Source organism: Pelodiscus sinensis, chromosome 2, assembly GCF_049634645.1.
Source record: "Pelodiscus sinensis isolate JC-2024 chromosome 2, ASM4963464v1, whole genome shotgun sequence".
Lineage (NCBI taxonomy): Eukaryota > Metazoa > Chordata > Testudines > Trionychidae > Pelodiscus > Pelodiscus sinensis.
The window spans coordinates 200,987,015-201,275,372 of NC_134712.1; the positions used below are offsets into that span (position 1 = coordinate 200,987,015).

At 41.9% G+C, this 288,358-nt stretch overlaps 2 protein-coding genes and 2 long non-coding RNA genes across 7 annotated transcripts; 3 read left to right on the forward strand and 1 right to left on the reverse strand.

The window, feature by feature from the left end:
- Window positions 1–8,104: 8,104 nt before the first annotated feature.
- On the reverse strand, window positions 8,105–104,404 carry ITGB8 (integrin subunit beta 8). Of its 4 annotated transcripts, XM_014581219.3 has the most exons (15): window positions 103,496–104,401; window positions 79,302–79,387; window positions 66,842–67,016; window positions 55,223–55,469; window positions 51,231–51,396; window positions 46,581–46,739; window positions 36,831–36,926; window positions 36,650–36,739; window positions 33,523–33,663; window positions 32,080–32,214; window positions 26,997–27,402; window positions 20,449–20,674; window positions 16,138–16,241; window positions 14,569–14,732; window positions 8,105–14,476 (listed from the first exon to the last, which is right to left on the reverse strand). In XM_014581219.3, exons 1-15 carry the CDS (start codon window positions 103,620–103,622, stop codon window positions 14,354–14,356), a joined length of 2,445 nt encoding a protein of 814 aa, XP_014436705.1. In that variant the 5' UTR covers window positions 103,623–104,401; the 3' UTR covers window positions 8,105–14,353. The 4 variants fall into 4 exon arrangements, with proteins under 4 accessions (XP_014436705.1, XP_006138404.1, XP_075778354.1 ...); XM_006138342.4 differs by lacking the exon at window positions 33,523–33,663 and having other exon boundaries at window positions 103,496–104,396; XM_075922239.1 differs by lacking the exons at window positions 66,842–67,016; window positions 79,302–79,387; window positions 103,496–104,401 and adding an exon at window positions 58,673–66,826.
- Window positions 67,244–92,158, forward strand: LOC142827325 (uncharacterized). The gene is made up of 3 exons (XR_012902010.1): window positions 67,244–67,310; window positions 91,133–91,211; window positions 92,029–92,158. It is a non-coding gene; the product is annotated as an uncharacterized LOC142827325 (long non-coding RNA).
- LOC142827324 (uncharacterized) lies at window positions 103,641–154,937 on the forward strand. The gene is made up of 3 exons (XR_012902009.1): window positions 103,641–103,778; window positions 143,199–150,618; window positions 154,361–154,937. It is a non-coding gene; the product is annotated as an uncharacterized LOC142827324 (long non-coding RNA).
- Window positions 154,938–178,692: 23,755 nt separating this feature from the next.
- MACC1 (MET transcriptional regulator MACC1) lies at window positions 178,693–227,068 on the forward strand. Its single transcript, XM_006138341.4, has 5 exons — window positions 178,693–178,864; window positions 213,699–213,824; window positions 215,607–217,654; window positions 220,764–220,952; window positions 225,200–227,068. The coding sequence occupies exons 2-5, from the start codon at window positions 213,710–213,712 to the stop codon at window positions 225,410–225,412; spliced, it is 2,565 nt and encodes an 854-aa protein (XP_006138403.1). The 5' UTR covers window positions 178,693–178,864; window positions 213,699–213,709; the 3' UTR covers window positions 225,413–227,068.
- The last annotated feature ends 61,290 nt before the right edge of the window (window positions 227,069–288,358 follow it).

Sequence of the window (288,358 nt, forward strand, 5' to 3'; positions counted from 1 at the left end):
ATCTATACTGCCTTCTTGTGGAAGAACTCTTGCGCAAGAGGGCTTATTCCTCATGGGGAGAGGAATAACTCCTATGTGTCCCTGTATATGTGGATAGTCTTGTGCCTACCCTAATACAGGGTCACCCTCTGTAGTCCAGTAACATTTGTGGTCTGGCATTCCTGGCTGGAGACTCATGGGGAAAAGCCAGGGCCTGTGCTCAGCAACTCCTACCCCACCCTCCCAGAACACCACAAATAGCTCATTTGTGCACTCACATTCAGGGAGGAAGGGAGAGGAGTGGGGCTGAAGAATGCTGGGGAGAAGAGGCAGGGTGGCTGTGGAATTTTGTGGCCAGGTGTACAGCCTGGCAGCTGCTGGGATTGGTGCTTTCCTATGGATCTACCCTGCTGGCTCCCAGCTGTGGGGCTCTGCAGCCACCTTGCTCTTTCCTCACGTGTCCCCACCAGTCTCCACTCGGTCAATGCCAGCCTCTCTGCTGCCATCAGAGCAGAGCCCTGTAACTAACGGAAACAGAGAAGCCGGCATTGATCTCCCCTGGTCTGACAGATTCGCTAGTTTGGGACCAGTCAAAACCCAGGGTGTTGGACTAGGGAGGTACAACCTGTACAAACACTAAAAAATAATAGAAGAGCAATTGCAGCTTTACAAAGGTTTAGCTGCTACAGATGTGATTTCAATTAGAACAGCAAGTAGCCAAGTTAAACCCTACACATTTGTTTTTATTGTTGCTGAAGATAGCACTAGAAATGACCTTGTTTGTATGGAAGCTAGGTAGGAGGAGTTGCACAAGTGAAGTTTTCTCACAAAGAGCAAATAGTATGCAAGTTATCTTCAGAACTATTTTGCCATTCCAAACATGCTTAAAATAGCTTTACATTATTATAGAGAAACATTTTCTACATATTCTCACGTAACATTTCTAACTTCTTAAAGTGACACATATAGCATTCCTGATCAATGCAAAATCAGATCCTGATCACTGTAGCCCAATGCACTCTTTTTTCTGGGCCTTGTCTGTCTATGCTGGAGATCAGTCTGATTTCAGCTATTAGGAGCCAGCTACAAATGAAAGTGAATTGGTATAACCTCCTATTATGGAGACATACTACACCACTGGGACTTTCCCTCACTAAAACTGACCAACTGTATCAGTGGTTGGCCATTGATGGCTGAAATAAGGACAGATCTGAAATGGGTGTGCTACGCTGATGGTTGGCAACTGGTAGCTGCAATTTGGAGCAAACAACATTTGGTCTTATTTTGTCAGGTAACGTTCCTTGGCTAGAGGAGAGCCTTTGGCATTTTATTTCAGATTATCTATACAGACCTAGGTCTTTTCTTCCAGAAATATAATGAAAGTCAAAGATATTCCCAATAAAGCAGAGCACTGTAATTTTGCCAGATGAAATGACACTGGAACTGTTGGGAGGCAAAATCATGTATATTACCAGAAACCATGCAAAAGATACAGCTGGCTAGTTTTTAGGAAAACACTGGCTATGGACCAAACCATGCCTTCTATTCATGTGCAATTCTCATTGAAGCTAGGGGGATTTGTACATGACTAACAGCAGTGTACAGTCCCTAGGTTTAGATATCACTGTGCTCAATTTACTTTCATGCTTATTTTTTCAAATGGACAGGATTTGGCCTTTTGAAATAGACTTTCATAAATGCAAGTCCTCAGCCTTCCCTTCTCATTGTTTTTCTACTCAATGAAAAACAAAAGTGGAAAATATAGTTTGTTGCTGGTGTAACCACCACCAGGCGGATTTGAACCTGGGACCTCTGGAGCTGAACCTCTACCCACTGAGCTAAAAGCCAGCTGGCTCCCAGTCCATGATTTAGAGGTCTCTTGATCTTAACTGTTGCTGTGGTCTAGGTGCCACTGCATGGTAACCACACTAGGGCTATGTCTACACTCGCTGCTTCTTGCACAAGTATGGCCATTCTTGCGCAAGAAGCCACAGAGCATCTACACTGCCGGCCCACTCTTTCACAAGGAAATTTACAGTATGGCGTGGTAAGAGAGGGCTTCTTGCGCAAGAGCTATGCTCTTTTTTAACAGGTGTAAGCCCTCTTGTGCAGGAGCTCCTGCACAAGAGCGCAGTGTGGACGCTCAGCAGGGATTTCTTGCGCAAGAAAGCCCTATGGCTAAAATGGCTGTCGGAGCTTTCTTGCGCAAGAGAGAATCCACACTGCCATGGGAGCTCTTGCGCAAAAGCACAGCGCGCACATGGCAGTGTGGACGTTTTCTTGCGCAAGACTTCTTGCACAAGAACGCTTGCGCAAGATGTTCTTGCGCAAAAAGCTGCGAGTGTAGACATAGCCTAGATGTGTGGGTTATACTGGCAGGCCATTGCTGACCATATTGATCAAGATTTATATGTAGGATGGTATCACCTCCCCTAGCAAGGGCCTCCAGGCTACGGTCCCAAGTTAATTCCTTTATGGAGCTTCAGTGGTTTAGACTGCAGAGTATCTTTTAAGGGCCTTCTGCATGGAGATGGGATTTGACCTTCATGTCAGCACCATCGCCATTCTGGGCTTGTTTTTTTTTCTGACCTACCCATATCTCATTACAGTATCACTAATGCAATAGACTGTATTCTGGAGCCCTACTTTCTAATATGGGTATACTATTCTATAAAGAGTGAGAGCCTGTATGATGAAATGTGCTATAGGAAGGTGAAATATTCTATAGGTCTATTTTAAAGATTATAATCAGCCTAAGAGCCATTTGACAGTGATTTAATTAAAAATCCACACTTTCTTTAATGAGATCTTTGTACCATCATCTTTGGATTTACTGAGATTTCTGGTTAATTTAGAGTTTATTCCGGAGGTTTCAAGGATAACTAGGTAGGAATCTGAGATGTGATTTTACACTGCATATAACTGTAGTAATCCAGGCACTATCGTCATAACAAAATTGTAACACTGCCTTCACTGCCAAAGTTTGCAAAAGAATAATCATTCCTTTATCTTAAAGGCCACTGCACTTAGCTGGCAAACACCCACATTATGCTAAGAGAGACATAGTAAGCAGGTACTGATCAAATAAGCAGAAAGAATTTGTCAAGTTAAGCTACTTGAATTCCACATGTATTAGGTCACTAGTATTCAGCACCAAATTGCTCATATGAGATTACTTAAATTTAGTAACACACTTTGTCCTGTGAAGATGTCTGCAGTAATGCTGGAAGCATGGTCCATTTGATTACATTATATTTGTCAAGAAAATTTTAGTATAATCATTTTTATTAGCAAACAACAAAAAGTAGCTAACCAGGAACATCGATTTAGGCAACTAATAAGGTATGCAAAATAAAAACAAAACAACATAATTTAAGTATTTTATATTTTACATTCTTGGAGGCTTTCAAAAGGCTTTACAAACATTAATTCATGCCATCACTTTTGTAATTCAGATACAATTACACTATATCCATTTTCGGAGGAGAGATTAAGGACTTGATTTTCAAAGGTGATGAAGTGCTAACCTTTCTGACTGACTTCAAATGGTATTTTGGGTGGTCAGCAAACAAATCTAGCCTTATTAAATGATTGTACAATAACAGAAAAAACATAGTGAATAAGCCAAAATTCTCAAGTCCCAATTTCATACTTTACCCACTCGATAAAAATTTTCTCAATTGGAGCTTTGGAAACACTTGAAACAAATCATAGAAGAAAATCTTAAATCAAGGTTATTAGAAAAGCATTGACACCAAAAGGCCCTGTTTTTTTTAACTAAAACTTGAGCCAACTAATTATTATTTTTGAGATAATATGTAACAAAGTAGATGGTTCATTTTCCCTCATTCATGCAACAATGTATTTTCTTAATAGTAAATTCAACTTTCTGCTGATTTACAAAATAGTCTGCTTAAGCATTTTCTTGCATATCTAATCTTAAAGAAGAATGAAAAAACACTGACTTCCTAATTGTTTGTTACATACAAGGTCACACATTCAAAGTCCTTTCCAATAAATGAGCTACGGAAAATATGCATGTACCCATTACACATGCAAAATTATTTTCTCCTCTATAAGGGCATGTCTCCACTGCACAGATCAATGCTGCCGTGGCTGACCATCTGGGGTTTGATATAGCAGGTGTAGTATAAATCAACCTGCTAGATCGAACTGAAAGGGTCTTCCTGGTACGCCTACTCCTTGCAAGGAGCAAGAGAAGCGTTTGTTCCCATCAGCCTCCCGCTGTGTGGGCAGCGTGGAACACGATGTAAGATATGTCGATTCTAGTGATGCAATTTATGTAGCTGGAGTTGCATATCTTATTTTGACCTTCCTGTGTAGTGTAGACCAGGCCTAAGTGAGTAAACTCCCTGCATTTCCATGTGCACAGATACACAGAGAAATTTGTTACACCGGTGCATATTTGTGCTTGCTCCCAACTATGATATTAGATGTGCACATTATATGGTATAGCCATAAAGTAGACAACAACTTAGCTGGAGAACCGCTCTGTTCATTTTAGGCTGTATTGTCCCAAAACAAACAAACAGTGTCTTTTCTATGTTCTAAGAGAACTAAAGCCTGTAGCTGCAGAGCAGGTCAGTTTGACCTATTTGAGGGTCACTGTGCCCTGCTGAAATAGACTTCCTTCAAATAAATAGAAAAATAAAATAAATAAATAAATAAATATTACCAACATAGCTGAGAAGGCCCTTTGTTTGACTGGCTGAGATATCAACAGTAAAGGGTCCTCAGAGGCAGAATTCAGTTTCACCATCAGCTGAATTCAGACCTGTTGATTTCAGTGAAGCTGCGCACCCCTTTACAGAAGTAACGAATCTGGCCAAATGTGTTGGTTGCTAATTAAAATCTGACTGATTTTAAAAATATATTGCATAGCATTCCTTCAGCAACTGATCGTAGTTTGCTTTGCTGGTCATAGCTATAGTGCATCTCTATTTACATTTACCAGTGTCATTAAAGAACAACAATATTCATACTTGTGGAATTATTTGGTCTGAAGGCAAGAAAATAAATAAAGGCAAGGTGATGATCAGGGATGAGCGGAAAATACGGAGCTGAAGCTCTTGTAGCTGAGGGCCCAGAATCAGAGCTTGCTGTGTGCTGTGCACACATTACTTCCCACCAGGGGGAACTGATCTTATTTATTGGGTTAGCTAGCCTTTTAAGGGTCAGTTCTTTGGACACGCAACCCCATGCTCTCTCTCTCAACAGCATCAATGGGAATTGGCAGCTTCATCACCGCAAGCTATTTGCTCATGCTTACAACACTGGAGAGATCTTCTGAAATACTTTCAGGCCATGCAAGTTTTTCATATAGTTAAAGTTTTATTTGTTTTGTTATAAATCCTCGGTAGCAAGTTTTATTTCCAAGGTTCTTTTCTTTATTGTACATTGAGAGGACACTCCTCTTCACCAACAGAAAAAAACCAAAAACTGCAAAAAACTCTTCTACTAGTAATGCTCAGCTTTACTCCCCATCACACTGATCCCTTTTAGTTGCTATAGTGCAACTGTGTACTACAGATATTTACTTGAACCATTATTGTACTTTTTAACACAGATCTCTTTTGGACAGATCTCTCTTTCTTTCTCTCCCTCACACAGACACAGACTCTGCCACTTCTTTAGGCATGCTGCGTCAAATCTAGTCCTTGGCACAGAGGAAATCGTGCAGAGACTGAAATTACACAATAGAAAAATACACCTACATCATTGTTGTAAAAGAAGTAGTGAAGTCAGGGCCTCTTTCATCCCTAGGCACTAAAGGCTGTATTGCAAGTTTCTCTCCTCCTCTGAGAGCTTAAACTACAAGTCCCCCGCCCCCCCCCTGCTTTGCCAAGTGTATCTGCAAAACAATATGAGTAGCATTAGACTGTAGCCAAACTACCTTCATGCCTATTTGGGCCACTGACTAGACAATAAGGTAAATTATGTGAATAATTATAACACATTATATGCTATCATATGCCAAAATTATCATTATGTGGACAAAAAAAAACCAGTTTAATTAAACAGTCCCACTTAATAGCTGCATTTCACATCCTATGTGGAAATAGAGAAAGGCTTCATAAAGCTCTCCTACCACCATTCCATAACAAGAGTGAGCATTAAGAAGTACACAGCATAGCTTGGTACAAGGACCATTGTTGTTCATGGGGAAAGGGCTTCTTAAGGTCTCCTTTACATTTGACAAAAAAGATAGCAAAGACATCAGTTTCCACTTCACAAATTCTTTCATGAAAAAACTAGCATTTCTCAGCCTTCATTGCATTTGATATGCTTACTGGCTTTTTATGTGCATAAATTAATTTCCTATAGCTCATATACTTTCCAACAGTTCCTCAACTTTGTCCTCTTCCATTGAAACTATGCAAATTGTGGTTGTTGTTCTAACTTTGGAAAGAAAAAAGAGGTAAAATGATATATTTTGCCTTTTCTTAGTATTTATAAAACTCTTTATTTTGCCCTATATCATTTCCAAGATTTCTCTCTTGCATTGTTGAGTCCAAGAGCTCATACATGATATACAGATTGTCACAAACACAACCCTTACTTGAATGCCAGTCCTTGTCCCACCACTGTTGTGCAATTTCCCATTACACACACACAAAAACCCCCTTTTGTGTCAGAATTAGCAATTTATGGTCATGTTGAGAGAATGACAAGGGGCTAGGAAGCCACCAAGTAAAACGAAACAGAGCTAAAAAAGTTAATTTGCTAATGTCACATTGTGGGCAAGTTTTGAAGCAGCTCTGCTCATTTAGCCTAGTGGATACATCTACTCTACAGAGAACAATTGAAGCTGTTGCTGTCGATCTTCCAGGGCTTAAATTAGTAGGTCTAGTGTAGACAGCTAATTCAAACTGAGAGGGTACTCTTGCCAATGCCGGTAGCCCTGCTTCCACAAGGAGTAAGGGAAGTGGAAGGAAGAGTGTTCTCCCTTCGACTTCCTGCAGTGTGGACAGCCACAAAAGTTGAGTTAAGCTACTTCGACTTCAGCTACACAATTAGCGTGATGTAGACAAACCCTAACTGATCACGTATGTTCTTAAAGCATAGAAGGCCTTTTCATGTCAAAGGTCTGGCACAGTATTTTGTAGGAAAACTTATGAGTAGAATCAACACCAGAACAAAATGCATGCCCTTCACAACTTACAGATACCGTTTTGGCCAGTGTTAGTAAAGTAGCATAACTGTGTCCTATGAAGATACAAATGTATGCACAAAAGTACACCTCCTACCACAAATCAACCCTAGCAAGCCAATTCTTACCAAGAGTAGGAACAATCTGTAGAGGAGGGATATTTTTAGTTGCGTATTAATAGTCAGACCATGCCTTTAGCTATACTCTGTTACATTCCTCTGAGGTTCAGAGACAGTCTATGAAGCTGTGTCTCAGGAATGTTTCAAAGGGCATTTCTGCACTGCATCTGCCTGAGAGCCTCTTAGCCCAGGTCTACAGACCTGTGCCAGTGGGGCTCATGCTAGTGCTCTAAGAATACATGTGTAAATCTTGCAGCTCATGCTGTCTACAAAGCTGACAGGGGCTTGAACTGAGAGAGTCAGGTACTATTCCAGCATACTCAATGCTGCCCATATGGTTGCTGACGAATTCCTAGCTGCACTATCAGGGTATGTTTACACCTGCACCCTAGTTCGAACTGGGGATGCAAATGCAGGCATTCGAAATAGTCAATGAAGCGGGGATTTAAATTTCCCGTGCTTCATTAGCATGATCTCGCCGGTGTGCTAGTTCAAATCATAGCTGATTTGAACCAGGAAGTGCGTGCCAGGACGCGTTAGTTCAAACCAAACCCCTTGGTTCGAACTAACGTTACTCCTCAAAAAATGAGGTGTGCAAGTATAGACACACTCTCAGAGTGTTCTGGGCCACCATAAACATGCTTCCTGAGAGTTTGTTCCAACACTCTTTTTAAAGTCTTATTCCACCATAGACCAGTTCTAACCAAGTACCTCTTTCCTTAACATTGTCCTGCAGTTTATGTAGGAAGTGTTACAATGAAAATAACTAACTTTTTAAAAAGCATCAATGATAAAATACAATTAGTGTACTACAAAACATCACACTCCACAGGGATGAAATACTGCTTTTTTATTAGAGAGCAAGTACAATAATGTTGCATTAACTTAATGCTATGTCATAGCTGTTACAGTATTGATAGAAAAATAAACATCTCACAGTATACTACAGTGTCAATTTATTAATAAATATAATCAAAATAGAAGTTAGTAGTCAACTGAAATGAATAACCAGCTACAAAAGTATATTATTTTAAACAAAATAGTCAGTACATTTTCAAGCAAATTTAAGTAGTGATTCATTTTTAAAATGTCATTTCAAGCTGAAAATAAGAGTTACAAATCTATTAAAAACCTGCTTCCCTTCCTAACATTTTCTATGTATCAAACTTTCTAAATCTAAAGAATTATTATATATCCATATATATTTTAACAAAATGCAGCACATGTTAAACATGAAGATAACCCCCATATTACTAATAATTTTGTCATGCGTTTGCTAAATGAGACAGTTTGAAGTAATTAAAAAAAACCAGTAGTAGTAAGTGTGAAATAGATCTCAGCAGACATGTCCAAAACTAATGTGTTTGCAAACAGGAAAAAAAACAGGTAACTAGGGTAAAGATGTGGCCCTACTGAAAACTCCCTAGACTTGAAAGGGGACAGGATCTCAACTTACATCAACACATGCCAGACATTTTATGCATTTTTCCCTAACCACGTACCTTGTTTCCAAGTGTGTACAACAGAAAAACAAAACAAAGAGGAAATTCTAGTTGAAAAGGAATTTCTAAAACAAACGAACTTTCTGAAAATCAACTTCCAGTATCATGAACAACATTAAAATATATTGGCTCTAATTCTAAGCTGGTTTCCACTCTGTGCAACTGATTTGGCCCACTATATACCAATATTCCTGGTATGTCATTTTAACCTGTTTCTGTCATTAGTGCACTCAAATTTCCTTTAACTTCTATCAGTGTTCAGAATATAGAACAATAGTTAAAATCACTAACATTCTTCCTAACTACTGCTTCAATATTGTTTATCTTATAAGTCTTATTTTTATTTCAAATGCATGGCATAAACATTATGGACACATTTCATTTCTAATTTGACTGGACAGTTTGAACTTCATTCAGCACAAACAGACTGATAAATCAATACCATTTCTTGCTCCACACCATGGCATTTCCAAATAAAAATCAATGCAGATGTATCTTTCAGAAGTGCATTTTTCTAACTATAACTGAACTATGACTTAGGGCCTGAAGTCAAATGAAAAAATTCTCACTGACTTCAATGGGCTTCAGTTGAGGCCCATGGGGTCCCAAACTACAACCCTAGCTCAAGTAGCCTCTCTTAGTCAGTTGCTAACATTGCCCTTTTGGTTTACCCCAGGAGACAAGGTTAGGTACAGAGGATGCAAACAGCCTCCTCATCTATGCCAGGGTTAAACACAACATTTTCTTACACTCTACTATGTCCAGGGAATGCCTTGCAATGGCCTCTGCCAGTCTAGCCTCTTGAAAGTGTATGGAAAGTGCCATAGTTTCCTGCACAGGTTGGGCACAGAGGATGGATATAGTACTCTCTTCAAGGGCTCTATACAAACCGCACTCCCCAAAGCTCTCGGATCTTTCTGCCTGATTTAGACACTCTGTCTCCTTCAAGCTCCTGCTAAGGCAGTGCATTTCTGCACAACCCGAGCTATGCCTTAAAAAGGCATCATAAAGCCCAATGTGACTAGTTGGAAGAACAGGTTGCTTGAAAAGTAAGTTTAACAGGTTCACTATGGCAGTGAGCAACAGTCAATCAGGGACATCTATGGAAAAAAAAAAACTAATTCCCTAGTGTGACTTGAGAAAGTAAGGGTATCATGGTATTTTATCAGCTATGGAAAATGATTTCTTCTAATACAACAAAAAAGCATACTTTACACAGGAGTTGTAATGTTGTCACACTGAAAAAAATTAATACAGTTCAAATAAAACATAAAGTCAGACTAGACAAACAAGATTTATTTTTAAGGTCCACTTTAAACATTGCTCAGGAATATATGGGAGCCTTTCAAACTAGCACAATGAAAATGCCACAGACACCACGTGCACATTTTCTGAAAGAAGAAACCATTTCCCCATACTTATCTGTGATGTTATAATAAATGTATTCATAGAAGTTGGAAGAAATTCATAAAATTACATAACTCTGAATTGTTTTTTTTTTTAAATCAGAAGTAATGTGCACATTTTTTACTGCATAAGCATATGTCCTTTCTAAAATACATGCAAACAAGTAGTCAGAGATGACTAGGCCTCAGCTCTTTCTACACTCAAGTATCTAGAATAATTAAACCCTTCATATAGATGTTTAAACAAAGACCAACAATTTTTCTGCAGGTACTCATGCAACTATAGTACTTATGAGGCATAAAGTAAAATCAAATTTAAAAATCTCCAAATGATCACTTAACAATACAAATATAGGACCCAGGTGTATGTCTTTAATCAAATTTTTCATATTTTGGAGCTGGGTTACTGTAAAATTATTTTATATTTGCTTCATTTTTCAGTAGGCTGAATTTTCTCCCATAAGTCTGTAGTGACTTTTGCTGAGGCCAATTTTTTGGGGGGGAGGGAAAATGGCGGAGGGTTGGAGTGAACATCTTAGAGGCACAATATAGAAAGAAGAAATCAAGATATCAGCTATACAGAATTAACTTATTTACAACAGCTCACTACACAAAGCACAGACATAGTACCATAAGTGCTGATCAAATCTCTTGTGAATTATGGGCTAAGTGCTTTCTCATTTAAAGTTTTGTGCAAATGGGAGCACATACGAGTCCCATGATTGTGAGATTTTTGTTGGGTCATTCTTTCTCTGCACTGTCCCTTCTGAAAATCAGGGCCAGGAGCAGAGAGGACAGCTAGCAGGCAAAGTCACATTTTCTCATGCATGGGAGCCATCCATGAGAATTGGGCACTGTCTTGGGGATCTTGTTCTGTCTGACCTCCCCTCAGGCCTTCTAAAGATTAGCTTTTGGCCTGCATTGCTAAGCAACTAATTCTTTGTCCTCCACCACACATTAACACAATGCAAGGAGGAGTTACAATTACTTCAGGACAGCAGCAGCTTACAATGAAAGGTATGTTGCAAAGTTCTCCTGACCTGAGTGGAATATGATGCGCTGAGCAGCTGTTCTGATGGCAACATGCTTGCCATGCCCCTATTTGAGGAGAACTAGAGTTCCAACAACGTGCAACTGAAGGAGAGAAGTAGCTATAGGATGTTATTTTGGAGGCAGGAGGAAGATGTTACCATAAAGACCCATTTCTCTCCTGTATACAAAGTCTCCAACTCCACTTCTGTTCCATAATTTGACACTTCTCAGAAATGAGTTATTTTAAACATTACCAATTATGTCATTTAACTATATGTTGTCTTAAGAGCTACTGTATTTAATTCCAAGAGAATTAGGTTAAAGTCATGTTTCATTATTTATAGATTCACATCTTTTGTGACGAACATGAAGTATTTCAGTTAAATAAATAATTACATAAAACTGAAGCCCAGACTGTACCCTGTTTCCGTCTCTCTTTGATAAGAACATTATCTATCCGTATTTCTCATGGGCCTTTTTTCTGTTCCTAGTAAAGTTAATGGTAATCATCCCATTAACTTCTTTCTATGAGAGGATCATTGAATCCCATACTGTGAAAAATAACTGTAGCTAAATACATTATAAAGTTTAAATGATTCTCTATGGAAAATGTTCCAAAAAGCTATAAAATAAAAATGAAAGTTATGACTAATAAAATCAGTGTAATCTATTCCAATTTCTAGCGAGACATTTTTAAGCTGTCTGAACTGAAATTCAGCTACTACTGTGATGTGTGCCACAAACATTCTTACACAAGGAGTTTAAAAGGTGGCTTATTGGGGGAGTATGCAGTGATTTCCACACTGATATTTAAAGCTTTTAGAACAATGCCAATGGAAATTCTGAGCCATTGTCTTTGTATGTCCCCTCCCAATCTCAGTATGTATCAGTATGTTAGGGAATGCTATCTCTGAAACACATCCCATAAAGCTGATTATCTATTCCATATTACATGTACATCTCTCATAAATTTCAGTGGGACTTTCTTGTACAGAAGGAATGCAGAATGGGGAGAATTTGTTTTCTCATTTCTTATAAATATCTCAGTGATGTCTATTTTGCTATTTTTTAATATAAAGACATTTCAGTGAAACAAATATTCTCTGCAATAGGCATAGACTAATATAGAGTATCAATTTTTAGGAATGATAACATACATCATCTCAGAGAATTTTTTGGCAACTAGACTTTAGTTCATATTTCAAAGAGGTTTACCAGGACTTCCTAACTTTGGGTACGTCTAGACTATGTTTTATTTTCGAAAAAGTATATGCAAATTCCGCAGGATTTGCCTATCTTCTTCCGATCACTTTTTCGAAAGCGGGTCTTTTGAAAGTGAGAGTAGTCTGGACGTGGTTTTTTAGGAAAAGAAACTCTTTTTTGAAAAACTTTTTAAAGGAGGAGCGGTTTTTCAAAAAAAGGGGATTTTTTCAGAAAAAAATGCATCCAGACTACTTTCACTTTCGAAAGACCCGCTTTCGAAAATAAAATGTAGTCTAGATGTACCCTTTATGATAACGTAAAACAAACTAGTCTGACTGCTTGGCTGTACACTTTGTAAGATGCACAGCAGTGGTGGGTAATGCATACGGCTACGTCTACACTGCAGGTTTCTTGCGCAAGAGCGCATCCATACTGCATGGATGCTCTCTTACAAGAAAACTCTGATTGCTATTAACAGAATGGCCACCAGGGAAACCTGTGCTTCTTTCGATAGGCTGTTTTTGCACAAAAAAACCTTGTTTCCCGTCCACACACACCTTTTTGTGCAGTTAGCAAAACTACCCTATCTCGGGAGATTATCTTGGTTATTACAATCTTGCAGACCACTGAGATGAAGGAGGGTCATTCATGCAGCCCACTCATTAGTTTAGGTTGTCCACTGTTGGCATATAGCAATAAGAATGCGGTCTCCCTCACTGAAGAGTTTGTTCTATGGAGAGGTGGAGTGTCTTTGTACAATTTATTCTGTGGTACAAATTCTGCTCTCATGCATCCCACGAATATGAATCTAGGAAGGACCTTGCCCACTTATGAAGGCTCAATGTCAATCTACCTTCATCAATTCAATTCACTGGTTCTTCTAGGAAAATTCCTCTCCTATCTCTATATTCTTTTTCTTCTTTTGAAACTGACATCTTTCTCATCCTACTGGATACATATCCCAGTGCACAGCAACAACAATTTAGGTGGCTAAGAAAAGGGATTCATGCAAATGGATTCTCTCAGCTAAAAAATAGCAGATGTGGAAAAATCAGGCATAACAGATATTTAACAAGAAGAGAGTGCTTATTTGGCAAAACACTGAAATGTAGCTAGCAGACCAAATACAGCTCCTCTTGCCAACACCAGAGCTGAATTTAGCCAGTGTGTTTAATTATTATCTAGAGTATTCCAGCCAGATAAAACAAAAACCAAAACCACACAAGACTAACCCTCCACTCCTTTTCTTTATATTGACTCAGTTTTCATATATCTTAAAATATATACAAAAGCCTCTATTTTGGAACAAAAGGAATGGTAAAATGTATATACTTTATAAGGTGAAGAATATATCCTGTTTAAGTGACATTATCATTTGTAGACTTTTAAAAATACCAGTAGTAACTAAGCACTCATTAATCCAGTCATTTTATAAGTAACTATAAGAAGATGAACTGATGTCAAAGCAGAGAAGATCACTGGAACTTAGATAGAAGAACCACACAAAGTTTTAAGAAGTATCATTTTTACATGTACAAGTAGTCCAAAAGCTCCATCTATTGCCACAATATATAGGAATGTTAATATTTTAATCACAGTTTTTCCCACAGCGCACATCAATACTAGCTACATGTAAAGTGAGATCAGTGCTTTGTCACCCCTGTTCATATCTACATTCTATACCATAACTAAATAAATTATTTTACATTAAAGTGCTACACCAACACTAATGGTCTTGAACAGTAGTAATGCACATTGCTCTTTCAAAAAATACAGCAGCCATAACTTCAAATGTCGTCACATTATGTGACTATGCTTACATGTTGGTTTGTTACAGTATTAAAAAACTGCATGCCACAAAAACAAATAGCTTCAGTCAAGACTCTTACACAGTAAAAATAAGAAAATGAAGGAACTAACTATTTGCAGAAAAAACAGTCTTCAAAACTCGCACTTGAAAGTTTCATTTAATCGTAACTTGCTGATTTCGATATTTATTTCTTCTGGTTTGTCACGTCTGTATGTTACTGTTCTTGAACAAACAGTTGGCAAAAACATTTTATCCTTGAAGGAGAAGATACAGTTTATCAATAAATAGCTACAATATATACGCAAACAAAAAAATACTGAATATGATTTTCTCTGAAATAAATTACCTTCTTTGTTGCAGATGCTCTGTAATCTGAGGAAGATTTAACTTTATTGCTATTCCACTGTAGAATTATCTGTCTGATAATAAGTACATTAAGCAACCCGATCAAAAATGTAACTATAAAGATTATGAAAAAGATTCTGAAGTAGCTTGGGTCAGAGAAACATTCTGCAATAAAAAGGAAAAGAAATGTGTAAAGCTTAAAATATTAATAATTGCTATCCATTACACAAGTTTGTATTTAAGTCTGCACATTAATTTAGCACAGCTTCACCAAGCCAAATTCCTAAAATAACTCCAAATGATTTTACTTGTCAAAGTATTTAATAAAGTAATAATAGTTCAGATGGCCATATACAAACAATTTTTAAAAGAACTTTATCAGAAAAAAATCCAATTAGGAAGATATAGATAGATGGTCTTGGTTTTTTAATTCTTTAATCTTACAATAGCACTTTGAGGTCCCAATTAAAAATCAGAACTCCATTGTATTAGGCCCAAACACATAGCAACAGATAGTCCCTGAAAGAGACTTTATAGTTTAACCAGACAAGAGAGAGAAAGGATGGAAGGTAAAACCCAGACTTGTGATTTTCCCTGATAGTCAGTAGCAAAGTCAGGAATAGAACCCAGCTCTCTGTCCTCTGGACCAAACTTCTTCCCTCAACAGTTAATGGTAATGGTATTAAAAATCTACGGACCCTTCTCATAAATCCCAAATACAATTGCTGTAACTTCAATAGCCACTTTAAAACAAATTGTCTACAGAAAGCTATTAATTGACAAAAAGTGGTTGCATATATGTACTTTTTTTGCCATCAGGGCCCTGTCACTTGAATGGACTTTGGATGTGTTTATTATTAATTTCTTCTGCACTCTCTCATTACCTTACAGTTGTGTACAATTAAAGACACATTAAAATGTTTAATAGAGCTATGTGTTCTATTTCATTTGTTCAGCTCTTGTAATGTTAAATAATGTAAACATATGAAAAGTAGTAAAAACATACAGATACAATAATAGATTTATGTAATTCTCTCTTTAAACATTATGGAGCCACAGGACTAATTATTGGAGGCAACTTCTCAAGAATCTGGGAAATCTGACACAGTAATGCTGGCCAGTCACATTTCCTGTTATTATTTATCCTTTCATTTCCCCTGAAGCAAAACAAACTTTCTTCAAACAATCACAATCTACATTTGAAGGAGAATATAAATGCTAACTAGAGCAAGGAATGTTACTACAGAAACCCCTGTGCATCAGTGAGGCTATCAGATACAAAATATGTACTACATTTTGCAGGGCTGAGGAAGGCATTTGGGGAGGGAAGAGTGGACACTTTTTTACAATTAACTATTGATTAATAATTAAGGGGGAAATTCCCCCCAGTGCAGAAGGCCTATACAAAATCCTGAATACAACTTGCACTTAATTTCAAAGAATTAAATATTTCCTGAGTGTTGCTTAGCATGTTGTGTGGGTTCTTTATGGTAGGATGAATTTCACTATGAATTCTGATAGTTTTTACACTTTTATTAAAGTGACTAGGTAAAACTAGGTTTTTACATACCGAATGTTGGATCAATATAATGCACCATATAAGCACATGAGGCTTTGCACTGGTCACGTGTTGTTTGTGATGCATTGTCAGAATGATGGCACTGAACACAATTTCTGAAAACGAAAATATAAATATAACATTTCACCACTACTATAAATTCATTGAATTTACTTAAAAGACTAAATTGACACAATAATTATTGTGTTCAAATAATGTTTTCTTGCTGTGAGAAAAATACTATAGCATCTATTTATTAACTTTGAGACATGTGGTCTCTCTCTCTCTTGCAATATTTTAATCCATTGTTATTTTCTGTGATGTTGTAGCTGAGTTGGTCCCAGGATATCTGAGAGACAAGGTGGTGATGATCAGGGCTCGACAAATCCGTTTATCTACTCGCCTCTGGCAAGTAGATTTCAGCCGGTCGCCCTGTTCACCAGCGGTGCACGCATGCACAGTGTGGGTCTGGCACATGCGCGGTACGGGGCTGGCGAGTGGATTTCACCATGATTTGTCGAGCCCTGGTCATTATGCTATCTTGTTTTGGGCCAGTTTCTCTTGGTGAAAAGAGATACGCTTTCAAGCTATATCGAGCTCATATACAGAATGATGGTCCAATAAAAGATATTACTTCACTTACCTTATCTTTCTACTTTAGCTCAACAACATTTTTCAAAACTATTTGGTGAAAAGTAGTGAAGTAAAATAGATAGATGCTGGCTCAAAGCCACCCATCCCTGGCCCTGGACTACATCTTTCATGCTGTATATGTAAACAGGTGCCGCACAGAATCCACCCCATGTATTCCTTAGTTTTCAGATCCACAAACTTCACAGTAGCTACTAAAATAAAGGTGGGTTCTTTCCTTGCATGCATCATCACTAGTAATAATGATCCTGCTGTTCACCTTTTCTCTCTTACCCCACGTTTTCACTGTGTTCAGTGGGATGCACAGGAATTATGAAAGAGAAACGTTTAGCCTTGCAAGTTTAATTTTTTTGATTATACATTAGGAAGAATGGACATGAGTACATTTTCCACACAGGGCTGGGGCTGCAGTGCCTACAGAAGTAAAGTAACAAACAACTTACTCTTGTTACCAAATGTCAACAGATCAGACTGAATATAAACAGGGAGTAAGTGGTGCCATTTTTACTACTAATTTCAGAGTGGAACTGAACTTTAAATGACTACAAAAGACAAACATCATCAAAGTTACCACAAAAAGTGCAACTGACTTATTAATTAAATTGAGATACATTTTTCATAGACAGAGGCACTAACTCCCTTTGACTTGCAATGAGCCTAACAGACAGGATACAGGCAGTCCCCGGGTTATGTACAAGATAGGGACTGTAGGTTTGTTCTTAAGTTGAATTTGTATGTAAGTCGGAACTGGCATCCAGATTCAGCCGCTGCTGAAACTGACCAGCGGCTGACTACAGGAAGCCTGAGGCAGAGTTGCTCTGCGCTGGGCTTCCTGGAATCAGCTGCTGATCAGTTTCAACAGCAGCTGAATCTGGACACCTGGGACAGAGCAGCTGGGGCGCTGTCGGGTAGGTCCCCGCAGCGCTGCACCTCAGCGCTGCGGGGACCAACCTGGCAGCACCCCAGCAGCTCTACCCCAGGTGTCCCCAAGTCAGCCGCTGCTGAAACTGGTCAATTTCAGCAGCGGCTGACTTGGGGACGCCTGGGGCAGAGCAGCTGGGGTGCTCTACCCCAGGCGTCGTCTGCGAGAAAAGCCTGGTCTGCTGGGGGGGTGCACTAGCTGCGCCCCCCCCCCAGCAGACCAGGGAGACGCGGGTGGCGGGACCACCGAGACACGACGCGGTCCCGCCTGCATCCTCCACGGCTTTGCTCCGCGTCTCCCTGGTCTGCTGGGGGGGGCCTCAGACCAGGGAGACGCGGAGCAGCTTTTCTCGCCCCGGAGGACGCGGGCGGTGGGACCGCAGCGCATCTGGGCGTCCCGCCGCTCGCGTCCTCTGGGGCGAGAAAAGCCTTGTTCGTAACTGCGGATCCGACATAAGTCGGATCTGCGTAACTCAGGGACTGCCTGAGTTCTACCTTTCATTCATTCTGCCAAGTCTTAGCATTCATCTCTTTCAACTTGGTCTGGCGTTTACCTCCATGAGCACGTACAATAACTAGATCAGAATTCCATGATGGATAACAATTCTATTTTTACTGTGTTTACTTTTTTAGATTAAGAGTTAGATTGCCCACAATGGGAATTGCAGAAAGATGTAACATTTGAGCACAAGCTGTTGGAAGCAGCATGCCTGAGAGATTGGCTAAAGCCTTCAGGAGCATATAGTTCTTGCTACAATTTTTGAATGGGTGGAGAACTAGCGGGGAAGGAGACACAAGGCTGGGGTCTGATCTACATGAGAAAATTAGGTTGGCATAGCTATGTCACTCAGGAATGTAAAAACTCTGCACCCCTGAATCGAGTAGTTTAGTTGCCCTAAGTCTCTGCACAGACTGTAGTAGGCTGACAGAAGAATTCTTCTGTTGACCTAGCTACAATTTCTCAGGGTAGATGGAAGAATGTCTCTTATCAGTGTAGTGTTACACCAGGGGTGGGCAATAAGATGGTGGCAGTTTGTCAGGGTTAGTTCCTGGAAGCCTGCTGCCTCTATATTTATCTGAGCATCAGCAGGTATGGGTGCTTGCAGCTCCCGTTGGCCCTGTTTGCTGTTCCTCGTCAATGGGAACTGTGGGAAGTGGCACGGATCAGGACACTGCTTCCTGAAGCTCCCATTGGCTGGGAACAGCGATCCACGGCCAATGGGAGCTGCAATTGCTCATGCCTATGGAGGCACAGGTAAATGTAGTGGTCGTGGCCCACCAATGACTAAACCTGGTGAACCAGATCATGCCTGGATTTGCCTGCTGATGGTTTACCCTGAAGTGCTACAGCAGTGCAGATACAGCAGTGCAGCTGTATTACTGTAACATTTTGACTGCACACTAGCCCTTTTTCTCCAGGCTCATTTTTCCTTGTCCTCTTTGGGAGGAAGCACAAGGACAGGGACTGTGACTAGTCTCTCTTCAAGGGTAAACATGGCATTAGGATTGATTCTGTTCTGCCTCTTTGCACATGGGAACAGAACTAGTCACCCTAATATCTGCCTTTAAAACTCAAAGCTGCACATCCCTGTAGATTATGCATTTAGAACCAAAAATAATGAATACCCTAACCTCCTTTATTACTATTTCCCCAAAATAACTGTGTTCCCTTAAGCAAAATGCAGGACAATGTAGCACTTTAAAGACTAACAAGATGGTTTATTAGATGATGAGCTTTCGTGGGCCAGACCCACTTCCTCAGATCAAATAGTGGAAGAAAATAGTCACAACCATATATACCAAAGGATACAATTTAAAAAAATGAACACATATGAAAAGGACAAATCAAATTTCAGAACAGAAGGTGGGGGGGAGGGGGGAAGGTGAATGTCTGTGGGCTAATGATATTAGCGGTGATAATTGGGGAAACTATCACTTACGAATAGCTACGTTTTCACTGGCAGGAAGGTTATTTTTTATGTTGTAACCTTTCTGTTAAAGGGTTAATGATCTATGTAGCAGATACCATTTTCAGACCTTCTCTAAATTATTCCAGTTTAGTAATAATGCAATGAGAAAATATGTTGCTATGATCATCCTGTATTTATAAAGAAATATATGATGTTATACAACAATCATCTCAACTACGATTACTAGGACACTATTTTTTAACCTGAAGTAAGTTTCAATGTATTGCATGTGAATCTAGGCTTGTCAGCCTCAGGGATGTAAAAATGCAGTTAAAAAAGTAACTGTGTAACCACTAAAAATAGCCATTACATACTCGTAGGGTTCATAGAAGCCCACAACGAATCCTCCCTGGCAGCAGGACCAGAGAGGCTTCACTGCAGGATTTGCAGCTTCCAGAGAGCCAGCACATAACCTGCAGTGGTTGGTGTGACAGCTGGGCCCACCACAGACAGATGCTGCTCCGGCGGGCTCCACAGGGCTGGAGCAGTCCCCTTCCCGTGGCAGATGGGAATCTTCTCCAGCCCCTACTCATTACTGAAACCAGTAAGCCTCAACCATTAAGTGTGAAGCTTTCCGGTTAACAGGTTAACTGGCTAATCTTTTACATCTCTAGTCAGTATGAATAACTCAGGCACAAATGAACTGCATAGTCCAAGCCTCAAGTCGAGACTCAATGCTTCATGCTTCTGTAAGATTACACTGATAGTAAAATTCTAATGCATACAGAATCTGAGTGGGAATATTAAAATTAAAAATGGAAATGTAGCATTAGAAACATACCTGTTATCATCACAGACATTGTTACAAGAAGGGCAATATTCACACAAACGGCCAAAACTTCTTGGATCAGTGCACTCGCATTTTCCACATACACATGCTCCTCTTCCACTGCAAATCTGGCCTTTGGAATTCATGCAGTGTTTTGCTGACAATGATGAACACTGGCAGCGGTCACCTTCCCAGCCGCGGAAGCATCTGCATTTCCCAGTTTCACATTCACCATTGCCTACAACAACAGATAGGCCTCAGTATATAAGCATTGAGTTAAACCCTCACCTGCCTTAGTAAGTGCAGGTCACATCTTGGCCAGAACATATTCAAAATTCTTCACATTCTCCAGCTTCCTGAGTCAGAAATAATTAGATTTAAATTTAGAAGTGTGAAATCCCTAATTAATTTGGCTTTGTCTACACTACGAGTTTCTTGGTAAAAATATGCTAATGAGGGACTCATTTGCATGAGTCACTATCTCATTTGCATATTTTCTGCCGATCTGCTGGGGGGTTTGCGCAAAAACAAGCAGTGTGGGTGTTTTCTTTTTGCGCAAAACCCCCTTTTTCTGCAAGATCCTTATGACCCAAAAAGGAGGCTTACCGATCTTGCAGAAAAAGGGGGTTTTGTGCAAAAAGAAAACGTCCACACTGCTTGTTATTGCGCAAAAACCCCAGCACAAAAATGGATTGGCAGAAAGTATGCAAATGAGTCCCTCATTAGCATATTTTTTGCTGAGAAAACTCATAGTGTAGACGTAGCCTTTGAGAACAGAGGATGTCTATAAGCAACTGGATACAGCAGTTGTTTCTATTTCACCTTGCTTTTCCCTTATTAAAAAAGCCTTATTTTTATGCCTGATATTTAGAAAGTTTACTTAAGAACTCACTAAGAAGGGCCTTTTCAGTGTTCTCTTTCCAATCCATGCAGATGGCTTACTTAGAAGACTGATTCACTGACATGGTGAAACATTAATTGTCTCTGCCATGCAGCTCAGGATCTACCCCATTAATTATTAGGTCGTGTTGCCACTTGAGGTCAAAATGTCTTTCTGTGTTTTTGTCTCAGATGTCTTTTTCTATGATCACTCAGGCTATGGCTACACTGTTGCCTTCTTCTGGAAAAGCTTATGCAAATGAAGCAAAGTGTGGATATCACCACACTTCATTTGCATAGTTAATTAGCAGCCGCTTTGTGCAAGAGGCTTTTGTGCAAAAAGACGGCATCTTCCTCATTTTTTTAGGATGAACAGCTCTTGCGCAAGAGGGGGTTTTTGCGCAAAAAGGAGCCGTCTACACAGCTCCTTTTTGCACAAAAGCCTCTTGTGCAAAAGCAACTTCCAATTAATTATGCAAATGAAGCACAGCTTTTTTACGGAAGAAGGCTACAGAGTAGCTGTAGCCTCTGATAATACAATATTTGTTAGGAACTGTCACTGCATCTGTGATCTGAGACATTGCACGATGTAGAGGATGGTACTAGATTACCTCTCGAGTTCCCTTTCAGTCTTACGCTTCCATAGTCAGCTGCTAAAATAATGAAAATGAAAGTGGTATGGTGATCATTTACAAATTAATTGTTTATGTCTCTTTTAATATGTATTTTAATGTTTTACAGTTTTGGATATAGTTTTAAGTTTTATTGCAATATTAAGTTTCTGACTAGCTAACCAAGACTAAGCCACTATTAATAAACTAAACAGGTAGTAAAAATACATCTACATCATTACTGCTAAAGCTCTAAGTTAGAAAGGAAAGTCTAAATCAAACCTAAGCACATATTTTGCTCATAACTTACGGAAACTTTCACCTTACAGGCTGAAATTTGCATGATATATACATACTGGTTTTTTTAAATCAAAACATGAGCAGTTACACTGCTCTCATAAAATGTTATTCTGTAATTTTCTAAACAGATCTTACATTAAAGCAGATAGGGTTAAAAAGTGTACATCTTGAAAGGAGATAGTCTTTAGGGATGAAAAAATCATGTAAGTGCTTTAATGAAAAATAGTATGATTTGGCCAAACTTTAAAGGTTTGAAAAACATTATTTATGAATGGCAGTTTGTTTTTGTTTTTAAAACAGGACTATAACAACCATCTCCTATGAAAGAGGGCTGTATCTAATTTAGAACTACAGCAACAACAACAACAAAATGTAATAAGATCTATTTCATTTAATGGGAATTTAAGCATACTTTCTGAAAGAGTCAAGGGCTATACAGAAGCCATTACCTCTTGTGAAGTTTTCCGCTGTGAAACTGCAAGGGCCTGAGGTAGCTACAAATGTGCACAGGCGTGTGTTTTACACTTTGTAAAACACTTTTATAGTTTCACTGATAGTGTTAGATCCTTCTTCTCCCTCCACCCCGGAAATGTGATTAAAGATGCATTTCAACTTTGCATTTTCGGAGCAGGAGTTATAAATATATAAAGCATGTGTTAAGATAACAGTGAAGTGGCAAATCTATGCATTCAAAATCAGGAAAAATAAAGTAAAACTTAACTGCCTTCTCTCATGCATTACATTACAGTACATATTTAAATGATCATAGTGTTATTTCCATTTTATTTGAGCAAAGTTATTTCCATGGTTACTGTGATGAACTGGGAAAATGTTTTTTTATGGATATATTTAATTGTTTCCCTATTCTGTTTTGTGCCTGTATTGTGCCTAAGTGAATACACACAGCTATACCAAAGGAGGTTGTAAAGAGGCTGTTACAGTAAAACTATGAAGGTATACTCTCAGGTATCTTGATTTTTTTCCATGGAATTAATATACTGGATGGGCCCTCAAGCTAGCAGGAGAAGTTATCTGGCTGGCTCCATCCATGTTAGAATGTTTTACTCTTCCCAGGACTAAGCAACAGACCAAAGGAGACCTAAAAAGACCATGAAAGATTAAAAAGGTGGCAGAAAAATACCGGTTGTTTTTTTGGAAGTAGGGAGTCCGCTGGGTGGCCCAGGTGTGTCAGGAAAAAGCTAATATACTATGAGGTCTCTGATGAAGAATACTGTAGGCAGCATAAACTGGTTCCCCCAACTCAGAGATGGGAAACAAGCCAGACCAACCTGAGCAGTGAACAGAAATGTTAAGCTTAGTAAAGGGAACTTGTGTGTAGGCCTGTTATTTTAAATCTACTTGTCTAAGCACTGTGCATCTTTTGGACAAAATAAAAAACAATTTAGGATGAAAAAACTGTTCCTATATCAGTGCAAATGTATGCTGTCACATGTGAACATAAGAACATAAGAACGGCCGGAATGGGTCAGACCAAAGGTCCTTCTAGCCCAGTATCCTGTCTGCCGACAGTGGCCAGCACCAGGTGCCCCAGAGAGGGTGGACTGAAGACAATGATCAAGCAATTTGTCTCCTGCCATCTCTCTCCAGCCTCTGACAAACAGAGGCCAAGGACACCATTTTATCCCCTGGCTAATAGCCTTTTATGGACCTAACCTCCATGAAATTATCTAGCTTCTCTTTAAACTCTATTATAGTCCTAGCCTTCACAGCCTCCTCTGGCAAGGAGTTCCACAGGTTGACTACACGCTGTGTGAAGAAGAACTTTCTTTTATTAGTTTTAAACCTGCTCCCCATTAATTTCATTTGGTGTCCTCTAGTTCTTCTATTTAGGAAACTAATAAATAACTTTTCTTTATCGGCCCTCTCCACACTACTCATGATTTTATAGACCTCTATCATATCCCCCCTCAGTCTCCTCTTTTCTAAACTGAAAAGTGCCAGTCGCTTTAACCTCTCCTCATATGGGACCCGTTCCAAACCCCTAATCATTTTTGTTGCCCTTTTCTGAATCCTTTCTAAGGCCAAAATATCTTTTTTGAGGTGAGGAGACCACATCTGAACACAGTATTCAAGATGTGGGCGTACCATAGTTTTATACAGGGGCAGTAAGATAGTCTGTGTCTTATTTTCTATCCCTTTCCTAATAATTCCTAGCATCCTATTTGCCTTTTTGACCTCTACTGCACACTGCGTGGAAGTTTTCAGAGATCTGTCCACGATAACTCCAAGATCTCGTTCCTGATTTGTCGTAGACAAATTAGCCCCCATCATACTGTACGTATAGTTGGGGTTATTTTTCCCAATGTGCATTACTTTACACTTATCCACAGTAAATTTCATTTGCCATTTTGTTGCCCAATCACTCAGTTTGGTGAGATCTTCTTGGAGTCCCTCACAGTCTGCTTCTGTCTTGACTATCCTAAACAATTTGGTATCATCTGCAAACTTTACTACCTCACTGCTTACCCCTTTCTCCAGATCATTTATGAATAAGTTGGAAAGGATTGATCCCAGGACTGACCCTTGGGCAACACCACTAGTTACCCCTCTCTAATCTGAAAATTTACCATTTATTCCTACCCTTTGTTTCCTGTCTTTTAACCAGTTCTCAATCCAAGAAAGGACCTTCCCTCTTATCCCATGGCCATGTAATTTACACAAGAGCCTTTGGTGAGGGACCTTGTCAAAGGCTTTCTGAAAATCCAAGTATACTATATCTACTGGATCCCCCTTGTCTGCATGTTTGTTAACCCCTTCAAAGAACTCGGAGGGTATGTCTACACTACCATCCTAGTTCGAACTTTTTTAAATGTCCGCTAGTGCGGACTCCGTGCCGTGCAGTTACACGCAGCACGGACTAGGTAGTTCGGACTAGGCTTCCGTTACGAGAAGTAATGGTAGTTCGGACTAGGAAGCCTAGTCCGAACTACCTAGTCTGTGCTGCGTGTAGCCGCGCGGCACGGAGTCCGCACTAGCGGACATTTAAAAATGGCGGCGCCCAGCTTTATGCAAATGAAGCCCGGGAAATTCAAATCCCGGGCTTCATTTGCAACTCCGGTTGCCTACATTACCACCCTAGTTTGAACTAGGGTGGTAGTGTAGACATACCCTAATAGATTAGTAAGACAGGATTTCCCTTTACAGAAACCATGTTGACTTTTGTCCAACAAATTATGTTCTTCTTCATGCTTCACAATTTTATTCTTCACTATTGTTTTGACTAATTTGCATGGTACTGAAGTTAGACTTACCGGTCTGTAATTGCCAGGATCGCCTCTAGAGCCCTTTTTAAATATTGGTGTCACGTTGGCTACCTTCCAGTCATTAGGTACGGAAGCCAATTTAAAGGATAAGTTACAAACCACAGATAATAGCTCAGCAATTTCCCATTTGAGTTCTTTTAGAACCCTTGGATGAATGCCATCCGGTCCTGGAGATTTGTTAACATTAACTTTTTCTATTTGTTCCAAAACCTCCTCTAATGACACTTCAATCCGGGACAGTTCCTCCGATTCATCACCCACAAAGGACGGTGCAGATTCGGGAATCTCCCCAACGTCCTCAGCCATGAAGACTGAAGCAAAGAAATAATTTAGTTTCTCTGCAATGTGCTCAGAGAAAAAAATCTTGCTGGTGCCAAGCTCACTGTACGTGCTAAATAACATGGCTGGAAACCAGGGAAGTGACACAGAAACCCAGCTGGAGAGTGGTTGGACTGTAACATCTCATCCCCGAAAGAAGTGGATGCCTGATACCTGAAAGGGGTACACTCTGAAGGGACTGGAGAAGGGCTTCAGAATGGGCAGCCTACTCAGCCACAGCAACAGTTACTGTAATGCTAAACTGGAATAATAATACAGAAGTCAGGAGTTGATCTAAATTTACACCACTGTACCTGTGACTTAAGTTTGACCCTCAGTGCACAGGTTGGGCACTATATGGAGAAGTGAAATTAAATACATGGATGCATTTTGTTGAACAGCACGGATTAAAAAAATTACAGAATAAATTATTTTAAAATAAATATTTAAATGTTACTTCCATTGAGGAAAAAAAAATTGGCTGGCAAATAACAATGGTACAGGGCACAGTCTGCCTCTTTGCTCCTGTTGTAATAGTCTTTTGACATTCATGTCACACTGCTACCTCAGGCAACAATTTTCATTTGTACCTTTGGTTGTGCACAAGATTTCACCCAAAGAATGGAATGAAGGTCTCAGGTACCAAATGAACAGCTCATTTGTTTTCATACTTCTCATATAGTCCTGTTTCTGACTTAGGTGTTTTGGGCTATGTTAGTATACTTTCTAGTATACAAAACTGAAGATCAACCTAAGGTCTATAATTATAGTATGCTATGCTATTGCATCTTCTGAATCCATGCCATAATGTAACCAGAGATGAGCCTGAGAGACAAAATCAGATGCAGAAAGATATTTCCCAAAGTTGATTGTGTTCACAGAGACTCAAATGTAGAAGTGGCTTCTCTTTTTTTATAGAAATATCCATGACAAAAGGATTATCATCTCTAGAAAAATAAGAGAATTTAGTCTTGATATTTTAAATTTGGAGATTGAATAGGTCCAGGGTTTTGCTTCAGACAATCTCAAAAGTGTAGAAAATTTTGAGTCAGCTGTAGTTAACAGAGGACGTCAGTCAGTGTTTGACAATCATATTCTTTATTGTTCGACTTCATACTGTATATAAACACATGACTGAGCAAAAACATACTTAAGTTCTGTAGCTTACCAGCACACAGGTTTCCATGGTAATATGGGCAAGAAAAGTCATCCATTTCACAGTATCTGCCATATACTTTGCCCAGTTTGGTTCTGTGACAGAGGCATTTTCCACCTATGCAGTCACCTTGACCACTGCAGATGGGCTGGTCTGGGTGTAATTTACATCTCTCAGAAGAAAACATATCTTCACTGGAACTACAGTTAGTGTCTTCACAATGGGTGCTTTCATCATCGAGAAAAGTTTCATCGGCACATATTCTGCTGTGCTTTGTACTGTCCTCACAATGACAGGCACAGTTTTTGTGTATATTAATTATAGTGGTTTCATTGAAACCAATAGGTTTGATTACCACATATTTTCTTCTTCCACTTGTACCACATCCTTTCATTGCAACTGACACATTAAAAAGCACCTAAGACCAAAACAAACAAACAAAAAAAATCCCTGCATTTATAAGGTAGTAATTGTTTCCTGGAAATGGTTTCAACATTCCATCAAAAATCAAAGAAATCCTACCACTTACAATACTTACCAAGCAATAAGACTGAAGACACAGTAACTACTTATGAATGCATAATATTTGTGTAATGACAAAAGTAACAAGTATTATGAAATTCAATCATACAGGATGATCAACAAGCTGCCTTTCATGTGGAACGGGCATGATACATTATCTGCAGAATGCAGATTTAAACAAAGGAATATAGAATTAGCAAAGGCAGCTGTTCCATTTCTAACTTCTGACACTGGTGTTAGAAATTTCCTTCTCTTGTTATGATTTATATTATGAGAGCTCCAGGAGCCTCGATCATAATCGGGACTCTGAAGAGCAAGGCACCAAATAGACACATCCCTGCCACTAAGAGTTTACAATTTATGCCAATATAAATTTATCAACCTTTCAGAGTTGCCTATTATCAGTGAGTTGATGTGTTGGCAAACTTTGTGACACTTGAAGACATAAATAAAAGTATTTGAACAGCATATACATGCCTGTTGCATGGTTAAGCCTGTAACATGACTTATACTTTTTGGCATTTCATCAACACTAGCCTACCAAATAAAAAAAGTTAAAATATTACATATCTGAAGGTTCACTATGCAATCTGAATGATACCATATATACGTATCCTTTGGAGAACTGATCTGGCTTTTATGCCTTCTGCATGAATGCTCTGGGTTAGGCCAGGCACAACACTGCTACTTGAAGATTATATAAACTTAGTTTCCAATATACAAAATATCACCGTGATCCCTAGCACTAAGTGTTGCTCACAGCCTAATGAATGCATGGGTGGGTTCTTCCCTTCATGACTTATAAATAAGTTAAAAGAGGAGGACAGACTGTACATAATGAGATCTTTCTGGCTGCTAATTTGTGCCCACTGCCAGCTAACAGAAACCAGTGAATCATCAAACCTTCTTCCACCAGACAAAAAGCCAGCTGGAGAGGGATTATGAAGATCTTCCTCTAAGAAATCTTCTACTACTTTCTAGTGGTAAGACATGGGAAAAACTCTCTTCAATTTCCTGGATCTTATACAAATGTAAAAAAAATAACAAGAACCAGCCTTAAGCTTGAGCATAGGATACATCTTACTCTTATCCTGTGATACAGCAAGCCTATGGGAACTTTTCATGGTTATCCAGCTTCCAGCAGGGGGCAGAAGGACAGATAGACTCAGAACATAGACCTGCAGAAAGCGAAAGTACAGTACAGGAGGCCCCTGACTTGTGACCACCTGAGTTCCGACCCCCTGCACATACAACCATTTTTGTAAGTGTGGAAGGGGCCGAAGCCCCCCGACTTACATCCTAGGCCCGCATTTACGAGGGCGCACGGCACCTATTATAAATGCAGGTTTGAGTAACGACGCCCCCGACTTGCGGTGCTTCCCCAGGAACCAATCGAATCACAAGTCGGGGGCCTCCTGAAGTGGTGCTGCAAATTACCTCTGCAGAGCCATCCTTTTTTCTTTTTGCACTTCTGCCAATGGATGCCCATACACTCTGATATGGCAGACCTCTGATTAACTAGCATCCATGACTTTTGGAAACCTTGTAGGCACTAGATACTTTCCCAGGGGTTGGGTCAACTGACTATTGAAACTTTCATTTCTATGGTACTGCCTATGGAGGGAACCAAGCATGGGAGCCTTTTCTGAAAATCTACTTAGCCTGCTAACTGGAAAGAGAATAATTTGATCTGTCTGTGTTCATAAGAGCAAGAATATAAACAGAAAGAAGGGGTGTTAAAAGAAAAGAAGGAAATGTTTTATTTTAGTGTTCCCTAGACTAAGTAGATTTGTAGATTTCTAAATTAAAGACCAGATGCAGAAAACATAAGAAACTGACTATTGTATTTACACAAGAAGTTTGGAATAAGTACGGGAAAGTAAAACTGCTTTCTCCTTTTCTTCTCCACCCACCTCTCTGACCCCCAGCTGGAGAAAGTCAGCCTTTGTTTGGCAGTTACAGCTATCTTGGGACCAGACTGAAGAAAGCCTCAGACCTGATTTGTACGTGGACAACATAGGGATGTTAGCAAGTAGTCAACTGGGGTATCGACTACTCGCTCCTCCCCTTCCCCACTGCCTCTCTGAGAAGCAACAAGGGGCAGGGGGACAGGAGCCAGTGATGGGGGGAGTCAGCTTAAAAGCTGGTTCTCCCCAGAAGTGTCTCCGTGGGGCCATCCTGCCCTCCCCGGCTGCCTCTATCAGAGGCAGCGGGGGCGGGGCGGGGCGGGTAGGGGACACTGCTGCAAAGCAACCTCTGCCTGCTGCAGGCCAAGGCTTGCTGTGGGCAGAGGCTGCTCCAACAGCAACCCCTATCCATAGGGGGTCCAAGCGCAGGGCTGGCCTTGCAATAAGGCGAACTGAGGCAGCTGCCTTAGGTGCCAGACTGTGGAGGGCACAACTACAACCCAGAGTGTAGAAAATTGTGTCAGCTGCTAGTGCATATGTATTCTCTCTGCTCTAGTTGCACAGAGATGGTGGAGTGCATCTGACAAAGTGGGTCTTTGCCCACGAAAGCTTATGCTCCAACACTTCAGTGTTGGAAGGTGCTACAGGACTCCTTGCCGCTTTTGCAGATTCAGACTAACACGGCTACCCCTCTGATACTTGACACAGAGATGGTGGAGTGCCATGAGAGGAGCAGAACAGGAAGAAGGCAGAATTGAGACCTTTCAAAGTTTTGGAACAAGCGAGTGGGCATGGGGGCGTCATTGAGCTCCCCGACTCCGGTGCCAAAATATTGTGGGCCGGCCCTGTCCCAGCAGGAAGGTGGGCCCCCCCACGGACAGGGGCTGCTGCCACCAAGCAGCCCCTGTTCGCGGCAGCTTGGGCTGGCTGTGTGCAGGGGCTGTTCCAGCAGAAGCCCCTGGCCACCGTGAACAGGGCCTGCCGGACTCCGTGCAAGCCAGGACCAAGCAGACCCAGCTCATGCTGGTTTGGGACGCTGCACCACTGCACTTCAAATGTAGTAAGTGCCTGGTGGCTCTTGCTATGTTTAAAATGCAGAGCTGCAGTGCATGTGGCTCCTGGAGCTGGCACAAGCTCGGATTGCTCAGTCCTGCCTTGAGCCGGCTCCTGGAACTACCCTCACTGTGGCTCTGCAGAGCGGTTCTTATTAACTAATCGTGTAGTTGATACAGATTGTATTGACTACACAATTAGCCAGATAACCACAATCCTTAGGACAAAAGAGTGAGAAAGGCTGTGCTTCTAAGCAGCAGGACACAGTATATTGTCTGTCTCCTGTGTTTTCTTGGTGCATGATCCTAAAATTGTGAGCTACATGTTTACATTATAAGTAGTAACATGCTTTTAGGGCACAGTATAAATACTATTAAACATTATGACAACCCTTACTGGTCAAGACAAGCTGAGCTGCCTGTATCCTGAAGTGATCACAGAATCTTCCAAAGCACAGAACAGTTGTGTGTTTTGGTAGGAGGGGAAAAAAGGAGGGTTGTGCAAGGAAAGGAATGTGAGAATTAAGGAAAAGTATTCTCCAAGTAAACAAATACTGAAAGGAAGATTTACTGTTAAGAAGTTAACCTCTGGAAGAGGGCTGATTTTCAGCTGCTGCTTGCTTTTAGGACCACTTTTGCTCTCTTTTACAATTAATTGGCTTTTTTTTTCAATTAAAGAGAAAGAGATAAACATTTATTTTTCTGTTCATTAGACAACAGAACTAATAACAATGATACTGCCTATGGCAAGCATAGATGGGAACATTGTGTGAGCTTAAAGGAAAAAACTAGCAAACCCATCTGGAACTAGTCATGCAAACAAAATCCACACAAGTATAAACCATGGTGTAATTTCTAAATTTCACAAAGCAAATCCACTGATTTGTGGCTGTATGCATACATACAGAGACACAAGTGACATTATCTAAGCTACATACACTTGGTAACAGGAATAGAACTCCTTGATCTTGCACTCCAAAAACAAACAAAACAAAAAAACCCCCCACAAACCTCTTCTTAATGAGCTAAATAAATTACCTTGCTAAAGATAAAAATGCATGTCCAAATAGAACTAATTACATCACTAGAGATAATGCTCCAGGTGGGCATTGACTCTTTAATCTGATTTACACATTTTACCAATTACCAGGATCTCTGGGCATATATAGAAGATACACTTTTTAAATAAAGAAACAGGGGGTGGAGGGAAAGCTCCAAGCCATGGCCAAGCACTTCTCCGTCTCCCTCTAAATGACTCTTCCCCTCTACTCACATATCTTTAAGGCTTTTCAGCTGAAGAAACCTTTCATATAGAACATGAGCACATTCAGTAATGGGCTCTGGGGAATAGTCCTCATAAATATTATTTATGGTTGACAACAATGCTTTGAGCTTTATCTCCATGAGACGCGTGAGAAGAAACATTAGCTTTTGATTTCAAATAAAGTTCAGGAGAAATACCTCCAAGGAGAATGCAGAGAGTTCACGGCCAAGAACATAGAAATCTACTTTTAATTCTAAAAACATCCTAGAAGATACCATGAAACTGAAATCTAATAAAAGAAAAATACAATAAATGGCTAATTTCCTTTGAGACTGAGAAACTCAACATACTTCGTCGTTATAGGCCACATTTTTACATCCTTCCATGCCTGCTCTTTTACTTCCATCAGGACAGATTGCAGTTATGTTAAAGTGTAGATCTTGGATCTGGTTATCCACCTGAATTTTCACTTCAGAGATTAGTTTCTGTAATAAAAAAGAATTTTTAATTACATTGCATTTCAACATATAATAATATGAGCTAATGTTTAAAACATGAGCATGTTTGACTGAATGGATTTAACTGAATTGTATAAATCTTGTTTGTCTGAATAAAAGGAATGAATTAAGCATTTGTTTTCCATATAAACTCAGTTATAGTCCATATGCATGAAATTAGTTAGCTAGCAAAGAAAAAGATAAAAACAGTAACAAACCTAACATATCTGTAAAAAATGCAGAGTCCTATGGCACCGTACAGACTAACAGATTTATTAGGGCATAAGCTTTCATGAGTAGAACCCACTTCATCAGACGAATGTAAGATTACCCACAAAAGTTTATGCTCATGTGTTGCTCATGTTCATTCCAGTATAAGTGTGTGCATGTTGTATGCAACATCACCGGATGTTTTTCCTCTAGTGGAATCCATTAGGTTGGCATCTAACCTCCAGAGAATCTAGCCTCTGCTCTTGCCTATTAGCATGAGGCTTGGGTAAAAGATGGGTAGAAAAATGTCCTGGTTAGTGTGATATGAAACCACTTTCAGAAGGAAGGACAGATGTGGATGAAGTTGGACCTTGTCTACAGAGCCCTGTGCAGATACAAAATCCACATCCATATCTGCAAAAATGAGCTACAGATATCTGCATCCACAGATGTGGATACCAATGGATACTAAACATATCCGTGGATTTGCAGGGCTCTCCTTGCGTATGAAGAAAACAGTATACGGCAGTTCAGAGGTGAGGGCCATTGGCTCTGACTGTGGCCCTGTCAGTCTTGACAGTACCAAAGAGGCAGGGGTAGGTGCACATGTGGATACAAATGCTCTAATCCCTTCCAGAATCAAGCATAGATTGGATTTGAAAATATAGACCAGCCATTCACCTCTGTGTGGAAGGCTGTGTGGAAAGCCAAGACTGCAGCTAAGTGAACCCTGATGGACAATACCACAAGAAATTCCTTCTTCAAATACAGCAGTATAATGGGCAGTCAGGCTTCCAAAGGAAGGGTCTTTCTCCGCAGCGACCACAGGGTAAAAGTCTTTCACTTAGCCAAATATGCTGTTCTAGTTGACTGCTTTCTGATACCCATAAGGAAGGCTTGCACCAGTGCTAAGCAGCCTTTTTCTGCCTCACACAGCCATGAAGCTTCCAAGCCATCTAGTGTAGGCATCAAGTCAGGCAGCACCAGAAGGCTGACAAGTGTCTCTATCAAGAGAGCCAGCAAGATCACGAAACAATGTTGGCGTGCCAGTGCTATAAGGATTGTGTGTGCCTTGACCCTCCTTACCTTGAACAACCACCACTTCTGCTCTGGTCGTATGGACCACTTGTGATGATTGGCGAAAGATCTGCTCAGGAAGTCTGTCAGCCTGTTCTGAGTGCCTGGTAGGTAAGCGGCTTCCCAGGCTTCCCATAGCCTCAATGCTTCCTGGCATAAGGGAGAAAAGTGAGCCTCCCTTTGTTTGTTTGTGTAAAACGTTACGGTTGTGACATGAATTTGCCATGTAAGTTGTAACAAAATGCCTGACAGGCTATCCGTGCTGTTCTTAATTCCCTGACACTGATATGTAGGGTTAATTCTTCTGGCATCATGAGGGGGGCCCAAGTGGGCTCCCCATTCCATGTCCGAAGCATTGGAACCTAAAGACAATGAAGGGGTGCCATCATAAGGTTTGCTTGTGGAATGTTGCATACCATTTGAAGCTTTGGGACCAAAGCATGTCTGCAGCCCCAGGGAACACAGGAGCTTAGAAGTACTCTATCTTAGCTATCTGTTGATGAATGATTAATTGAACTTACTCACATTAAGGAGTATTTGCATGCAGAGTAAGAGAATGACAAGGTTAAAGCAACCATCATAGAAGGGAAAAAAGAACTGAGGAGGTAGTTAGGCTTGTGACTTTATACCATACCACTCCAATGGGCACCAGAATTGACCCGAAAAATACCACCAGGGGAAAAAACTTCTGGTGACGGTGCATGTGACATGCTCTCACCTATATTAGAATAGATGTAAGCACGCACTTGAATATTAGGGTATCCATATTAAAGTTTTCTTCTATTTTAAATAGTTTTGTGACTATGTATATGACCACTGAAAAACCTATTGTAACGACTGTGCAACAAAAACTGGTTATTGTAGTGACAATAATGTCTTAACAGCAGTCTTTAAATAAAAGAGCAAGTCTGCATCTTTTGTTATCTAGCAGGAAAAGTTTCAAATTATCTCGACAGTTCCACTTCTGACATTTTGCATCTGCTTATGAAAAAGTTTCTCAAGTCTCAGGTTATTCTAAAATCTATACTGGATTAGACTGACTGATTTATTCAGGACAGATGGTATTAAGCAGGCAACAAGCCAATCCTCATTGGGTACTTCAGTGCAACTATTGTATGAATCAAAATACCAAACATCATCAAAAATTGTCTGCCTGTTCATTTTAGTGGAAATATTGCTTCTATTTGATTTATGACAGATTTATTAAAAATGGGGATGTAAGGGACGAATCGAGCAGTCGAGTAGTTGCATAATTTTATCAGATAGTCCAGTAGTTGCTTCCCTCTTTACTTCTCTATCAGAAGCAGCAAGTGGGGGGAGCAGGAGCCGGTGCTGGAATCAGCTGTCTCAGCTCGTGCGGGGTCCCCCCACTTTACTTCAGCCTTTTAAATGTATTAAGAGCCTGCTGGCTGTTAATACATTTAAAAGGCAGAGCTGCAGTGAGGTTAGCTCCTGGAGCCAGGAGCTAACCCCTCTGTGGCTCCCCCCACTTATCAACTGATTGATGGAAATTCCATCAACTAGTCAATTAGATGATTAAAGTAAATTTTAACATCCCTAATTAAAACTGATTGTTAGAAACTAGTATCTGTACAATAGTGACTCATCTAGGGTATTTTAGCCAAGGATTTTCAGCTAGTGTTTTCCATAAACAAGTCAATAGATTTCCCTGCTTAGAACACAAGTGCAAAAGGCCGATTATCTAACATTCACAATACATTTATTTTCTTATATAATTATATTTGCTTTCAGGAAGACAAAACATTCAAGTCATTCAAAACATTGTGTAACACACATGGTAAGACCATGTTAAAAACTGAAAGTACCAAATCCACATAATATTAGGATTAAAAATAATTAAAATAATAATAATAAAAAAAAACCAGTACAAGAGGAGAGAGTGGGTGGATAAAGCAGGAAAGTCCCAAAGAACCGTCTCTGAAATAAAAACATTACATTGTGAAATTTTCAGTTTCTATCATTGCATATCTGTTCAGGAGCATCTTCTAGAAATTGGGATGGAATATTTAATGACTAACACAAATGTGCCACATTACTGATTAGAAACTGTTAACAAGTAATAATCCACGGATACTACAGCATGTTAAAGAGGACAGTTGCCTTAATCAAATGCTGCTTAGCATACACCTTAGGAGTTTTCTGGAGTTTCAAAATTAAGCATTTTAACATTATGAGAGACGGCATGACACAGAGATTAAATTCACTGAAATAAACTGATTTATATGAATTCAACCACCGCTGCCTTTGTCTGGCATTCACTATTGCATAATGCCTGCTTTTAACATCATTGCAAGTTAAATATGCACTGACATACTTTACTGATTTATTTGATATGCTTGACAATCCTCAGACCTAAAAAGATAATGGTTTGTAAAACTTTATCCTGGCATGAAAGATGGCAAATGCTCTAATATCTTTTTGTAAATCCAATCTTAACATAATTATCCTGTTATGGCAAAACCTACTTTAAGACTATATCACAAGTGGACATCAGTGAGTAAGACACTCTCAACTCCTAGAAGTTAAAAAATGTTGTAATATACAGTCATATCATAGATACAATGTATATTGTTTTATATTATATTTCTGAGCCTTTATGTAATATTGATTTTGGGAAAAATAGCTAAAAAAGAATGTACGCATGTGGAAAACAAAATAAGTAAAAAATAAGAGAAAAAGGAGAGAACAGATTGAGAACAGAATAGTAAGAGGAAGAAATAAAGAGAAAACAAAAAAATAAAAATGAGAGAAGGCAGAAATGATACAAAACTGTTAAGGAAGGCAGAGACACAGAAAACACTTCCTAAGAAGTAGCGTGCCCACAAGTGCAAAGGTTCCCCTTGAACAATTAGGAGCAATTAAGGCACCAATAAAATGAGAACCCATCCTAACCATCAGATGGTTAGGTCACTTTAATGTTCTTCAGTTATGGACCTCAGATTGTGAATTTCAAAGGATCCAGGAACCCAACCACTATTGACTTTCAATAGTATTTGGGAACCTAATTCCCCTAGGTACTTTTGAAAATCCTCGCTTTCGGCTGTAGTTTATTACATGTAAGAGAACTGCACAAATAAGGAAAAGAAACTATACAAAATCCTCATGAGAAACATACCTGATAGGCTTCTACCACCAAATCATTGAGATTAGCTGCTTGTGATTCTATCTGTCTTGCAACAGTACCAGGCAACAGAGGCAAAAGATCCTATGAAAAATGCAATCATTTATTCACAATTACAATCTTTATATTTTACTTTTTAAAAAGCAATCAGTAGCAATTATGACTTTTAACACACCTTATACCAGTGAAACTGGTTTCCTTGAACTGCAAAGATAACATTGATGTTGTTGTCTATGAGTTTTTCAGAAAGTTGCCCAAGCGATGGATGTTCCTGAAAAATATGATCAATATAAAATACTGCAGGTAGACAAAACTAATATTAATCATTTTCTGTGGCCTCTGAGCAGTGAAATAAACATACATGGGAATTATTCCAATCTTTGAATACTTAACAAAAATAAAGCTAAACACACATGATGCATGAGAAAGCATAGGGAACTAATTAGGACTTGAGCCAATAATTCCCAACCCTTTGACAGAGACACTATCTTCCTTTGTATTGCTTTATGGACTCTGATCCACTGATGCCAGGCCCTGGTATCATGGCTGTTACCTATTAAACTTCCTTCCCCTTACCTCTCTTGTATTGCTCTGTGCTGGTTTTCTCCTGCCACTATCCCTCTCTTGTCTTGTTTTTCACCCTCTTTTTGATTGTTTATTGTTTCCCTTCTTTTGTTTGCTCCTAGGCTTCTACATTCTCTTGTTCACCAAAGGACAACATGCTACTAAAGATGATGAAAGTGGTAAAGACATATATGAAAAGTTGGGACATTTTTTGGTGTTTCAATAAGAGCAGGCTGCATATGCCTGTTATTGACAAATGAGGTGGCCCTGGAAGCAGAGAAGAGCTGGTGCTAGTAAGCTGTTGCTTTCACTTGCCACATGGAGGGAAGGAAGGAAGCTCATAATTCAACCACAGGAAGATGCACCTTATCCATAATTATTGGAGTAAAATAATAGGATTTTGTAGAACCCATCCCTTTCTTCCTATTCACATCACTCCCACCCACCTGTGACTAAGAGAGCACCACTCCTGGGACCCACCACTCAGGCAGAGAAAAAATGGCTAGATCAAACTTGTAAGTCCCAGCAAGGAAATTGACAAGGGGAATTGACTTTTCTGTATATATTTCAGCAAACTTCTGAATAAAGGCTATCTTGATAACCTCATGTGGCATTTTTACAAAACTCCTACAGTACAGACTGTTGTAGAAAAACAAATTAGAAAACTGAAAGAAATACAACTTCCTTTATAAAACAGGACCACCCAAGCAGCACCATTGGTCTGTATCAATGTGGGTAGGAGGAAGAAATTGTGGAGATGTTATTTATTCGAATCACTATGAGATACAAATGGGAAGACTAATTGTATGATTTCAGCTGCAATAGCTCCTGTTTATATTAGCACAGCAGCATAACATGCTGGGTGCAACAGTGCTTAGCTTCACTCAGAACAAGTGCAGTCACAACAGCAGACTGAAATCCTATTCACCAAAGGAGGAATTGTGTGAGTGGATTCAACGTGTTTTTTATAGAGTTACAATATCAAAATACTTTTGTATAGACAAAGCTTAGTACGGCTGGTGAAATGCAGTTTGAGAATCTGGCAGAATTCACTTTTGGCTGAATTCTAAAAAATAAGGAAAACAACTGTGAAAGGATCAAAACGGTTTTGAATCAAAACTGAATTTTTTTCAGTGGGGGAAATTTTTAAAAACATTAATTATGGTTCAAAAGAAACTATTTTCCCTGGAAAATTTTTGATCACTGAACTCAAAAATCAATTATTCCCTCAGCTCTATTTCTGAGTTTGTGCAACCCAGGCCAGGAGTCAAACTGCAGTAACAAAAATTCAAACAAAGTCAACAAGAGGCAAATCTGAAATCAGTGGCAAAACTCTTATGTTCTGTGGGAGCATGATTGGGCTCCTAGGCCTGATGAAACACTCACTCATACAGGGCTCAATGAAGTCTTATGCAAGTAATGGATTGAGTCCCAAGTTTGTAGCTGGTTAATTTATGAGTGCAACCTACAGGTTACCCAATTTTTCATTTTACCTCATTGTAATGCCCAAATTTGTTACATCATGTATTAAAATGTCATTTTAGATGAGTTTGAAAAGCCTTTTCTTATTTTTTTAAAGGCCAAAGTAAAAAATGTCAACAGAAATTTTTAGAGAATAAATTTTCTCTGACATTACAAACATATTATAATGTCATAACAAGGCACAGCTGGCAACAGGATTAGTCATCTACATCCTTTTGCTTCCTGTAAGAATTTTAGTATGTTTCATGCATTTTATCTTATCTTTTCTCTCTATTATTCAGGAAATTGTACTCTCTTTTAAGACAGCCTTTCTAGTTCTAGATACATCATTGTTTTCCCCCTACTCGAACCTACTGTTTTCTTGAGTTTAGAAGATAATTATCAGAGATACTAAATATTTTATGGTAAAGGGGAAGGAGTGAACCAAGGACATTTCTAATTAAAAAAGGGAAGAATGTCCTTCCTTCACATCACTCATAGTTCTTTGGAACCTTAGTAAAAGCCAGAAAGAAGCAAAGGAAAAAAGGAAACAATTTCAGTCTTAAAAGTGAATATTTTAAATATAAATACAGTGGAATTCTCTTAACTGGCTCAGCTAAGTGAAAACAGAAATACACCAAATACACTCTTCTCTTATTCCTCCTTTTACTTAGAGAGGCCAGCAGGAATATAGCCTAATGGCAAATGGTTCTTCTACTTCGTAAAAATATTATTGGAAAGTAATCTATAAGGAAGCAGAATGAAACCAAACACAAATAATTGTCAGTACTTTTTGTTTTGTAGATTTTTTTAAATGAGGAAAAATGTTCATGCCTTCTTTCTAAACCAAAACAGGTTTTGTTTTGTTTTGGCGTGTTTTTTTAAAAAGTCAGATCTATGTACTTTTTTCTTAGAAGGGTCCATAGATAACTATAGGAGTAGTAGGATTATTACAGATATCAAGAAAGTAAAACAATCTATGGAGAGGAGGAAGACTATTTTTTTCAGGTTTTATAATAGCTTATTAAAAAGTGAGTCCCCCCAGTCCCTTGATTGAAGGAGGAATAAAAGGAAACCTCCATCAACAGGGTTCTGAGATGTGACAGCCCTGATATTCCTACAGTAATTGGAAAAACAGAAAGACTAATCAATCAGTGTTCCCAGGTGTTCTATATGCAACAAATAGCATCAATCCCTATCTCTCCCAAAACTTTGCTGGTCATCCCTAGAAGAAACTGCAACTAGAAATCTGATCTATTAAAAGGGCAGGCAAGCAGCCGGTAGTGCAAAACTGACCTAAAGCACTATTAGATATTTTCCATCTCTAAGATCAGGCTGGCAGGGACCACCAGACATACTAGGTACTCTGGATTAAAAACTAGAGAAAAACAAAGCAGTTCTTTGTGTAGGAAACTGCATGGCAACCTTGCATGTATACATGTTATACTGCTGCATCACGTTTATTCCAAAAAGTCTTGATATTGTGAAAGATTCATGGTGTAAAGAAACTTTTTCCCATGTCTGCTGTTACACAACTTCCCACATTTCTGCTCACATCAGCCAATGGCAGAACTAGAAAGAGGGTTAACAGAGCAGTTATATCAAAACATGCCTCATTGTGGGAAATCCATGGATAACTTGATTTGGGAATTTAAACCTACTGCCTATTCCACAATAATTCCTCCACCAAAATTCATGTCAAAATTTGACTCCAGCTGGAAGTATCCTGCACAGAAGAGTAAAACCCCAAAAGCCTTTACTTCAGAAAGATGAGTTAAAACTCCTGCAATCAGCAGCCATCCTGGCTTAATAAAGTAGCCATTTTGTTTTGTTTTGTTTTATACAAAACAAAACTGAAAACTGAAGTATCAACTAAATTCTCAGTAATCACAGAAAACAATGCATTTGCTTTGTAACAGATGGACTATCTATAACATCAGAAGGGCCTCGGGCACCAGAGGAAAAATCTATATTTAAAACAACTGTTTAATATAAAGAGCCAAATTCTCCTCTGTTATAGTAGTGCAACTCCTTGGAACTAAAAAGATATTATTATTCACAAGTATATAGTCTTTTGTTCTGAAGCCAGTGGATTACTTTCATGAAACAGATTAAATGGAATGGTTGTTTACATCACTGGATCAGTATAACAATCCTGAAACCAAAACAGGCTAGCCAAAGGGGAATAAACAAGTCTAATAAGCAAAGGGAAATATACAAAAGGTGACGGGAGTCAATTAATGAAAGGACATTTGATAATTTGAAATCCAAACAGCCTTTCAGTCAGTCTGCCAAGCTTCTAAACACCCACTTGTTCTCAGAAGCATTTCAGCTTAATGATCACACAACACAAAGTGGCTATTCTGGTACTTTACTGTGACATTCCTACATACACTGGACTTTTGGGATCAAAGTCAGGCCTGGCATACAAAGGTGAGATTTCTATTGATTTCATGGGGATAACTGCCATCTTACACTATAGCTAAATGGGTGTCTTACAATATGAGCTCCTAGAGGCAGCAATGTTACCTGTTAGCAACATTTATCTCATGGACAATGCTATGTTGCAAGGGCACTGCATAAACCAAAGACTCACCTGTCATTTCATATTTCTGGTCACTGCTTATTTGTAATGTATGGATTAGGCAGTGATTCCTACTCCCCCAATTAAACTAAGATTAACCAATTTCACTAACCCCTACAAATCTGAGAAAATCTGATTTCCAAAACTGTAGAATCTTTCATACATTACTGAAGATGACTTTTGAAAGCTAAAACAAGTCTGCTGAATATAAACAGTTTATCGTTGGATGCCAGTGTATTTGATGTATTTTTTGCATGAATACATAAAAGAGTAAGCATGTTGAATTCAGATGTATCTAAATATGTGCTAATTCTTTAAAGCCCTCTGGCACAGGACTCCTTTAAGTGTGCCAAGGTTGAATTAGTTTTTTACTATTATATACTAGCCAATTAGCCCATCATAAGACTGGATTTTCAGGTCTTCTCTCCTGAGCGCTCTCGCTCCGTGTCTCTCTCTCTCTCTCTCCTCCTACTGCCTATCCCCCCTCTCTCTCAGCTCTCCACCTCCTCCTGCCTCTCACTCCCCCTTTCTCTTCTCCTCCTTCTCCTGCCTCTCTCTCCCCTCCGTCTCTCCCCGCCCCTCTTCCCCTTCCCCTTTCCTCCTGCCGTGGCGCTTGGCTGAGTGCTGCCTGCCACGACGGAGAGGGGCAGGGCGGTGATGTATACGGCCAGGGGGCGGGGCCATGTACGTCACCGCCCTCTTTTCCCCTCCCACTGCGGGGAGTTAAAAAGTGGAAGTTATATCCTAGGGAGGAAAATAGAAAGGAGCATAAGCTCTGACAAATTAAGTGTAAAAATATAATAAGGAAAGCTAAAAAAGAATTTGAAGAACAGCTAGCCAAATACTCAAAAAGTAATAGCATAATGGTTTTTTAAGTATATCAGCAGCAGAAAGTCTACTAAACAACTAGTGGGACTACTGGAAAAAGGAAATGCTAAAGGAGCACTCAAAGATGGTAAGGTCGTTGTGAAGAAACTAAATGAACAGTTTGCTTCAGTCTTCATGAGGCTGTTAGGGAGATTCCCAAACCTGAACAATTATTTTCAGGTGACAATTCTTAGGAATTGTCCCAGATTGAGGTGTCATTAGAGGAAGTTTTGGAACAAACTGACAAACTTAACAGTAACAAGTAACCGGGACCAGATGATATTCACCCAAGAGTTCTGAAAATACTCAAATGTGAAATTGCAGAAATATTAACTGTGGTTTGTAACCTATCCTTTAAATCAGCTTCTGTACCTAATTACTGGAAGATAGCTATTATGGTGTCAATATTTAAAAGGGGCTGTGGAGGTGATCCTGGCAGTTACAGGCCAGTAAGTTTAACATCAGTACCGGGCAAATTAGTTGAAACTATTAGGTGAACATAGGTGAACACATAGGTGAACATAATTTGTTGGGGAAAAGTCAAGATGGATTCTATAAAGGGAAATCATGCCTTAATAATCTACTAGAGTTCTTTGAGGGGGTCAACAAGTGTGTGGACAAGGGGGATCCCGTGGATACAGTGTACTTAGATTTTCAAAAAGCCTTTGACAAAGTTCCTCATCAGAGGCTATTAATTAAAGTTAGTTGTCATGGGATAAAAGGAAAGGTCCTCTCATGGACTGATAACTGGTTATAAGACAGAAAACAAAGGGCAGGAATAAATGGTAAATTTTCAGAATGGAGAGAGTTAACTAGTGGTGTCCCCCAAAAGTCCATACTGGGACCAATCCTATGTAAATTATTTCTAAATGATCTGGAGAAAGGGATAAACAGTGAAGTGGGAAAATGTGCAGATGATACTAAACTGCTGAAGAGAGTTAAGACCAAAGCAGACTGTAAAGAGCTTCAAAAGGATCTCACAAAACTAGGTGATTGGGCAACAAAATGGCAAATTAAATTTAATGTTGATAAATGCAAAGTAATGCACATTGGAAAAAAATCCCAACTATACATATAAAATGATGAGGACTAATTTAGCTATAGCCAACCACTCAAGAGATCTTGGAGTCATTATTTATAGTTCTCTCTGTAGACTCAACGTGCAGTCGCAGTGAAAAAAGCAAACAGAATGTTGGGAATAATTAAAAAAGGGATAGAGAATAAGACAGGGTATGTCTACACTACCCCACTAGTTCGAACTAGCGGGGTAATGTATGCATACCGCACTTGCTAATGAAGCCCGGGATTTGAATTTCCCGGGCTTCATTAGCATAAGCGGGGAGCCGCCATTTTTAAATCCCCGCTGCTTCGAACCCCGTGCAGCGCGGCTACACGGGGCTCGAACTAGGTAGTTCGGACTAGGTGCCTATTCCGAACTACCATTACTCCTCGTGAAACGAGGTGTACCGGTAGTTCGGAATAGGCACCCTAGTCCGAACTACCTAGTTCGAGCCCCGTGTAGCCGCGCTGCACGGGGTTCGAAGCAGCGGGGATTTAAAAATGGTGGCTCCCCTCTTATGCTAATGAAGCCCGGGAAATTCAAATCCCAGGCTTCATTAGCAAGTGCGGTATGCATACATTACCCCGCTAGTTCGAACTAGCGGGGTAGTATAGACATACCCACAGAGAATATCTTATTGCCTCTATATAAATCCATGGCATGCTAACATCTTGAATACTGCATACAGATGTGGTTGCCTCATCTAAAAAAAGATATATTAGCATTGGAAAAGGGCTACAAAATGATTAGGGGTTTGGAACAGGTGCCATATGAGGAGAGATTAAAAACACTGGGATTTTTCAGTTTAGAAAAAGAGGAGACTAAGGATACGTCTACACTAGCGCCCTAGTTCGAACTAGGGAGGCTAATGAGGGCGACCGAAATTGCTAATGAAGCGCGGGATTTAAATATCCATGAGGTTTAACTGTTAATTCGAACTGAGGAGTTTAATCTCGGAATTGTGCTTCTCTGCCGCATGTAGACTCAGGCAGTTACTTCGGGCTAGTCAGTTTCCAAAAATGGCAACTGGCCGGGAATATGCTAATCAAGCACGGGATATTTAAATCCCGTGCTTCATTAGCAATTTTGGTTGCCCTCATTAGCCTCCTTAGTTCGAACTAGGGGGCTACTGTAGACGTACCCTAAGGGAGGATATGATAGAGGTCTATAAAATCATGATGGGTATAAATAAATAAGGAAAAGTTCTTTACTTGTTCCCATAACCTAAGAACTAGGGGTCACCAAACGAAATTAATAGGTAGAAGGTTTAAAAACAAACAAAAGAAAGTTTTTCTTCAAGCAGTACACAGTCAACTTGTGGAACTCCTTGCCAGAGGATGTTGAGAAGACCAGGACTTCAAGGGTATGTCTACACAGCAACATTTATTTTGAAATAACTATAATTATTTCAAAATAACTTAGTCTGCATCCACACAGCAGGCAGGTATTTCAAAATAATGTCAAAAATACTGTTGAGCTGGATAACTTCTTACTCCGACTCCTGTAACCCTCATAGTACAAGGAGCAAGGGAAGTCGGAGGAAGAGTGTTCTATTTTGAAATACGTAGGCTGTGTCTACACTGGGCCACTTATTCTGGAAAAGCGGCTGCTTTTCCGGAATAACTTGCCAGCTGTCTACACTGGCTGCTTGCTTTTCCAGAAAAGCAATGACGATCTACTGTAAAATTGTCAGTGTTTTTCCGGAAAAACTATGCTGCTCCCGTTCGGGCAAAAGTCCTTTTCCGGAAAAACTGATCCGGAAAAGGGCCAGTGTAGACAGCACAGTAGTCTTTTCCGCAAAAAAGCCCTGATTGCGAAAATGACAATCGGGGCTTTTTTCCGGAAAAGCACGTCTACATTGGCCACGGACGCTTTTCCGGAAAAAGTGCTTTTCCGGAAAAGCATCCTGCCAATGTAGACGTGCTTTTTCCGGAAATACTTATAACGGAAAACTGTTCCGTTTTAAGCATTTCTGGAAAAGGGTGCCAGTGTAGACGTAGACGTACTGTATAGACACTCCCAATTTCAAAATAAGCTAATTTGAAATATGCTACGCTATTGATGTAGTTCAATTTGCGTAGCTTATTTTGAGTTAAGCCCTGCTGTGTAGACATGCCCTAACAGAGTTCAAAAAATAACTAGACAAGTTCATGGAGGTTAGGTCCATCAATGGTGATTAGCCAGGATGGGTAGGAATGGTGTCCCTAGCCTCTGTTTGTCAGAGGCTGGAAATAGATGACAGGAGAGGGGTCACTTGATGATAACCTGTTCTGTTCATTCCCTCTGGTGCATCTGGCATTGGTCAATGTTGGCAGACAAGATACTGGGCTTAATGGACCTTTGGTCTGTAACAGTATGACCACACTCATGTTCTTAAGATTCCTGCAAATTCCTAGCATATTCTCATACAGAGTAATGTAACAGAATGATCATTCCCCTTCTTCCCTTTTACATTCTGTACAACAGATACAGATGATCTATCAGATGGTAACTTACCTGCTGAAAATACCCTATTATATTGTGCTGCTCAGAACATGCCTGACCCCGCCAAAAGAGTTACTGAAATATTTTACATCAGATAGAAAGCATGTCAATAATTTTATTTCCATCACACTTGTTCTTGGGTCCTACATGCTCCTTACTGAGGAAAATATTAATGTTTTACTAATTTAATTTGAAGTGTCAATTTAATAAGAACATAAGAACGGCCATACTATGTCAGATCAAAGGTCCATCCAGCCCAGTATCCTGTCTTCCAACAGTGATCAATGCCAGATGCCCCAGAGGGAGTGAACAGAACAAGAAATCATCATGTGATCCCTCTCCTGTCATCCATTTCCAGCCTCTGACAAACAGAGGCTAGGGACACCATCCCTACCCATCCTGGCTAATAGCCATTGATGGATCTAACCTCCATGAATTAGTCTAGTTCTATTTCAAACTCTGTTAAATTCCTGGACTTCACAACTTTCTTTGGCAAGGAGTTCCATGGGTTGAGTATGTACTGTGTGAAGAAAAATTTCCTTTTGTTTATTTTAAACCTGCTACATATTAATTTCATTTGGTGACCTCTAGCTCTTATATTATGAGAACAAGTAAATACATTTCTTTATTCACATTTTCCACATCAGTCATGATTTTATAGACATTTCATATCCCCCCCCTTAGTCTACTCTTTTCTAAGCTGGAAAGTCCCAGTCTCTTCAATCTCTCTTCATATAGGACCTGTTCCAAACCCCTAATAGTTTTTGTTGCCCTTTTCTGAACCTTTTCCAATACCAATACATCTTGAATATTTGGCAATATTTAATGTCAAATTAAAATCTTGATATTTAAATTTGACAATGCATTGGGTTCCCAAAGGTAAGACCGTATGACATATACCTTACCATGCTTGTTGCTTTGATGTACACATTATCTTTCAGATGGCAATTTCCATCATTGGGAATTACTATCCCAGCCAATTTACTATCAAGGGCCAGATGAGAGGTCTGGTCTGTCATCACAAGAAGTAATCGCTTTGCTTCTTTGCGCCAGCCAATATGGCTCTAAAAGAAAAAAGTAAGAATGAGAATGGAATGTAACTCTTTTAATTCTATAATAGCTAAATATGAACATGGAAGTCCATTTTAAGTCTACTTTCAGGTACTGCATTGTTTAAAAACAAATCATAAGAACTGAAGCACACACTCAAAAGCAGATAAAGTAGTTAAAGTACTAATTCTTCACATACGGGGCTGGGTAGTAGTCCTGATCCTGCAAAGCACTTATGTGAGGAAAGTTCTGCACATTTAAATGCTATGCAGGATTGAGGCCCAGAGTTAGCAAGTCCACAAGAAATGATAGTTTCAATCTAACTTGAAGCAGATGGATTTATTATCCATTGACTTATTTTCCTCTCTCTGACTTTTTTTTAAAGACACATCACACATAAAAATTGGATCAGAAATATGTGTGTGGAATATGTGTTGATACAGTAAAACTGCCTGCTTCCGTTGTGATGTTAGTACCTACCAACTAAGCTGTACAGTGCTTGTAAAATTCCTTGATTCAAGATCACTACATACAGAAAACAAAACAAAACCCACACAAATTCTCTGAATGAATGTAACACATTTTTAATATGCTTAATGATACCATAGTCAAAATAAGAGAAACTCTGATTTTTGTAAATTCCTTCTACTACACATCTTCTCTAACGGGACACTACACATAGCATTAATTAAGATATTGCACCATTCTACTAAACAAAGTTTAACAAGAAAAAAAATCACAACTATCAATATCATCATGACCCAATGCTGTCAAGACTCTTGTCTATACAGTATCCAGCAGTGGTTCCAGTCCCGAAGGACTTACTTACTTTGTTGGCAGTTTTGCCTGAGTAATGACTCACTTTGAGTAAGTGCCTTACTTGAGCAAAGGCTCCAGAATTTGCCTCAATTATTTTTCTGTAACATTATAGATTTCTGGAAAATAACATTGATAGCAATTTACTTCTTCCTTAGTTTTTAATAGATTCTAAGGGCAAAAGAGTCCATTATGATCATCTGCTCTGACTGCCTGTGTTACTCTTTCCAGGGTAAACATCCCTGAAATAATACCTAGAGCATATCTTTTGGAAAAAAGTCCAGTCTTGATTTTTAAAATGATCAATGATGGAGAATCCATGATCCTTGGTAAATTGTTCCAATGTTTAATTATTCTTACCATTACAAATCTGGAGTGTGTAAGAGCACCAAATAGGTAGCATACTTCTGCTACATTAACTATGATATGCAAGCCCTCACTGGGGCCGTGTCCAGACTCAGGGTTTTTTTCGGGAAAAGTAGCCTTTTCCCGAAAAAACTTCCCCTGCGTCCAGACTCAAGCCACGTTCTTTCGAAATTATTTTGAAAGAACGCGGCTTTTCTTTCGATGGCGGTAAACCTCAATTTACGAGGAAGAACGCCTTCTTTCGAAAGTTCCTCTTTCGAAAGAAGGCGTTCTTCAATATAAAGAGGCCGTCTTCGAAAGAGAGCATCCAGACTCGCTGGGTGCTCTCTTTCGAAAAAGCGGATTTCTCTTTCGAAAGATCCGCCTGCAGTCTAGACGCGATTTTTTGAAAGAGACTCTTCCGAAAGATGCTTTCGAAAGAGCCTCTTTCGAAAGAAGCCTGCAGTCTAGACATAGCCTGATGGAGGAAGTGCTGTGCACAAGTAAAGTACTAATCCCCTATGGTCAGACCCAGTCATCAGGGTTCTCTGACATAGCTAGAGGATGGAATGGTTCACACTGCAGTGTCCACTTCAGAATGACCACGTCTTTTAGAAAGGGAGAGGAATATAATGTTGGTGCAGAATAGAATGGTCTAAGCTTGTGGCTGAAGGGCTGGGGGTCCTACTCAATCCCTCATATCAGGGATCAAGGTCTTATGGACTGAGACCCCACCTTTAGGCTTCTACCTTCCATGCTTGCATATACACACTTGCAACCCTTCCTCCATGCACAGTGGAAGAGCCACCCACAAAAGGGTCATCTAGACTGGTGGAAGTGTTGGATGACAATCCACATCCCCTCTAATTTTACTTGTGGGCATGGAACAAAGGTCTGCCTGAGCTCAAGTTTAAAAGCTACGAACACAATCTGGCCCATTACTCAGCCCCCTTCACTTCTCCGTCTGCCCCTTCACTTACTCATTCATTCTTTCTTCTTCTTCAGCTCAATGCCTCACATTTATTATCTCTTCATCTCTACGACTCACCACTCCAAGGCTGCCAAGTTCATGCATCATACAGGACACTTATGCATTAAGCAACCCAAGGATATATTCAGCTGAGCTGCAGAGCAGGCTTGTGGCTCCTACTGCAAAGAGGTGCTGTGGTGCCTGCTCTGCCTCCTTTCTCTTTTCTGTCCCTGAGTAGGGAAGTACTAGCTGCTGGCAGTGATGGTGATAAAAAGCAAGTGCATGGGACCCAGTGGTTCTCCCAGCTTCACTGCCAACCACGATCAAAACCCAGGCAACATCCCTGGCCAAAAGCCATACTCTACTTCCTTCCAGAAACCCAGACGTCATCTAACCCAACAGTCCCATGTAACTACCTTAGCAAGCCCAGAAATGTCCTACTGCCTACTCCAGCCACTGCTGCCAAAATTTGTGTATCTCCATGTCCTTACCTGCTACTGCTTGGGACCGGGTACATTGACAGTAAAATAAAAGTGTATAGATAAAAAATTAGTTCATTAAATAATTACATAAAATGTCACATGGAGCTGCACAAAATTTATTAGCTATGACTCTGACAAGGATGCTGAGTTGTAGGATGGAGCTGTCAAGTATTACCCTAAATAATTAAAGCTAAACTACACTTGTAAAAATTAGTGACCAGAGAATGTATAAGTAATATGTTCCTCCACCCTCAGCAGTTTCCAATTCACTCTCTAATTTGTCAGAATGGGAATTGGCAATGAGTCTCTTACTCAGAGCAAGTTAGAAAAGTTCAACTCTATAAAAAAATTAGCTGGCATTAATGAACTTACAGCTCACACTTGTTATGAAACGCACATTGTTCTCAGCCATTTTAGTCCACAATTCAATTAACAGGAAAGACTGTCTATAGTCATGAATGTTTCCATTCTATTATGTTTGGAAGCCTATAATCCCTTTCAAACTTGAATGTCATAAGTATGGAATGTATCCAATGATCAACATATAAATGCGAGAAATCCTTTCGGTGTTTCAGAGTAATTTGTGTAGCAGCTGTGAACAGGATATCTATGTTTTGTGTTTTTCATCTACCTGCTTTATACTCTTCATCTTTTAAATATAAAAAGGCCCACAGTTAAATTTGTTTTTGGTGGGCTGCTTTTTATGGATTGTTTCCCCAATTCATTTCTCTGTCCTAAAATAAAATATATAAATGGGTAAGAAAGAACCACCATGGAAAAGAAGCCCGTCCTGACTCTCTAGACATGAACAGCACCATTGTCCAGAAGTCCTGCCTACTAAACTGGACAGGCATTGTATTGCTTGACGTAGCAAAAAGCAAGAGGATTGGATGGACACTCATCTTTAAATATGATGTAGGTCTTTCCTCATTCTTTTCTACTTTGAGGTGTGCAGAGATGTTTCTGTAACCATGTACTGTAGTAAAGGTTTTTTTTTTAAGTACAAATTATTTACAAGATTGAACCGATACTGAAATGCATGCTAAAATCATACACAGCAACACAAATGTAGTAGTCAAATATTTTCTAAAATCAAGGATTTTAGAAAGTTCAATCCACATTCACAACCCTTAGAAGATAGAGGAAGGACTTTGTACTGCTCAGTGGAACCTTTCTTTTTGGTAGGCTGAAGAATAGGTCTGCTCATTAAAGAGCCTAAAATTGTTATATGGGGTTTTATCATTATTGTGTCACAATGATTTACAAATATAAAATATGTTCAGTTTATAAGGAGTTAAGCTTTTTCTAACTGCCAATCCTGAAAACCAAACCTAGGATAGGAGAATCAAGGTGGGAATTTTCCATTACCAATAATCAAGTTTTTCAAACCAAATCTGATCCTCAGTTAAACTCGTTCAGCTCCTGACCTTAAATTACACCTTTAATAACTTGTGTAAGTGCAACTGATTGGAGCTTAGTAAACAATTCTGTTGATGCGGGAAAACTTACTCCCAATCAGTCTTCCATTGCAATGTTGGCTCTGCTGGGATAACAGGAATAACATACAGTAAAACTTGTTACCGAAATCAGCAATCTTGTATCTGATCATGTATTTTCATACAAGAGCGACATCAATTACCAGCACTGAAAATGATTCCCCTATTCAGTCCTCCTCCAATAAAAGAGCAGTGAGCTTCAAGGAGATCCTTGATGATGATTTGGAGATTGGAATGGGGGTGGAGAGAAATGCCATGCCACTATCAAGCATAAAGTTAAATAGGAGCATAATTAAGATATTATAAAGGTTTCAATATAATCAAGAATAGAAACAATGATAAATATAGATCTGTTGCTGAATTGCCATTCAGTTGTTTGTACAGAAATCACCTTACCTGGCACACAGCTGCCTGAAGCATAGCATCAAACCCCCCTTCAGGGGTATCGATATTCCCAGAGATCTTTTGTTTATTCACTGCATTTTTGAACTCTGCTATGTTGTCAGTCAGGGAAAGTACATGAATGTAACCATGAGGTGGCATACAATCTAAATTATAATCACTGCAGGACAAAACAAAGCAAGCCAAATATGTTGAATTATTATTTGAAATTAATTTTAGTAAACTCCAGTAGTAAGTGGGTTTTATGGAACACATTAATATAGACATTTGGAAAAAATATAATAGAATCTTCATTAGACTCATTGGAACTACAAATATTTCTAGTTTATGTTGAACAAAAATTAGTGCATGTTATGTTTTCTTCTATTTGCACGAAGAGTGTATTCGGTCCTAATTGCTTTCATGAAAACCATAACAAAAAATAACAATGCTGCTGCACAGAATGTAATGTACTACAAAATATGGGAAGAGATAGTATAATCTCCAATAGCACACTATCCATTTGGATTCCTAACGGTACGTCTACACTGCAAGCTTACTTCAAATTAAGCTATTTCATATCCCCTACTCATAACTCCGGTCATCTGAAGAAATGGGCTGTGCCCACGAAAGCTCATGATACCATCTATATGTTTTGTTAGTCTATAAAGTGCTACCAGACCATTTGTTGTTTATTCCAGAATAGTTATTCCAAAATAGCTTATTTTGAAATAGCATATCTACACTACAGGGAAGCCTCAAACTTAGTCTGAGGCAGGCTCCTCTAATGTAATCTCTATTTAGAGCCCCAGGAGATACTGGGGAGGAATAACTTAGAATGGCCCTAGTGAAGGGCTATTTTGAAATAGCAGTGGTGGAGTGTTTACACCTTATTTTGAAATAGCTAATTTGGAATAGGCATTATTCCTCAGAGAATGAGGTTTACAGATTTTGGAATAAGCTGTCCGTTATTTTGAAATTATTTCGAAATAATGGAATGGCTGTGTAGGCTCTTGCATTGTTATTCTGAAATAACTCTAGTTATCTCGAAATAACAGTGCAGTGTAGATGTACCTTAAGAGAGGGAATAATTAGACTTCATATTCAACTTTTCTGTGTCCTGATAAAAAATTACTACATATTAAGGACCAGATTCTGTTGCAATTTCACATGAATATGAGCTACAGAATCAAAACTTTAAAAAACCCATCAACTCTAAGGCGCATAAACTCATGGATATATTTCACACTGAGATTAGTAATAGTTATATAGCCACATGGATAGGAGACGAAGTTCTCAAATTCTCAGGGTATGTCTACACTACAAAGTAAATTCGAACTAACGGACGTTAGTTCGAATTAACTTTGATAGGCGCTACACTAGCGCTCCGCTAGTTCGAACTTAATTCGGAGCGCTTAGTTCGAACTAGGTAAACCTCATTGTACGAGGACTAAGCCTAGTTTGGAATTACTAGTTCGAATTAAGGGGTGTGTAGCCCCTTAATTTGAACTAGTGGGAGGCTAGCCCTCCCCAGCTTTCCCTGGTGGCCACTTTGGCCAACACCAGGGAAACTCTATTGCCCCCCTCCCGGCCCCGGACCCCTTAAAGGGGCACGGGCTGGCTACGATGCCCATGCCAGGTGCAAGCCTGCCAGCACCCAGCCAGCAGACCCTGCACCTGGCACGGCTCGAGCCAGCCACCTGATGCCCCCCGCCCTCCCCCTCTTCCCGGGTCCAGGCTGGCGGCTCCCGGGAGCTTGCCCAGGACAGCAAGAGGTGGGCACCTGCCTGGTCTAGTGCGGACATAGTTGACCTCATCCACGACCTCCGCACTAGGCACAGGAAAGTGGCCGTCTAGGGCAGGGGAGCTGCCAGCCTAGCCACCCAGGAGCAGGTGTGCATGAAAATCAAGGTGGTCCACTGAGACCCCCGACCCTGAGCTTACAATGGCCGTACTGGGTCAGACCAAAGGTCCATATAGCCCAGTAGCCTGTCTGTCGACAGCGGGCAACCCTAGGGACCCTGGAGGGGATGGACCGAAGACAGTGACCAAGCCATTTGTCTCGTGCCATCCCTCTCCAGCCTTCCACAAACTTTGGGCAGGGACACCACTCCTACCCCCTGGCTAATACTACTCCATGGACCCAACCTCCATGACTTTAACTCACTTCTCTTTAAACTCTGTTCTAGTTCTAGCCTTCACAGCCTCCTGCAGCAAGGAGTTCCACAGGTTGACTCTTAGCTTTGTGAAGAACAACTTTCTGTTACTAGTTTGAAGCCTGCTACCCATTCCTTTCCTTTGGTGTCCTCTAGTCCTTCTTTATGGGAACTAATGAAGAACTTTTCTGTATGCACCCTCTCCACCCCACTCATGCTTTTATAGACCTCTATCCTATCCCCCCTCAGTCTCCTCTTTTCTAAACTGAAAAGTCCCAGTCTCTTTAGCCTCTCTTTATATGAGACCTCTTCCATACCTCTGATCATTTTAGTTGCCCTCCCCCTCCCACCCTCTCTCTTCCCCTCTCCCACCTCCTTTTCCCAGTCTCCCCGAGTTGTGTTCAATAAAGAGAGATTATATTTTTGACCACACGTTTTCTTTATTTTGTACATCAGGAAGGGGGGCTAGGAAGGGTAAGTAGAAGGAGGTGATGGAAGAATGGGGTACGAGCCCCTGATGGGGAGGACTGGGCTGGCTCTGCGGGCTTCTGGGGGTGGAAGCTCTCCTGCAGCCCCCCAATTGCCCCCTCTCCCCAGATGGCAGCCTGCGGCAAGTGCAGCCGGTCTGATGGCCGAGTGCTGTGATGTGCCCAGTGTGGGCACTCAGGGCACTCCAAGCCAGGACTGCTTTGCAAGCGGGGCACCCCTGAGAACTGTCTGTCCGGGGTGGGGGTCGGGTCCCTTTAAGCACAGCCCTCGGCTAGCCTGAGGCAGCAGCTCCACGCTCTAAGTCCTCATCTGATGCCCTGCCGGCACTGCTTCCGGCCATCCTTAAGCCCGGTTCAGGGTCCACTTAATGTGGACATGCTAGTTCGAATTAGCATAACGCTAATTCGAACTAGTTTTTTAGTCTGGATCCGTTAGTTCGAATTAGCTTAGTTCGAATTAACTAATTCGAACTAAGTTAGTTCGAATTAGCGCTGTAGTGTAGACATACCCTCAGAGGTTAACCAATTCTTACAATATTAAGGAAGCTTTGAGTAAGAAGTAGTTGAGCTAACTCTACAACCCATAGACTAAGCCCTTTTTCTGGAAAACAGTTAAGCATTGACTTCAGTGGGACTGAGGTAAATACATACATTCCTAAAAGATTAAGAGATACAGTTCCTGATCCAAAGCCCATGAAATAATGGAAAAGATGCAACTTATCTAATGGACTTGGGATCAGGCCTTTACAGTAGACCTACTATAAAGCAACAAGAAATTAATATTAATTACTTGTAAACAATTTGGATTCGTTGTGTGGAATCTTGTTCTATAAAGGTTATGGACAGTGATCCCTCCACTTACATGCATGTTGAATACAATGAAAAAAGTGTTACCACATTCAAAAATAGTGGGTCCAATCCTATACCTTTTTTCCCCTGAGTGAGAATGGCAAAAGCAAACCAAAAAGGTTCTTACTTTGTTTGCTAAACAGATCAGAAGAAATATATATTACAGGGATAAAAGAGAAAATTTCAAGGAAAACATTTTGAAAAACACTTGGAAATAAAAATGAAAAATAATCACAATATGTGACTGTTTTAATAAAAAAATATTTAAAATGTATGAAATATATGCCATAATCAGTTCTGAAATTTTAAAAATTATCACTGAATACTGCATGAAAGTGGCTTTCCCCCCCCCTTAAACAGAACACTTATTGGAAATCAACCTGATATCAAAAAGAAAAAAAAGACTCATTGTGAAATTAAAAAAATTATAATGGAGCATAAGATAATCAAATAATTTATTTATAACCACGTTTGTCACTTGGCATTATCCAAATAAAGACACATCATGATATACCTGCACTGATTATGGATTCTTTCTGGATGAATGCTAATATAAGGTGATACTGTCTTATCCACATATGATCCAAAGCCAAGTCGAAAATCAAGAGAAATATTTGCCATCTTTTTAGATAGATCAAAACCCACAGAATTTAATTTTTCTATGTTGTTGTGCATAGAAGCTGAGACATCAACTAAATAATAAAGGTCCACAGGATACTTCTCTAGAGGATGGACTTTTAGCACAAAGCTTGCTTCACCTCCTGGTTGAAAGGAAACAAAAAGTTTATTAAATATTTTCAAAATGTACCCTTCTAAAAATACTGCAGTTTTATCTTTAATGTTGCAGGCACAGTAAACATTTGCAGGCAAACAGAAAAAATATATTTTTTTAAAAAAGAGAAGGTTTTAAATGCACATCAAAATAAATCTTGAAAGACCTGTTTATAAAATTTATTTATCTGGTCTCCAATATGGGTTATCGTTAAAAACATGTCTTTTATGATTGTCTTTTAAATTCTTGATTACACAGTCCAATAGTACTATACTAGACACAAACCATGACTCAAAAACTGAAAGAATTTCTGTCATTACAGGGCTGACCATTTCTAACTGTCCAATTTTACTTTGCTAATAAATGGGTCCATTATCCTCGCTAGGTGTGTGTCCAACTCTGTAAGTATCATATATATGCATAGCCCAAGATAACAGGACCCAACATGCCTAGTTATGTAGGGCTTCAAGTTTTCCATTTCATTGTTGCTAAAGAAGTCAATGAGAATTTTTCAAGGGTTAAAAGAAAAATCAAACGCAAGTTTAAGAAGAAAAACCCCTGTGGTTACCTCAGACAAAACACAGGTAGCCTTTTATCTCAGGGTGACAAATGTCTGTCTGTCCCACAGAGCTACATTACAATCTCTTATGTAAGAAAAGATCACTAACCTCTAAAAAGATCAGCTTATTGTATTTGGTTTTTCTCAACACCAGCAAAAACAATAACATGAATACACGACTAGACAGCACTTTAATTTCTTTATTGTGAAGTCTGAATTATTATTCAGAGCATCCAAAAATGTGCTACACACTTCTCAGAATAAATAAGATGGCATAATCCCTGCATAAGGAAGTTACAATCTAGTATGAAATGACACAATGAGGCAATAGCAAACCAAAGGGAAGGGACAAGTGCAGGATCATAGTTACAGCAGAGATTATTGTAGCTGCTCAACAAAGGCTAGTGTGCAACACGCTTGGACCAGAAGTTTTTAAAAAAAAATCATAAAAAGTGTCTATGCATTTGTCAGATATTAGTCTAATGACACTACTAGACAAGATCATCAGCAAGATATTAATTGGTGAACTTTTGTTGACTACATCACAGCTATAGCAGTTTACACTAGATGAGGATCTGCTCTTTTGAGTTAAAATGAAAAATGCAAATACTGTATCTAATTCAAAGATGATTTACCTGATTATATTTTGGGAGAGGATGAAGGGCAGGAAGGTATACATATGAACATTTTCATCTAAAAATTTGAGATTTTGTCCATGACCAGTGTTTTATGAACAAAACAAATATTTCAACATACTGAAACTCTGCCTATATACTACCTACTTGCCAATGAAAACATTTTTTTGTAAATGAACTTCATAGTCTTTAATTTGCAAAGCAACTCCCTCAATGTTAAATATTTTGTCATAAACAGAGCTTTTATTTTTTTGCACATATATCCTCGCTTTTTTGAATATGTAAGTGAATCCGAAAAGCCAGGATTAAAAAAAAATCCTCCCCCCCATACACTTTTCTTCTGCATAGCATACCATTCAAATGCCATAGAGCAAGCCAAATTCCTTCCACAGTTACAGCTGTGCAACTACACTAGGTATAACTAAGGGCAGAACGTTGTCAATCTATTAAATTCTGAGTCTTGGTACCATGGCTATTTCAGTGATGTCTCTCTTGAGCAAGGACTTGCAGCTGCTCTTACTCTGTGAAACTCTGCGACCTGCATACATACTCATTTAGGACTAAGGAGATCTCAAAGCTCATTTTTACTTATAGAAAGCAGATGCTTAAACTGGCTTTTTAGAAGGCTGTGGTGTGCATTAGCCCTCTTAAATGAATTTAACTACAGCTGCTATATAAGCCCAGAAACATGGCTATGGCCCAAAAGCATTACAGAAATGTATCTTCTTGCTTCTGTGATATACTCCCCACCCAGTTAGATTATAAACCTGTTAAGAAACAGTGTTTAAACTCAGATTAGACCATAGGTTAAAATTCCATAGTAGATATAAAAGAATTATGGTTTGGTCTATTCAGTAAAAAAAATAATTATTATAATACAGTTGAGTCCCAATCATAATTCAGAGCTGTGTTTGAACAAGCTCATTTTAATCTCATAAACAGCCTAACAGATATCATCATAAGAAAGTCTCTTGCATATATTTAGCCTAAATCATCATCTTTGTTTCACTGCTCCAAGTTAAACCCTCATCTTACAGTAGTAGAAATGATGAATTCTGCAAATTTAACAAATATAATTCTGATGATTGTAAGAAAATGGAAAAGGTTTATGGATGTATCCATTAAGGATAGCACAACTTACAAAGTGCACTATTCTCTTTGTTCTAGTAGATCCATGTGTGAGAATGTAGTTGTGGGAGATGATTTTTATATTGCTATTCCTCCCAGATATGCCCAGTGTTTAATGTAGATCTATGACAATTTAATACTTATTAAATATAAATACACCTGAAAAAGTCTGACCATGTAAGTGCACATCTCTCTCTCTCTCTCTCTCTCTATATATATATATATAAAATCATTAAATCTGTTTAATGATTTGTGAACCAAAGTGCATAATAAAGCTGAAGCATACAAAATGGCTTGGATTTTTCAAAGGGAGCAAAGAAAAATAAGTGCTAATTCCCACTGCAAATCAATGGGGTAGAGTGGACAGCTGTGGGCCAGGGCTGAATTATAACATGGCCATTGAGCTGTCCAGGAGTTGTCCAGGAGTTTGGGTTCTTGAGTAGACAAGGGGATAGGGCATTTCCCTGGGAGCACAGGGTTGGGGACTTGAGTGGACCCTCTGAAGGGAGGTGGAGTGGGATCTCCAGTTAACTCGGGGAAACTACATCAGCCTCTAGAGCGCAGAGTGGTGTGCTCGATTCCTTGGCCCACACAGGAATAGGAAGCTAGCTGGGGAATGGTCTAGAGAGGCAGGCATTACAAGCTATGCTCCAGGATCAACAAGATTGGGGCCATCTATGCAGAGCTCTCATGAGTGTTCATGATTAGAAGACCTACAACCACTGCTCCCATCCATGAAGCCATTAGATCAGGACTAGTCAATATAATGGTCTTCTTTTGATATGCATTTTAGTAGTTAAATCCTGAACTGTCATTGCTCATGAAAAGTGTTGTCATATGGGTGGAAATCAGGTAAGAGGAAGTTACAACCTTATGCAGTAACAATGGATCTTCGAGATGCGTGTCCTCGTGGGTTCTCCACTGTTGGTGCTGGGCTCATCCTGGCGCAGCAGATCGGAGTTTTGAACAGCAGTAGTCAGCCGGACCACACATGCGTGGTCAGCGTCTCATGACATTCATACCCTTTTCCTTATGCGTGCAGTCCAGCTCCCGCCAATTCCTCTTGTCCATCCAAGAATCTGAAACAAAGACTATTATTAACATAGACTCTGAAGCAGGGAGGAGGGCAGGTAGTGGAGCACCCACAGGGACACACATCTCAAAGAACCGTTGTTACTGCACAAGGTGAGTAACTTCCTCTTCTTCTTCAAGTGATGTCCCCATTGGTGCTCCACTGTCAGTGACTTTGTAGCAGTGTTCAAGAGCAGCTGGATGGCGGGTCTCGGAATCATGATTTAATGGCTGTGGAAAGTACTGCTCAGGCCACCAAGGAGTCCATGGCTAAATAGTGTACTATAGCATAGTGTTTCATAAAAGTGTCATTAGAAGACCATGTATGGCAGATGTCTCTGAAAGGGATCCCTCATAGAAATGCCGTGGATGTTGCTATGGCTATAGTAGAATGAGCTTTGGGTGCTGTTGCAAGTGGCTTGTTTTGGATGGTGTAGCACTTGTTGATAAAGGAAACTAGGAGGTTCAAAATGTGTTGAGAGGAAAGTGGTTCTCATTTGGAACGGTCCGCTAGAGACACTAGTAAACGTTGGGACTTACGGAAGCTGCAAGTCCTTTCAATGTAAAAGGCTAGTGCTCTATGCATATCAAGGGAATGTAAGGATGCTTTTCAAGATGAGGTATGAGGCTTGGGAAAGAAAGACAGGAGAACAACTGGTTCATTGATATGAAATTTGGAACACATCATAGGGAGGAAGACTGGGTGAAGACACAATGTCACACTATCTAGTTAAAGACAGTGTAGGGCTGCCAGCTCACTGACCCTACGGGCAGAAGTAATGGCCAGTAGAAAACCACCTTCATTGTGATCATTGGAAGTGGTGCTGTCGCTAACAGTTCATAGGGTGGTTGAGTGAGGTGTCCAGAACTAGATCTAAGTTCCATGGAGGTGGTGGAGGCCTCTGGGATGGCTTGAGGTTGATCAAACCCTTGAGGAACCTCTTGGTAGTCAGGTGTGCAAACACTAAGGTGCCATCTATAGAGTGTTGGAAGGTGGTGATAGCCGCCAGGTGTACTTTGAGCAAGGCAATAGCTAACCCAGAGTGCTTTAAGGATAGGATATTCAAGGATTTCATGCAGGGGCACTGCATGTGGGTCCAGCTTCTTGTTAGTGCACCAGAAGACAAACCTATGCTACTTATGAAGGTAGGTTGACCTTGTGGTATCCTTCCAGCTATTTATCAGGACTTGTTCGACTTGTGAAGTGCAGAGGTTCTCAGAATCAGAGAACCAGTGAGAAACTATGCTATCACTGGAGAACATGAGGCTATGGGTCAAGAAGGGCCCTGTGGTTCCAGGTCAGTAGGTCAGGAAGTTTGAGAAGGGGATACGGTGGCAGGCGAGACATCTGATAAAGAAAGGGAAACCACGCCTGGTGAGCACATGAGGATGCTATGAGAATCACTTTGGCTCTGTCCCTGTTGATCTTTTCTAAGGCCCTGGGAATGAGCATGGTGGGCAGGAATGCATATAGAAGCAGACCTGTCCAGTTGAGGAAGAAAGCATCGCCTTGGAGAAACTTTGCCAATCCCGACCCTGGAACAGTATCATCAGTATTTTGAGTTCTTGTAAGAAGCAAAAAGGTCTATTTAAAGGAAGCCCCATCAGCGGAAGATATATAGGAGAACATTTTTCCAGAGTTCCCATTTGTGATCTGGTGCAAAGTGCCTGCTTAGGGCATCCGCAGCAGTGTTGCTGATTCCTGGTAAGTATGATTCGATCAGTATGATCTTGTTGCAAACGCACCAATTCCAGAGGCAGACCACCTCCACACAAAGGGCTTCCCCCTTGGCCATTGATATAATACATCATAGTGATGTTGTCAGGAAGTATTCTGACCATAGTGCCGGAGATATGCACTCTGAAATGTTTGTAGGCATTGAAAACAGCCCTGAGTTCCAGGATATTGATATAAAGGGTTGTTTCCTGTGGTGCCCATCAGCCCTGAGTGGATAGGTCATTCATATGGGCGCCCCAACCAATAAGAGAGGCATCTGTGGTGATATGAATGGATGGTTGAAGTCAATGGAATAGAACTCCTGCAAGGAGGTTATATGACTCAGTCCACCATTTGAGGGAAGTTATTACAGCAGATGGTGGAGTGACCCACTTGTGGACGCTGTGTCTTGTGGGAACATACACCAATGCTAACCAATGCTGCAGGCACCGGAAGTGCAATCATGCTTGGTGGACCACATATGTTGTGGCCGCCATGACCCAGAAGCTGCAGACATGTGAGGACTGGAACTGTAGGGCTCATAGTAAGTATCAAAACTAGGCCCTATTTAGCTTGGTACCTTTGTGCAGGTAAGTAAACTCATGTTGTGGTGGAATTGAAGAGAGTCCCTATGAACTCCAGAGTCTGGGTTGGCTCTAATGTGGATTTCTGGTTGTTGGTGATCAGACCGAGAGACTCAAATGTCGTGAAAATCATGTGGGATGCTTTGGACGCAGATGGGCCCTTTACAAGGCAGCTGTCGAGGTCGGGGAAGATTATAATGCGCTGTTGATGTAGGTGCACCGTCACCACCATGAGTGTTTTCGAGAACACTCTGGGTGCTGAAGAGAGTCCAAAGGGCAGAACTTGATATTGGAAGTGGTCTCCTCCAACTGTGAAATGAAGAAACTCCTGTGAGTGGGATGAATGGTAATGTGGAAATACGCATCTTGGAGGTCGAAGGCTGTAAACCAATCCCCGTGATCTAGTGCTGGAATTATAGTAGCAAGAGTTACCTTTTTGAACTGCTGTTTCTGACAGGCAGACTTCCCCTGTTGGTCATGTCACATCATGCAGACGAGTCTTGGCAGCTCTGGTCTTAGGCTGTGTCTTGTAGGTGAGTTCTTCTTCCAGGTCTTCCCTCCTTCTTCTTGGTGTTCCTTTCTTCCTTTCTCTTTTCCTTCTTCCATCTTGTCCTCACTTTTCTCCTTTTTCTTTGTCTTGCTCTTGGTTCCCAGTTTATATAGTGAAACTTGAGTCCTGCTTAGCTATAACTTAACCAATTATTTTAGTATAATTTTACTAACCAATCATAACATACTGTAACAGAATTATCTAACCAATCATACCTCACCACCCTTAGTTGATTCTCCCCTAGCAAAATTAATTATACAGCAGACAGAAACAGTTACAAACCAGACAGAGATCACAGAGACAAACAATAGGAAGGTAAGGACAATAATCATAGAATGGGGATTCCACAACCACAACTATTGGTAAACAGTTTCTTGCCAGACAAAATGCTGTTAACTAAGTTTTCTCTACCCATCTTGAGATCTGTTTCTTTATCTGGTGACAGTGGGGGTCATTACAACAGGATCCTTCTCACAGCCCAGTGTGACACTATTTTAATGCAATTTAGCTGGAATGTGAGTATGTGACTCCAGGCTTTACAGCTAATGGCTGCTGCTCTTTGGTCTAGCTGCAGAAGAAGGCTTTCATTTAGGCCTACCAATATGGCTATAGGCCTTCCAATATGGCTACAGAAAAAACATATTGTTACAGAGGTGTATGCATACCGAGGATATGGAGAGTGTCTCTGGAGTCTTTGCTTGAGTGGAGGACCTTGTTGGTCTTCTTGGTCCTCCACTTTGGTCTGAAGTTCTCGTGGGACTCTAGCAGTCTGTAGCCATGAGGAACTCCTCATGACTATCACGGTAGCAGTGGAAGGAGCCGCTCTGTCTGCTATATCCAGTGCGATCTGAAGTCCGGTTCTAGCAGACACGTATCCCTCCTGGACTATGGACTTCAGAATGGGTTTCTGGCGTCCGGCAAATGTTCCATTAGTGCAGTCAGTTTGGTGTAATTGTCAAAGTTGTGGTTCTACAGGAGAATGGCATAATTGGTGATGCGCATTAATAGTGTTGAAGAAGATTATATTTTCCTGCCAAAAAGGTCCATGTGCTTGCTTTCTTTTTCAGCTGCACCTTTCTTATACTGTGGAGTCTTTGACCTGTGTTGGGCTGCATCCATAACTAGTGAGTTGGGGTGAGGTTGTGAGAATAAAAACTACATACCCTTAGCCGGGACAAATCGCTGTGAGTGAGAGGATCTGTAACAGCAGGGTGACCAGTGTCTAGAATAGGAGGGCTGGTGTTGATGATGGTCAGTTGTCCAATATGGTGGGCAACTGTGGTAGTATCTGTGGTGATCATGGTATAAACATCTTGGAGATGAGTGCCTGGAAGAATAGACGCTCCTATGCTTCTCCCAACGTGTTGCACGCCACGATAAGGCTAAGGAATGAGGAAGTATTACCAAGCCCCTGAAGGAGGAGAAAGATACATGTGTCTCGGCTGTTAGGAGCGTCCAGTGCCAGGGGAGGGTGGGATGCCCGTGCTGGCATGGCTGATGGTGTCAGTGCAGGGGGTTGTGTTGATTGTGGTGCCGACACCAGTAGCAGCATTTTTGTAGATGAGGCTGCCCGTGACAATGGTGCCTTCAGTGCCGGATGGCAGAATTCTATTCCCATTGTTGGCATTGACAGTGCCCTTTGGCGGACTTTTGGGTCCGAGACAGCCCTGGGACATGAAGGAGTGGTGCCGGACGTACCTGGCTTGTCCGCAGTACTGACCCTGCTCGTTGGCACAGGTGGCAGGCAGTGTGCTGGTGAGGTGTGTTTCCTTGCTAAGAACCCCGTAGTGGGGGAAGAAGCCCTCCATTTCTGGGCCCTGAGGGGTCCAAGGGAGCCTTGCTAATAGCTGTAGCACTTTGTCGAACAGGAGCATGTGGAGATGCATCTCTCTGTCTCGACAAGCTGTGGCTGTGAGCTTCAAACAATACATGCATTTCTGAGGCACATGGGCCTCTCCCAGACATATGATGCAAAAAGAATGCCCGTCGGAAGCCGGCATGGTTTCACAACAAGTGTCACATTTTTTTTGAACCCCAGTGAACCTGGCATTGTGAGAGGGGTACTGTTGTCAGTTCTCCTCGACTATGGCTTCTTCTTTTCTCTCTGGGTATGTCTACACTTGCAGCCTAATTTGAAATAGGGCTGCAAATGTAGGCATTTGAAATTGCAAATCAAGCCTGCAATTTAAATATATTTCGAATTAGGCTGCAAGTATAGACATACCCTCTCTCTTTCCTTTTTATCTTCTTTTTCTCTTTTTTTCTTTTTTTTTTAATGGCTTGAGAAACGGCCGGTGAACCAAAAAACCCTTTCTTTAAACGAACGACGAAATTGGTATCTGTAACTATAACTATGAACTAAGAATATCAACTAACTAACTAAGGGTATGTCTACACTACAGCACTAATTCGAACTAATTTAATTCGAATTAGTTAATTCGAACAAAGCTAATTCGAACTAGTGCATCTAGACCTAAAAACTAGTTTGAATTAGCATCTTCCTAATTCGAACTAGCATGTCCACATTGAGTGGACCCTGAACTGAGGTTAAGGATGGCCGGAAGCAGTGCTGGCAGGGCATCAGATTGGGGCTTAGAGCGTGGAGCTGCTGTCTCAGGCTAGCCGAGGGCTGCGCTTAAAGATATTTTGGCCTTAGAAAGGATTCAGAAAAGGGCAACAAAAATGATTAGGGGTTTGGAACGGGTCCCATATGAGGAGAGGTTAAAGCGACTGGCACTTTTCAGTTTAGAAAAGAGGAGACTGAGGGGGTATAAGATAGAGGTCTATAAAATCATGAATGGTGTGGAGAGGGTGCATAAAGAAAAGTTCTTCATTAGTTCCCATAATAGAAGGACTAGAGGACCCCAAATGAAATGAATGGGTATCAGGCTTCAAACTAATAACAGAAAGTTCTTCTTCACAAAGCAAATAGTCAACCTGTGGAACGCCTTGCCACAGGAGGCTGTGAAGGCTAGAATTATAACAGAGTTTAAAGAGAAGTTAGATAAAATCATGGAGGTTGGGTCCATGGAGTGCTATTAGCCAGGGGGTAGAAATGGTGTCCCTGGCCTCTGTTTGTGGAAGGCTGAAGATGGATGGCACGAGACAAATGGTTTGGTCACTGTCTTCAGTCCATCCCCTCCAGGGTACCCAGTGTGGGTTGCTGTTGGCAGACAGGCTACTGGGCTAGATGGACATTTGGTCTGACTCAGTATGGCCGTTCTTATGTTTTTATGTTCTAAGCTCAGAGCTCAGGGTCGGGGGGTCTCACTGGACCACCTTGATTTTCATGCAAACCTGCTTCTGGGTGGCCAGGCTGAAAGCTATCCTGCCCGAGATGGCCACTTTCCTATGTCTAGTGCAGAGGTCGTGGATGAGATCCACGATGTCCACACTAGACCAGGCGGGCACCTGCCTCTTGCGGCCCCGGGCAGGCTCTTGGGAGCCACCAGCCTGGTCCCAGGAAGAGGCGGAGGGCTGGGTGTCAGCGGGTGGCTGGCTCGTGCCGTGCCAGGTGCAGGGTCTGCTCGCTGAGTGTTGGCAGGCTTGCACCTGGCACGGGCACTGTAGCCAGACCGTGCCCCTTTTAGGGCTCCGGGGCTGGGAGGGGGGCAGACAAGTTTCCCTGGTTTGGCCAGAGTGGCCACCAGGGCAAGCTGGGAAGGGCTAGCCTCCCACTAGTTTGAATTAAGTGGCTACACAGCCCTTAATTCGAACTACTTAATTCGAACTAGGCGTTAGTCCTCGTAGAATGAGGTTTACCTAGTTCGAATAAAGCGCTCCACTAGTTCGAATTAAGTTCGAACTAGCGGTTTGTATGTGTAGCGCCTATCAAAGTTAATTTGAACTAACGTCTGTTAGTTTGAATTAACTTTGTAGTGTAGACATACCCTAAGAGAATTCTTATTTTCTTTTGTGACTAACCAGTTAAGGAGAAGAGCTCGCTTTGTCTGCAACTGAGGGTGGTAATGAAGGAACAGGTGGGAGCTGGACCACACACATGAGGAAAAGAGCACGAATGTTGCGAGACGCTGACCGTGCATGTGTGGTCCAGCTGAGTACTGCTGTTCAAAATTCTGATCTGCAGTGTCGGGACGAGCCTGACACCCACGGAGACATCACTCAAAGAAGAAATATTGCATTTTATTAATATAAGCAGAAGTGACTTTAATGGGGCTTGTGTGTTGTGTAGTCTTGCCTTAATCTTTGTATTCTTGTCCATCAGTGTGAAAGAAGCTATTTGCACATATTTGCATATATATTTGCAACTTAAGTTGCGGCCCTAGGCATGTGCTGTGAGTATCATTATGGCCTCTGGGGCTTACCAAGTTCAGTAGCTCTGCATTAGATTCTCTCCCCTCCTTGTAGATGAAGCAATTTTGGGGGTTCTTGTGGCTTCTAAGCCATGTATATTTTATATTTTTTCCCTTTCTGGGTTGTTTTCACTAAATGGGATGACATGTTTCTAAATGTCTTTTCTTGTGTTTGGGTGCAAGAACGAGTAAGCCACTTTGTAAAATGTTGTTAGATAGTCAACATTATGGACCAATGGTTAAGAATTTAGTTTAATGAGGTGGGTTTCAATCTTCCAATTCTGGGATAATTCAAGCAACAAAATTACAATCTGTCTTCTATGAGTCTCTAGAACATAACCTGCATATTTCCAAGTGCAAAACTCCATTCTTAACATTAACTTGGTGGATCTTGATGAAAATAGCAAAAAATGAGATAGAACACTGATAAAAGCTTCCATCTTCACTTCCATGTCACTTTTTGTAAAACTCAGCGTAGTCCAGGCCAACTGCCAGTAGATATAATACATTTTAGTTGTACTCATAGCCAGGACTCGCCGAACCGCGCTGTCCGGCAATCTGCGCATGCGCAGATCGCCGGAACCCGGCTCTTCTGGGTTACGATCTACTCACCACAATCTACTCATCACCATTTGTCGAGCCCTGCTCATAGCATTGCAGCTATCCTTCTACAAAGTAGTTTTATAGATTAAAGGTAATTAGTTTCATTCTTATGAATAGTAATTACAGCCATTGCCTCTCAAACTAGAGTGAATATCCCTATATTTATATTTAAAACAACAGTAACATTTTAGATAACCAAACCTGGACGCAGTTGGATTGAAACCTGTCCTGGAGTTACTTGTGTATTAGCCTTGTGGTCACTGGGTACTGTTACACGACTGGTGGGATTTTCAATAAATTCCGATTGGCAGCCTTTTTTTATTAAATTAAAAACCATGTCACATCGTCCCTTCTGTGTTGCTTCTGCCATGAAATCCTGTATGAAATGGGGCAAAAAGTACAAAACATTTTAAGTTTTAAAAAAATCTGTAATTTTCACAGGAACTCAAGTTACCATTTAACAAGTGTTTCAAACAATAAAACGTCATTATAATCACATAGGCTGTTGTACAAGGCTATGGAAGGAACATGTTTTTAATGACAACGACAAGAAAATATTTAAAATAGAAGTTAAATCTAATTGCTAACATTATTTTTTCTTTCAAGGACAAAACGTTTTGAATAGAGAGGATTTTGCACAATTAGAACAAGCTGCTTTTGGAAAAACATGGTATGTACTGTCATTATGTCACTGCAAAATTGTTTGTGCTATATTCACTAAAGCAGTTCCACCAAAGTTATGTGATCCACACTTACCTATTTTACTTAACAAATTTTACTGGGTCTACTAGAAATTTTGTTTACAATGATATTTTAAAATTAGGACCTCTGTTTATGGTTAAGTTTCTCAAGAAGTGGCCAGACTTTTAAGTATTCAGGAAACACAGCAGCTCTTACTGAAATCAGAGGGAACTGCTAGATTTTTGAAACTCTTTTCTGGGGCGGTTGGGATAATGAAAGGTTATTTGAGTGTTGATGAGAAGGAATCCCACTACAGGCAGTCCCCGGGTTACGTACAAGATAGGGACTGTAGGTTTGTTCTTAAGTTGAATCTGTATGTAAGTCGGAACTGGCATCCAGATTCAGCCGCTGCTGAAACTGACCAGCGGCTGACTACAGGAAGCCCGAGGCAGACTTGCTCTGCCCCGGGCTTCCTGGAATCAGCCGCTGACCAGTTTCAACAGGCTGAATCTGGACGCCAGTTCTTACATACAGATTCAACTTAAGTACCCCAGGCGTCCCCAAGTCAGCTGCTGCTGAAACTGATCAGCGGCTGATTCCAGGAAGCCCAGGGCAGAGCAACTCTGCCTCGGGCTTCCTGTAGTCAGCGCTGGTCAGTTTCAGCAGCGGCTGACTTGGGGACGCCTGGGACAGAGCAGCTTGGGTGCTGCTGGGTTGCTCCAGTATCGGTGCTCCTCGGCGCTACTGGACCAACCCAGCAGCACCCAAGCTGCTCTGCCCCAAGCGTCCTGATTCAGCCGCTGCTGAAACTGACCAGCAGTGGCTGAATCAGGACGTCTGGGGCAGAGCAGACGAGGTGCTGCCGGGTTGGTCCAGTAGCGCCCAGAGCGGCACTACGGGACCAACCGGCAGCGCCCCAGCTGCTGTACCACAGGCGTCCGGAGCAAAGCCGCGGAGCACGGGGGCAGCGGGACAGCCCAGACGCGCCGCGGCTGTCCTGCTGCCCGCGTGCTCCGCGGCTTTGCTCTGCTTTGCTCCCCGTCTCCCCGGTCTGTTGGTCTCCAGCAGACCAGGGAGACGGGGAGCAAAGCCGCGGAACACGCCGGCAGCGGGACAGCCGCGGCGCGTCTGGGCTGTCCGCTGCCGGCGTGCTCCCCGGCTTTGCTCCCCGTCTCCCTGATCTGCTGGAAACCAGCAGACCAGGGAGACGGGGAGCAAAGCCTCTGAGGACACTGGCAGCGGGACAGCCGTGGCGCGTCTGGGCTGTCCGCTGCCCTCGTGCTCCGCGGCTTTGCTGCCCGTCTCCCTGGTCTGCTGGAAAACAGCAGACCAGGGAGACGGGCAGCAAACCCCGTTCGTAACTGCGGATCTGACGTAAGTCGGATCCGCGTAACTTGGGGACTGCCTGTACATCTTCCTGGCACTTGGGCTACTATAGATGAGCTGTACTGGGCTCAAAACAGGAGTAACTGGGTAAAATTCTATGATCCATGTTATACAGAATGTCAGACCACATGACTGAATGGTCCCTTCTGGCATTAAAATCTACGAGATGCTAAGCCCGTATGTTCCCTTTACATAAGCTATTAGAGACAATTACACCAGAATCCTGCTTGCTTTGTGGTTGTCTGTGTATGGGGCAGGAAGTGTTTTAAATTGTCAAAATACTGGGAGATGTGGATGACAGTAAAAGACAGTTTCTGCAAAGGAGCTTACCCTTGTGCATAGCTACAAAACTTTTAAGTCAGAGGTGGATTTGTTTCTCCTCTCCCCACCCCCAAACCTTGGGGGCGTCTTGAATGTCAGACTAAACAAACTATCAAAAGAGATATCTTTCATGGAAACTTACTCTATTAAATTCTGTGACTATAGATCTTTTTAATTGATTACTTTCACAAACAACTGTTTTTTAAAGAACAGATTAAATGCATGGGGACTTTTTAAATATCAAATAGAAGTAAATCAGCCAATTTTTATTTTATTGGCAAAGAAAATCAGGCTTTTCTCTCTCTCTCATAGTAGCACACACACAGTTAAGCAAAGAAATGCTGAATATATAAGATGGGGGAAAACACAAAGAGGATGTGGTTGCAAAACAAAACAAAACAAAACAAAACAAAAAAAACTTTAATACAGGGAGTTTTGAAATATGGCCATAACAGGCACAGACAAAATGTAATAATTATTTTTGATACCAGAGCAATATGAGAGCTAGTTGAATAGTTTCAAATGTATGTGTGCGCAAATAATGTAGCAAATTAGCATTTTTGGGATACATTAATTGTTATTTGTGAGTTAACAATGAAAGTTTGCACATCTAGAAAATTTAATAAATTGTAAATAGGAACGATGATTTATCTGAAATATTCATATTGAAAGTGTGTTAGTTGTTATTTGATAGCCACTACCTGAAATCTCTTCAGCAAAAGAATAAAACAAGACAATCATGTAGCCAGGGAGTAGACACAACAACTTTCACCTCAAATGACCAACCACACATGGCAATGAGAAATAGTACAAGGGTCAAAGATAAACTTGATCTTCATTTAAAATTTAGGCTGATAGCACTATGCTGGTCTGCACTGTGAAAAATCCACTCATGAGCATTGTAACTATATTGACCCAACTCACAAGCTGTCTCTACACTGGCATGATTTTGTGCAAAAGCAGATGCTTTTGCGCAAAAACTTGCTGCCTGTCTACACTGGCAGGGAGTTCTTGTGCAAGAACACTGACATTCTAATGTGTGAAATCAGGGCTTCTTGTGCAAAAACTATGATGCTTCTGCTCAGGAATAAGCTCTCTTGTGCAACTGTTTTTGCGCAAGAGGCCAGTGTAGACGGGCAACATGAATTTCTTGAGCAAGAAAGCCTGATGGTTAAAATGGCTGTCGGAGCTTTCTTGCGCAAGAGAGCATCTACACTGGCACAGATGCTCTTCGCAAAAGCACATCTTTTGCGCAAAGGCACATGACAGCGTAGATGCTCTCTCGTGCAAATACTCTAACACAAAAACTCTTGTGTTAAAGAGTATTTGCGCAAAATCTTGCCAATGTAGACATAGCTACAGTGTACACACTGCTATGTCAATGGGAGAATATTCCCTTTACCCTAGCTATCATTAGTTAAGGAGGTGTTGTTCCTAAAGTGATGGTTATGGCAGCAAAGCTATAGTACTGTGTCTATGCCAGTATCATCCCTCAAGCATACACATACCCAAAATGAAAGAGGAAGGGTGAAGTTTGTTCACAAACTACACTTGAACCTCTATACTTTTGGGCTGCGTCTAGACTGGCAAGTTTTTCCGCAAAAGCAGCTGTCTACACTGGCCGCTTGAATTTCCGCAAGAACACTGACGATCTCCTGTAATGTTGTCAGTGTTCTTGCGGAAATGCTATGCTGCTCCCATTTGGGCAAAAGCTCTCTTGCACAAATGCTTTTGTGCAAGAGGGCCAGTGTAGACAACATGGTATTGTTTTGCGCAAAAAAGCCCCAATCGTGAAAATGGCGATCGGGGCTTTCTTGCGCAAAACCACATCTAGATTGGCACGGATGCTTTTCCGCAAAAAGTGCTTTTGCAGAAAAGCGTCCGTGCCAATCTAGATGCTCTTTTCCACAAATGCTTTTAACGGAAAAGCTTTTCCGTTAAAAGCATTTGCGGAAAATCATGCCAGTCTAGACGTAGCCTTGGTGTCCCTAATCCAGGAACAACGTTCAAGTGTATTTGACGAACACTTGGGGATAATAACTACACCTGTAGAAGTTGGAGTCAGTGCATAAATAGAAAGAAAAGTAGTATAATGAGTTTCAATTAACAAGCTTTAAAATGATCAAATTAATGATTCTTGTACTATGTTGAAGAAATATAAAAATATACATTTTGAAGATTTCATATACAAAAATTAAGCTAATGAACAGGAGCGATGAACAGAAGTATTGTGAATATGTTCTCCAGGTGAAGGAGGAATGATTACATGACTCTTGGGATAAGTTTATTGTCTGTAAGGTATGCACTTATATTTCAGTTGAGCGGCAAGCACGCTACTAACACACCATGTGGTCTATGCTATCATGTGCCGAAAGTGTCCATCTGCTATGTACATTGGACAAACATCTCAGACACTTCGCCAAAGGATTAATGCCCACAAAACAGATATCAGACAAGATCACAAGGAGAAAACAGTTTCTTGCCATTTTAACCAGAAAGGACACTCTCTCAATGACTTGACCACCTGCATTCTGCTACAAAGACCTTTTACATCTGCACTTGAAAGGGAATCCTCTGAACTGTCATTCATGTTAAAATTCGACACTTGCCAACAAGGACTTAACAAACATTTGAACTATCTCACCCATTACCAAGACAGTTTCCCCAATTATCACCTCTAATACCATTAACTCACAAACATCCCACTCTCCCTACCTCTAATATCATCAATTCACAGACACTTACCTTCCTTCCTTTCCCCCCTCCCCCCGCATCCCCCTCCTGTTCTGCAATGTGATTTGTCCTTTTCATATTTGTTCATTTTTTTAATTGTATCCTTTGGTATATATGGTTGTGACTACTTTCTTCCACTATTTGATCTGAGGAAGTGGGTCTGGCCCACGAAAGCTCATCATCTAATAAACCATCTTGTTAGTCTTTAAAGTGCTACATTGTCCTGCATTTTGCTTCAGCTACCCCAGACTAACACGGCTACATTTCTATCACTACTCACCATGTGGTCTGTTTGTTTGGGGGACTCTGTGCTGAACTTACTATCCTGCTAGGTATGGCTGAGAGAGCTTTTGAATAAGGCTCTGATCCCTAGCCCATTTAGCACCCATCAACCCTTAACTAGAGGGCAGGGCTACTCAAGTGACCAGAGGAGTTTTTCAAAGTAGTTTAGAGGAAAGTGTGGGTGGGAAGGTCTAGATACACTTCACACTAAAAATACCCTCTGATAAAAACAAAACATCAACAAAGGAACAAATTGTACCACAGAACGAGTTGCAGAAATAAAAAGAGAATGCAGGCAGGAGTCCAGCAACAGAGTGGGGGCTATCCAGTTTATTGCACTCAATGCACCATGTATGATTACCTGCCCTATGAGCAGGTGGTATGCATTTGGTGCAAGGAACTCCTGGCCTTCAGAGACCCTGTGCAGGTTTTGGAGACTACAGGGGCTGAAATGAAAGACAGAGAGGTATATAGATGAGACTTTCTGGGACACAGTAGAATGGTCCAACTCCCATTCTAACAGCCTTTGTGCTATTGAACGAAAGTCTCAGAAAAGGAGAACATCCAAATGGAGCAGAGGAAAACAACTCACAATTGGGAACCTACTTCTAGATGATGTTGTGTTATCCACTAGCACTGAGGATGCCTCCCCAGGGGAGGGAACTCCAGTTACTAGGAAGAGACAGGTAATAGTTATTGGGGATTTGATCATCAGAAACATAGATAGCTGGGTTTGTGATGTCACTGCATGGTGGCTTGCCTGCATGGTGCAAAAGTTATGGATCTCTTGAGATATCTAGATAGATTTATGTGTAGTTGTGGTTGTGGTACATGTAGATACCAACGGCATAAAAAAGGACAAGAGAGAGGACCTGGAGGCAAAATTTAGACTGCTAGGTAACAGATTGAAATCCATGACTTCCGTGGCAGCATTTTCAGAGATACTTCCAGTTTATCACAGGGCGTGTTAGGCAGGCACAACTGCAGGGTCTCAATGCATGGTGTAAGTTAAATGTATTCAAAATTAGGGAAAATTTTGTAAAAGTGGATGCCTAGAAGGATGGATTCCACGTAAGCCAAAATGCAACCAGATATCTGACACTTAAAATAAAAAAGGTTGTAGAGCAGTTTTTAAAGTAGAGACTTGGAGAAAGTCAACAGGTATGGAAGAGCATGTGGTTTGGACACAGACATCACTTAGAAAAGGATCTATTAATGGAGATTCTCTATGATGTCATAATAAGGAGAGAATGGAATATGATAAAATACAGGTAGGATCCGATTAGAAAACGGTCAAATGAAAACAGTCCTATTCAATTACATCATGTAATGGCAGACAACTAAAACATAACAAGTTTTTAAAGTGCTGATATACAATGCTAGTAGTCTAAATAATAAGATGGGTGAACAAGATAAAGTGCCTTGTATTAAATTAGTATATTGATATTATAGGCATCACAGACCCTTGGTGGAATGAGGATAATCAATGGGACACAGTAATACCAGCATATAAATTATAAGTGCAAAATAGGTTGTACCAGTGAGAGAGTGGCACTGTATGTGAAAGAAAGCATAGAATCAAAATGAAATAAAAATCTTCAGTGAACCAAATTGTACCATAAAATCTTTATGGATAGTAATTCCATGCTCTAATAATAAAAATATATCACAAGGTAAAAATTCCTGATTTCAACCATTCCTATTCTGATGGGGTACATGTCAACTAGGACAGGATACAGACATAAAGTTTCTTGACAGCTTAAATGACTGCTTCTTGGAGCAGATAGTTCTGGAAAACACAAGAGGAGAGGTAATTCCTGAATTAGTCCTAAGTGGATCACAGGCTCTGGATTGTATATAGCTGGAACTCTAGAAACAGTGAGCATCATACAGTGTTTAATTAAATTTAACATCCCAATGGTAGGGAAACACCACAACACCTCAACACTGTAGCACTTGGTTTCAGAAAGGGGGACTATACAAACATGAGGAAGTTAGTTAAACAGAAATTGAAAGGGAGTGCCAACCGTGAAATTCCTGTAAGCTGCATGGAACCTTGTTAAAGACACTCAACTTAAATAGGGTATGTCTACACTACAGCACTAATTCGAGCTAACTTAATTCGAATTAGTTAATTCGAACTAAGCTAATTCGAATTAGTGCATCTAGACCTAAAAACTAGTTTGAATTAGCATCTTGCTAATTCGAACTAGCATGTCCACATTGAGTGGACCCTGAACCGAGGTTAAGGATGGCCGGAAGCAGTGCTGGCAGGGCATCAGATTAGGACTTAGAGCGTGGAGCTGCTGTCTCAGGCTAGCCGAGGGCTGTGCTTAAAGGGACCCAACCCCCTCCCCAGACAGACAGTTCTCAAGGGTTCCCCGCTTGCAAAGCAGTCCTGGCTTGGAGTGCCCTGAGTGCCCACGCTCGGCACATCACAGCACTCGGCCATCAGCCCGGCTGCACTTACTGCAGGCTGCCATTCGGTGGGAGGTCAATCGGGGGGGGGGGGGGCTGCAGGAGAGTTTCCACCCCGAGGAGCTCGCAGAGCCACCCCAGTCCTCCCCATTGGGGGCTCGTACCCCATTCCTCCCTCACCTCCTTCCACTTACCCCTCCCTATCCCCACCTTCCTGATGTACAAAATAAAGGACACGTGTGTTCAAAAATAGAAACTCTCTTTATTGAACAAAACTCGGGGAGACTGGGAAAAGGAGGTGGGAGAGGGGAAGAGAGAGGATGGTAGAGGGGAGGGCAACTAAAATGATCAGGGGTTTGGAACAGGTTCCATATGAAGAGAGGCTAAAGAGACTGGGACTTTTCAGCTTAGAAAAGAGGAGACTGAGGGGGGATATGATGGAGGTCTATAAAAGCACGAGTGGTGTGGAGAGGGTGCATAAAGAAAAGTTCTTCATTAGTTCCCATAATAGAAGGACTAGAGGACACCAAATGAAATGAATGGGTATCAGGCTTCAAACTAATAACAGAAAGTTCTTCTTCACAAAGCAAATAGTCACAGAAAGTTCTTCTTCACAGCAAATAGAGGCTGTGAAGGCTAGAACTAGAACAGAGTTTAAAGAGAAGTTAGATAAATTCATGGAGATTGGGTCCATGGAGTGGTATTAGCCAGGGGGTAGAAATGGTGTCCCTGGCCTCTGTTTGTGGAAGGCTGGAGATGGATGGCACGAGACAAATGGCTTGGTCATTGTCTTCGGTCCATCCCCTCCAGGGTCCCTAGTGTTGGCCGCTGTCGGCAGACAGGCTACTGGGCTAGATGGACCTTTGGTCTGACCGAGCATAGCCATTCTAAGCTCAGGGCTCAGGGTTGGGGGTTTCACTGAACCACCCTGATTTTCATGCAAACCTGCTCCTGGGTGGCCAGGCTGGCAGCTATCCTGCCCTAGACGGCCACTTTCCTGTGCCTAGTGTGGAGGTTGTGGATGAGGTCCATGATCTCCGCACTAGACCAGGTGGGTGCCCGTCTCTTGCGGACCTGGGCAGGCTCCCGGGAGCTGCCAGCCTGATCCCGGGAAGAGGCAGAGGGCTGGGTGGCAGCGGGTGGATGGTTCGTGCTGTGCCAGGTGAAGGGTCTGCTGGGTGGGTGCTGGGCTTTAAGGGCTCTGGGCCGGGAGGGGGGCAGACGAGTTTCCCTGGTGGTGCCAAGAGTGGCCACCAGGGAAAGCTGGGGAGGGCTAGCCTCCCACTAGTTCCAATTAAGTGGCTACACAGCCCTTAATTCGAACTACTTAATTCGAAGTAGGCGTTAGTCTTCGTAGAATGAGGTTTACCTAGTTCGAATTAAGCGCTCCCCTAGTTCGAATTAAGTTCGAACTAGCGGTTTGCCTGTGTAGCGCCTATCAAAGTTCATTCAAACTAACGTCTGTTAGTTTGAATTAACTTTGTAGTGTAGACATACCCATATAGATCCCAAATTAAAAACATTAGAAGAGAACCAGAAAAGTTCCACCATGGCTAAACAGCACAGTAGAAGAAGCAGTAAGGATAGAAAGGCATCCTTTAAATAGTGGAAGCTAAATCAAACTGAGGAATATAGACAAGAGCATAAACTCTGGCAAATGAAGTAACTACTGTATATTTTAGAGTTTGTCTGTCTGTCAGTTCAAGAACTCCTCCTAAACAGTAAGAGCTAGGATCACCAGCTTCCTCTGATCATAACCTAAAGCAACGTAAAGGTTTGGCTGTGACAGGACAATGGGATGTGCCTGGAATGGGATTGTTTGACAAGGTCCGTCACCAAAATTCTTAAGCAAAGTAGGCTGCCATGGGATAAGAGAGAAAGTCCTCTCATGGATGCATCAATGGTTAAAAGATAGGAAACAAAAGGTAGGAATAAATGGTCAGTTTTCAGAATGGAGACAGATAAAAATAGTGGTGGCCCTCCGGGGTCTGTACTGGGATAAGTTTTACTCAACATATTCATAAATGAGCTGGAAAAAAAGGGTAAACAGTGAGGTGACAAAATTTGCAGATGGTACAAAACTACTCAAGACAGTTAAGTCCAAAGCATATGATGAAGCGCTACAAAAGGAGTATGCAAAACGGAGGAGTGGACAACAAAATAGGAGATGACATTCAATGTTGATAAATGCAAATCAAAGAACATTGGAAAAGATAATCACAACTATGCATATAAAAAGGATGGAATTTAAATTAGCTGTTCTGACTCAAGGAAGAGCTTTTGGAGTCATTGTGGACAGTTCTCTGAAAACATTCCCTCAATGTGCAGCAGAAGTAAAAAAAAGCTAACAAATTGCTGAGAATCACTAAGAAAGAGACAAAAAAGAAGATAGGACTATCACATTGTCTCTATGTAAATCCACTGTATGCCAAATCTTACATACTGTACGAAGATGTGGTCATCACATCTCAAAAAAGATATATTAGAATCAGAAAAAGACTGGGACTTTCAAGCTTGGAAAAAAGACAACTAAGGGGGATTTGATAGAGGGCTTTAAAATCATGATTAGTGTGGAGAAAGTGAATAAGGAAAGTGTTATTTATTCCTCATAACACAAGAACTAGGGATCACCAAATGAAATGAAATTAATAGGCAGCAAATTTAAAACAAACACAAGTATTTGCTCACACAGTGTGAAATTTGTTTCCCGAGAATACTGTGAATGCCAAGATTATAACAGATTCAAAAAAGAACTAGATACATTCCTGAAAGATAGATCCATCAATGGCTATTATCCAGGATGGGCAGAAACGGTGTTGCTAGCCTTTGTTTGCCAGAAGCCGGGAATGAATGAGATGGGCTGGCTTACTGGATGGTTATTTCTGAAGTACCTGGCATTGGCCTCTGTTGGAAGACAGGCTACTGGGCCAGTTGGACATTTCATCTGTCCAAAAGGGGCTATTCTTATGTTCTTATTAATTTTTTAAAATTATTTTTTACAAAACAATATGGAAAATTATGCTGAGATTAAATGCAATAATTTTATTTTCTAACTGACCCACCATTCGTGAAGGCATGAAGTGGAGAGAGAAACCCACTGGCTGCAATCAGAGCATCAAAATATACACTTGTAAAGTCAGAAGATAATATCTTAAACTATTACTAATGTCCTAACTGTGCTCTTAAAAGTTTTTTGTGCATTTCTACTTGACAGTATACAATACTGCAAAAACCAAACAAACAAATAAACAACATTCCTATCAATCACACTTAAGATCCTTCAGAGTAATGAAAATTCATAATCTAAGATCCCTTTAAGCCGCATGGCCGAGGGAGCCATGCCTGAGCCCCCATGCAGCTACGCAGATGTCTAACAAGTCCCGTGAAGTAGCTCGGGGCTACTGCAGAGTGCCACCTCTGTCTACCAGCCATGGCAGTTCCATGTTGGGGCCAGAAGTGGATGCCTCTCCCCTGGTCATGGCAGCTTAATGCTGGGGCCAGGTCCTCTTCCCTAGCCACAGAAACTCCATGTTGGACTGGAGGAGTGCACCTCTTCACAGTCCATGATGCCCAACCCAGAGTTGTCAGAACAGATGCTCTGCCACGGAACAGGAGCCCCTTCCCCCAGCTGTGCCCGCTGGATGTGTGACAGCCACGGAGAGGCATCTCTCACCTAGCCCCAAGATGCTGTGATGAGAAAAGGCTGGGGGGTAGTCCTCCCTCCCCAGGGCAGCTTGTACCCCAAACCTCTCATCCTCAGCTCCACCTCAGAACCTGCACCCACAGCTAGAGCCCAAACCCCAACCCACAGCCTGAGTCCTGAGCCCCCTCCCACACTCTAACCTCTTGGCCGTCACACATAGTCCGTGTATGGAATGATTTTAGTTATGTGATACATCACCTTCATATTGCAACATATAATGAAAGTAATTCTGTGCATGGACATAAACAATTAGGGTATGTCTAAACTACATGGCTCCGTCGACGGAGCCATGTAGATTTGTTTGTTTGGCAAAGGGAAATGAAGCCGCGATTTAAATAATCGCGGCTTCATTTAAATTTAAATGGCTGCCGCGCTGAGCCAACAAACAGCAGCTGTTTGTCGGCTCAGCGCGGCAGCCATTTAAATTTAAATGAAGCCGCGATTATTTAAATCACAGCTTCATTTCCCTTTGCCGATCAGCCTAATGTAGTTGATATTATTTCTGTATTTAATAAAAGACCAAAACAGTATCGATTTAAGAATAGTGCAACTTATCATGAAAGCATTACAGTCTCTGGTAAATCACAAAACTGTAGGCTCCTTCTGTCAAAAATAGCAAAACATCAGCTTTTCCAATATGTGACAAAGGAAATAATGCAGGATGAAATTAAATTGACTCCTATAATTTCAAAACAAAAACATTACGAATAAAGTAATTTGTTTAAATGTAATAAGCACAGATATGAAATTGATTTGCTTCTGATATATAGTGAGATGTTTAGTAGAAATTACTGATAAGTTATCTTGTATTGCTGAGGCCAAAAGCTTTTGAACTCCCCAAAGTTACTTTTAGCCTGCCAATACTGTCCACAAAGCAGATGGAAAAAATAAAATGGTTCACACTTTATTTAAAATTATTGTAATTTTTCAAATAAAAAAGTAAAATTTTCTCTTTTGAGAACCAAACGTATTTCACATGATTTCTCAGGTGCTGTCTTTAAGAATAAGTCTAAACAGATTTTTCTCTACTATTTCTCAAGATCTTTCTTGTTCATATTTTGGAGTAACTGCATCTGTATAAGTGCGTTAAAAGCCTCTAAAAATAAATAAATCCAACAAAACAATGAAATAGCTAACCTCTTGAGTACACCATCCACACTCTGGGCCCAGGGCAAGGCACATTTTGCATGTTACTGCATTTGAAGTGGCACATCTGTTTTCCGCTGTAATGAAACATAAAAACAAACATTCATGATTGTATTTGGGAACTATGTAAAATGACTAATTTTAAACTTTGATTAAATAAACTACTATTTAGCAGATTAAGACTGGTGACAAAGTTTTTGAATAAGAGAAGAACAGGATAAGAACATTAAAAGAGACGTATTAGGTCAGACCAAAGGTCCATTTAGCCCATATCGGCTGTGTCTACACTGGGCCACTTATTCCGGAAAATCAGCCGCTTTTCCGGAATAAGCTGCGAGCTGTTTACACTGGCCCTTGAATTTCCGGAAAAGCAACGACATTCTACTGTACAAAATTAGCCGCTATTCCAGAAAAGCTACGCTGCTCCCGCTCGGGCATAAGTCCGTATTCCGGAACACTGTTCCGGAAAAGGGCCAGTGTAGACAGCCCAGTAGTCTTTTCCGGAAAAAAGCCCCGATCGTGAAAATGACGATCAGCGCTCTTTTCCGGAAAAGCGCGTCTACATTGGCCACAGATGCTTTTCTGGAAAAAGGGCTTTTCCGGAAAAGCATCCTGCCAATGTAGACGCTCTTTTTCCTGAAATACTTATAACGAAAACTATTCTGTTTTAAGCATTTCCGGAAATTCATGCCAGTGTAGACACAGCCATCCTGTCTTCTGATAGAGGCTAATGCTAGGTGCACAGAAGGAATGAACAGAACAGGTAATCATCAACTGTTCCATCCCGTCGCCCATTCCCTCCTTCTAGCAAACACAGGATAGAGGCTCCATCTCTCCCATCCTGGCTAACAGCCACTGATGAACCTATCCTCCATGAATTTATCTAGCTCTTTTTTGAACCCTGGTATAGTCTTTCACAACATTGTGCATTGTGCGAAAAAAAATACTTCCTTTTGTTTGTTTTAAGCTTGGCTGCCTGTTATTTTAATTGGTAATCCCTAGTTCTTGAGTTATGAGGAGTAAACAACATTTCCATATTTTCTTTCTCAACGCCAGTCATGATTTTATAGATCTCTGTCATATCCCCCTCGGTTGTTTCTTTTCCAAGCTGAAAAGACTCAGTCTCGTTAATCTTTTCTTCTATAGCAACAGTTCTATACCCCTAATCATTTTTGTAGCTCTTTTCCAATGTTAATATATTTTTTGAGATGGGATGACCACAAATCTGCATGCAGTATTCAAAGTGTGAGCATACAGTGGATTTATATAAAAGCAATATATTTTCTGTCTTATTATCTATCCTTTTCTTAACGATTCCCAACATTCTAGGGGTTTTTTGTTTTTGTTTTTTTACTTCTGCTGCACACTTAGGCTACATCTAGATTGCAGAGTTCTATCAGTAAAACCTATGCAAATTGCAAAGTGCAATTTGCATATCTTTTCCACAGTTTTTTTTGGAAGAGGCTTTTCCAAAATTTGGCCTGTCTACACAGGGCCAAATTTCAGAAAAACCTCCTCCTTTGGAACATCCCTTATTTTGCATACAATAAGGAATACAGATAAGCTGAAAGAACACATCTGCTTTTTCAGAAACTGTTCTGAAAAAGCGGAAGTGTTCCTTGGATGCGGTAGAGTTGTCTGCTGCAGTGTAGACATAACCTGAGTGGATGTTTTCAGAGAACTATCCACAATTACTCCAAGATTTGTCTCTTGAATGGTAACAGCTAAATTATACCCCATCATTTCATGTGCATAAATGGGATTATCTATTCCAATATGCATTACTTTCATTTTTTTTGTCCACTCACCCATCTTTGTGAGAGACTTTTATAGCTCTTTGTAGTCTGCTTGAGACTTGACTATCTTGAGTTATCTTATATCATCTGTAACTTATAACTTATTTGTTGAATAGTAATAGAGAGGTAGCTGTGCTATGCTGATCTTGGTAAAACAGAAGGAAAAAATATATAGCACTTTAAAGTCCTACATATTTTTTGCTTTTGTTTTATAACTAATTTACTGTTACTCCTTTCCCCCTATCATTTATGAATATATGGAATAAGACTGATCTCAGTACAGATCTCTGAAAGACATCACTATTTACCTTTTTTCCAATCTAAAAAGTGACCAGGAGCTCTTCCATAGTTTTAGCCTTAGAGTCTCTGCCTGCTTCTGTGCAAACTGATTGTGTTTCTTGCCAACAGTGATGCCACTATGTCTGCTGCACTTCAAATTAAATATACACCAGTGAATACTGAAGAGCCATAAGTTTCATTTTCCTAATGCTTCTCATCAGGGAGACACTCCAGTACCACAAAATACACTCTGATGTGAGAGACACTTAGGCTATGCTGCTACAGCTGCACTGTTGTAAGGAATACAATGTTGCGGGTTTTTGCTGTCATGGGTTCTAGTATCACGAGTGTTCTTTGAGTGGGTTAACAAGCATGTGGACTGGGGGGATCCAGTGGATGTAATATATTTAGATTTTCAGAAAGCCTTTGACAAGATCCTCACTAAAGGCTCTTAAGCAAAACAGGCTATCATAGGATGAGAGGGAAGGTCCTCTCATGTATTGGTAAATGGTTAAAAAACAGAAAACAAAACACAGAAATACTAAAAGTTTGGAAGAGTTCCTTGCATAACTTGTGCTTACCTGATGACAGCTTGGGAACTCTTGGTATATATAAAAATAGATCAATGCTCAATATACTGTGATCTTAATGTCCAATCACATCTTTCAATTAATGGCAAAAATCACAATGACTTAAATAGAAGCATGATCTGCCTTCTATTACATACAAGCTGTGTCCAAACTGTTTTACAATTATAATAATCAAAATAATTCAGAGAAAGAATTGAACACATATGAAAGGGAGAAATACATTATATATACGTTTATTTTCAAATGAGAAGAGTGTAACACGGGAAACACAATTTTAGATCAGAAGAAATGCTGCAGAAGAGAAATTGCTTGAATGGGCAAAGAGAACGTTAGTGCTAGGTAAGTGGAGGAGCATGAAAGAAAGTAAAAAGAACAAAAACAGTCTATGAGGTGTACATTTGCAAATCCAGATGATTTTTTAAAATTTCAACATGGTAAATTTGGATTACAACTGAAATGAATTCAAGGCACTTCAGTACTGTTCTTTGATACCATCAAACTTCTTTGAATTTTTGACATGGGCTTGAGCATCCTCCACTTTCTGAAATCTAGAGAGCTGGATTTTGGATGCCCCAGAGAAGATGGTGCTACAAATTAAAAGGATGGAAGAGGACAGCACTGATAAGGATTTTAGTCAAGGCAGCACATTGGCAAGGTTGCTGAGTTGTTGATAGACAGATTTGTAGGCATAAGAGAGTCCAGAATGATGCCAAGATGTTGGAGGAGGAAAACAGAAAGGATGGAGTTGTATTTGAGGATTTCTTTGCTTAAGAGAATCACTTTTCTCTTCAATTCAATATCTACTGAAGTAGAGAAGAAGCCACAAGTTTATTGGGTCATGACAGACAGAGGCCAAGTCTACACTTATGTGGAAGTTCAAATTATGATATGCAACTCTGGCTATGTTAATTGCATAGCTGTAATTGACATATCTTAATTCAAACTTTGGTACCATCTCCACAATAGGAGGTCAATGGGAGCAAACACTTCCATTGCCTTTCCCTAGCAAGGAGTACCAGCATTGACAGTGGCACCTTCAGCATTCAACTTAGTGGGCCTTTACTAGACCTGCTAAAATCCAACACCAGAAGATGGATCACTGCTGTGTCAATCTTCTGGGAAGTGAAGATGTGGCCAGAGAGAGGAACAGGGAAAAGTCATTAAAGGTTCCAAAGGGTATAGAATGGCTGATCATCATCCTAAGGATGGAAACTAAAAGAAAAGTTAGGGAAAAGTTGGACTGAAGAGAAAAGAGGCTAAGGCCTCAGCCATGATAACGTCCATTGAGATGGAGCAACATCTAACAGAAGAGCTGTTGGACATGTAAGAGCTGGGGATGTAAGTGACTAGTTGACTAGTGACTCAACTATTCGCTTTCCCGATGCTTGCTGACTCTATCAGAGAGAGACAACAAGGGAGGATGGTGGGGAGAGAGAGCAGGAGCTGTGCCGGGTGAAGCCAGCTTAAAAACTGGTTCCCTCCCAGCACCATCTCCTTCCCAGCACCATCAGTTGATTCCCGGCTTGTGCCAAGTTCCCCCCACTGTGCTTTTGCCTGATGGCTCTTAATACATTTAAAAGGCAGAACTGCAGCAGGGTTAGCTCCCAGGGCCAGGAACTAACCCTGTTGCGGCTCTGCAGTTTCCCCCCCTTATCAACTAATCAACTAGTGAATGGAAATTTCATTGACAGTCAATTCGCGGATTAAATGCCCAAGTAAGAGCAGAAAGTTTATAGGAGAAATCAACAGGGGAAAGTGGTCCACAGAACTGAAGGTTGCACTATGACCAAGGAGAACAAGGAGAGGAAAAGAGCCTTAATCAGAAATAAGAAGGTTGTGAGTTACATGTAAAAGATCAATTCTACTATTACTATTTACCTTAAGAGTTTTTAATATGATATATTGGCCTGTATGACTAAATAGACAAAAATGGGCCAAATTAATCCTTTGTAATCACTATAATCAAAGGAGTTAAACCAGGAAGCAAATGAATATAAGGAAGTCATTGTACCATATTAAGAGAGTGCTCACTACAGATATAGATTCCAATATACATAATACAGGTAATTTATTTACAGAGTTCTTGTATATACTGCTTAAACATTTCCCAGAATGAAAAGTTACTGCATGTGTAACATGATCTATATAAACTCACATCTGCCAATAAGGATAATGAATGTCAATCATCAACAGGATGAGTGGACAGCATCAGGAAGCTGAAAAAGTACAAAACTTCTTCCTGATTTTTTTTAATGTTATTGCAGGTGATGAATTTAGCTAGATTCTATTTTAGCAGAAATAACTAGGAGTGAAAACAGCAAGAAAAAGAAGACTCTAAACTCTAGTTTGGATTTTCCATGTGACATTGTCAGATAAAGACAGTTAACAAATGCGAACTAGAGAACTGTCAGAGAGAAATCTTTTTACTGGGAACTTTTCAGTGTCAAAAATTCTATTTTGCGGTCATGAAATTAATGACTTGCAATTGAAGGTCTTGGAATCACTGACTTAAAAGATTAATTCATTTGGAATGAATAGTCACAGAGAGGTAGCTATGTTAGTCTGATATTGGTAAAACAAAAAAAGCAGCCATGTAGCACTTTAAAGACTAACAAGATAGTTTATTAAGTGATTAGCTTTCGTGAGGCAGACCCACTTCTTCAGATCATATTCTGAAAGCAAATTGGCATGACCATTATATAACAGAGGGATACAATGAAAAGAGTAAAAAAATACAAACTGAAAAATCAGCTACATAGAACAGAAGGTAAAGGCGAGGGGGCGTGGGAAGTGACAAGGAAGGAGGAAATTGCTTACTGTAAGAGTCAATTAAGTGGCTAATTTGGAGTCACTACAAATATCAAAAGGTAGGGAGGCTGTCTCTGTAATGTGTAATATAATTATCATCTCGATTAAGGCCCATTTGCAAGGTGTCGAATTTTAGCATAAATAAAGGTTCTGACCTCACCCTCTGTGATCTGGTGTTAAAGTCTCTTTGTTGTAAAATGCATGTTGTCAGGTCTTTAAGGGAATTGCCAATTTGATTGAAATGCAGGCTGACAGGTTTGTGTGTGGAGATTTCTGATGTCTGATTTTGTGAGCATTGATTCTTTGGTGAAGTGACTGTCCAGTTTGTCCAATATAGATCGCAGAGGGGCATTGCTGGCACATGATGGCATTTATCAGATTGCTGGACGTACAGGAATATGAGCCCTTGATCATATAACTGACATGGTTAGGTCCAGTGATGGTGTCTCCAGAGTAAATACGTGGAAAAAACTGGCAATGGGGTTTGTTTTGGGTTTTTATCAATCTGGTATTCTGTCTTTAAGTTTCTGGTCCGCTCCAATCCCACTGACAGAGACAAAAAACTTACAAGATGTCTACCAAGCATTCATAAAACTCAATTACTCACCGGGAGAAGTAAAAAAACAGATTGAAAAGGGCAGACGAATACCCAGAAACCAGCTACTTCTAGATAGGCCCAAGAAAATCAACAACAGAACACCACCACTTGTCATCACCTATAGCCTCTAACTCAGACCCCCTCCAAAGCATTATCAATAACCTACAACCTATACTGGAACATGAAGCTACAGTCCGAGAGGCTCTGGATAACAGACCTGTACTCTCCTAGCGTATGTCTACACTACAGTGCTAATTCGAACTTAGTTCGAATTAGTTCGAATTGGCTTAGTTCGAATTAACTAACGCATCCAGACTAAAAAACTAGTTCGAATTAGCGTTTTGCTAATTCGAACTAGCATGTCCACACAGAGTGGACCCTGAACCGGGATTAAGGATGGCCGGAAGCTGTGCCGGCAGGGCATCAGATGAGGACTTAGAGCGTGGAGCTGCTGTCTCAGACTAGCCGAGGGATGTGCTTAAAGGGACCCGACCCCCACCCCGGACAGATAGTTCTCAGGGGTGCCCCACTTGCAAAGCAGTCCTGGCTTGGATTGCCCGGAGTACCCACACTGGGCACATCACAGCACTCGGCCATCAGACCGGCTGCACTTGCCGCAGGCTGCCATCTGGGGAGAGGGTGCAATTGGGGGGCTGGAGGAGAGGTTCCACCCCCAGAAGCCCGCAGAGCCAGCCCAGTCCTCCCCATCAGGGGCTCGTACCCCATTCCTCCCTCACCTCCTTCCACTTACCCCTCCCTAGCCCCCCTTCCTGATGTACAAAATAAAGGACAATTGTGTTCAAAAATAGAATCTCTCTTTATTGAACAAAACTGGGGGAGACTGGGAAAAGGAGATGGGAGAGGGGAAGAGAGAGGGTGGGAGAGGAGAGGAGAGGACAACTACAATGATGAGGGGTTTGGAACAGGTCCCATATGAAGAGAGGCTAAAGAGACTGGGACTTTTCAGCTTAGAAAAGAGGAGATGGAGGGGGGATATGATAGAGGTCTATAAAAGCATTAGTGGTGTGGAGAGGGTGCATACAGAAAAGTTCTTCATTAGTTCCCATAATAGAAGGACTAGAGGGCACCAAAGGAAAGGAATGGGTAGCAGGCTTCAAACTAACAACAGAAAGTCCTTCTTCACAAAGCAAATAGTCAACCTGTGGAACTTCTTGCTGCAGGAGGCTGTGAAGGCTAGAACTAGAACAGAGTTTAAAGAGAAGTGAGATCAATTCATGGAGGTTGGGTCCAGGGGGTAGGAGTGGTGTCCTTGCCCAAAGTTTGTGGAACGCTGGAGAGGGATGACACGAGACAAATGGCTTGGTCACTGTCTTTGGTCCATCCCCTCTAGGGTCCCTAGGGTTGGCCGCTGTCGGCGGACAGGCTACTGGGCTAGATGGACATTTGGTCTGACCCAGTACGGCCATTCTAAGCTCAGGGCTCAGGGTCGGGGGTCTCAGTGGACCACCTTGATTTTCATGCCAACCTGCTCCTGGGTGGCCAGGCTGGCAGCTCTCCTGCCCTAGACGGCCGCTTTCCTGTGCCTAGTGCGGAGGTCGTGGACGAGGGCCACGATGTCTGCACTGGACCAGGCAGGTGCCCGCCTCTTGCGGTCCTGGGCAAGCTCCTGGGAGCCGCCAGCCTGGTCCCGGGAAGAGGGGAAGGGCTGGGAGGCATCGGGTGGCTGGCTCATGCCGTGCCAGGTGCAGGGTCTGCTGGCTGGGTGCTGGCAGGCTTGCACCTGGCACGGGGATCGTAGCCAACCCATGCACCTTTAAGGGGTCCGGGGCCAGGAGGGGGGCAATAGAGTTTCCCTGGTGTTGGCCAGAGTGGCCACCAGGGAAAGCTGGGGAGGGCTAGCCTCCCACTAGTTCGAATTAAGGGGCTACACACCCCTTAATTCGAACTAGTAAGTTCGAACTAGGCTTAGTCCTCGTGGAATGAGGTTTACCTAGTTCGAACTAAGCGCTCCGCTAGTTCGAATTAAGTTCGAACTAGCGGAGCACTAGTGTAGCGCCTATCAAAGTTAATTTGAATTAACATTCGTTAGTTCGAATTAACTTTGTAGTGTAGACATACCCCTATAGACAACCACCTAACCTCAGGAAGATTCTCACTAACAACGACAGGGCATACCACATTAAAACTAACCCTGGAAGTTTCCCTTGCAACAAACCCCGTTGCCAGCTTTGTCCACATATATACTCTGGAGACACCATCACTGGACCTAATCATACAGAGGGAGAGGACTTTTATTTATGCTAAAATTCGACAAGTTGTGAATGGGCCTTAATCAAGATGGCAATTATTTTACACATTACAAAGACAGCCTCCCCACCTTTTAATATTCATAGTGACTCCAAATTAGTCACTTAATTGACTCTTACAGTAAGCAATTTCCTCTTTCCTTGTCACTTCTCCTCCCCACCTTCTGTTCTATGTAGCTCATTTGTCAGTTTGTATTTTTTTTACTTTTTTCATTGTATCCCTCTGTTATATAATGGTCATGCCAATTCGCTTTCAGAATATGATCTGAAGAAGTGGGTTTGCCCCACGAAAGCTCATCACCTAATAAACTACCTTGTTAGTCTTTAAAGTACTACATGACTGCTTTTTTTTTTTTCATTTGGAATGAAGAAGAGGGAAAACTTGAAACTGATTTATTGATACCCAAAATAGCTTTTTGTAAGATCATTTATTTAGTTTCTATGTTTCTGTTTCAACATGATCTTTTCCAGCAATTACATTTATGGACATGCTTTCATTCACAAAGTATTTATTGTTTAGTTATAAGCGTATTATAAAACCTTAAAGTGAAAAGCTTCTACTAAATCAGGTTTTTTTAAAAAACTGATTCCAAAAAGTAAGAAATATTTTTATGAGTTGGCTGAGAAAAAAGAAGAATTTTCTTGCCACTTCACCAACAACAGAATCCAGACAAGACTTGCCAAAGTTAAGAGCAAGTTTCTACTGGCTTAGAACTGATGTATGCCAAAAGGTATTTTAAACCAGAAGGGCCAAATTTTGTCTTGAGAACCATAAAGGCATAGGTGCATAATAAAAACTAAGTGTAGCACATACATAAAAGAAGAATTACCCATACAAATCATAATGATCACAGTTATTGCAGAAATGACTACAACAAAAGGGAACAAAGATAGGGAAAAATCTAGAGAACAGGGTAAGCATATTCTTTTTTCCACACACTGTGACTAATCTCACGTAGTGCATTCAAAAGAAGCATTTAATCCCAGAGATGGAGTAAACTCTGCACTGTTAAACACATATGCTGAATATGTTCAGCAGTTGTGACTCTACATTATCTATTTACATACAAACATAACTTTGTCTCAAAGCAGACAAAAATTCAAGGTTACATTAACTACCATTGCACCTGTTTACATTACCTTGTGAACAGCACCAGGAAGCTGAATAGGCACAAAACTATTTGGCCTTCAAACTGTTTAATAAATTAGTACATGGTGTTGAAGGTCAGAATGGTCATTTATGATTATGTAGCTAACATAACAGAGGTTACAGAATTTCACCCAGTCACTTCTGTATCAAAGCCAGAAACTTTCTCTGAACTTAATCATGGCTAAAGAAAGACATCTAATCTTATTTGAAAGATTTAAATCCACTATGATGACATGTTTCAGAGATGAAGCCATGTTAGAATGTTTCAGCAAAAACAAGAAGGAGTCTAGTGGCACTTTAAAGACAAATGCTCAGGGTATTAGAGCATAAGCTTTCGTGAGCTACAACTCACTTACTCAGGGTATGTCTACACTACCCTCCTAGTTCGAACTAGGAGGGTAATGTAGGCATACCGCACTTGCAAATGAAGCCCGGGATTTGAATTTCCCGGGCTTCATTTGCATAAGCGGGGAGCCGCCATTTTTAAAACCCCGCTGGTTCGAACCCCGTGCAGCGCGGCTACACGGGGCACGAACTAGGTAGTTCGAACTAGGCTTCCTAGTTCGAACTACCGTTACTCCTCATGAAATGAGTGCGGTATGCCTACATTACCCCGCTAGTTCGAACTAGCGGGGTAGTGTAGACATACCCTCAGATGCTAAAGAGAAAAAGACAGACAGACAGATAAAAAGGGGAAAAAAGGATACTAGAAGGTAGTTTGGGAGCCATTGACAATGCAGAATACCCCTTCCTAACTTAGTGGAATATGGTCGGTTTCCAAATAACTGGGTGTCTAAGCAAGACATCTGTTGACATCTGAAATAGAACAGAATACAGAAAAAATCCTTTTCTCTATGATGATTGGAGTTACTCCTTCCCAAACATTACAGGAGCCATGGCTGCCATAGCCTGGTAAGGGAGAAACCAAGATTTGTGAAGGACTACTGTTTGAGAGGAGAATGGGAGTTGACTCCTTCACTGGCTCTACAAATCAAAGTGGATCGCTTGCATTAAGTCCAAATGTTCTCAATATTGGGTGAGCTGATACATGCAATTGGGGTGGGTGTGTTCTGGTACCTCTAATTATTGTGTGAAGCAAAGTCAGGTTGTTGTCTTATGTTTGAACTCATCTATTTTCAAAGATGTCTTTTTTCTAATATTACTGTAAAATATACAGATATTAAAATTACTGGGAAGGTAGCAGGCACTTACAGTAATTCCATGTTTGAGACACCAGTATGCCATGGGCATACAGAGAGCATGGGAGCATGCAACACCTTGTCTTTTTATATAAAACATGCTTACGATGTTGTCAGTGTAGACTCTGACATGTCTGCCAGACAGTGCTGGAAGAAAATGGTGGCATGCAAGTCTGATGGCTCTGAGCTCTAGAATGTTTGTGTGAAGGGTCCTCTCTGATGGGGACCAAAGACCCTGAGTTGTTGTGTTTGTCATGTGTGCTTCCTATCTCATGAGGGAAGCGTCTGTGGTGACGATAGCAGAGAGTTCTGGAGTTAGGAAAGGGATCCCTGTGCATAGATTTTTGGGTTTCATCCACCATAGTATTGCACCTTTCACTGTTGCGGGGATGGAAAGAGTCTTAGTCAATGAATGGATATTTGCTTTGTATACTGTTCTTAGCTGTCCCTGAAGGCAATGCATGAAAAGGCATGCATTTGGTACTATGGGGCTGTGTCTACACTGGGCCACTTATTCCGGAAAAGCAGCTGCTTTTCCGGAATAACTTGCCAGCTGTCTATACTGGCCGCTTGCTTTTCCGGAAAAGCAATGACGATCTACTGTAAAATTGTCAGTGTTTTTCCGGAAAAACTATGCTGCTCCCGTTCGGGCAAAAGTCCTTTTCTGGAAAAACTGTTCCGGAAAAGGGCCAGTGTAGACAGCACAGTAGTCTTTTTCACAAAAAAGCCCCGATCGCGAAAATGACGATCAGGGCTTTTTTCCGGAAAAGCGCGTCTACATTGGCCATGGACGCTTTTCCGGAAAAAGTGCTTTTCCGGAAAAGCATCCTGCCAATGTAGACGCGCTTTTTCTGGAAATACTTATAACGGAAAACTGTTCTGTTTTAAGCATTTCCGGAAAAGGGTGCCAGTGTAGACGTAGCCTGGGATTCCATGATTCCATGTGTCCCAACAGTTGTAGGCAATCATGGGCTGTGACTCGAGGAATGACCTGTAGCTTGATGACTATGTCTCTGATTCTTTCGAACCTGCTGGTTGGTAAGGAGGCTATGGCTGTTTTTGCATTTAGTTGCATTCCGATAAACTGTATTGACTGCAATGGTACAAACAGTGATTTCATCTTGTTTATTAATAGGCCCAGAGAGTGCTATGACCACGGAAGTACTGCGATGGGATACTGTTTCTTATTTTGCCCTGATCAAGCAATCGCCCAGGTAGGGAAAGATGATAATGTCTTGCTTCCTTAGGTAAGCAGTGACTACAGCCAGCATTTTGGAAAAAGCTCACAGTGCTGAAGAGAGTCCAAATGGCAGGACCGTATACTGGAAGTGGTCAGGACCTAGGACCAAGCAAAGAAAACATCTGTGAGTGGGATGAATCATTACATGAAAATAAGTGTCTTGCAAGTTGAGAGATGAAAACCAATCTCCTTGCTCCATGCAGGGATGATTGTGGCTAGTGTCACCATCTTGAATCTTTGCCTTTTTACATATTTGTTGAGGGTTCTGAGATCTAGAATTCATTTTTTGTGTGTGAAAAAATAATGTGAATAAAACCTTCTTCCCCTGTATTCATGGGGGATGGGTGCCTAGCTGAAGAAGGTGTTAGACCTCCTGATTCACCATAAGATTGTGAGAGTGGTCCCTGAAGAGGGACAGAGTGTGTGATTGGGAAGGAGGGACAGAGGTAAAGGGAATGGCATATCTTGATCAGATCATCTGGAGAGCTCATTTGTTAGATGTTATAGACTGCCATTTGGTGAAAAAAGGCAGGAGACGATTATGGAGTGGTTTATAACCAGATGATGACACTGGAGTGGGTGACAGTGTTTTCAATTCCTTGACCAGAACCTTAAATTTGCTTTTTTTGCTGAGGGGGGGTTGGTTCATAGAGTTGATTTGCATGTATATATGTTGCTGTCTACTGTGACCACCATGTTGTTGTGGTCTTGCCTTTGGTGCTGGTAAGTATATTGTGGGTGCCTTGGTCTGGGGTGAGGCTGATTTCTGTACTGTCTTCTCCTGATTGCAGATGTATGTATTTCTAGAGAGTGAAGCGTGACTCTGAAGTCTTTCATAGAATGAAAGATCTCATCGGTCTTGGTGGAGAAGAGTTTCTCACCCTCAAATGGAAGGTCTTCTGTGGTTAATTGTATCTCGTGGGGAAAAGCTACAAAGTTGAACCATGAGGCTAGTCTCATGACGACTGTAGTGGCTGTGGATCTTGTAGCCATGTCCACAGTATCAAGAGCTGCCTGCAGAGCTGTTCTAAATATTGTGTGGCCTTTGCAATCACTGCCTTAAATTGCTGTTTATTTGCCTCTGGTATATTGTCAATAAAGGTGTTAAACTGGGAATAGTTATTAAAATCGTATTTGCTGAGTAATGCCACATTGTCCGCTACTCTAAATTGTAGGGTGGAAGAGGTATATACTTTCCTCCCAAATAGGTCTAGTCTCTTGCTATCTCTATCGGCCGGGGTAGAACGAGGATGCTGTTGCTTATTCTTCTGGTAGGCTGCTTCCACCACCAAGAAGTTGAGGGGTGGGTGGATAAAGAGGAATTCAGAGCCCTTGGGAGGGGCATAATACTTCCTATCTGCCCATTTACATATGGGCAGAATGGTGGCCAGAGTCTGCCAAACCATCTTTGCAGGGACCATGATCATTGGAATTATGGGTAGAGCAAGTTTTTACGATGGGGCTGTTTGGAGGATGTTGGTGAGTTCATGTTGAGTCTCTGTAACTTCTTCCATGGCAATGTTAAGGTCGGCTGCCACTCTTAAAAAGGTCTTGAAATGTAGTAAAATCATCCACTGCCATTGATGGTGGTGGTATCACTGCCCCATTGGAGGACGATGAGGAGTTCGTATCAGGAGATATACCTGGTCCTGACTGCTGAGACTGTAGTTCCTGCAACCCCTCTTCTATTCGTTGTGGTGATGGAGACTGTGGTGATGGGGAGGGAGCAGGTTGTATGTTACACTTCTTAGTATGCATCTTGCTATGGTTGTAGGCCCATCGGCTCCAGTATTGCCAATGCATCAAATATGACATGGGTGGTGGCAGCAATGGATGTGGTCCCTATGGTGAAATAGTCCTGCCTGGTGGGAGTCTCAAATTGGCATGAGCAGATAGTACAGAGACCTCAGTGCCAGGTGACATCTGGGGTGAGAAAATTATGCTCCCAAAATTATGCTCCCATCGTCACTAGACAGTTCAGTAGGCAACATGCAGTATTTCAATATCACTGTACTGGGTGAAGTATTGGTATCAAGAAAAGGAGAATTGAATGTAGAAGAGACAAGTAAGTCCCTCTGATGCAGGTACCTCAGTGCCAGGAAAGATAGTGCTATTGTTGTCTGCACTGTAGCCAGTACCGATGCTGGTACTGTCTCGTCATTGCTGGTGCCAATGTTTGCATTGGTGCTATGGTGCATCCAGTGCCGACTGATGCTACAATGGTGCCAGCATCCAGTATGGATGGTTGCTGCGGTGCCTTGCTGATAGTCCTCTCTACCAACATGGTGGCGTTGTGATTGCTTGGTACTGGGTTGGTTCCTGAGTTATGTGTGGCAGGCATACTCAGGCCTCGGCACAGGTTCTGGGTGCACCATGCTTGTTAGTATTGTGGTCAGTACCGGAGATGCCCAGCACATCATATGTACTCAGACATAGTGTCATTTCAGCCCTCAATGCCAGTTTTCTACTTGTGAGCCATTTGGGTGACTGAGCCTTTTGAGGCATGGATAAGGTGTGTTTTCTGGGAGACTTTTTTCCTTTATCAGTTCAGGAGGTTGCAGCCAGCTCAGTACCTGGGTCAGAAGCTGGGTGTTGGAATTTCTCCAGCGTGATCGTTTTAAAGAAGAAATCCCTATTTCTGCGGGTTCGTGCTTTCAGTTTGGTGCAATGGTGGCAATTCTGCAGGACATGAGATTTCCCCAGGCATCATAGAGTGCCTGTCAGACACAGCCAAACAAGCAACAACTATGTTGTGGTAAGGCACCACATATGTATGTGGTTTGAAAGGAAATCAGTCAAATGGCTGGAAGGAAGGCTGCCATGACAAAGGGTTTTGAGCACAGAATGTAAAACAAAAGGTGAAAAAAATTGGAGAGTCTCACAATTGAGCTAAAAATATGGAGGACCTTCAGATGGGATGAGAATGTTAAAAGGAGACACCTCCTCTCCTTTAGGGACAGAAAATTAAACATATCTATGGAATTCAATACTATCAGTTTAGGACTCAAGAAGAATCTTAACTGGTTAAAGCACTACAAAGACCATTTCCCTTCTCTTGATATCCACATTTCCTCATCAACTGCTGTAAATGAGCCACTTCCACCCTGACTTGATTAACAGATTTAGACAAGTACCCTCTTTCTATTCTTGTCCTTATATATTCCCCTGCCTCTGTAAACTCCACTCCAATTCATCTGATGAGGTGGGTTTTACCCATGAAAGCTTATGCTCTAATAAATGATAGTCTCTAATGCTACGTCTGTACTGTAGCCTTCTTGTGGAGAAGCATATGCAAATGAAGCGTGGCATGGAATATCGCCATATTTCATTTGCATAGGTAATAAGCAGCCATTTTTGCACGAGGCTTTTGTGCAAAAATTAGCAGTGTAGACGGCTCCTTTTTCTACAAAAAACCCCTCATGAGCAAGAGCCGTTCTTTCTCATATTTTGAGGAAGAACGGTTCTTGTGTAAGAGGGTGTTTTTGTGCAAAAAGGAGCCATCTACACGGCTCGTTTTTCTGCAAACCCTCTTGCTCAAAAACGTCTGCTCATTACTAATGCAAATGAAGCGCAGCAATATTCCCTGCTGTGCTTCATTTGCATATGCTTTTCCGCAAGAAGACTACAATATAGACATAGCCTAAGGTACAACAGGACTCCTTGTTGTTATTACAGCTACACCTCTGAGACATAAATACTAAAACATAACATGCAGCTATACTGATGCAAAAGGTACAAAAAGAACATGCCAAAAAATTTCGGTATTTTAAATTTTTAACTCCAATCCTACAAGGCAATAAGCAATCTTAACTCCCAAAGAAATCAAGGGGAACAAAGACTAGTTTGAAAATTTGAAAAAAATTATTCTTTGAACAGCACATCTCAACCTGGGGGTCCAAGATTCCCTAGGGGGCTGCGAGCAGGTTTCAGGGGGTCTGCCAAAATAAACCAGAGAGCTTTGTTGATGTTAAAGACACTCAGAGGCTCAGGACAAAAAGCTCAAGCCACTTAGCTTTGCGGGACTGCTTGTAGTGTGCGGCCACCGGCAATTGCCCTTCTTGCTACCTCCTAATGCCAGCCCTGTCTTTTAATCCAATATATATGTTAGGGATGTTAACTTCCGGGTAGTTGTGTAAATGTGTAACCACTGGACATTTTAGCAGTTACATGTTTACATGCCTGAGGGCAAGAGGTGGTGGGAGCCAGTACTTGCAGGGAACGTGCTTAAAAGCCAGTTCCCCTCATGTACCAGTTCCCTCCTACCGCCACATCACCGTGTTGCTGGCTCTCTATGAGAGGCAACAGTGGCTGGCGGGCGGGGGGCAGGTGGCTCTGCAGGAGCCAGTGCTCATGGGGAGCCAGCTTTTAAGGCAGCTCCCCTGCAAGCACCGGCTGCCTACAACTCATACTGCTGCCTCTGTGGGAGGCAAGGGGGCAAGTGGCTCAATGGATCTGGCACGTGTGGACAGCCAGCTTAAAAGCCAACTCCCCATGCATGCCGGCTCCTGCCTACTGCTCCGCACTGCTGCTTCTGTGTGAGGCAGCAAGGAGGGGAGAGGGCAGGCAGCTCTTAAAAGCCTTCTCCCTGCGGGTATCAGCTCCCACCTCCCCCTCCTTGCTGCCTTTGATACAGAGGCAGCAGGGGCGGGAGAGTGTGTGTAGTTGATAGGATGAACTGATAAGTCCAAGCTTATTGGTTAATCATGTAGTCGACTACACACTGACATCCGTACTGTATATGCAGAAAAACAGTTGTGGGACAGCTAGGATATGGAGTTTTTATAGCAGGGGGGAGTGGCTGAGAAAGAGAAAAGTTGAGAATACCTGCCCTAGAACACCCTGCTGCCTGCAGTCAGGGCATATTCCTTACAAAAGATGCTAATTAAAGAAAATTAAAAAGGGGGAAACTGCATAGTCTCCAGTTCTTTTAATAGTTATAAATTACTGTTAGTCATTATCGTTGCAAATTACCGGTAATAGCAGGTAGAAATTACTTCAGACTCATAACAATGAAGCAATGGAAAATGCAGAAACATAAGAAGAGAATGTTCAATTATGAACATTGCAAATACTTGAGCTTAGGCAAATACAGAACTTATTTCTGCTAGAAGTTGTTTTCTTGGCAGTTTTCTGATGCTGTAAATTCCTATCCTCCTGAAACACTTAACATTTTGCTCAAGGCATTATTCTTGTTCTGCCATTAGAACAAGAGGGAATCCTGAATGGCTGGCAAGGAGTTTACTTTTCTTCTCGAAAGGTTCCATTACAATGGACAGTACACTAATTCATTAGAGCTGTTCTTCCTTTTCAAAACACTGCATAAAATAGCTAAGTCCGTTTACATTAACAATCAAGTTCAATATTGAACTGCCAGAAATGGAATGATTTTAATTAATGCCATTCAAGCAGCTTAGAACAGAATAATGAGGCGTATTCTCTTTTGTTCATCATAATTTACTCTATTCTAAGCAGATGGGAAAGAGGCATTGAGTCTTTTCATGAGGTCAGAGAAAAAAGCAGAAGTTCGGAAAAGGGTTTTGACTTTAGAATTGACTGGGAAGAGAGAGATATAATTTGGAATGCAGACTCTTAGATGCTAAAAGTTTGATAAGAGTCCATTTAAAAATCATTTTTCTCCTCTAGTATTTTATTTTCAAAGCATTAGGTTTGATAAGCCAGCTTTACTTTAAATCGTCTGGACTACCAGGCTCCAGTATAAGCTCAGGGAATTTTCCATACAAAGGGCTTCTGATTTTAAGGTTTAACCAAAAACGATAAAACACTCTCTTAATAAACAAAAAGATAAATAACCCACTCTGAAATTGGCATTTATCCAATTAAGAGCAGAAATAGTTACTCTGTGCTGCCTTCACTGCTTTCCAGTGCACTTTGTTTATTAAGGTGAGATGTAAGCTCCCTGTATTGTATCTAAGAGGTTATCTACTTGGAGGACATGATTTCTAAAGCACACTAACCTGTAATGCATACATTTATGCCCATAGATCCTGCTGGTGCACACGACAGGTTCCATAGTGTGCTTTAACATAATGCTGTAACAGTAGAGTAATACAGTATAGTACACATATATATACCAAGGGAAAGACTCCCAAACACCTCAGGTTGTGGATTCAAAAATTACTAAAATACAACTCTCTATTTGTTTCCTGTGAACTGGGCACTTCTTCACCCACTTAGGAGAGACTCCATCACCACCCACCTGATTAGCAAAATGACCACAGCTAGGCTTTTGTTTCTACTGGTGGTACGCATTTGTACAGTACGGGTTGGTGCCTTAGAAATGTTAAAATGTGAAGTTTTTTGTCAATGTGTAACTGCAGAAATTTTTAGTGGTTACATATTTACCCATAGGGTCCCCGACCCGACCTGGTGCTTGCAGTGAGTTGTCTTACAAGCTGGCTCCCCATGTGCACTGGCTCCCACCTGCACTCTACCCCTCCACACTGCTGCCTCCTGCAGGCAGCAGGCAGCTTTACAGGAACTGGTGCTCACCTACCCCTCACCCCCATGCTGCTGCCTCTGTATCAGAGACTGCAGTATGGCGGGGGGAGGAGGGAGAGGAAGGAGGAGAGCAGTAGGCTTCCCAAGATCTGCTGCGTACTGAGAGCCAGCTTCTAAGCCAGCTTCTTCTGAATACTGACTCCCCACTTCCTCTCCCCACTCTGCATGTAACTATGAGGAATAACCAATGAGCCCAGGCTCATCAGTTAGCTGTGTACACATTCACATTCCCAGTGCACATACAAATGTATTCTGCACATGAACGGAGAAATCCATATATGTATGGAAAAGATTAGAGGGAACTTTGCCCTCCAATGAAATCAGTCCCTCCTCCCCCTGAAAAAACAGAAGCCATATTTATATACCACTATTAAGGATATTATATGGTTTTTCACAAGTACTTTGGAAATATAGTTCAGTGTGAATTATCTCCTGAGTGACATAGTTACCAGATCCACTCAATGTTGCTTGGATAAGTTGAACCTCTCTTGTCTGGCACCCTCAGGACCTGACCAGTGCCAAACCAAAGAATTTGCCAAACAACAAGAGGTCAATATTGTCCAGCAGCATTACCAATATTTCCACTGCTTACTGGGCTATTAAAAGACATTTAGAGGTAAATTAGAGCTAAACTACACCATAGAACGCTAAAAGCCAGGACTGGTAGCTGTAAACAAACTTTATGGGACTGTATGAAATTTGGCCACACTCATGATAAGTGGACATCTGGCTAACTAAAACCATGCTGGACCATGGATGTTGCAGGACCATGGAGTACTGAACTAGAGTGGTTCAACCTATAGTTCTTTACATCCAGTGCACTCATAAAATTACACTCAGAGCATAAGATATACAGCAGTCACAATATTTATATAAATTATATAATCTTAATATAAAATAATAATGCTAGCATGTATCAGCTTTTCATCATGCAATAATATCCCTATGTTTGTGATCTCAGTTATTTTTCTGCACTGAGAGTTTAACGGTCAAGAACGGAAATAAGTTTCCATTCATTACAATGGAGTTACAATTGACTATGTTAATGATTAATTTGGCCTCATGACTATAGTCTCAAAAAATGCTAGCAGCCATCAAATAAGAAATATTTTCAGCTTATGCAATCTAATTATACTGTCATAAGCTTCCTACCTAACAGTGATCAAAACCTGATAATTATAGTATTTTAAGGGATTACTCATATTTTGATTTTTAATGTTAAGGTTATATTGTTGGTGGCTTTATGTTTTGCTATACTTGTGCTTATTTCTGGTACTGAAATGGTTTCATCTTCAGGAGCTGTCTTTGTGATAGGTGTTTCTAACATTCTTATCTTCTCTTTTTAGGGAATGTTTGTAAAATATTTCAAGTACTCGTGCTCTTTGTTAATTCACAAGCAGATTATAACATTCACTTATTTCATATGTTAGTTGTCTTTGTTAAATGGCTGACCAGGTCAGGGTTTATTTGATGCAGATTTTCTTAACTCTGTTAAACATTACGATAAAGAGCAAACAGCAATATTTTACTGTTGCTCTGGATTGGATGTTTGACATGGATTATATTTGAATGAAAAGAGCCATCCATTTCAGATCTTTGATTGGTAGAATATGATTATCATTTCTAATAGAGGCCATGAGACTGCAATTGAACATGTTTGCAGCAATTACTCCAAAGAAGCTTAAGGAGCAGAAAAGCAACTGCTGTCCTTTGGACACCTGTAAGGGGACTCCTGGTCAGTACATCCCTAACTTCCATTCATTGCTCCTTTCTGCTACAGCATATTGGTTATATGCAGACAATCTCATCAATGGTGCATAAGGTGTACAGAGAGCCCCCTTCAATGGACATACTGCTCAGAACCTGTCCCAAACTAGAACAAATTTATGAGACTTCTATAGTGTAGAGCACTGCACCTGGGTCCTCCTCATAGGGGCTAATTTCCTTCATCATGGACAAGCAACAGAAAGAACATAAGAACAAGAAGATAATGCATTTGTAGTCCAGGCGAAGTGGGTACCTTGAAAAGCAAACTGTTTCAGCAATTCATGTCTTTGGTAAAAGATATTTACCAGGCATATTAAGAAGGAAATAATGAGTGGGTGAGCAGAAAAAAAAAAGAACTACATGTTTAAGAGTAATTTTTTCTCACTTAGGCTTGCTTCTCTAAGGAGGAGAAGTCTCTTCCAAAAAGGATTACCCAAGCAAGCTTGAGGAACATTAAAAAAGAAATTTTTCTTCTTGCAGGATTGTTTTCATTTAAGACTCAGGAAAAAAGCAGAGCTTTCTGAATACTGAGTATTCTATACAATACAGCTTTCACTGACTCCTCAATGGAAATGAGCCAACAAGCAAAAGAAATCAACAGGCAGGCCTGCCCACATGCTTTAACTCACTACCAAAATACACTATTTGTTTCAATTTTTATCTTAGAGGCATTTCCCAGCCTCCTCCTTTTAAAATACATTTCCTTCATGGGAGGTTTGAATATTTTCCCCCAATACCATAGAGAAGTAACACATTAACGAAGTAGGAAACACTTGATAGTAAAACAAACATGACAATGAGATGTGCTAAGACTGGCAAAATAATAAAGGAGCAGCAGAGAAAAAACATGAGCATTATATTTGGAGTTAGAAATTGTTCTATTGGGTGAGACCAATAGACATCTGCCCATGCTATGACCACAGGATCTTCCACTCTCCTATCCCTCCCAACCAGACCCTTCTCCTCCACATAAAACTTGAAATAAAGAGAATATAAACTCAAATAATTAAAAGTTTTGTCAACTCTGGAGAGGCAGCTGTGGAACTGTTAACATAGGTCTTCCAAAATTCTGGCTCCAGATGAGAGATAAAGATTCCACAACACCCAATGCCTGTGTAAGTGGTCAGGGGAAAGCTTGCTTACTTAAGGTTTACACAGGGATCAGAATCTTGTTATTTCTAAGGTTCCAAAGTATATGAACCAAAGTATATGAACTTCGACAAATGTAAAAGCTTATTTTGAGCCACCTCTGGGATTTAAATCCACAGTCTCCTATTAATCTTTAGCAACTATTCCTCAGAATTTAGCTCTTTGAAAAGGTTCATATGTGTACATAACTAACAAAAACTGTAGAATTATTGTTCTATATAGTTGTCAACAAGATGAGTTAATTAATGCTGTGCCTCTATAGAAGTCAATAGCACTAGCTAGCTCAGGGGTTCCCAGCCTTTTTCGGTCCCCATACTCTCTTGGCTTTTAGTAAACCTTCCCGTACCCTCTATTCAATATGAAAGGAAATAAATTCTATACTCTAGAATCCACAACTTTTTTCACTAACACTACTACTTTTGGAATATTTCAGTTAGGATAATCTAGTTATTTACCAAATATTCCCCATACCCTCTTGACAAGCTTCTCGTACCCCCTCGGGGTATGCGTACCACAGGTTGGGAACCCCTGAGCTAGCTGATTAACATGGCCCAGTATAGCAATGTCTTCTATTTATCTTGATGTTCCATTCAGTGGTTTACTAAATTAGGAGGTATTTGTTTTTTAGTATTTAAGATTAGGATCTGTGTAAATGGCTACTTGGCAAATTTCATTTTGCGAAAGTTTCATTCTCATGTCAGGTATTTATTTTATTTGGCTTAACTGAACTGTAATTTCCTTTGGTAAAAGTTTCTGAACAAGAGATCCTTTGTCAGTGGCAGAAAAACTAATCTTTTATCTGTGCTTAGAGGTCATTTAGTGAGACGTGCAACTTTACAGTAGTTTCTCAGATTTTATTTTGTGTTCCAACCTTAATCCAAATGAAAGATCAAATTGTACTTTCATTTACACACACATGCAACTAACTTCCCATGTCACAGACTTCCATGGGTATAAGTGAAGATAGAATCTATTTTTAATGCAACTGTTAAGTAGAATTACATGTAACAGTTAAATAGAATAAAATAATATATTGGTATCAACAATACATAATTTAAAACAGAATTTCACTCATTCTTGTTGACATATTAGTCGTGGATCTGCATGCAAACATGTTTATTTTTCTCTTTCACGGGTGCAGATCAGCAAAAACACAGATCTGAATTGTGGCCTCTGGTGTTGCTTCCGTACACCAGCTCCACAAACATACAAAAGTCACAAACCAAAGTGGCTCCTTATGGAGGATACCTCAATTGGAATAGGGGGTATAGGAGGATGGAAGCAAGAACTTTGATCTTCTATCACACCTGGCACAGGGGCACACCAGGGAAGGAGCAAAGAGGCATGACTGCTCCAATTATTCTGTACTGCTATATGTTTCTCGAATGGGCTGTTGCAGCAGAATGAGAGGGAAGAGATGTGAAGTATTCAATAGTACAAAAATGGCTTAGTCACTCTAGCCACTCCCTCAAAGACAGCCTATATTGAACTCAGTCCAATCGCAGGTCAAAACACAAGGGCCAATGTGCTCATTCATTTAGTATAGAAGATACCAAATACAGGATGTCATTGCTTCGTAAGAAACTTGATATTAAACTGTTTTCTCAGTGACATTTAGTTTGGTTCATTGTTAATTCAAAAATAAAGCCAAAACCAAAAACACAACCACAAAACCAAAAAACCCCACCCCATAAAAATTAACTGAAGTTATTCCATATTATGTCATTTAATAGTACTGAGTACATCTTATTGAATTAGACATTAGCTTGTTACATATGCAACAATTAATAAAGGATAAGAACTATTGCCATCATAAATCTTATTTTATAAGGCTACAATTTGGACATTTTAATTAACTCCAAGCTGAAACTTGGCATACAATTCCAATACGTAACAGTACATTTTAGTCTACCAAATTACTAAAATTAGTTAAACCTGTTTCTAGTGCAGAAGGTTAAAAAGAGAAGGGGGGGCATTCATTTCATGACTAAATTTCTTTATGAATTTAGAACTATTTGCATGGATGGCTTCAGTATGCACAAACCCCTACTGAACTCAATGGATATGTCAATGCATATCAGTGTCCCATGGCCTGCACTTTTGGGCTCACACTTGTTTGTAATATCACCTGTATATTACATGTAATGGAATTTAAGTTTTCAATTTGTCTCTCAACATTAATATTGTCTTTTCTTTTCTTTTTAGAAGATGGGCAGGTTAGGAGGGGAGGAGACAATTACCTTTACTTTGATCAGATGTTGCCCCACACTGAGCTAAAGACAATTAATGAATTTAATGTTTTTATTCCAACTATAAACTGTACCTTTGCGCCACCATTAGTACTGCAAAGATCTCTATTACCCATCCTAAAAACAGCACATTGGAATAACACACTAGTGCAAAGAGAGTGTGACACCATGAAATTATGTGAATTACTTTCACCCCCTTAATTGTATGGGTTGCTCTCCCAGGAACGCTGAAGTTCTTTTTTTATAGACAGTCGATTCAAGGACAGGGCCAGACAGTAGGTAAAATAGGCCAGCTGCACCTGACCTCAAGAGAGGCGGCGTTGCAGGGGCATACCGGGGAAGGCACTTGCAGGCATCCCCGACCTGTGTGTCAACCTATCGCTGTCAAGCGCTAGGCTCCCAAGACTTACGGCTCCTAAGCGGCGAGCAGTTTCTTATCAGTCAGGAGCGCTGCGCCTTTCAGGCGCCACTTTCTCCAAACGTGCCCGGCAGCCGCTCACCTGCCACTGCGCCCCATTCAACCCACTCGCGAGCGCGCAAGACACGCGAAGGCAGACAAAGCACGGCAACTTACGGCGCTGGCACAGCCCCGGCACAGCGGCGAGCACACGGGCTGCCCGCAGCACGGGGCCTGGCCCTCGCTGGCATTTCTGCAGAGAGACGATTCCAGCAGTCAGAAAAGCCAGGAGTGGGATCCACATAATGCGAAGCAGACGGCACCTCTCCCTGTCCTGGCGGCCAAGTCTCGGCTGAGCGGCTCGCTCGCTCTCAGCCCCGCCGTGGCCTCGGGTGGCTGCGGGGGAGGCGAGGCAGCTGCGGCGGCAGCGGGCGGAGGAGGAGGGGCGCGCCCTGCGCAGGTAGGAGGCACAGCAGGGGCAGCGCGCGGCGCCGCATGTCAGGGGGAGCGCAGGGACCCCCGAGCGCCGCGCAAAGCCACTTGGCGGCGGCAGGCGGCGGGTCCTTTCCGCGCAGGGACGGCGGGTGCCTCCATCCGCCCCCGGCCCGGCTCACAAAGGGCTTTTGTCTCCCTCTGCCCGGAGGCGGCGGCGGGCACTTGGCGCAGCCCCAGAACCAAGAGCGAAGCAGCTGCCCCCCGGGCCGGGCCCGCCAGGTGGCTCTGCCGGGGGAGGGTCAGTGGCCCGGGGCTGCCCCTCCCCGGGAGCAGGGAGGCTCCGCGGCGGGCGCTGGGGCTGCCGGTGCCGCTCGCCCCCCGCCGGCGCGCGGCGTGTCCGGCTCGCAGGGTCCCGCGTTGCTAGGAGACCACCAGCGGCAGGGGCAGCTGCGAGCTCGTCCGGCTGCGGGGCGCGGAGCTCCGGGGCGGCGCGCGGGGCGGGGCGACAAGTCTCCGCCCCCCCGCCCTGTTCCCTTTGTTGTGCTGGGCCGCGGAACCCGCCTGCGGTGCTGCCTCGCTCCAGCCCAGCTCCTCAGCCTCCCGGAGCCCAGCGCCAGCATCCATCCCTCTGCGCCTCCGCCCCTCGCCCCCAGCGCGGCACCTTCCCTCAGACAGCCACGCTGCACCTCCTCCCCTCGGCGCCCCTCTCATCCCCCCCCGCTCCCTCGCTCCCCGGTCCCACTCCCAGCATGGCATCTTCCCTCCCTCGGCCACTCTGGCCCTCACCTCTCGGCGCTCCCGCCCCCATGGCACCTCGTCTCCCGGCACTTCCCCCTCTCCGCCTCCCTGCACTGTCCGCACAACTGCATCGTCCCTCCAGTCCTCTGCACGTCCTCGAGTGCACCGTCCCCACCACGGCACCTTCCCCTCACCTCCCTCTGTGCCAGTCCCTCTGCACCGCCTAGCTTCTTCCCCCTGCACCCATCCCTGTGGCACCGCCTCCTTCTTCACCCCTGCACGCTCTTACTCCCCACTCTCATCCCTGTGGCACCTCCTCTCCCACCTGCGCCCATCCTTACGTCACCACTCCTCACCCTGGTGCTCTTTGTGGCCCTATCTGGAGTCCTTTATCCCATGTCTACCCCCTCTTGCCCATATCCAGGACACATCACCACCTTTGCACCCCATCCCCAGGGCACCTTCCATCCCCTTCATGTTCCAGGGATGCAGGGATTCATGTTCCATCCTCTACAGTTCCAGGATCCTCCTAGCCTCCCGTCTGTGCAAACATGGGGAGAGGACAGTACACCTCAGTCAGATCCTGCAGCTAGGGCAGATCTGGCAGCATTGTGGGAACCATGTTACTCTGGCTCCCACCAATGTGAAGCATGAAGCCTGATCAGGGTATTTGTGCAGAATGTTGTTATTTTCCCTTGCACACATGCATTTTCTCAACCCCTCCCACCTTTGAATAATTCTCTGCTCTCTCCCACATCCCACCACAGGTGCTGCCCAGTTCTAGCTCCCAGTTCACCACCACTTGATTGCCTAGCGCCCTCTTCTCCTAAGATACCCTGTCCCCGTTGGTAGTGCCTGTGACTCCATGACAGTGATCGCCAACCTTTTTAAGCACAAGATCACTTTTTTGAGATTAAGTGCAATCCACGATCTACCTCAAACCCAAATACCCCTGCCCCACCTCCTTCATGCCCTTTCCTTGAGGCCCCGCTCCTGCTCATTCCTTCCTCCCTCACTCCCCCATTCTTCCTCCCTTTCACTAGTCTGGGGCAGAGGGTTGGGGTGCAAGCTCTGGTCTTAGGTCAAGGGATTTGGAATGCGAGGGGCTCTGTGCTGAGCCTGGGGCAGGAAGTTGGGGGGGCAGAAGGGCGTTCAGGGTACAAACTCTGTAAGGGAGTTTGGATGGGGGGGACTCAGGGTTAGGACAGGGGCTTGGGGTGCACGAGGGGGTTTATGACTGGGGCAGGGGTTCAGGATGTAGGCTCCAGCTGGACACTACTTACCACAGGTGGTGCAGTGGGGCTAAGGCAGGCTCACCTCTGTGCTGGCCCTGCACTACTCTCAAAAGCAGCCAGCAAATTCCATCCCAAGTCCTGTTGTGCCCCCCTCCATTCTGTGGAGATAAACCACAGGATGGGAGAGGGAACACCCTGACATTAGTGCCCCCTTCTTTTCCTTCCCTGCTCTGCCCAGCAAGTGGGGGATGGGGGAGGGGCAGCTCCAAGGCAAAGGGCAGGAGGTGCACAGCAGTGCGGGGACGGGCAGCTGAAGTGCCAGCGTTTGATAGCCTCTTGGACAAACCAGTCAAAATCACCTGCCAGAGGCTCCAAGATCTACCAGTAGATCCCAATTTACTGGTTGGTGACCACTGCTCTATGGGAATACCCTGGCCCCCTTCCATGCCGCTCTGTTAGTTTTCTTTTAATACTTATTTTATCCCCTTCTATCACCCCTCTTAGGCAATCTTCTATTCTGGGTTTCCACCCCCTCACAAAGTAGGAGTGTTCAAAGGAGTGTTCAAAGGTTAACACTACTCCTGAGTGAGTTAGTAAGTGAATGGAAAGTACCTTGCTTTCAAGCAAAAGCTAGGAAACTCCCTCCTTATCCCCAGGTGCATTTTGTCACTTCAAATCTTCTTAAGAGTTAGAATAATTAACAATTTATTAAATCATTTATTTGGGGCTCAGTTTCCAAAAGACTATGTGCTACCTTGTTTATAGCTGAGACCACCAGCATCTAATTAGCCATGTGTGAAGTTAGATATCCATGAAAACTTTACAAGCTATCTGCAGATACACATACATATCTGTACAACTTGTTCTTTATCAGTCAAAAGTTCAAGGGTTCTGAATACTGTCATGTTCCTTCAATTTCTGTTTTTCTTGATTAATTAGATTGTAGCTCATTAGGGGTAGAGAATGTCTTTTACTTTGTATTTTTAAATGGTGTCCAGCACAATTAGACCCCAGTCATCTAAACACAACTTTAATACAAATTAATAATTTAAAAATTTACCATCATACTTAAGCTTCCATTACTGTTGAACTGGCATCAGTGCACATGTAGGCATGATACTCATCCAGAAATTGTATCAAAGTTTGTCTTTGTGGATAAGTATAGAATTAATAACTCATTCAAATGTAACTAAGACATAATTCTAGACAAAGTAATACCTAACAATACTTTTACATCTAATACCCTTAACAATGTGCAGTGTACTAAGCCTCACAACAATACTGGATATCTTATTATCCACATTTTAGAAACTGGAAAAAATAAAGCTTAAGTTAAATCGCTTGCCCAAGATTCTGGAGGAATTCTGGGGCAGACATGGAAATGGAACTAATCTCTCCACTGCCAGACAGGTGTTTTAAAATATTACACCATTATTCTGTTTCCCTTCCTAAAATTAATTTTGGGTATCAGACCTCAACCTGTGAAAGCCCTAATGTGGGATGCAAACTTACCTGTAAATAATGGGAATAAAAATTATTCATTCAAGGAGCTTAGTGCTGTGGGATTCATTTGTTTGGCATAAATCCAGTTTCTGAATTTATAATTCTACAATTCCAGTTTTTAATGTAAATACTGTAAAACAATAAAAGTGAAGGTTTATATGAACCTATGTAAATTAGACTGAAATGAGAGACATTTGTGAAGCATATTGGGAACACCCTAAACTTGGTTCACTTCTATCTATAATATTTAAATCATTGTGTCAAGACAATCCAAACGCATCTGGAATATTTTAATTAGTCTGCAAAACCTGAGAACATCCTGCAATGGCATCCTGATTACAGATGACCTGCGTGATCAAAAATCTGTTAAAAATTGTCTGAGTGGCTAATATCTTTCTGACTGTAGCCTTGGAGTTTTATATACAAAGAAAAGCTTGTTTTCTACTTTAAAGCAAATATTATGTCAGAAAGTTGTATTAGAAGGGAATATAACTTAGCAATTTTATTTGTTTAAGGATATCTCACAGAATTTTCACTCTTTCACTTTCTATCACAGCACTGGCTATGAACTCTAACACTATTTAGTTGTGGAAGGCCTTACATATCACTCCCCCATCAGTAACTGGAATATGTGAGTGGTACAGCCCACTAGTAATTTCATTTGTCAGTTTCTTTTTTGAGTAAAATAATGAAATACTCACTTGTGCACAACTATAAAGACTATATTTACCACCTTAAAAACAAAATTTCTAAAAGGGGAGGTGAGTGGGTGGGTGAGAACCATATATGATGGTCTCTGCAGACAAGGACAATTACAGTGTAAGAACTCTTCATCAGGGGATTCTTACTCTAGGGCCATGTCTACTCTACAGATAAGATTGAAGTAGCTGTAATCAATCTCCCAGGGTTCAAATTAGTGGGTCTAGTGAAGACACACTAATTTGAATTGAGAGGGCGCTCCCATCAATACTGATAGTCCTACTTCTGCAAGAAGTAAGGGAAGTTGAAGCAAGAGTGTGCTGCCTTTGACTTTCCACAGTATAGACAGTGCCAAAATATGAGTTAAGATACTTCAATTTAAGCTATGGAATTAACGGAGCTAAAGTTGCGTATCTTAATTCGAACTTATCACCTAGCGTAGACCAGGGCTAAGGGTTAGGTAGCATGAGGAATAGCAGTACTACTCACTAGACCAGACAATGATGAAGATACAGGGTGATGATAAACAAACAACATATTTGATTGAATCAACAAAAGGATCAGGTACCTCCAACAGTGTGAAAACTAAATCCAAAGAGCTTCAAGGATGCATCCCATAAAAAGAAAAAAAGTTCTTAAAAGCAAAAGCACAGGACTTCCCAACAGAAACAAAAGCACCAGGGCAGGGAGAAAGTTTGAACCCCTCTACTTTGGAGATTGGCCTTTGAGCTTTTCATAATTGGAGCCCTACAAACCTGCAGATATATGCTTTATATCCACAGATGCAGATTTTGAGGATTGTGGATCAAATGGGGATAAACAATTTGTATCTGGGCAGATCTTTTTTTCAGTGGCATAGCTAAGACAGGAAAACTGAGTGCACACTGATCTTTGCATGAAAGAACAGGCAACAATGGCCTCCCACTCCTCACTCCAGCCAACCGTTATTGCTCAGCATGCAAGAGAATACGAAGCTGCCCAGGGCACATAGTCTGCAGGGCACATCCATGGGGCAGAGGGGACCCACCAGGGTTCAAGCTCTGTTTGCTACTCCCAACACCAGCTTGGTGTTTGTTGACACAGCCTGCCATTTCCCTCTCCTGATGGCACTGTGCGCTGCCCTAGTCTCTGGTCCCACTGGTACCACTCAGCCTTGCTAACAAGTGGCACACCCCTCACTTGGAACAACTAACGCATTCCCAGCCTATGGATTCAGGGCTGTGGGTAGGCCTAGATGCTAAGTGAAAGGACTGCAGCCCACCCATGGCTAGTGTTCCTTGAAAGGTGAGCACTTGGGTGACCACCCAGGAGAGATTCAAATGCCACCCAGCTGATTAACAGAGTGTCCATAGCCAGCAGCATGTATTTCTGCAGGTGGTGCACAGCTGCACATAAGTTGGTGCACATAATAACATTTATTCCACACATAGGTAGAAAAAATTAGAGGACACTTTCCCTATGATTATGTCCATTTTCTATTTAAAATCAAAGCAGGATTTGCTCCAGAAAAAGAATACAAACTATGTCTATCTGTATCTGATCAGAATTAAAACATTTGTAAGCATGATATTGAAAACTGTTTTACATTGGATAACAGGAACCTTTTTGTGACCTTTAAGTATATAGGTAATTCATCACATTAGTGAAAAATAAAAATACAGCTGTCTTTTTAGCAATAAGATCTGAGGAACTAGTCTCAGAAGAAACAAAGCTGGATAGACCACAAAGACCTTTAATCTAAGATAAAAAGCAAATAATCTTTTATTGTCAACATAACATATAGGTGAGCTGGTCTGGTTTCGAGCCATGAATTTGTCAGTGCTCAATGGATGCCTACAACTCTGTCAAGAGCTGACAAATACCAGTAGCACAGTTCTCTTTTGGGATTTATGTTAGCCAAATACCTAATGGGGCTAAAAACCATGTCTGAAATTAAGTCAGTCCCGAGACTCAACATGCATCTATTGAATATCAAGTCAGTCTCTGGTACAGAATATATAATAGGAAAAATATTACATTTCATATGCTCATGGCTTTCAAATACAAAATGGTAGAAACAAGTAAAAGTAATATATTTTAATGTACTCAAGAGCAACTGATCTACACATATGCAATGCATTGCTTTGGAAAAATAGTTTGGATTTATTTCAACTATGAATAATTAGGTTTTCATATATAATTTCAAATATTATGAGAAGTTACACAATATAATTTCAATATATGTTTACTTCACCCTCAATTAAAAAAGACAACTTCTGATATAACTAAGCTAAGTTAATTCTAAGTTTTATTGTGTTTCTCCACATCTCCTTTTTCTATGAGACCTCACTGGCTACATCTGGACAGCAGAGCTATTTCAGGGTATTAGAAGTATCCTGAAATAGCTATTCCGCATTTTTAAACACACCCTTTATTTTGAAATAAATAAATTTCAAAATAATGGGTGTGCTATTCCGGCATCCCTGTTCCACAAGGATTAAGGGATTTGTCAGAATAGTACTTTATTTCACAATTTGGCACTGTGTAGACACCTGTTATGAATTATTACCTTAAAGTTTATTATCTTTTTAGCAATTAGTTTTACATTTTAGGCTTTCTGTTGCTTCCTTTGACGTTAATCTGAACAGGTCCTTGTCTTTTGCATACAACTGTACAGAGGAGCTGTTACATGCAATGATACTTATTTTAGATTTTAATCCTATATTTGAATTTAAAAGGCATCTATTTTAAGTCCATTACATCAAACAGTACAAAAAAATCAGTATTTTAACTTGTTTTCTTGCTCCATAATGTGCAAAAGCTGGACTATTCAAACTCAAAAGCTCATCTCACAGAAAAGAGATACCTGCTGCTTCTGTAGAAAACAGGACTTCACTACTGACTGACAAACCTTATCTCCTGACCCACAAGGATGTATGCAAGTTGAAACTTGTAGTTCTCTGCTTATTAAGACCAACTACATGACAAAGGATGAACCTCTCCAGTCTGGCATCCTCAGGACCTGACCTGTAAAGACCAGAGAATTTGCCAAACCACAGGAGGTCAATATTTTCTAGCAGCATTACTAACTTTTCCACTGCTTCCGGGACTCTTAAAAGACATTTAGGGGTAAATTACAGCTAATAACAGCACAGAACACTGAGGGTGCATTTACATTGCATTAATATTTCAAAAGAACTAGTGTTATTTTGAAATAACAAGAGTGGCTACACATCCATTCCATTATTTTGAAATAATTTCTAAATAACAGATGGCTTATTCCAAAGTCTGTAAACCTCATTCTATGAGGAATAATACTTATTCCGAAATAGCTATTTCAAAATAAGAGGGCAGTGTCTACACTGCACCCTTTTTCCGGAAAAGGGATGCAGATTAGACACATCGGAATAGCAAAATCCATGGGGAATTTAAATATCCCCCGCGGTTTTTGCATTAACATGGCTGCCACTTTTTTCGGCTTGGGGATAAGCCGGAGAAAAGCGCCAGTCTAGACGTGATTCTCCGGAAAATAAGCCCTTTTCCGGAGGATCTCTTATTCCTACTCTGAAGCTCTCCCACTGACATAGCTCTGCCCACACTCGCGTTTAGGTTGATGTAACTTACATCTCTCAGGAGACTGTCAATTATTCACACCCCTGAGGAACATAATGTATACTGACATAAGCTGTTGTGTGTACATAGCCTATGTTCTTGACTTCACTTAGTATATGTATTTGTTATGCAGGAGACAGATTTAACAGTAACTTACCTGTCCTTACTTCTCAGTACAATGGAATTTGGTAAGTTGCATTTGTGAGTGATCTTGTTGCATTTATTTTGATTTAAATATAACATGAAAGAACTCCTCTCCTGGGTTCTAAGTATCAGGACTACTACTTTAAAATAAAGTAAAATTACAACATCTTTATGAACATCCGAAGAGCATGTTTCTTCCCTCTATTCTATACATACATCAATCAATCAATCAATCAAATTCCATGAATGTATATTGCAAATCAGAATCGTGCACTCTTCACACCCGCCTAAAAATACACAAACATCATTTCAACCTGCCTCACATGGGCTTTGCAGTGTGTCTAAATGCATAGGAAAAATGGGCTATTAATTCTCATCTCCTTTGTATTCAAAACTACTTTCCCTATTCAGCTTCCCTCTTTGCTTTCTCTATTTATTTTACTCTCCTTTCCACTGTTTTCTTCCCAATAATTTCAACCAAACACCTTGATTATTCTTCCAAATCTATAACAATATGGAGTCAGTTTTAACACAGGAAAGAAAGGAGTATCTGAAGGGATGAGTGATTGACAGACAAAATAAGTTATCATGCTACATTCATGACATTTGGTGAACTCAGTTATGAGCTGACAAGTACAAGTTAAAAACCCAAAAGCAAACTTTAATTGTTGACTTTTCCATTAGAGGTCACCAAGAGGTCATTAGTCAGTCTGATGTGAGGCATTTCAACTATTCAAGTGCTGTTCAGAGTTGCAATCTTTGAAATTTGGTGTGTTCATTATCTCTGAAATATGTTCTCTGACCTAATCCATAAAACTGCTATTCTCTCCTCCTGCAAACCCCGTCTCAGGATTCACTAAGGCCATGACAACAACAGACAGTCAGATAACAATTAACGGCCAGGAAGAGGGATAGTGGAGTCCAGCAATTGAGGAACATTTGTAGAAACTTATGTAATTATTTAAAGTGCATATATATATACATTAGGTATATTTTATTGCCTCCCTGTACTCCCTGCCCCACCACATGCTGCTATCTCTTTGGGGTAAGAACAACATTTACAGACGTGTGTGCAGCACATAGCACAACAAAATCCCAATTTTAAAATAAAAACAATAACTCATTATGCATAAGTCTTCTTTCACACAAGTCCAAGGGCAAATAAAGTGTTTTTTAAAAGAATGTGTTTCTTATTCATGCTATCGGACAGTTAAGTCAAAGGTAGAGTTATGGCTGTTGTTCAAGCAATGTATATGTTAACTTGTAGAACTTGTTGCCACAAGATCATAAAAAAAAAACAAACAGGCAGGTGAAAGGGACCAGCTAGGGATGCACTGTCCCCCCATCCTGTACTGCCCCAGCCCCAGGCCTTCAACTTCCCAGACACCCTTTAGGGAGGGAAGGGGGTAAAGCTCCCCCCAATTTATATGGACACTTTGCTGGCTGTTCCCCTTTGTCATGGAGTGAGGGAAAAGTGGACAGTTTGCTGCATTCTTCATTCTGTTTGGGGAGCACAGGGGTGAGATGAACCTGGACCTCCCCAGCTGGGGGACATGCACCCCTCCCCTGGCTGTGCCCAGTGAAGCTGCAGTGGCCATGAAGAGGCGCTTCTCACTCGGATGGGGTAGTCCTCTCCCCCCAGGCAGTCTGCTTACAGCCCCACCTCAGAGCAATGATTTAAATGAAGCATATACATTTTCATTTTATTTTCTGAAAAACCAAAAATGCATTGAATTAAGGACCCGAGCAATGCTGGGTGAATCTTGTAACAGCATATAGAGGAGATAAACTTTCAAGTTCCAGAACAAAAACCAACCATTCACTATTTGGAGTTAGGGGAAAATAACTCCTCAAGTATATTATTGCATAATTGTTCATTATCATGCTTTAATACCTTTCTCAGATGCATCTGGTACAGGTCACTAGTGGAGACAGAATACTGTATTACATGGACAGTGGGTTTAACGCCATATAGCAATTCCTCTGTTCCTAATTTCATTCTCCTGTGTGGGAGAGAGGTTTCTAGTCACAGCTGAAGTGCTCATTAATACTTTAACACAGAGAGAATTTTGGGATCAATTGTGGGGACATGCTTAATCTTAGTCTATTTGTGTATACATGATAAAAGCCTGCCCCAATGGATCATGATCGTGATGTAGTGAAGTGACTTAAATATTTCCATGATCCCGAGAGCAATGCTGACAGTGGTTTTGCACTCTTGGTAGGCTCATCTAAGGTGGCAAGGTTGAAGATAAGGTTCCAGATGAACAGTAACCTGCACCCCGCAAGTCCTCAATGGCAGTGCAGGCAAATGAAGAGATAATTTGTCTCAATAATCATGAAAGCAGATGAAGGCTGCAACAGGATGGCAGTCTCCAATCACTTTTGTTCTCTTGCCATTGGATAATGATTCTCAAGGAATTTTTGGACACTGGGGTAAAATGTGACTCCTTGTTAAAAGACATTTTCCAAAATTTGTTGCTAATCTACAGTTGCACCACAACAAAGTGTCCACAATGGACATCAGAAATGGATCGAAAATGGAGGATCTCTTCTTAATCAACACAGGAGTCAAGAAAGACTGTGTCATTGTTCCAACAGTCTTTTCCATTTTCCTTGCTGACATCCTCCTTCTAATTACTGACAAGTTCCCCTCTGGATCTGGCATCCTATACAGAATGAACACCAAGTTCTTCAAACTCAATCACCTCCAAATCTAGACAGAGACTATTACTACATCATTCACTAATCTCCAATATGTGGACAACTGTGCTCTGTTCTTCAATTAGAAAGAAGATCTTAAAAATTCCCAGCATCTTCTCTGAAGCCTACAACCAACTAGGCCTCATACTCAACACCAAGAAAACTAAAGTGCTCTGCCAACAGGTTCCAAACAGGTTCTGAACAACCAGGATTCTGCTTTTACAATCCAGATAAAAAAAGAGAACCTGGAAAATATCAATCAATCCTCTTACCTTGACAGCTATCTGTCGCAGGCAGCCAACACTGATGAGGAGATTATGCTCTGCCTCCAGTGCACCGGTGCAGCTTTTGGATACTTGAGTAAATGTTATTTCTGCTCTCCTATACAGGGTTGAAATCTGGATTATGTATAATGACATCTCAAGACTCTTAAACAATAACATCAACAGTGCCTGTGCAAGATCTTCTGAATCAAGTGGGATGACCGATACAGACACATCAGTGCTCTGTGCCAAGCCAAAACTTCACTCTTTGACATTACCACCATTTACCACCAACTCTGCTGGATTGGTCATGTTCTTCGATTGTCAGATAATTGACTCCGCAAGCAGGATATGGTCTTATAACTGAGCCATGGCCAATGGATGGTGAGAGTGCAAAAAAATCACTTCAAAAACACCCTCAAAGCCAACATGACGAAGTGCAACATCAACATAAACCCAAGGAAAACCCAAGCCCTCAACCAATTATAGTGGTGAAGGACACTGTGATAAGGACCCAGTATTTCAAGACGCAGCAAAGACAACAGGAAAAGAAGAAACAAGAAAGGAAGAAAGAATGTGCTGCAGTCTGACTCAACAATAGAGATTGCCCCCATCCCTTCCACCAGGAAATATATGTGCCAACTGTAATAAGATCTGTGGATTTTTGATCGGTCTCATTAGCCACCTGCGAGTCCATCAGCAATAATCTATTATTCATGGAAGACAATCATCCTCAAACTCTGAAGGATTGCCAACAACTACATGGGTAAAAGCATATAGCTACTTGGAACTCAGGAGCTAACTCCTCAATTCTGTATCTCAAACTGAAAGTATCTTGAGCAATATGGTGCGATCTAAACAACTGATAAAGTACATTAGAATTCTTTGTTGAAAGATATGACCAACAAGCAATTTCTAGCTGGAGTAATAGAATGGAGAAATTTGGGGCACAAGTAGAAGTAAACCAAGAGGATGTATATTTCTTAAAGATGTGGTATGATAGAAACAGCAATTATGGATTTAGTTCAGAAATAATGGAATGAGATTTTATGGCCTGTGTTGTATAGGACTCTGGACTCAATTATCCCTTCTGTCCCCTCGCCTCAAAAAAAATATGAATCTTTTAAACTTCTGTTCTATGAAAAATGAAATTTGTTATCCTCATGTGAATGCTGGATTGTATGAGGTGGATATGGTTAAAAACACAGGAATTCTGGAGTTTAATGATCATCATGCTACACAAAGTACTGAGAAGGAATACCTGAGGAGGGGAGGAAACATAACATAAGACAGGACAGGTGCTGTTCCTATGGGAGCCTGAGCTTTCTTCCTTAGAAAAACATGGGGTACAACACATGGCTGGAGGTACATAGGGCCTGTCTGGGTAACTGAGAAGTCAATCAGCATTATAATATGGAAAATATATGATCGTAAGATGTACTTTATACATAACAATGAAAATAGAGAAATAAATTGCCATGTTTGATCAGGATATAAGGATAATTTATAACCTGTTCATTCATTCTGAGAAGAGGTAAAGATTTTTGGAAGATATTAAGGAAAACATTATCTTAATTTTTTTTCAACTTGTAGGTTTAGACACTTTCCTTGTTATATGGAGCGCAGGTAAGAGGAGAACACAATAACTACGTTTTTTGTTCTTTGTAATTAACTATCTAAGGATAAGAGAGGGTAATATGTTGTAATCACCAGAGCTTGAAAATGAATAGCTATGCATTCATAGCAATGCAAACTGAAGGATTTTCATTTTTACAACAGGGGATTAAAGTGGTGATGTCAGTCAGTCTGTTCCCACAAGTGGGTGAAAGCCACCAGTTCTCTGTGGAGTCATGATTTATTTCTTAGTACAAAATTATTTCCAGATGGTCAATCCACTTCCTCATGAGAGCACGAGAGGTGTCATTCCTGGAGGAGGAAAGGGTAAACCAAAAATAAAGAATTTGTCTCTGTAGAGAAGCAAAGTAGATTTGGGTTTATGAATCAGGATTAGCTTCACAACCAATATTATTCTAGACAGAGCCTGCAGTGGTTGACAGAAAAAGAGGTCTTCATTATCCAACAATTCTTTTAACCTAAGACCTTCTCTTCTCTTCTCTTCTCTTCTCTTCTCTTCTCTTCTCTTCTCTTCTCTTCTCTTCTCTTCTTTCTTTCTTTCTTTCTTTCTTTCTTTCTTTCTTTCTTTCTTTCTTTCTTTCTTTCTTTCTTTCTTTCTTTCTTTCTTTCTTTCTTAACCGTGCATTACAAAAGGAAAAACTATATAGCACTTTAAAGACTAACAAGATGGTTTAATAGGTGATGAGCTTTCGTGGGCCAAGAGCTTTAATTCTGTAAGGGAGAGTATAACTTTTATGAGCTGCATATTTGAAAAGGTTTGTCTGGGGGTGTGTTTGTTTCTCTATATGTCTGTCTTGTTTTTTCAAGAATTCCTCCTAAACAATAAGAGCTGGACCACTAAATTTGGTATACATCTTCTACCTATCGTAACTTAAAGCAAGGTAAAGGTTTGGTTGTGTCAGGAAAATGGGATGGCTTCTCAGAAAACCATACAGAAAAAAGACAGAATCACTAGGTAGGTGAAAGGGGCTGACTAGGGTGCACCACCAACCCCCAGCTGCCCTTTAGGGAGGGCAGTTGGGCCGAAACTCCCCCACCATTTGTGCCCCTTTATTCTCATTTGTCATGGAGCAAGGGGAACATGTACAGTTTTCTGCATTCCTCACTCTGGCTAGGGAACACGGGGCAGATGAACCTGGACCTGTCCCAGCTGGGGGGCATGCATCCCTACATTGGCTGTGCCTGTTATAGCAGAAGCAACTATAGAGAGGTGCTTCTCACCTGGCTCCAAGCTGCTGTGGCTAGAGAGAACTGGAGTAGTCTTTTCTCCTTGGGGCAGCCTGTGTACTGAACCCTCATCCCCAGCCTCTCCCCTCCCCCGAGCAATGATTTAAATGAAGAAAAACAAAAATTAATTGAGTGAAGGACCTGAGCAATGCTAGGTAAATCTTCTAGTTATAAACTATTAATTCAGTGGTTCTCATACTATCACTCTGTGGATAATATTATGGGCAGATCCCCGCAGGGACCTCCTTTCCAGCATCCCAGCTCCCCATTCAAAATTCTGAAGAGATCTATGAATGACTGGTGATCAAAGGACCTCCGTAAGAGATTCATTGTATTAGGTTATCCAACCTAGAGATATCTATACATTTGACTATACTAGCTGAATAATAATTGTAGCATTGCCCTAAACCATTTTTAAAGTTCTTCTTAGAGTATGCACAGTGTGCCTCAGGTGGCATGTTACCAAGAGTCATCACTGAATTTGGTCCACTGGTTGGATCTTTAGCTTCTCCAGCACAGTCTGAGTACTGACAGGAGCATGACATGAACACTGATCTATGCTCACCTTTTATAAGTTACCTACATGTATACAATTCCACCATGTAAAACTGATTTTTTATTGAAGTGTTATCTTAATTTGTAATAGATTTCAGATACCTCTGTGGTTGGCAGGTATTATCCCCTTACTATAGATGGGAAAAATGAGGAAAAGTGAGGTTAAGTGGATTATTCAGAGTTACCAAGTGAGTTAGCATCAGAGTGGAGTCGGGAGTTCTGCAGGCAAGTGCACAAGGGGATTGTAGATATCAACCTGCCTTCTGTGAACTTCTGGAATGCTTTGCATTCCAGAGGACACAGAGAGAGAGCAGTCCCTGATCTGTGGGGAGTGTAAGGACTATAACTGTGCCTGGCAGCTGTAAGGAACAGCATTTGTTTCATAAGATTCCTCTGCAAAGGTGAATTCTGGCACTCTTACTTGTGAAGAAGATGTTATACTGCATATTGGCCTCCTCTTTTGCAATTTTGCCCTCAATTAGCTCAAGAACCCTCTATTGCTTAAAGACTTGAGGTTTGTTTGTTTTTCACTAACTCCAGGTGGATGGACCAGAAATTTGTTCCAATTTTTAGATCTGTTATGGCAAATCCAGAGGAAGTGCAGATGGGAAGAGTCCCTCTTTTTGGAGGGCTGTGAGATGCATAAAAGATTTGTTTTGTTTTGTTCTGTTTTCATATCAGTTTTGCCCCTCTAAACCTATTGAAGCTATAGTGACCTTAGCTGTTGCTTGTAAAAATAGCAGGTAAACATTTTCCAGTGTGATTTTTAGGTTGATGGTGTCCCTTTCAAGCAAATTATGAAACCTTTAGGTGGCAGCCAAGGGCTACAATTTGAACTCCTAGATTTATTCTTGTGTGCGGTTTATGGACACTCATTCCAACAGTGTAGAGAATGAATAAGTTTTCAGTCTACCCAGAGACAAAATTAAATAGAAATTTAACACTTAAAACAAGACGTCCACTAAAAATATATTTGGATGCATTGGAATGTAACTGGGACCTCCCTTTCTGGCCTAGCCTCACATTAAATCTCCACTCTGTTCTCCTGAAAATGGGTCCTGAAAACATATTTCTTCCATGAAGCCTAAAATCCTAGTTGTTTTGCTAATCTGGCCTGCTTCCTCTGGTCAGGGGCTTATTAGTTCTTGGACATGCATCCACAGATGGGGTGGAAACACACAAAGTAGTCTCTTTCTCTCTCTTGACCTCCCTCCTGCATCCTGCCCAAGGGCCCATAGCAATAATAGGGATTGGGAGTAGGGACTGCCTGTCCTCTCCTTTCCTCCAAGTCATATGGAAAGGGGAAGAAGGTATCACTCTACCCATCCCCCATCCACCTTAGCACTGGCCAACAGAGGAAGGCCAGTTCTCTGGGAGAAGAAATCTGTGATAGTCCCAGAAGTGGTGCTTTCTGTAATTCCCTCTCAGTGCTCCCCAAAGGATGGCATAGCTCTGCCCCACCCCCACAGGGAATTGTCAAAATGGCACACTCTTGTCCTATGCCTGGGCTAAGTGCCACTGCATTCAGTGGGATTTATAGTTATGCACCTGGGAAAGTCTTTGTAGGTTTAAGGCGTTAGGGTGTAAACTCCTGGGGTGGGGAACCCTTGTCTCTGATTTGTTTTGCACACTGAAGAGCACAGTGTCAGGCACTTAACTAATAATAATGTTTGGGTAAAAAACAAAATATATTTTATTAAAAAGCAGCCGTAAACATGCTTGTTATTTGAAACAGGCCTGTAAAATATGCAATATTATTTTGCTGCCGCAGTGCAATGGATTTCATAGACACCTTTAGTAAATCCGTATGGTATGTTATGGAATGTCTAAAGATGTCAAAATATTTATTATTTAAGATGAAACTCTATTGAAAGAAAACACAGGACTCTAGACAAAGACAATTTTCCAGTAGCCATAGGAAAAATCCATCCTTATGTTTACAAATAATATCTCAAAACTATGCTATGCCTATTGATGTGCGGACACCATAGCCACTCGGTGCCAATGGACAAAGGGTTCACTGTTTTTTACAAATAACTTCTGTCTCAGTCCTGGCAAACTCACTGTATCCAATACAGCACTCTCATGATATATGCCATGAGGCGTAACATTTGAGATTTCTACTGAAAGCTTGTAACTCATCGATACACATACGCATTGTGAGGTTTGTGTACAGGTGATATATAACAAATAATGCAAGTATACTGAAAATTATGTTCTTGTGGTCTTGGAGTGAACATGAGTCACCAGGGAATGATGTGTCTCAGTGCTGGTCCATTCAAGCAAGAGGGAGTTGTCTCCCCTCTCTGGCTTGCTGATTATCAGGAGCGGCCCTAGATGAGCTGCTGGCAACTGGCGCCCTAGGTGAAATGCACAATTGGCGCGCGATCGGCGCCACTGCCTCCAAAGCTCTCAACGGCCATTTATCTTGGCGCCCTAAGCAACCGCCTAGTTCGCCTGTATTGACGGGCCGCCACTGCTGATTATGTAATGTATTGCTCAATTTTCTACTTTTGCATCAACCCAGAGAAGTCAAGGGAAAACCATCAAAGATAAACAATAAACATCAAAACCACTTGATGGTGCATATAAGGAAACATTACTGCAGACAGTAGATCACCTAGTCTGGGAAGAAAGAGAAAAGACTGACTCAGTATAGCACAGGATGAAGAAAGAGACTCCTCTGAGAAACGTCTTGCTGAGCAGGGGTGTTTCATGAAAGACTGGATCCTGGTTCTTAGAAGCCAGCCAGCTCTGCAATCAACTGAATTATGGAGCACTAGAAATGGTGACTGTTTGTATGAGTAAGCCCTAGTTTGCATTTTATGATTGTATTTTGTATTAGAACCATTTGTTTCAATCATTCTTTCATTTCTAGTGGAACCTCTATTCTTTATCATTATCATAAGTCCTCACAAGTATGGTGCGTTATATAGGAGCAGTAATTTGAGGTAAAACTGGTAAACTAGGGTACACATAGAGGAATTTTTCAAGGGGACTCAGAGACTGGGGTGCACCTGTTGTTATCCTGGAAGATAATGATAGGTCTGGCAGAGCACAGGAGATTAGGGGCTGAAAGGCTGATAGTGTTAGGAAGGTAGCACCCAGTTACCACAGGCAAGATTCCTTCTTGCTAGAGGCAGGGGTAAGAAGGGAATTCATAGTTCTGCGTACTTGAGATCTATAACAGCAAGGAACTGATTTTTCTTTCTGATTATCATTTTCACTTAAGAACATTTGTGACTGCAGCATACACCCTGTAGTTTTAGAAATGGGAAATCTGAAAAAAAAAACTTTTAAATAGCAGCACTTATTTACTTTATAATCTTCAACGTACTTTACCTAATTAACAACTCTGTGTGGAAGAGACACAGTTTGTATAGCCAATAGCAAAATGAAACTACCTCTGAAGTTAAATGCAGCACACACTCTTTTGTCATCTCTCAGATAAATTGCAGTATTCATAATGGCACTAGTAACCTTAGACAACAGAGATCAATTATCCAAATTCAGCAGTGATATAAGCTGGATGTGTTCCACATCAGATGTAGAATGATCAGAAAACAGGTGTCAGGGGCCAACCAATTTAGACCATCAATTTAAACATGACAGTGCAATGTCTATTTAAATGGCTTGCAAACTTTTGTGCTGGGATGAATTTATGGATGTTTGTTAAAGTAAGGGCTTGCTTTATCTGACACTTTCCCACACAGTTGTTTTTCCTTCTACTCAGCATATTTTGCAATTCTATTCTGCAAATTTTGTAAGTCACCTCGAATATTTTAAATAGAGAGGTAGGGTAAAATATTTTAAATAAATACATAAATATTGATTAAGTGCATGTCATACATCCAGGTCTACTGATGAGGGAGAGGAGGATTGAGGGGTCACTGCCCTGGGGCCCAATGATTCAAAAAGACCCAGGGCTTCTGGCTGTTGCCACAAGGAGCCAAAGCCCCAGGTCCTTCAAATCACCACTGGGTGTTGTGCTCCAGGTGATGCCAAAGGCTGACTGAAAGGCAGGAGGGTGCCCCTTCTGCCTGAGGCCCCGCCCTTTTAGGGAGTGTGGAGCTGAGCTCCCCACAATGTCTAGGGCCTGGAAATTCTGATGGCACTCCTGCATACATCCACCAATTTGCTAATGACTGCAAGCTTGGCTACAACTTTACTTTTTTAACCCATTACACCCTGGGGTGGGGAACCTTTTTAGGGTCAGGGACCACTGACCCACAAAAAATCAGTTGGGGCAGGAGCCAACAGGAGCTGGAGTGCCAGGGCGGGTTCCCCAATCTGGGGGAGGGGATAAAGGAGCCCTTAGCCCCAGGGGTTGGATCAAGGCAATCTGGGGATTCCATCATGCCCCTGGGTCTTAGATTCCCCAGCTCTGCTTTACACTCACCACTGAACCAACACTTCCCGCCAATTAAGTCATTTCTTGGTTTTACACTAAGAATTCCTAGCTGCAATGGTTTGAATTTGGCCAAGGAAGTGAAGAGCACCAAATCTAATCAAGGTAACAGAGGAACTTAGTTAAGAAGAATGTTGTTATCCATTTTGTAATTTAGCTAGGATGCAATAAAAGATTCTCCTACATTTGAAAGAAGTGCTATAGGATATTTAAATGATTTGAAGTGGCCACTACAGTCTTTCACGCGGAAGACACAATAACAGTTTATTTCATGTACATTTTCATCGATACTGGCACTTTATGTTCTTTTACATAAGAAAAAATTAAGGAATGAAATCTTAAGTGCTGCACAGTGCCACTTGTAGCACTTAGTAAAGGAGAAATCTACATTGATAGAAAAGCATCTCTTGTCAATGTATCAGAGGGGTAGCCGTGTTAGTCTGAATCTGCAAAAGCGGTGAGGAGTCCTGTGGCACCTTAGGGTATGTCTACACTACCCCACTAGTTCGAACTAGCGGGGGTAATGTAGTCATCCGCAGTTGCAAATGAAGCCCGGGATTTGAATTTCCCGGGCTTCATTTGCATGAAGCCGGCCGGCGCCATTTTTAAATGCCGGCTAGTTCGAACCCCGTGCCGCGCGGCTACACGCGGCATGGAGTAGCTAATTCGGAGTAGCTTCCTAATCCGAACTAGCTACTCTGTGCCGCGTTTAGCCGCACGGCACGGGGTTCGAACTAGCCGGCATTTAAAAATGGCGCCGGCCGGCTTCATGCAAAAGAAGCCCGGGAAATTCAAATCCCGGGCTTCATTTGCAACTGCGGATGACTACATTACCCCCGCTAGTTCGAACTAGCGGGGTAGTGTAGACATACCTTTATAGACTAACTGAAGTGTTGGAGCATAAGCTTTCGTGGGCAAAGACCCACTTCATCAGATGCATGCATCAGATGCACTTCGTCAGATGCATGCGACATGCATCTGACGAAGTGGGTCTTTGCCCACGAAAGCTTATGCTCCGACACTTCAGTTAGTCTATAAGGTGCCACAGGACTCCTCACTGCTCTTGTCAATGTAGATACTCCACCTCCCCAAGAGGCAGTAGCTATGTCAACAGGATAAAAGCTCCCATCAGCAGAGCTCTGTCTACACCAGGAGTTAGATAGGTATAATTACGTCACTGGATTTTCCACACCCTTGAGTGATGTGGTAATATTGACACAAGTCTGTAATGTGGACCAAGTCTCAGAAGCATAACTGCTAAATGCACTTTGTTTTTAAATTATGTAATGTATCATGGGTAACCATCCCAGGCAGGCACGCAGTCTTTCTTTTGATCCTATGCTTCATATCATATTCATATTTCAAACACCTGCAATTAGTGGATCATTTATGTTCTCTCTCAAGTTACAGTATTTCTGTTGGATTGTAAGACGCTGCCTTGTTTGTGAGAGAGCTTTTATCCAGCCAGCTGTATACATCACACCTCAGCTGTATTGTAGCAATGTAATATAGCTGGGCATGAAAGCTTCAGACACTCCAAGCAGTTCAAAAGGCTGCAGCGCTTGTGTTCAGCAACACAAGCTACTGCAAGAACATCACATTTGTCCTCTGCTCCCCTCTATTGGCTTTTTATAGACTATCAAGTCAAATTCAAGGTCTCAGTCCTTATCTTCAAGGCAGTCCATAGCTTGGGACAGGCTAGGATATCTAAAAGCTTGCCTGATGGTCTATGATGTAGACTGTAGTTGACAATTATAACGGTGTTAGAAAGTTTCTAACCTGACAAAGAAAACACCACAATTTGTATTCAGTTATTTACTCTTTAATATAGTCACCCTTCAAACCAATGCTTTACATGAAGCTTGTCTATGGCTGTCTTGTAGATGTTCTTGTTCTGTATGTCCATAAATCCATGGACTGCTGTGATCACCTCATTATCATCACTGAAACTCTTCCCATGAAGGTTTGGGGAACAGGTAGCCATCTAAGGGCATGTCCACACTAGGAAATAATTTCAAAATAAGTAAAACTGAAATAATTGAAATGGAAATAATAACTCAGGACAGGACACCTGACTGAGACCCACCATCCCCTCACAGAAGCGTATCATCACCCTGTAGAAGCTTTTGGGGGCCAAACAGCTACTACTCCGTTGGGAACCAGGTTGCAGTGGGCCGTGTTCCTGCAAGTAGACAAGGTCACAAACCACATGCTGTGATGGATGGTCATCACTCTGGGAAAAGACAACAGCATCATCGATGGCTTTGCTGCCATGGTCTTCCCCAACTGTGGGGGAGAGAAGCCTATTCTGGTCCCCGACCTTCGTGCCTCAGACTACATCAACAGGAAGGGGCATTTGTCCATGCTGCTGCAGGTCCTCGTTGACCACAAGGGACACTTCACCAACATCAACATTAGCTGGTCGGGGAAGGTGCACAACGTCCACACCTTCCAGAACTCCTGCCCCTGCATTCCCTCGGTGTGCCTTTCCTCCCCATCCCTCCCTTCCGACCTTCTCTCCCCTTCAGAATAAACAAAAAAGCCTTTTTTTAAAATAGACTGTTTATTTGGGATATATACAACAGAGGAGGACTGGGGAAAGAACCTGGCTTGGGGGAAGGAAGAAGCAGACTCAGGGATGGGGTAGGACTGGTGCCTGCCTTGGTCAGCTCTGGAGGCTTCGGCTGCCCGAGAGGTCCCACCGCCCCACATCTGGTGGCCCCGGCAGACCCTGGTGAGGCTAGGAGGAAAGACATGGAACGGGGGAGGTGGCTGGTGGCCTGCTCCATGCACAAGGCCATATGGTCCATCCCTGAGGTGAGGGAGGAGCACATGGCCTTGTGCTGGCATGCCACCTCATCCCAGAAGGTCTTCTGCTGCTCTCCGTCAAGCCAGTGCTCCTCCCAGTCAGCAGCCCACTCCTGGCACTCCTCTTCGTGCCCCAGATGAGGGACTGGAGGCAGGCTATCTGCTCCCTCATTAGGTCTTCCCAGGTGCATTTCCTTCTCCAGATCCCATGGAGTTGGGAAGATGGCATGGGAGGTGATAGATATGCCACACTCGCAGCCGGCCCAGCTGTGAAGAAAAGTTACAAGGGCAGTCATCCCAGGAGACACTGTGTAAAAAGCCCAGCCCTAATCTCTGAGTCAACACAGAAGGTCTCAGTTCAGATGATGGTGATGGGCTTCGAGCAAAGTCATATGTTGCCTTGATATCAGGCACTGTCCTGCAGGGGCACGGATGTCCCAGGGGAGCCTCACTACCCCCATGTCCTGGGGACAAGCAGGCATGGGAAGGTGCTGACCAGGCCAAGAGCCTGCAGGTGGCAGTGGGGAACAGGGCAGCTCGGCTTCCTACTGTGTCCTGGCTGGATTCGACAATGGTGGGGGAGGGAGAAAAGGTGACCAGCCCCCATCCCAAGATGGCACTGAGCTGTTCATAATAGTGACGGTTGTGTGGTGCTGCTCCAGAGCATCTGCCCTGCTCCCTGGTCTTTTTGTAGGCCTGCCGGAGCTCTTTTATTTTCATTCAGATCTGTTCGAGGGTCAGATGTGGCTTTTGTCGGGAAGGCTAGTGGCCATCTGGCCATACATGTCGGCATTGCACGTTCCTGGAGATCCTGGAAGTTGGTCTCCTCACCCCAGACCTCAAAGTCCAGGATCTTCACACCAGTCCAGGCCAGTGCTCTCCTGTGTCCCTGGCAAGTGGCAGCTGAGGGTGCTGTGGGAGTGCTGACAGCCATAGGAGGGCTCAGAGGAAATACTGGGGTCTGCCATGGCTCCGTCAGCTGCTGTGATATGGCACAGGGTTGCCAAACTGGCCACATGCCACAAGCCCTTCTCCAGCAACTTGCTGTTTTAAGCTCCACAAGAAGAGGGGAGCAGTGGAGCTGGTAGGCATGGCCAGAGCAGCTACAAGGGCAGCTGTGAGAGGTCTCGGGAGGTCAATTATTTCAAATTAGCAACAATGGAGCATCCACACTAACTCTATTTTGAAATAACAATTTGGAAATAAGCATTATTCCCTTAGGAAAGCAGGAGTACAGATTTTGAAATAACCAGCCTGTTGTTTCAAAATAACGGGCTAAGCAGTGTGTACACTCAGCGGCTACATCTACATTAGCCCCTTTTCCGAAAGGGGCATGCTAATTTGACAGGTCGTAATAGGGAAATCCGCGGGGGATTTAAATATCCCCCGCGGCATTTAAATAAAAATGTCCGCCGCTTTTTTCCGGCTTTTCTAAAAGCCGGAAAAAAGCGGCGGACATTTTTATTTAAATGCCGCGGGGGATATTTAAATCCCCCGCGGATTTCCCTATTACGACCTGTCAAATTAGCATGCCCATTTCGGAAAAGGGGCCAATGTAGACGTAGCCAGTTTGTTCTTTTGAAATAAGGGGAGTTATTCTGAAATAATTCCCTAGTGTAGACCAGGGCTAAGGGAATTCACCAAATCTTGTGAACAGGCCAGATGAGGAAGCAGTTGAAAGGTCTGGCCACTGCAACCTGTGATGGCTGGGGTGATTAGAATCTCACAGTTCATAAGCATAATACTCTCCACTGATTGTCTTGCCTCTTGAGGATTTGTCAATAATGATCACTACTTTACTGTCCAAACAATATAGTAGCCATGACATTACCAACTGAGGCCATCTTGAATTTCTTGGGAGGTATGAATTTCTGTTTCATACTCTGCTATTTGATCTCAGGATCGAAGTGGTGAACTCATATTGCCTCCTGAGTCACAATACTTCTCATGAATTTCTCTGGACATGCATAAAACCACCTCCAAATTTCCTGGAAATATTAAGTCACATTATTTTCTGATTATCAGTCAACCTTTTGAGCACCCATCTTGCTGACACTTTCCTCCTGCCCAAGTCTTCATTGAGGATGGTGTGCACTGACGTAGAGCTGATGCTCACTGTCTCAGTGAAGTGCCCAGCTGTTGATCTTCTGCCATTCATCACCATCTTATGGATTGCATCAATTTTTTCTTGTGTGCTGGCCTCACTGCTGCCATTAGCTTATCCTCACTGCTGAGTCTCCCTTGCTTAAATTTAGCAGTCTGGTATTTTACCGTGGTATATGTAGGGACATCATTACCCTGTGTTGCCATCATGTCCTCACGGATTTCTTTTCAGGCCAAGGAGGATTTTGATGGCTGCTCTGATTTTATTCTCAATTTTTCAGATCTTTGAGGACTGATTCACTTTGGCAAATCCTCATACAAGTTCTGCACAAATGAAAAAAATGGCTGCTAATGAAGCAGCACATCAAAATATCAGTACTTTGATCTGTTGAATGTGTTGAGTCCTAACATATCATTAAATAGACACTTTCTGAGGGTACGGCTAGACTGGGGTTTTTTTGGGGGATACTGTAGGTATCCAAAAAAACTCTGCTGCGGCTAGAGAATGTGTTTGCTCTTCTGCTTTTTTTTTGCAGGAGAGCAAATGCGCTCTTTCGGAAGCCCTGTATTCCTCGTTCCATGAGAAAGAAGGGGGCTTTTGAAAGAGGGGTATTTTTCTGAAATTTGGCCCAGTCTAGATAGGCCAAATTTTGGAAAAGCCTCTTTCAATAAAAGTATCGGAAAAAGATACACAAAATGCGCTCCACATTTTGTGTATCTTTTTCTGATAGATCCTTGCAGTCTATCCGTACTCTGAATGACATTTGTACTCTCCTCTGGTGTAACAGAGCTCTATAATAAGAATAAAGTCAATCTGTACAGGACACAGAACTTTCGCATGGATAAGTTCAGGAACAATAGAATGAAAGATTAGCACAAACTTCATCACTGTCCACCCCAAGTACAAGGCACATTCCTTTGTCTTATCTTTAACATAAGTACATAGCAACATGTATGTAAAAAAAATCAAAACAAGACACTCCTCTGCACACACTTCTCCCTCTGAGGAGAGGATGAGAGAACAAAAATCACATGACATATAATAGTCACATTACTTAAACTACTGGAAGGTGCTCAAATATAATGGTGGTGAGGCAGTGTAAAATACTATATATACTGCCATAGTCTTACAAGTAAGAGAATTATCCACTTTATTCAACTGACTAATTATGTAAATGTTTACCTTCCTTTATGAATCATACATATTCCAACCTTTGGTACACCATAGCTTCCAATATGACTATAGGCAAAAGGCATTTACTTGCTATGTGATCCAAAACACACACACAATTCCCACGGGCTTCCACAGACAGTCCTTGATTTAAACAAAGAAAGTTTATTTAACCATAGCTTTATGTGATTAACTAAGGGCCCTCCAAATATTCCTTTAGCATGAAAGAAACTACTTATTTGTTTTCTTTTTAACAATGGGATTTCATTGCTGTAAATGCTCCTTATTTCATATATTTTTTAAAAATTGTATAAAAAATTGTATAAAAATTCCTCAGTATTTTGTAACATATTGAGAGTTTTGTTCATTTTGCTTTTTCACATATTTCAAGACCTTGTGTCACTCTTTTTATGTATTTGTTTGTTCTATTTCTCCAAACAATATAAATATGTGTTTTTCACATAGGCACAAGAAGTAGAGGTTTTGCACCCAGCTTCCCCACACCCAAGGGCTGGTTCTGCTGCTGGCCTCCTTTGTTACCCCCCAGGCAGCCCCTCCTGGGTCCCACTGGTTCCACCAGCTTTGCTACCTCTCATGAGGTGTCTGGATAGCAGGTATTCAAACACCATGGCTGTGTCTACATTGGCCCCTATTCCGTAATAGGGATGCTAATGTAGCACTTTGGAATAGGCAAATCCGCGGGGGATTTAAATATCCCCCGCGGCATTTGCATTAACATGGCTGCCGCTTTTTTCCGGCTTGTAGATAAGCCGGAGAAAAGCGCCAGTCTGGACGCGATCCTCCGGAAAATAAGCTCTTTTCCGGAGGATCTCTTATTCCTTGAAAGTAGGAAAGCCGGAAAAAAGCGGCAGCCATGTTAATGCAAATGCCGCGGGGGATATTTAAATCCCCCGCGGATTTGCCTATTCCAAAGTGCTACATTAGCATCCCTATTACGGAATAGGGGCCAATGTAAACACAGCCCATGGCAGCTGCTTTTGCAGAAAAACTTGCCAGATGTCTACACTGGCCGCTTGAATTTCCGCAAGAACACTGACGATATCATGGAAGAAATCAGTGCTTCTTGCGGAAATACTATGCTGCTCCCGTTCGGGCAAAAGTCCTTTTGTGCAAAAGCGCGTCTAGATTGGCATGGACGCTTTTCCGCAAAAATGCTTTTCCGTTAAAAGCATTTGCGGAAAATCATGCCTAACTGTCAGGGTGGTCAAATATTGGAATAAATTGCTAAGGGAGGTGGTGGAATCTCCCTCTCTGGAGATATTTAAGAACAGGTTAGATAGACATCTGTCAGGGATGATGTAGACGGAGCTTGGTCCTGCCTTGAGGGCAGCGGGCTGGACTCAATGACCTTTTGAGGTCCCTTCCAGTCCTATGATTCTATGATTCTATGCCAGTCTAGACGTAGCCCATGTGCTGAAAGGAACTAGAATATGTCTTTAGTTTCCTCAATTCTGTTGAAAATCTTTTAATTTTTTCTTCATTCTTCACATATGATTCAAATAAAGAATTGTTGAATGACAAGCATTAAGTGGACTTTTCAAGAGAAAAATCCTTTTCTATGCATTGAAAGTCCAGTTTTCAAAAACAGCTTATAATTCTGAATACTTTACTTTTACAATACGCTCCAGATAGCTTAGTACCTGATGTTCAGAGAAGCTCAAGCACCGTAGACACCAAGTAAAATAAACTGGATTTCAGACTTAAAAGTTGAGATGAAGTATTCATGCTGCAAATACTTTCTCTTTCTCTCTTTGGGAAAACCGGTGTTAATTCTTAACTAGAGCATCATTACAGCTGCATGTATCCTAGGTTAACACTACTGAGCTTCAGTATATCCTTCTTTAAAGGAATATGATCAAAGTTAGAAAACTTTCAGTGATATTTTGATTAACAATCTAATAATTATGAACAGTTTCCCATTACCATTATCTTTAGTTTTTATACAAGAAGAAACCAAAGATACTCTCTTTTTTTCATTATCACCTTTCATCAGAATGAACACTTTTTTATCTATTAAAGATACCTGAATAATTGTATACCATTTAAGTATAGTGTCATTTATATCTGGATATTATTTTATTTTTCTAACTGCACATGTTTATCATATCAAGTAGATTTTAAAAATATTTCTCTATTGGCTGATGGTATAATATCAGTCTTGTAAAATGATCATGCCAGTGCAGTGTGTAAGTGACAAAAGTGTCTCTACACAGCCTTTGTCTAAAGCTATCAACTACATTATCAGCAGTTCATTTTCTCCTTTTTGTTTGTGGCCTATGCTTGAAATACAGCATTGTGACTCACTGTTATATAAACAGGCTCATAATTTCTTCTCCACTGTATGCCTCCTGTCAAAGAATCCACATGCCAGCACTAATGTGGAAGTGGCATCATTGGGAAAGAATGTGCAGGAAGAATAGCAGTATTTATTCCTTTCACCAGAATATTTTACCTATTTAAAGATCTGAGAGCAGGCAGATGGGAAATGCCTAACAAAAATACAGGCCAAAGGAATGGAGAGAAAGAATAGGTTAGGATAGAACATCTGTGAAAACTTTTTCATGTCAGATATCACACTTGAATAGTTGGCATAAAAATGAAAGTCTCATTATCTCCAGATGATGAGAGGGTTGGATCTGTCTTAAACTATTACAGAAATGCTTTGACTTTAGTAGCGGTAACATAAGATAATGCTGGTAAATGTTTGCTATCATCTGAGTTGATTCAATAGGTTAACCCCTTTATATTCTCTTGCCTCCCCCACCAAGATGTCTTTTTTATACTAGTTTACACATAGTTTTTCAGTGTCATTATATTGTGCAACATAAGAAGATTGATTTTGGTCAGAAAAATTTGGCAATTCTATGTGAATTCCTGAAAACTGAAGTGGGTCATTTTGCCATTAAAATTACAAAGACTGCTAATTTGGTACGTGAAATCTTACTATGAAATAACAAAGAAGATCTAGTTAGGGATTCAATTGTTCCCATTTTTACTGGTTATTTTTATGCCTAGTAAATATACTAAAATAATTTTTCTAGGTTTATCTAAATTGTGATCAAATAAATTTAAGCAAAAAATCAGTTGTTTCACTAGCATTGGAATAAATATAAAATGTTAAAAAAAAATAAAAGCCTTAAAACAATTCTGTTATTTGCACTTTGTTGCCATACAATAAAAAGCCATTGTTGCTGTGTGTGCCATTGGCCATATTGTTGTGTGTGTGACAAATGATGAACTACAGATAGGATAAGCAGGAAGTAGTACCAACTATAATTTACAGTGGACAATCTGAAGAGGACTTGTCTTATTTCAAATATCTTTTACAATCTATCTTGCCCTTCTCCTCCCCCAAATTATTTAATTTCTAACCAAAAATTGGAATCCCTGTATGAAAGCACAATAAGTGAATAAGGGCATGTCTACACAGCAAAGTTATTTCGAAATATCAGCCGTTATTTCGAAATAACTTTCCTAGCATTTACACAAGCCAACTGCTATTTCGAAATTAATTCGAAATAGCAGAAGGCTTATTTTGAAATTGGTAAACCACATTTCACGAGGAATAGCACCAATTTAGAAACTGCTATTTAGAAATAAGCACTGTGTAGATACTTATTTCGAAATAGGGGGCCTCCAGCCCTTCCCAGGGTGCCCTGCTGGCTGCCCTGGCCAAAAGGTAACTTCTGACCTGATGCCCTGTCGGAACCAGTTCCGGCTGGCGTTAAATGCAATTCAGCGTCCAATCAGTGTGGACGCACTATTTCGAAATAGCAAAAAGGTATTTCGAAATGCATTTTATATGTAGATGCGTTATTTTTAAATAAGGTTATTTCAAAATAACTATTTCGAAATTAGATATTTCAAAATAATGCTTAAGTGTAGACATACCCCAAGTGAACCTTTCAAATTGGAATTAAAAAAAACCAACAGATTTTATAATAGTTGCTAAAATCATGTGTATAAACTTGCTCCCAGTCTGAACATCAGCAAAAGGAAAGATCAAAGGATCAAATGATATCTAGGACGTGGTGATAAGAAGCCCTGGCCACTAAATATATTTTTTGTTTCTTTTTATGCTCTTCTTGCCCAGAATTATTCCTTAAAAGCAAGAATCCATATTTTAAAAATGTCAGGCCTAATTCAAAATTATTATTATTCTTGCTCCATGGGAAAAACTATGTTGCTATGGAGATGGATTGTAGCAAAGGCAAAATATAGATACAGATAGTTTCCCTGGAGGAACTTAACTCATGATATAAGTTAACTACATGAATACCATAAGCTATGTCCAGACATGTCTTGTTTTGGAGAATTCCTGCCTCAAAGATACAATAAAATACCCATGATCTTCCACTATGAGTGGGAACTGCTTTATGAACAAGATTAAACACCTGCAGCAAAAATCAGAGATTAGAACTTTGTTAAGGTAAACAGAAATCTCTATATAGTGGCGCTATTTCGGGATAATGTCCATTATCCCTAAATAGCATTGTGCACATTTTAACAGCACACCTGTTGTTTTGAAATACATTTGAAATAACGGGCGGCTTATTCTGGCTTCTTGTAAGCCTTGTTGCATGAGGACAAAGAAAGACGCTGAAATAGCAATTTATTTGGAAATAAGTGCTGTGTAGACAGCACCAAATTTCGAAATAAGCTATTTGAAATAAACTATGTAATTAGACGTATCCTTGGAGACGTAACTCTCTCCTTGGTCACAGTAAGACTGGCTAGACCCAGACAACTGCCCAGAGTCACACTCACCACCCCCCCCTTGCCAATCTCCTTGTTAGTTACAGGTAACACAGAAGAGTTACATTCATACATGTGTAGGGGTTGGGTTAACCTAATTAAATATATCTGCCATGTCAAATCAAACCAAATACCAACACAGTTAAACATTATACTCCCAAGAAGACACAATTTCTGCTGTTCTTCACATTTTTTTATCTGGAGTTCAAGTCTGAAAGTTCTTTCCTCAGCTTGCCTGGCTTTTCTCTTTAATTCAGCAGCTTCTCTCTCCAATTCAGCCATCCTTTCTGCAGCGTCTCTGTCCGCCTTAGTCATTCTCTGCTCGATTAGCAGATGTAACTCTTCAATTTCTTGTTTATATTTAAGTTGCTTTTTCCTCACTGGAACCTGCAAGCTCATTTCTTCTGCAGCATCTGTAGCCACTAATAGGCTGTGTCTACATTGGCATGATTTTGCGCAAAAGCACCTGCTTTTGCGCAAAAACATGCTGCCTGTCTACACTAGCGGGGAGTTCTTGCACAAGAACACTGACGTTCTAACGTGTGAAATCAGTGCTTCTTGCGCAAGAACTATGATGCTCCCACTCAGGAATAAGCCCTCTTGTGCAAATGTTCTTGCACAAGAAGCCAGTGTAGACAGGCAACATGAATTTCTTGTGCAAGAGAGCAACTACACTGGCATGGATGCTTTTGCACAAAAGCACATGCCAGTGTAGATGCTCTCTTGCGCAAATACTTTAACACAAAAAATCTTGTGTTAAAAGTATTTGCGCAAAATCTTGCCAATGTAGACGTAGCCATAGAGATCTCAGTTCCTGATCAGAAGTTTTCTTTGTAAAGGTGATTCCTTTTCTAGAGAACAAATTTTCCAGCGACCTTTTGCATATCGTTGCTGACCCATTGTAGCTGCACTTTATCCAACAAAACTCTCAATCCCAAAATTCAAATTTAGAATCGCGTGAGGTCCTGATCCAAAACTCAATTGACCTGGTTCTGTATATCCTGCCAACTATGCCATTGTAATATACCAAGGTGGTCTGGGAGCACCGCTTAGAGGGTCAAATCAGGGTGAATTACTTAAACAAAGATGGACAAAGAAAAAGATGGAGGTATCCCCAGGATCCTTTTCTAAGCTTGCTCATGCAGAGGGAAATCCACTGTTCTCTTGAGTAATGGTAGCTCCCAAAATGGAGCTGATCACATGATCAACTAACTGTCACACTTTAGGCAAATAGCCATAGTGTGCCTGCTTGTCTACATGTTCCCAGTCAAATTCCTCAGGTGTTTATTGTCAATAATTAAGAACCATTGTCCATTCTGCATTGCTATTCAGCATAGCTAGTTACTGAACAACTACTCCTTACAATAGGTGATTGATGCCTATTGCTGTCTCCCAACCAGAAAACATTTAAAATATAAGTACATGACATTACATACAAAAATCATACAAGTATAAGAATAGCATAGACAGAATCAGCTAAGAATAAGCTTTCTTTAGACATGTTACATAGCCCACTCAGCACAGAATTCGGGGCAAACACATGACAGTGGGTGAAACAGTGGTCTGCATTTTTCTACTAAAATCCAATAACGTGACATAGGTCCATCAATGTCTATTAGCTGCATGGGGACACAATTCCATCCCTAAACCTTCAACTGCCAAAATCTGAACTGTATGCCAGGAGATGGATCACTGAAAATTGCCCTGGGTATGTCTACACTATGAAGTTAATTTGAACTAACAACTGTTAGTTCGAATTAACTTTCATAGGTGCTACACATACAAACTGCTAGTTTGAACATAATTCGAACTATGTAAACCTCATTCTACGAGGACTAACGCCCAGTTCGAATTAAGAAGTTCGAATTAAGGGCTGTGTAGCCCCTTAATTCGAACTAGTGGGAGGCTAGCCCTTCCCAGCTTGCTCTGGTGGCCACTCTGGGCCAAACCAGGGAAACTCTTCTGCCCCCCTCTCAGCCCCGGACCCCTTAAAGGGGCACGGTCTGGCTACAGTGCTTGTGCCAGGTGCAAGCCTACCAGCACCCAGCCAGCAGACCCTGCACTTGGCACGGCATGAGCCATCCACCCGCTGCCACCCAGCCCTCCGCCTCTTCCCGGAACCAGGCTGGCGGCTCCCAGGAGCCTGCCCGGAGCCGCGAGAGGCGGGCGTCGGCCTGGTCTAGTGCAGAGATCGTGGACCTCATCCAGATTTGGGGGGAGGCCTCCAACATCCACGACCTCCACACTAGGCACAGGAAAGTGGCCGTCTAGGGTAGGATAGCTGCCAGCCTGGCCACCAAGGGCCACATGCAAACCCAGGATCAGGTTGGCATGAAAATCAAGGTGGTCCAGTGAGACCCCTGACCCTGAGCTTAGAACATAAGAACATAAGAATGGCCAAACTGGGTCAGACCAAAGGTCCATCTAGCTCAGTAGCCTGTCTGCCAACAGCAGCCAACACCAGCTACCCCGGAGGGGATGGACCAAAGACAATGACCAAGTCATTTGTCTTGTGCCATCCATCTCCAGCCTTCCACAAACAGAGGCCAGGGACACCGTTCCTACCCCCTGGCTAATAGCACTACATGGACCGAACCTCCATGAATTTATCTAACTTCTCTTTAAACTCTGTTATAGTTCTAGCCTTCACAGCCTCCTGTGGCAAGGAGTTCCACAGGTTGACTATGTGCTTTGTGAAGAACTTTTGCTTATTAGTTTGAAGCCTGCTATCCATTCATTTCATTTGGTGTCCTCTAGTCCTTCTATTATGGGAACTAATGAAGAACTTTTCTTTATGTACCCTCTCCACACTACTGATGATTTTATAGACCTCTATCATATCCCCCCTCAGTCTCCTCTTTTCTAAACTGAAAAGTCCCAGTCTTTTTAGCCTCTCTTCATATGGACCTGTTTCAAACCCCTGATCATTTTAGTTGCCCTTTTTGGAACACTTTCCAAGGCCAAAACATCTCTTTTGAGGTGAGGAAACTACATCTGTACACAGTACTGAAGATATGGCGTACCATAGTTTGATACTTCCCATCCTCCTTCTTCCCATGGCTTCCCCCTTCCAGCTCCCTCCTCCCAGGTTTCCCCTTCCCCTCTTCTACCCCTCTTCTACCCCCTCTGTCTACTCTCCCACCTCCTTTTCCCAGTCTCCCCAGAGGTTAATCCCCCCCACCCCAGTTTTGTTCAATAAAGAGAGTTTCTATTTTTGAACACACGGGTCCTTTATTTTTTACATCAGGAAGGGGGACTAGGGAGGGGTAAGTGGAAGGAGGTGAGGGAGGAATGGGGTACGAGTCCCCGATGAGGAGGACTGGGGTGGCTCTGTGGCCTCCTCGGGGTGGAAAGCTCTCCTGCAGTCCCCCGATTGATCTCCCGGATGGCAGCCTGCGGCAAGTGCAGCCGGGCTGATGGCTGAGTGCTGTGATGTGCCGAGTGTGGGCACTCAGGGCACTCCAAGACAGGACTTCTTTGCTGTCCCTCATAGAGGTAGACAAGCAAGCGGGGAACCTTGAGAACTGTCTGTCCGAGGTGGGGGTCGGGTCCTTTTAAGCACAGCCCTCGGCTAGCCTGAGACAGCAGCTCCACGCAGTAAGTCCTGACCTGATGCCCTACCAGCACCTGTTCTGGCCAGCCTTAACTTCGGTTCAGGGTTCACTCAATGTGGACATGCTAGTTCGAATTAGCAAAATGCTAATTCGAATTAGTTTTTAGGTCTAGATGCACTAGTTCGAATTAACGTAGTTCGAATTAACTAATTCGAATTAAGTTAGTTCGAATTAGTGCTGTAGTGTAGATATACCCCCTGTTACGTCCATTCGCTCTGAAGCATCTGGGATTGGCTACTGACAGAGGCAGGAATGTGGGCTATATGGACAATTGGTCTGACCTGGTATGACAATTGTTACGTTTTCTCTTTCTCTGTATACACTGTCATCTTTTTATCCTCAGTTTAATTCCTAGAACTCTTCCATTTCTTTTCTGTGTGATTTCTTTCCCCTTATTGTGCTTCCTTTCTTCCTCCCCTTTTTCTCTTTGTTGTCTTCAAACAGCTTTTGAGTGTGTTACTAATGGTCTTAAATTTCTGCATTTTCTTTTGCTACAGGTTTCCTCCACAGTTGCTAACTTTTAATTTTGCCCCTTCCACACAACTGTCAAATGAATGCTCTCCTCTATATTACTGCCCCTCTTTTTCCCTTTATAGTTATTCACCACATGTTGGAACCTTTGGCATCTGTAGCATTTCAGAACAGGACAGATAAATGGCATAATCCAGAAACTCTGATTCCCTATTGTCAGGGCTTGACAAACGGTGGCGAAACCTACTCGCCAGCCACCGGTGAACAGGGCGACCGGCTGAAATTGACTCACCACGGGCGAGTAGATTCAGTGATTTGTCGAGCTGTGCCTATTGTCACTCTTTCTGGCAGAGGCCCTCTTTTATATGTAACTTAAACTGCTGTTGAAGGGTTGCTTTACCTCCCCTCCTGCTGATTTAAATACTTGACATCAATCACCTTATTATTATGAATACCTTCTTATTGTATCTTCAATCATAGCAATCAGAATACCATACACTCCCCTCTAGTTGCGATCAGAAATTTGAGCTACTGACAACTTACTTTCAGTCTTCCTAAATCTTCAACCTTAAGTTGTTTCCCCACTTGTTCTTTGCTTTTACATTCCTCTAATAACTCACCCCATGTAGTTTTTAGCTCTGACTATATCCTCATACCTTTTCTGAATCCAGTCTGCTCCTCTCAGGGGGTTAATATCCCCTGTCAGTGAATTTTCATATAGGAAGGATTTTCCTCATTCTTTGCTACTCCTTCTGGATCAGGAGAGCCATCCTTTTCTTTTTTTCTAACCTTTAAGCATGCCAGCACCTTCTAGGTTTTTTTAAACTAGCTTCAGTATCATTCATTAAATCTTCCATTTCTGTTTGTTCTCTTTCTTTGTGTTATGGAGCAGCTCATTCCTCAGACCAATTACCTCTTCCTCCAGAGCCTGGAACCTGGCTGTCAGAAGTCTCCTTTTGAGCAGACTTTCCTATGTTTTCTAAAGTGGTTACTGGATCGGTGATGCAGACAGACCAGCTCAGACCAGGGGAACAGAACACTGACCACTGTTCTCCATTATTGATCAATGGGAGCTGCAGGAGTGGTGTCTGCTGGCAAGACCAGCATGTGGAGAACCCCGGCTCTGACCTTCTCAGGGGGCTGCAGGGACATGCCAGCCACCTCCAGGAGCACAGCTAACCCTAGGGATAATTACTCCAGACATGACAGGTTGAATGGGCCAATACATACATCTAAAAAGAGATGTTGACTACATTGTTTTTGCCTGTCTATATCCTGTACATAATTAGCCTCAGATTGAAATGTGTGTTAGTGTTTAAATATGAGTTATGTTTACCTATTGGAGACTGGAGTCTTGGAAATGTAAATGAAAGAACATGTTGACTTTGAAGCAAAGGTTGTACTGTGTTCAACAATGGGAAATCTATCGATCCATGCAGTGATAAAAATGCTTGATAGACTATCTTCAGATGTAAGAATGAACCCTGAGAGCAATTCTGAATCTCTAGTCTATTTGGATGCTGTCAGGCAATTTTCTCCTAGACAGGGATCTCCACAGTCATTTAAGACAACCCTGAACAGCTTATGGGAAATTAGCAGGTACCACATCACTGCTATCATGGGGTATGTCTACACTACCCTCCTAGTTTGAACTAGGAGGGTAATGTAGGCAACCCGCACTTGCAAATGAAGCCTGGGATTTGAATTTCCCGGGCTTCATTTGCATAAGCTGGGTGCCGCCATTTTTAAATCCCGGCTCGTTCTAACCCCGTGCCGCGCGGCTACACGCGGCACGGACCAGGTAGTTTGGACTAGGCTTCCTAGTCTGAACTACCGTTACTCCTCGTGGAATGCATTTACCCTCTGAAAACTGGTAGCAAACATGACCCTATTAAACTTTTATCAAGAAGAATGTCCACACAACATAGCAGACACATAGGAAGGCAAAAGAAGATAATAGAATTCATCAGGCATAAACAATATATTAAAAATGATTAAGTCCTCAGTCACGTTGAATTACTATATTCAGAGTAAAACCATATTAGTGTTAGACAGAGACAGTCAGGCCAGATGCTCACTTCTTAATTCTGCACAAACAAAGCCACATTGCCAAATATTTTGGAATGGGCATGTCAGTTTTGTGTGTCCACATCATAAATTTGTAGTGACACTAAATTGTAGCAAATAAAATAAAGGAACATATTTGGGGATTTCCATTTTACATCCAATTCTCCTTCCTTATATAAGACAGACATTGAGTACCATTTGTCTAATTTGAAAGGAGAGATGAGAATAAATAAAATAAACATTCAAAAGAGAAAGCAAATGCTAGGCCATATTCACCATTTTACAGAACTTGCCTTCCCCGGGATAGACATAAAGCACGAACCCCAGTTTTAGAAAATCCTTTTAAAAATAACAGGTGATAACTTAGTGAAATATTTCCCACACTTAAAGAACAATGAAACAATTATTTGGATTTAACAATGAAAGCCAGTTGGCAGAGTCTGGTCTCCACCATGTCCATTTTTCAATCTCATCTAAAATAGGACCTGTAAAGGGAATACATAATAGTACCTGTAGGAATTTTCCTGGTCCTGGAACAATGCTGGAATAGTGACTATGCTTCTATTCCACTTCTTTCTGTCCCCAGTGTAGAGACTTCTGGGAACACAGAGCTCCCCCACCTATTCTGTGCTGCACAGCAGTCCTTGTGGGGTTACTTCATGACTGCGTAAATCAGAGTAGCCCTTATCAGAGGGGGTAATTTCACCACTAGGGCACTCTAACTTCAAGTTACTTTTACCTCCTCATGCTCATCTTTTTCTTCTTGTACTTGGCTACTCTATTCCAGTTCCTAAGAAGTTCAGCAAAATATCTTACTCAGTATGTGGGAAACTGAATAGGAGTTAATTGGAATGACTGATATAAAAAGCTTCAGAGGGGTAGCAGAGTTAGTCTGTAACTGGGAAAACTTAAAAAACAACGATTAGTCTAGTAGCACCTTAAAGACATGTTTTGTTAGTCTTTAAGATGCTGCTAGACTATTTGTGATATAAAAAGATTGCTTTATACCCAGAGGTAGGAGAAGGGTCTGTAATATATCAACAATTAAAAAACAACCATTGTGGGCTACCAAAAATGGAAAGTCCGATGTTTTTCAGACTACGTATGCTATAAATAAAAAAACTATGAAAGGTCTAACCACAGAAAATAGAATATGACAAGGCATACAGTACTATAGTTACCTGATTACGGAAGTGATTGAAAAGGATGCAGTCATATCTAGAAGGACAAGAAATTCTAAACTGATGCAAATGTCTGACAGAATGGAAACCCGTTACAGAGTAGCTTTGAAAGAGGAAGTGACAGCTTGTTGATATATGCTAATTATTAGAACTGGCTAAGAATTTTCCACCAAAATGTTATTTCTGAAGAAAATGTGGATTTCCCCAAATCAACATTTTCTAAGAGTCAATTTTATTTTTGCTAAAATGTCTACATTATCTGTTGAGAGAAATCCAAATCAAATATTTCATTTATGGGGATTGGTTGCTTGGATTGAAACATTTCAGTTTGTTAAATATTGAAAGTTTAGTTTGGGTCAGTTTGACATTAATCTGTGTCCACCTGAGTTCTTGTGATACTTCATAGGAACAGTAATATAGGTAATTCATGCCTCTGTTCTCGCCCATGACATACCATGAACTCTTTTCTAGTTGAACTGCCATTATACATCATGGAAAACCTGTGGGTGTGGTGCATGATGGGAGATATTGTAGTCTTGACAATTAATCTGCCCTAAGGAGGAGAATGGAAGCTTGAAGAATTCGAACTACAGTTCCCATGAGGCCCTATAGCAGGTCAGAGGACTCCTGTATTAATGTCAAACTGACGCATATGGAATAAATTGTAAAACATGTCAAGAATGCTAAAAAAAGTTGGAAACATTTTATTCTGACATTTTTCTAACAAATCAAATATTTTTTCATTTAAGATTTTTTTAATATTTCAAATTTTTGTCTCAACTGAAAAAACTTCAAATGTCAAAATATCAGAATTTTCTGGGGGATGGAAATTCTGATTTTTTATCAGGTTTACTAATCATTAACATGACACCATATGCCCAATTTTCCTCTTACTGATACCATGTCAAATCAGGAGTTGGTCCACAAAGCTCTGAAGAGAATTATACTATTGTAAAACTTGTATAACAGAGGGTATGTCTACACTACCCCGCTAGTTCGAACTAGCGGGGGTAATGTAGTCATCCGCAGTTGCAAATGAAGCCCGGGATTTGAATTTCCCGGGCTTCATTTGCATGAAGCCGGCCGGCGCCATTTTTAAATGCCGGCTAGTTCGTGGCTACACGCGGCACGGAGTAGCTAGTTCGGATTAGGCTTCTAATCCGAACTAGCTGTACTTCTCGTGGAACAGGTATAGGAAGCCTAATCCCAACTAGCTACTCCGTGCCGCGTGTAGCCACGCGGCACGGGGTTCGAACTAGCCGGCATTTAAAAATGGCGCCAGCCGGCTTCATGCAAATGAAGCCCGGGAAATTCAAATCCCGGGCTTCATTTGCAACTGCGGATGACTACATTACCCCCGCTAGTTCGAACTAGCGGGGTAGTGTAGACATACCCAGAGATAGGAGCCCATGGTACTAACAGTGTGTCTTTGATGCTTTTGAAAATACATACATCTTAGGCTTCCAAATATTTAAAAATGTCACAAACATTTACAAACCTAGTGAGAGAAGTTGATATCTGGTAGTAGATTAATCAAGAGAGCTAGGATAAAGTATAGCAAATTGTATAGGAAGGTAAAATATAATTAGGGAGTGTAGTTAGAGAATAATGGAATGGGATGATATTGAGTGAAAAGACTGAGCATGATCTGAAAATAGTAACTTCTTTAGAACTTGACTGCCTATTATTGTATAAAGAAGGTCAAAAACTTTACAGCAGCAGGCAATTTAGTTACCAGCCTGACCTGCCCAAGGTCAAATGTCAGATCAGTGGCAGAGCCAGGAATACAATCTCTATCTTTTGACTCAGGCTACATCTAGACCACAGGCGTCTTTCAGAAGAAGCCTTTTTTTGGAAGAGATCTTCTGAAAAAACTTCTTCCAAAAGAGCACGTCCACACATAAAAGCGTATCAAAAAAGCAATGCGCTTTTGAGAAAGAGAGCATCCAGACTGATTGGACGCTCTCTCGCATAAAAGGCCACCTGGACCCACTTCAGCCAGGGCTTTAGGTCACCATTTGCTTCCCAGTGCTGGTGCCGGAGCCTTGCAGAGACACACGCTTAAAGGGACCCCCCTGGACAGCTGTTTCTCTGCTTCTGCTGTGTGCTTGCTACTTCTGTGAGGGACAGCAAAGCTTTAGCAGTGCCTGCTGTGGTTGCCCTGTTCTTTTTTGGAAGCCACAGTTTTTCAAAGGAAAAACTTTGAGCCATGGAGCCAGAGCTGCCCCTGGACATGTGATGACCCCATATGGCCATGCTGCAGTTTTTGCAGCACTTTGTTCCAGCTGCCTTCCTGGTCCTGTATGAGTTGGACCCCGAGCTCATTCTGGGGACACTCTGCCTGGGTGCAGCTGCTCCACTCTGTTGGGGCAGGAAGTCCCACCCCTGGGGGCTTGTACCATCCCATCCTCATACAGCCCTGCTGGTGGGGGGGGCATGCTCATAGGAGGTGGCTCCTGGGGTGTTTGGGGAGGCAGGGCGGGCACCTCCCAAGGGCTCAGGCACCCCCTCTCTCATTCTCTGTTTTGTGTGTTTCTTTGTCTCCTTCTGTAGGTGGTGAGGGCCATCAACTCGATCCTGCTGTGGAGGGTCATCCATCTGGGAGACCTGGATGCAACCATGGCTGGATTTGCTGTCCTGAGGTTCCTGAACTGCAGCGGAGCCATTGATGGGACCCACACCCCGATCTGAGCACCAGAACGTTGAGCAGCCCAGTACATTAATCTCTCCTCTGCCACCGTCTGGCCCCGGCGCTCCTGCTCCTCCTCTGTGGAGATCTCCAGCTGGGTGATCATGGGGGTGTCAAGGCTGGAGTCAATGAGGATGGGTGGGAAAGACTTCCCTCCCCCCAGTATTTGGTGCAGCTCTTTGTAATAGGGCAGGTGTAGGGTCCTGCCCCTGAGCGCGAGCTGTGCTCTGGGGCCAGGATATATCCCTGGCTGCACTCCTTGACTTTATTCCAGACCTGTACCAAGGTCCAGGGTGGGTGTCCGCACTCCATCAGGGACTCGGCCATCTGGCCATAATGTCCACATTGCAGCGCTTGGCCCAGGGATCCTGTAAAGTCTCCTCCTTGCCCCACAGTTCGAGGAGGGACTAGATCTCTGAGGTGGACTAGGATGAGGCACACCTTTTTCCTGGGACCACTGGGGCTGCTCCCTGAGAGGGCCAGGGGAGTTGTGGGGAGCTTGAGGCTGTGCTGTTGCTATACAGGCCTGTGGCAGAGAGAGCTGCATGGTCAGAGTGCTACTCCCATGCCAGCTTCCTGCCACAAGGCTTGTCCGGGTTGCCTGCAGCTTTAAGAAGGGCCAGGAGACAGGAACTGTAGAGTTGTGATTTCTTTGTATGGTGTGCCCACTAGGGCACCTATGCTATTTCCTGGAGGCCTTTTGAAAAAAAAAAAACGTCCTTCCCATCCACATACATCTTTTTCTGAAAGAGCTCTTTTGGAAAAAGGTTTCTTCCTCATAAAATGAGGATTACCGACATCGGAAAAAACCCTCTGTTCTTTCGATTTTCTTTCAGAAGAACGTAATTGTGGACATTCCTCAAGTTTTGTTGGAAAAAGTCTGTTTTTCCTACAAAATTCTGTAGTGTAGACATACCTTCTTTGTTTAGTATCCAAAGAACTGGAGATTTTATGGAAACAGCTGAATAAACAAGTTGAGATCATTTTTTCTTAGAATATTCCTTTTTATTAAAGGGTAATGCTATCAGTGCATTATAAAATGAGAGAGCAAAATTTAAAATATTGTCCAAATAAACAAAAAAGCTGAAATTCTTTTGGTTATAGTTTAATAAAGTCTTAAACCTCTGCATCTCACAGAGAATTAGTTCAGAGAACAATGAATAATGTCTAAAACCATATGCTGTAATATTTAGATACAAGAAACCAACGTCAGAACAGATATGAATCCGATAGAGTTGCACTATTTAATATGCTAGAAATAGGGCAACTGAGTGAATCCACTGTGAATATTTATCCTTTTGGCTAAGCCACTGGTAAATGATTGGGTCAGTAGGTATTTCACATTTGGATGTCCTAGCTAAAAAAAGTCACAATTCTGGAAGTAAAAGACCCAAGAAATGATCAAATGGATTCAGTTTACATTACCTCTCTACAGAGCTCAGATTGCACAATAGCTATCCAAGATCATAAGCCAAACTCTCCAAGCCCTTTCGCTGGCATCAGATCTCCCCATTCCTCTGTTCACCCTCTGGAGGAGGTCCTCCATCTGTCTCAGCTTCCTCTCCTTCACTTCTTGGTCTTCCTTAAATTTAGCCTCTTTTGTTACAAATTCAGCACCATCCTGTAACTCTGACACCAATGGAAACTCTGTTGTATCTGAAGGAAAATGAGAAACCACAATCTCTTACACCCAATAGACCTTAATCTCTTTCTACATCGACACTTGTCACTTCAGTACTGTTAAGTCGTAACAATAACAAATTACAAAAATATTCTCCCTTCCCCAGTTGTAGGAACAAAACTTAAATGAGTAGGCGAGTATGTATGTGTTTATATAGAAACTATGTATGTGAATAGCTATTGCAAGAACATTAGGCCAAGAGGTGGACTTTGAATTCATTTCTAAACACTGACGTCTGTGGTCATTTCCCTGTCCTACAGGCAGTTCCTGCAAATGTTCTATCTCTGTAGCACTCAGACCTCATGCTATTGGCTGATATGTGCAATAGTTCTATTGGTACCTAGCTGTAGAGGAAGGTAATGGTTGTGAAAACAGAGAGACAATCTTACAGGTATCTCAGGTCAGTCCCATTGAGCACTGAGAATATTAGCACAGAAATCTTTAAATACAATGTATTTAATGGGCAACCAGCTCAGAAGTTGCTGTGTTGCCAAAATAAACGTCTGCAATTATACCCATTGGAGTCATTCAGGATGTGATCATGTTTCACTGAGATGGAGTAATCAAACCTAGAAGTCACAAAAAGATCATTGAAGCTACATTTGTGGGGTCCAGGGAAGTGTTCCCTGTAAGCTGTTGTGACGGGGCAAAGCAGCCCCACACTGAACCTACAGGGCCCAGCCAGGGTTACCTGGCTGCAGAGGACCCTCCCCCACAGCTCTACCGAGCATGCCCGGGCTGCAGCAGGGCTATAAAAGCTGGGGGAACGACTCAGTCTGGGGAGACGGCCGGAGGAGAAGGACTGGGGCAGGGAGCACCCACTCAGCTGTTGCTGGGGACACCAGGAGAGGCGGAAAGGGACGTGGAGGCGAGCTGGGGCAACCCCGGGACTACCGACCGAGGGGATACCGGCACGGAGCTCGCAGCCAGCGGGGCAGGTACAGGGGAAGGCACCCCCAGGGACTGGGTAGGAAGTGGCCCAGGGCAGGAGCGGGAGCCGCCTCTCCCGCCCAGAGAGCCTTGGTGCGTTTCGGCCGGACTGCCCCGCCGAGGGAGTGACCCGTTACCCGGTCGCCCACAGGGCCCTGGGCTGGGACCCGGTGGAGTAGGGTGGGCCTGGGTTCCCCTACCCGGGGGTGTGCCCTGCTATAACCCCTGAACTACATTGTGGACTTAGGCCAAAGGGCCTAGGCCTTGTTTAAAGGGCCAGCTATAAACTGTATCGTAGTGGTGTTGGGGACTCAGGTGGGAGGTGCCTGCCACAGCTGTGCACATGTGCAGATTCTCTGGAGAGATTCAAATGCCACCCAGCTGATTAGCAGAGTGCCCACAGATAGGTTTTGTGTTTCTATTTGTGATGCACATTTGCACATGCCTTGCTGCACATAAAATTTATTCCACACATGGATGGAAAAAATCTGATCATGGATGGAAAATATTAGAGGGAACATTGGTGCATGGGCTTTCTACCTACAAAAGCAGATGTCTCCCCTAGAGCAGGCTACAGGAAACAACAAAAACCATTTAGCTTCTGCATTCTCCTATATCAGTGGTGGGGAACCTTTTTTGGGTCAAGGGCCCATGACCCATAGAAAAATCAGTCGGGGGGGCCGCACACAAGTGTGAAGCAAAAAAAAAAGAAACCCCCCCAAAAACCCACATCAATCCTCAGAGTTGTGGCCCCTGACTGAGAAGGAGAAATACATTCCCCACATTCCCCTCACGCACCAGAGCCTAGTGGGGCCCAGGCTAGTAGATTTTGTGTGTTCCAGCCAAGCGGAGGGAGGAGAGGCCTGAGCCTTGAGGGCCACATCCAGGCAAACCAGGGTCTGCATCCAGCTCTCGGGCCTTAGATTCCCCACCCCTGCCTTATATCATCTCTCGCCCCACTGACGTGCAGTAAAGCTGGTGGTAAAGGGAACAATTCTGTAATAGCTGGACAAGGTGACCTGACAGGTCTTTTCCAACTCTAAACTTGCAGTTATGATTCTACGAAGGTTGTATTTGGTTTTCACTTGGGCTTTCATTTTCTCAAGTGCAAAGCTGTCACCAACCAGTACAGGGTATGAAGAGCACCAGGATGCTATTTATAATATGAGCTAATGATGTCCTTTCCCAGAGGATTTTTCAGGAAGAGCAAACTGTCAGTGCAATTACTGGAAAGCCTACCTTAAAAATATTTCTGATAAGGCAATGCTTGCTCTTCCTTCCTCCCAAGAGACAGGTATCAAAAAGCAAAGCACTTAGATCAAGGGACATTTCATAAACTGGAATAACTAAGCATTTCCAGGAATTAGATACACTGTTGTGAAAAAGGTTTCAAAATTAATTGGACAGAGAAGTAAGGATTTGGAGCTACTAGGTGAGAATGAAGCTAAAGTTGTAGACATAATGAATATATATATCACATCACACTGTGTGGCTGGTTTAAGTGGAGGAGAGAGCTATAGAAATAGAACAAGCTGGAAATATTCTGATGACATGTTTTTCAGGCTCTTAGGGTTTGCAGGTTCCTAGGCAGGCTTCCTGGTGGACTGTCAAGGAACTGGAAGCCCTAGGAATCCTATATCTAATTTCCCAGGGCTGATGGTTTCCCTGCTCCTCAGCAGTACACCAGGCAGGCTGTCCAGAAGCAGAAAGCTTGGAAGCTCAGGGAACCTGGTTGTTTAAAAAAATACTAAACAGATCCACAGTGGGGATATGTTGGTGTTTTCGAAATAAAATTTTGAGGACTTCCAGTTTCAAAGATTTTGTATTTTTAGCCTGTCTCAGGACAAATGTTTGTGTTAAAAAACAAAAACAAAACCCCCAACCCTTTTCTTTCATTCAACTGGAGTCATTTCCGCGCGAGCTCTAGATGGATGACTCATGACAAAACAACCAGAGACAGATGAGAAGAGACAAATCAAAGCAGAGGCTTGAAAGGGGAGGCAACACATCTGAGCTGCTACAGAATCAACTCCCCCCACCCCTCAAAGTCCTAATTTGATCCATCAATATATAAACTTAAACTACTTTATAACTATCCTCTCTTCCCTTTGTCATAATTGTTCTCTCCATCATGCTTTACTGTATTTATCCTGAGACTCAATACTGCAAATACTAGTGACATAGTGGTTACTGCTGTAAGGACATGTCTTCGCTCCCCGTGCCAGAGATCGATGTTCTGGCATTTGATTTAGTGTTATAGACCCATAAATGGATCGCTGAGGGCAGCTCTGGCCAGCTTATGTAGTCCTCATAGATGTGAGGAGTAAGGGAAGCTGAGGGCAACATTTACTCCCGTTGGCCTCCCACAGTTTGGACATTGCCAATCTTGTCTTAAGGTAAGTCAACTCCATCTACATATTCTACATAGCTGGAGTTGCATACCTTAAGCCAACCTTCCAGGTCTGTTATAACTCTGGCCTGAGTGAGCTCACTGGGGTCAATGGGGCTACGTCTACACTGGTGTGATCTTGCGCAAAAACTCTTTAGTGCAAGAGTTCTTGTGTTAAATTAGTTGTGCAAGAAAGCGTCTATACTGGCATGTGCTTTTCCACAAGAGATGTGCTTTTGCGCAAGAGCATCCATGTCAGTGTAGATGCTGTCTTGTGCAAGAAAGCTCTATGGACATTTTAACCATAGGGCTTTCTTGCGCAAGAAATTCATGTTGCCTGTCTACACCGGCTTCTTGCGCAAGAACAGTTGCACAAAAGGGCTTATTCCTGAGAGGGAGCATCATAGTTCTGGTGCAAGAAGCCCTGATTTCATACAGTAGAACGTCAGTTTACTTGTGCAAGAACACATGGTCAGTGTAGACAGGCAGCATGAATTTCTTGCTTTTGAGCAAGATCGCACCAGTGTAGACACAGTCTGGGAGTAGTCTTTGTGGGTTTGCACCCCTGGATTGTAAACTCCATGGGTCACAGCTGAAATTCTGGCTTTACTGAAGTCAGTGGCAAAACCCCCATTGATTCCAATGGAGTCAGGATTTCACCTCAGATCTTAGTTTCTACTTAAAGTGCAATTTGCATGTGAAGTTCAATTTAGATTTTACAACTGGGTAACCTTTACAAAACTCTGATCTATGAGCACATACTTTCCCCCATGACTGAAAACGATAAATATTTGAAAGAAAAGGAATACTTGCATTTAAAGTAGGGCTGTCAATTGACCTGCGTTAACGCCTGTGATTAACACAGGACAGGATTAACGTGTTAATTTTTTAATGCATTAATCGCAAGCATTAATGCTGAGCTGCGCCTTTGAAGTGCCACTTCAGCGCTTCAAAGGGGCAGCGCAAGCAGTGCCGAGGATCTGCTGGAGCTGGAGCTGATCATGGGCTCCATGCAGTGCTGCCCTGTTGAAACGCTGCCACGATGTTTCAAAGGAGAGGCGCTTGTGATTAATCGCACAATTAATCACGATTACATTTTTTAATTACTTTACAACCCTAAAAATTATGCTGGAAATATTATCCGAAACCTGTAAAGTGGTTCTGTAGGATGGTACAGGAGTGACTATTGGAGGGGCGTTCTGTATTTCACTGTACTTTTAAATATGACATTAACCAAAATGAATTTTTGTATGTATTGTTCCTTATTACCTGAGAATGGCATGTTTGAGGGACCTATTTAATGAAGTTATGGGAATAATTCTGTGAACTTCTGAGCATGTCCTGTCAGGTACTGAGTGCTTTCAATTCCCATTGCCATTAGTGAGAAGTGGCACTTGGTTAGTGTGTTGCCTGCATTTTGAGATGGATTTATTTCTTTAGAAACCCACAGGAGAGGGATAAGAAGAAACAATTAGGTACATTGAATTTTGTTTAATAAATGGCATGGAATGTTCAGGGAACTTTTTACAAGAAAACAATGTAAGCTGTGATCTCTGAAGTTAATGTCTTTGAAGTGTAGAATACAATTGTCTTGGCATTTTAAAAACGATTTTTTCAGAAGAACAGCTAAGCCCTGCAGAGAGAGACATAGAGAGAAAGGAAGATGTGATTACTCAGGGCTGATGGAACTGAGAGGATGCCAGATTCAGCATAGATACTGCTCATTGTACTGACTTCAGATGCTCTACATCGGTGGTAAATTTGTCCATGTGAACTGGATTTCTAGCGACAACGAATAAAAAGGGTTGTAAGTTTTCCTTAAAGCCTTGCAAATAAACCACCTGCTTTCAGAAGAATAACACAGAAAACCCAATCAAGGCTGCATAACATCGTGTCATGCTACATTTTGGATCATTGAGGATGTTTTTCATCAAAATCTTTTGTAAACTTTTCTTGCTATAGGTCTGTGAAAGGGCACTATACACAGTAGTACTGTACCCAGTTCACTGGAGTTCGATATGTAATAACCCTACATATAGTTTAATAAGCCTAGAGAAAACCAACAGACACAGGCCGGACTTGCAAGGAAGAGAAAATTCCAAGTAGTGGGCAGTGAAGCAGGCAGTGCTAGACCAGGGACACATGGAGCAGAAGGAGGGCAAAGGCTTGGATGACTGTGAGGAGGAATAAGCCTTGGACAAGGCACAGAATGAAGAACCAACCGAAGAGAGAGAGGAAGCCTGGGTGGATGAAAGTACCCCAAGAGTCCGGAACCAGGAACAAGGTAAGCAAAGAGAAGGGAGGAACCCTGATATTCTGGCTGTAGGGAGGCAATTCATGAGGGACAGATTCAAGCCAAAAGCAAAGTAAACTGGAGGAAAGACTATGGAATATGATTTATGTGATTTCAATGGGCCAAAAAAGAGCTGTGGGAGAAACTTCCAGCCTGTGTGTACTTTGTGCACGTGGAAGGAATAAGCACCTCACTGCTGGCCCATATAAGGCCAGTCTTAAAGGTGTAAGACCTCCCAGTAAAAACTATGGTTGTCAAGTGATTTAAAAATTAATTGTGATTGACTGTGCTATTAAACAATAAGGGTACGTCTACCCTTGCACCCTAGTTCGAACTAGGGATGCAAATGTAGGTGACCGAATTGCTAATGAAGCAGGGATTTAAATATCCCGCGCTTCATTAGCATGATCTCACCAGCGTGGTAGTCCACTCAACAGCTGTTTTTAAAGTGAAAGTGCGTGCCAGGACGCGTTAATTCGAACCAAACCCTTTGGTTCGAACTAACGTTACTCCTCAAAAAATGGAGGAGTAACGTTAGTTCGAACCAAGGGGCTTGGTTCAAACTAACGCGTCCCGGTGCACACTTTCACTTTTGAAACAGCTGTTGAGCGGAGTAACATGCCGGCGATATCAAGCTAATGAAGCGCTGGATATTTAAGTCCCCGCTTCATTAGCAATTTTGGTCGCCTACATTTGCATCTCTAGTTCGAATTAGGGTGCAAGTTTAGACTTACCCTAATAGAATACCATTTACTTAAATAGTTTGGATGTTTTCCATATTTTCAAATATATTGATTTCAATTACAATACAGAATGGAAAGTATACAGAACTCACTTTATTTTGTGTTATAAATATTTGCACTGGCAAAAAAATTAAACTATTTTTTTTCAATTAATACAAGTATAATAATGCACTCTACCATGAAATTTGAACTTACAAATGTTAAATTTATGTTAAAAATCTACATTGCAAAAAACCTTTAGAACCTACAAGACCATAAGTGGGTGGAAATAATTGATTTTTATTCACAAATGTTTTTATTTAAGCACATAAAAATTGTGATGTAATTTTTTTTTACCAACTCTATGAGTAAAATGACATACTGAAAGTCATACAGAAAGCTGGGAGCAGAGCTGAGGAATTGAATCTAGATTTTCTAAATCCCAATCTAATATCTTGTTCACAAGATCAATCTTTCCTCTCAATTCTGTATTTCCAAATTTTATACCCTCAAAAGTTCACAGAAGTGTGGCTTGCTCTAATTGTATTTATTTTTATTCTTCCTGAAAATTATGAAACTAACAAAAGAGCAACTTTTGAAGAAAATAAACTTTTGGGTAATGCACAGCTGGATGTCTCAAGTTAATCTTCATCAGAAAGGGCAATATAGCCAGAAGGGAAATGTGTGTTTATTGCATTAGACGTCAGCAGAAATACTGATGAATCTGAGATACACAAGCACTCATTTAAAAATTACTTGATCTAATTAGAAAAACAAAAGAGAAGCATTTGGTTTTCCCAAGCTAAAACATCATTCCTCCTCAATTCTTCTTTTTTCATTTCACTAAAAATAATTCTTAGTTCAGTGAATGGTCATAGCACAGAGTTCAGAGGCCTACATGTAATAACCATGGAAAGGAAAAAACAAAGTTAGATTTTTCTGTAAGTTAAAAATCGCAATAAAATTCTAACCACTTATGATTAGGTTTTTCAACTATTTATTGTTGTTACTTTATAGAGCAGTCATTTCAATGTCTTTAATACTTTACACATTCACCTTAATGATCTTATCAATATGGGATAACATAAATATACTTTTATGCATGTTTTTCCAGTATCCACTTCCATTAGCATTTGGATTAATTCATGTGTGTACTGAGTGGTTAATTTCCTTTTTCTTTGGGCCTGGCTTCAGGAAAGCACTTAAGTGTTTCCTTTAATCACATACTTATGTATAAAGTTAAGTTAAGTATGTTCTTTCCTGAACTGGGGTATTCAAACAGAATAAAGGGGCTGAGATTTGATATTGTTGAAAAATTGTTAGTATTTTAATACAGTGTAACAGATGCCACGTGGAATGTTGCACAGAAGATGTGAAGTGACATTTAACTTACATGAGTTATATGCAGAATTATTTGAATCTTGAAATTTTAATTGTGATCTGCATATAAATAGTGGAAATGGGAGTTAACAGACCCATTTTTAAGAGAGTGCTATAACATCTTTTACACTCATTTCCATTAACAATCAGTGATTTGTACTTTAAAAGCTTTGCAATAAAAACCCTACTATTAAAGGACTTTATTACACACACACAAAAATGCTGGAACCTCACAGTAGTTTTATAGTGGAATAAATTTTGCTCCAGAAGTTACTACTTTGCCAGCTTTTTGCTGGGGAGACAGCAAATCTTTCTCTATGAAATACAAGGTTTGGAACACAGTACACTTGATCAGCTGAAAAGAATGTGCATTTATGCAGACCAAGTAAGTAAACTACATTTTGAAAGAATGAAAATCACATTAAAAATGCATCTTATATTTTAGTCAACAAATCAATATATATTATAAATGAAGGATTCATGCTGGTGACCAGATGTAGAATTAAATAACATAAATGAAAACTTGATATAATATTTTCTGGAGGCTTTTAGAAATTTCAAAATTAATATAAAAGGGTTTTATTTTGATATTTTTAATGTTATTTCAAAATGTACAATATGGATGCTAAATTTAGCTTCTTACCACTACATCACTGAATGTAACGTCTGTTTACAACCTCAAATAGTTCTGTTGACATTATTGAGGTTGCTCATGTGACTAAGGTGACCAGGCAGATTTTGGCCATTTAATACAAAGCAGTTCAAGCCCTTTAATACGAAGCCATATCCTGCAGAACTTTCAGATGCAGAACTTCCTTTGCAGAGACAGAAATCAGCAAAAACACTGCAGGGCATAAAACCAGATCGGGTCTTTGAGAAAATCACAGGAATAAACTGGCATAGCAAGGAGCTAACTTTGGTAAATAATGGAATGTTGTTTGATAGCCTGTAGCCATTAGAAGGTCTATAAGAAGCAGCTCCCAGAGGCACCATTTCAGAAGCAATTGCTAGGGAAAAATGGGGGGTAGGATGGGGAAAAAGAAAAAAAAAGTGAATGTTTGTTGGCAACATTGAGCTACACAAAGTTGATCAGGAGCCTTCAGAAAGGAGTGCGGCTTTATGGACTCCAGAGGTCTGTCTAACCTGCATGCTTGAGCCATGGACAGCCTATAAGGGCTGGGCCAGGGAAAAGAAGGCAGACTTACCAAGCCAAGAATCTTACTGACATATAATGTCACCTAATTGTAGGCCCAGGATAGCTTGCATAAAGCCTGGGTCCAGGCAGACCGGCATGCACTGAGTTCAGACAGCAGGAGACATCAGGTCAGTAGTAAGAAAAAAGACATGGGAAAAAAAGTTGTTGTTCTCAGCCCTGATTAAATGAGTTGCTTGTGTTGAATACCTTTAGGAAAGTCAGCATCTTAATCAGAAATTAGGGGGGAAATTTTCCAAGGTACCCACAGCAGTTGGACATCTGTCTCTTATAGACTTATCGAGAGTGCTGGGAATATAACGGCTACGGTGAAAATCACCAATTAGAATTCTTTTTATATATTTATCAGTCTTGAAATGTTTGAATTTTGTGCTTTGATGGAAAGTTTCTAGGAAGATATCTGACTTCATCTTTTCAGAGTTCCACCGCTACGCCCACATCTCAGCAAGTGAAAGCACACCAGACTTCAGCAGCACTTGATCAGAATAGCACAACAGTAAAATGGTGACTTTCATTTTTAAGAGAACCTCTCATGATTTAGAGCTAATTTCTGCACTACATCAGTGAAGCTCCACTGGTGAAGACACGCTATTCCTACAAGAGAGCACTCTACTATCAGCATAATTACACCACCTCTGCAAGAGGCAGAAGCTATGTCAGCAGGTGAACATCTCCCATCAAGTGAGTACTGGAGTGGACAGCACTTAGGTCAATGTAAGTGAGGTCACTCGGGCTGTGTCTAGACTACAGGCTTCTTGCGCAAGAAGCTTTTTTTGGAAGAGATCTTCTGAAAAAACTTCTTGCAAAAGAGAGCGTCCGCACTGGAAAAGCGCATTGAAAAAGCGATGTGCTTTTTTGAAAGACAGTGTCCAGACTGCCTGGACTGACTGCAATCACTTGCATATAAGCAATGATTGCTATGGACAGAATGGCCACCAGGGCACGTGTGCTTTTTCCTCTTCCCTCTTCTTCCGAAAAAACTCCCTCTTCCCCATCCACACACCTTTTTGCGAAAGAGCTCTTTCACAAAGGGTATGTCTACACTACCCTCCTAGTTCGAACTAGGAGGGTAATGTAGGCATACCGCACTTGCAAATGAAGCCCAGGATTTGAATTTCCCGGGCTTCATTTGCAAGAGCGGGGAGCCGCCATTTTTAAAACCCCGCTGGTTTGAACCCCGTGCAGCGCAGCTACACGGGGCTCGAACTAGGTAGTTCGAACTTGGATTCCTATTCCGAACTACCGGTACACCTCGTGGTTTTAAAAATGGCGGCTCCCGGCTTATGCAGATGAAGCCCGGGAAATTCAAATCCCGGGCTTCATTTGCAAGTGCGGTATGCCTACATTACCCCGCTAGTTCAAACTAGTGGGGTAGTGTAGACATACCCAGAAAGGCTTCTTCCTTGTAGAATGAGGATTACCAAGTGCACAAAAAGCCCAACGTTCTTTCGATTTACAGTCGAAAGAATGCACTTGCACTGTGGATATAACTCAAGTTTTGTCGGAAAAATGGCCGTTTTCCTGACAAAACTCTGTAATCTAGACATAGCCTCAGGGAGGTGACTTTTTTACACCCCTGAGCAATGTAAGTTACATTGACTTAAGTAGTAGTGTAGGCAAGCCCTTAATAATTTCCCAGTTGAACCTGCAAATATGTGATGAAACTAACTCTAAGGTTACATCTAAATTACATACCTTTTTCGATAAAGGTAATCTAAATTAGATGTATCGAAATTGTAAATGAAGCTGGGATTTGAATTTCCCGTGCTTCCTTTACATAATGGTGGCCGTGGCTTTTTTTTTGAAAAGCTGCTTTTTGGGAAAAAAAAAAAAACATGGTCAAGACGGGGTTTGTTTGACAGTAATGCCCCTTTTTGAAAGATCCTGTAAACCTCATTTTTTGAGGTCAAATTATCAAAACTGAAAGATTACCAGATCTAAACATCCCAAAGTTAATAGAATTTCTGGCTGTCTTGCGAACTCTTTTTTGTTAACTTATCTTTTCATATTCAGACACCACATGTACTCTCAAAGGATTGGAGCAGTGGTTTTCTTTCATCTTCTGAAGATATTCAAAGCAGCATTTCTGTGTATTATTTTTGTAATAGCCAGCAGTTTAAATGAGGTAAAATCCATGGGTTTTTCCCTTGCTCAGTTCATGTAAGCGTGGTCACGTATTAATGTAAAAGACTGTAATGCTGCTCTAGAAGCCCTAAGAATAGTTTGGTGGTATCTGCATTTCTTCTGTTTTAACAGAGTTGTTCAAAAAATTGATACCCTGGACCACAATGCCCTCTTCTGTGAAGAAATCCATTGAAGGAAAGCAGAGAATCAGGAAACCTTGAGAAGTTTCTGGCAAATAGTGTCCTTAGTGAAGTAGTTTGAAACACCAGAGAGTACAGAATTAGGGGAGTTTGAGGCCTCCCCATGATCTGCAAATAAAAGGCCTCCTATAGTGGGGGGGAAATAACATGTGATCATGTAATTTAATGAGGGTGAATTAAACTTGTATAGGCAACTTTAATTCTGGCATCTAATTTCTGAGTACCTAACTTTGCAACCTCAATAGCAATTTTAAAAAAGAAATAATAAAAAGAGACCGGTATTGGGCATATCGAGTCACTCCCATCTTTCATTGGATGGAAGGGGACAACACCCGATATTACTTGATGGGGACTAGGAGGAGATACCTTCTTATAATTCTGGGGCCCATTATGACACTAGCCGTGCCTCATGGACCCTTTGTGTCCTTTTTGAGTTACAGAAAATAAGGAAAATAAGTCCAGAGGGGCTTTTTTTCCCCTATTTTCAAATAATCCTCTTGTATGTCTCTGACCTTTTAGAGTATTATCCTCAGTTAAATTGAAGCGGAAACTTTGGAAGTGCTCCCATTGCTAGGGATAATATCCTTGCTAAAATAGGTTGTACAATTAAGCACTGAAATTTGAAAGAGAGAGGGTTGCTTTTCTATGAAATTGTCTTGGAAGTTGATTGTATTAAATCAGACATTCTCTAAAAATGCCTTTTTTTTTTTTTTTTTTAGTTTTCAGTCCACAAGAAAATTCATTCAGCTCTTTGACTTCTTTTGGGTTCTTCAGCTTTTAATTTTATATATTTTTCTCAGTGATAACAGATCATTATTGCCACCAATCGTGACTGATGCTCTTGATGACAAATAGCTCACTTCAGCATGGAAATATGATTTTGGCGGGGGGGGAGGGGAGGAAGAACTGAACTGTGCTCACTAATAAGGGTCTGAAACATCAGTCCCTTAGTAACTTGAAGCCATCTAATAATATTATCAGCAAAATTTTCTATAGCTAAGTGAGCTAATGATAATTATGGATGTATGTTAGTAAAAGCAAACTCTCCCATAGTCTTTTGTGTGTATATAACTCTTATTAGCATCCGAATGGACACATGCAAGGAGGTGTGTGGCATATACAAATCCAGGGTTTAACTAGTCAAGCCATTTGGATGCAGTCCCAAGCCCACCAATGGGGGAGGGGCGAGGGAGGAAGGGAAGGGGGAAATTCCACAGGGGCCTGGCGTTTCAAAGGGGCCTGGAGCTCACAAGCCACCACAGCAGCTGCTTTGAAACACCCAGGGAGGTGCTGCTCCTTGTGGCTCTGAGGGCTGGGAGGGAGAGGCTCAGTGTTGCTCTCTGGGAGGTGCTCAGGAATGATTGTCCTTGGCACTGCTCTGTCTGCCAAGGCTCTGCCCCTTCCAGGGGCATGGAAGCAGCCCTCCCCGCCTCCCGGGGCCCGCTGTGGCTGTTGGCCAAGCTGTGCGGTCCTGCATTGATGCAGTGCAAAGCAGCTACATTACCTGGAGCTCTCAGTCGGCCATTCCCTCTCAATGCAACTTCTCATGTCTCTCTTCAGGGCTGACTGCCTGGCTACTTTCACTGTTTGTTGACACGTGAGATGGGGAGTATGGCATCCTCAAAACCACATACAGGGCATAAACTGTGACTGTGCCTAGCTGTGTGTGTATGCATGCCAGCATGTGTACACACCCTGTGGTGATTTACAGCAGTGTCTGACCCCTAGTCCAAGTGCAAAATGAAAGGGAAATGTGCCAAAAATTTGTTTACTGAACAGCCTATTGTATATCTGTTAAGGCTGCTTCAGTTGCTCAGTTGGAGAGTCATGATAATCTGTGAATAGAATTAAAGGGATATATCTTAAAATAAAATCGGTAACTTTATTAACCTGGCAAATTAATATATGATGCCTAGAGTACTGTCAGTGCCAAAGCCTTTGCACTACAATTTTAGCCATACAATTAGCACTAATGTTTAGACTACTGACTTCCCTCTACCTTAAAGTTTTGTACTCTTGACCATCACCATAGGATCTGAGTGTCTTTCATATAAAATGCTTTTCCTGGTGAACTCTGAGTCTGTGGCTGTTCTCTTTCTTTGGGTTATAAAAAGATCACAAAGGGTATACCTCCTTGGGGTAGGTAGGTTTTTGTTATTTTTCCCCCCACAATAGGGGCAAATAAAAGGGACTGATGTGAATACCATTCTGTTTATGGTGGAAAAACTGTGTTTTTTTTAAAAAAGAGTTTTGCAACATTTCCAAATGGTGGTGAGAGTCTTTTTTTAATTTAATGTCCTCTGGAAGTTTGTTTCACAGCCTCTCAATCACCTACTTCATTCTGGCCTCTGTGATCTGCATTGTTCCAGAGGAGCACAACTGTCTTGATGGTTCCTAAATATATATATTTTTTCCCCTCAGGCCCGATTTTCCTAAAAATGTTCATCTTGCCATCTACAATAACTCTAGCAAAGTTTCATTCTAATCTGTCCTTTACATGTGCAAAAACTTCAATTCTGTTTGTAAATCAGATAGTTAGCCTGTTTATGTATATGATTTCAGTGTTACGTGTAAAGAACAATCAAAACCATAGGCATGAAAACTTTTGGGCTCAAGTCTTTAGGCTGTTTTTGAAAATTTGGCCTTTAATCAAGTGATTTGTCAAAATATTTATGATTAAGGGAAAATCCAGATGTGGAACTTAATTTAGTCCAAGAAAAGAACAACAACTCAAAATATATGACTGGAAAGTCTCCTAAAGAGAGCAAAAAAAAAAATCCTTGGACTAACGATAGTACTGTATATCACTCTTTCATATGGCAGATTAACAAGCATAAACAAATTCCAGAGTATTAACAGAAGCATGGAAGCATGCAAACCTTGTAAATGAACAGACGTGGGGCCCGGTCCTGTAAAGCACTGAGCACTTTTAGCTCCCACTGATGTCAATGGGAGTTTAAGGCATTTTATCACCTGGCAGGATCAAACTTTGATGCAGTCAGCACAGTTTAGGGCTGTCAAGCGATTAAAAAGTTTAATCACGATTCATTGTGTGATTAATCGTGTGCACTGCCCCTTTGAAACGCAGCAGTGCGTTTCAAAGAGGCAGCACTGCGGGAGCCCAGGATCAGCTGGAGTCCGTAGCTGACTCTGGCTCGGTTCAGCGCTGCCCCTTTTAAAGGCTGCCCCGGTGCACTCTAGCTGATCCTGGGCTCCATGTTGCGCTGCTCCTTTGAAGCACTGCCCCGGCGGCTCAAAGGGACAGTGCATTAGGATTAGTGCCCAGCTGATCCCTGGATCCACCTTGCGCTGCCCCTTTGGAGGTCCAGACTGGCGCTTCAAAGAGGCAGCACTGCACAGAGCCCAGGGTCATCTGGGGACTCCAGCTGATCCCTGGCTCCTAATGTGCTGCCCCTTTGAAGCACCTGAGCGGTGCTTCAAAGGGGCAACCCAGCATTAAAGCCTGAGATTAACACATTAAAAAAATTAACACATTAATCCTGCCCTGCGTTAATTGCAGGCGTTAATGCACATCAATTGACAGCCCTAATACAGTTATATCTAGAGGATGGGATTTCCCAAAAAGGGACCTAGATAATTACCTAAAACACTGTACTGGTCAATAATAGGAAGAATGCTCCAGCAGTTAGGCACTAACCTTCAATTTCAGACCTCTTGTTGTGTCTAAAATTTCTGACATGCCCTTTGGCAAGTCACTTATTCTCTTTGTACTTTCATTCCCATAAAATTGGGACAAGAGCACTTCTGCATATCAAAAGGGTGTTGTGAGGCTAAGCCCATGAAGGACTGGGAAGCATACAGATGCTACCACAATGGGGAGCACAGTAAGCAAAAATTACACTGTTATTGAAACTTTACAGAGTGCTGTGTATCTTCACCATATTTTTCTTCACTTGAGAAAGAGGACAATAAAATCATATAAATTACAGGAACAAAAAAGTTAGTCTGCAGACTTTAAAATCCAGACACTGTGTTTCAGCTGAATTCAGCCATTGAATTTAAGTTAATGTTTGGCCTGCTAACATGTTAAGCTATTTTTAAATGACATGTCCTTACAAATTTGCTTAGTCTCCTCATTTTTTAAAGCTATAAATTACAGCTATAAATAAAGGATTGAGCAGTTTTTTCTTTCCTTTCTCATCCCCTCTTCCTTCTGACACTACCAGTATCAATCATTCCAATACATTAATCAGAAATATTAAAAGTTGGATTCCATTTTAAAGGAGCACCCTAGTCCACTCCATGTACGTGCATGCGCATGCGCGCGCGCACACACACACACACACACACACACACACACACACACACACAGAGTTTGTTCAATTTCTTTGCCAGTTTCTTAATTTTTACATGCAAGGCCACTTAGTCTATCATGCCTAAATAAAGCATTTTCTAAAAGTATGTTGATGTATAGACAGTAGGTGGGTATTTTTATTTAGATCTGGGGAAAACTATCCCACAGCTGTTTGACATGTTAAGACTTTGTAAATTCTATGCATGTTTCTCAATGATTTCCAGATGAAACCTGCTGAAAAGTAAAAAAAAGTTTTCTAACAGACAGCCAATTAAACTCTATCTGGAACCCATGTCAAACTGTGTCCTTTCAGGCTTACTTAGAATCAGAAACTGCTACAGCTGGAACTCAAGTTAACAATTCTGCACATGATACATGAGCCAATTTAGAATCTAGCTCACTTTCTCAGAGCTTGTTGAGTCTTTTATTTATTATGTTTTGTACTGTGGTAGCCCACTTGCTTCTGGGTTTTAGGGCATTATTATGCTAAGTGTTGAAAACACATATACTCATAGATAAACTCTGTCCCAGGATGCTTACAAATATACAGGGCTTATGAGTGAAAAGTTTTTAAAAACTCAGGCATAAGGGCTCAGTTGGCAAAGGCTTCCCCAGCCACCCGATCTGTGTGTAGACTGCCACGCTGTGCCGGATCAACTGTCGTCGGCACAGCGCAGCGACCATGTTTATTTTAATGAAGCGGGGATTATTTAAATCCCCGCTTCTTTGCCTATGCCGGGTAAACTAGTTTACATGGCTCCGTCGATGGATCCATGTAGCCTAGACATACCCTGTGATGCTAACCACGTGCACACAGCCTTATATATGTCACTAAAATAAGTGCTTGTAATATTGAATATATAGACCTGTTGGGCAAAAAGTTGCTATTTTTATATAGTCACGTGTATTTTCATGTGCAAATTTTATCATTTGTCTATATGTGTTAAAATGTGTGTGAAAATGTACAGAATGAATGTATTAGTTAACTTATATTGTGTCACCACCATGGAATGATATGTCCCGGGTCTGAAGTTCATTCATGAGTAATCTGGCTTTGCACAAAGGATGGTTCATTGTTTGAGGGCAGAATACCGCCTCCCCCCACCAAGCCTACAGCCTACAAGATGACAGAGCCCCTCTGCTGCTATTCCACTCAGTATATGACATAGATGGTAAAGTTTGATAGCAGCTAGCATCTGTGGGAGAGTGAGGAACAATAGGGCTGGAATATAAATTCATGACTGCTGCACATTCCAGGATTGCCAGCTTTTGCAATTTTATTGCAAGTTTGGCAATATTGGGAAGGTTTTTTTCTAAAGCTCCAGCTACTGGAGCTAAGTCATTAGGAAGCAGTGGCGGATTTCAGATTTTGGAAGGGGCGGGAGGTGACCTATGCATACTGTGATGTGGGAGAGGGAGAGACTGAAAGCATGGGGAGTGGCAGACTGAGGACAGAGGCTTCAGCAGTGTTACTGAGCTCACTCAGTATAAGCCAAGCACCAAATGGGGGAAGAGGGGGATCAACCCCATCCGCCCTTCCACATCACACATCGCCCCTATCCAGGGTCTAATGAGGCACCGGAAAACTGTATTTTTTTGGCAGACAACTTAGCAGTTAGCTGACAGGAGCACTATATCTAAATCCTATATAAGAGAAAGAAAATTAAATAAATGTTAGACCCACTCAGCTCTAACACTAGCATATTCTGACATTTTGTGACAAGTCACATAAGGGACACTGGCTAGCCTTAACATTTTAATATATATTCTTACTTTGTTACTAACTCTGTGGAGAGAGAAAGACCCTGTCAGGATTCCTGAACTGTATCTCAGATCTGGAAGGTGAGTGGGTGGGCTCTAGTGGGTTACAGCAAGGGGGCAGATGCATTTCAGCTCCATATAAGAACATCAGAATGGCCATACTGGTTCAGATCAGTGGTCTTCCTAGCTCTGTTTCCTGTCTTCTAACAGTAGCTGATGGCTGCCGCTTCAGAAGGATTCATCAGAACAGGTAATCACCATGATCCATCCCTGGTTGCCCATTCCCAGATTCTGGCAAAGAGAATCTAGGGACACCATCCCTACCCATTCTGGCTAGTAGTCATTGAGGGACCTATCCTCCTTGAACTTATTTTGTTCTTATTGGAACCCTGTTATTGTTTGGGCCTTTCCACCATCTCCTGGCAAAGAGTTCCACAAGCTGACTGTGAAAAAATAATTTATTTTGTTTGTTTAAATCTGCTGCCTATAAATTTAATTGGGTCAGCTTCTTGTGTTATGTTAGTGAATGAATTCATAATATTTCCTTATGCTATTTTTCCACACCGTTTATGACTTTCTTGTCCTGCATTTTGCTTCAACTACCCCAGACTAACACGGCTACATTTCTATCACTATGACTTTCTAGACAACTAACATATCCCCCGACTCTTTAGTAATTTCTTTTCCCAGATGAAAAGTCCCAGTCTTGTTCTCTCCTCAAATGGAAGCTGTTCCTTACTCCAAATAATTTCTATTGTCCTTTTTGCACCTTTTCCCACTCCAATATATCTTTTTTTAGATGAGGTGACCAGATCTGCATACAGTATTCAAGATGTGGGCATACAATGACTTTATATAGAGACAATAGGGTATTTTGATTTATTACCTATTCCTTTCCTAATGATTCCCAATATTTGGTTAGCTTTTTAGTTTTTAGACTGCCACTGCACATTGAACAGATAGTTTCAGTGAACTGTCCACAAGGATTCTAAGATCTCTTTCTTGAATGGTAACCGCTTTTTTAAACTCCGTCATTTTTGTATCTATAGTTAGAATTATATTTTTCCATGTGCATGACTTTGGACTTATCAACTCTGAATTCTATCTGCTGTTGCCCAGTCACCCAGTTTTGTGAGATCCCTTCGTAACTCTTTGCAGTCACCTTTGGATTAGTCACTGTTCTCCCCTTTTTCAAGAACATTTATACATTTAACAACAGTGATCGGAATGCAAATCCCAGCAGCACAGCACTCATTCCTACTCTTTTCCCCCCTATCTTTTAAGTACAGCATCCGGCAATGTTTTCATCATGATCTAATGATCCTTCAATTACTTGAACACCCCGCCTTTTGTTACTCTTAATCACCTGCCTCCCTCTTTTTATAACAAACTCCTTGCCCCACAGGCAAAGCTGCAAGCAGCTCAAACTCTGTTGCGTTTAAGAACTGCCTCTGGAGTCAGGGTATGGGCTTTAAGCAGAGCTCAAGTATCCAGGGGGTTCCAATCTCGAGGGGAGGCTACTGTCCCCCTTGGCCCCATAAATGGCACACTTGATGGGGAGAATCTTAGCTTTAATTTTATATATATAATAAATTCCATGATAACATGGACCCTAAAGGCTCAAAAGCAGAAGGCAAAAAGAGCCAAACATTTTATTATTTTAATAATTTTATGATTTTTAAGTTAATCTCATGATTTTGGGTTAGAGAGGTCTAACTCATGAATTTTGAATGGCTGGGTTTGACAGTACTGCCCTCTTAGTAGAGATTACAACAGTAAACTCTGTGTTTCTGAACAGGTGATCTGCGGCAAAGCCCTGGGAAGTGAGCAATCATTAGAAAAGTTTAGTTGTTGGATGGGTTTTTATTATTGCATTTTTAGTAAAAGTAAATTTTGAGTTCTGTGGGAGTTAATGTGCTTATAAAATCATAGACTCATAGAACACTAGAACTGAAAGGGACCTCAAAAGATCATCAAGTTTAGTCCCCTGCACTCATGGCAGGACCAAGCACGGTCTACTTGTATAGAAAAGAAAACACTGTACAGTTTTGTGTCCCCACAGCCAGATGAGCTGCCTCCCAAGCCCATAGCAGCCATAAGATCTGGATCATCCTGTGCGACTCCAGGGACAAGGGAGCTTGTTTTCCCTTCCCCAGCTCTGAAGAAGTTCTATGCCCCACTGTTTGCGAGATTGTGACCCTGCTCCCTCCACCCCCTTCTCCCACTCCACTCCCCCATGTCTCTGGTTTAAAGAAATAGAGACTGGAATGTATAAATGGCAGATCATGCTATAACAAATACATAGCTATCTACAAGTTCATAGTTGAGTAAATACTGCACACTATAATCACTCAAATTTCTTAGTGATAGAAATGTAGCCGTGTTAGTCTGGTGTAGCTGAAACAAAAAACAGGGCTATGTAGCACTTTAAAGACTGACAAGATGGTTTATTAGGTGATGAACTTTCGTGGGCCAGACCCACTTCCTCAGATCAAATAGTGGATCTGGCCCACAAAAGCTCATCACCTAATAAACCATCTTGTTAGTCTTTAAAGTGCTACATCGTCCTGTTTTTTGTTTCAAATTTCTTAGTAACTCCGGTGAGAGGACCCAGCTTCTTCTGCTCCAAAAACTCCTCTAACTTTCAAGCTAAAGGGGAATTTCTCCAAGCTGTTAGCACTGAAGGGCCCATGGCACACCCATGAACATTTATTTGATTCTAGAAGAGGGAAGCTGTGTTCAAATACACCGATATGAACACTAGTTCAATACAATCTCAAGACAAGAGCTGCTGCAGCTTGATCACATCTCTCAAACAGTCATCTCTTAAGATATAGAATAGTTTTTACACAATGGTGACATGTCTCTAATGTAACAATATCTATTGTTACCCTGTCCTGCCTGTGATGTGTATTTATCAGAAACAGGATTTCTTTCCTTATTTCATGCAGTACCAAAATATGCTTATGAAACCACAAAACGTAATGGAGCACACGTCAATGTCTGCGGTTAACCTACTTTTTCATTTTTGTTATACACTTTGGACCAGATTTGTAAGTCTTTTTTGGGGCCTTTACACTGCTCTGGTGATGTAAAGCAGCAGTGAAACTATTCGAAATGACTGACTGATGTGGGTTTACCGCTGTTTTTCACTGCCAGAGCAGCATAAAGCAGCTGGAGTTTGCCAGTAAATCCGGCCCATATTACACCTGGTTTATACAGTCATTCCATTGTGAAATCAATAAGCACTTTTTAATTGGTTCCAATTCACACTGAAATTGCTTTCTTCAAACATACACTAGAGACAAGCTTGTTTCTCTGTATGTCTATGAATCCATGTGTGCTTATCTGTATAATGTATGGACCTGCAATGAGTGTGAACAGTGTTAGCACTTTGAATAGTAGATCAGCTCTGTAGCAGTGTCTCACATTTTGTATTAATTAGTGTTCCTTTAACTTGTACAGTATTTTGTCTTTTTTTAATTTGACTCATTGGACATTTTAATTCTTCTCTTGTTTCAATGTTTCTAACCTGTGAGGAAGAACCTTACTAGCGATTCAAAACATGAAATATTAAAAAGGTCAAAAACCTGGGTGTTATGACTAGAACAGAATGAGATATAAATTCTGTTAAGTGAGACAAACTCTGCTTGCATGTTGGTGTAACTGCATCAGTGTCAGTGTATGTACTCAGTGTAACGTAGCCAACACCTATGTGCATTGTAGCCTTCCTCAGCTGTGTACTTTGTTATTTTATCAGGAAAAGTGACTATCCTTAATGAATATCAGTATCTGGGCCTCAATTTGATGTCTTGTCACAAAGATTTCACCTCCAACAACACAGTGACCCAATTTCGAGTCTTTGGTTCGTTGTTTTTAGTTGCTGGTGAAGTTCTAATTCAGAGGGAGAGTTCCATCTATGGGTAACATACAGAAAGTCAATATGAAAATATATTTGTTGTGATTTACACTGAAATTTACACATAAAGAAGATATCAGAGAAACCCAAATTCAGAATCTACTAATCTATGTACAGTGCAAAGAAATAAATGTATTTAAAACAACCCCCCCCACAACTTATTGACCAATTTCTGCCACTCTAAGCAGTGCTTTCCTGGCACCCTGATCCATATCTGCATCACTCTATAGGCGAATTTCAATTTGCTCACTTTGGTAGCAAACTCATCTAGTAGGAAATTACTCTACCTGCCAGGATTTGATTCTAAAAATTTGGCACAATGAGGTTATCTAAAAAGTAGGGCTGTCAAGTGATTTTAAAATGTAATCGCGATTAATTGCATGATTCATTGTGCACACCTCCCCTTTGAAATGCCATGGAGGCGTTTCAATGGGGTAGCACTGCATGCAGCCCGGGATCAGCTGGAGTCCCCAGCAAACCCCAGGCTCCATGCAGCACTGCCTCTTGGAAGCACTGCGGTGGCGTTTCCAAGGAGCTGCACACTAGGAGCCTGGGATCAGCTGGGGACTCCAGCTGAACCCCGGCTCCATGTTGCAAATCCCTTTGAAGTACTTTGCAACAATGGAGCTGGGGATCAGCTGGAGTCCCCAACTGATCCCTGGCTCCTAATGCGCTGCCCCTTTAAAGTACCAAAACAACACTTCAAAGAGGAAGTGCAAGCAGAGCTGGGGATCAGCTGGAGTGCCCAGCTGATCCCTGGCTCTGCGTTGCAAAGCCCCTTTGAAGTGTGTCTCCAGTGCTTAAAAGGGGCTTTGCAACAGCGGAGCTGGGGACTCCATATGATGCCTGGCTCCACTTGCACTGCCCCTTTGAAGCGCTGGAGCGGCACTTCAAAAGGGCAGCCCGGCATTAATGCTTGTAATTAATGCATTAAAAAAATTAATACGTTAATCCTGTCCTGCGTTAATCGCAGGCGTTAGTGCAGATCAATTGACAGCCCTAATAATTTTGTTTGGCCTTTGACACTATGTACAGTAACAATTGCTTTTTGTAATCCTAACCAGTTGCATAAAACTGTATATGCATACTATATGGCTGTGTCTACATTGGCATGATTTTGTGCAAAAGCAACTGCTTTTGCGCAAAAACATGCTGCCTATCTACACTGGCGGGGAGTTCTTGCGCAAGAACACTGACGTTCTAATGTATGAAATCAGTGCTTCTTGCGCAAGAACTGTGATGCTTCTGCTCAGGGATAAGCCCTCTTGCGCAACTGTTCTTGCACAAGAGGCCAGTGTAGACAGGCAACGTTAATTTCTTGTGCAAGAAAGCCCGATGGCTAAAATGGCCATTGGAGTTTTCTTGCACAAGAGAGCATCTACACTGGCACGGATGCTTTTGCGCAAAAGCACATCTCTTGCACAAAGGCACATGCCAATGTAGACGCTCTCTTGCGCAAATACTTTAATGCAAAAACTTTTGAGTTAAAAGTATTTGCACAAATCTTGCCAATGTAGACGTAGCCCAAATGTATATATTTTTTTTATCCTCAAATCTCCCTTATAGTCCCTTTAAAGTCTTCCTTTAAATTTTTAAACTTGTGATTATTTCCATATGGGGATTGGACTGGCATGAGAACATGCAATGGTTTGATTTCTCCTATTGCAGGCCACTTTTCCATCACTTTGTGAGCAGACAAACTACCTGGATGCAGTGACTTCTCTACATACTGTAGTGGTTTGTTCAAGGCTTGTTCACCTGCCAGTATCAAGAGACCTGTGGCCTCCTGCATATGGGGTGGGAAAAGAACAGTGTAAGGATTGTCAGAGATAAACCTTGCTACATTCTGGACATGCAAATGAATTCATACGAGAATTTCTTCATCCTGCATTCAGGAGAAACAGCTATTGCCCAGTAACTTCACATAGTACAGTATGTCTGAATTGTATGGGCCAGCATTTATTCTCACATATTTATTCATTACTAACACTGACTTCAAAAGCAGTAATAATGGAGATTTAAGTACCTGTCCCAATCAGCTCAGCCACGTGGGGATTTGCATACTTTGTCCTTCTGTATTCTTATTTGTTATGTGTTTGTTGCAGGTTTTCTTCTTGTGTTTGGCAAATCAAATTTTAAGAAATACTAAAAGCCATCCTCCTCTCCAAATGTCACAACTAACACTGGCAAAAAACCCAACAAGCTCATGTTACTTTCTTCTTACTATAGCCAGGTATGACACAAAATAGCCCCATGAACAAAGTGTGCACATATCTTGCCTGTGAAGCTCTTCCACACCCTGATACAAAATTAGAGAATTATTGCAGATCCTACTTATCTGCACAGAGCAGTACTGCCACCAATTGTGTTCATTTTCAGCAGGTGCACCAGATGTAGCATACCCAAAGGATCAGCAACACCCACCGAAGTCACATGAACAAACAATATTTCAGTTTCAGATTTAATATATTACAAATTAGGTGTCTCCTTTGTGAATCCTTTTGTAAGTTTAACTTTTAAGAGGTAGATTGCTATTATTTTCAGGATTTCAATACTTTGTTTTTAGGACAAGCAATTGATAGAACTGAGACATAAACTTTATTGTTTAAATTTGAGTTAAGAAAAATATATAAGGATATACTTAAAATTAAAGCTGATGTTTCCAGCCCTATGCAGCAAAGCACGCAAGCACATGATTAGCATTAAACTCGTGATTAAATTGCATTGACTTCAAAGGGATTTAACTATGTAATTAAGTGCTTTTCTGAATCAAGGTCTTAATTTCAACATTTAAATTCTTACATAGTTTAAATGCGTACTTATCACAGTAGAACTCTTTCTTATTTTCTTTACAGTGTTATTGAACCCAAAGGTGTACTCATTCAGGTTAAACAATGTACCTTGCTTTGTGTAACAAATACAATTGTAAAAAAGAGCAAGATAAGAAAAGGAGGATAAGATTCACAATTCTGTACTTAAGACCACTAAAATCACAGAATAATTCAATTAATTAATTTATCCACTGATATAAATGTGATATAATGATCTAGGAAAATAAACAAGAAGTGTAACTGAACCCTTTGAAAATTTCATCTACGAAACTGATGTGTATATTATCAAATCAAGTTAATCCCAACTCTGTTCCAAGAATCTGTATTTATGTGCACATAACTGAATCATTTTATTGCCATAAACATTTTATTGCCATAAACATTTGCAATGGGATAGAAAACCCCACACTGAGCACTGATAGAAGAGGGAAGGAGGAGATCCTGTTTACAAGCAAGCAGCTTGACTCTGTCGTCACATAGCTGTCAGTCATAGAGGCAGGCCACCCATAGTTGCAGTGAACAGAGGAAACAAGGCCTGCTATAAAGGGAGAAGGAGAAGGAAATGGAGGCAGAAAGGTCTTAGACAGGAAAGGGGTGACATCCCTGTACCAGACTGCACTCACAAAAAAAGCAAAAGAGACTTCTGCAAGGGTCCAAGAACTACCCTGACCAAGGATAAACTAAGGAGGGCCAATCAGGAGCCACAGAGACCCTTCAAAGACCACATCAAAACTGGGAGACATTATTTAAACCTTTAGTCCTGTTTTCAGTTGAGAACAGCTCAGCACCTTTTGCTTGACTGGACAAATGCTATTTTAAAAGGAGAAATTTGGCTCAAGTCCTATTATTTGGCTCAACATTCTTGTCAGCTGAATATTTGTACAGTCATGCAAAAGAGCATTTGTGGTAGAAATACATAATAAATGAATCACTCTCTTATAATTAAGATGAGGAATTTAGTGAGAAAGTTGGTGAAAAACAAAGTGTCCCTGTCACAAGAGCTGCTATGTTTGGAGCCAATCTAATACTAAGAATTAGAACCTCACTGTCAACTTTTCTTTGGTTCCACTGGCATTTCCTTGAGCCTTTGCTCATCACAGCCTTTATGGGGAGTGGACGCCTTTGTTTGGGCTTTGTTGATTGATACAAGAGTAAACAGTGTAAATTCCAGAACCTCTTTTGAATGCTTTTTTTTTGTTTTGAAGAAACAGAGAATATGGAGTAAACACAAAAAGAAGCAATTTCCTTAACATACTTGGATTTATAATATGTATAAACTAAATTAGAAAGGTGTTCTCAGCTTCAGTTCAGGAAAGGAAATACAAATATTTACATATGTCAAAAAGTATTCTTGAGCTTTCACCTGAGAATCACAGTTCCAGTCCGCTCATTGGCTCATCAGGGAAAAAGTTTTCTTCAGTGTTCAGCAATCTCAGGTTACTTCTAGACTGCAGAGTTAAATTGGAAAAAGATATGTAATTTGCAGTATGCAAATTGTGTATCTTTTTCTGATTTACTTTTGAAGGAGACTTTTTCAGAATTTGGCGCATCTATACAGTGCCAAGTTTTGGAAAAAAGTGCTCTTTTGATACATCCCTTATGCTTCATAGAATGAGATTTACAGGGATGGCAAAAGAGCGTGTTCGCTTTTTCAAATTTTTTTTGGAAAAGTGGACGCGTTTCTTGGACATTGACTGTGGAAGAAAACAAGCCTTCACTCTGCGTTGTGTTTAAGCAACAAGTAGCCAGAGGCAGTTTTATTACGAGCTGCAGCAAGGGAAAAACTGGTTCGGACAGGGGGAAAGCCCCTCCCTTCCGAGGCAGATCTTCAAACACAAGCAATTATGAAGCAGTTTATATACTATCTATTAAATATAATAACAATAACAATTAGTCTCCTTTCCATTACAAACACCAATGGTTAACAGTTATTTTAGTTCCACCCAGATGCTCCTTATCTCAAGGTCCCTGCCAGAGTCAGCATTCTATCCTTATCTCCGTATGAAGGCGAGAGGCAAAGGCAGCATCTAATTACAGATCTCGCGTTGTCAGGCCACAGATTTAGCCTGACTCTTGCTCTCTTGTTAACAAGACCAAGATGGCTGCACACAAATTCCCTTATTCCCTTTTCCTGCCTCCACAGACTCTATGCCTCTCATAGAGATGTAGTTATTAAGTCAGCATAGTAGGGCAGTTACATTGGTATACTTGAAATTTTACTGTAGATGCTTATATAGTTAGGTTTACATAAGCTGCCTTTGTGTTAGTCTAACTCTGTAGTGTAGACCAGAATCCAGACTTGAAGAAGAGCTCTGTGTTACATGAAAGCTTGTCTGTATCATCACCAAAAGTTGGTCTAATAAAAGGGTCCATCTACACAGCAACATTAATTCAAAATAAGTTAGTCCATATCTACACAGCTGGCAGTTATTTTGAAAGAATGTTGAAATGCTGTAACTTCTTACTCTAACTCCTGTAACCCTCATTGTACGAGGAGTAAGGGAAGTCGGAGGAAGAGTGCTCTATTTCAAAATAAGTGCTGTGTAGATGCTCCCAATTTCAAAATAAACTACACAATTGACATAGCTCAATTTGCGTAGCTTATTTTGAGATAAGCCCTGTTGTGTAGATACACCCGAAGATGTTACCTTACCCATTTTATCTCTCTAATGAAGACAAGGTAGTTGCAGTTTTAACATGTATCAGCAGGTCAAGGTAAACACTTGAGGGAGCCTAATGTTCCCATCGACTTCACTTACTCCTCATGAGGAGCAGGAATACTGGTGCTGAAGGTGGCGCTTTGTCAGTTTGAATTAGCGACTCTTCACTTGACCCTCTAATTTGAACCCTGGAAGATCGACTGTGGCAGTGTTGATCTTCTGCATAGTGTACATGTGACCTTACTAATGCAGACAAATTCATAGTGTGCCTCTCTTGTTACCCAGGCACTTCGGAAAATTTGTTCTGATATTTCAGGCTGTAAGGGTATATCCACACTGCCACCCTAGTTCGAACTAGGGTGGCTAATGTAGGCATTCGAACTTGCAAATGAAACCCAGGATTTAAATATCCCAGGCTTCATTTTCATGTTCCCGGGCGCCGTCATTTTTGAATGCCCCGTAGTTCAAACTACCTGCCCGCGGCTGGACTAGGTAGTTCAAATTAAAGCTCCTAATTCGAACTACCATTAAACCTCCTTGCAGGAGGAATAACAGTAGTTCAAATTAGGAGCTTTAATTCAAACTACCTAGTCCGAACTACGGGGCATTTAAATCCCGGGCTTCATTGCAAGTTCAAATGCCTACATTAGCCACCCTAGTTCGAACTTGGGTGGCAGTGTAGACATCCCCTAAGAGACATAAATGAGCCCACAGATCCCATCTTGCCCTGAAATACTCGCCCACAACTCCCATTGACTTCAAGACACAGAAAGCATATCTGAGATCTGAATAGAGCCACCGACTAGCAAACAAAAATGTGGAAATATGTTGCCAGATGGATTAGTGAACATCTGTTGTCTTTGTGTGCGTGTACAGCATGTGGGTTTCCCCTGTATACAAACACTGCAGTTAATTAAACAAACACATGAAATCACATATTAATTAACCACAACAATGCTTAGCATTCCTAGGAGATAATGATCTATATCTGCTTTGTAGAGGATTTTTGCTTAGGAAATGAGGCAAACTTTGTGAATGTCAACAGGGTCTCATTGCTGGTTTTCAAAGGAAAAATGGTCTGTGGGTGAGTAGATTTCAGTGGTGTCGGGAAAGAGAAGCTGACTGGTCAAATCTATTTGTAGAGAGAAAAATCAAGAATGTGGATTCTTTGGAAACACCTACTACAGACACTTGCAATTGCAAACTTCCATCCTGTTATGTGAAAGCACCCAGTACATGCAGGCACTGCATTTGTTTAATAAAACTAAGTATATACCTAGTTTTCATTCTTCTGTGGAGAGGGCCCACATAAATATATGCACCACATATACCCTATTGTGAGATTTTAAGTGGCACTCAGGTAGTGCACATGCAATTCTTCCTCAGAGGTTAAATTTCACCCCTATTGAACGATTCCAAAAGCTAGGGAAAAATATGCTTAACTGATATTTATACCTGGGAGATATTTTGATATATTTATTAATACACTTAAAATACATATACTAGATTAATGAAAATATTTAATCAATTTCCAGGAAGAGAGGTTGTTTAATATGAACTGAGGATTCAATCCAAAGGCCATTCTTACTAGGTAAAACCGTCTTTGATTTCGATTGGTTTGGTTTTTTTTTCTAAATGTGAGGAAGGATCGAGAGAGTCAGAAAGACTGTCTAAAACAGCCTCTCTAGGGAGTGCGACATTTCTAGTTTGGGCCAGTGAGCCTACAGAGAAATGAATAGTGTGATGGTAACTGCCTACCATGTAAAGGCTGTCTGTAAATGGAAATCATTCTGAAGGACAGAAAAAAGGGATGGAGCTCAATACTCAGGAGAGGATGGAGGAAGGTTGCTCTCAGTGGTGACAGATTACAGAACGAGGTGCAATGGTCTCAAGTTACAATGGAGGAAGTCTAGATTACATAATAGGAAAAGCAATTTCACTAGGGCTATATCTACACTGTGGCAGTTTTTTGGAAGAGAAAATGCAAATGGAATGCTCATTTGCAAATGGAGTGCTCTCATTTGCATATTCTCTTCCCATCCTTTGTGTGGAAGAGGTTTTTGCGCAAAACCCCCCTGTGTAGACGGGGCCATTTCATGGAAAAAAACCCCTTTTGTGCAAGAACTCTTAAAATGAGGAATAAGGGTTCTTGCACTGCAGTATAGACATAGCCTGGAGTGTGGTGAAGCCCTGGAATGGGTTACCTAGGGAGGAGGTGGGATCTCCATCCCTAGAAGTTTTTACATTCCAGCTTGACAAATCCCTGGCTGGGATGATTTAGTTGGGATTGGTCCTGTTTTGGAATTGATGACCTTCTAACCCTATGGGTCTCTTCCAACCCTATGGGTATGTCTAGCCTACGTCCCTCTGTCGCCAGAGGGATGTAAATTAGACATACCGAAATTGCTAATGAAGCGGGGATTTAAATCTGCCATGCTTCATTAGCATAAAAATGACCGCCACTTGTTGTCATCATGGAGCTTTGGCGACGAAAAGTGGCAGTCTAGCCACGGTTCTATCGCTCACTAAAACCTTTGGCGACAGATCCTGTACACCTCATTTTACCCACTGAGGGAAATAAAAAAACAAATTGAAAAGAGCCAAATACCCAGAAACCATCTACTTCAAGATAAGCCCAAGAAAACCAACAATAGAGCACCACTTGTCATCACCTATAGCCCCCAACTTAAACCCCTCCAAAGCATTATCAATAACCTCCAACCTATACTGGAACAGGATACTACGCTGCGAGAGGCTCTGGGGGACAGACCCATAGTCTCCTAGGGTGTGTCTAGACTACATAGCTCCGTCGACGGAGCCATGTAGTCTAGACACACCCCTATAGACAACCACCTTACCTCAGGAAGATTCTTACCAACAACCACAGGACATACCACATTAATACCAACCCTGGAATTTCCCTTGCAACAAACCCCGTTGCCAACTTTGTCCACATATTTACTCTGGTGACACCATCACTGGACCTAACCATGTCAGTTATATGATCAAGAACACATATTCCTGTTCATCCAGAAATATAATTTATGCCATCATGTGACAACAGTGTCCTTCTGCTATGTATATTGGACAGATTTCTCAGACACTTCACCAAAGAATTAATGCCCACAAATCAGACAACAGACATCTTCACAAGGAAAAACCAGTTGCTTTTCATTTCAGCCTACCTGGACATAGTCTTAATGACCTTACTACATGCATCTTACTTCGAAGAGATTTTAACACCAGATTACAGAGGGAAACTTCAGAACTTTCTTTCATGCTTAAATTTGACACTTTATGAATGGGCCTTAACAAAGATGCTAATTACCTTAACCATTACAAAGATAGCTTCCCACTTATCACCCCTGATTAGCCATTCATTGACTCAAATAGCTATTCCCTCCCTCCCTCCCCCTCACCCCACCTTCTGTACTAAATCTGATTTGTCAGTTTAATAATGTGTTCACTTTTTTCATTGTATTCCTTTGGTATATATGGTCATGCCAGTTCTCTTCCAGAATATGATCTGAGGAAGTGGTCTGGCCCACGAAAGTTCGTCACCTGTTAAACCATCTTGTTAGTCTTTAAAGTGCTACGTAGTTTTTCCTTTTGTTTTAGCAAGATCAGACTAACACAGCTACCTCTCTATTACTACGATGAATATCATGTCCTTCTAGGGCTTTTCCTTGCTGGAAAGAGACACTTTTAAAATACATGCAAATAAACCCTAAATGAGGGTGTTACCTTGCCAGAGGACCAAATCTTCAGACCATTGAATGCAGTTCAGTTGGTGCAGTTCTGCTGAATAGGGAAGGGCGTGATGCTAATGCAAAATGTGCAGCTATTGCACAACTATGGGTGAGGGATTGATCATGGTCAGTGGAACTATATGAATTTCACCAGCTAAATCCTTCTCCTCAACAGCTATTGCAGGATAATTAGAAGATGGATGGTTTTGTGGTCAAGGCAATGGACGATAAGGTGGGTGCATAACTGTCTGGATAACCGTAGTCAGAGAGTTGTTGTTAACGGTTCTAAATCCTGCTGGAAAGGGATAACAAGTGGAGTTCCATAAGGGTCTGTTTTGGGACCCGTACTGTTCAATATCTTCATCAATGATGTAGTTATTGGGATAGAGAGTATGCTTATTAAGTTTGCAGATGATACCAAACTGGGTGGGGCTGCAACTTCTTTGGAGGATAGGGACATAATTCAAAATGACCTTAGCAAGTTAGAAAAATGGTCAGAGGTAAACAGGATGAAGTTTAATAAAGAGAAATGCAAAGTGCTCCACTTAGGAAGAAACAATCCGTTCCATACATACAAGATGGGAAGCGACTGTCTAGGAAGGAGCATGGCGGAAAGGGATCTAGGGGTCATAGTGGACCACAAGTTGAATAAGAGTCAACAGTGTGATGCTGTTGCAAAAAAAGCAAATATGATTCTAGGTTGTATCAACAGGTGTGTTGTAAGTAAAACTCGTGAAGTCATTCTGCTGCTCTACTCTGCACTAGTTAGGCCACAGCTGGAGTACTGTGTCCAGTTCTGGGCGCCACATTTCAAGAAAAATGTGGAGAAACTGGAAAGGGTACAGAGCAGAGCGACAAGAATGATTAAAGGTCTAGAGAACATGAGCTATGAAGCCAGGCTTCATGAACTGGGCTTGTTTAGTTTGGAAAAAAGAAGATTAAGGGGGGACATGATAGCGGTTTTCAAATATCTAAAAGGGTGTCACAAGGAGGAAGGAGAAAATTTGTTCCTCTTGGTTTCTGAGGACAGGACAAGGAGTAATGGGCTTAAAGTGCAGCAGGGGAGGTTTAGATTGGACATTAGGAAAAAATTCCTAACTGTCAGGGTGGTCAAATATTGGAATAAATTGCCAAGGGAGGTGGTGGAATCTCCCTCTCTGGAGATATTTAAGAACAGGTTAGATAGACATCTGTCAGGGATGGTGTAGATGGAGCTTGGTCCTGCCTTGAGGGCGGGGGGCTGGACTCGATGACCTCTCGAGGTCCCTTCCAGTCCTATTATTCTATGATTCTATGACTGGGTCACAGAAGAGCTGGATTCAAGTTCTGGGTATGTCAATACTTCCTGTGTGATGCTACTGAGACACTATCCCTTTGTGTCTCTGGTCCTCATCTGTATAACAGTATTTACTGCCCTCCTCTCATCCCCTTTGTGTCTTGTGTATTTACATTTTAGAACTTGGAGGCAGGGACTGCTGTGCCTAGTACAACAGGGCTCTGATCTCATTAGGTACTTCTGTAAGAAATGTAAATTGGGATGGGAGACTTACTTGCTCTTGGACTCATGACAAGAACCCCTGCTCAAAGACTATTTACTTGGGCTCTGGCCAAGTGCAGGATTTAGGCCTGAGTGCACTGAACTGTGGCGGGTGCATTTTCTGGCCATATGGCTTTTGGCTGTATCCCACAGTGACATTGCGGCATCAGGGGTTGATATGTGAATGCCCATGCTGCAGGAGGTTGTAAGTTAGAATTCTGTTGCATACAAAGGCAGTCTCATTCTCTTGGTGAAGTCCAAGACCAATGCTACAATGGTTTCAATGATTGGACAGTGGACAGCCATTGACTTTTTTGAGCCTCATCAAGTCTTGTGGTTTCACATAGCATTGCTCCAGTGCTTTTCCTTCTGTTGGACCAATAGGTCTCCTCTGCTGGTCTGCCAAAGCACACTAAGTATTCTGCTGATAGACATTTCTCCCCACCATGGGTGTTTCCCAATGGCTACCCTCAACCTGGTTTATACCCCCAATAAACATGATGTCCTGGAGTGTGGCTACTATTGCTAGCTCAGAGTTACTTAGAGCCACGTGTGAAAGCAGGATGTGAAGTGAGGACAAATGAAAGAAAACCACTCAAGAGTGTGACTGCTCTTATTTTCAGAGGCACAACTTTTTCTTCTGAACTCTGTCTCTCCAGAGTGCCTGAATAACTGATTTTTCAGTTTGCTATTAAAAAAAGAAATTAAATTTTGGGAAAACCCAATAAAGAATTTTCTTTAGATTTTTTTTTTGGCCAAGCAAACAATTGTCTCGGATTAAACAAAATGTTTTTTCTTACATTTTTTTTTTTTTAGCTTTAAGCCTTAAGGAGATTTTGAAATGAAAAGGCTTTTCAAATCAAAACATCAAACCGTTGCATGCTAATGCCTTCAGAATTTTAGTGAGGCTTGTTTTGCAACAAATAATGTGATAAATTGCATGGACCTGTTAAATGCTGCAGTGCTTCCAAATCTTCATCTTTTTCCATAAAAAGTTTCAGCTGAAAATATTCACCCATCATCACTTCCGATAAAGTCTTAATATATTAATTTGTTGTGATGATTACAAAAACTGTATGAATTTTTACACTTGGAATCTTTATATGTCTGTTTGATCAAGCACATGAGGTAAGCAAGGCTCTGTTCTCTTTCCTAGAACATATTTCTGCATTTCCACCGCAGTTGATGATTGAAGGTTTTGGACCCACCCCTAGCTCATTCTGTAGCTGAGAGTGTGTGTCTCGCACAGAGAGAGGCAGACGTGGTTATGCAGGTTTGTGCTATTCTGGATGTTGGATTATTTATTTTGAAGATAATTGTTTTAAAATTCAAACTAGAGCTTTATCCTAGCACTTCTCTTCTCTACCATTCCAGAGAGATCAATGTATCTTCAGCATGACACAGAAGAGTTAAAAATATACAGAATGTCTTCCAAATGCACAAATTTAGCATACGTTACTTTCCTTTTCCCACTTGTTTTTTTCGCTCCCTCCCTAAGGCGAAACTCCAGCAATCAGACCTGCTCTCCTGGTTTCAGGTATAATCAGAAATAAACTGAAAGCAATTATGGGTAAGGTAGTTTCTGCTTTCCACATAATCTGTTTAAACAGGTGCTGCTAAGCAGTAGAGGTACTGCAAGTCCCAGAGGGCATTGCTCATAAGCCTTGAGAGACACAAGGTGTGTGCAGTGCAGCTAACCTAACCCTGTACAACTGACATTCTTCAAAGCCAGCACGGAAATGGGCATGCTTTATATATTGCAAACCTCCTAGACAATGTCATAATTTGAACCTGAACAAAAGAAGTTGCTGCTTGTTTCCACAATAGTAAGTGTTTTGTTTTTCTAAAAAAGTTAACTTTGTTATTGTTTTTTGCATTTAAAATCCTGTGAGGTGCTTGAATATTAGGTGGGAGAAGACTGAGAGCCTGGATTAAAATACCATGGGAAGATGGTACAATTTCCATAAACCAATGTGTTACAGGAGGCTGTTCTGCCTTCATGAATCCAACAGAGTAAAGCCATTACTCATTTGTTAGCTTCTTAATGGCCATAGCCAAAATCCATTGGAGTAAATGGAAATGCTTTTCTTGGCTTCTACAGGCTTTGGATTAGAAGTGATTTTCAAACTTTTTGTATTCAAATAGCAAATCTTATACATTAAAAATGTGTGTGTGTACTTTTATTTAATGAGGGGTCAGCACTGTCAGCCCCACATTGCTAATAGCTTACGACCCCCATGTAACTATAGCTTATGACCACCAGGTAACTACCTTGCAACCCCCTATTTACAAACCTGGTCAATGAAATGTGAAGAATCCCAGAATCATACTGATTAGAAACAAAAAAATATAATGAAGGCCAGAAGGATGGCAGTAAAGAAAATGTATAACTATGAACATTAAAGGAAGTGGAGAGGGAATCTAGCAGCTACATATTCTTAAAAGTAAAGAAGGAAAATGCTGACAGAAAAGTAAGGGATTTATAAAATGTTATGAGTAGAGCTGATCAATGTTTCTTATTTCAATGAAAAACTGGAAGAAAATCAATTTTTCCGTAAAACATTCCCTATTTTTGACCAACTATGGAGCTGGTCAAAATTCCCAAAGCTTGTGAATTTTAGTGAAAATACTAATTCATCCCTCCCGAAAATTTAATTTGTTTCCTTTCTGCCTAGCTTCCCATTATGCAATACTGAACAGCAATATGCACTTTGCTTCCTGGTCTTTTTCTAGAACTAAATATCCTATCTTTAGTGGATTTTAGACAGATAGTTTGATATCTTGCCCCTCAAAACAGCCAGTGCCAGATACTCTTAGGGAAGGGGTAAAACTCTCATGTTCAACTGATTTGGGCAGCACTACACAATGGTGGAAGCATTGGGAGAGTTAATGGAGATTTGCTTCAGGATATATAAAATACTATTTATCTGAGCAACATAAAAGAATAGACTGGCACCTGCAGCTACACTAAGTTATTTAGCACAATGATATCCTGTGGTACTGTATTCACCAGGCTAATTATATATTAGATCCAAAGTCCTATTACCTACTTCATTGTGTTGCCTTTTAAAGTTTAATGTTCTGTTGCCGTTTATTAGTAGAAAGGTAAATGGGAGCACTTGACTGACTTTTTCCAGTGCAATTCTCACTTCTGTTTAACTCTCTTGCCATATCTCCTTTTTGCACACCAAATTGTGGTTCACATTCCCTGAAGGACTACATTGGCTCATACTGGTATACATTTCTTCTTTGAACTCTGCAGTCAAACCTCCACCCTTGAACTTCAAGGGCTCACAGGGTGGGGAAACATAAGGAGCTCACACAGTAACAAAAATGGCTGTTGCAAGAGGATTGAGCAGCACGACAGTCCACCTACTCAGTAGCTCTCCAGAGAATTTTCCATCAGCAGTGCTCTTGTGGCTCACCAGCAAGAATTCAAGCTCTAAGGTCTAGAGAACATGAGCTATGAGGCAAGGCTGAAGGAATTGGGCTTGTTTAGTTTGTAAAAGAGAAGACTGAGAGGGGATACAATAGCAGTTTTCAGATATCAAAAAGGGTGTCACAGGAAGGAAGGGGGGAAATTGTCTCTTTGGCCTCTGATGATAGGGCAAGAATCAATGGGCTTAAACTGCAGCAAGGCAGGTTTAGGTTGGACATTAGGAAAATTTTCCTAATGGGCAGGTGGTTAAACATTGGAATAAATTGCCTAGGGAGTGTGTGGAATCTCCATCATTGGAGATATTTAAGAGCAGGCTGGATAGACATCTATCAGGGATGATCTAGACAGAGGCATTGCGAGGGTGTTATGTGCCTGGGGGCGAAGGCAAGATTGGTGCCCCCCCACCGCTAAATGGTGGGGCCCCAAACCTAGTGCACGGCTGAGCCTGACCCTGGGAGGACTGGGGGGGAGCTTGTACCACATCTTACCCAACCCCTCCAGTTTGGGGCTGGGTCCTGCACACACTAACCCTCTGGCAGAGGTGGAGGGGGTCGGGCTGGGGGCAGAGAGGCGAGGAGGAGGTAGCTCCAGCTGGTGGTGGTGGGCAGAGGAGGAGCAGGTAAGCAGAGGGATGACAGGGAGTGTAGGGGGACTATATTGGCACCTCACTAGTGTGGCACCCAGGGGCCACTTCCCCCGCTCCCCCACATGCCCTCCTTACTACACCACTGTAAATAATCCACCTCTTAGGATATTTACTGCTTAATGAATTACTTATTTTCCTAACTACAGACATATAAATTATAAAGTTTTGTGGTTTACATTCTGTTAAATAATTTTTTCTCTGTAATTTGTTCATATCCTGTTCTCATTAGTTTCATATCTTTTACATAAAAATTCTTAAATATGTAAGTTTTATAAAACAGGAGAGAAATAAATATTATACAACCTAAATATGAATTTCATCACTATATTTAATTCAAGCATTTAAAACCACTGTTATAGCAAATGAGTAACACATTGCTTTACTGAATAAAAAGTAAAAAAGATTTTGAGCATATCAAATTTATTATAATAGAGAGGTAGTCGTGTTAGTCTGATCTTGGTAAAACAAAAAGTAAAAGGTTATGTAGCACTTTAAAGACTAACAAGGTAGCTAATAAATTTATTGTAAGCAATCTGTAATGTTTCCTAACTGCCCATTTAATTACCTAGTTAACCTAATTGTTTTTCACATTATCACATAGCGAAAAACTATGAGAGTTATGAATGTAAGAGATTAACTTACCTGTTAATATAACACTCCGAAAAACTTTTAAGTAAAACTAACACACAACACAAGACTCACCCTCACTTTCTTGAAGGCACTTGAAGCAATAAGTAGCCTAAGGCTGAGGATACCCTGCAAGCGTGTGTTTCTGTCTGCCATGAGAACTTTTCCCTTCAGGCTGCCCTGAGATTCTATCCTTAAGTAAAGGAGAGAGGTCTCTCTGAGCTGCTCTTCCAAATTTCACACAAGCCATTCAACTGAAGCCATAGATATCAAGATTCAAGGCCAACTTTGCCTTGAGCAGACTGCCTCTCCAGGTGTTCACAATCACAACATCCAAACGTGTAATTCTTTTAGCTGAGAAAGCCACATTAATCTCAAATCTCTGCTATGACTGGGAGATGGAAAATCTGCAACAAAACGTGGGGTGATCTATCACTTCAGTAATGCCAATTCCTTTAGTACTGAGGCTCTGATTATCCAGCACCAGCTGAGGTAGAGCTCCTCGCAGGGTAGGAGAAGGCTTCCCCACCCTCAAGCCCTGATTGGCCTGGGGGTAGGGAAATGTGCCAAGCTTCTTCCAGGGCATGGGTGCCTAGTGGGAAGCGGGGGAAAAGGGGCTCCCTCACCCTAGACCAATCATGGTCTGGGTATCCCCGCCCCTTCCTGGGTGACCTAGGGCTACTTCAAAAATTTTAGAAGTGGCCCCCAGGCAAAAATTATTGCCCACCCCTTATGTAAATGGTCTCATGAGCTTTTGTGGGTGGAAGTGGGTTGTGCCCACAAAAGCTCATGAGACCATCTACATTAGGCATGTCAAACAGGCTTCTGGCGGGCTGCACGTGGCCCAGTTGAATTTTTTTGCGGCCTGCCACTACATTTTTATAAAAGAATAAAGTGCAGCCCTCTGGCCGCTCAGAGCACATGGCCGAGTGCAGATCACGGCTGGCTGGGCTGCTCTGCACAGGCATCAAGTGCCTGCTCACAGCTGGCTGCTGTGCTCACGCCTCCCCAGCGCCTGAGGAAGAAATGTGTGGCAGCGACACTGGCTCCTGGACCCAGGAATTACGTATGTGGGGAGGGGACTGGGAGTGCCTGGGTTTGAGGAAGGGAGGAGGCATTGGGTTAGAGTGGGGAGGAGGGAATGGTCTGGGGGAGTGGAAGGCAATTGGGTTAGAATGGGGATATGGGAGTGCCTGGCTTTGGGGGAGTTGAGGGGAATATTTTGTTAATGTTTTGGTTTTTATTTATTTATTTCCAAATAAAATCACAAAATGTATATTCATTTTATATAAATAAATATGTCAATTTTTTGCAATTGCACGAATAATTATATGTTTATGCAAAATCTCAAAGTTACAAAGTATCTGAAATTTTCACAGAAGCCTGTTCTATTTGATTGACCATGGTCTATACTTGTTTTTATTTCAACAAAACAAGTTATGCATCATATAAAAAAATTAAAAGTACCTTATATTTATACTGAAATTAAAAATTATTTTATGAGCAAATAACAATTTTACACATCAAATTATTGTATTATATTGAAACAAGACCTGAAAAAATATGATAAAATATACCTAAAACATAATCTATAATAATAAATAATTACAACTATCAGATAGAAGTACATTTTCTTTGGTGTCCCTGAAAGCTATCAGTTTTCATTTGTGTGGCCCTGAGTGGGCTTCAAGTTTGACATGCCTGAGCTATACGTTTGTTAGTTTTTAAAATGTAACCAGACTATTATTTTTTAAGTTTTCCCTTTTGTTATAAAGTATCTTTTATTTTAAAAAAATTATAAGTAACCCTAATGCACCCACCTCTCCCCCAGAGGCAGCCCCTCCCCAGCATCCCCCCATCCCAATGCACTCACCCTTTCCCCAGAGCCAGGCATCCCATCACCCCCCATCCCAATACAATCACCCCGCCCCCTGAACCAGACCCCCCCAGCACTGGGAGCATCCCCCCATTAAATCCTTCCCCCCCCCAAAAGAGCCAGGCACTGGAGGAAGGGACAGCTGGGTAAGGAAATCTAAACTTTAAAGTGTCCACTCTTGCCTCCCGACCCTGCTGCCTCTGCTTGCAGTGTGTAGAGCCGGGAGCACGTAGCTCCAGGGTCTCTGTTCAAAAGTGTCACGTGGGCCAGAGCAGCATGCGCTTAACTCCCACCACAGGCTGGCACCCTCCTAGCGTGGCGCCCGGGTGCAACTGTCCCTCCTTTGCTATGTCTCTGGATCTAGATGGTGCTTGGTCATGCTGTGAGGGCAGGGGACTGGACTTGATGATCTCTCGAGGTCCCTTCTAGTTCTAATGTTCTATGATTCCATGATGCCCCATAATGGAAAACACAGAAAGAAAAGGGAAAACACAACTGATGCTCTTGGAGGAGAGGAAGTGGGGATCTCCCTTGAGTTGCATGGAGCTCTTACTACCATGAGTATGTCATGGAGGTTGTGTAATTTATGGATTCCGTAACTTTCTGCAACTTCCATGACATTGGGGCCTTGCAGCAGCTCATATGCTAAGGCAGTGGGAGATCCCCACCATAGCTTCCAGCCCTGCAGGGTTTGGAAAATACTCACAACTTGGTAACTCCCACCTTGCAGGGCTGCAGGATCCACCAGAGCTCCCCAGGTGCCACCAGTGACAGATCCTATAGATCCCAGCCCCAGTGAGTGGTGGAGGATCCTGAGTTCCCAGCCAAGCAGGGCAACGGGGGATCCCCACTCCAGCTCCTAGCCCCATTGTCTGGGGTCCCTCCTAGTTCCCAGCCACTGGGCAGGTAAAGGGGGTCTGCAATTCCCTGCCCCTGCATGCAGTGTGGCAGGTTGTTGGACCCTCTCCACTCCGCATATTGTCATGTGCATTTTTAGTAAAAGTCAGGGACAGATCATAGCTTCTATGAATTTCTGTTTATTGCCTGTGACCTGTCCATGACTTTTGCTAAAAGTATCCATGACAAAATCATAGCCTTATTCATGAAGAACTTTTCTCAATATCTCTTTAAAATATCTCCTGATTTGGAAGCCCCCTCCCTTTTCTCTCATCCTTTTTCTTACATGTCTCTCTGTTTTCTACATATGCCGTGTGTTTTCTGAAATGTCCTATTTGGAAACTGACTCTACAATGAAATAGGGCAATACATCAATTTGCCTACAGTAATGGCTCTATAATATTTTCCTTATTATTTTTGTTCACTCTGTAACACAGCCTCACTTATACATTGAGCGCACACCCTCAAATTGTTCATAATAATGCTTTTCCTTTTTCTGAGACGTTACAGTTCATTCAGAATCCATTAGTGTGTATCAGCAATTTAAACTTCCTTCTAAAAGTGCCTTTCCAAACACTTACATGCTGTGAGTTTCATCTTCTGTGCTGCCCAGTTACCTAGTTTTGTTGAGCTCTTCTGAAATACTCACGTTTTTGAGTTTTAATTAACCTAGGTAATTTGGGTCATAGATAAATATTATCATCTCTTTTTCCTCTTCTTCCAGAGTCTAAAAGAATGTTATGATGTTATGTTATGAAAAATTGCAGATACACTGAGAAACAAGGTCCCATGCTGGGCACTCTCTTGTAAATAGAGGTTATTGAGAAAAGAAGGCCCAGAATCATTAAATATCAGGAGTTCTCCCAAAATATCATCCCAGTATAGGATTCCCTTTGAACACAAGGGGCTGAATTCTTAGGTACACTGGAACAGGGCCACTACTTCTCACATTTCAGATACTAGGAAAAGCTGAGCTCTGGATCAGTTCCTGGCACAAGTCGGGGCAGATTTGGGGCTGTACCAAGCTGTATCAGCATGCAATGGCTCCTATGAGTCTGTTTTGCTGAAGGGGTCTGCCTGAACATAGCATGTTCAGCCTCAGCCTCTCCTACATGTATAGTGAAATGGAGCACATAGTTGACTGTGCTAGATCTATGCTAGCCTAAAGATATGTCTACACTGCAATTAGACACCCGCAGCGAGCCCATGCCAGCTTGCTCAGCCTTGGCCTCTGGGGCTGTTTAATTGTGGTGTAGGTGATCACAATCGAGCTGCATATACACATAGTATGTATGTATTTTAGAGTGAGTCTGTCTGTGTGTTTATCTGTGAGTCTGTTTGTTCGAAAACACTTCCTAAACAGTAAGAACTAGGGTCACCAAATTTGGTAGGCAGCTTCCTCTTCTTCTAGCTTAAAGCAATGTAATGGTTTGGTTGAGCCAGGAGAGCCAGAAGCCTCAGGAAAGGAACAGTTTTCTATAACATGCAAAAGGGGGGGGCTGCTGTTCTGAGGGACGCAAAGTAAGAATGGACATGGGGGGGGGGGCGGCAGCGAGCCCACAAGGGAGAGTTACCTGCAGAGTGAGCACTGGGGGCAGCCATACCACAAGTGAGTGGCCAGCGGGGCTGAGGATCCACCATTTTGCCAGGCCAGGCTGGAATGCGGGGAGGGAAAGAGCTCCCCCAATCTGGGGCAGAGAGGAGGGTGGTAGCCACTGTTGGTCTCCAGGGGCAAACTGGTGGGTGGGATACACAGTCACTGTTGCTTTGTCTGCCCTGAAGGGAGAAGCCAGAAGCCACCCCCACTACCTGCCCTTAGCCCCTTCCCACTTCCTCTACTGCCTCCTGTTTCCTTCAATGCTCCCAGCCTCCTGCCCTGAGCCTCTCACATCCCCAAGGCCCTGCCCTGATTCCTGTACCTCCTATACTGCCAGCCCCCTGCTCTGAAAGCCCAGGGCACTGCTCGGTAAGTATCCTAATATTATATAGTTGAGGGGAAACAGTTTCACCCATGGACTAATAATTCTGAGAAAAAATTAAGGAAAACTTAAAAAAAAAATCTCCTCCAACACCAAACATCTGAACATTAGAGAGGGAAGCATATTGTGAACTCTTCACAGTACATGCACCTAAACCCTAGGATCCATTATAGGATTTCTTTAAACATGTTTGTTGGACAAGGTTTGGAGTCTAGATTCCTGTATTTTATTCATAGACTTGGTACAGTTCAGCTGAAGCAAGCTGCCCTACATCATCCAGGGATGACAGTTCATTGATTTGAAGGAGACCAGGTTTAGTCTGTATGCTCTGTCATTCCTCCTTCTCCCTACTGAGATTACTGAATCTGTTTTTTTAATGCAGACTCCTGACCTGGACTGGTGACCTGTAAGAAATGAGTTAGGGGTCTCAAACAACCATCACATTGAATCTGAAGTCAAAAGAGCCACAGAGATGTGAAAACCTCATTTCCAATTTCCCAAGACATCCAGTCCACTCACATAATTACTGTAATAGAACAGCTTTACAGCCATGTAATAGAAAACAAACTCAGTAGCCTGTAGATTTAAATCAATATTTTAAAAAAATACCATCTGGCCTCCTACAGTAGGAAAATTATGGTTTTGTTGGAGGGACTGAGTGAATTTTTGGGTTCTTTCGGGTAATTGAGGGCTGCCTGCACCTTTAAATGGACTCTGATGTGGCTCTTGGCCAAACTGAAGCAAAAGAGTTTTGCTAACCTGGAAGGGGATCAGGAATCTCCTCTGTACATCTACTCTCTGGAGTTCCTCTATGCAGTGAGTATTTACCATTCCCAGTGAAGTCACAGGCACTGGGAACTGAGGCAGGGTAGTAGGGAATGCTAAACTCATCATTAATTTCCAAGGAGGCACTCTTTTCCTAGAAAAGGACATTTTTGAACCAGACTTAGGGCTTGTCTACATTACTGCTTATATCTATGTACCTTACATTGGTCAGGGGTGAGAACAAGCCACTCCCCTGAGTGATGTAAGTTACATCTACCTAAGCACTGTCCACACTAGCACTAAGCTGGCAGGAGACACTTGTCTGCCGACATCGCTTCCACCTCTTCTTGAGGTGGAGTAATTATGCTAACAGGAGAGCGGTCTTCTGTCGGCCTAAAGTGTCCTCAGGCGCTGTAGCACAGTAATACAGACTAGCCCTTAGATTCCACTGGCCACCCTTTAAAAATATCCATTTATTCCTTTCAAAAGAAGCACATCACTACAAAGCAAAGGAGACCCATAGAATGACTGAACCAATTTATGGCCGAACCAACCTCTTGGACAGGGAAATTCTATACACAGTTATCAAATACACTTTTTACAAGTCTCAAAAAATTCTCTTTGGAACAGGGTTCTTTTCTGTATGATTTATTTTGCCTGAAGCAAGCTAGCAATCAGCACATTTAAGCTGAATGTTTTATTCAAGCACATGCATAAATACACAGGCCCACCATCTTCATTGTCCTGTCACCTCAAACCTTTCTCCAAGTTCCTGCTAATGTTTTCAAACATGTATCTACAGCATTTTGCCCTATCTTCTTATAGAGTGCTGATCACTGCAGAGTTTAGGTGCCACACAATAGACATGTCTGATACAAAACAACACAATTGTAAGTTTGCTTTTAAAAATTGTCCATCTTATTTTAATTGATTAGTAATACCCAAAGGGTACATCTAGACTATGTTTTATTTTCGAAAGAAGATATGCAAATTTGGCAGAAATTTGCATATCTTCTTCTGATCACTTTTTCAAAAGAATTCTTTTTGAAAAAGCAAGCAGTCTAGATGCGGTTCTTTAGAAAAAAAACAAACCCTTTTTTCGAAAGAACCTTCTTTCTCAAAAATTGAGGTTTACAGGTTCTTTCGAAAAAAGTTTTTTTTTAAAGAACCGCATCTAGACTGCTTGCTTTTTTGAAAAAAACTCTTTCGAAAAAGTGATCGGAAGAAGATATGCAAATTCCCACTGAATTTGCATATCTTCTTTCGAAAGTAAAATGCCGTATAGATGTGCCCAAAGTGTTTTACAAATTAGATTTTGTTTGCTAACTTGCATTGAAAAGACTAATTTACATGGATTAGCAGTATTATGAGTGGTAGCGCATGCAGTAGATTATATTCTTCATGGTATGTAATATGTAACAGCTCACCTAGACATAAATTCTGAGAGACTGTAAAGGGACTTCCAGTTTTTTTTTTAAAGTCATTTTAAAAAATAAAGTTCCCAGTGATAACCACTTGGGGACTAGCTTTTTTGCTGGTCCATTAGTCAAGCATATGTGTGTTTTGCTTGTATTTATTTTTTCTCAAAACCTGTGCTTAGTCAGGGGAGTTGCCAACATAGCAAAAGACTGGTTCTATTACAAAACAATATTATTTTCAGATTCCAATTGAAGAAACAGACGTATGTTTAGCCTACAGGCAAACTGCCCTTCTATTTATCTCTCCCCATATGCTAGAAAATACAAGCACATGCTAAATACATTCAACATGTTCTCAATAGTATTGCTGCAAACTAAGAGACGACATAAAAAATGTAACTGAATTCTCATTTTCTGTGGTTGGGACAAACAGTGTGATTTTAGGTTATGTAACTGGCTATTGACTGATATGTTTCATAGAAAAATGAAAATACAATCAAGAGAAGACACCGAGCTATATTAATACCTAGTTATCTTGGAAATACTGATGTGTTCTTAAGGTTTAGAGGGGTAGCCGAATTAGTCTGTAACAGGAAAATATTTAGAAACAACAAATAGTCTAGTAGCACCCTTAAAGACTAACAAAATATATGGATGGTATCATGATCTTTCGTGGGCACAACCCACTTCTTCAGATGTCTGGAGTGTTGGAAGTCCAGATCCAAGAATAAATAAGGGAAGGAGGGAGGGGGAAGAAGGAAAAAAATGGATAGGAGAAAAAAAAAAAAACAGTGAGTAGATAAGCTTGGGATAGCCAAGTTAGTCTGTAACAGAAAAGCTTAAAAAACAACAAATAGTCTAGTAGCACTTTAAAGAGTAAATAGTTACAAGGGGCTGATAAGAACCACTAGGGTGTGTCTAGACTACATGCCTCTGTCGACGGAGGCATGTAGATTAGCCAGATCGGCAGAGGGAAATGAAGCCGCGATTAAAATAATCGCGGCTTCATTTAAATTTAAATGGCTGCCCCGCTCTGCCGATCAGCTGTTTGTCGGCAGATCGGGGCAGTCTGGACGCGCCGCGCCGACAAAGAAGCCTTTCTTGATCGGCACAGGTATGCCTCATGAAACCAGGTTTACCTGTGCTGATCAAGAAAGGCTTCTTTGTCGGCGCAGCGCGTCCAGACTGCCCCGATCTGCCGACAAACAGCTGATCGGCAGAGCGGGGCAGCCATTTAAATTTAAATGAAGCCGCGATTATTCTAATCGCGGCTTCATTTCCCTCTGCCGATCTGGCTAATCTACATGCCTCCGTCGACGGAGGCATGTAGTCTAGCACCTTCATTGTTTGGTTGGTAAAGTCATTAAGATGTGAAGATAATGTGGGAGCCACCTGGTGCATACCAGTTGTATAAGAATTAAACTTGTGAATGAAGTTAAGTTCCAACCCTTCTCTATGTATTTGGCTTGTGGAATTAGTCTGAAACAAAACAGAAAATTGGAGATCCATTAATGAGTGTCCAGGAAGATTAAACTGTTCTCCAACAGATTTTTGTGTGTTGCCTTTTCGGATATCTGATTTGTGTCCATTAATTCTTTCTGGTAGAGATTGTCCAGTTTGGCCAATATACATTGCAGTGAGGCATGGCTGGCATTTGTTGGCATAGATCACATTAGTGGATGTGCAGTTAAATGAGCCTCTGATTTGGTGGCTGAGGTTGGGTCCAGTGATGAAATCACTTGTCTAAATGTGTGGGCAGAGTTGGCACCGGGGCTGATTGCAGGGGTGGGTTTCTGGATGATTATGATGGAGGTGTATTGCGTGGATACTGGAAAGAATTTGTTTCAGGTTAAAGGGTTGTTTGTAAGTGAGAATTGGCCTCCTCTCCTCCCCCTCCACCCTCCCCCCCTCCGCGGCCTCTGAGAGTGAGGGGTCATTTTCCAGGATAGGTTGTAAATTGTTGATAATGTGTTGGAGAAGTTTAAGATGTGGACTGTAGGTGATGACAAGTGAACTTCTGTTGTTTTCTTTTTCTGGCCTGTCTTGAAGTAGTTCATGTCTGGGTACTTTTTTGGCTCTGTCAATCTGTTTTTTCACTTCTCCAGGTGGGTATTTCAGTTTTAAGAATGCTCTATATAGATTCTGTAGGTCTTTGTCTCTGTCCTTGGGATTGGAGCAAATCCGGTTGTATCTTAGGGCTTGGCTGTATACAATAGATTGGGAAATGTGTCTGAGATGGAAGCTACAGGCATGAAGTGTAGCTGTCAGTAGGTTTCCGGTATAGGGTGGTGGAAATTTGTCCATCATTTAATTGTACTGTAGTGTCAAGGAAGTGTATTTCTCGTGTGGACTGATCCAGGCTAAGGTTGATGGTGGGGTGGAAGTTGTTGAAATCCCTGTGAAATTCTTCAAGGGTCTCTTTCCTGTGGGTCTATATGATGAAGATGTCATCAATGTAGCGTAAGAAGAATAAGAGTGTTAGGGGGCAAGAACTGAGGAAATGTTGTTCAAGGTCAGCCATTAATATAGTGGCATATTGTGGTGCCATGTGGCTGCCCATGATTGTGCTACTGACTTGAAGATACAAATTGTTTCCGAATTGGAAGTAGTTGTGGGTGAGGACAAAGTCGCAGAGCTCTGTAATCAGGTGTGCATCGGAGAGGGTATTCCCGATAGCCTGTAATCCATCTTCATGTGGAATGTTAGTGTAAAGGGATTCTACTTCCATTGTTACCAGGATGGTATTTTCAGGTAGATTACTGATGTTTTGTAGTTTCCTCAGGATGTTGGTGGTGTCGTAAAGGTAGCTAGGAGTGCCGGTAGAATAGGGTCTCAGGAGAGAGTCGATATAGCCAGATAATCCTGTTGTATGTGTGCCAATGATTGAAATGATGGATCGTCTGGGATTTCTAGGTTTGTATATCTTGGGTAGCAGATAGAAAACTCCTGGTCTGGCATAATGGGGGATGTTAGTGTAAATTTAGTTTATTCATACAATCTTGACAGATGATTGTCTAGATAGAAGGAAAGACACTGTTCTTCTCCATCTCCCAACTCTTCAACTCCAAGTCCTACCAATGTGCTGAGGAAGAAAATGGCAGATGCAGACTGCAGACTCATGGACCAGAGTTGTTTCCTAGGGTACATCTATGCAGCACGTGGCAGATGTAATTGCCTGCTCTCATAGACAAACATGCTAACTTCGCTCATGATACACATAGCATTGTACCCATGGCAGTGAAGATAGTGGCTTGGGCTAGCCACCTGAGTATATACTCATGTCAGGTGGGACTGTAGTGAGATGGTTAGTCCCAACTGTTACCCACATGGCTGTGGGCAGGGTGCTACTATTAGCACACTAGCTCAAGCAGAGTGGAGGCATGTCCATCTCCCAGAAGTGGGAATTGCATCTCTCAGTTGCCATGAAAATATATCCTAAGACAGTGTTTCTCAATCTTTTTTTATAAAGTACCCCCTTTTTTAAAAAAAAGGTACCCTCTTTTTCCAAATATATATAAAGCACTGTAAAACTTAAAACAAAAATTCAGTTTTCTCAAAATTTCAGTTGTGTTGACGTACCAGACTTTTCTCGAGTACCCCTGAGGGTACTCATACCACTGGTTGAGAAACATTGCCCTAAGACACAGTCCTGGTGCAGTCTGCAATCTGCATTAATGAAAAAGGATTTTCTTCCACAGTTCTTTGGTAGGACTTGGGGTGAAGGGTTGGGAGAAGGTGCAGAATCACATCTCACCTTTTTTGCTAGACTGGAATCCCTCTTAAAATAAGGAATCTTTCGGAAAAGGCTTTATTTTCTGAAAGATCCGCATCTAGACTGGTGCTTTTTTCCGGCAAAGCTCCGAGCTGAAAAAAAGTGGCAGCCATTTTTATGCTAATGAAGCGGGTGAGATTTAAATCCCCGCTTCATTAGCAATTGCGATACGTCTAATTTGCATCCCTTTTACGAAAAAGGGATGCAATCTAGACATAGCCTTAGAATGTGTTTGTGCAGGCTGTGCTCATTGGAGGAATGTTTCTCTTGTGGTTAAAGTACCGGACTGGGACAGAGATCTGTGCTCAATTCATAGATTCAGCCACAGATTTCTTGAGTGGTCTTGAATGAGTCATTTGGGGTCAGATTTTTGTACTGCTCAGCATCGACTTACTTTCCTTCCTACTGTAGGCCCTGTGGCAACATGGCTGTCCCAGTGCACCCCCTAGTGGCTGGCCTGGGCACTGCAGCAACGTTTGCCTATGTTTTCCCACACTGTCCTTCAGTAGACTTGGTCATAGGAGTATTTTGACCTGCCAGACAAGCAATATTATGCAGTCTTGCCCTTTTCAGTGCCACAGAGTCTTTTATCAAAGACCAACAGAAATACTCTAAACAACAGAATCTTTAGCCCAGCTGGGTTAAGCAGGCTGCATCTCCGTCACAGGCTTGCCTTGAATGCTGACGTTTATCTTCATGCCTAGTCCCACTTTCCTGAGCCTCAAACAACCTCATTGTCTGGGGCCTGGCATGTTTTCTGCTTACTCGGTGGTTCCACCACAGTGCTACTTTTCAAGCTTCCTGTCTCCAATCGGGCTTCCAGCTCATACTAGATGCAATCTAATCTGCTTTTCTCCCCTTGCTCCTTCTGAGCCACCTTTCAGGCTTCTTCGTTGGAACCATTTATGATGAATTGTGATGGATTCACCATCCCTGACAATTTTTAAATCAAGATTGGGTGGGTTTTTCTGGAAGAGATACTCTAGGGGGAAGGTCCCTGGCCTGTCTCCTATGGGAAGTCAGAGTAGATGATCACAAAAGTACCTTCTGGCTTCAGGAACTAGAATTCAGGCACAGGGTAGAATTTAAGCCTTTGAGATTTTGTGCTGATTTCAGTAGACCATTGAAATAAAAAGGTATCTGTCTCCTTGGACAGTGTTGATTCAGTGTGCTGAATACTAGCAGAAATAGAGACAAGTTCTGCTCTCATTTCTCTACTAAAGTCAACGGAGCTAATGTGAATTTGCAGAGCTGTGACAGAACGGAATCTGACATCATGTATCTAATTCTGCATTTTCATGCTCAAACAAATTCAACAATGAATCTTCTTGGCAAGATTAATTAGCTTTGCAGAGATATTACTAGTCTAGATTAACTAAAAGCATTATTAGCTGGCTTGTGTGTTTGCATTAAATAAGGGCACAGATATTTTTACATGGGGTCACTGATGACCTGCTTACTGATACCCCATGCTTGTGAAGCTAGCGGCCTAGTTATAACATGGTGACATAGAAAGAATATTACAACCTCAACCTTTATGGGAAGGTCTAAATTCCTTTCACTTTATTGAAGCTTCTAGGTGGCCTGTAGATATGACCCCAGGCTCTGGCCTTAGTAGCTTTAACAGGTTAAGCTATGTCAGGAGAGGTCAATACTTGAATGAGAGACCTCCAAGGAAAACCCCATGATGTTTCCAGAGTAAGAGACCTGCCTAGAGATCAGTTTGAAGAATTACATTCCTCCTGAGATTTCAGTTTGACACTTTTCTTCTTCACTACTCATCTTAAAGAGCTGTGTGGTGTCTGTACATGCTGTTATACAGTAACAGCTCTTCTATCTTCCATTCAGTGGAGGATCTTATGATTGACAAATATAAATGAGTTTAACTTCTTATCTCCTCTGCAAGGTAGTAAAGTCATTCCCATTGTAAGTGACTTGTCCATGATGATGAACTGTTGCAGTGCAGCTAGCTCTTCCAAAGGGAAATAAGTCAGCCCACCTGTGACGTAGCTGATTTGCTTCCCCAGTTGGACTGAGAATGAAACAGGTCATGTGATAGGAAGTCATGTGACTAAACCAGGCCTCTGTGTGGGGAGAAAAACAGATGCCAGTAAATAATCAAAAGGGGGAGGAACTGCCGAAGCTGCAGGAGAGTCTTCTGCAGAGTTCCCCCAGAAATAGCATTGTGTCTGGGGAAGAGGCAGCAGAAAGGGTTTTTATTTTGCTTTTGGGAAGAAGACAGAGCAGGCCTCGCTTCCTCTCCAGCTGTGCAGAGAAGAGGAGGAGACAGTACTGAAGGGAGGGGGAACTGTGCCCAGTTTATGTCTGTCTATGGAAGACTCTCTGTTTTGGAACGTTGTTTTACTAAACTCCAACCCTGCGAAGGGCTGTAATTGGATCTGGGAAAGTTTGGTGTGTACGTGTGTGGATTTTTTTAAGAACTGAAGGAGAGAGTGGCAGAACCACCATTGGCTACAAGAGGAAGTATCTGTGAGAGGCAGCCAAGCCTAACCCACATGTACTCTGTAGCTAAGTCAGGGATACAACAGATGACTTCTGACACAAAAGTGGGTTGGAAATAATTTCAGTGGAACAGTTTTTGATTGAAAACTATTGTTTTATTTTGACACTGTTTAGATCAATTTTATATCAACATATTAATGTTATTATTTGTGTATACCTCTAATATATATAGTAAATAATTAATATTTACTATAAAGTTTAAATAAACTGAAATAAAACATTTCAGTGTTTCCAAATACAAAATGTTCAGTTTGTTTCTTGGGACATCTCAAAATGTTAGCTTTTCATTCTGATTCGGAGCATTTTCCTACAGCCCCACTCTTGGAATCTCCCATAGAACAGAAATCCGAGTTCTCAACCAGCTCTTCCTAACATTATTTTTTTGCTGGGGAGGAGGATGGGTATTAACCAGTATACTGACCTTAAGTAGCTGCTATATTTACCTTAGAGCTGGCTGTATTTCTGTACAGGGTTATCTACCTGCAGAGTGTTTTGGGATGTGTCAGGTGCCGATATTTTTATCATGTAACAAGAAACCTATCAAGCCACGGTGCGGCAATCTCTTGAAGGACATAATCCTGCAAGGTGCTGAGCACCTTCAGTGCCTACTTCTTGCTAGAGGCACCAAACTTGTTGAAGGTTAAGGCACCAACAATATTGGTTCCTGATCATCAGGAGACTGCTGTGTCTGAGAAGATGGATTTACTGTGCAAATGTCTTGATATAGTGCAGGACTCTCTACAGTTGATAAAAAGCTGGAGAACAGATAGCACAAACGAATGAAGGGTTATAAACCACAGCTGGCTGAACCTAGCTCCTGAATTCACGGAATGGTTATTCACAGAATCTAAGGCTGGAAAAAACCACTGTGATGGCACCCCCTCCGCCCCGCATTTGAAATGCGGATTCACACAGCATTTGAGGGTGAGCTTACTAACATTTTTGGCCCACCCAAAACTTCTCCAACCCCTGTCCAATGAAGTCACATCATGTAGCACCCTTTCTGTCTTCTGAGGGTGGGTATGGTCAGCCAGATGATTCACTGGAAACTCCCTGCTTCCCGATTTCGCTGACTCATTTTATACACAAAAGGAGGCTGTCTTGCTGCCATCATAATATTCTTTCTATTACGATTTTTATTATGGGAGTGAAATGAATTGGTGTGATCCCTCTCATTCCACCCCTTCACATCTCCCCTCCACTTCCTCCTTCACAGTATTGCCTCCCCTCCAGCACACTCTCCCTCACTTTCACTATGTGTGAAAAAAGGAAGAAAGAGAGGGGGATATAAAGATCCTGGAGGCCCTGACTCTCCTTACTTCCCCAAAGCCGGCTGCATGTGAATTGGCTGGGGGGAAAAGGGAAGCAGAGCTTCCTCCCTGGTTGGTAACACAGAAAGAAGCTGGGAAGGGGGAGGAAGGCAGAGCTTCCTTTCTCAGGCAGGGATCTGCTGCTGCCTGCAATGGTTGCCAACAGGCGTGACAGCTGAACAACTGATGTTCTGTCGGCTACTTCTGTTCTCCTATGGCCTCCTGAACTTAGAGGGGCTCAACAGAGAGCCTATGGAGGAAGGTCTGGCAGCAGGAAAGAAGGAGCCAAATGGGGTTAGGACCCCAGTAGGGAAGTGTAGGAGCATGTGGGGGAAGTAAGGTTGTTAGGAACAGAGGAATCTCTGCTTGAGGTGGGAGTGGGGGCACTCAGGAAGGGGAATAGACTGCACCAATCCCAGGTAAAGTCATTACAAGGGGGAAGGCTCAGCACTCAAACTGTTTCTGGTGCAACAGAGCCAACCTGCCATTTGGACAGTTTCCCCTGCCTGTGAACATCATGTGACCCACAGCAGGCTTGTCATATCGCCACTGCTAGTGTTGATGTGAAACATCATCCAGAGGAAGCACCGGGGATCAGTGTCACCGGGGATCAGTGATAAGTTCATTTCACTGGTGGGGCACAGATACCCCCCACTTCATGAGGATATGGGGGAACTGAGGTTAGGTACAGCACAAGGATATGAGGACATAGTGTGATCCCCACCAGGCAGATTTGAATCTGGGACCTCTGGAGCTTAATATAGGAGCCTCTATAGCCAGGAGCGGCCTTAGACGAGCTGCCAGCAACTGGCGCCCTAGGCAAAACACGTGATCGGCACATGATTGACGCCCCCGCCTCCAAAGCCCTCAATGGCCATTTATCTTGGCACCCTAGGCAACTGCCTAGTTTGCCTGTATTGACGGGCTACCACTGTCTACAGCTTGAGCTATAAAGCCAGCTGGCTCTTAGCTTAGGCCAGGAGTGGGGAAAAAGGTCCTCTGTGGGCTGAATCCGGCCTGCCAAGTGTGTTGATCTGGCCCACGGAGGCCCTTACATATATCATTTTGATGTAAATGAAGTGGCGATTATTTAAATCACCACTTCATTTTCCTATGTCTAATAAACTCATCTACATGGCTCCGTTGACGGAGCCATGTAGTCTAGACATACCCTAGCTGTGTGGGTTACAGTAGCACCAGGCACAACTCTCCACTGATGCCACCACTTAATGCTCCCCTACTGTTGCCCCTTCATAACTACTGCATAAAGAATAACAAGTGGTACAGAGATTAGGCAGGTGCTACTGGTTACCTCTCTTCATCCTGCTAGAACAAGAGACCAGTCAATGAAATGGGAAGGCAACAACACTAAAAAAAAAAAGGTGCTATTTTTTTAAAACTAAAACAATCCACCCCCGTGGAACTCATTGCTGCTGGATACCACTGAAGCCAAGGACTTGGTAAGATTCCAAACAGGACTATAGGTTCTCATATGGAAAATGAGAACATCCACAATTAGATTAGGGAGAGTATTTTAAAAATATAACAAAGACTGTAAGACCTTATACTCTGAGGTATAAAACCATCACTAAAAGTCAGGCTTAAGGAGAAACTTCCCATTTAGGCAGTTTTCCTCATTGTCAACAGCAGGAATTTTGCCTTTCCTCTGAAATATTCGGTACTGGCTGTGATGAGAGAGAGAGCACTGAAATTGGGTTGCTCACTGGCCTGATCTAATGGGGTAATTTCTATTCCTGAGAGTGAGCACTAAAAAGGCAAGGTTCTAATGAGAAGCAGAGAGCCAATTGTTACCTTAATTCAGTAGGAACAGACCCAGGTTGTGAGCAATGCTTCTGATAGTAGCAGGATTCAGAGAATTCACCTTCTCTTATTAAGGGAGAAATTGGCCATTTAACATGAGTCCTGTATGACAGAAAGATGCTTCACTTACCTAAAGCTTGTATAAATGCTACATGAAGAAAACACTGCTACATAATGAAGGTTCTGGTTTTGCTTTATAGAAAAATAACATGAATAGTTGCATTTGCTTTCTCTCCTCACCTAGCTTTGCCACCATGAATTCTGTTTTTATGTCCCTCCCCTCCACCTGCATTTTTAGAAAAGTGTGTCAAAAATAATAACTTTGCCACATGTGAAGCTTAATTTTTCTAATAGCAAAACAAATGGACAAGTGGCCAGTCCTTTTATTAACAACATGCAAGCAGGTCTTCCAAAGGATGCCAAGTCTCATTAGCAGAGAAAAGCCACAACCAAAGCATCAGGCATCATTATAATTGCCATTCAGGGAAATAAAATGCTTGATTTGTAGAGTTTTATCCCAAAAGTATTGTAGGGATCAGAGTTCTCATTTTGATACTGTATTCAGTATCTCCATTTCCTAAATATGTGTTATAAAAGGACTATTAAACAAGAAATCAATACACACAAACAAGCATAATTCTTTCCTTGAAAATACTATCACTGTCAGTCACATAAAGTAATATGCAGTGTGACTTCTTCTCTGAGTCCATCAAGTAGTCACTGTAGGATTACCATGACACACATCGCATGGCTGCATCACTTAAAGTATAACACATGATTTTATTCTACAATTAGGGGCCTCACCAGTGTTCTCTCTATGCTGAGTGCTTGGGCGGACTCTCAGGAGAGATTCAGGTGCCACCCAGCTGATTAGCAGAGTACCCACAACTGCCCATAGTGGGCAGCATGTGTTTCTATTGGTGGTTCACATCTTCATTTGCCTTAGTGCACACAACAAAATTTATTCTGCACGTGGATGGAAAAAATTAGAGGGAGCATTGGGCCTCACCTCTTTAATTGCCATTTGGTGAGAGCTAGAGAGCTCTTTAGGCCAAAAGCTTGAATTTCCCTCCTATATTTAAGGGGACTACACTCCTGTCGCAGATGATTTTTTTACTGATGACATTTGACCACATGTTGATTGTTCTTCCTTCCCACAAATGTACCCATTCAATTACCAGCTCCCCACAGACCCATCAGAGTTTCCAGAAGAGACTGCAGGGCTATGTCTACACTGGCTGGTTCTTGCGCAAGAACGGCCATTCTTGCACAAGAACCGGCAGAGCATCCACGCTGCCTGTCCACTCATGCGCAAGAAGATTTACAGTACGGCGTCGGAAGACAGGGCTTCTTGCACAAGAGCTACACTCTTTTCTAACAAGTGTAAGCCCTCCTGAGCAAGAGCTCTTGCGCAAGAGCGCAGTGTGGACCCGTGGCAGGGGTTTCTTGCGCAAGAAAGCCCTATGGCTAAAATGGCCATCAGAGCTTTCTTGCATGATAGCGTCCACACTGCCAAAAAGCACATGACGTGTTCTTGCACAAGAGTTCTTGAGAAAGAACTCTTGTGCAAGATGTTCTTGGGCAAGAACCCGCCAGTGTAGACATAGCCAAGGAGTGCTTGCCTGGGACACGTTTTTCTTCCTCTCCACATTCAACTATGATTTCATCTTGGCTTATGTACCAGTGAAAGTCTCTTGGGAGCTTGGCTGACACAGTGTCAAAGCTGCCAGGTCTGATCCTCATGTCCCAGACACTGACTTCACTCTACATTTGAGCAGAAGACCAACATCAGACTGAGGTACAGGGCACCACACATCCTCAGAGTTCACTGGTCCTCTTTCTTCTGGGGAAATTTTTCTCATCTGGTACAGAGGTACCTGGAACAGAGGGAATTCACAGACACCTAGATGCAAGGCCTGAGTGGTCACAACTGAAGAGCAGCCCACCCATGCCAATTGCCCTGTCTGCCTCTCCTGTCCATCCCTTTAACAAGCCTGAGCTGCCACCAGTGCATAATCAGGTGAAAACGCATGATTGAGACTTATCACATTCCTAATCACGTAGGAGTGGATTTGCTCTAGCATTTGCACTGTATTTATATGCCTTGTGTGTCATAGCTGTGATATCTTCTAACACCAGGGCTACGTCTACACTGGCCCCAAATTCCGGAAAAGTCATGCAAAGCAGGTAAGTCAGAATAGGGAAATCTGCGGGGGATTTAAATATCCCCCGCGGATTTAAATAAACATGTCCGCCACTTTCTTTCCGGCTTGGGGAAAAGCCGGAAAAAAGCATCTAGACTGGCGCGATACTCCGGAATAAAGCCCTTTTCCGGAGGATCTCTTATTCCTACCTGAAAGTAGGAATAAGAGATCCTTTCAGGTAGGAATAAGAGATCCTCCAGAAAAGGGCTTTATTCCGGAGTATCGCGCCAATCTAGATGCTTTTTTCCGGCTTTTCCCCAAGCCGGAAAAAAAGCGGCGGACATGTTTATTTAAATCGGCAGGGGATATTTAAATCCCCCGCTGATTTCCCTATTCTGACTTACCTGCTTTGCATGACTTTTCCGGAATTTGGGGCCAGTGTAGACGTAGCCCAGGTGAGGGGATCATCTCTCTATGTGGGTGTGTCAGGTATCCACCATGCCCGAAAGTTCCAGGTCATGTCTCATTGTGAAAACTTTTACATTTTAGGCCCAACCCTTAGCAGTGGCCTGGTATGGTAACAAGACACGCTGATCCAGTTTGTAATGCAGCCAATGTTAATAAAGACACATACAAAACATAGTCGTAATTCCAGGGTTAAAAAACCTCATAAGCCCAGCTTGAAAAGAGCACAACGTTGTATTATCTCTAGTGTTCTCAGTTTAAAATTGCCTGAAATGAGCAGTGAGTCACTGAAGCGGTGCCCTGTGTATGCAGGTGAATTCCGGGTCACCTTCTCCACTGCTCCTTGGGCTGCCTTGACAATGGCACGTGGAAAGTGGAATTCTGTAAGATGATTGCAATTTGTGCATCACTGGGCTGGCAGGGATGTTTTAATGTTGAAAGAGTTGAAATTTTTTGGCCTGATATTAACAGTTAAATTGCAAAGGTAACTACATTTAGGAGCATGCAGCTCAGTGGAGTGTATAAATGTTAATTCCCTGTGAAGGACTAGGTTACTGCTCAATCCAAGTCTGTCTTTGTTTGGGAAATGTTATCGTCTTACCCTTTCAGGGCTTGTAAGTCACACCAGATGAATTGGTGTGTGGTCGGGAATTGCATTGTTGTTCCTGCCAAAATCCAGCCTGTGGGAGACAGGAAGCCCATCATCATAGCGTCCCTTTTGATTCTGGGGACTTGTAAATAGAAAGGATAATCTCGTCTTTCAGTAAAAAAAGGCCTCTAGCCCAGCTCACTGAGGGAGAGGAGGAGGCAAAGGGGGCAATTGCACCAGGGCCAGGTGTTTCAAAGGGGCCTGGAGCTCCTGGCCGCCACTGCTGCTCCTACAACAGCAGTGGCAGCTGGAGCCCCAGGCCCCTTTGAATTGCCATGAGAGCACTGTAGCACCGCTCTGCACGGCTTTGAGGGCTGAAGGGGGAAGCTCGGTGTCGCGCTTTGGGGAGTGCTAAGGGCTGACTGCCCTCACTATGCCCCTTCTGCTTGAGGCAATGTGCTGGTGAACTAGCCCCTCTCCCGAACAGCTAATGTGCTGTTGTTATCTTTGATAACAATAACTCTGAAGAGCTCACCATTTAGTTTAAAAGGATTCAGAGTTTTATAGAAGCACAGCACCTTGCAAAGCCCCACATGCTGAACAAGCCACCTCTTTCTGAGTACTTTAGAATTTCATAAACTTTTTATATTCTCTCTTGCGTTATTTTTTTCCCATTAAGTGTCACTATTGCAAGCTCCTGATTCAAGTCCCTTATGAGTCAGGTGATATACTTTTAGCCCTAACAATAGGGTAGCATCTGCCAAGGTGTCTTTTGCCTGGCAGTACAGATCCATTTTCCCTGGCTATCTTTCACATTTTTTCACCAGTCACTTGCATGGTTAATCTCATCCCAACCTCCACATTTCAGTTCCTGCTCACCACACACTGCATGCTGACACAAATAATTCTCTGCACCATTAAATGTTGTCATATTATCTCTCACTTGGTTTCTACAGAGAACTAAGCTCCCATTGCTTGCTATACATGATCTATTCCATGTTAAGCCCTTCCCTTCCTTCTCCCTCTGCTGCTGTATTTTCCCCTCTGCTCTGGTTCCCTCCCCCAGCATTTATTCCTTCACTGTGTCATCTCTCTCTCTCTCCTCATCACCCTGCTGATGACCAATAACATGTGCAAATCCCAGGACTGTCCCCAGGCATTATCTTAGTGAGCTCTTTATAGAGAGATTGGTAGAATCTTACTCTTGAAAAGAGTGTTTTTCCTTCTGAGAGTCTGTTTTTACAGTCTTTGTACTAATAATGAAGGCCGATAGTTTACAACGATTCCAAAGGGAATTTTAAGGAATGGTTGGCTCTATTTACCATTTTTTCTGTTTGTGATGCTGTCGTCATATCCATGCTGTCAACATCCTCCCTCTGTGCAAAGAGGCACTCTCTCATCATCTCCCCAGGCCTTTTGTTTTCGAATGTATGTAATTTATAGCAATTAGCCACTTTGCATCTGTCTGATTTGTGATATTGTGTCCTGCTCTTCATTTATTTGGCTCTTAAACTTGTATATGGACTTTCATGTGTTTGTTGACTCAGAGCTGAGTAACTCACAACTAGGGCTGAAATGTTTAATGCTGACCTTTAGACCAATTTATATTTGCATAAATAAACAAAGACATACATATGCAAATGTTCCTAAACACTGCTCATCGTTTTTCTGTGCTGCTTATTTTGTACTATATTACAAAGCCCTTATTCAAGAAGTGCTCATGAACAGTTACTCACCAGCATAAGTAAAGTATTGACAATCTGGCCTGTTAGGCCTGGTTTACACTAGGACCTTAGTCCGAAAAACACCCCGCCCCTCCAGCTCAAATTAGTAACCAGTGAGTCCACAACCAAGCTCATTATTCCGGAATAACGGGACACAGAATTCAAACTCTGTGCGCCTGCATTTCATGAGGAGTAATGCTAATTCCAGACTTGTAAGTCTGAAATAACGTCAGTGTGGATTCTTCGGTGCCACTGTTTTGTACCTATTGGCCTCTGAGAGGCCTCCCGTAGGTCCTTAGAGTGCTGCCTGGGGCTCTGACTCTGAGGGAGTACATCCACATTAATGGAGCCTGCCTTAGACTAATTTTGATGCTTCCCCATAGTGAGGCCCTAGAACTATATTAAATCAGGAGTCTGGAAGTTGAATTTAGTAAATTCAAAATAATTCCCTAGTGTAGATATGGCCTCAGTGAATAAGCCCTGCAGCTAACAACAATTATTATTTTGTAAAAGTATTTTATGTTACAGCATTTTCGGGCATAGATATTGTGGAATAAAAGTTATAGAATTGTCAAAGTGCTTCTAGCATTGTCTGGTCATGGTATATCAGACCTTGAAATCACAGCATTCAGATTAGAAGATGACTTTTAGTTTGCACTTCAATTCTGGCAAGATTTTAATAGCAGCTGTCATGAACTGCTAGAACTGGAGATGAACATTTTATATGTTCTGATAGCTAAGATTTCAAGCTCAACTATTAAGATTTCTGATATGAGCAATTCTCAGAATAGAAGATACTAAACTCATGTTGGAATTCAGGTGGAGGAGAGAGGGGGAAAAAATAAAAACAAACAGGACAGAATTTAGAATTGTGAGTTTAATTTCAACAACCTCTCAGGACTAGAAATAAATGCTTTATAACTTTGGAAAGCTAAGGCAACAGGGTTACAAAACACTTGTTCATCATGCAGATGACTTCAGAGAGAGAGAGAGAGAGAAAGAGAGTTAACACTATCAGCAGGCCCTGTGTCTAAAGTAGAGTTTTTGGCAGACCGTAGACTCTGTTCTTTCTTAACTCTGAGTATTCATATCAAATGCAGTCAGGTAGCACAATTATTTCTAGATGATACTCATGTTAATGTAGCCAATGCCCTAATCTCAAATCGATAAAATTAACTTAACAGATAAGCACTAAGGATGTAAAAGAGTCCTCAGGTTGACTACTTGCTTCCTCTCCCCCCTGCTGCCTCTATATTGGAAGCAGCAAGGCAGGGGAGAGAAGGAAGCAGGAGCCGGTACTGAGTGGACCTGGCTTAAAAGTTGGCTCTCCCAGCATCAGCTCTGCAATGCCGCTCCCCCCCACACATACAGGCACGCTGCTACCACTGAGAGGCAGCAGCGTGGAGGAGCAGGGAAAGCTGCTCCAGCAGCAGCTCCTGTCTGCAGGGGGGCCCAGCAGGGCTGTAGCAAAGCAGCCCTGTCCACAGGGGTGTGTGTGTCTCAGCTCCCAGCTGTCACCCCCCACGGACAGGGGCTGCTGGACCCGGCATGAACTGGGACTAAGCAAGCATGGCTCAGTCTTGGCCTGTGCTGGATCCAGGAGCTACCATTGCTGCGGCTCTTCAGTTTCAATGTAGTAGGAGCCAGGCTGCAGTGGGGTGGTACCTTCTCTTAACAACTAATCATGTAGTCGATACAAATTTTATCAACTACACAATTACCCAGTTACCTGCCTCTTAACTTCCTGAATAAGCACATGTCACTCAGCAGACTCTTTATAGACCAAGAGCCTGGTTCTCCTCACATAGCTGTGTAAATCAGGAATAGATCCATTGAAGTCAATGGAGATACATTGGTGGATGACAAGAGAAAATGGAGGAAAGTCAGGTCCGAATGGTGTCTTGTAGTTTTGCTTCCAGACAAGGCAGGGGAACTTGAAAGTGTATCCGACTCACTGACTTTCGGGCTGCTGTTCAGATGAAAAGCCAACTGGAACATCAGCAATGCTTCATTGCCCTGACAGACGTCAGTGTGGGAACACATTGTTACCTCCAGCTGATGGCAACAAACAAAAATAATGCTCAGAGCTCGTGGTGAAGTAATCTGTATTTTACCATAGTATATTGCAGCATGAAATGAAGCAGAAACTGAATCAAGGCAGTGCCAACAGCTCCCTTAGCATCACTTTAAATTAACGTGTTACTTCCAGTTTCATAGCCAAACACCCAGACTTGCAAGGCTCTCACTCTCCCATAGCCACAGCAGAAAGCCCGCACAGCACACCTTGGCTAGGCAGATGTGGGGGAGTGGTGGGAGAAGAGCTGCTTAGCTATCAATCTTGCTGCTGCACAGAGGGGAGCATATGGTCCATCAGACCCCGAAGCAGAGCTGGCTTTAGAGTTTTGAGATGGGCCCGGCGAATGATTCTTGCCACTGCCTTAAACTTAATTGTCTCATGTCCATCATCATCATCATCATCATCCCACTACACACAGAACCAGCCTGAGGAGGGTTAGCACAGTGATCCTTGGAGATACAGACTTACTATGTAAAACTAGTCTCTAGTGTATGTGGCGCATCTGTGTGTGTGTGGGCAGGGGGCAGGTTATTATTTCCTCCCCTCCCCCCAGCCTCCTATTGCTGCCATAGAGCCTGGCTGCTTCTTTTTTCCAGCTGTAGCACTCTGTTTACATCACCAGGGATGTCTCCAGAAGGAAAAGGAGTAGAACTTCTGCTGATTTAACAGATAGCTGATATTCTCCTTTACAGTTTTAGCTCCCACACCTCATGGTAAATATTGGCAGGTCTGCATTTGCTGTTCCTTTTAAAGATGAAGTAAGATTCCCCAATCTACCCTGCAACTGTCAGCACCCAGGAAACGCTACATCTTACAGATGGCCGCTTCAGTCCTTGGGTACTGCAGGTATTTCATACACACACAGACCTCCCACCAGCTCTCAAAACCACAGTACATCCATGTGTGCACACAATGCAGCAGAGGATGATTCCCCAGGCAATGAAATCCCCTGGCTGCAGAATAAGGGTGGAATTACCATTTGAATGTGTATCTGGCCTGCCTCATTCTTCTTGGTAAATGTATCTGGTTTCTTTGTCCTGCCATGGCAGCTTGCTAATATTGACCACTCAGATGGCATCAGAGAAGGAGCGGAAGCTATCACAACCAGTGTAAAGAAGAGGAGGTACCTGAATCTTGTCTCACTTATACTGACATTAGGTCAGTGTCTGTCCATTGACTATAACAGGGGTGCCCCACCTAAAGCACCTTTCTGTGCCATGCTGGGATACAAGAGGTATGATGCCTCCGTTTCACTCTTTCTGAATTCCCAGTTACTCTATGCCAGATTCTTCCACCTTAGTAATCTCTCTCCTGGTATTCCAAAACACACGTCCCCCAAACATAGTCCATTTATCACCCACCGCGCATGTTGTCCCTAAAGTCCCTGGGCATCTAGTCCCCTTCAGTGCCCCACATGCGATACTCTGGTGTCTTCTGCCATATCTGGCACTTGGACAGGCCTCTGCTGTCCTTCTGTCAGGACAGCCACCCCAGCCGTTTCCATTGCTATGACCTCCCAGTCTTCCCAGGAGGGAACTCCCATTCCCCCCACATGTATACCCACAACATCGCTTCTGGGGGAGCATCCTTCACTTCCCTTGCTCCATTAGCTCTCTCCAATTCTCTGGCTCCACCTCTCCAGCATGGAGCCATCACAAGGTAGGCATCTCTGCTGAGCCCCTGCCTTCACACTTCCACTCACTAGGTCTGGGTATGTCTACACTACAAAGTTAATTTGAACTAACGGACGTTAGTTCAAATTAACTTTAATAGGTGCTACACTAGCGCTTCGCTAGTTCGAACTTAATTCGAACTAGCAGAGCGCTTAGTTCGAACTAGGTAAACCTCATTCCACGAGGACTAAGCCTAGTTCGAACTTACTAGTTCGAATTAAGGGCTGTGTAGCCCCTTAATTCGAACTAGTGGGAGGCTAGCCCTCCCCAGCTTTCCCTGGTGGCCACTCTGGGTACCACCAGGGAAACTCGTATGCCCCCCTCCCGGTCCCGGAGCCCTTAAAGGGGCACGGGCTGGCTACGGTGCCCGTGCCAGGTGCAAGCCTGCCAGCACCCAGCCAGAAGACCCTGTACCTGGCACGGCTTGAGCCAGCCACCCAATGCCCCCCAGCCCTCCGCCTCTTCCCGGGACCAGGCTGGCGGCTCTCGGGAGCCTGCCCAGGACCGCAAGAGGCGGGCACCCGCCTGGTCTAGTGCGGACATCATGGACCTCGTGCACGACCTCCGCACTAGGCACAGGAAAGCGGCCGTTTAGGGCAGGAGAGCTGCCAGCCTGGCCACCCAGGAGCAGGTGTGCATGAAAATCAAGGGGGTCCACTGAGACCCCCGACCCTGAGCCCTGAGCTTAGAATGGCCATACTGGTCAGACCAAAGGTCCATCTACTCCAGTAGCCTGTCTGCCGACAGTGGCCAACCCTAGGTACCCTGGAGGGGATGGACCAAAGACAGTGACCAAGCCATTTGTCTCGTGCCATCCATCTCCAGCCTTCCACAAACTTTGGGCAGGGACACCATTTCTACCCCCTGGCTAATACTACTCCATGGACCCAACCTCCATTACTTGATCTAACTTCTCTTTAAACTCTGTTCTAGTTGTAGCCTTCACAGCCTCCTGCAGCAAGGAGTTCCACAGATTGACTCTTTGCTTTGTGAAGAACAACTTTCTGTTACTAGTTTGAAGCCTGCTACCCATTCCTTTCCTTTGGTGTCCTCTAGTCCTTCTATTATGGGAACTAATGGAGAATTTTTCTTTATGCACCCTCTCCACACCACTCTTGCTTTTATAGACCTCTATCATATCCCCCCTCTGTCTCCTCTTCTCTAAGCTGAAAAGTCCCAGTCTCTTTAGCCTCTCTTCATATGGGACCTGTTCCAAACCCCTGATCATTTTAGTTGCCCTCCCCTCTCCCAGCCTCTCTCTTCCCCTCTCCCACCTCTTTTTCCCAGTCTCCCCCAGTTTTGTTCAATAAAGAGAGATTCTATTTTTGAACACACGTTTTCTTTATTTTGTACATCAGAAAGGGGGGCTAGGGAAGGGTAAGTGGAAGGAGGTGAGGGAGGAATGGGGTACGCGCCCCTGATGGGGAGGACTGGGCTGGCTCTGCTGGCTTCTTGGGGTGGAAGTTCTCCTGCAGCCCCCCGATTGACCCTTCCCCCCGGATGGCAGCCTGCGGCAAGTGCAGCCTGGGTGATGGCCGAGTGCTCTGATGTTCCGCGTGTGGGTACTCAGGGCACTCCAAGCCAGGACTGCTTTGCAAGCAGGGAACCCTGAGAACTGTCTGTCCGGGGTGGGGGGTCAGGTCCCTTTAAGCACAGCCCTCGGCTAGCCTGAGACAGCAGCTCCACGCTCTAAGTCCTCATCTGATGCCCTGCCGGCACTGCTTCCGGCCATCCTTAACCTCTGTTCAGGGTCCACTCTGTGTGGACATGCTAGTTCGAATTAGCAAAACGCTAATTCGAACTAGTTTTTAAGTCTAGCTGTGCTAATTCGAATTAGCTTAGTTCGAATTAACTAATTCGAACTAAGTTAGTTCGAATTAGTGCTGTAGTGTAGACATACCCTCAGAGACCACAGTAGGCAATTTCCTCCGTTCCTCTCTAGTCATCAGCCCTGGCCCTCTTGACTTGGGGACGTCAGTGAATCCATCTGGATTTCCCCTCCTCCAACCTCCTGCTCAATGGAAATTCTCCCCTGCTGATCTCTTACTCCCAAGCTGCTCCCTCCTGACCTTTTTCTGACCGAACCAGGTAACTCTCACCTGCCCTTTTTCCTGGCTGACTCAGGTAGCTCTGAAACATTGGGGCTATGTCTACTCTGCAGGCTTTTTGCACAAGAATGGCTGTTCTTGCGCAAAAACTTGCAGAGCGGCTACACTGCATGTGCGTTCTTATGCAAGGAAATTTACAGTACAGCGTCGGAAAACAGGGCTTCTTCCAGATGACTTATTCCTCTCCCCATAAGGAATAAGCCCTCTTGCGCAAGAGCTCTTCCACAAGAAAGCACTGTAGACAGGCAACATGAATTTCTTGTGCAAGAAAGCCCTATGGTTAAAATGGCCATCAGAGCTTTCTTGCGCAAGAGAGCATCCACACTGCCATGGACGCTCTTGCGCAAAAGCACATCTCTTGTGCAAAAGCACATGGCAGTGTGGACGTGCTCTTGTGGAAGACTTTTTGCACAAGAACTCTTCGGCAAAACAGTTCTCGCACAAAAACCCGGCAGTGTAGATGTAGCCTGGGTGTCCCTCTGCTCAGCTTCTCCCTCATCCTTCATAATCCCAGGTGCTGTCTGCCTCTTAATTGGCAAGGCTGGGAGTGCCTGTTACATTTACAGAGTCCAGACACCCAGTGACGGGGATTTACATTTGTGCTGACTGAGAGGAGAATCTGATCCGATGTCCCCTTCAAAGAAATGCATAAAAAGAAGAGCTGAGCACAGGGGGAGGCGGGAGGGAGAGTTAGTTATCTGAAATTGGCTGGGGAATGAACAGATATGAACTTCCATGGTTAATATTTTTGTATTAAATCCTATCTCTAAACAGGGACTCGGATAGAATCATAGAATCATAGGACTGGAAGGGACCTCGAGAGGTCATCGAGTCCAGCCCCCCGCCCTCAAGGCAGGACCAAGCTCAATCTACACCATCCCTGACAGATGTCTATCTAACCTGTTCTTAAATATCTCCAGAGAGGGAGATTCCACCACCTCCCTTGGCAATTTATTCCAATATTTGACCACCCTGACAGTTAGGAATTTTTTCCTAATGTCCAATCTAAACCTCCCCTGCTGCACTTTAAGCCCATTACTCCTTGTCCTGTCCTCAGAAACCAAGAGGAACAAATTTTCTCCTTCCTCCTTGTGACACCCTTTTAGATATTTGAAAACTGCTATCATGTCCCCCCTTAATCTTCTTTTTTCCAAACTAAACAAGCCCAGTTCATGAAGCCTGGCTTCATAGGTCATGTTCTCTAAACCTTTAAGCATTCTTGTCGCTCTTCTCTGTACCCTTTCCAATTTCTCCACATCTTTCTTGAAATGTGGCGCCCAGAACTGGACACAGTACTCCAGCTGAGGCCTAACTAGTGCAGAGTAGAGCGGCAGAATGACTTCACGAGTTTTGCTTACAACACACCTGTTGATACAGCCTAGAATCATATTTGCTTTTTTTGCAACAGCATCACACTGTTGACTCATATTCAACTTGTGGTCCACTATGACCCCTAGATCCCTTTCCGCCATGCTCCTTCCTAGACAGTCGCTTCCCATCTTGTATGTATGGAACCAAAACAAAGAAGTCATTGAGCATCTCTGCCATTTCCAAGTTTCCTGTTACTGCTTCTCCCTCCTCACTAAGCAGTGGGCCTACCCTGTCTTTGGTCTTCCTCTTGCTTTTAATGTATTTATAAAAGGTCTTCTTGTTTCCCTTTATGCCTGTAGCTAGTTTGATCTCATTTTGTGCCTTTGCCTTTCTAATCTTGCCCCTGCATTCCCGTGTTGCTTGCCTATATTCATCCTTTGTTAGTTGTCCTAGTTTCCATTTTTTATATGACTCCTTTTTTATTTTGAGATCATGCAAGATCTCCTTGTTAAGCCAAGCTGGTCTTTTGCCATATTTTCTATCTTTCCTACACAGCAGAATTGTTTGCTTTTGGGCCTTTAACAACGTCCCTTTGAAATACTTCCAACTCTCCTCAGTTGTTTTTCCCTTCAGTCTTGCTTCCCATGGGACCTTACCTACAAGTTCTCTGAGCTTATCAAAATCTGCCTTCCTGAAATCCATTACCTCAGTTGTGCTGGTCTCCCTTCTACCTTTCCTTAAGATCATGAACTCTATTATTTCATGATCACTGTCCCCTATACTGTCTTCCACTTTCAAGTTCTCAGCTAGTTCCTCCCTATTTGTTAAAACCAAATCCAGAACAGCTTCTCCTCTGGTAGCTTTTTCAACCTTCTGAAACAGAAAGTTGTCTCCAATGCAGTCCAGAAACTTATTGGATAGCCTGTGCCCCGCTGTGTTAGTTTCCCAACATATGTCTGGATAGTTGAAGTCCCCCATCACCACCAAATCTTGGGCTTTGGATAGTCTTTTTAATTGTTTAAAAAAGGCCTCATCCACCTCTTCCACCTGGCTAGGTGGCCTGTAGTAGACTCCTAGCATGATATCACCCTCGGTTTTTACCCCTTTTAGCTTAACCCAGAGACTCTCTACACAGCTATCTCCTACGTTCATCTCCACTTCAGTCCAAGTGTGTACATTTTTAATATACAAGGCAACCCCTCCTCCCTTTTTTCCCTGTCTGTCCTTCCTGAGCAAGCCGTACCCTTCCATACCAACATTCCAATCATGCGTCCCATCCCACCAGGTTTCTGTAATACCAATGATATCATAGTTGTATTTATTGGTTAGCAATTCCAGTTCTTCCTGCTTATCATAGAATCATAGAATAATAGGACTGGAAGGGACCTCGAGAGGTCATCGAGTCCAGCCCCCCGCCCTCAAGGCAGGATCAAGCTCTGTCTACACCATCCCTGACAGATGTCTATCTAACCTGTTCTTAAATATCTCCAGAGAGGGAGATTCCACCACCTCCCTTGGCAATTTATTCCAATATTTGACCACCCTGACAGTTAGGAATTTTTTCCTAATGTCCAATCTAAACCTCCCCTGCTGCACTTTAAGCCCATTACTCCTTGTCCTGTCCTCAGAAACCAAGAGGAACAAATTTTCGCCTTCCTCCTTGTGACACCCTTTTAGATATTTGAAAACCGCTATCATGTCCCCCCTTAATCTTCTTTTTTCCAAACTAAACAAGCCCAGTTCATGAAGCCTGGCTTCATAGGTCATGTTCTCTAGACCTTTAATCATTCTTGTCGCTCTTCTCTGTACCCTTTCCAATTTCTCCACATCTTTCTTGAAATGTGGCGCCCAGAACTGGACACAGTACTCCAGCTGAGGCCTAACTAGTGCAGAGTAGAGCGGCAGAATGACTTCACGAGTTTTGCTTACAACACACCTGTTGATACAACCTAGAATCATATTTGCTTTTTTTGCAACAGCATCACACTGTTGACTCATATTCAACTTGTGGTCCACTATGACCCCTAGATCCCTTTCCGCCATGCTCCTTCCTAGACAGTCGCTTCCCATCTTGTATGTATGGAACTGATTGTTCCTTCCTAAGTGGAGCACTTTGCATTTCTCTTTATTAAACCTCATCCTGTTTACCTCTGACCATTTCTCTAACTTGCTAAGGTCATTTTGAATTATGTCCCTATCCTCCAAAGAAGTCGCAACCCCACCCAGTTTGGTATCATCTGCAAACTTAATAAGAGTACTCTCTATCCCAATATCTACATCATTGATGAAGATATTGAATAGTACGGGTCCCAAAACAGACCCTTGAGGAACTCCACTTGTTATCCCTTTCCAGCAGGATTTAGAACCGTTAACAACAACTCTCTGACTACGGTTATCCAGCCAATTATGCACGCACCTTATCGTGGCCCTATCTAAGTTATATTTGCCTAGTTTATCAATAAGAATATCATGCGAGACCGTATCAAATGCCTTACTAAAGTCTAGGTATATGACATCCACCGCTTCTCCCTTATCCACAAGGCTCGTTATCTTATCAAAGAAAGCTATCAGATTAGTTTGGCATGACTTGTTCTTCACAAACCCATGCTGGCTATTCCCTATCACTTTATTACTTTCCAAGTGTTTGCATACGATTTCCTTATTACCCATACTTCTTGCATTTGTATATAGGCATCTAAGATACTGATTTGATCTTGCCTCCCTGTTGTGCCCTGACCCTCCTTTCTCCTTGCCATTATAGGCCGTAGTCCCCCCCATTTCCAACCCATCTCCCAGTCCCGCACATTCAGCACTTACCTGTGGGCTTTGCTCACCTGTCCCCGTCGAACCTAGTTGCAAAGAATAAAAGGCTTAATTTGAAAATATTTTTGTTAAAGATACAGTAGGATGAAGTTACTGGAATTTTGTGTGTGTGTGTGGGGGGGGGGGCAATCAGTTTCAATTCAGCAAAGCACATACATGACCTATAGGACATAATGACAGAGATGCAGCCATGTTAGTCTGGTGTAGCTGAAACAAAAGACAGGACTATGCAGCACTTTAAAGACTAACAAGATGGTTTATTAGGAAAATCTGATTTGTCAATTTTATGTGTTCACTTTTTTTTGATTGTATCACTTTGGTATATATGGTCATGCCAATTTTCTTCCACAAATTGATCTGACGAACTGGGTCTGGCCCACAAAAGCTCATCACCTAATAAACCAACTTGTTAGTCTTTAAAGTGCTGCATAGTCCTGTCTTTTCTATAGGACATAAGTCATTATTGGACCATAATGTACTGTTTTTACTTTTACTTTACATATTGAAGCTCCAGTCATGAAATGTGATACAAAGGGAGAGACCTATGCACCCAAGATGAAACCTCAGGCTCTGCCCACATGTGTCACATTGCAGAACTGGTGCTCAAAAATTCTTCAGTCAGCTTCCTCTTTCTCAAACTGTACACTCACTAACATACCCTACTATTTCCTAGGAGGAAAAAAAATGTCCACTAGCAGAACAACTTCTTCTCACACTAGAGAGATAGCACGGAGTAGATCCGAAGGAACTGTGATTGACGTGGATGACAGAAAACCTTCAACAAGCTGCGAGTTGCCAGGTCTGTTTATTATAATGGGCTAACACACCTTGTGGGCTTTAGTCAGGCAAAACTCTCATTGACACCAATAGCCAAGCAAGAACTATTCTGCTTGGAAGTTTGTTGTCTTAAATCCAGTGCAACATCCTCTCTTTTGCATTATGTATCCTTTGCACTATTCACACAGTGTAATGGGCCACGTTCTAGCTGCAAATGCTCAGCAGAATACTTCCTTGGTATAGGCGAACTCTGCTGGGTACTGTTGCACCAGGTCCAGGTCTGCATTATTTCCATCCGCAAAGGGGGCATGTCAGGGGAGAGAGAAAAGGAGCATAGGGTCTATTAAGGATTGCACATCAGTCATGTCAGTTTGATCTTTGTCCAGAAGTAGCTGTTAGTACTACTGGGGCCAGAGCTCATCCTCCGAATCAGGAAGCTGCAGTCAGGTCCATATCACCCTACCACACTCATCTCCAGTACTGAGAGCGGCTCCGGTGTAGGGGGAAGCTGGCATAATGACAGCTCAATTTGTAAGAATTACAGTAACCTTAAGGGTGGAGCAATAAACTATAGGGAGAGACAGCATTAAAGGGGGAGTCATGAGTGTGCCGAACGGGATAAATAAAACCAGGCTGAGCTGCTGCTTTTGTTAGTTTTTAAATAAAGATAAAGGAACTTTACTGGCAGATTGTGGCTGGGGAAGGAGAAAGAATCCCTTTCAATGCTATTATTTGTGTTATTATCTGCATGTAGAGAACCTGTGTAAGGCAATGGGAGTTGCAAGCTCTCAGTCAGTTCCTTGCAGGGGGTAATTAGCTTCTCATGCAATGGAGTCTTTAATTACCATATACTGTCACCATGCAAATTTATTCATTTAGCTTTTGGTTCTATATGAGTGCTACACAAAAGGGTGTCCGCACATCTATAACAAGAAATAGACATAGTAAAATAGACTTTATTGCTAGCAATGCATATTTCAGTCTAAAAGGGTATTTAAATATTGTCTATATAAGAAACAAAGATTTCCCCCCTACTTTTTACTCCTATTCACTATACAAATAATCAAATGGAAAAATTCACTCTTTTGCCGATTCCAAATGTAAAATGTGTAGTTGACTCTAGCCTAATGAGAGTTATGGATTGTTACAGTGAAAATATTAGCAAATTCTTCTAGGGCTGAAACCAAATGAGTTCAACAAAAGCATTTCTGAGGTGTTTGTGCTAGGAAGAAATGGAAGTCTGAATGGTGTACAATCTTTTCCACAGTGAGTATAAGATCGTTTCCAAAATGGAAGCGTTAGCCACTGTATTTCTGCACACAGCAAGCCACTGGGCAAAAAATGCCAATGGTCTTTCTAGTGGACAACATTCACTAGAACACACAGTTTAAGGGTCTGCTCTTGATGGACTTCAGCTTTCTCAACTCCCATTACTACTGCTGGGAATTGCAGGTGCTAAAAGGCGTGCTGCAAATATTCCATATCTTGCAATATCAACCCATATTATAAGGACTAATTTGTTGGTGTTTTTTTGTTAATATCACTCCTTGAATCCAAATTTAAATATGTCTACATAGTTGACACTCTGTTGGTTACGTTTAAAACCTTGAAAGTAATATGAAAGTATAAACTGACCCTAAATGACTCACAAGCTTTAAAAATTTTTAACTTTGGATAAATGTAGTCCTAGTGTACTGTAACAACAGCAAGAGATTTATTGAAGAGATGAATTTGGCCAGTTTTGTCCAATAAATAGGGTTTGAGTGTGGATAGGAATAATTACCTTTGTTTTTTTTTTAAACAGATGACAAAGAGAATAAATTGGATTCAATCATTGACTGGCCAGAGGTGTTCAAACAACATGCTTATACTGTTCCCAAGACTAATCCTTTCTGGAATGAACTGTCAGCGTCCAACCCTTTTTTATCCGATGTAGCTCAGTTAAATAACAGTGACAAGAACAATAAAAACATTTCTGTCTCAAAAGAAGACCCCTATTTGTTCTCCAGAGATTCAAGTAACAGGGATTCTTTTGCTTCATCGGGTGATGAGCTAGATATTCATCATCTTCTGAGGAATGTTGCAGCAGGGAAATCGGGGAGATCTAAGAGTGCCTCTGAACTTCTGGATATTGTAGATGACAAAAGCTTTGATCCTGACAACACAGCATCCTCTGGCCAGATTTTAGATGCAGACATGGAATGGCTTCAAAATGACCGTGAAGCCTACAAGATGGCATGGTTGAGTCATCGACAGCTGGCCCGATCTTGTCTAGATTTGGATGCGATGAGTCATAGTCCAGGATGGGCACAAACACAACCTACAGACACTCATGTAATCTTCAAGGTGAATCATAAAGGGGGTTCAGTGCAGCTACCTGATTCAGATATCACAATTCACATCCCTGAGGGTCATGTATCACCTGGGGAATTCCAGGAGGTTGGTTTAAGAGCTATTCTGAATCCCCCAAAATCACTTAATCATGATCTTTCAAGCACTGTGAGCCCATTAATAGAACTTACATTAAGTAACCTAAACACAATGGAAGCCATTTTACTAGAGATGAAAATTGCAGCTGAAGTGAAAAAGGATCCTTTCAGTCAAGTTATGACGGAAATTGTGTGCTTTTATAGTCTCAACAAAGAAGGTCCTTTTGAAAAGCTGCACAACTACTACATTTTCACAGATACGTTACAGGTGAAGTTGACAGATCTAAGTCATGTGATGTATTCAGTCATTGCAGTACAAACGAACCCAATTCAGTCTCTGGCTACAACTGTTTGGGAATACATCCACAGAACCCTGTCTATTGGAATTTATGGGCCCAAACATATTCATCCTTCTTTCACTGCAGTTCTTACAGCCTTTGGTCATAACTACATTCCAGAAAAACTCACAATTTGTGACATTCAAAAGGGTGGAAAGAACATGCCTCCAGTTGTGTTTAAGCTGTGGGGAAAGCATACATTTGTACTTGATAAGCTACAAGATCTAAAGGTTTCTTTGATATCCTGTGATCCCGATTTTGAAGTGAAGTTGGAAGATCAAAACAAAGAAATTAAAGAAGGGCAGTTGAAAGCAGGTGAAGTTGTCCAACAGCAGTTTTCATTTTCTGTACTGGGAACTGGGGAAATGCATTTGTTCACCTTCCTAGTTCAGATTAAAGTCCCAAATAATAACCTTGTAACCCAGTTCCATATTACAACTCCTGATCCAGCTCCAAAGTTAACTGGGATGACTGGTAAGCCAACCCGCTTACAGAAACGCAAAGAGATCAAATCAGCTCCTTTTCTTTTGACACCATCAGTTATATACCCCAAGTTTCTAGATAAGACTTTAAATATTACCAACTATGGAGTGGCCTTGAAAACTGTCTTACGCCAGAATAAGATAGACTATTTACTAGAGTATTTTAAAGGGGATACAATAGCATTGCTCGGTGAAGACAAAGTGAAGGCCATTGGACAAACTAAAGTTAAAGAATGGTATGTCGGAGTTCTTCGAAGAAAGATTGGTCTTGTGCACTGTAAAAATGTAAAAGTGATTTTAAAAGAACAAGCTATGGATATCAATGATAGCCTGCTGCCTACCAGGAATCTTCTAGAACAAATTGCACTGCCTTTTAAGAAACTGACATATATCTATTCCTTAGTCCTATCTACGGTATCAGAGAGTGTTTACAACTGGAAAGCTTTGGCTAATGTGCTAGGATATTCACATATGTCATTGAATGATTTCAGTGAGGTACCAGCAGATAAAGAATCAGAAAGAGTCGCATACGTGGTGAAGAAATTGAAGGAAGATTGCCATGCTAACAGACCCAAAAGGCAGTTTCTTTATGAACTCATTGTTGTGAGTACTGTTCAAGTGGATTCATCTGTTTTGTATGGATAGTAAATGAGTATTGTTTATGAGTAATGATTTTCAGTAATGAAATATGATATTACCTTGGTACTGTATTGTGACTCTTTGCAAATATGACTACAATAATTGAAAATTGTAAGCACACGTTTAAAAAGTTTGAGTTATAAAACCTATAGTCCTCATACAATCTACATCTGAAAATGTGCATATATACAACAAGGTTTGTGTTAAGTCAAGAAAAAGTGGTGTTGAGAGTAACAATCAGATAGTAAATGACATCAAATGCTCTCATTGGCTTCCCTTACTACTCCTTGTAAGGAGCAGGAGTACCTGCACTGATGAGGGCGCTCTCTGAGTTCTATTTAGCATGTCTTCACCTAAATTGAAGCTGGAAGATCAACCGCAGCAGCACTGATCTTTCCCAAAGGTAGACATGCCTTTAGATTGCTTAACAAAAGAATAGTAGAGAGCTAAGCTTTATATTTGTTATAATAATGGCTCGCCGAGGAATTCATAACTGTGGGTTCACAACTAAATTTTCCCCATGTTGCACTGTGCAGCCCAAGCCCGTATGTCTACTTTGTAATTAAACAGCTGCATAGGCGGAACCCTTCAAGCCCTGAGTCAGCTGACACAGGCCAGCTAGGAATGTTTAATTGCAGCATAGACATACCTTAGCTGCTCCTGTATTGCAGTCACACTGAAAGTGCTACCTCACATAACTAATTCATTCCCTTTGGAAAGTCAGCATTCAAACGATCTCAGAGAAATACGCCACCCAGAGACAATGGCAGAAGTGGCCACTAGGAAACTGAGTAAAGAGCTTAACATTCCAGGTAGTGATATTAAAATGAATTGGGTTCATTTATGTTTCTCTTCATTCAAGGAGAATTAAAGGACAAATTAACCAGCCTATCAAATGGAGATAGTGCTGTGTGAATATAAGACAGGGATTATTTTCAAATTCCAGGACAAAAGAGATATCAACGAACTAAGAGATATCTTATCTGTGATTAGCATATAACTTCCAGCTCTGAAATGCAAATTTGGCTTGCTGCCTTTAGGTGTATGTCTAGACTGCATCCCTCTGTCAGCAGAGAGATGTAAATTAGGCAGGTTGACATTGAAAATGAGGCAAGGATTTAAATATCCCGTGTCTAATTTGCATAAAAATGGCCACCGTGTTTTGCCGACTCTGCACTTTGTCGGCAAAAAGCGGCAGTCTAGAGGGGGATCTGTTGAGAAAGAAAGCCTTTTTCAACAGATCCCTTATGCCTCCTGCAGTCTACACATACCCTGGAAGAGCTATAGTTACAGAAATAGTATCATCCATGCCACTTAAGAGAAGGTCCTTTTAATGTTTAAAATAGGATGAATCCCAGTGCTTCAATAGGTAGAGCCATGTTAGTCTGTATTCTGCAAAAACTATGGGGGGTCCTGTGGCACCTCAAAGACTAACAGATTTATTTAGGCATAAGCTTTTGTTGGCAAAAAAAAAAACACTTTGTCACATGTGGTAACACTATCAGTTCTGTGTTGTGGGGAAGAGAGAAGTCTGAGCAGAGGTTGGGGCAGAGAGGATTTCAACCACTAGCTTCCTATGGAACAATGTTCTGCTGTAGCTGTTTCCACAGCAATTCATGGGAGCATTCAGTAGGTAAGGTGAGCAGAAGGGGCAGCAATATAGTGAGTATTTCTGTTAATATGCTGATTAGCTGTCTGGAAAAGCCCAGAGAACAAGGGCTGGACCCTACTGTAGCCTGTGTGAGGTGGCAGTTTTGAGGCAGCTATGTCGCTGCTCTTTGAGGAAAAAAGAGGATTCCATGCTCCCTGTGTCTCAGAGAAGGCCTATATATTTATATTTTGGTCTGGGGATTCAGGATTTGCTTCTTTATATAGAACTTGTGAGATTTCCCTTCCCTGCACCGTTCAACTGCAACAAGGCACATCCAGAGTTATTTATAGACGCAGGACTATTAAAGTTATAAAATGCAAAATTCATAATGGTGATTTATTTGGTAATTGAAGCATCAGTTCTGAATCCGCTCATAGGCAAAATGTCTAGTGCTTTCAGTTGGAGTTTTTCCTGAGTAAGGACTTCAGAACTGGAGCTTCAGTCTTCTGAATGAATTTGTACCTGGCAATGAACACTATTTCTATTTGTGGCAAATTACCCCTGCCCACAAAAGGTCTGGCAGAACAGATCAGGGGTTTCATTCAGCCCCACAAACTGCACCCCCTTTGAAAAGTTTCCCTCTAAAAAGTTTTTAAGAGAAAATTAGATTTTCAGCTAAACAAAGTTTCCTGAAAAATATTTGATTTCTTCAGAAAATGTATATAGTTTGTATAAACTCTCTGAACATCTGAAAATCAAAAACTTTCATTTTTGGATGCAATATTTTGTTTATTTGGTATTTCACTGAACTGTAGATGTTTTCACTTTTCTTCAGGAAAAAAAGAAAAAACTTTATTTTTCACTCTGCTCTAAACTAAGCCAGTAAGAAAACAGAAATGTGACATGTACTCATTTCAGGACTTTTCTATTGGAGACATTTTAATTTGCTTTGTTCCAAATAACACATTGTGTTTCCCTTTTTGTGTCCTTGCAAGTTTGAATCATAGTCAGAAAATTATCAAGTATGTGGAGGGATTAAATTAAAATGCTCTGGCCAATGTAATCAGTGATTTTCTGGAAAAGAAGCAGAACAAGGACCGCGCCTTATTATAGCCATGCTCTGATTTCATTTTTCAGGTCCATGAAGCTAAATGTTAGGTCCCAAATATTTATGTTGGAGAAGGCTATTTTCCCTTCAGGATCCTCAAACTTGGCAGAATTCAACTGACACTGGAGTGCTGAAGCAATGGGATGCCAATTTAATTTTTTCTTGAGCTTACTGGCAACTTTCCTATACAAATTATTGGCAATCCCTTTTTTGTTTCAAAGGTGTAAACATAATTACTTATTTACAAAGAACCAAAAAAGGTTTAGATTTCCTTAACTTTTGAAAAGATCTATTGGATAGTTACAAAAACAAACAATATTTACTTCCTTTTAAATACTGATCAAATAGCTTGATTCTAAAAATTGTTACTACAGGCACTTCTGAAGTTAGACTGCCAAGGATTAGTAGCACGCCTTACCCAGGACACTGTCCTTTTGACTTCGGCTGTCAAGCTTGGCAAATGCTGGAGAGAGCTGGCAGAAAGATTAGCCCGACTCACAAAGCAACAAATGGAGGCTTATGAAGTACCTCACCGAGACAGAAGAGGGGAAGTCACCCAGGAGGTAAGGCTTCCCACTCTGTACTTGCACCTTTTCCTATGTGCAAATCCAGTGTGAAACTTCCTTCACCATCCTTGTACAACCCACCCCTCCTCCTTTAATTGTCTCAATATTTAAACTATAAGCTCTTCAGGGCTGGGACTACCACTTACTCTTTGTTTATAGGGGGCCTAAAAATCTCACTGGATGTCCTTGGAACTACTGTAATCAAATAATAAATAAGAATTTACTCTCAAATCTTTGTTTTGGCCCATTTTAAGCTTCAGTTGATTTCCTCCCTTCCAAGACCATTTTTCCTCCCCCCCACAATCAACAATTTTTCTCTTTTTCTCTTTTTCTCTTTTTCTTTCTTTCTTTCTTTCTTTCTTTCTTTCTTTCTTTCTTTCTTTCTTTCTTTCTTTCTTTCTTTCTTTCTTTCTTTCTTTCTTTCTTTCTTTCTTTCTTTCTTTCTTTCTTTCTTTCTTTCTTTGTCACCTCTGGCTCCTTTACTTTGTTTTCATCATGTTGTCTCCTTGACCAACTTAGCCCCCACATTATTCTCCTTCATCTTCCTTGGGACTTGCTTCATTTTAAGTCATACTGAGGTGGATTATCTAATACCAGAGAATGTCTGCCTTTCATTCACGGTTATTTCTTGCTCTTTCCTCCCCCCAATCATATTCTTGCTCTCACCACAGAAAAGGGCCTTAGCAAAGATACCACCTTTCTGAGTCTAAGGGGACTCAAAATGCTAGCTGTATTCGGCTTACCTTAATCGGAGCCACGGTGGCATCTACACTGAGGGAGGCCAATGGGATCACATGCTCCCATCAGCTTCCCTTACTCTTCACGTACGAGGAGTACCAGATGCTGGTGTGGGCTGTTCTCAGCCTTTGATCTGAGGGTGTACATTAGACCTGCCAAATAGAATGGCAGAAGATCAATCTCCGGAGGGTCAATCTCCATAGTGTAGACATGCCCTCGGAAGATAAGGTCTACACTGTGAGTGAGGTTGAAAATCCCTTTTTCAGAGGCATTAATGTGTACATTGAGAAGACCTCAGTTTTCATGCTCACTCAGTTCCTGGATAGAAGTATTTTGGGGGCCTGAAAGCTGCCAAAACCTGGATTGCTGCCTTAAAACTATTTATGTCTGAAGTCTCCTTTTGACATACACGACACATTGGTAATTTATGGCCTATTCTATTATATTATTTTTCTTTTCTGTTAACACTAGCATGGAATCAGTACGTCTTTGAGAGACATCTTCAAATTGTCATTTTTATATTAAATTATTTCCCAAAGCTGAATTCAAAATCTGTGTTATTCCATTTCAACTGATTATGTTGTTCTTCGTATATCCAAGCAAATCTGATGCTGTAGAGCTGGGAGGTGTCATACATATTTCTCACCAGATTCACTGTCAACAACTGAACATACATTTAGGGAAAATGTAATAGTTATCTTGTTCCCATTAAAGGTTTAAGAAGAATGCCCTTTGGGTTTTCAAATTTGTGCTGCAACTCTCATTTTTATGGCAGACTGTGACTTTGATAAGATAAATTTCAAATCTTACATGGAAAATTACATTTAGTTTGCAGCCCACAGTATACAGAGAATATTCTTTGACACAAAAGGGAGTTAAATTGTATACCAGTCTAATTCCTTCTTTGACTATAGTGATATTAGTCAAACTTAAATGCAGATCCTAATAGTATTAAACTGTTGTTATGAAGCATCAAATGAAATAATGCTGAAAACAAATAGCTGTCCTTGTTTATTGTGTGTGTGCTGGACAACACACACACACACACACACACACACACACAAACACACACACACAGTCTAGACTGGCATGATTTTGCAGAAATACTTTTAATGGGAAAGTTTTTCCATTAAAAGTATTTCTGCAAAAGCGCATCTAGATTGGCAAGTGCCTTTGCGCAAAAGATTTGCTTTTGCGCAAAAGCATCCACGGCCAGTCTAGATGCGATTTTATGCAAGAAAGCCCTGATCTCCATTTTAGCCATCAGGGCTTTTTTGCGCAAAACAGTTCTTCCCTGTCTACACTGGCCCTCTTGCGCAAGAGAGCATTTTCCCGAGCGGGAGCGTGAAAGCATTTGCATAAGAAGCACTGATTTTGTACATTACAAAGTCAGTGCTCTTGCGCAAATTCAAGCGGCCAGTGTAGACAGCTGGCAAGTTTTTGCGCAAAAGCACCTGCTTTTGCACAAAATCTTGCCAGTCTAGATGCACCTATTGTGCTAAGCCTCATTGAAAATGATGGGTGGAATAGGGTAACAGCCACACTTCATATGTGATAAATATAGGAAACTGTTTATATTCCTTTAGGAGTTCAGGACACCTGAATTCAATTCCCAGCTTTGCCACTGGCTAGCAGGGTAACCTTGGGCAAATCATGTTGCCTTTCCTTGCCTCAGTTTCCCCTCTTGTAAAATTGAGATAATTTGAATAGTACTTTGAGATCTACTGATGAATAGTTCTCTGTATGAGATAGGCACTGCTATTAATATCATGGAATGGGGTAGCTGAAGCAATAGGATCCATCACCCAAAACATGAGAATACCCACAGCTTGTCAGAAACAGAGCTAAGCAGTTCTCTGGTGGAACTGTATATTTCTGTGAGAGAAACAGCAAAAGCAAAGAAACATGTGGACTTGAGAAAAAGTGATGGAGAGAGAGATCTTTTGGGCTAAATGCTAACAGTAGCTGTGAGCAAAGAAATTCCACTATGGTTTGATTCCTGCTGTGTTCAGAGAGTCAAGACATTGTACAGCCTTGTAAATAAATAGTATGGCACTAAAGAAATATCAGACTCCATCTTTAGTTTCTCCTCTTAGCCAAAATAACCCACAGGACCCTCACAATTGGCTAACTAGTTTGGTCACAAAAGGCTAACAGTATCATGCAACAGAAGCCTCTTAAAGTACAAGAATAATCAGAAAGGCTACACAAAAATAGTACTTTCCCACTCAACCGATTTGTTTATACACAGACTCCTATCAGTTTACTGTAGCTTTATATTCCCATTAACACAGCAGAGCCAATGTATCTCTGGGAAAGAGAGTTGGATTCCAGCCTGCTTTATGCATCAGCTATACAATTGCTAAGTTCCAGTTGCGGAATCTTTATTACTGATGATAACCGGCAAACCAGAGAGAACACGACTTAATTTTCATAACCCAATTTAAGTTTGCAGAAGTAGAAACTAGGAAAACAACCTTTTTATTTGTAAACCAAGCCAAGTGAGGGAATTTGATCTGGAAGTCCTTGAAGGAATCCTATAACTTTCTAGTGTCTATTGACACTTTAAAAGATGTAGGGGCAGATCTTCAGCTGGTGAAAACTGACACAGCACTAGTGATTTCAATGGAGCTGTGACAATTAACAATAGCTATGACATGAAGTCTGCTTGATGTGAAGTAAACGTTTAGGAATATTTTAAAAGGGGTACTCTCAACTTTATTTTGTTAAAAATTAGTAGCCGTTGATGATAGATTATATGTCCTGATTTTTGTATTCAACTTTTTATAAAAGTTTTTCTAGTCCCTTGCTAGTATTTATCAGCATCTGCTAGGCAAACATTTATGCACAAGTTACTCCAGTGTTTCTAGGATCACAGCCACAGAGAGCAATAAGTCCAAATACGCTTAAGACCACTTCTTCTTCCTTCTTTTCTGTAAACTAACCTCTTCAGTTTCAGCTTTTCTGCCCTGTCAGCTTTTCTGCCTCTGCAAACCATGGATATGAGCTCCAGTCTGAGCAGTGCATAAGGGAGACATCATAATTCTGATTCACAGAAAAATAAGTGCAACTGACAATCAACAGAATAACGAATCTCACCACATGCAAACCTGCTGTTAAAAAGAACACCTTAAAGTGAGACAAGAAACTATTCCCTCCTATACACGATCTTTTCAATGTTAGTGATAGTTACTTTTAACTATACTAGGTATGAATTGTTCAGACAGAAATGTGGTTGTCAGTTTGATAGATTTTTCATTTCTATCTTTTTATTGAAACTTATTTCACTAAAATGTCAGTATCTACAGAAAAGCTGACAGTATACATGGATCATGGCAGTTTGGGTCCAAACATGCTCTATATGAAGAAAGTACTTCATTGTGCTCAAAGAGCAAAAGCTAATGTTTCCTTTTCTAGAATGCTTAATTTATTATGCCCTTACAATGGATTGAGAAAGTAATTGTACATTGCTTTATTTTCTCCTAATATTTAAAAATTCTTTGCAGATGATGTGGAAACCTGCATATGACTTCCTGTACACATGGGGTGCTCACTATGGAGACAGCTATAGAGATGTATTACAAGACCTGCAATCAGCTTTGGACAAAATGAAAAACCCTCTAACCAAGCAGTGGCGAGAGTTAACTGGAACTTTGATTCTAGTGAACTGCATGGAAATCTTAAGGGCAAATGCTTTTTCCAAGAAGGAGGAAGACTAGAAGCTGAAATTCTTTTATGAACTATCTATTGGAAAACTATGGTGTCGATTTTTATACTCTATCATTATTTTTAAGACTGTGATTTTTTGAAATATAACAGATCCTTTAATTTTAGATTTTTTTCTGCACTTACATGTATTACGTGGCACAGACCTTATGGAACACCATTTTCCTGAAGGACTCTTATGTCCTGCAGAATAATATTTAGAGGACCAAGAAGTGGGGAAGTAGCAGTTGGGAAGTGAATTAGGTCCTTGGAAAGATTTTAATTCCATGGACCAATTCCTAAATGAAAAATTCATAAGGCTACAACTATAGATAATGATAAAGCCAAATCTATATTTTGAGATCAGTGAAACCCCACATGTTTTGGGTTGCCCTGACAGTATTCATTCGTTTGCCCAACATTTTCAAAAGTAACAATTTGGACTCTGATCCTGCAAGTTACAACACGTGGTTTAACCATTGCGCCCATGTGGAAGACCCACTGGTGTCAATGGGGTTCCAAGCAAGCACATTGCTGTGCTTTTTCATAATCTGTTGCAGGCTTGGGGTTCTCATTGAAAGTTCTGTGGGGTTTGAGTTAGGGATGTAAAATCCCATTAAAAATGATAACCTGTTAAGCTAGATATGTAACTGGTTCGTGCTGCAGGTGAGGAGCTGTTGGAGCACCCCCACACCCATGGCACAGTATGGTGAGCCCAGCCAGACCAGGCAAAATCCGCAGCACCACACTGTGGGCAGAGGCTACTCCAGGGAGGCCGGGTGCTGGTTAATCAGTTATTGGTAAGCAATGCCAATTTACATCCCTAGTTTGGGCATACAGAAGAAGATACTTCGAGTCTGATTTTCAGGTTCGGTTAGCTCTTGTAACTCCAGTGGAAGTCAGTGAGAGCAGAACTGTCTGGAAAACCAAAGTTCAGTTCTATGAAATTTTTGGTTTTGGGAATTTTTTTCATCCCAAATCAGGATGCCTGAGATCCATCCAGAGTTTCTTGAAATTGAACCCTATCCACAAAACACAGCAAATTTAATGAATAGGCAAATTCTGCCAAAAATGTTTTGTTAATTTTTTTCCTAACTAACTCCAAATAGGAGAGCAGTACCTCTGTAAAGGCCAGAGATGTCTTAAAATGAGCACAGAAAGAAAGGGGTATTCAAGTTAGTGGCCACTTCTGGAAAAAGTTGGCTTACTTATGCAGACATAGCTCTCTACATTTTGCACTACCACATTTGTACACATGATGCACAGTACAAATTTACTAATTCTTCTGCATGCACCTGAAAAGGGGGTGGAATCAGATTTAAAAAAAGGCTGATCCATACAAACAGTGACCACAATGCTGCCCTACAGCATATGATCTTGCATATAAGCCACTGCCTCTTATATAGCTATTTTGAATGGAGAAGAGGGGCTTAGTGGGTAGAGGAAGAATATATATGCCATTATTATTCATAATTCTAATCTGTGCCATAATTGAGGGAAAATGAGAGAGAAAGGCAGCTAGTATTTTGTCTAGAAAGGTACATGCTAGACATATTGTTAACAAAAATAATTAAATTGAGGTTCATTTATGATTTGTTTATACAGAAATTTGTATTTGCCTGATTTCCACTGATTACATGCTCTGAAATAATGCAGCATAAATGCTTTCAGATGAAGTCTTACCAATGACAAGAACCAAGTTGCAGTAACCATGCACCTCCTTATAGATAACACTGGTTTGTGCAACAATCGCAGCCCAATCAAATAATTCCTGGTAAAACAAAGAAGCAAATAAACTTTTGTTAGCTAGAAGGTAGCAGTAAAAATTGAATCAACCTGCAAAATCCTCAAAGAGCAGCTCTGGAAAACCTGAAGGCTCATTTGAATAAACTGGCAAACTTACTACTGGCCAAGTCACTAGTTGCTGGCAATAGTCTGGTTGAACAGCAAACCTGAGGGTTGGCAGTTGGAGAGAGAAAGCCAAGTTCCACTCTTATTTACACTGACTCATGAAAGGTGGCTGGCTTCAGCACAGGTACTTCTGTTTTGCACTGGAGTGAGAAAAGAATTGGGTCTACAGAGTATTAATGCCAACAACATCTTTGGTGATCAAGGGAATGAAGACAAAATAGAATTTGAGCACACAGACTACATAGTGTAGCCTTCTATGTCCCTGAGAAACATTTACATGCTCACAATGCTGGCTTTGTGCAATTGTACAAGGAATTGGGGAGAGACGGTACCACAGAGCTTCCCTACTGCCTTGCACATTTATGCAGGACCCAACGATTGTTCCCTGTTAGCACCACAGGGAAGCAATGAGCCCCCTGAGCAAAGGGGAGGAAGGTACAGAGTCATGGCCCATGTTATCTTTCCCTCTTGCACTGCTGAGGTGTGTGCGAATACACACAGTCCCTTCTTAAAGAGCAGTAGAGTGGCTGCCACACTGTGAACCCCTGAGAAGAATTCTGGTCACATCTCCCAGAATGCTTGCTTAGGTCCCAACTTCAGCATGTTTCTCCTGTACTGCCAAACCTGCTCCTGGCAGATATCATTATGGTGCAGTGGCTGACTGAGCCATGCTCACTGTCTTTCTGGATGATGAGGGTAAATAAGTATTACACTACTCCTTACCCTCCCTAAAAGCAGGCAGACTTGGCTCATCAATGAGTTGCTTACTAATCATTTCTTGCCTTTCACGGTGCCTTCCCATACTACATCTATACTGCACAATTATTTTGGAATAAGCTATTCTGGAAGAAATACTCTGAGATAGCTTATTTTGAAATAACATGTCTACGCTACAGAGAAGCCTGGAAATTAGTCCAAGGCAGGCTCCCTTAATGTGGATGCTCTACCTTGATTTAGAACCCTAGGAAACAATGGGGAGTCATTACTTTGAATGGCTTGGGGGATGAACTATTTCAAAATAGCAGCAGTGGAGCGGTCACACTCCTGCTTTTCTGAAATGGCTATTTTGGAAGAGGCGTTAATCCTCATGGAATGAGGTTTGCAAACACAAAATAAGCTGCCAGTCATTTCAAAATTATTTGGAAATAACAGGTTAGCTGTATAGATACTCACATAGGGTATGTCTACACTACCACCCTAGTTCGAACTAGGGTGGTAATGTAGGCAACCGGAGTTGCAAATGAAGCCCGGGATTTGAATTTCCCGGGCTTCATTTGCATAAAGCCGGGCGCTGCCATTTTTAAATGTCCGGTAGTGCGGACTCCGTGCCGCGCGGCTACAAGTGGCACGGACTAGGTAGTTCGGACTAGGCTTCCTAGTCCAAACTACTGTTATTCCTCGTGAAACTAGGAAGCCTAGTCTGAACTACCTAGTCCGTGCCGCGTGTAGCGGCACAGCACGGAGTCCGCACTAGCGGACATTTAAAAATGGCGGCGCCCGGCTTTATGCAAATGAAGCCCGGGAAATTCAAATCCCGGGCTTCATTTGCAACTCCGGTTGCCTACATTACCACCCTAGTTTGAACTAGGATGGTAGTGTAGATATACCCATGCTTATTTTAGAATAACAGCCATTATTCCAAAATAACGCTTCTGTGTGGATATGCCCTTAGAGGTGGACTATGTCACCTGTCCAAGCTCTGTTCAGCTTCACTGCTCTTCCCCCGTAGCATTCACCCTGAAAGGCCTTTTACACCTGCTTCTGCTGTGATGCACATAGCTCCAACTCCAGTGCCAGCTTTTGCTTTTTTTTTTCTTACCACTAATGCCAATGGTGCTGCTTTTTCCTCAGCATTAATAATAATGAAAAAGGAAAACATAAGAGTTGCTTACTAACTAGAGAGAGAAAAATGCAGCCAGGAACTGACCAGTTACAAAATGACAACTTTAGGGTTCTGTCACATTTAAACGGCCTAAACAGAAGAGAGGCATGTCGGGGAAAAAATTCCTGTGGTAGGGCATCCCTGCACTACAAAGATATTCACAAGACCAGGGAATGATTAAAGGACATGGCTTATTTTGATGATGTTCCTACTGTATTGTTTTACCCTCTCCTCTGACGTTAGCCCAGCCCAGCAATGAAGTGGGACACTCTTGAACTAACGTTGAATTTGGCCCAAATGACACAGCAAAATATTGATTTATTGAGTCAGTGAACTCCTCACTTTGTGGTATTATGGGATTTGTCCTTGAAGTTTGTTTATATCCTCTCCAATTAGATTGTGCTCTAGGGCCTGCAGCTGTGACCTTTATTTGCTAATTCCAATTTCATTTCTGCTTTGTGTTTCTCCTCATATGAACAAAGTGTGGACTTATGCAATACTTCTGTTTACTTTAGCAGCCTACGCCCAGTGTAAAATAATAGGTATTAAACTCCACATTTTATTGCTCAAATATTTTAAACCACAAAATGCCAATTCTAGGTTACTACTGAAAGTGGAAACAGCCACTTTTGGTAAGAATATCTGGTGGTAAGATTATGGATGAGTTGTAATACAGTGGCCCTTCATAGGACAGACATGTCCCACACCACAATGGACTAAGGAAGGCTCTGCCCAGATCACTCACACAAGAGCAGGTTTCCTCCTGAACCTCAGAGTCATTTCCCTTAGTCAAGTGCTGAGGGCTTTCTGCCCCACAGTATTTAAAAGGCCTATGCAGCAGGACAGAAATCCAACAGCTACATGGTAAGGGGGTCAGAAGGCAAATTATTCACTCTCAGAAGGAGTTTTCCTTCAGCTGGGTGGGAAGTGGGGAGGCCTCCTTGATGGTTCCTCAGGAAGCAGACGATTAGGGAAGGGGAATCAGAGCTGACCTTCCATCATTATCATCATCATCATCGTCCTTCACACCCACTGGTGTATAGGGAAGCAACAAAGATCCTCCACTTCTGTCTGTCTCTGGCCAGCCTCTCAATGGGTACATCTAGACTACATGGCTCCGTTGATGGAGCCATGTAAAATAATTTACTCGGCATAGTCAAAGAAGTGGGGATTTAAATAATACCCGCTTCATTAAAATAAAAATGACCGCCGCGCTGTGCTGACGATCAGCTGATCCGGCACAGCGCAGCAGTCTAGATGCGGCTTGGTTGACTAGGGAAGCCATTGTCAACTGCTTCGGTATGCCTTGTGAAACAAGGTTTACTGGAGTGGTCAACAAAGGCTTCCCTTGTCAACCGTGCCACATCTAGACTGCTGCGCTGTGCCAGATCAGCAGATCGTTGGCACAGCGTGGCGGCCATTTTTATTTTAATGAAGCGGGGATTATTTAAATCCCCGCTTCTTTGACTATGCCGAGTAAACTATTTTACATGGCTCCGTCGACGGTCCCATGTAATCTAGATGTACCCAAGAGTTCCCCAAGTGTAATTCATGCTCTTTATTTCTACTTCAGTGGTCCGGCGCCATGTTGTCTTGGGTCATCCTCATTTCTGCTTCTCTTCATGTCCAGTGCACAGCAATCTTTGTGATGGAGCTTCCATCTTTCCTGAGCACGTGCCCCATCCATCTCCAACATCTTTTCATAATGATGGGTAGCCATGTCATCTTGTTTGCACCATGCAAGTAGGTCCTGATTTGAAATTATTCTTGGCCAAAAAATACGGAGGATCCTCCAAAGACTTCTGGTGTGAAAAGTCGACAATTTATCGAGATCGTAGATGCTCCACTGCTGCTCTTTCAAAATAGCCCCTCACCAGGGCCATTCTAAGTTATTCCTCCTCGGTGCCTTCTGGGGCTCTAAATTGAGATAGCGTATCCACATTAGGGAAGACTGCCTCCGACTAATTTTGAGGCGTCTCAGCAGTATAGATGTGCTATTTCAAAATAAGATATTCCAGAGTAACTATTCAGGATTAGCTTATTTTGAAATAAGTGTGCAGGGTAGATGTAACCAGAGATGCTCATTCTCGGCCTGTTTTCCTCCTCCTATGCTACTTTAACTCCTATTAACTTCAACACAGTTCCTCATGATTTTCATGGCATAACTGAGAAGAGAATCAAACTATTTGAGTCTCCGAAGAAGTTTCACAATAATTTTAGCCAATGCTAATCAGATGTGCGTAATGATAAACATTTTTTCTAATACAACAAGTAATCCTGTGGCACCTCAGAGACTAACAAATATATAGGATCTTGAGCCTTTGTGGGTAAAAACCCACTAGATTTTTTTCTGATAGTTCACCAAAGTTTACTTGCTGTCAGTACAGGTCCGAAATAGGCCCCAATAATAGGAATAACGTCCTTCTGGTATTATTCTTAATATAGAAAAAATTGTGATTTTGTATTTGTTAACCATCTCTTTTTTTATCTGAGTTTTTTAAATACAGTAAATATTTTTAAACTTAATAAATGAGGAAAACTAACTGTGTGTACTTGCATCTTTGCATTACATCTACAGGAGGTTAAAAGAGGTCACAGATTGAGACACTGCAGACTTTTGTAGTAATAGAGAAAATACAGTAATACTTCATTCATTAAAAAAAGGACACACTGCACTTTCACCTCTGTTGGTGAAACTTACTAATGGTTTTGCTGCTAGGTTAACAGCTACAAACTGTACCACTCACCGTAAGTAAAAATACTACTTCGTAAAACAATAGAATAAATGTATTATTGTAGACAGGACTCTGTGTATACCATGTAATATGCTGAAGAATCCACCAGTTACCATACAATTGTGCTCTAGCTTCTCAGATTTTATTAAAGAATATATGTTGCTGGTCCACCTGCTTTTGAAGATAACTGTACAAATGTGATTCAAGTGTAAACCAAAGACGTGTTATTTTTCGGAGCCTTCAAGAATCATGATGCAATAGTTCTGTGTGATTTGAATGGCCCTATGCATCACTGGCTGAACCTTGAAACTTGAGGATGACAATTTAAAATGTCAGTATTTGACCAAACTTAAAAAACAACAAATAGTCTAGCAGCACCTTAAAGACTAACAAAAAATATAGATGGTATCATGAGCTTTCATGGTACACCATCTACATGTTTTGTTAGTTTTAAGGTGCTGCTAGACTATTTGTTGTTTTTCAAGTTTTTCCACTTTGGCTGTGTCTAAACTACATCCCTTTTTTCGATAAAGGGATATAGATTAGGCACGTCGATATTGCAAATTAAGCCTGGATTTAAATATCCTGTGCTTAATTTGCATAATGGCGGCTGCCGCTTTTTTTCAAAACGGGACTTTTTTTGAAAAAACAGCACTTTAAATGGGGCATTTTCGACAGAAATCCCCCATTTCAAAAGATCCTGTACTCCTCAAAAAATGAGGAGTACAAGATCTTTCCAAATGGGGGATTTCTGTAAAAAATGCCCCGTCTAACTGCTGTTTTGTTTTGAAAAAGCCCCGTTTTGGAAAAAAGCGGCAGCCGCCATTATGTAAATGAAGCATGGGATATTTAAATCACGGCTTCATTTGCAATATCAACGTGCCTAATCTACATCCCTTTATCAAAAAAGGGATGCAGTTTAGACACAGCCTTACAGACTAACTCGGCTACCCCTTTGAAGACCAGTTTATTGTTGTTCGTTGTACCAGACATAGAAAGGAAGTTTTTTCTATACATCAGTCCTAAATGGCAGCAAAGTATTTAAATTAACAAATAACACAGGAGCTACTGTGCTGTGTATTTATATCTTAAATTAATTTTAAAACCTTAATTTTTAAATTTTAAACCAACTAAACAGTGTGGCACAAGCCCATTTCTACACAGGGTGGACATATGGTGAACTTAGGATAACATTCAAAGATGAAATATGAAATACATCCAGTTGCATCACATCATTTTGAACATTATTTATGGTCCCCCCCAATTTGCTGTTCTCCAGGGAAGAGAGCTAAGCTGGTGAGACAAATCTGGAAGGAAATATCACATCAGAAAGCCTAGTTTTTAAATAGCTCTGGTAATGAACTGTGATGTTTAGGTGTGATTGTGGTTGTTGGGCTTAGTGGGTGGGTGCTGGGTGTTGGTGACCTCAAGATACAGGAAGTCAGAATAGATGATCTGCTGGACCACTCCCCCCCCCCCCCCAGCCATAAATGCCATGACTTGATGATTCTAGGAGTAGAAACTGTTATTAGAGCCTAATACCATCGTATATAGAATTATTCTTATACAAGCTTGCCATGCTGTTACTATAGAAGTTATAACTGATGGTTTAATAATACTGCCTACATTTTATGAGGATAAGGGCTATGCTGAAAGAGGAGGTTTTTTCTACATTTGACCCCGCATAGAGGGGCTGAATGTCAGAAAAGCCTCTTCCAAAAAAAGAATCAGAAAATGGTACGCAAATTGCAGTTCGCAATTTGCATACCTTTTTTTGAAAAAGAACTTCAGTGTAGACATAGACAGAATTTGGGGTCTGCCCACATGCAGGGAACTCCAGGATTGGAGCCCAGAATAGCCAAACCTGGTGAGAAGACTTGAGTAGAGCTTTCTGTTCTCATAAAATTAATTTATCTGTTAAAAAGGCAAGCTGTAGTAGAAGGTGAGCATGGACTCTGTACAGCAGTTGGCCTTTATTATAGAGCAGGCTGGAAAAGGCACCTGCTCACACTAGGATTTCCAGACAACATTTTGAACTGGACTTCCTGAGCCATCTCTTCTTCGAGTCCACAAATACACTCTAGTCTCCCACTTTTGACAGGGTATTTAGCCTAGCAGGGCTTTTCTTCTCCTGGGAGAGGCTTCGCAATTAGGAATTTGGGGGTTAGGTTATGTGTGTAGTAAGAAGAAGGCCTAAAACATAAGCCCGTGTCACGCATGCCTGGTCTGAGACCTAGCTAACAACAGACAAAACATGGCTAACATAAAGCAAAGCTAACCTGTGAGCAAGAGGCAGACCCCTGCTCACAGAACTTGGCATGAACAGGGCTAAGAGTGCAAATCACTAATTGGTAAGAGGCCCAGGTGTAGAACAGTAATTGGTACTGATCAGAAATGGAAAGCACATGGTACCACCAGCTCATTAAAAAAAGACCTTGGTACCTACTCTTCACAGATACAGACGCAGGTTCAGGAAAGGGTCTAAAATGACAGCATGATGAATAGAAATGATCTAATCAAACAATGAGGTACATGGTGTTATCTAAGAAACATCAGAGGGTGGCAACCTTATATGTCAGCAGTGATGTGTGATTTGTTTGTACCTGTATATAAAGTGGTGTTGTGGGGGGACAATCTTTGTATAGCCTAGGGGGCAGTGGAAAGTTCCCACTGGCTGAGTCATTCCATTGTTACAGGGTACATGTGTGTAGTGGTTTGGTAGAGTCTACTGGCAACTATTACTGTATTTCACTTAACAATAAACTTGGCCTGGCGCCTTCGATCCTTAGTGGTCTTTGGGGGCTCTCGTGGGGTCTGCTGTGGAGACTAAGTGCACAAGCTGACATGGCACACATGCAAGCAGCCTTCTGGTTACCATCATCAATGGAGCCAGAGACCTGTGAGGACACCTCGGCAGTAAATCCTGGCTGCCTCCTGAATAACTGCAATGTGATGAGCACTGTTGGTGCAGAAATTCACAACTTTAGAGTATAGGAATCCTATTGATAGAGACCATAGGTGATTAATAAATTCCTATTAAACAGAGAGAGCGTTATATTTCTTTCTTCAGTAACAAATAACAGAAAACAAGATGATGTATATAAAATCTTCTAGCATCACTACATGACAGAAAAGCAAGTGTTTTCAAACCCTCCTCACAGGTTGTTTTGTTTCTCTGTCTGAAAGGGAGAAAAGAGGGATTACTTTGGATTATTATTAATAAATTTTGTGTTAACACCAGAGACCTTAATTGAGTCTGGAGCCCCCTTATGCACATTGCTGTACATATGCATGGTAAGAGAATGTCAGGACGGGGCTGTTGAAATAGAAAAGACAGACAAAATGTGGGAGGGGAAACTGAGGCACAGAAAAGTGAAGAAACTTGCCTAATGGCACACTCATAGTTAGTGGCAGAGCCACGAATAAAACCTAGGTCCACAAAAGCCTACTTTGATGCCTTATCCACTGGGCCATGCTGCCACTGTAATTAACTTGTCATTCATTAATATACAAGTTTACATGACTAGCTATGGGGGAGATGCTTTTAGTGACTCCCCGCTGGCAGACAGCAGAGCAGAAACCTTTATAAGAGCTCCCTTTGAGCCTGGGAAATACATACATGGCTTGTTCCCTTGAAATAAGTTAAATTTCTTTTCTTTTCTTTTTTAAATTGGGGAGTATCTTTAATAGGAAATGAAATGAATACAGAGGAAGGAGCCTTCCCCAAGACTCCATTAGTCAATAAGCAGGCCAGTCTTTAGGGAAGAAAATAGCTACTTAGCTAGAGTGTATGTTGGGGATAATGGCAGGAAAATCATTGGCATGTAACATAAGCAGAGTTTTAACTATTTCTCTTAATCACCATATTAAGGTCTGGTTCACATCATTCCCACACTGGGGAGCCTCCATGCTTTAACCTGGTTTTCAGAGATGCTGTCTCCTACAGATTGGCCATTTGGAAGTGACACCACAAAGTGTCACCCCAGAGTGACACATGCTAAATATGTTCCTCGTTATCTCATATTCTGAGGCATAGCACTCACGCTGTAGTGGTCCCTCACATAGGCCTCCAAACTTGGGAGCTGTATTTCAAACAGGTTTTTCTCAACTCCAATTATTTCTGGCCTCAGGATTGTCCATTAACTTGGAATATTGCTTCTGGCTGTCTCCCATCAAATGTAGATTGCACTCATTAGAAGAAATGTGCATAAGCCAAGGCTGACCAGTCCCTACATTATTGCATGTAATGATATAATGAGAGACTTCATTATATCTATTAAAATCCTAACATTCAGCAGTTATATTGTTCTGTATTCTGCTGCCTTTCTGTCACCATGTAATTGAAACTCAAGCATCTAGTTTAGGAAATACAATATGTGGTTGCACTTTAAGAAATATCCTAGGTCTGCTAACAAAATATTCAGTTCTTTAACACACACACACACACACACACACATCCCTGAGATTAAAAATCTCACATTTAAAACACTCATTTCTTCTCATTTCAAAAGAAATTTAGTATGCCCCAGTACTTTTCCTCCTCCTTTCTGTGCACCACTGGGATGCAGAATTTATTACAGAGTAAGGGAGGATATTTTTGTGAAAGCGCTTTGTTAAAATATTGGCTGCATAACCCTGAGATTTATATTAATAGGGAAAGCATCTACACAAATGCTTGAAAGGAGCCAGAATAGTCCACTTTTCTTAATACATGGCAGTCAGCAGTGAAATAAAATGGTGGTGGCAGTCACAGAACTCTCAGATGACAAAGATTTATTAGGGCGTACCAGAAACTTGCAAAACAACCGGATTCTGGAGGAAATTATGATCAACATATTTATTCTCTCTAGGAAATCACCAATTAAAGAAGAGAACCAGACTGATTCTTCATCCCTCTGAAGGCATTTTCTTCCTTCTGTGTGTCACTTAATGGAAGAGACCTGATGGATTTTGCACATACTTATAGTAATGAAAAAATATAGGTGCCTTTTTCTAACCTGGTGTGGCTGCCACATAATTCTGTAAAATATTCATCTGCGGCTAGTACTCCCCTTAGCTCTGAACTTTGGTATAAGATAAGGCAGTAACCCAGCAGGAACTGTAGACATTAGTTTGTATAGTCCTACTTGTAATTTTATGTCTTCTTTGCATTTTGTAAAGACCAACATAGCAACGGCCAATAGCCACTACAAAGACAAGCATGATAAAGCTCAGATTCTCTCCCTTGTCCATCATGCTGACTGGGTCATGTCCCTCCCCTTTACATTGCTCTGCTAGCTGTCCCTGCTCCATAACCTTAAGTTCAAGATGTGTATTATTACCATAACCCCAACAACTCTCTTTTATCCATCTTTTTCTTTAATCACTGTCCTCTGATGCTCTTCTCCCAACCTTACATCCTCCAGCTCCCTTCACATCACGTATGGTACTGTCTATTGCCCTGTTAGCCTTCATCTCCCATGGCCATTCCCACACTTTAATTCCATGCCACCCCAGACACATGATAACACCCTTCAGGTTCTCATCCAGGTCCCACTTTTACCATGACATTTATAAAAAACTAAATCAGTTACTTATTACTTTCCATGTGCAAACTGCTCATGTACTCAGAAGGAGGAGAGTGAAAGTTGGAAGGAAGACATGGCAGGACATGAGAACTGAAGTTGGGAACTGTTGTATAAGGGAAGATGAAGGACTTGGTTACCATCAGGAAAGGAGCATTGAATTTTTAAATTACAAGCCATCAGATGTGAAACTAGCAACAAGCACTGTGATCATGTGGCCTATATCTCATGTCCTTTCCCATCTTGGACTTTTCAGAGTGTGATAGAAATGTAGCCGTGTTAGTCTAGGGTAGCTGAAACAAAATACAGGACTATGTATTTTTTTTCAGAGTGTATTCTCCTTGGGAGCAATAGGTTGCTCAGTTTGGAAAATATGTAGAAAATATTTGGGGAGCTACTGCAAAATAAATAAGTCTGTGCCATGTTTAATACTACTGTAGATAACATACAGTGGCTGTGTTGTGTGTGTACAGCTGATTTTGAGAAAGCCCAATCAAACATACTGGAAACAAAAATACAAAATATGATATCCCTAAACTTCTTACAAAGGAATGTTGTTTTCTTAAATAAACATGACCCAAATATTTAGGTTAAAATTAGTAGAATTCAATAGATCCATGCTAATTTATAACAGCAAAGGATCTGGCCCTTAGGGCATATCTACACTACGAAAAAGATCAGCACTGCCCCATCGATCTTCCAGAATTTGATTTAGCTGGTGTAGCATAGGGCCACCAAATTGAACTCACCAGGCACCCTCGTCAGTGCCAGTACTCCTGCTCCTCACATGGAGTAAGGGAAGCCTCCTGCTGTGTGGATGGCATGAAATGTGATGTAAGATACATTGACTCCAGCTACGTAATTTACGTAGCTGGAGTTGCATATCTTACTTCAGCCTTCTGATGTCTAGTGTAGACCAGGCCTTAAATATTATCCTTTAGGTATTATTATGTAATGGCACCAAGCTGTCTTGAGGCAGTGGAATAAAGCAGGCTGTGATGACAAACTGACTGAAAACAAAGGAAAAATAAGTACCTCTTCAATTTTGGTTTAAGGAAAGAAAAAAAGAACACTAGGAGCTAGTTCTTGAGTTCTTCAAACGGCTTCTGAGAAAACAAAGCTGGTGCAAGGTCAAAAGGTAGCCTAGGCCAATATTTAAAAGGACTTTCATATTATGTGTTATTTATATTAGAGTCCTCTGTCAGAATCGGGGTCCCATTTTGCTAGGCACTAATTCAGGGTGAAATACAGTTGACAAGAGCCCCTTGAAGCAACTATAGAATCTAACTGTAAAGTGTCTTATAAATTATAGTAGTTTCTCTCTCCCTGTCTATGCAGAAAGGTTGCAGATGTCCATTAATTTACAGCTGTCGTATTTCTTTGGATTGTCACTGTGTTATTTCCTTGCCATTAGCTATGTGATTCTGCAACAGTGATTTGAGCATTTAGGCTTGATTCTAATCTAATTTAGATTAGTGGGGTGTGTGCACACATATTTCATATTAGAAACAGAGATAACTAGTATATTGGGCATGGGTTCATGAGTTCTGTTCCTATCTCTCCAGTGATTCCTCTGTGGCTTTGCACATGACACCCAGGACAATATTTCCCCAAAGCATCCACTGATTTTGAGAGACCAGCTTGACCCAACTATCTCAAACCAGGCACCCAGAATTAGTGAACCTTTTAAACCTTCAGCTTGACTTTTTTAACCCATTGCTTGATTTTCAGAGGTGCTAAGCCCCCATATCTCTTCCTGCACTCAGTAGGTGTTCCAGGGGCTTAGGACCTATAAAAATGCCACATTTCTAGGTATCATTGTATATATTCAGATAACTAACTCTAGGCATCTAAATGGAAAGTCAGCCTAGACATCTAAAGTTGCACCCACAAATGGATGCACAGCAACTGTTAGAAATCACTTGTGAGAATAGCAAACTCAATGCCTTCAAAATAAAAACAATAAAGTTTATATAGCAACCTCACATGGCTGCTCAGAAGGTTAAATAGTTGGCCAGATCCATCACGGATGTAAGTCAGCCAATCTCCATTGATCTCAGCGGAGCTAAGGTGATTTAAAGATTACTTTTTGGGGGCTTTGAAGATGCTGGCTGCAGCTATGCTTCTATTTTAAGCTCTTCATGAAGAGAATGATCAGCCTACTGCTTTTCTTGGAACAGAAGTGTACTGTGTAGCATTGGTAAAGCTGTGGAGATTGTCACTGGGATTTTATTGCAAACCCCAGTGGGTATTGGGAGCCACATTATACTTGGTTTGTTGGTTTTGTTAAGTTGAACTGACATGGTCAGTCTCCTTTAGGACACGTACCTCTGACACAGACTAGGTAACAAATGGCAAAATGTCCATCTGATGTCAGCTGCAGAAGGCCAAGAGCTCAGTGCACTTAGCTGCAATTTGAAATAATGTACCTTAGAGCAGAGCTCACACTTATCTTCACTAATTGTTTTTCATTAATATTCGGTTTGTTTGTTGTTAACGCCTTCCTTTCCAAAATATGTTCTGATCTCAAGCCCTAACCAAGGGGACTGTCTTTTCCCATATTGCATCTTACTTGTCTTTCTGTTAACATTTCTTTTTATAGGTGTGTTCAGTAAAGTTAGCTTGATCCTCATTTGAGACAGTCATTGAGCTGTGCTTCTCCCAGCTGCAACGCACACACTGCCATGCCCAATCTCCATCAAGAAGGTTTGTTTCTTTAAGAGATAATCAAGCCAACAGGAAACAGTCTTAACTCAATTGTTGGCCCCAGGGCCAACCCTGCCAGGGTCTCTGGCACCCCAGCTCTTGGCAGCCTCCTAGTTCAGTAGTCCTGCAATAGTAGTTTCGGAGCAGCTTCCCTGAGTCCAGGTCCCTTGCCCCAGGGACCAAGCATAGGAGTTAGCTTCAGTCTAGAATGGCTTTCCCACCTAGGCCTCAGCTTGTCCCAGTCCTTTCTCCTCTGGCTGCCTACTAGCAGCCCTTTTTATAATCCATAACTCAGCCCTTTTAATTAGTTGGATTGGGCTCAGCTGCTGTGATCTAGGGAGCTGGGCTTAGTCTAGGCACAGGGTGGCAAGGACTAACGTGAAAAATGTTGGCCTTTACATGCAGGCTGGAGACCAACATTCTCACAAGGATGAAATGCACCACAGGCTGAGTGCAACAGGTGGAACTGAACCTCAGTCCTCTGGCGCTTAGGGCCTGAGTCTCCACAGCTTGAGTTAAAAACCAGCTGGTTCTCAACCATGGCTGTAGAGCTTGGTCACCAACCAGTACAGCGGGATCTACTGGTAGATCTTGGAGCCTTTGTCAGCTGATCCTGACAGGTTTGTCCGGGAGGCTGTCAAGTGCTGGTACTTCATTTGCCCCTCTCAGCACTGCTGTGCTGCTCCTGCCCTCTGCCTTGCACTTGCCCTCCACCCCCGGGAGCCTGTTGCTTGCTGTGCAAGGCATGGGACAAAGAGGTGGGGATGCTGATATCTGGGTGCCCTTCTCCCGTCCATACCCCATCTCCACAAAGCAGGGCAGGACAGGAATGGAGAGAGTTTGCTGGCTGCTTTTGGGAGTGGTGCAGGGCTCGGGTAGGGGGGAGCCTGCCTTAGCCCCACTGTATCACCATCCTGAAGCCACCTGTGGTAAGTGGTACCCAACTGGAGCCCGCATTCCAAACCCCAGCCCCGGTCCTGAACCTCTCCTGCAACCCAATCCCCTGTCCTAGTCCTGAATCCCCCCTACAGCCAAACTCCTTCCCAGAGCCTGCACCCTGAACCCACTCCTGCACCTCAACTCCCTGCCCCAGCTGAATTCAGAGTCCTTCCCACACTCCAAATCCTTTAGCTCAAGATCAGAGCCTGCATCTCCCTCCCTTGCATGTCAGCCTTCTGCCCGCCACCTGAGGATGGGGGAGGCAGGGAGGATGGAGTGAGCAGGGGCAGGGCCTCAGAGAAGGGGTGGGAAGAAGGCAGGGCAAGGGTGTTTGGGTTTGAGGTAGATCCTGGATTGCACTTCAATTCAAAAAAATGATCTTGTGCTTAAAAAGGTTGGAGACCACTGCTGTAGAGCGAACTCATTCTCTCACTCTGTAAGTGGTCTAAGTGTCACTACATTGGACAGTGCACCACACCCAGAAGGTGTGTGCATTACACAAGCACAAAACATAGATATTACTTACGACCTGTCTTGAGGATTTGGTTGAGTCATTGTGCTCGGCTACCTATACCAGGATGATTTGTACCCTAGGGCTGCGTCTAGACTGGTACGTTTTTCCGCAAAAGCACATGCTTTTGCGCAAAAACTTGCCAGCTGTCCACGCCACTTGATTTTGCGCAAAAGCACTGACGTTCTACTGTCTGAAATCAGTGCTTCTTGCGCAAATGCTTTGATGTTCCCGTTCGGGCAAAAGCCCTTTTCCGGAAATGTTTTTGCGGGAGAGGGCCGGTGTAAACAGCTAAAAACTGTTTTGTGCAAAAAAGTCCCGATGGCAAAAATGGTGATCGGGGCTTTCTTACGCAAAACAGCGTCTAGATTGGCACGGACGCTTTTCCGCAGAAAGTGCTTTTGCGGAAAAGCGTCCGTGCCAATCTAGACGCTCTTTTCCGCAAATGCTTTTAACGGAAAAATTTTTCCGTTAAAAGCATTTGCGGAAAATCATTCCGGTCTAGATGTAGCCTAGGTGTACATTTTCCTTAGCTTATAGTTTAGTACTAATTTTAGATTGCATCCTCATGGACTCACTTTTCTTTGTGCATGAGCATTTGCCTGGCAGTAGATAAAAGTTAAAATTACTCAAAGGAGCTTATGCAAAAGTCCACAGTATTGCTTTACAGGGAACTAAAGAACAAAGACAAAAGACGCACATTTCACAATACATTCAGTGTACTAAATTTGGAAGGGGTGTAGCATAACCTTTAAGATCATTTAATTATAGTTTAGTTTCACACCAGAGTGGTAACAGTTGTTCACTCTAAAGGCAACTGAGGAATGTTAAATTGTGCATGCAACCATATGGCTGTGGGTAAGACATTCCAGCATAATTAAAATGGAATGCCTTATTCAGTATAGCTTTTGTAAATCTAATATATAAAGGAGAATGTTTGTAAGTTTGTGCGCTAATAACTTGGACCCTATAAGAGCTACCGCAACCCAAAGGGGATAACTTTGCATGGGATAACCTTTCATCCAGGAGAAGGCTTTTAAGGTACTTTTGGACCCAATCAGGCCCAAGCTCAAGTTGTAAAAATAAAAAAGGGGCCGCCGTGCCCACCTTAAGTCACATGCCCACTGCCTGCTGCCCCCAGTGCCATCCAGGACTCGCCCCCTTCCCGCCCATGAGGTTACCTAAGCAACCCTCTCCCCTGCCCCCTGCGCCGGCACTCAGTGACCTGCCCCCCACGGCATCTGCAGCCCCAGGAGCGAGCTGGGGCGCCCCTCCCGCATGTAACCTCCCCTCCACCTGGGATTGCTCTCCACCTGCAACCTCCCCTCTGCCTCCGGGGATGATGCAGACCTATATTTTAATCCCTATAGAAATCAGTGCAACTTTTCTACCATTCAAAAAAAGATAATGGACTACGGGTTTACTACATTTTGTTCCTCCGGTTTCCTGAGCAATGACGGGTAACTCCAGCTAGTTGTCTATATGACATAGGGATTCTGCCTCTGCGGACAGACAGTAAAATTTCTCTGAACATGGTGGGCCAAATTTGCTACTTGTGTAAATAATTTCAGTGGAATTTTGACCATTTACACCAGCAGAGAATTTGGTGCCAGTTATCACCACACACCTGTGAAAATCAGGAAGAACTCAGCTGAAGTCAAAGAGCCAGATTCTAAATGGCTTTGAATCTTGTGTAACTATTTGTATCTACGTAAAATGGATCCTAACTGCCACCAGCTCAGAATGGCAACATTTTGCACCCGCTTTGCACAAGTGTAAATGACTACACAAGGTTCAAGATTGATGGAATTATTCAAGTCTCAGAGTGATGCATGTAAGAAGAGAACCAGGCCCTTCATGTACATTGGCTAACCCACTAAGGCTGTGTCTAGACTACATCCCTCTTTTGACAGAAGTATGTAAATTAGACACTTCGAAATTGCAAATGAAGGGGGGATTTAAATATCCGGCACTTCATTTGCATAATCACATAATGGCACTCTTTCGAAAAAGTGCCATTTCAAAAGTAAAACCGCAGTCTAGACACGGTTCTTTTGAAAACAGCAGGCTTTTTCGAAAGATCCTGTAAACTTCATTTTTTGAGGAGTACAGGATCTTTCGGAAAAGCCTGCTGTTTTCAAAAGAACCGTGTCTAGACCATGGTTTTACTTTCGAAATGTCGCTTTTTCGAAAGAGCGCCATTACATGATTATGCAAATGAAGTGCGGGACATTTAAATCTCCGCTTCATTTGCAATTTCGAAGTGTCTAATTTATATCCCTCTGTCAAAAGAGGGTTATAGTCTAGACACAGCCTAAAAGTTGTATGCCAAACAATGTGATAATGCTTCAACTACTGTCCTGAAGTAATATCACATCTTTCATCCAAGGGCTTCAAAGGGTCACATGAACTGCCAAGGTCTCATAGCACTGTATGGGAAGATCTGGAAGTAAAATTCCCACTCATCTTCCTGCTGTTATCTGCCAGTGTCAGAGAACTGGAAGGAGTTATATGAGATCACCTGGTACACAATAGAGTCTTTTAAATGCTAATGAGGCCCATCAGCAGAGCTCAGCAGAACAGTTACTGAGTTCCTCAGCACCAGAGGAGGAAGTACCACTCTTTGTTTCCCGAGAAGACCAGAGTAAATTGTAGTGGTGGTGAAGATAGATCAAACCAACTGACTCCTATTGTTGCTAACAGAGTAGGCACTCCTAACAAGATGACAACAATACAGGAATGAGGAACATAGGGCTTGTCATAGGAGGGGACTGTGTGTGGACAGAAGATCCCAGGGCTCGACTGGAGCTGTCTATGTTTGAAAAATGGAGACAAGTCTTAGTTAAGCATCTAAACTATTGTATGGCTATCTGATGGTCTAATTTCAATTACTGGAGTTAGTGTGCAGTTGTTGGACAGTGTTTGTGTCCCTTGGTATACAGGAGGTCCAATCCGATGAGTTGGTGATCCATCCAGGTCTTAAATTCCCTACTCTATGAACAGAGTTTAATTCCTCCATGTCTGAGATGCCACCAATGCTAGCTTGTGTCTAAAATAGTGCTGCTTGTCCCTGCTCTCGCAACATATGGCGGTCACAAAATCTGTCACTAACACAAGGTTCTTTACATGCCTTTTTGAATCACAAGGTGTGAAACTGCCTGTTAAAGACTTCCAAGAATAGCAGTGGAGAGAATGAAATTACTTGGGAAAAGTTGGATTCAAGAACACTTCAGAACTCCGAGGAATGGGACAGGCCTGTAATTAAGCCTCATGGTCTCCAGCTGTAAACTCTGTTTCCTTAATAACATCCATAGCCACGCCCACTGGAGGGAGATTGGGGGACATGCCTCCTACCAGCTTTCAATTCAGCCTAGAAGGGACACTAATGTGTTATCTCTAATTTCCCCAGCTTTCAGCTGCTTGATGGGGATGGAACAGAGAGGTAATGTCTGATGCTCTCTTCAGCAAATCTTCCATCAGTCAGCTTCCAAAGGGCAAACTGATTCTGCCAGTGCCAACCAGGCTGCTCTGACACCTGCTGGGCAGAAAGGAGCCTTCAGCTGAGGGTCTTGAGAGCAGCTGGGCCCCTTAACTACATGCCTGGGTTCCATTCCAGACATCTCCCTTTGGGGGAGATTCTCTGGTCCAATCGAGCTACACTCGGCCCTGAACTGGAAGGATATCTTTGCAGTGCCCTCCAATTCTAAGAAAATTGGAGCTTTCTGATCCCCAGTATAAATTACACAGCCCAAAGACAACACATTATGAAAATCCCAGTGATTTATGCATCAGGTACGATTCTTATCAGATCGGTAAAACTGACTGTCAAAGCATCTAGTGTAATAAAGACTGCCTTTTCTACTTATAAATAACTTTAACTCTGAGCAGACCCATATATAATCTCATATAACAGATTTAGCTGTATTTTAACTAGAGTGGAACACTTTAGATGATGTATTCCTTCTATTGGCAGTACTGCAGGAATTTCAATTTTTCAAAATTATCACTGACATTTTCCACTAAATGCCATAAGCTTCCTAATGGGAGCAAAATAATGAGCTGAGTTTCATACAAACCAGACTCGGAATTGGCTATCTTTAATCAGAGCAATGAGTCAGGATAAAGAGAAAGAATCAGAGCAGTCAGGTGTATCTCAAAAACACCTCTCCAGAAAAGGACCCAAAGTTATCTGACCTAGTTTAGCTTCTTTCTGAAACTGAACTTTAGAATGAGATGGGAACCCCTTGAATAGTTTAGGGGATTCCTTACACTGGGCAGATATTAGTCCCAGCTCCATCAATGCAAAGCAGCCAGCAACCAGCATAGTGGTTGGCAACCTGTCCATTTCTCTTGTGAACGGAAAACCCCTGGGTAGCATACAACTGCCACAATGGCTACATCTACATGTAGACATACTGGTGCTAGTTATTATTCACCTAGCATGCTAAAAATAGTAGGATAGCCAGGGTAGCCAAGGAAGTGGTGAGCAATAGCAGGCAGGTTTGTGCTCAGTACAGGTAGCTCATGCCGTCATTAGACACTGCCCAAGCTACTCTGGCTACACTACTGTTTTTAGCATGCTGACTTGATTAGAACTAATGTGACAGCGTCTAGGGGTATGTCTAGAATGGATCCCTCTGTTGGCAGAGGGATGCAGATTAGGCAGGTCAACATTGCAAATGAGGCAGGGATTTAAATATCCTGCACCTAATTTGCATAAAAATGGCCGCTGCGTTTTGCCGACTCAGCACTTTGTCGGCAAAAAGCGGCAGTCTAGAGGGGGATCTGTCAAGAAAGAAAGTCTTTTTTGACAGATCCTGCAAACCTCCTTGCAGGAGGCATAAGGGATCTGTCAAAGAAGGCTTTCTTTCTCGACAGCTCTCCCTCTAGACTGCTACTTTTTGCAGACAAAGTGCAGAGTCGGCAAAATGCGGTGGCCATTTTTATGCAAATTAGGCATGGGATATTTAAATCCCTGCCTCATTTGCAATGTTGACCTGCCTAATCTGTATCCCTCTGCCGACAGAGGGATACAGTCTAGACATATCCTCGGTGACCTGGGAATCTCTCCAAAATAACCATTTCACTCTCCACCAGAGTAAAACAACCCTAGAAGGCCGGGGTAAAGGAGAAGGTTATATCACACAACCTCTGGCCTCATAACCCACCAACAACTCTACCCCAGCCCATCACCCACTGCCCCATGAACAGCCTGGCCACACACTGGCACCCTCCTGGCTCAGCGCTCTGCTCCTACCCTTGGCTAGTGCAACTCCTTTGATCCCAGCAGTTCTGTGGCTCTGTTCGTTCCCATCACCCACCTTCCACTCATACATCATGGGCCAAATTCAACTGAAGAGTCACGGTGCCATTGAAGTTTGGCCCAATACCTGCTCTGTCTGATGAAGGGGCCAAATTTGAATTAGTTGTGTTGTGGCCCTGTAAGTTAGGTGAAGTGCCACAATGCTGCTCCATCTCATTGGGCCCCCATAACCTTGTGGACCTTGGCATAACTGCACCACATGCACCATTGCCCTAACACTCCACCCTCCACCATCCCCACTGATTCTTGGGCCATGGTATAACATGCATTCATATGAGAAAAGGATTAGGACTGGAGACCCTCTGTTTTCCACTTAGTTCCCTGAGATTGAGAACAGCATACATTAGAGCAGTATCGGGTGGTTCTAGCTCAGGTTAGCTTCCAAACAACCTCAGATTTAAAGGCCACATGGTGAGCTACACAAATCTAGTCTTCCTTGAGCTGTGCTAAGCACAGTACGGGATTGGGGTGTATAGGTCTCAAACCTCTACTCAGGGGCAGATGACCGTTTTGTGGGGTCCCGGGCAGCATAATTCTGCGGGGGCCCCCCTTTGCCACGGCGCATGCGCAGTGACACCATGCGCATTCGCAGTGGCGCCACGGCGCATGAGCGGGGCTTTTTGAAGCGTGGGGCCCGGGGCAGCCTCCCAGTTCGCCTTGCCCTATATCCGCCCCTGCCTCTACTCAGCTTCAGCAGTCCCATTCTCTGTCTTGGAAATACCCATCCATTCCTGAGTATAGAATAATAATCACATTCTGTTATTTGTTATCTGTTCATCTATGCAGTAATACTTATTATTAAGTCTAGAAGTTGTTCTGTCCTGCATATGTGTATAATAGTTTCTCTTCTCAATAGAACACCTTTAACCGCTCAAGCTGGTCAAATCACATGAAAATAAAATAAAAGTCTGAGATGTGTTGAGTGTTTTTAACAAATTTCTTTTAACCATGTGTACATCTCACTTTTGTTTGGCAGTGTGATGCTGTTGCATCATTCTGGGATGAGTTAACCAGGGCCGGACCAAGCCATTCCAGCACCCCAAGCAGACAGTTTAATTGTGCCCCAGGTTGGGGAAGGGCACCCTGCCCCTGCCTGGCGCAAGGGGGAGGGTGCGCGGAGCTGGTGGCAGCAGGACGCACATGCCCGGCCCGGCCAAGCCCTGCTACCACCACTGGCGCACAGCCACGGGCCACTCGGGGCGGGCCGAGCCTGGCCATGCAGGGCCCCACGGCCACGGGGGAAAGGGCACTGCGGGCTGGCACTGCAGGGGTTAATGCGACCCCCGCCCTGGGCGGCCGCTGCAGGGAGGCCTCTAGGAGCTGCTGCAGCCCGCAATCCGAGAGCCGGGCAGCGGCGCCGGATGGCAGCTATAAGGGGTGCTGTGCGCCCCTTACAGCTGCCATCAGGCACCCTCCATAGGTTGGCACCCCAGGCAGCTGCCAGGCTAACCCATGCCTTAATCCAGCCCTGGCATTAATAGGAGTGTTGTAAGCAACGCACGAGAAGTAATTGTTCCACTGTATTCTTGCTGGCTAGGCCTCAAGTCCAGTTCTGGGCACCGCATTTCAGGAAAGTTGTGGAGAAATTATAGAAGATCCAGAGAAGAACAACAACAATTATTAATGATCTAGAAAACATGACCTATGAGGGAAGATTGAAAGAATTGAGTTTGTTACTCTGTAAAAGAGAAAATGGAGAGGTGACATGATAGCAACTTTCAAGTACCTAAAAGGGTGGTTACAAGGAAGTCAGAGAAAAAATATTCTCCTTAACTTTTGATGATAGGATAAGAAGCAATTTTTTTAACTTGCAGCAAGGGAGGTTTAGGTGGATGTAGGAAAAACCTTCCTAACTGTCAGGGTGATTAAGGAGTAGAATAAATTGCCCAGGGAGGTTGTGGAACCTCCATCATTGGAGATTTTTACGAGCAGGTTAGACAAACATCTGCTTGGAATGATCTAGATGGTGCTTGGTCCTGCTGTGTGGGCAGGATACAGACCTGGTGACTTCTCAAAGTCCCTTCCAGTTCTAGTATTCTATGATACTGTGATTTGCTGAGAGCAGCAGATTTAATGGCAATGGCATTTTCCAACATAGTGACTTTTTAAACACATACTGCAGGATATACTTTTATTCAGATTTAATAATCATAATTACTTGCACTGTAAACCTGATTTCGGGCCTTATACTCATCCAGTCAGGGAACAGAATCATTGCAAGTGACCTGCAGCTTGAACTTCCTATACTGAATACTAGCAACTTACTGCTAATAACCATTACAAAGACCTACAATTATTTAATTATTCAAGGAATACTTTTAATAATAAATACATTTGGAAAAACACTCAGTCTATTTGTAGACGATTGATTGTGAATTGTGTGCCCAGCTCCCCTCTTAATTTCTTTCTCTCTCTCATACATCATATTTACACCTGTGTAATCATAGCGATGCAGACTATTAAAAGAGTCAGTTACACAATGTGCTTTTGCATAGGAAACTTTTTTAAAACTTTCCTGCTTTAATCTAAAATGAAGGTCATTCTGACTGTAACCATATAGTTGCTTTACTTATAGGAAAGAAAAAATAAACGTAACTATTAATGGCAATATGTGGTTACATCATAGTCAGCCCTAACCTAGTTTAATCTCAAGTCCAGATTCCTATTTAACAACAAGCACGTATACCTGATTACTTTTCAAAGCCAAGTAAATTGGGCATATTAAGTCAAATTCATCAGGTGTAATTCCATTGATGTCAATGCCATAATGCAAAGTAAAAATCATTGAATTTAATGAGTGAATTTGAAGTCAAGGGGCAAATTTGGCACTTGATTTGCTTTCATTATTTTACACAAATATCTTTCAAACTCACTTTCCAGTGACGAAACATGGACATAAATGTAAGGACTTTCTTTTATTTCTAGTTTGAAAGGAGCACTGTCTCCTGCAGTGAAATGTATTAAACAGTTAACTCCAGAATTAGCCACGTTTTGTCACAGTGGAGGCTGCCAAGATACAAAATTGAATGAAATGCGTGTGACAGTTTTGTCATATGGCCAAAAATCCCAGCAGAGATGGAGGGTACATCTAAACTACATAACTCCGTCGATGGAGCCATGTAGATTTGTTTGTTTGGCAAAGGGAAATGAAGCCGCGATTTAAATAGTCGCGGCTTCATTTAAATTTACATGGCTGCCGCGCTGAGCCGACAAACAGCTGATCAGCTGTTTGTTGGCTCAGCGCGCTAGTCTGGACGCTTCCCTGTCGAAATGAAAGCCTTTTATCGACATCCCCGGTAAACCTCATCCTACGAGGCATAACGGGGATGTCGATAAAAGGCTTTCAGGTCGGCACGGAGCGTCCAGACTAGTGCGTTGAGCTGACAAACAGCTGATCAGCTGTTTGTCGGCTCAGCGCGGCAGCCATGTAAATTTAAATGAACCCGCGATTATTTAAATCACGGCTTCATTTCCCTTTGCCGATCTGTCTAATCTACATGGCTCCATCGATGGAGCCATGTAGTCTAGATACACCCGGGCTGTGTCCAGACTCGAGGTTTTTTTTGAAAAAAGTAGCCTTTTTTGGAAAAAACTTCACCTGCGTCTAGACTACAGCCGTGTTCTTTCGAAATTAAATTGAAAGAACGCGGCTTTTCTTTCGACGGCGGAAAACCTCATTTCACGAGGAAGAACGCCTTTTTTCGAAAGTGCTCTTTCAAAAAAAGGCGTTCTTGAATGCAAACAGGGCTTTTTAGAAAGAGAGCATCCAGACTGCCTGGGTGCTCTCTTTCGAAAAAGCGGCTTGCTTTTTCGAAAGTACTGCTTGCAGTCTAGATGCTCTTTTTCGAAAGAGGCTTGCAGTCTAGACGTAGTGAGAGCAGCAGTGCTGTTTCAGGTGTATTGTGTTGCATTACAGGATTGATTAATTTGTATGTTATTGGTATTTCATACAGTGGCTTTCCTAGCTGTTCATGGTTTTGCATGGTGTTTGTTGACTTTTTGTTTTGCTGCCAGGCAATGTCATAATCCAGAATATAAACTGTATTCCTTCCTTCCCACTCCCCATGCCCCCAGTTTCTCAATCCAATTCTGTGGGAGATTGCAAGACTTGCTCAATTGACAGACCTCAATAGTGATTTAAGCTTTTTTCTAAGTTTTGAACGTGCAATGGTTTTTTTTTTCAGAGAACAAAACACAGCCCTTACTGCAGGCTCAGCTCCTCTGGACCAGGAAACCTTTTTCTGATAAATTCAAAATAAAATAATGCACTGATAAATCCTACAGGTCATAAATGCTTTATGAGCCCTCTTAAGAACCAGACAGTAGAGAAGATCTTTTCTCTTGCATGGTGAAATGAAAGCATGCATTTCCTTCATCACAGGAGACAGAATGCCGGATCTTGGTGACAATTAAGGTTGTTTTGTGCTGCTCCAGCTTAAGCCAGCTATCCAGTGATCCCCAAGTATCACAAACTGGCCTAAAGAGTTGAAAGCAGGTTTTGACATACAGTGACTTTCAACACATAGATTTTGAATATACAGGTTGAACCTCTCTTGTCTGGGACTCTCCGGTCTGGCAACATCCATGGTCTGGCAGGACCACAGACGTGGCTGGACCAGAGATCCCTTGTACCAAAGAGTCCCCACTCGGGGCAGTGGAGTCCTGGGCCCCGAGACAGCCTTGGGGCTGCGGAGTGCCAGCGGCCTGTGGCTTGCCAGGGAGTACCACCGGACCCAGAGCAGCTGACCTCTGTTGGTCTTGGGATGGTGGAGCCCTGGCAGCCCCAGACCAGCAGAGCCACGGAACAGTGGAGCAGCAGAGCCCCACAGCAACAGAGCCCCAGCAGCCCGGGAGCAGCTGCATCTGGCAGCCTGAGGGCAGTGGAACCCCAGCAGCCTGGGGACTGACAGAGGAGCTGGAAGCCTAGTGGCCCAGGGGCAGTGTAGCCTGGTGACTTGCTGACAGATCGCAGGAGAGCCCAGAGTCTGTGAGCACAGGGGCTGACCTCTGCTGGTCCGGCAAACTCCCTTTTTCAGGACTGGTCAGGCCCTGAGGGTGCCAAACCAGGGAGATCCAGCCTGTACTTGTTTTAGTGCATATATCCAAGCAGAACTGGAGCTTTTGGATATTCAACTTTGCAAACAAATTCATATGTTAACAGGAGCAGCCTCATATGTGTCTCTCATCATGCATTTGGTAACTCAGTCTAGTAAACACTCACATCATGAGAAGAGTTCATCTGCTTTATTTGATATACAAAGCTGTCTAAAGGAGGTCAAAGATAATCAGTATGCCAAAAAAGTGAAAGGGAAATGCATATGGTATGGAATTCACCTGGTGCAAATAGACAGCACAATGCCATGCAACACTTAATATGATTCATGGTTAAGCCCACGGATTGAAGGAGGTAAAAATATGTTATCTACATAATACATCATGGCTGAGGTTCTTGCTTTGCCTCCATAAGGGACAGCAAACAAAGGCTCAATCCAAGCATGCAGGGTGGATCACTGGGCCTCTCCAGCACTTTTGTGAACATTTGATGAAGGCCATTGTGGCCAATTGCTGCAGCAGGGCAACATATGCTTAGCCAAATTCGGGGTGTTGCACGGTACTCCAGTTAGGAAGAGAAATTGTGAATGGAGTGAGATATTTTCTTTGACATGGTCTTTTTTGGTTACAAAGATTATGCTTAAAGTCCTGTTTCCCTGAACATAGTAGGAATGTGGGAGACTAAGTCCTGTCTAGTTTGCACTCGGCCCAAAAGAGTCTTTTCTTAGCTGTATTTCAGGGCCTTGCTACCCATGAATCTGTTCATGTCTGCTTGGCCTATTTCCGTCCATTTGTCCATCCTGCTTTTCACTCAGTCACTCTCACACATGCTTACCCAACCAAACAGAACTCTGCCCACATAGTCAACTTCCTGAGTGACCGTGGACATGCCTTTGTTTTGTCCAGAGACAAGGAGCATTGGAATGGAGACTGCCAAACTGTTTCAGCCACCTGATTACAATGACTTCTTTCCATTTTCCCTGAATGCAAGACAATGGTTAGTCCGGACTCACAAACAAAGTTTTATCCAACAGATCATATTGGTTTTATCTAATCAGTTGGAATTGCATGAAAGTTTTTAATAGTGTTATTTTGGTGTAGTGGCTTATGCATTTGTGTCATGATCATGAGGGTTAGCCAGTATCCTGGGAACTAAGGGCTTAACTGTACCTAACTTAGGTAGAGTTGGCCAATAGGAATGTAGGTAGGAATTTCAAACTAGGACAAAGGAATTTTTGGGTTTCCCTCCTTTGGTCTCAGAGAGTTCCCTCCAACTACTGAAGGAGACAGACATGTCTCTCTCTCCAAGAAGTAGGGTAAAGTTTAGATAAATAGGTTAGATTTTATTATTTTATGGTTTGGGAAATGGGATCTGATGCTTTGGCTTTATTTTGTCACTTAGGGTATGTCTACACTACCACCCTAGTTCAAACTAGGGTGGTAATGTAGGCAACCAGAGTTGCAAATGAAGCCCGGGATTTGAATTTCCCGGGCTTCATTTGCATATAGCCGGGCGCCGCAGTCCGTGCCGCGTGTAGCCGCGTGGCACGGAGTCCGCACTAGCGGACATTTAAAAATGTCGGTGCCCAGCGAGATGCAAATGAATCCCGGGAAATTCAAATCCCGGGCATCATTTGCAACTCCGGTTGTCAACATTACCACCTTAGTTCGAACTAGGGTGGTAGGGTAGACATACCCTAAGTTCTAGGCCCATGGAGTTTCTCCATGAGTATATTATTTTGTTGCTTTTCCATCTGGTCATTATGCTTGCAACAGGAATATTGTGGTGATAATAAAAGTGTTCTCTTTTCTTTTTATTAACCAGGTATTACTTAATGGTTGTGTCCTGGTTTCTGTACTTTAGGCTGAGATTTCCCAAGTGATCTCTCCCCTGATTTTCACATCAATACTTGGGTGGTGACAGCGGAGATTTTATCCCCCAAAATCTAGGGTTTTAAGATGGGGGGGGGGAGTTTTATACCAGAGCCTGGTAGATAAGGTTTTGGGGTATGTTTGCTGGTCCCCACTTCTGCATTTATCGTGCCAGAGTGGAGAAGGAGCCATGACAGTCTGTAACCTTTGTTCCTACAACAAGCTGCAGGAGAAGAGACAAAGGGGCAGGATTCCATGGCCATTGGGGTGCAGGAGTAACTGTTAGTTGGCTGAAATATTCCGGATCTCAGTGCAAGATGAAGGTCCCTCAACATTAATTTTTAGTGCCTTTTCTGCCTTGTCTGCTGCTGTCACTGATTGAGACTACTCCAGACTGTCTGACTGCTATCGATAATGGGGAAGTCTTGAGTGCTTCTTTTTCCCAAAGACAGCCATAAATCCTGAGGGCGAGTGGTGATATCTGGGAAAGGTTAGTTCCGTTTTGTTTGTATGATATTCCACAAGGTAACTACCAAAAACAGATGATACATGTCATTATATATTATATAATTTAATAAAAATTAAAAAGGGTTTGGAGGTACTTGCTCTGTTGCTGAGATAATGTTATCAACTCTCATGATTATGTCATGAATCTTGAACTGTTTGGTTTGGGGTTTTTGTAACATCTCAGCTCCTGCAGGCATATAGTTAGGTGTGAATCTCAGGCTATGTCTAGACTACAGGGTTTATTTAAAAAAAAAAGTGGCCTTTTTTCAAAAAAAATTTCACCTGCATCTAAACTGCCACTGTGTTCTTTCGAAATTGAATCGAAAGAACGCGGCGGTTTTTTTGACAGTGGTAAACCTCATTTTATAAGGACGAACAACTTTTTTTGAAAGAGCTCTTTTGAAAAAAGGCGTTCTTGATTGCAAATAGGGCTTTTTTGAAGAGAGCATCCAGATTACCTGGGTGCTCTCTTTTGAAAAAGCAGAGCGCTTTTTCGAAAAAGTTGTGGCTGTCTAGACGATCTCTTTCAAAAGAAGCTTTTCAAAAAGATTATTTCAAAAAAGCCTCTTTTGAAAGAGACTTGTAATCTAGACGTACCCTCAGATTTCAATTTTTATATGAGTAAATTTCTAACCCACATGGTTGCAGAGAAAGGCTTGTAAACATGACTCAAGACCATGCTAATGACGCCGAAGCCAAACGTAAATATAAAGCAATTCAAAATTTGGTCATGGAGACTTGTTAGAAAAAGAGACATCTTTCTGACTGAAGTATACCACATTTAGTTAGTCATGCATGAACATTCCTATAGCTAATATAACACAACTCTTGTCTAACACAGAGGCACCACTCTCCTTACTAATAATACAGTATCTTTACGGCCAAGTATTTCCTGTATATTGGTACAGGTTGAACCTTTCTGGTCTAGGACTGTCTGGTCAGGCAACATCCATAGTTTGGCAGGACCATGGATGTTGTTGGACCAGAGAGCCCTGGCTTAGGGCAGCGGAGTTTTGGTGTCCTGGGGCAGCCTCGGAGCTGCAGAGTTCTGGAGGCTCTGGGGCTGGCTTCAGAGCTCCAGCAGCCCAGGGAAGAAGAGCCCCAGTGGTCCGGGGGCAGGCCATGGAGCTCTGGTGGCCCCAGAGCAGCTGAGCCCCAGTGGTCATGGGGTGACTGAGCCCTAGTGACTCCAGAGCAGTGTAGCTCCAGTAGCCCCTGGGCTGCGGCGTCTTGGCAGCCTTGGGGCAGTGAAGCCCCCGGGCTAGCTGAGGAGCTAGGAGCCTGGTGGCCCAGAGGCAGGGGAGCCTGGCCATTTACTGAGAGAGCCTGGAGTCTGTCAGCAGTGGGGCTGACCACCCTTGGTCCAGCAAATTCCCTCCTTTGGGACCAGTCAGGACCTCTGACCAGGGACATCCAACCTTTCTGTCAAGTAAGAGATTTGAGAGTGGAAAGAACGTACCTTAAATTCCCTCAGTGACAGTGGTCCTTGGTTTGCAAGAGTAATACTAATACAAGTTGTGTGAGGAAAGCCTGGCTTTCAGTACTAAAGGGTGAAGCCCAACTCAGCTCTGGGCAGCCCTCTTTAATGGTGCTTTGTATCCCTACACTGTATTGAGGGACGAGGAGTCCTGTGGCACCTTATAGACTAACTGAAGTGTAGGAGCATAAGCTTTCGTGGGCAAAGACCCACTTCGTCAGATGCATGTAGTGGAAAGACGAAGTGGGTCTTTGCCCACGAAAGCTTATGCTCCTACACTTCAGTTAGTCTATAAGGTGCCACAGGACTCCTCGTCGCTTTTGCAGATTCAGACTAACACGGCTACCCCTCTGATACTTTACACTGTATTGAGTATCCCTACACTGTATTGGAGAAGTTGTTAGAAAGGAGCTAGTTATTTTGCCTATGAGGTTATACAGGTTTATTTATTGACTTCTTATGTTAAATCAGCTGCCACTTACCCAACCCATCCTTAAACTCTTTTGTAATCACTTTATTTTAGTGAAAATGTAATTCCCCTGATATTCTGTACATGAGACACTAGCCCTTTTTCAGTATGAAAATTCCTTTGGGTTACAGGCATCCAGCTACTTAAGGCTCCCCAAAACAAACCCTTCTGGGCTCGAAGGGAAATAATTAGTTCAAGCTGATAGCAGCTGAGCTATATTTTTTGACTGCTACACATTACAACATTCAATTCCTGCAAGACTTCTGGAGAGTTGGCGAAGATTGGACACCCATGAAGCAGTCACACCACAAAGGATTGTTCTCCAAACCTACGGGCTGCATCTAGACTGGCAAGTTTTTCTGCAAAAGCAGTTGCTTTTGCGGAAAAACTTGCCAGCTGTCTACACTGGCTGCTTGAATTTCCGCAAGAACACTGACAATCTCATGTAAGATTGTCAGTGTTCTTGTGGAAATACTATGCTGCTCCCGTTCGTGCAAAAACCCTTTTGTGCAAATGCTTTTGCGCAAGAGGTCCAGTGTAGACAACGCGGTATTGTTTTGCGCAAAAAAGCCCCGATTGCGAAAATGGCGATCAGGGCTTTCTTGTGCAAAACCACGTCTAGATTGGCACAGACGCTTTTCTGCAAAAAGTGCTTTTGCGGAAAAGTGCCCATGCCAATCTAGACGCTCTTTTCCGCAAATTCTTTTAACGGAAAACTTTTCCGTTAAAAGCATTTGCGGAAAATCATGATGACGGAGTGTCATCAGGTCAGCAGGGTCTCTTTTCAGTGTGGTTCATGACACTTATTTTCAAGAACCATTTTGAATTAATTTGTGGGACAGCTCTAGGGACTTTACATTTTTTGTCCAGAGAAGACGCAAAGCATATGTGATGAGACAGCAAGCTTTCCTCTTGCTCCCTCATCCAGGTGCCCTAACCCTGCCCTAGATGATCCAACTACAGGGGAAAGAGGAGAGGTCAGTCTTCCATAGTTTTGGGGCTCTCCAACAAGAATGCCCAAAATGGGACTCAGCTGGCAGATAGGGACTGGACCGAGAACCCACCAACTCATTTTAATCAGGCTACTAAGAATGCTATAACTCAGTTCTTTGGCACATTGGTCTGTAAGCAACCCAGGGAATTCCAGCTTAATTCCTGATCTTGGTCTTTTGCTTTCCAATCTGGCAGAACATTGCAGAAGTGAAGACAGGGTGAAAAGATGGCTTGTAACACTAGAATAACACCCCACTATCCAGTTAAGTTGGAAGAAGAGTAGAAGACCATGCTCGTATGGAAAATACCACTGCTTCTCCTTAATAAAAAGCTATAATAAAACTAGCTATTTCATTTAGTTAATTTTTTCACAACACTGACTTTCTTATAAAGATACATGGTACAATTATGATGTGCAATCATTCTGTGGTAGTGAGGGAGAGTTGGGGAAGGTAATACTGTCTTCTATGTTACAGTGCTTATTTTATAGCACAGAGTTAACACTGAGCCAGCCCTTCTATTGAAAACCCATTTTTTACTTTACAAGTACAATAAAAGTTGTCTTTGAGCTGAAATCTGTTCCCAGTATCTGAAGGCATGTCTACACAAAGAAATTATTTCAAAATAGCTTATTTTGAAAAAATAACTCCCAAAATAATAATTTTGAAATAGTATGTCCACAATACAAGGAAGCCTCAAAGTTAGTCCTAGACAGGCTCCCTTAATATGGATGCACTACCTCGGTGTTTCTCAACCAGTGGTATGAGTACCCTCAGGGGTACTCGAGAGAAGTCTGGGGGTTACGTCAATACAACTGACATTTGGAGAAAACTGAATTTTTGTTTTAAGTTTTACAGCGCTTTATTATTTTTGTACTTTTTATACCCTAAAATTTCATCACCCGCCCGGCTATGATTAAGTTGTTTAAAGAAATATGTTGCAAAGGTAGAAATAAATGTTGTGTGTCTGAAAACTGTAGGTACTGGGGGTACTTATAATTTTTTTAAAAGGGGTACTTTATAAAAAAAAGGTTGAGAAACGCTGCACTACCTTGACTTAGAGCCCTAGGAAGCACTGGAGAATAACTACTCTGAATGACTCTGGGGAGTAGTTATTTTAAAATAGCAGCACAGGAGCATCCACATGAATGCTATTTTGAAATAAGTGTTATTCCTCGTGGAAAGCAGGAGTTACTATTTCAAAATAATCAGCCCCTTATTTTGAAATAATGGGCTTGGTAGTATGGACGCTCCGCTTGTTATTTCAAAATAAGGGACTGAGGGTACGTCTACACTAGCCCTCTAGATCGATCTAGGGAGGCTATTTGAGGGTGACCAGAATTGCAAATTAAGTCCAAGATTTAAATATCCTGCACTTGATTTGCATGTTCCCAGCTGGTCGCCATTTTAGAAATTGACTAGCCTGAAGTAACTGCCCACGTCTACATGCAGCAGTGAAACGGGCTTCCGATTAAAAGCCCCTAATTCGAATTAATTGTTAAACCTCATTGCAGGAGGAATACCAGCTTATTCGAGTTAGGGCTTTAAATCGGAAGCCAATTTCACTGCCGCATGTTGACACGGGCAGTTACTTCGGGCTAGTCAATTTCTAAAATGGCAACTGGCCGGGAACATGAAAATCAAGCACGGGATATTTAAATCCCAGGCTTGATTTGCATTTCCGGTTGCCCTCATTAGCCTTCCTAGATCGATCTAGGGGGCTAGTGTAGATGTACCCTGAGAGATATGAAAGTTTCTTGGGTGTCTATATTACCCAGCAGGTTGAATAAGAGCTCTTTCATGAGGATGATTTGCTGAGTTAGGTCCTGGCTAGAAAACGTTATGCATGAATATGGTGTAGCCAGGAATGCAATAAAGACTCTTTTGTCAAAAATACTTCCATCACTTGTATGGCCACTTTTTATCTGAGTGCACCACCATCATTAATATATGTATCTTCACAGAAGCCATAGTATCTCCCCTTTACTGTTGGGAACAGGAAGCACAGAGAGCCTAAATGACTTTCATACTGTCATCCAGGAACTCCATACTGGACAAAAATATTAAATCTAAGTCTCCCAAATACCAGGCTAGTAGACTAACCACTCTTTCATCCTTGTTCTCCTTCATACACCACTTCCCATCATATTATATTGCTGGTAATCATAGAATCATAGGACAGGAAGGAACCTGGAGAGGTCATTACGTCCAGGCCTTTGCACTCATGGCAGAATCAAGCATCATCTATAGACCATACCTGACTGGTGTTTGTCGAATTTGCTCTTAAAAATCTCCAATGATGGAGATTTTACAACCTCCCTAGGCAATTTATTCTACTGCTTAACCACCCTGACAGGAAGTTTTTCCTAATGTCCAACCTAAAGCTCCCATGCTACAAGTTAAATCCATTGCTTCCTGTCCTATCCCCAGAGGTGAAGGAGAATAATTTTTCTTCCTCCTACTTGTGACAACCTTTTAGGTACTTGAAAACTGTTATCATGTCCTCTTTCAGTCTTCTATTTTCCAGACTAAACAAAACCAGTTCCTTCAATCTTTGCTCATAGGTCATGTTTTCTAGCCTTTAATCATTTTTGTTGCTCTTCTCTGTACTTTTTCCAATTTGTCCACATCTCTCCTGAAATGTGATGCCCAGAACCGGACACAATAATCCAGCTGAGGACTTATCAGCATGGAGTAGAACAGAAGAATTACTTCTCATGGCTTGCTTACAAAACTCCTGCTAATACATCACAGATGTTGCTTTCTTGCTTCTTTTGCCCAATGGCAACAGGAGTCTTCTGGAGTTGTGCTTCCATGACTTATCTAAGAAGCTATCCTGAACACCTCTTGAAGTTCAGGGGTTTTCAGTGTAATGGCTGGACTTATAAGGAAATACAAGTGAGCAGGTGGTTGGAAACCAGAATTTAGTCCAGGTCCTGGACTAACCTAAGGCCCTGCCTTGCCTGGATCTGGCCTCCAAGTCTCAGGGCTTCTCCCCTGCACTGGAGAGACTGAGCTGGTGCTCCAGGACCCCTGCAACTGCCTCCGGAGCTGGAGCACACAAAATCTACTAGCCTGCCCTCCCCCCCGGCTCTGGTGTGCAAAGGGAATGTGAGGAGTGTCTTTCTCCTTTTCAGTTGCTTCTCACTTGTGTGTGGCCCCCGACTTATTTTCTATGGGTCAGTAGCCCCGACCCAAAAAAGGTTCCCCGCCCCTGATTTAGTCTATGGAAAATGTTAAAACTGAAAGCTGAAATATTGAAAAGTTTCAGCGCAAAAATGTCAAAAACATTTCTCATTGGAAATGTCTACATTTTTGATCAGGAAAAAATCATTTTAACCTGGTGAAAGGGAAAAAGCCATTTCATTTTAAAATGTTGTTTCCCCTGAGGTCTTTTATTCTGATTCTCCCAATTGGAAAATTGATAAAATTAATCCAAAGCGGCATTTTCTTGGGGAAATGAAAAAAAAAATCCAATGAGAAAATCTTCTGTGTAAAATATTGTGCAGGTCCATAAATGAGTTTGTCAGAGAAGGCCACGACACAGAGATTGACCATCACTTTGGCTTTATCCCCTCCCATTCTCTTATATCCACTCAAAGCCTTAACCTCATGGTGCGGGGTCTGAGAAAGCAGCATGCTATGGCTGCCTGACATTCCCCACTCCCATCAACAGATTTATACCAGATTTGCTCCTCTCTATTCACATTGGTAAAGGAGCTGGAAAGCTGACCGATTTCCTCACTCCAGCTTCTATTTCATTTCATGCAGCTCCTGTTGTTGAAGGTGTACTGAAATATGCAATGGCATGTCCCGGATGCTATTCTTGGCTTTGACTATTCTTGGCTTGAGAAGCCACAGTTTGTACAATCTCAACTCAGCAGTAAACTATTCAGGGGTTAGTATGGAAATACCCCCAGGATCAGGGATCTGAAACTGTCTTTGTATGCCATGCTCCCTTAGCTCCACCCAAGGGATACTAGGAACAGCTAATACCCTGACCCATGTTTTTTTTTTTTTTTTTTGTAACATGACAGTTTCCTTTTTCAATGGAAAGAGTGATTTTTCATTGTTTTACCCCTGCAGCTGCAGAATACTTCTTACATTACTCAGATTTAATGGAACTAAAAGACACCCATCCCAGCTGCAAAAAGTTTGTATGATAATAACTGAAAACTCAAATTTCCCCCAAAACTGCTGATGGTAGATATAGAGCAGGGTGTTAGTAATGGTCTAACCACAGGACTTCTGGATGTTTGATTTTTAGTAGTGGCTTTGATGCCATTTTCTTCAGTGACATTGGGATCCTTAGTTTCTTTGTTTCAGTTTCCCTATCCTCAGGGGACAACATTCAACTTCCTTTCAGGAAAACTGAGAATTAATCTTAATGCTCAGTATTATATTAATGAGTATGTTTGAGTATTTTACTATGATGGGATAAGACCAGAGTGCTCAGGTTTGACTGTTGGCATTGGCAGAAATGTCTCTCAAGGAGATATGAACCTATCTGGTGAATAGTAGTACAACTCAGCATTACAATGGGCTATTCACTGGCACTTGAAATTTAGAAAGGCACATGCTACAGTGTAGATTTTAAATCCATCTAATTCAAGGGTCTATTTTGAAATTAGCATCCACCTGCATCTGATATAGTACCACATTCCATTTTCCAAAGTCATCACTTCAACTTTCACTACATAAGTAGAGTGGTTTGGAAAACATTTTTTGGCTCATTTCACAGCTTGTGGTTAGAACATTTAAACTGTGACCATAATAAATGTTATGAAAGCAAAAGCACTTTTCCAACTATCCCAAACAGGGTGTAATAGATTTTTAAAAATAAATATATAAACATTGTTTTGGTAAATGTCACTTTCAATAGATTTTGTAATTTGAAAGAGTCTGCTATTCTAGTAAATTGATTCATACCACAAAATCTCTGCTCAAAGCTTTTGTTTTATCACAGTGCAGCCAAGCACAGAAGATAAAGTGCCAAAGGTATTTAGGCACCTAACATTAAAATCAAAGGGAGATAGGCACCTAAGTACCTGTGAGAATCTGTGCCCAGTTCCTTAGTGATGCACATGATAATTAAGCAAGTTTTATGTATTTTAAGATAGTTTCATTATTTACTTCAGTTTTCACATCAAGATCTTTTTTAGTTATACTGTTACACATTTTCACTAAATTTGCTAGGACTCAATCATCCGGGTTTTTCAATTATAATTTTACAAGGGAGTGACTCTTTTACCAGTCATAACACATGGGACACACTGTTGTTGGGACTTGGGTAGATAGGAAAGAGGGTGCCAGGAAACTTATAGGCAATTTTGGATTCTTATAGTTTTTCAGATCTGATATAATAGCCTCCATATGTTACACTTTCTAGCACTGTGGTTGGCTGTAAGTCTCCATCCCATCCTACTTGACAATGATCTGGCCTCCGTTACACATACCCTTCTTACCTCCCCACTGAATACAGCAGTGTCATATACCTAGGCCTGAACCCATCAGCATATAAGAAACTGCAATTAGTATCAAGTGCTAGGGACATAAAACCTAAATGGAGCTGCTATAAGATAGGTGCATAACTGGTTGGGAGAGTATTCCCAGAATGTAGTTATCAATTTCTACAATTAGAACTCAGGAGTTGAAGTGTGAGTTTTCTACATATATCTCAACATAGGTCTAAAGCTTTGAAACCATCGCTCTGGATCTGAAAACCATACAGAGATTCAACATTTCTCACATTTACATTATATCCTAGTCACCACAGGAAATAGTGGGGCACAAAAAGTTATGTACCCTCTCCCATTCACCTTCCAGAACTAGAAGATAAGCCCATAATCACAGGTCACTTGGCTGCTAAGATTGATATGCTGCCATGCACATAAGATTTGAACTCCTGACATCTGACAAATCTATCCAAATAAGTTGCATTCTTCCACTGCATCCAGAGGCCAATGTGCTCTAAGAATGTCTTTATATTTAAAAATCAATGAGGTAGTTATATTCTAGCTTGAATAATAGTAATATAATCATTCTCAACAAATAACCACATTACTACATGATACACATTATTAGTTGTTCCTGCCAGAAGTGGTGAAAAATCCCAAGAATTGGTGTTACTGAGAAGGATGACTTAGCTATTTACTATTATACCAAAAAGTCCAGCAGTCTCACCTCAAATGACTAGAAAGGTGCAAAATGGTGAAAAAAAATCACATGGACTTTTATTTTCTACTTTCACCCAATTTGGTGGTTTGAGAAATTCAACACAGATCTATTTTCACCAGTCTGTTTTCATTCATGCTTACAATAGCGGTTTCTCAAAAACTTGAAGGGGTCAGATGAAAATTAGCATAATACATATGGAAAGGATTGTTCTGATGGTTCATCAGTTGTTCAGCATTATAAAGAAGTATGTGTATGGAATATAGATATTACACCTATACCTTCTGAAACAACTAGTAGTCCTATAGCACTTTAGAGACTAACACAAATTTAGAGTATCATGAGCTTTTGTGTGTAAAACCTACTTCATCAGATGAATTGGAGCGGAAATAACAGAAACCAAGGTATTTATACAGAGATATTTATATTTATGATATTTATACCTTCTAGACTTCATTCAAAGCTCAATGAACTCAATGGGAGTCTTTTCACTGACTCCTGTAGGAATAAGGGCTTTAGAGGGCAACATTATTTCTTCCCATTGTTACTGTGCTTAACTAAGGCTGTGGCTAGACTACACAGTTCTTCCGGAAAAAGATACGCACATTGCAAACTACAATTTGCTTATCTTTTTCCGCTTTTTTTGGAAGAGGCTTTTCCAACATTTGGCCTGTCTACACTGGGCCAAATGTCAGGAACCCTCCCTCCCCCTTTTCAGAACATCCCTTCTTCCTCGTAAAACAAGGTTTACAGGGATGCTGAAAAAATTCATCTGCTCTTCTGAAAATTTTTTTGGAAGAGCAGACGCATTCCTTGGACATGGCAGTGTTTTTCCAGGATATGGTATCCCAGAAAAACTCTGCAGTCTAGACGTACCTTAAGTGATTTAATTTGGTCTTACAAACTTTCATAGAAGAGCAAAGTCTTCTGAAAATCCCTAAGCTTTTCTCCCTATTCAGATTTTTTAAATATGTAGGCATTTTGACATGGTGACAACAGCAAAATCAACTTAAATACACATTTCCAAGACAAAAAACTTCAAGAAGGACTATCCAGTAGCATATCACAAGGAGCCCTTTGCTATAAGAATATGATACAAATTAGGAGGAACCTTTATATTATAGAGCTACTATGTGATGGACACAAAACATATTCTAAAAAAGAAATAAATAATTTGAATTAAATTTTAATATGATTCCCTCCGTTGTTGGTTACCACACAAATATGTAGTAATTTCATTTGGCTTGCCCCTCACTGGAAGTGATGAGAGTGTTTCACTGGTCCTAGAAGCAATGTGATCTAAGCAGCAGATATGTTGCATGACAATGACAGGCAATTGCTGTTAAAAAATATATAAAACTCGGTTTAATCTTCACCCATTTGAGATGGTTTCTGGAGAACACCACTTAGATCCTGCCATTCAGTAGGACTCATTCCCTACCTAAGGTTTCTCTTCTAACAGTACTATAGCAAGATTCATAAACTAGAGAGTGTCCCTCAAATGCAATGTGTCCCGTTATTATTATGAGACTTGCCAAGACCTTGAATCCTCTTTTTATTTCACTTTACTGATGCTGCTTTTTAACTTGCCCTCTCTTTATTTGTGCCTTGTTGGTTTTTGCCTGGTGATGCAGAGAGCATTATTAAATCATAAGATCCAGAGAGAACTGACTGAGCCTATAATAGTCCCTTTCTTGTGCCATCCTGGGGGCTCGCCTTCATCCCTCACTTGTCAGTGTGGAGATGAAGAATAGACCCTTCTAAGCAGATAGTGAGTAGTGACTAGGTGTGACTGCAAACATTTAGCACAGAGGTCATTTTTCAGCTCTTATAGCTTCAACTGTGAGATTCTTCTCCCTCACAGTCCCTTCATATGCTCATTTCTCAAAAGCAAGAATAACAAAATCTTACCCTTTCCATCACATTTCAGCTGTGTGAAGGTTTTGCATTCAGAGAACAACTGGGCTTATGTTCACACAGAGGCCTGATCTATACTAGACCAGGCTGGTTATCTTAAGGTATGCCATATGGCTACGCAAAATGCATAGCTCGAGTTGGCTTACATTAAGCCAAGCCACTGTGGCATCCACACTGCAGGAGGCTGACAGAAGCACAGGCTCCCATTGGCTTCCCTTACTCCTCACAGAATGAGGAGTAGCGGATGCCCATGGGGGCTGACCTCACCATTCTATTTACGGACCTACATTAGATCCACTAAATCAAATGCCAGAAGAACAACTTCCGGAGGGTTGATCTTCTCTTTATTGTAGACGTGCCCATAGTAGGGTGGCCAGGCCTTGCTTTCCAAGTTACCTCTTACATTTAATTAAGTCAAGGACATGAGCACATTTAAGAAATGCATTTCCTTTCATCATGTCAGTGTCTCAGGCCAAAAAAAATGAATGAGAAATATCATGGGCCCAACATGGCTATAACAGAACTGCACATGAGAAATCCTGACACCTGAGCAGTAAGGAAACAATTTTCTGGGACTAAACCAAACAACGTTGTACAAGATGAAAATGTAATGGTGTCCAGATGCACGATCAAGTTGATATGGCATGGGACTAGGATCCAAAAGTACTGGATTCTTTTCCTGGCTCTTCAGTTAGTCCGCAGAGTGTTCGAGCAAACAAATCAATGTTCTGTACCTAAGTTTCCTTATTTATAAAATGGCAGTAGTCTTGTGAGGATCTATTATGCCATGTTATTGGGTTTAGTGCAAGAATCACTGGGTAAAATCTGGTAATCTGTGCTATGCAGGCAATCTGAATAGGGGACCATAATTGTCCCTTCTCCTAAAACATCTGTACATTTATGTGCTTTGAGATTCTGGACTGAAAGGTGCTTGTGACGGTGCGCTGCAGCCCCACACTCTAAGTTCCCCGGCACCGGCTTTGTACGGGGCATGGCGAGATGCTGGGAGACCAGGCGCAGCCGCGAGCCATGCCAGGCAGAATTCCACTATGCTGCATTTCAAACCCTCTGGTCCTGGCCAAGAGGGGGTGGGGGTGGGATGTTGAGGGAACATGCGCAGCATGCTCTTGGGCTGTGAGGATACTGAGAGGAGGCGCCCTGGCGTGACGTAATGTCAGGGAGCCAAGGATCAAAAGGGTCTGGACCAGAGGGGGAGGGAGAGGAGTCATGGGGTTGCACTCCCCCAAATATTCTCCGGCTCCACAGGCAGGATCAGGAGGGACAGGAGGGAGGCAGATGGCCCGGCATTGGCTGGTTGATAGACCAGGTGTGTGGGGAGGAAGCAGCCCAGGGCAGGGCGTTGTTAGTCCGTGGGCTGGTGCCTTACAGCGGGAAGCCCTGCCAGCTGGACCAGACCTGGACAGGTCCATGTCCTAGGGCCCTGGGCTGGGGTCTGTGAGTGAGGGCGGGCCCGGACCACCCTCTCCCTGCTACCGGAGGCGGTGAGAGAAATCCCGGGCACAGTCGGGCCTAGCAGGCTCGGGAGCTGAACCCCGAGGAGTGGACTTAAACAAAGAGACTGGGCACGGGTCAGACTCTGGTACCCACGCCGGCACAGGAAGGTGAGGGAAAGGGAGAGGTAAATAAAGGCACAAGTGGGCTAATCGAGGTCTATACCTGTACAGTGCTATACAGAAGTGTAAGTTATTCATACAGTAAGAGCTCTGTTATCCGGCACTCAGTTAACCAGAAAGTTCAATTAACCAGCATTTCCCTTGTCCAGTACCCTTGGGCCTTGAGTGGTCCTGAACCACAGAATTTGCCAGACCAAGGGAGGTCAAGGCTGCCTACCCGGCTATAGGACTCTGCTCTGCAGGCCCATGGACATTGCCGGACCAGAGAGTCCTGGATTTTAGAGGTTCAACTTGTACTTGATTAACTGGTACCCTCCTCCCCCATACCATACAGCTTTTACTATACTATTTTATCACTAATACTGTTAAAAGCACACATTTCTTATAGACCAAGGTTCTTATGTTATAAATATTTGGTATTGTACAACAGAACAAGTCTCATTTTCCCTTCCCCCATACCAAACATCTTTGTTATTAAGAACTGGCATACCTTCCTCCTAAACAAGGTATCTTGGGCTACAGTCTGATCAGTGAAAATATGCAGTAACTCCATTAAATTTAAAAGCGTTGTATAATGAAATATTATACACAATACTGCAAAAGCGGCAAGGAGTCCTGTGGCACCTTATAGACTAACCGAAGTGTTGAAGCATAAGCTTTCATGGGCAAAGACCAACTTCATCAGATGCATCTGACAAAGTGGGTCTTTGCCCACGAAAGCTTATTATATATATATATATATATAATAGTGACAGACCCAGACTCTGGCTTCTGCACACCAATTGAAGGAAGACATGCTGGGCTGGGGTGAACTAGTTTCTTTACGCTGAGTAAAGGAAAGTCCAAAACCTAACTGCAGCATAATCAGGCAGGCACCTGTGGTCAATTAGAGCTTCTTCGAAGCTATAGGCTGATTAGACACCTCTAGCCAATTAAGGCCTGGGTTGCTGCTTTAAAAGGTCTCCCCCAGGCAAAGAAGAGGAAGGGAAAAGAATGAAGGACAGGAAGCAGGGAGTGCTGTGTGGAGGGGCTGTGTGGGTGTGAGTGGAGGACTAACAAGCAGGTATCAAAGGAAAGGTTCTGGGAGGGATTGTTTGGGGAAGTGGCCCAGGGAAAAGCTGCCAGATTGAGAGTGGCAGTAACATTGCCAGTTGCTGGTGCCTTAGGGTTCTTGGGCCAGAATCCGAAGTAGTGGGCAGGCCTGGGTTCCTCCCAACCTCCTCACAACACCTCTGCCTCAAGAAGGGAGATCAGGACTCCAGAGAAGATTTTGCCCCAAACTTATGAACTAGCCTGTGATGAGAACGGCTCAGGAGGCTGTGGCTCCTGCCTCTAGTAAAAAGAAAGAAGCCATGTGGAGGGCCACAGCAAACCTCTGAGGCTGACACTATCGGACAATAGCACAAGACCCACAGGGAATAGCTGGAGCTTTGCCACACTACACACACTCCTCCTTATCTCTCATTGTAAGTGTCTAAATGCCACCACATGGGACAGTGAACCACACTAGGTATGTGGGTTACATACACACAGAGACTAACATGGCTACCCCTCTGAGACTTTCGACTTCTATAATTAGAGTTAAACAATAAATTGTTGTCAAAGTAAGAGGTGATGTTTTATTCCTATTTGTTTTGACTTCAGAATTTATTTTCCTGTTTAGCCAAAATGCTAGTGTTCACATTTTCTTTCTAGATGATTGATCTATGAAGGCTGAGCAAAGAAGTAAAGGTGTGTTTTCTAGGATCCTATAAAATTGCCAGTTTAGCTGAGATACTTCCGAAATAGGTGGTTGATGTTATCCTTTAGTGTACAGACACTAGAAACTATGTGATCTATGCTGCTAAATAATTTCATGCCATAAATAGTAAGAACCTTGCTCAACTAGGGTACGTCTAAATTACATGGCTCCGTCGACGGAGCCATGTAGATTTGTTTTTTTGGCAAAGGCAAATGAAGCCGCGATTTAAATGATCGCGGCTTCATTTAAATTTACATGGCTGCCGCGCTGAGTCGACAAACAGCTGATCAGCTGTTTGTCCGCTCAGCGCGCTAGTCTGGACGCTCCCCTGCCAACATCAAAGCCCTTTGTTGGCACCCCCGGTAAACCTCATCCCATGAGGAATAACGGGGCTGCCGACAAAGGGCTTTGATGTCAGCAGGGGAGCGTCCAGACTAGCGCGCTGAGCGGACAAACAGCTGATCAGCTGTTTGTCGGCTCAGCGCGGCAGCCATGTAAATTTAAATGAAGCCGCGATCATTTAAATCGCGGCTTCATTTGCGTTTGCCTATCTGTCTAATCTACATGGCTCCATCGATGGAGCCATGTAGTCTAGACACAGCCCTAATGTCACCAATTAGTATTAAACCATACTATAAAAATAATGTAAAACAGAACAATAATTCTGTAAATTGTGATTTTAAATGGAACACTTTCATGTATGTTGATTTAGGATTAGATAGTCCTGTAAACCTAGTTTGACTAATATTAATGTCAGCAAGCTTTACTACTAGAACTTTTAGAAATATTTGAAAGGGAATTATCTTAATAAATAGGTATTGTAAATATCTCCTTTTAGAATCTCAGAAAGGCACAGCACAACCTGATGTCTGTTGTGGGAGGAGAGAATCATTTCTTATCAACAGGACTGAAGACAGCACCTTAACTGAAGTTTCTGTAACTGTGCCATTCTGTGCCATTTTGGTCCCCTCTGGTCAAAGGGAAGAGGACATTTATACATTTCATAAATAAGTAACTGACATAAGAAGTTTGTCAAATTTGTTTTCCACATGAAAATGACCCTCTATTAATCCTAATATTGGTTACCTCATGCAAAGGGACATCATTATATACACCTAATAAAAAGGCACATAAAAAGTTTTAATTAGGATGAAGTAAATTCTTCCTGTTAGTCACCTTTTTCTTAATGTCTGGTTTTGCAAGCAGAACTGAAGGTTCTGTTTACCTTCTCTCAGTCTTTTAAGTAATGCTGGGTTTTCTAGTGCTAAAAGAAGGAAATGAAGAAATTCTGAGATATTAGTAGGAGCTTTGTGATCTACAGAAGTGCAATGTATTTATGTCATTCCGACAGAGTTATGCACAGAAATCATAAACCATACATAGCACTCTATAAAAGGCCAAATCCTGGTCTTATTGAAACTCCCTTTTGGTATCGTGGAGATGAGGGTCTGGTCCCTAAGGCATGACAGATCTCTCTTACCCCCATTTACAACAAGTGTAACTCCACTGATTTTCATGGGATGATTCTTGACTTACTTCTGTGTCATTCGCTCAGGCATGACACAGATGGAACTTTGACTGTAATAAAATTATGATCCAAACCATGAAAGGAGGAGGCATGAGAACAAAAGATGAATGAAATTTAAGCAATGGAATAAGGCTTTTGTGGAATCCAGAGAGAAATCAATGCTGGCCTGGTGCTCTGTATGCCAATTTTTATTCTACAGTCATTTAAGCAGCAACAGAGACAGGTCATCTGAAAATCAGAGGATTAAAAGTACACGTTCAGAGTTAATGATGGCATAAAAATATTACTGTAACTTTTGAAATTCCATGCCAACTCTCCACAAAACCGTCTCATGCATATGAAGTTAGAACACTCTGTCAACTGAGATAGACATCCCTCTGTCTTCCCTGTATAGCTACTTTGGCTTTTAGAATGGCTTTCCTAAAACAACTGTTCAAAAGACACAACCTTGCCAGTAAAATGCCACTGGGTTTTTTTTTTCTATTTGAAACTGTTTTGTAATTTTTTGCTAAGGAGCTTGGGCAGGGGAAGGGGAGAGTGTGGTTTTAAACAACATACCAGACTGACGTGCTAGAGATCCATTCATTTCTTAGTTCCTAGCTGCTGTATCTCTTTGTATGATAAGTCTCCTGGATGTCATGCTTTGCAAAATGATCTCCCAGGTGTTAGTGTCTCTAACAGGCTCCAAAGGCAGCATTTTCAGCAGTTATGCAGTAGCTCCCAGGTACTTCATGGGTTGTTCTTTTTTCTTGTCCTCACAGACACTTACTCATTTTTGCAACCTTCACTTCTAGGTCCTTCCTGGAGTTTTTAACTAGTACAGAATGAAGCTTTACATAGGCTCATCATAAGATGAATAAACCATACACACCCGCTCACAGTGAGCTAGGAAATCAACCCTTTAGGCACAAGTGTATTTTTGCACACATTTAATGCTAGTGGCTGAGTTTCATTTTGGTATCAATTCTATTTGATTTCTCGGAAAACACTAACAAAACAACTATTTTTTAAATACATACATATCTATACAGTAGTTAGGTATTTTTTAGGAAATAAAAAGGCAGTCAAATGTTTAGAAGAACACACTGGGCCTGATCTCAGATACTCCAAGGTTTTTTTTTATCTCAGATACTTCAGGGTTTACACAGCTTTTAACTCCTCTGTCATTACTAGGAATACTATGAATTTGCACGGGTTTAACAAAGAACAGGATTTGGGCGGCAGTGCTTGAATGTAGCAATTTGTTAGGGTAAATGAAGGGGAAGAAAGCCTTTGTGGAGAAAGTATCCTTCCCCATAAACAGATGGCAGCTGGTTTAATCAGATAGCAATTATTTAGCTCAGCCAGTTTTGCTTTTCAGAAATATCTTTGTGAGCTTGGGATAAAAGTTATCAACAATAAAAATTACTCTGTCATGGATGGTTTAGTTTTAGCACAGATAAGGATGAACTCCAGCAGAAAGGGGAAAATCTGGACAGCCAAACCCACCCCTATCTTCCAAATGTGGGGAGAAACTCAGCTAAAAAAGTGATTCTGGCTAGCAATTTGCTTTCAATAGCAGATGGGTGTGTACAAGTACATAGCTGCCAAGTTTTAGACCCGAAGGTGATGGCTGTGATGGATATGAGCATGTGAAGGGAGCAAGCCTCTCCCAACTCAATACAGGTGATTTAACACCGATGATATAACCAAGTGTGACGGGGCGGGACCTGCATACCCCGGGGAAGCGGGCCCACCCCGCACTGACCCTGCGATCGCCCTGTCGCTAATGGGGGCGACGCGGGGCTCGGTAAGGGCGTGCGCACACTGCAGCGCGGCGGCGGCTCAGCTGGGCGGTGGAGTGGAAGGCGCCGCAAGAAAACTGCCGGCAGGAGGTGAAGCGGGGGGGCGGGTCCGCAGGGGTTGGCGTCGGCCGACGGCGGTGACGTCAGGCGTCCCCGCAGCGGCCGCAGGAAGTTTAAATGGAGGCTCGGAGGAGCCGGGGGGGGGGGGGAGAGGAGTGCAGAGGGGAGCGAGGGTGGAGAGTGTAGGTGAGCCTTAGACAGCAAGCAGGGTGGAAGTAGCCCAGGGCAGGGCAAGGAGCCGGCGCACCAGTGGGTTGAGGGTCATTACCCCTCCAGTGGGACAGGTCCTTGGGAGTCTGTCCTTAGGGCCCTGAGCTTGGGTCCGGGAGAGAGGGTGGGCCCGGACCCCCCTCCCCACACTTCCATGGCTGTAAAAGCACCGACATGGAGAAAGGGGACTGTGACTTGGAGACAAAAGGGGAAAGAAAGGAGGGGGAGCATGGTGAACCCCCACACCAAGGAACAAATATGTTCAGTTACTGGTGAGGTAGGTCAGTGCTGTTCCATTTTAAAGATGAGGAAAGTTTTTATGACTCAGTTTATCCATTGCTGCACAGCAAGGCAGTACCAAAGCTATGATGGGAACCTGATTCTCTGGCCAGGTCGACTTTACACAGATTGCTGTAAGCTGTCTGATATTGACTTCGCTGTGGAAACATCTACACTTACATTTGGTTGCTCAGCTATGGGTCTCTTTCTCTACCCCCTCAGCATTTTCTTTGTAGTCTCTCTCATTCTGTCTCCCTGACAGTATAACCTTCCAAGGGGGAAAGAATTTGCAGTTCTTCAGAGCTAAATAGTAGAGCTTGCTACTATTTTTCCCATTATGTTTCATTGACAGTCATTGTCAGAATAAGGGACCAATGAACAGGGGAGACAGAATGGGAGAAAGCTTCTCTGCCAGGCCCAGAAGCATTGAAAATAGCTGAGAATTGCTCACTTCCTGCCACCCCATTTAGGAGCACCATTTCAGTTGGCATGAATGAGAGAATGAATGGCAGCAGGATCTAGATCTTTGTTCTGTCTCCTGACAGGGTCTTAAGTTTTTGTGGGTGGGACATGAGCTTATCCTTGTCCATCTAATCACATTTCCACCAACAAAGAGTCTTCCAAATATATCCTTCTCCAATGTCAGTATCCCTTGAGATGGAACATTTCAATTTTCTTCTGCTTACCTGGTTATTTCAGAAACGTCTTCTGAATTGGTGTGTTGTTATCACTTTGTGCTAGCATCACAAAACCAGGCATACATACTCCTGGATGCTATTAGAACAAACATTCCTTCTCCCAGTCACAACTATTAGCATATTAATTATTTTCAGACTCCAGGTGGTTTGTCTGGTTCTTGGATGCTTTCTTTTCTTAAACGGTGAGTAAAAACACACTTCCCTTAAGCTAAAGCTTATCTGCACTCTAGTGTTTTATTGTACATATAATTCTTATTGGAGAATCAAAGCTTGTCCGGGATGGGAAGTAGTGGATCAGGAACAGAGTAGAGGAAACATGAGAAGAAAGAGGAAGTTAAACAACAAACAGGTTCTTGGGAAACACTTTTCCTTTGACTTCCCTTACTCCTCGTGAAGTAAGGGTTACAGAAGTCGGAGTACAAAGTCCTTCGGCTCACCATTATTTCGAAATAACGGCTTGCTCTGTAGACATGCTCTTTGTTATTTAGGAATAATGTTAGTTATTTCTCCTAAACTTTAGGCTGTCTCTATACTAGAGACTTTACAGTGTCACAATGCAGCTGCACTGTTGTAAGATCTCCTGTGCAGCTGCACTAGGCCAATAGTACAGAGCTCTCCCATCAATATAATTAAAGCACCCCAAACAACTGGTGGGGGCTGTGTTGGCAGGAGAGCGTCCACACCAGTGCTTCTGTCACTCAGGGGTGTGCAGTTTTTTTCCACACTCCTGATCAACATAAATTATCCTGACAAGAGTGCTAGTGTAGACATAGACTTAGTGTAGAGAATGTAGTGGGTGACAGCAACAGTGCTGCAGAGATTCCGGACAATGCTGTGGTCTGTAGAGCAGTCAGGGGAGTCTACTATAACATAGGCAGATCCTTTCTCAAATTACACCATGGAGTCTCTTCAGCTATCTAAAATGGGAGGCTGCCAAGGTCTCTCTTTTGGAGGTGACATGCCAAGAATGGCAGAAACAAGGAAGGGAAATAATGATAGAAGGTGACAGAATGAAAAGATGAGCTGACTTGTCATTGGGAAAGTGGGGATGCGTACCAATCTGGAGATAAAATAGAAGAAAGGAAAAGGATTCTGTTATATTTCACAGTCATATAACAAATTCATATTGCAGATTTCCTCAAATCAAGTCATGCGGAAAATAAATGATGCATTATTCCTGTTACAACAGCCCTTTTCCCTTTTTAAGAAATGAATAAAATACAGTAATGGCTTCAGAAACTTGTAAGTTCCAGTCTGTCCCTTCCAAGTACTTCATACTACAACACTGTGAAAAAATGAAAAAAAAAATCTTTACTGGATGAAAATCTATATTCTCTGGAAAGAAAAATGACCTTATTAACTGACAGCTGGTAGTGCTGCCAGAGCCTATAGCTTTTAATCTTCTGGTGGCTCACTGCAATAGATTGTTGCTCACTGCACAAACATAGGAAATTCAGTAGTTTCCCACAACAATAAATAACAAGATGTTACAGAAATGCATATTATCTATGATATGAATATTCCAAAATATTAAGGAATTAAATATGAAACTTTACAGAGAGTTACATAAACATTAAGAGCCGGAATGAAAGCCCAGTGAAGTCAATGGAAAAATTCCCATTTACTTCAGGGGATATTTGATCAGGTCCTATAATATCTGTGACACAGCTATATATTGTATTAGTATCCTCATTTTATAAACTGAGTAGGTTAAAATTTTTGTAAAAAGTTTGTTTTTTCAATATCACACCCAGAAATCTGTGGCAAAAGCAAGGATTAGAACCCATGTCTTACAATATCCATCAAAACATGTGTCCTTTCATAGCCAGCCATAGGCTATGTCTAGACTGCCACTTTTTTGGCAAAAGGTACACAAATTGCTTTCTGCAATTTGTGTACCTTTTTCCGAAAGTTTGTCAGAAGAGGCTTTTCCAAAATTTGGCCCATCTACACTGGGCCAAATTTCAGAAAAACCTCCTCTTTCAGAAGAGCCCTTCTTCCTTGTGACATGAAGAAGATAGGGCTTCAGAAAGAGCACGTCTGCTCTTCCGCAAAAAATGTTGGCAGAGCATACGCGTTCCCTGGATGCGGTGGAGTTTTTCCAGGATAGCTCCAGAAACAAGCAAGAACAGCTTCAAACTCTTGTTGCAAAACTGAAGTTAAACCTGAGTATGAGCTTTTGTTTACGCCATCCTTTTCCATTTTTGTGTCTTTCTTTATTTGCCTGGAAGTGGAAGCTGCTGAACTGAAATAGCACAGGAAGAAGCAATTCTTGTGATATCCATAACTGAAAGGAAGAGGAGAGAACTGGAAAGGTGAGGTTCCCCTCCCCCAACATGGTGGACCTAGGATTGTTAGATTAATCTTTGAATTAATGTCTAATACTTCTCAGTGTTTATCCAAACTAAATCTGAGCTCCCATATTTGTACGGTTCACTCATCACAAGCAGGTTACAACGTCAAAGCACTTCACCCAACCGTGCAGCACTCAAGAACTGAAAATAAGACTGCTTTGAAAGTCAGGTTCAAATACAAAAACAGTGAGGAGTCCTGTGGCACCACATGGATTTTTGCTCATGAAAACTTATACCCAAATAAGTCTGGGGTGCCATAGGACTCTCTGTTGTTTTTGCAGATATAGACTAATATGGCTATACCTCTGATACTTGTCATCAAGTTAAAACTAGGGATGTAATAGTATAGTCAGTTAACCAATAAGCAAAAGCTTATAGGTAAATGCTATAGACTACACACATTTCCCCTCTTCCCCCTGCCAGTTCATTTTTCAGCAGGGTGGCCAGCAGCCTGGCTCAGTCCTGGCTTGCGCCAGGTCTGGGACCTATCCCCATTAAGGCTCTGCATTTAAAGTGCATCAGGAGGCATGTGGGAAGGCAGCCTGCCTCAGTTCTGTCTCATGCCAGGTCTGGGAGCTCAGATCCCACCTGGACAGGGGTTGCTCCCACCCCACACTGCTGTCTCATTATCAGAGGCAGCCACACAGGGTTACAGGCAGTTGGTCCACAAGGGGAGCTGTTTTTTAAATTGGCTCCCCTTGCAGACCAGCTCCCGCATGGTACCCTGCACTGTTGATACAGTGGCAGGGGGGTTCTTCGGGAGTGGGGCCGGAGCACAATGGCTGCTGGCCCTGCTCTGAGGGACTATAGAATAGTCAACTAACCAATAAGAATTCATGAAGTTACTCGACTATTCAATTAACCGATATTTAACACCCCTAGTTCAAACACAGGTTGTCTCAGAATGCTTCATTGAATTGTGTAGACCAAAATATCATGGTAGCTGCTTTCACATGAGCAAAGTCACTAGGACTGTGTTCAGCTCCTTGAATTCTGAATCTATGCAGTCAGAAAGGGTGAAGGTGTATGGTGATCAGTACACATCTCCCGGATACTGTTTCTATTAGAAACAATAGACGCCTTTCTGCATTAGTGGTTGACTGTCACAGCTACCTTTGCTATCATCAGTTTCTTCTAAATGTATCCCGTGCTCAAGGGAGCCACCATTCTTTGTCAGCAGAAGAAAAATCCCCCAAAAGCCTGATATACACATAAATTTCTTCGCAACTATTCTCTGGCTATCTCCCCTACCCCCTACATACTAACATGTCCACTTCCGGGTTAGTCACCAAGACTCATTTCAGAGAGGTGTGTTCACCTCCCCTGAACAGTGCGTTCAACACCTCCCAGAGGGGACTCAGCAGCACCTTGTGCAAATAACTGCACAAAAAATGGAAGCCTCTTTGCCAAGATGAGGAATAAATGAGCACGAGGGCTTTGTCTCTCTGCATTTCTCTTAACAGCACTCAGCAGCTGGAAAGACTGAGGACTACATTTACGCCTATTCAAAAAAACAAGAAAATGCTCAAGTGTTTTCCTGAGTAAGGGCATTTTCCTGAATTGTGGCCTTTATCTTTAGATAGTACATAGTCAACTGTTTTAATGCCTCGAGATACATAATAGCCTTAGCGTGCAAGGCCTGTGTGTAAATCAATAGTATTGTTTTCTATGTCAGAAAGGATAGCTGGTCTGCTAGGCTGGCTGTCTCCCACTACAGGCAGTCCCCGGGTTACATGGATCCGACTTACATCGGATCCCTACTTACAAACGGGGTGAGGCAACCCCGCACTAGCTGCTTCCCCCCCGCAGACCAGGGAGACACGAAGCTAGCGCCCCTCCCCAGCAGACCAGGGAGACGCGGAGCGGCTTTTTCAGCAGACACCTCAGCTTGAGAATAAAGGACTGAGGGAAGTGAGGTGGGGGAGAATAAAACTGAGCTCTGGAGAAATGTTTGGGTAGAGTTTCCCCTACAATATGTACCAGTTCCGACTTACATACAAATTCAACTTAAGAACAAACCTACAGTCCCTATCTTGTACGTAACCCGGGGACTGCCTGTACTTTATTACATGCTCTTTTCACAGGATGAGGACAGCAGGTCACAGTTTATATATGGATCAGGAATTGAAGCTGCCTCCATCAGAAGAAAAAAAGATTCATAAGGATTACTGTCTGCTTCTCTTTACAAGGGACACATTATGAAAAGGAAAAAAAAAGACACTTTCACATGGCTAGTCCCTATGATAGCTTATTCCTTTGGACACATCACACTGTTTCAGTCATGTGGATTAGCCACTGTCTCTTGACCTCAGACACAAACACACATATGATAGCACCTGAAGCAAATTAGTGAGCTGAGACACAATGTTCAGTCAGAATTTCAAAACAAATGGATGCATTTACTCTTGCAGCTGTCTAGTGAAATTAACACTGTTTGTTTTTATTGTGCTGCTATTAATTTGTGCTCATTATGCTCCCATTTTAAGTTTCTGTTTGTTTGGTTGGTTTCTTTTTTTGCTTTTATTTTTGTTTTAATCAGCTAATTAAAACAACAGCTTGGTTCTGTAAAGGAGGAGATATGCAAGTAAAACTGTTTAGAGAATAAATATGCCAGACATGTTCTAGTTTTAAAATGGAGATCTTATCACTAAGACACTCTCAATTGAATTGTTCTGATTTTACTTGCTGCTGTCCAAATGTGTAGGTGGTTTACAGACCATGGATGATTTTATTTAGCATTGTGAATACACTGGTCTGATGGAATGGAAAGGTTTTTAGTCAGCACACATGAAATGTGATAGGCTCTGACTGGATTTATGGTGTTCTTGCCTGTGACACTGTGCGCATGCTAACGTGCCACTTTTGTCTCTCTCTCTCTCTTCATATGGGAGTTGTGCCACCATAAATTGTGTATAAATTGAAGTAATAAAAAGTATGCACATTTGTACAGAGTAGAGGATCCTGATTTGTGGAATCTGTGCTGCAGATTAGATGTAAGATTGATGTCCCCTCCCCCCAACAAGGCCTAGAGTGAGGCAGCAGCACACACGCCCAGGGGTAGAAACATGGATACCTAGGGAAAATTTACTGTGAAACCATAGCAAAAAACATCTTTTGGAACCTACGGGGATATGTGGGAGCTGAGCAAGAGTGTTACAGATCACAGTGATGCCTAAAAAGGGATTTAGATACCTACATCTAGGGATTAGATGGCTAAATATCTTTGTGGATCTGGGCCAAAGACCCCAGTTTAGCAAGGCACCTAAGCATGGGCCTAAGTTTAAGCACATGAGTATTACCTGTATAGCTGATGGCAATACTGGTATGATTTCAGTTAAGCATGTGCTTATGTATCTGGCTGATCAAATCAGGGCCTCCACTAGCCAAAAATGCCCTTGAGCAATACACACAAGAGAGTCCTCATGCACTGTATTCTCTGCAAGTGTCTTCCAAAATTACTGTCCACAGAGGTTTTGTTGAGTAGAATTATTATAACTCCCAATAGTGAGATACTGATTCAAGTAACTCACTGAAATATTTTATCCGGGTTTTAGCAGTTTTCTACAGCATGTGTGTATTTGTTTTCATTTTCGCATTTGGATGAGAGCTGTTTAATGTACTAAAAGGATATACACATTTATGAGATGTTGCTGACTAATGTCTAATTTGATGTTAATATTATTAATAAAGCACCTCTTCCCAGACTCCCTCAAGGCACTTCAGACAGGTTCTGTACAGAAAAGCAAGCATAATGAATAAATACATCACCCCAATACATGCCATAGAACTCAAACTGAGAATTAAAAAGAGAAAAGAGTATCATCATTAAAAATTCAGTGGCATAGTCTATGTGTTCCTGTAAGGAGACACTTAAAAACTGCTCTTCCATTTTTTCATCCTATGAGATTACTGTCTCCTTGGCTAAAGTTTACTTGATCCTATTTTTCACTAACCTAAAGCATTTTTCATCATATAACTATTGCTAGAGCATTAGCTATCTGGGAAATCGAACTGCCCAGGGTTAGGCCAGATGTTGCATTAGCGTGATAGGTGAAATGGACTCACAAAAGGGTTTGCAAAATGTGCTGAGCATTACTAAAAATAGAATTCACTGTGGTAAAAGGAACTTCAGCTGACTTGGCAGACTGTGGAAGTTATTCCAGGAGACAGGTGTATATCTGAACTCTTCACTTGTTTATGCTGCCCTACTAAATTCTCATTACTTATCTGTATAGGTACAGAAACCAAGAAACCCTATTGCCTTGTTAATCACTTCTTTAAATATTAGTCTGGGAGACTCTTATGATTCTTTGAACAATATTTCACTGCCTTGAGGAATGGAGTAACTTGTCCTCTGATAAGATTGCCTTGTCCTCTGATAAGATTTCCCAGGATATTGAAGAAGTAGGTTCTTAGAATATCTCCAGCTGACTGATTTTCTTACTTATTCAATGCACCATTTTGATTAAATGGATCTGTGCAGATCAGAAATTCAATTTATCCAATATTTCTGGAAATCTCTGTTAAGCCTCTTAAATATTTAAAGGTCTGAATTGAATGTAGCATTTCTGAAAAGTACCCAGAAAGCAAGAAACTAAGCGGCTATCTACACTGAGCCTTAAAACACAACAAGCCAGAGAGTAAACCTACAGCACATTAGTTACCACGCACTAAGTTGTCATGTGACCCATGCTACCGTGCACTGAAACTTCTTGTGGTGCACTTTGACATAGTGCTGTTTGAGACAGCAGAAGAGATACTATATGGCCAGTGGCAGTGCAAGTTTGCCCACAATGCACTGCTATGCGAACCTACAGGATACACCTTATCTCATCACATCTCCAAGGTCTCTCCAATGACACCTCTCTTGACGCCCCATTTGGTACCTTCTCCTACTCTTGTCTATGCCTTTTTTCTGTGCTACCCCAGGGAAGAAGTGTACTTGATGACCTCTAGAGGCTACCATGCCAAAATACCATCAGAAAGGCTTGGTGTATTTATCTCTCGGAGGATGGCAGTACCAGTTATCTGGGGAGTAGATCTGTTCCAGTGATATGTTTAGCATAGTTTTGAATAGTGTTTTTCAACCTTTTTAAATAAAGTACCCCCTTTTTTAAAAAAATTATAAGTTCCCCCAGTACTACAGTTTTCAGACACACAAAATTTTTTTTTACCATTACAACACATTTGTTTGAACAACTTAATTTTAGCTGGGCGGGTGATGAAATTTTTGGTGCAAAAAGTACAAAAATAATAAAGCACTGTAAAACTTAAAACAAAAATTCAGTTTTCTCTAAATGTCAGTTGTGTTGACATACCCCCCAGACTTCTCTCGAGTACCCGTAAGGGTACTCGTACCACTGGTTGGGAAACACTGGGTTTGAAGACCCTAATTTGTTCAAAGCAGCCTCCACACCTTCAGAACTAAACTGCTCTGCTGTGCGTTTTAAAGGCCATTTCTCAATAGTAGAAATTCATGCCAAGAAGAGTTGACCAATGAGACATGCATATCGTTTACATCCTGTCAGCATAAAGTGTCTCCTGTTTGTTGTCACGTTGCTATTTATTTTAAATTGATTTTGCATCAGGCAACAGTTCATTCAGCACGTTCTGCAGGAATCCATTAGTGCCTTCAAAGAGATAGCCAGAAAGAGAGGATAAATCACAGTCTATCACAGAGTTCATTGCAGGGAAAAGGACAGTTTTTTAAATAGCTAGTACTTCACTACAGATGTTACCTTTAATTCCTCTGTACATGTATACAGACATTATGACAAGCAATGCAAGAGAAATACTAAAATGAAATGTATTATGTACATTCCTTTGAACAAATTGTTCCTAAAAGCCTAGAATAACTACACAGAGCATTACTAGGATCAATAGAACAGCTTAAAAACTGGTCGATGGCTTCATAAACACAGCTGTGCCAGAAAAGGAGAAAGTTTTAATGCAGACATAAGGCATGTTGTACTTGGAATCTCGGGTCTGCCTGAAGTGATATAAGAGCAAGAGTTTTGAAACTGGGGACAGTGACCCCCTCATGGGGTCATGAAGTTACTACCTAGTGGGTCATGAGCTGTCAACCTCCACCCCAAACCCCACTTTACTTCCAGGATTTATAATGATGTTAAATATATGAAAAGTGCTTTTAATGTTTAAGAGATTGGGGTGCAATCCGAGGCTTGCTATGTGCAAGGGGTCACCACTGCATAAGAGGCATAGGAATGGTAAAATAGAAAAACTGGCCTTATTTGGATACCAATCACCTCACACACTGCCTACTTTTTTGTTTTAATTCTAAAAAGCATAAAAAATCCCAAGCCTGCTTTTTCATTACAGTTGCTGACCCGAAGGAGCATGGAATGATAGGATAAATGAGGACCAACTCAGAAAAGAAATAAAATATTGCAGGGAGGGTGAGAATATTGGCAGAACATAACTGGCTCATAGCTGTTTCCAAGCAAAATACAATTGTACTGAGCATGAAGAGGCAAACCTTCCCCTCAGCATCCAGTTGAGGTATCCTTTGCAGACACTGCAGAGATAGAAATCCTCGTTCCCTGATTGCAGAGCATCAAGGGAGCTGCTTCACAAAGACTACTCCTGCATAACTGCCTGGAGTGACCACTATCAATCTAAAAACATCTCCCCACAAGGGGGAAAGACCAGATGATCTGTGGACTGCTGGGACTTCGTACCACCCAGCCTATGCCCTGCTCCCAAATTCACCCACACACTATCATGCTCTGTGCCATACGGTTTGTGCTATTCAGTCCTCATATGTGATTGCCCCAAAATTTAACATCACCACTTTCTTTAGCAAAACAGTTGTACTGCCCTAGGGCTATATTAGCAAGGGAACAGTCCCCACAACGTGCCCTTTTGCTCTCAACTTCCAAGTTGCTCTTTAAGGCACTTCCATGGAGGAGAGGTACGTTAATGGCTTTCAGCCAAGATGGTTAAAGATACAACCCGAAGTCTTGAGCATCCATAGCCTCTGATTGACAGAAGTTGGAGTGGATGACAGGGGATGGATCACTCAATGATTACCTGTTCTGTGCATTCCCTTTGAAGCACCTGGCATTGGCTACTGTGAGAAGGCAGGAAATGGGGCTAGATGGACATTTGGTTTAACCCAGTGTAGCCATTCTTATGTTCATTTTCATAGAGAAGGTCATTCTGTGCGCCTCTATTTTCTGCTTTCCAAAAGCTTGGGATTTTCCATTGAGCTGCTAGTCTATATAAAGCGTGTGTGTGTGTGTGTGAATGTTATGTATTGTGGGTAGGGGTAGGGGGAGAATTATTGAGACAACAAGTAAAAATACAAAGTAGAAGAAACAGTATCTTGTCTGAGGGATCTGTGTGAAAAATGTTCTCCTCTTGTAAGGGAAATGGAATATATACTCTGGATTTAATGGTTGGGTAGTAAAAATACCGATTTGCAACTATTCTTATGAAGAAAAAGATAAAGTTGAATTTGTTGTTTGGACCTAAGTACATGTTATTTGTTAGTATTTAAGCAATTGCCAGATATTCTGAAGTAGTTGCCCAGTTTGACAGGTTTTAGTACAGAAGAGGGTTAGTTTAGGAAACCATATTTATTAACACCTGGAACTGTTGTCTGATCTTTAGAGTATGTATAATTATTTTGATTCCTTATGAATTTCAAATTACCACTTTGAGGGATGACAGGTTCTTGTTCCAGGATCAGGCCCAGTATTTAAATTATTCTATAGTTGGGAACCCTGATGTGAACAGCTGCAACATACACACTATAGGAATTCTTGTATATTTACAACTATAGTTTACTAATACATTTAGCACAGTCACAAACACCCCCACTTTAACAAGATAGATAGGGAATGTACATTTATATATCCATATGTGTTGCCTCAGGAAGATTGCCCATGTGAATTGATGCAACAAAATTCCTAACATGGAGGTCTTTAAGCTGAGAGTATTTCTATACAGCAAAGTTATTTTGAAATAACAGTCCTTATTTTGAAATAACTTTCCTAGCGTCTACACAGCAATACCGCTATTTTGAAATAAATTTGAAATAGTGGAGCACTTATTTCGAATTTGATAAACCTCATTCCATGAGGAATAACGCCAAATTCAAAATAGCTATTTCAAAATAAGTGCTGTGTAGACACTTATTTCGAAATAGGGGGCTTCCAGCCTTCCCAGGTTGCCTGGTGGCCACTCCAGCTTCAACCAAGAACACTCCTCTCTCTCCCCCTTCCCCAGAGCCCTTAAAGGGGTAAACTCTGGCCACAGTACCTGTGCCAGCTCCAAGCCTGCCACCCCAGAGCCAGCAGTCACTGCCCTTGACCCAGTGGCCCCAAAACATGAGCCAGCAAGCGACTGACAGCCAGCCCTCCACCGCTCCCCAGGAGCAGTCTGCCAGCTCCCAGGAGCCTGACAGGGCCCAGAGAAGGCAGGCACCTTCCTGGTCCACGGTAGAGATCATGGACCTGATTGAGGTTTGTGGGGGATGCCCCAAACATCCATGATCTCTGCACTAGATGGAGGAACATGGCTGTCTATGGCAGGATAGCTGCCTGCCTGGCCACCAAAGACCACATGCAAACCCAGGAGCAGGTCTGCATGAAAATCAAGTTGGTCCGGCGAGACTCCCAACCCTGAGCCCTGAGCTTCCCCTCCCCCTTCTTCCCCTTGATTCCCCCTTCCAGCTCCCTCCTCCCAGGTATCCCCCTCCCCTCTCCAACCTTCTCTTCTCCCTTCTCCCACCTCTCTTCCCCAGTCTCACCAGAGTTTCATTCCCCCCTCCCAGTTTTGTTAAATATAGAGAGTTTGTGTTCATGAAAATACATGTATTTTATTTGACATCAGGAAGGGGGGTTAGGGAGAGGTAAGCAGAAGGATGTGAGGGAGGAATGAGGCACAAGCCCCCAGTGGGGCAGACCAGAGAGACTGTTAGTGCTCCTCAGGGTGGAAGCTTTCCCGCAGGACCTCCTAGATACTGACAGCTCCCCGATGGACCTCCCAGATGGCAGCCTGCAGAAAGTGCAGCCAGGCTCGCAGCAATGCATCCAAGAGAAGCACAAGAGTGCCCGGGGCAGCTTTAGCTCCATGTTGCAGACTGCTGTGGTGTCCTGAGTGAGAGCAACCAGAGCACTCAGAGACAAAATGCTTTGCTGTCCCTCATCGAGGTAGACAAGCAAACAGGGAAACCTGAGAATTTGGCTGTCCAGAGGGGTCCCTTTAAGCACAGACCTCAGATAGCCTCAGGCAACAGCCCCACACAGTAAGTCCTGACCTGGTGCCCTGTTGGAACTGGTTCCGGCCAGCCTTAAATGCGATTCAGAGTCCACTCAGTGTGGACGCGCTATTTTGAAAGAGCAAAATGCTATTTCAAAATACATTTTGTGTGTAGACTTGTTATTTCGAAATAAGCTATTTCGAAATAACACTGTAGTGCAGCCATACCCTAAGGTATCATGGGCATGGAGGCAATGCTTATGAACAAATAGTTCCACTGAGGAAGTGGGATTTGCCAACAAAAGCTCATGGTATTATTTTTTTTGTTAGTCTCTAAAGTGCCACAGGACTACTCATTGTTCTGGATAAACTTATTATCCATATAAATGTCTACTCTCTTTTTGAATGCTGCTAAACTCTTGGCCTCTGTGATATCTTCTGGCATTGAGTTTAGAAAGGTTAGAGAGTTTCAGATAGCCAGTCAGAACAGTTATACAGATGACTACGAGGCAATACCACAAATAGCAAAGAGTTAAAATGAACATATAATGAGCATGTCTACACTTGGGAGTTATTTCAAAATAACAAGGTGAGCGTCCACACTACCAAGCCTATTACTTCAAAATAAAGGGCTTGTTATTTCAAAATAACTCTTGCTTGTGAAGAGGAATAGCTTATTTTGAAATAGTTATTTCAGGAGTTGTTCTTTTGAAATAACTTATTTCAAAATAACTCCCTAGTGAAGACAAAGCCTTAGTGTACAAGTGGTGAGTTGGAAATTTTTCATCCAAACTGGTGAATAGATTAAAATAAATAAGTTCATAGAAATCTGGATCTTTTCACTAATGAGTTTTGCACTGAGACCAGGATTAAAGTTGAATTGAACATTAGTTGCAGCAAATAAATTCAACCAGCTTTAACTGGCCAATTCATGATCTTCATGCAAGCTTTTACTTAATTTACCAAACAAAATACTCCTTTTCCTGCTTTCTGTCAGCTGACTTCTCTTTCATTGTGACTACTCCTAGAATCATAGAATCATAGAGCTGGAAGAGACCTCAGGAGGTCATCGAGTTCAGCCCCCTGCCCTAAGAAGGGCCAATCCCAACTAAATCAACCCAGCCAGGGCTTTGTCAAGCTGGGAGTTAAAAACCTCTAGGGATGGAGATTCCATCACCTCCCTAGGTAACCCATTCCAGTGCTTCACCACCCTCCTAGTGAAATAGTTTTTCCTAATGTCCAACCTAGACCTCCCCCACTGTAACTTGAGACCATTGCTCCCTGTTCTGCCATCTGTCACTACTGAGAACAGCCTCTCCCATACTCTTTGGAACCTCCCTTCAGGAAGTTGAAGGCTGCTATCATATCCTACCTCACTCCTCTCTTCTGCAGACTAAATAAGCCCAAATCCTTCAGCCTTTCCTCATAGGTCAAGTGTTCCAGCCCTTCTATTCCCTTTGTCTTTTCCTTCCATTCTAATTTTCATGCCACCAGCTACGTAGAGAAAAAACCTCCTTACTGTCCACTAAATGGCCTCCCTCACTGCCCTCTAAAACACATTTCTTTTTTCATAGCCTTCTAATTTTGACCTCATCTTGTAGTATTCATGATTTTTTCCTTTCCTCTGAGCCTGATTCATAGTTCACTGAATTCATGAGGCATCTCTCCACTGATTTCATGGGGTTCTGGAGTAGGCTGTGAGTCTCTATGGCATGCCTTCCTGCACTGGAATTATTACCGTAAGTACTGTGTTCATGTTAGTCTGTGTTCCCCATGTTCCCCATAAATATATAAATAAATAATATTCAGTGCTATATGAGGCATGTGCCACCCTAGTAATGTAGACAGCTTTACATGTAGTGTAAAGCTATGCGCAGGGATGATACATTTCCCATAGAGTAGGCTTTCTAATGCTTATTTTAAAGAACATAATTGTGATGCACAGACCATATTCTCCGTTCTGTTCATTTTAAAGTTGTATGGTTATCAAAGAAGGGGGAGAGGGGCAGCTGGGCTTTTTGTGGGATGAGTTACAGCAAATGAGATGAATGTCTAAAAACCAGAGCAAGTTTTTCAGTAAGCTGTTTGAGCAGCAAGTGAGTCACCAGAGAGTCTCACTGGCATTCAAGCCTCTTACTTCACGAGCCTACTGCTGCTAGGCATTTAGCAGCATTAAAAGAAATGCCATCAAACTGCATGGTCACCAACAAAATTTTTTTTGCAGTAACGTTGACTCAATGGCAGTAATTGCCTTCTTTTGAATTGTGTGTATGAGATCTAAGTGTGTGTCAGAGAAAGAGGAGCATGACTTAGCTCCATGTAAGCACCTGTGATTTGTTTAGCATCAGAGGAGCCCAGGAAGAGAGAGTATGCATGGCAACCTACAAAGCATTTTAAGTCCTATTTTCCATTTTGTTCATCAGAAGCTGACATAAAAGATTTGTCCTTAGGAATGTATGTTTGGTCAGATAAAGGAATTGAAACAGCTTTCACAGATCTGCAAAATAGGGGCCCAAGTCTACAGAGAATTCACCGCAATTCATCTGCTTAATTTTACTAGCTGTGAGTAGTTCCATTGATTTTGATGGGACTATTCAAATGTGCAAAGTATAACCCACAACTGAGGACTAACTTCATAAGCAGTAGCTAAATCAATCTTTGTACAGGCAAAAAAGCATTATTGATTTTCATGAACAGTTACAGTATTCACCCTTAAAACTTCCATATTTACCAGCTATTACTGCACTGTTTTTTCAGTGACATCATTAGAGAGTCCATGCAATTAGAATAAGAAACATTGTTTACGAATGGTTATCACATTGTGGTATATGAAACATTGCGATTGTCTTTAATGGTGACTTCTACATAGATTCCTGTAGATTTTGCCAAAATGGATGCACCCCAGTTAGCTAGTTAGCAAAATCAACTAATGTGTTCCCCATAATGAGTCAGGCCTTTATGATCTAATTGCAGTGGGGTGGACAGCCAACATGGGGCAAAATGTAGGGAGCCAGCTCTGCAACCCCAGAAGGGGCGGGACCTTGGGCTGAAGGGGTGTGGCCTCATCTGGACCGCAGCTGGCCCTCAGCACCGCTCAGAACAAGGCACAGCCCTCAGAGACACATGGAGCACCTGGTGAGGCACTTCAGCAGTAATTCAGTGGGGTCCGGGACTCCAGCAGAAGCAGTGGCCAGGAACTCTAGGGCCCTTTGAATCACCAGGTCATGGGGCAACTTTTCCCTTTAGCGAATGATCAAGTGTCCATTAGAATCAACAGAAAGATTCTCATTGGCTTCGGGAGGGTTAGGCATGAATTGAAGTAAACTGCACTTCACTGTTGTTAAGATACATAGTCAATAAGGGTACGTCTAGGCATCTTTCAAAAAAGCCTCTGTCAAAAAAGACCATCTAGATTG

Coding starts and splice junctions, on each gene's coding strand:
- MACC1 (XM_006138341.4), top strand. CDS start 213,710: ATGTCCACTAGCAGAACAACTTCTTCTCACACTAGAGAGATAGCACGG. Junction 213,825..215,606: donor AACAAGCTGCGAGTTGCCAG/GTCTGTTTATTA, acceptor TTTTTTAAACAG/ATGACAAAGAGAATAAATTG. Junction 217,655..220,763: donor TTCTTTATGAACTCATTGTT/GTGAGTACTGTT, acceptor TTGTTACTACAG/GCACTTCTGAAGTTAGACTG.
- ITGB8 (XM_014581219.3), bottom strand. CDS start 103,622: ATGTGGATCCCACTCCTGGCTTTTCTGACTGCTGGAATCGTCTCTCTG. Junction 55,470..66,841: donor TTCAATCCAACTGCGTCCAG/GTTTGGTTATCT, acceptor CCTTTCAACCAG/GAGGTGAAGCAAGCTTTGTG. Junction 46,740..51,230: donor TTCAGGCAGCTGTGTGCCAG/GTAAGGTGATTT, acceptor TTTTTCTTTTAG/AGCCATATTGGCTGGCGCAA.